Below are 286838 nucleotides of genomic sequence, written 5' to 3' on the forward strand. Positions count from 1 at the left end.
TGTGAGGTGGGAGAGCCCTGTTCAAATCCTTCCTCCCCCTGTGGCAGAGCGGGGAACGGGCCCTGGGTCTTCCACATCCCAAGTGTGTGTTCAAACCGCTGGGCAGTGGCACCAGCACCGCTTTCTCCTTCTCTGGCCAGATTGCAAATGGGACCTGATCTGGTGAATGGCCTCTAAGTGCACCTACCACATCGGACCCCGCCCACGTCTTAGGGGGCCGAATGCCTCTTTCCCTGGTCCCTGAATCGCTCTGGGGTAAGTCAGGAGAGAGGTCTGGAATGAGGCAGAAACACAGAGGCTGAGGGACTTTTACTCTGGAAAACGTAGCCAGGGAGTTTAGCTGCCTGCAGGGGCCAGGGGAGTTTTGCAGCTTGCAGTGGAGCCAAAACTGGGCCTCAGGAGGTTATGGATCTTTGTGGATCTGGCCAAGGAGCTGTCTGTTCAGCTTAGCCAAGAGAAGCTTGAGGGGTGACTTGATCACTGAGAGCCTACACGGGGAACGAATACTGAACAGGCTCTTCAGCCTAGCACGGAAAGATCTGCCATGGTGCAATGGCTGGAAGCTGAAGCTAGACCAGGTCATACTGGAAACACAGCATCTGCTTTTACTAATGAGAGCAATTAACCAATTTACTGAGGGTCGTAGAGGATTCTCCATCGCTGACGATTTAAAAATCAAGATGGGATTTTTTTTTTAGCAAAGATCTGCTCTCATTCACACAGGAATGAATCCAGGCAGGTCCTGTGGCCGGTGCTGTGCAGGAGGTCAGACTAGATGATCACAATGGTCCTTTCTGGACCTGGAGTCTCTGGCGAGAGCTGAGCTGTGTTCCTGTTTTACAATGAGAATGAACAAAGTGGCAGAGGGAACGAAGCTGTGAGCTAAAAGCCAAGCCAATGGGGCAGGTGTCCTAATTGCTAGTCACACAATAACACCGGAATTCATTGAGTGGATGCAGAGGATTCACCTCTAACTGGCCTAGGTGATTGAGAACCCGACATGGAGCCTTGCACATCCACGTGACCAGCTGCTCTCTGGGCCAGGCTGGCAGACACTAATCCTCATTAGAACCTGGCACCTCTTAGGTGGCTCATGTGCAACGCGCCTGGAGGGGCACGGTCCCTCTCCCAGTGCCCTTTGTTACTCAGCAATGTCAGGTTGGCAGCCAGCAGAGAAGCCAGTTAAAGGGAGTGAGTGAGGGTGGTTGGTGCCTGTGAGGTTGTGTGAGTATAGGGTGAGGTAGGGACAGAGACCTGAACAAGGGACCAGCCCTAGACTAGGAGAACTCTAGGAGGCTGAGAACACGGGAGTTTCTGAGATAGGGCAAATGTGGAGACCATGTGGGTCTGAAGGCTGAGAGGAGACCATGTGGGTCCTGTATACCAGCGTCCTCCCTGCTTTAACCCCACTGATGCAGTTATTGGTCCTTGTCACACTGGGGTCTGAGCGCTCCACAAGCATTAAGTCACTTAGCCTTGCACCCGGCCCCCAGGAGGGAGGTCGGTGTCATGATTTCCCCTTCGCACAGGAGGAACCAAGGCACAGAGAAGGGAACTGACGTTCCCACGGTCACACAGTGAACCCATGACAGAACTAGGAAGAGAACCCAGGAGTCCTGATGCCCAGAACCTGAATGCAAGGCCGGCCCTTCCTCCCAGTGAGCTGACAGGACACATATGCTGCTTCTGCAATGCAGATGTTGTAGAAAAGAAAGCGAGACGATGGAATCTTCATCTGTTCAGTCGACTCCCCAGGGCAGGGCACTGGAGAATAAACGGCTTGGCTAGAGAGATGGGGGGAGAGGGGGAGGGTAGGGGAGGGGGCAGAAATGGATGAGTTTATTTCCAAAGGTTATTTTCTCAAAGCATTTTTCTGCCTAAGCAGAAGGAAGCTCAAAGAGCTAGTTGGGGGGTGGGGGCAGGAGGCGGGCGGGGGGGGGGGGGAGGGGGCCTGGGGGTTACCTAGCTTTGTCCTAGATTTTGTTTTCTGGCTACTGTACCTTTACATTTCCACTGTCTGCAGATGGCTGATTTCTGGTGGGTTCAGATTGCTGCGTAGTGGGGTGTTGTACTCACTCTCATGGGGATCTTACTCCTGTTCCTTCCTGCTTTGTTCTTTTCCCATAAGTTAAAGTCAAGAGTCACTTGGCCTCACAGTACCTGGCTGATGTCGCTGCATGTGAAACAGCATCTGCTTGTTCAGGGCTCAGGATCCCCACCCCCACAATGGCTGATTGCAAGTTCAAAGAACAAGGCTTTTTGTTTAACTAAGGGGCGATATGATAGAGGGTTATAAAATTATGACTGGTGTGGAGAAAGTAAATAAGGAAGTATTATTTACCCCTTCGCATAACACAAGAACCAGGGGTCACCAAATGACATTAATAGGCAGCAGGTTTAAAACAAACAAAAGGAAGTATTTCTTCACACAATGCGTAGTCAATCTGTGGAACTCCTTGCCAGAGGATGTTGTGAAGGCCAAGACTATAACAGGGTTCAAATAAGAACGAGATAAATTCATGAGGGTAGGTCCATGAATAACTATTAGCTAGGATGGGCAGGGATGGTGTCTGTAGCCGCTGTTTGCCAGAAGCTGGGAATGGGTGACCGGGGCTGGATCACTTGATAATTACCTGTTCTGTTCATTCCCCGCGGAGCACCTAGCACTGGCCACTGTCAGAAGACAGGATACTGGGCTAGATGGACCTTTGGTCTGACCCAGTATGGCCGTTCTCATGTTCTCACCACATTCTCCAGCCCACGGCAGCTTGACCAGCAGCAAATTGGCTCTTTCTAGTGGAGCAGCTGGCTAAGCAGGCAGGAACGCTACAGCAGCAGGGACCAAACCTGGCCCCTCTGGATCCAACAGCACAAGTCTCTATCCCTTGAGCTTATTGACCCAGCTCTGTGAGCCAAGGCTGGGGTGGCTCATGAGCCGACTAGAGGGGGTGGGTTACATTGGGAGTCCTGAAGCAGCTACACTGCAGTGTGCGCTCTCAAAGAATCAGAAGGGAAACAGGAATAACTCATCCCCTAGACAGGATGCTCCCTGCAGCAGGCAAAGGTGCTGAGCACTTGCTGGCACCCAAAGGTGCCCAATACGCAGAACTGAGCAAGACCTGGGAGCTGCTGTTTTGCACAATGGGGGCGGAGGGATGGGCAGTAACTCAGTGGCCGGAAAAGAGCCATTCGGGAGCAGCCTCATGGTGAATGATGATGACAGACTGAGCATCATTCTGCCGACGTCTCTCTAGTGAGGTCGCACCTGGCTAGTGGATATGCACAGGGCAATCCCTGCCCACAATCGGGCTAAGCACAGGGCAAGGAGTCAGGACTAGGGTGACCAGGTGTCCTGATAGTCAGGGCTTTTTCTTATATAGGCGCCTATTACCCCCCCTCCACACACACACACACACAACCCATCCCAATTTTCACACTTGCTGTCTGGTAACGCTAGTGGGACTCCTGGAGTCTGTGCCCTGCCCTTACTGACTCCTTGCATGACTTTCGGTAAATTAGTGTCCCTGTGTGCCTCAGTTTCCCCATTTGTAAAATTAGGCTAATCCCCTTTCTGCCAGGGCTGCTATGTTTGTAAAGTGCATGGGATGGCCAGACAGCAGGTATGACAGCAGGACCCAATGGGTATTATTGGTTATTATTATTCTAGACTCTGTTGTTCTGCTTTCATTCAAGTTGGAACAATGGATTTCCCAGCCACCACAGCCGTTGTCTTCCTTGCCTCCAACAGCACCCTGAACGACACCACCACACACAGCACAGAACACAGCTTCCTTGGCTTGACCGTGAGGCAGCTCAGATACGTCTTTGCTGCTTTCTGCAGCCTGATCTTGTTAGTTGGTCTTGTAGGAAACCTGTTGATGCTGCTGGTCCTGATCGAGGGTCTCCAGAGCAGCAGCAGCAGCAGCCACATCTCCACCTTGACCAGCACCCTCATGATCAACATCACCATCTCTGACCTGCTCTTCCTCCTCTACAATGTCACGGTGTTGCTGCTGACTTTTCTCCAGGAGGACTGGCAGATGGGGGTGGCCGTCTGTGTCAGCAGCCAGAGTCTCTCCATGTGGACTATGTTCTGCAGCTTTTACAGCATGGTGGCCACATCCATCCTGCGCTACGTGGCCGTGGTCCATCCCACCTGCTCCTTCTCCACCAGTAAGGTCCAGAGGCTCCTGCTGTGTATGAGCATGTGGCTTTTGGGCTTCTTCATCTCCATCCCCAATTGGCTGCACCAAAGGGTCATGGTGGTTGGAGACACCCATTACTGCGTGCTCCTCCTGACCCCAGAGCAAACCTTCCTGTACTTCCTCCTCTTCGGGGGCATTGCCTTTCTCCCCTTTGTGCTGCTGATGCTCCTGTGCTACTCCAGGATTGTCCAGTCCCTCTGGTGCCGGAGCACCCACGTGGTCCATTCGTCAGGGAGCACCCAACTCAACCAGAAGGCCACTGTCATGATACTGACCATGGTGATGGTCTTTGTGCTGATGTGGATACCTTGTTCTGTGGTGATCTACCTCTCTGCCACTCACCGCCTCTCTCAGACGCCTGCGGCTTTCGTAGCCTCCAGCTTGGCCATGGTGCTAGCCTACTCCAACTGCTCCGTGAGCCCCCTCATCTGCTTCTCCCTTTCGGACCAGTTTCGGAGCAGCCTGAAAAAGCTGCTCTTTCGGAGAGGCGCCAGGTGAGCCGGAACACGGAGCAGACGGTTCATCTGGGGAGGAGTGGTATGTAGTTAAGAGAGGAGGCGGGTAAGAGGGGACGTGGTAGAAAGATACAAAGTAATGAAGAGGAGGAAGAAGATAGACTGGGTGCTCCTCTCTACTCTTTCTGGTAAAACAGGAACTAGGGGGCAGCCAATGGAACTGAAAGGCAGCAAATCTAAAACTGATGAAAAGGAAATTCTTTCTTTCTTTTCGTTTCTTTTCTTTTCGTTTCTCCACAAACCACAATTAATCTGTGGAACTCATTGCTACAAGATATGACTGAGGGCAAAAGCTTAGCAGGATTGAAAAAGGATTGGACAGGTCTATGGATAATAAGAATCACTGTTGTGTTAGGGAAAAATAGAAGGGATTAAACGTTCAGGGCACGATTCAACATCTTAACTGACATTGACTCCCTGGAGTCAGGGAGAAACTTCCTCCATGGACAGGTTATTCCGGAATTGCCCACCAGGAGGTTTCCTCTGAAGCAGCTGGGGCAGGGCACTCTCCCAGTGATGATTCTGGACTGGATAATCCAGTTTGGCTGTTCCTAGTGCTGCAGGCCTGTCTAAACAGCAGCGAGCGCTCGCTCGGGGCTTTGTGCTTTTTGGGGCCCCTGCACAGACTTGGTAAGTCCCTGTTATTGCTCTGACACGTGCTCGAGCGTATTTACTAGACACCAAGGCTGTCACTGATACCACGTGATCCTCAGCGCCTCCATCTAGCATGACAGAACTCCGGGAGACGCTATAGAAAAGAAAAGCAGTTTTGTACTGAATGCTTGTCTCGCCACGTCAGCACCGGACAATTCACAGGTCAGGGATGACCCAGACCCTCCGATTTACTATAGAGTCCACTCAGTGTACAAGAAATGTTACACCTCTATGCAAGCCAGAGCTCAGGCCTGCACCCCTTGTTCCCCAGCCCTTTGGAAGCCAATAACTGGGAGGATTGGGCCCAGGTTCCTTCTTTTGCTATCACAGGGTTGTTGCTAGAACCACCTGGGCGGTTGCCATGCAGTAGCAAATATGGTGCCCAGCAGTAAGTGTTTGAGAGGCTGGTCTCTCAAATTGTCCATTAGCAGTAATCAGGTGTAACCCTTCTGCCCCTCTGAGTTGGCAGCAACAAGGGCCGGGTTCAGTATCCAGTGTCAATAACACAATGCAAAACCGGCTCAAGCCCCCACCCAGTGACCTGGGACAATTACCTACCACCCCCCCGGGCGCCTCTAGGAGGCAATACTTCCCCACTCGCAAGCACAGAGTCCGAGTGTAGCAAAATCCTTTTAATAAAGGAGGGAAACAATGCGGCATCACACTGGAGAGACACCACAAACAGGACTATACACAAACCATAAGCAAAAAACCCACCTCCAAGTACATTTGGCACTGTCCTTTCCCCCTTAGGGTCTTAAGTCCAATCACCCCAAAGTCCAACAACCCAAAAGTCTCTGTCTCTGGTCAGTGCCACCCCAGAGTTCAAAAGTTTATCTGCAGAGTTTTACACACACACCCCAACCTGGGTGGAAATGCGGGGGGGGGGCACACACAGGGTGTTAAGGGGCACCTTACGTGGGCCAGAGCCGACTGCTCTGCCTCTTCGTGGAGTTCTGCTGCAGCCTTCACCACGACTGGCTCCACTCCACCAGCTGTGCCGCTCCTCCAGCCATCCTCACAAACTGCTCCGCTCTGCTCGCTCCGAGGGCTGCTCCACCCATCCCACAGCTGCTCCGCTCTGCCAGCTGCTCTGGTCCACCAGCCATCCCCGCAAACTGCTCGGCTCCGCTCACTCCGTGGCTCCACAAACTGCTCCACTCCGCTCTTCAGTATAGCTTCAGGCTCCCCCACTAGTTAGCACAGTACTCAGTGCTCTCAGCTCAGCAAGTCCAGCTCTTTAGTGATTTCAGCTCACAGTAGGGGAGCCCCAGTGCTAGTGCACCATTTAGCCCAAAGTGAGTTCAGCTCAGTAACCTGTACCTAGATTCTTTAAGGGAATCAAAAATCAACTCTGGAGAGAGACATGGTGGGGCTGGTGCTTCCAGCTCACACAAGGCCCCTGCGCCACCAAGTACAAATACCTGTCCCCAGCCTCTCTCAATTCACTGGGTTTTGGAACCCATGTCCCTTGTCTAGCAAGTACTATTTAGTTGATAATGAAACCCTTTATCATAAGACAGTTTTGTAGTTCCTCATTTACTTAATCAGGGTGACAACATTTTATTCCTCCTGCCCCAATAACAAAGAAATTGGGGATCCCACAGCTGTGAAAATTACCATCCCAGGCTGCTGTGCGCTATTCTAATCGGAGTGGGTTTGCCAATGCAAATGCACATTCCTGAAATTCCTTTCCCCATTCCAATGCACATTCTTGAAATTCCTTTGCCCACTCCTCATAATTTACCCTGATGTCAGGGTAGAGCTCATCCTGACTCTGCTTACACAGGCACTAAAGGGCTCTGTTGCCCCTGACAAAACCCCTCTCCCAGCCCCCGACAGAAGAGCATCAGAAGGGCCTTCCTGCTTATCTGAGTTTCAGTTCTTTGGGTTTGCTCTTGCTGCACTGAAATTAATACAGCCTGTTGCCACAGGCAGGAAGATCGACATGTGCCTTGTGCTTCCAAGTGCCACACTTCACTTCTGCTCTGGATATGATCAAATCCTGGATGGGGGGGAGAGAATTACTGTAGATATGAGCCCCCCCAATCCCAGGTCCAGGGTCTGCAAGTGGTTCCTATTTTTTTCAGTGCCCCCAGAAATTAAAAAAAGCTAAACCCTGAGCCAAGAATTTAGGTGGGAGGGGGATTTTAGATCTGGAGTTACGGTTCAGTCCATCATGAAAATAGGAGCCACTATCAAAATCTGGACCTGGGATAGTGGGTTGGGCTTGTCCTAGTGGTAACTCTGACCCATGGAGGATGTGATCACACCCATGCAACATTTTCTAGTGTAGACAAGGCCTAAGTCTGGCCTGTGTCTAGAGGCTGGGGGATGGGGTGGGGGTGTCCCCGTGGAGGAGAAATTTCAGCAAAGAGCGGCTACTGCTGGAAGTTGGTTTGAGCAACAGAACCAAGATCTTCCACCGTCTCAGCCTTGGCCTGATTCTGCTGTCGACATTGATGGGAGCAGAGGTAGGACAGCGCTGAGTGCTACTGAAATTCCCACTCGAGAGCTGGTAGAGTTTTGTGCTTTATTGATTAAAAGTTAGTCACATATATTAGGGCTGGGCTGTGATTTTCAACACACATGCACACACGCACAAACACATGCACACGCAGCCTTCACACACACACCCCTGAAGCCTCATCCCCCATTTTCTTTTTTCTCTGTGTGGGTTATTACAGCATCACTGCACCTGCCTCACTGTTCCTCAGGGTCTGGCAAATCTCATGAAATGCAAACCAATTTCTGCAGCAAGACAAATGATCCCCAGTGTTCAGCATCAATCATAAATATGAATGCCACTGAGTGTATGCAAGCCCCTAACACGTCCATTTTTAAAAATTCAGACACTGGCTTGACATAATGGCATGGCAGCATGAGTGATTGGCCCTCTGTCTCTCTCGCTCTCGCTCAGTTCAGGAGACAGCCAGAGAGAGACGGGAGCAAAAGGCTTTTATAACAGACAGATTATTTTTGCTGACAGACTCTAAAAGAGAGACTGGCCACAGACCCTGGATTTCTGCATTCAGATGCGAGACGTGACAATCAAGACAACTCCCACATGTCCAGGCTCCCACTATCTCGGCTCTTCCCAGCTCCTGGCACAGACACAGGCTGGCTTGCACACGTCGCCTACAATCCACCCACTAGCACTCTAGAGCCAGGACTTGTGCCACCCCAACTAACAAGGATTCGCTCTTGGGTTCCTAATAATAAAATAACAGTACTTGGTACCTTCCGTCCGTGGGCTCTCAAAGTGCTCTGCAGAGAAGCCTCACAACCTGGTTTTTCTCCTTTGCAGATGGGGAACATGAGGTAAAGCGAATTGCTCAAGGTCACAGTGGAAGGCCCTAAGCAGAACCCAAGAGGCCTGTCTGCTGAGCACTGGAGCACATGCTTAAGCCACTAACAATCTCCCAGTGAAGTTAATAAGCCAGGGGGTGGCCAAACTTACTGACCCTCTGAGCCACATATGACAATCTTCAGAAGTTTGAGAGCTGGGGCGTGCCTGCCGGGCTTCAGCCCCACTCCCGCTGAAGCCCTGAACCCCAACAATCCCCCCCTGCTGGGCAGAAAAACCAGAGGTGACCCCCCCACACCCCGATTTTTGCCAGGGTTTGCTGGCCCCACTCTGTCACCTGGTGCTGCTGGGCCTAGGGTGACCAGCCAGCAAGTGTGAAAAATCGGGACAGGAGGTGGTGGGTAATAGGAGCCTATATAAAAAAAAAGACCCAAATAAAATTGGGACATCTGGTCACCCTAGCTGGGCCCCTCCCTGCAAGGCAGCTGCTGGAGCCAGCAAGCTGGGCGCTGCGGCCATGGGGAGAGGCAGCTGCAAACAGCTGGGAGCTGCTGCTTTTGCTGCTGCTGCCTGTCCTTGCAGAGCTAAAGCAGAGGCCCCTCCCTGCAGCTCCCCTGCCTCTCCATGTGCAGCTGACACCTGGGAGCTTCAGGGAGGGGCACTGAGGGCGGGGGGGAATGCCTGGGGGTGTGACTCAAGCGGTTGAGGGGAGCGAACTTTTTGTGTCCCCCCAACTCTCAGCAGGCACCAATCGTCTCTGGTAGAAGCCGCTCGCCCCACCCCTGCACTCCGAGCTCTCCACAACCCTAGTCTGGTAGGTGGAGAATGGGGGACAGGGGCTGCATGCGACTCGCAGGCCACAGTTTGGCCACCCTGTAATAAGCTGTAAAGTGCTTTTGTTTCTTTAAAGGAGGAAACAAATGTTCATCCCTCCCTCAGCGAACCAGGAGAGGGGCTGGCCATTGCAAAGCACAGGGCGGGGGGGGGGGGGGAGCACTAGAGTCCCTTTGCCAGGTGTAACACCAGAGTGGGGCTGCGGTGTTGTCGGCAGGCTGCGGGGTCGGGGCGCCGAAGCAGGGCTTAATGTACAGACTCTCAGTGCATGTTTATGTGATGGCTGGATGCATCCAGACAGGAGACGCGCAGCAGCAGAGCCTTTTGAGGCACTCGGGGTCACAGGGCGGGTGTGACAGAGCCCCTCACTGGGCTGGATTACACCCCAGGATGTGACACCTTGGCTCGCTGGTTTTTAAAGACACACTAATACTTATTCCTGCTCCTGGGGCCTGACACTTTGCCCCTGGTGTCTAATTTTGTTCTTTTTCCTGCCCTTCCCTAGTGACCCCCCCCCTCCAAAACCCAACAACCCAGAAACCCCCTGCAGCAGAATTCACGCCCACATTGAGTTCCCGAGCAGGTAGGGCCCAGCGCACTGCTGAAATGCTACACAAGGCTTTAACAGCCATCATGCCCCGATTGTCAGCGTGTCAGTGTGTGTCACTCTCGGCCAGTGGGGCCCTGATCCTTGCTAGGAACCCTTGGGTGCCATTGCAGTGCACGTAAATAACCATCATCGGCCAGCCTCCTAACCCAGCTTCTTCACACCCAGCGTAACTGACTGAAAGCGTCTTCTCTGCCAAGCCGGCTAATCCTAAGCTACTGCCAGGCTTTGAGTCTCCTTTCTGGACTTGCTGCCCGGCTCCCTGCTGCCCAGGTCTGCTCCACGCTGAATCCCCTGGCCAGACCCCACACCTGGGGAGCAGGCCTGGGAAGGTGAGTCTGACACATACATCTGCCTTCCCATCCTGCACTGCTGCCCCACAGCTGGTCAGCTTGGCAGGCGGCCTGGAGTTCTTAGCCAACAAGTCAGCCCAATCCTCCCACGTCCAACCTTCCCTTAGGCCTATCAGCCCCAAGCACAGCCCCCCCTCACAATGGGTCTGAGCTGGTTGTCTGGCAGCTGTCCCCTCCCAAGAACACCCCAAAGGGGCGTCCTGCTGTAGAGGGGTGCTGGGTTTGGGGGAATGTGGAACCGGGCAGCCACGTCTGTCAGGTGGGAGAGGGTCTGGGGACATCACGGTGGATGCAGGGTGAGTGGGAGAGCAGCGATGGGCGGCTGTACTCACGCTCCCCAGGATGCTTTGGGGAGGTTGTGGGAGGCGGCTGGCCCCACCTGAGCAGGGCCTGGGGCTGAGGAAGCAGTGCTGGGCGCGGGGGGGGGGAGGGGCAGGGGGCACCACGGGACAATTTGCAGGACTGAGGGCTCAGGCTACTCTGGCAGCCTGGCCAGGAGAAATCCTGGGTCCTTGTTGAGAGGCACTTGCCATGGAGCATGTGGGGCCATCTAAGAGCAGACGCTGTGAGCCGATGGGGGGAGGACTGGGCCTGTTAAGGCAGAGGAGCTCTGGGACATGTGCTCCCTGACGGGAGGTGGGGCTCCAAATGGAAGTCATGACTGTGCTGCGACCCTGGCTACGTGGGCTAGCTGGAGGCTTGGTCCAGGAGAAGCTGGGTGGAGGCCTGGCCTGGGCAGGGCGGGGAGGGGCAGATGTAGAACTGGACTGGAGTAGCTAGTGTGGAATAAGTACCAGCTAAGCACGAGCACTAGCTATTCCGGAGTAGCTCATGTGGCCCGATTCTGGAATAAAAGTCACTCCATTTGGGAAGAATTGCTCCCTTTGGAAGCACACTAATTATTCTGGAATTAAGTGACTTTAATGACAGAGGAGAGTGTCCACATGAGCCACTCCAGAATAGCGAGTGCTCTCATTTAGCTGGTACTTATTCCACACCAGCTACTCCAGTCCATTTCCCCATGTAGACGAGCCCTAGAGTTGGCTTTTCCCTCCAGCATCAACTATCCCTCTAGCTATTCCAGACTAGTTTGCTCTGCAATCACGATTCTGGTCAAGTTCCCCATGTTGACGGCCCTTACAGCTGCCCCATTTTCCTTCGGAATAGCTGAGGAAGCTTAACATGGCATCTCCTTGTTGTAAAGCAGTGGGTGTGTCAGTCAGCAGCAATCTTGCCTAGACCTCTACATAGCGGTTTGTAACGGTACTAGAGGTGTCGAGGGATGTCTGGAAGTAGTTGGGGTTTGCTCAGAGACAAGGTGAAAGTAAAGTACCCGTGAGTGTGTGTGTATAGGACACTCCAGCTGGGTGCCCTGGAAGGCCAGGCTGCAGTACTGCCAACCCCAAGCAGTCTAAACTCATGTCAGGTCTAAAAAAAAATGTTTGGTCTAAAATCATGCACTTTTGATACAATGATGAATTTTGGGTTCCTTTTTCTTTGTCTTCTCCTTTGTGAGCCTTCAGGAGCTGCTCAGGACAGAGTTTCTCCACAAGCGTGAGCGTTATAAAGTTACTCAGACTTGTCTTTCAATGAAAGCTGAGATGCTCTCGTGATCACCTGACTCCAGGAGGGGCTGGGGCTTTAAGAAAAACACCAAAATATCACGAGACTTGTGACAAAATCACCAGCATTGGAAACACTGAGTTTGGCCCTATATACTTTATGGCTCTGTGAGTTCCCCATCCTTTGTTGCTTTCGTACCACTCACTATTCCTCTTAGCTGGCCACCAACAATTATGCTCCCCTGTGCAGGCAATGGGCAGCAAGTCCCTTAGCCACAGTCGGGCAATGGGCCTTTTAGGGGGCCTGATGATTTTAGGCAAGGGAAATGCAGTAGATCTAATGCACTTCAGAGCAGCATTTGCTGTGATACCACATGGGAAATTATTAGTTGAATTAGAGAAGGTGGGTATCAGGACAAGCAGTGGAAGATGGGTAAGGAACTGGCTAAAGTGGAGAAAGCAACAGGTTGTGCTGATGGGTGAAGTGGAGGGAGGTTAGTAGCGGATTTCCTCAGGCTCAGTCTTGGGACCAGTCTTATTCAGTGGCTTTATTAATGGCCCTGGCACAAGAAGTAGGAGTGTGCTACTGAAATCGGAGATGATACAAAGCCGGGAGGCATCAGCAATACAGAGAAGGATCAGACGCTCTACAGCAGGGGTCCCCAACCCCCGGTCCGCGGCCTCTTAGGAACCGGGCCGCGAACTGACCCCTAGGCGGCTCCAGTGGAGCTTCCGCAGGCGTGCCTGCGGGAGGTCCAGCCGAGCCGCGCGACCAGCGAACCGTCCGCAGTCATGCCTGCGGGAGGTCTACCCGAGCCGTGGGACGAGCGCCCCCTCCGCAGTCGTGCCTGCGGGAGGTCCGCTGCTCCCGGGGCTCCGGTGGACCTCCCGCAGGCATGACTGCGGAAGCTCCACTGGAGCCGGTGGACCTCCCGCAGGCATGACTGCGGAGGGTCCGGCAAATGCCGCCCTGGGGGGCAGGACGAAACCGGTCCCTGGTGCGAAAAAGGTTGGGGACCGCTGCTCTACAGGAAACTCTGGATGACCTTGAAGACTGGCCTAATAGAAATGGGATGAAAGTCAATAGAACAAAGAGCAAGGTCATGCACCTAGAGCCTGATAATAATCGTGTCTGCTGTAAACAGGGGTCTCATCAGCTGGAAGCGACAGTTACTGGGGCGTGTGCCGATCTGTGAGCCAACAACATGAAGCACCTGCAAAAAAAAAGCCAATGTGATTCTAGGCTGTATCAGACGAAGCCTTTCCAGTAGAGAGAGAGAGAGAGAGCGAGAGAGAGCCGTGTTAACACAATAGCCCAAGGCACTGGTGAGACCTCATCTGGAATACTGGGTACAGCTCTGATAATCCATGTTCAAGCAAGATGAATCAGACAGGAACAGGTACAGAGAAGAGCTACTGGGATTATCAGGGGAATGGAGGGCCAGTCTTGTGAGTGGAGACTAAAAAGGTTTGGCTTGTTTGGTCCAGCAAACAGAAGGCTGTGTGGGGATCTGACTGCGCTCTACATAGACATCAGGGTTAAACCGCAGGGAGGGAGAAGCTCAAGGACAAAGTTGGCACAAGAACAAATGGGGATGAACTCGCCATGAACAAATTCAATCTGGAGATGAGAAGAAAGGGTCTAACCATCAGAGGGGGAGGCTCTGGTGCAGCCTCCCCAGAGGCATTGTGGGGCAAACAACTTAATTCATTTTAAGTGAGAGCTGAACAAATTCGGATTGTGGGGTTGCTTGTGTTGGTGGTGGCCAATGTTCAGCAGCCCTAAGGTCCTTTCTAGTTATTGTCTTATATTCCTAAAATCTCATGCTTCAGGGCTTCAGCCTACAGGGGTCAGGAGGGATATGTTTAACTTCCTGATGTATTGGTAATTGTTTGCTGGATTTTTTTGTTTTGTTTCTTTTTAGTCTCTCTGAAGCATCAGAGATGCCGATGGCTAGAGATGGGACATTGGATGGGGTGGGATGGTGCTCTCAGGTGGTAAAAAGAATCCATTGTTTTACATGCTTGGCTGGTGTGGCCTGTTCTGATGGCCAGATCTGGGATTGGAAATGAAATTTCCCCATGTCAGATTAGCAGGGACCTTGGGACCATTCCCTGCAGCATGGAGTGTGGATCGCCTGCTGGATCGTCTGGGTCTATCTCACTCAATCAGTTCCCTGCCATCACAGGGGCCTCTGGCACCGGGTGCACCTCAGTCCCTCCTGTTCTCTGCCTGTGGCACATGATCGTCTAGTCTCCTGTGGGCTGTAAGACTTTGATCTCATTTCAGTTGTTTGGTTTAGGGTGTGGGTGCTGGGTGGGTTGGTGGCCTGTGATCTAAGGGAGGTTCTGTCTGGATGATCTGGTCCCTTCTGGCCCTAAACTCCATGATGTGTGAGTCATTGCTGAGCTTTGAGCAGCATCTCTCTGGTGTGGCGCTCATGGGTTGGAACTCGCCATCGCAGGATAGAGCCGGTTTAGAGGGTATCAGGCTAAGGAAAGGGCTGGAGAGTTACATGGCTAATCAGAATATCTAGAATGATAATGGTAAAACCTAGAAACTGAACAGGAGTTTGGGATGGGAGATAACCCCTGCCCTTTCTAACTAATGGAGCTGAGGAATCTGTGTTCCTTGGGGCAGTTACCTACTGCAGAGTTTCTTGTACCTTCCCGGTTCAGTGGGAGGCAGGATGCTGCTGGACACTGTGGGCTGTGTGGGGTGATCCAGCTGCTGTTTCTCTAGTTCAGGATGGCTCCACATTCTGCTAGCTACAGCCAGGGGTCCTGACCGAGAGCTCAGCACCGTGATGTCACATCAGTGCCTCACAGCACAATAATGGGGCTGATGTAGGACAGCGTGAGCCAGCTCCTCCCCAGGCAGGATTGGCTCATAAAAGCCACAAAGGTGGGTGTGGAAGAGCTCCGTTGTGGGGATGGGGGGGCAGTGGTGAGCTGGAGCAGGTTCCCACAGGTTCTCAAGAACCGGTTGCTAAAACTATACCTCCGTGGAGAACTGGTTGTTAAAGGGCCAGAGGGTGGGCAAAGAACTCTGGTCTGTGGGCCGGACCATCCTGTTGCTCCCAGGATTCCCAGCTGGGGAGGCTGAGGCTCCCCCGGCCCTTCCCCTGCTTCCCCCCAGCTGCAGTGTGGCCAGCCGCCAGCATCAGCTGGGCAGCTCAGCTGAGCTCTGGAGTCGTCCTGCTGCCACTTTTTGAATGGCCCAGCAAGGTGGGGGGTGGGGGCTGCTGCAAGCTCCAGGGCTGGCCAGAGGAGAGGGGAAGGGGCAAGTGGGGCAATTGGCCCAGGCCCTGCAGGGGCCTCCGGCCCCACGATGCTCTCTCTCCCTGGCCCCTCCCCCGCTCCCCCCCCCTTAAATCAGAACTTTTTATAGGGAACCGGTTGTTAAGATTTTGGCAGCTCATCACTGTGGGGGGGACTGTTTTCAGTGAGTGCATGGGGCACAGGCACACCAGACGCAGAATACACACCTGCCACACATCGCGACGAACGCCCGGTATGTACTGGTATGAACCTCCCCTTTCCCATGTGCAGGCCCCCCACCCACCACCTAAGCACTAATCCAGACAGGCATCTTCTAGGGGAGCAGTAGAGGACAGAGGGTATGGACAGAGAGAGGCACATGGGACAAGGTGTAGAGTGTCCCAACAAAGAGCTGTGAGGGAGAAGACCAGACCAAGGTGGTTACAGAGCCTGGGCCGGGACGATGTCTCTGCTGAACCTGTTACAGGCAGACAGCGCTGGGCATGGAGCCGTTAGCTGCCATGGTTTCTGAGTGTTCGCCATAGGGTGTGCAGATAGAAACTGTGCTTAGAGTCCGCTTGGCTGTGAACTGGTTATTGATCCTTGCTGAGCAGCCCCAGCTCTCCCTTCAATAGGTCCAGAGCTCTGGAACACTTACCGTGATTCTGTCCACATCCTGCTGGGGTCTTGGGACCCCAGTGAGAACACGGTAGCTCTCTGCCGGGGTTAGGCCTTTTCTGTGTAGATGGGACGGAGCCATAACTGTGCTCCGGAACTAGAGAGAGACGGGGGGGGGGAGGGAGGGGATATCGTTTATTGGACCAACTTCTGGCGGTGAGAGAGACAAGCATCCGAGCCACACACGGAAAGGTCCTCCGAGCATGACAGCTAAATGCAGGGTGGAACAGATTGGATAGCATAAGGAGTTAACACATATTGTAAGGCAGTGACTCTCCACCACTCCAGACTGTCCCCCTTCGAGGAGTCTGATCTGTCTCGTGTACCCACACGTTACACCTCACTTCAGAACAACTTGCTAAAAAATGAGATGTAAAAATATATGTAACCCTTCTGCCGGGCCAAGACAATAGCAGCAAGGGCCGGGTTCAATACATAGGGGTCCCTTCCCCACAACATAATGCAAAACCAGCTCGAGCCCCCACCCAGTGACCTGGGAAAATCTTACACACACCCCTGGGCGCCTCGAAGAGGCAATACTTCCCCTCTCGCAAGCACAGAGTCTTGGTGTAGCAGAAAAGGTTTAATACATGACAAACAACAAGCATTAAATTGGGAAAATACCTCAGCTAGAGTTCATAGGTCATGAGCAAAGACCCACTCCAGCAAATTGGGCCATGTCCTTCTCTCGGGGCCCTTGAATCCAGCAACCCCCAAATCATGCACAGTCCCAAAAGTCCCACAATCCCAAGGTCTCAGTCCCGGGTCAGTGCAGCCCCAGAGCTCAAGAGTCTCTCTGCAAAGGTCCCCCTCCCCAGCCTGGGTAGAAAGGGGCACCTTACGTGGTTTCGGGGCCAACTGCCCTGCCTCTTCGTGAGGTTCTGCTTCCACTAGCCATCCCCCGCAAACGCTCAGCTCCGTTGGCTCTGTGGGCTGCTCTGGTCCACCAGCTGTCCTGTGATCTGCTCCGGCCATCCTCGCGAGCTGCTTGGCTCCACTCACCCAGGGCTACACAAACTGCTCCACTCCGCTCTGCCAGCTGCTCTGCTCCACGGTATTGCTTCAGGCTCCCCCACTCATAAGCCCAGTACTCAGTGCTCTCAGCTCAGCAAGTCCAGCTCTTCAGTGATTCCAGCTCATAGTAGGGGAGCCCCAGTGCCAGTGAGTTCAGCTCAGTAACCTGCATTTAGATTCTTAAGGGAATCAAAATTAACTCTGACATTCCACAGTGGAGAGAGGCACAGGTGGAACTGGTGCTTCTGGCTCACACAATAAGCCTGCACCACCCAGTACAGAAATCTGTCCCCAGCCTCCGCCTCCGCCCGCCTCTCTCTCTCTCTCTCTCTCTCTCTCTCCTTCAATGGGTTTTGGAACCCATGTGCCCCATCTAGCAAGCGCTATCCAGCTGACAATGAAACCCCCCATCACAAGACAATTTTGTAGTTCCCCATTTACCCAGTCAGGGTGACAACATTTCATTCCTCCTGCCCCAATAACAATGAAATTGGGGCTCCCACAGCTGTGAAAATAACCATCCCATGCTGCTTTGCGGTATGCTAAGTGGGATGGGAGCGCTGATGCAAATAACTGAAATGCTAATGCGAATACTTGAAAACTTCCACTCTGCACTCCCCATAATCTACCACCAGATGTCAGGGTAGAGCTCATCCTGACTCTGCTTACATCTAAAAGGGTCACAGCCACTAGTACTGAAAAACGGACTTGCTCATTTTTACCATATAATTATCAAATAAACAACTGGAATATAAACCTTGTCATTACTCATCAGTGTGTAGTTTATCGAGCAGTACAAACAAGTCATTGTCTATGAATTTTTAGTCTGTACTGACTTCGCTAGTGCTTTTTGTTGCCTGTTGTAAAACGAGGTAAATATCTAGATGAGCTGCTGTACCCCGGAAGACCCTGTGTACCCCTGGGGTACATGTACCTCTGGTTGAGAACCAATGTTGTAAGGGGCCAGTCAAGGCAGAGTGGCCTATTAACACCTCTGCAGTCATAGGTTAGTGAGGGGGCTAGTGGGTTACAGACAGGGGTGAAAGTAGAAATAGGGACTTAGGTACGCAGCTGTGTTGGGGCCGGCTTTGGCCCCCGGAAGGGTGGGGCCTCAGGCAGAAGAGGCAGGGATGGGGGGGATCAGAGCCAGCCCCGGCCCGCCCTGTAAGTGCCCTCGTCCTCCCCCGCCAGGGTAGCAGCAGCAGCCAGGGGCTCCAGCAGCAGTTTAAAGGGCCCAGGGCTCGGCCGCTGCTATTGCCCCTTTAAACTGCTGCCGGAGCCCCCAGCTGCTGCTGCTACCCCAGGGCTCTGGCAGCAGAGCTCCAGTGGCTGTTTAAAGGGCCGGGGCTGGAGAGGCAGCGGCAGCCCCAGGCCCTTTAAATAGCCCCTGGAGCCCCGCCACTACCCCAGGGCTCTGGGGGCTATTTAAATGGCCCAGGACTCCCCTGCTTCTACCACCTCAGCCCTTTAAATAGCCCCCGGAGCCCTGGGGTAGTGGCGGCCTGGGGTACCGGCAATTTAAAGGGACGTACCTGCTTACTTTCACGTCTGGTTACAGATTGTTGTAACAAGCCCTACATCCAGTGACGGTGCTGTGCTGATTTCCGAGAGGTCAGATACAGAGTGATCGCTTTGTGAAAAGTGTTTGCCCCCAGGTGATTGAGTGTTTTTGTCTTTTATCATTTTCCTGTGCGAGTTCATTCGAGAGCGGAGTGATTGTCTGGTTTCACCCACACAGTTGTTGTTGAGGCATTTAGTGCACTGGATCATGTATACCACATAGAATCATAGGGCTGGAAGGGACCTCGTGAATTTATCTCGTCCAGTCCCCTGCACTCATGGCAGGACTGGACTCATGTTGTGATAGACGCGTGTAGGACCCATGGAGCTTGCAAGGTGTATTGTGGGGGGCTGGAGCAGGTTTGCAGGTTTTGTAGCTGCTGTTCTGGAAGGATCTGGGGCTGCTTTGAGTTGGTGGGTGCTTGTCTGTGGGGAGCCTGCTTCTGGTGAAGAGTTTGGAGAGGTTGAGGGGTGTTTGAAGGCCAGAAGTGGGGGTTCAGGAAAGATTTCTTTCCGGATGGGGTCCCCATCGAGTATGGATTGTAACTGTTTGATGGTACTCTGTGTGGGGTACAGTCTAATGCTGCAAGAAGGGCACTCCGCTGTAATCACTCCCAGGCTGACTGAATCCAGCCCAATCAGCAAGAGAAGGCTGCCACCCTGAGCCTGCCAGTCCCACCCCAGCAGGAGACACAGAATGGTGGGGGTTAGCAGCAGATTTGTTCAGGGACGGCTGCTGAAGCCAAAGGGCTCCTGCCTCAAGCCAGTTTCCCATCTGGTGCTGGGGTTTCCAGCTGGGTGCAAACAGCAGCACCAAGGGAGAGTCCAGGGGTTCTAGACTTTCGGCCCAAAGGGCAGGAGCAGGTGGGAGAGGAAAGGACCCCGGGGATCATCATGTTGTCATGGTCCTGGCACCTTGGAGACAATGCGGCTCTAGCCAAAGGGGCAAAGGGGAACCTGAGAGAGTTGCCAAACTGGAGCTGGGGAGGTGATGCCTCCCATCTCTTCACAGTGCTGAAATGATACCAGAATGGGAACAAGGGAGTCAGCCTAAAAGAGTGAGCGAGCAGGAGCCAGAGCAAAAGCAAATGGTCCTTCAAACCCAGCCCTGCAGGTAACTCCCCAAGCGAATCATTTTCTGTAAGGCCCAGCTCTGTACCACCAGCGTGCAGAGGTGACCTGACGAGCAGAAAGACAGAACTCAGATCTCCTGTGATGGAGACACCATTTTTTGGTGCTGTGACCTTTCTGGGGCCCTTGGAGGGCAGGAAATCAGAGCGCGCTCATTGCTGTAGTAAAAAGCATAGTTTATTTTAGTTTAAGGCAATCCAATACAAATCAGCTCACGTCAGACATTCGACACAAAATACAATAGTGTAAAGTCTAGAAAGGTCATCACCCATGCAAATAAAAAATCAAGTGAGTGGGAGGGAGGAGAAAGGGAAAGGAGCCAAACTTCTCCAGTAACATGCTGGGCAGTTGCGAATTCTCAGTTCTTGGAGACACCTCCTGTAGCTTGTAAAGAAAAGTTGGATTGGAGGATAGACTGTACAGTGGCCCTCTTCCTGTGGAAACGTACACACCCCGGCTTGGAAGACTCATGTTCCTTCAGCTGCACTGGCTTGCCGCCCTCATGGGCATAGGGCTTGTGCCTGATCTGACAGCTGTGATTTCAAAGCCCCATGTCCACGCCTCCTGTGCACCATCTGCTATCCACACCGACACAGAGCAGGGTGGGAGGACAGCTCGGCCATTCAGCATGTTACAGAACTGGGCACAGGACTGCACTGGCATGCATCACCCAACAGCTACACTTGTACAGAACGGGGCATGGCACTGCAGGGTCTATGGCACCCGCTAGCAACACGTGGACAGAAACGAGTACAGAGCCGCCGGCCAAGCACTGCCTGCTCTCCCCACTCATGCAGTGCTGGGCAGCAGTGGCACACTCGCCCCCTCTGACTGCTCTTTGGGGCTTCTTCATCTGAGTGGCACTTGGAGCGTTGCATGCTGCCGATGCAAAGGAGGTTGTGAGTAGGTGACATGGTCATGCCCCCCCCGGCCCCCGGTTTGGGACAACAGAGCTCAGTAAGTTCATGGTCAAAGATCCCTGCCATCAGGCGAGCAACTCCGAGGAGGCCTGGCACTCCCAAAGCAACAGAGCCACTCGCTGGCCTCAGCCTTTTCCCATTCACCCCAAAACCTCACGCTGAATTCTGAAGGTGACTGAGCAGTGCCAGGGCATCACCCTTCTCCTCATCAGGCCTCGGGGGGGGGGGGGGGACATGAACGGGGGGCTCTCCCATCCTGGGTCAGAACCCCACCCAATAGGCTAAAGGTTCCGAGAGTCCCCCCTTCCTCCCCCTCCCAGGTCTTGTGTGCAGTTAGGCAGCTGCTGAGCTCCCCTAGCAGATCAGCCCCACGCGTGACTTGGGCAGCTGAACACCTGCCTTGCCCTGGTTGGTGACTCACAAGCAGAGACAGGCGGCTCCCTGCAGCCTGGACTTACATGCCAAACTCCAGGGGCTTAGCACACACCCCTCTCCTCAGCTTCTCCCCTGGCTAGCTCAGGTGGCTCCCTCTCCATAGTGCTGGCTTTGTGGGTCCCAGTCTAAGGCCCAGATCTCTCCCCATTCATGGTATAGGAGCCAGGGCACCTGAGCCAGGCATTGCGGATGGCAGGGGTGTTCCTGTGACTGTCTGGGGGCTGTGACACTCGGCTCCCTTTTGGAGAGCTGGGCCTAACTGCTCCTGGTGACATGCGCCCACTGGGATAGGTGACTGGCTCTTTATGTCTCCTCCCACTTCAGTGCTATGCAGCTATAAGCCTGGATTGGATCCTGTCCTTATTCTACCTCTCACGCAGAGGAGAGTAGTGTGATGGGGCTGCTGGACCCTGAGCGCTAACACTGAGTTGCTGGGTTGCATCTACCTTTAATTAGGGCTCCATTTCCCCCCTAGTCCTCTTGGGAGTTTGTATTGTGGAATCTGTGTCTCACGGCAGGAATCTCCTAAAATACACAAAGCACTTAGGGCTCCATTCTGTTATTCATCCACTAGGCCATTGCTAACATGGGCGGGAGGTGAATCCACAGGTCAGTCACACATGGTAATTACCTAGCCAGTTACCCAGCTACTGTTACACAAGGAATGGCGACGGAGAATGAGGAGATCCTTGGAGTTTGATTATATAGAGGTCTCCTAGCCACCCCATTTCTATTAGACACGGGGTGTGTGTGTCAGCCCTGGTCTCACCAGGAGCCAGAAACATGGAACCAAACTTGTTTTTTAAAAAGGCAGCCCCACTGAGGGACACCAAGGGCAGCAGAATGGCTAGGGACCGGCTGAGATGAGCGCCCTGATGTTTTAGGGCTACATTCACCTACTTTGCTCCCTCGCCTTGTTAGAGCTTTTCGTAGCGGCCAGCAGTCCTGCAGCCCTCATTATAAAAAGTAGCAAAAGAAGGAGGGATGTTCAAACCCTACCAAAGTGTCACCCTGGGAGTTACAGCAAAGGAACACGCTTTCACTTAGCCCCAGGAGCAGAATTCTCCAGGTGTTAATGCACGTATAGCTTGTGAGTCGACCATGGGTGATGAGGTTCAGCTTTAATTTTGGCACCAGGAGCAGCCACAAAATGCATATGTACTAAAGGTCAAACTAATGCTTCCTCCCCTTGTAGTCAGAGCAGCTCCATGACACACGACAATGTGCCTTCAATGTTAAAAGGTCCAGAATGGTACAGGAAGGGCTCTGCACAGATCAAACACAGGGCTTAAAAAGCATGATGCGGTTATAGGCAAAAGCCCCAACAAAGCCCTGTGTGGATCTTTGCCAAGTCGGATTGATAGGAGATGGAGCATTAGTAACTCTGAACAACGGTGCAGCCAGAACAACAGCAGAGAAAACAATGCAGATACCTGATGTCTGAAGCCAACCGAAAGTCTGCCAAGCTGATATATAAGCCAAGCCAGCAAACAGCAAGGAGATGAGAAATTTCAGCAGACTGGAGACAGCAGGTGGACTGTACATGGGCTATAAAATACTCAGACTCGTTTGGAAAGGGGAAGAGTAGAAAGAGGCTGGGGGACTTGGCGGAACAGCTGATCTGCCGAGAACCCAAAGAAAAACAGGTGACGTGGGACTCCACTCCACTGTCTGGTGGGGGTGACAGCTCACATCCCCCTCTTTTCCCTTCTATCCCCCTCCCAGAGAAGAAGCTTGTCAGTTGCTGGGCTTGTCTTTTTAAAAACTCCCCCCACCCCACCCCGCACGTCCTTTATGTCTGAGTCCCACAAATCCTTCCACTGACACATGAGGACGAGCAGTGTCGGAACTCAACAGCTTCACCGTCCATCTGCCTACAGCCAAGTGTGGAGAAACAGTCCATGGAGGAATCTCACTGGAAGCTCTGACTGTCTTGGTATCCAGCTAGAGGGAGAGTAAACAGTGGACACAAGAGGCCTTGGGCTTTTCCCTCGCTCCTCTTCCCTCCTGCTCGTCAGATCTGCGTCTGAAGGGTGGGGCCGGTCGGGGTGTACGCAGGGGGCGCTGGGTTTGGCTTGATGCCACGTCCCTTCATGTAGGAAATGAACTGGTCCGGGATCTCGGCCAGGACATCTTTGGCCAAGCGGGCCATGCTCAGGACGTGGTTCCCTGTGCGGTCGATGTAATCCCGGAATGGAACAAACTGGGAGAGAAGGAAAGCATGTCAGACATACGAAGAGCGGAGAGATTTTCAAATGGAGATGGGAGACACTGCTCCTATGCAGACCGTCAGCAACACATCCGATGTTGGGGGCCAGATGTCCTACCTGGCCTTCTTAGGCTGACCTATGTTTCCACCAGCCAGCCTGCTTTGCACCTGTCCTATGGAACTGTAGCGGGTTGATGGCTACAGTGTGGTTTGAAGTTAGAGCCACACTGGATGAGTGGATTTGATGGTTTTGGAAAGGAAAGATTATGAGAAGGGGGAGCCAGGAAGCATTAGTTCTAGCATGTACAGATTAGAGAAGCACAGAGACACAGAGGCCTGGTATGGAAATGAGGGTCTAAGAGTTTTTCCCTATCCAAGCCAATAGGTAGCTGAAACATGGGACTTTTTTTGGTGCTTGATAATTGCTCTACCCTTCTCCAGAGTCTTCCCCGTTCATCTCATATTATCGAAGGCCAAGGCAGGCTGTGTTAATGTGCCAGATCCTCAGATGTGCTGCAGCCACTGGTCTGATCTCAAACACTTGTGGTTCAGCAAACTCCCGCTGCCCTAGGACAGGCCTGCTCCTGGAGTGAAAAACCTGAGCCTGCCTGAACCCTGGGCATGCTGGGGAGGCATGGAAGGCTCCAGGATGGTTTCTGACATGAACTAAATGAAATGAAGGGGAAGGAAAATGCTGCGCTAGGAACGTGTTGTTTTTACCTGGACAATGTCTCGCTCAGCGATCTTCCCTCGGGACGAGATTCTGATGTCGTCGCCATCCAGCTCCACCATGGCTGCGATGGGGGAGGGGAGAGCACAGAGGGTTATTTGTTCAGCCAGTGACACGCTAGGAAGGGACCCCAGGATATTTCAGTACAGAAGAGGCCTAGACTGGGGCTATGATGAACAGTGCTGACTGCACGAGGGGAACGGGCAGCACAGTGGCAGAGGAAATTTTTAAAAAAGTTAGGATGTTTAACGAATGAGAGAAAATAATATTATAATGCCCTTAAACAAACCAATGGGACACACGCACCGGGAATATTATATTCAGTTCTGGTCACCCCATCTCAAACAATGATCCTACAGAAATAGAAGGGGTTCTGAAATGGATGGTGAAACTGGTTAGGGCCTGGGAAAGGCTATTGTATGAGGAGAGTCTGAAAAGATGTGGACTGTGTCCTTTAAAGAGGAGATGTATAAAAAGGACATGATTAGAAAAGAACTAATAAATAATAATGATACCAAATAATAAATCATACAAAGAAGGTAAATCAGGAGCTCCTGTTTACCCTATCTCAAAATACAGAGCAAGGAGATATTCAAATAACTGGACAGGCAGCATATTTAAAACTGATAAACAGAAATGCTTTTCCAACACAACATTCAATCAACCTATGGAACTCACTGCCACAAGATATCTTTGTGGCCATGAGTTTAGAACACTTCAAAAAAGGATCATTGTTTCTGGGAATAATTAGGACATCAACAGTTACATTAAACTCTGTGGCAAGCCCCCTGGATTCTAGCGTAGAAATTCTATATATTCTGCAGCAGCTTCAGCTACATTTTTAAGAAGTTATTTAATAAAAGTTTTTATTAAATGAAATATTATAATGAACAATGCAACCAGCATAGCAGCCTCTGTGTTATTTATTGTGGGGTTGTGGGATAAGGAAATTAGGTGTATGTTTCTGCTAAAATGGTCAACAAAGAAACAGATAATGATGACACTGTCATTGTCATCTTTAAGTTTCAGAGTTAACATGTAACTGAGCTGAAAAGTGGGCAGTTCACACCTCTCAGAGCTATTTTTTCAAAAGTGAAAGAGGAGCGAAGCTACTACATTTCTGCTTAACCAACAACCTGCTATAACGAACATGCCATTTAAAAAACAAAAGCCTTCAAGGAATTGGACATAGATATCAGCTGATGGGCAAACGGAGAACATGACAGACTTTGTATTTGGGAGTCGCAGACAGAAATCAAGTGTGTTGCCGTGCAGGTTGTTTGCAGCTGATATCAGATCAGATCAGAAGTTAGTGCCGGCATCAGTGATATTGAGGCTGAAAGCAAAAGTGCCAAGAGCTGAACTCTATGACATGGACAAATTGAAAGAATGAGATATCAGGAAAGAATACAACAAAGCTTGGCAGAAAAGTACCACATCTCTGGGGAAAGAAGAAATGGACATGGAAGAGACGTGGAACAGTGGGAAAAATGGGGTTACGAGGACGGCTGAACAAGTGTTGGGTACAAGGCCAAACCAGAGCAAGCGAGGTGGATAACAGATGAAGTGTTGCAGCTGCGTGACAAGCACAGGAAACTGAAATAAAAAGGGGGACAAAAGTCTAAGAGCCGAGTGCAATAAAGTGGCAGAGAGTGACCACAAAAAGCAAAGAGAGACAGGAATGACCAGATAAGCACACACTGTAAAGGTGTAGAAGAATATATCAAAAGAAATGTGACATGGGTTGTAGCATAAGATAAAAGAACTGAGTGGGACCTAGGAGTTGAAGATGTCAGCGGTGAAAGACAAAACAAACAAATAACTGAGGATGAACAAGCAATGAATGAGTGAGGGACAGAATATTTTGCAGCGTTCGACAATGCAATGCTGGAGAAGCTTCCCAGCATGAATGAGGGAGAGCAGATGCCGGAATTCTTAGAAGAAGTAGTAAAGATCTCAGGAAAAAGTTTGAATAAGAAAAAGGCACTGGGAAGTGACAGTGTAACCCCAGAGCTGCTGCAAGCAGGAATACAAGGTCAAGGCAATGCACTAGCTGTTCAACGGGATTTACAGAGAAGAGCAAGTGCCGTGTGACTGGGGAAAAGTAATAATAGTACCAACCTATAAACAAAGATACATGAGTAAGTGCAAGAACTACCGAGGAATCGGCTTATTGAGTGTGTCAGAAAAGCATTCACCAAGCTGTTGTAGAGGAGAAGGAAAAGGTACGTGGAAGCAGCAGTGGCAGAGGTATTAGACTAGAAGGAAGTACCATAGATCAGCTATTTGTGATATGACAGATCCTGGAGAAGTCCATAGAACACAATTGCACCTGTTACTTTATAGACTTCAAACAGGCTTTTGACAGCATTTGGCAGAAAGGTTTCTGGCAAGTTACGAGAATGTATGGCATCTCCGAAAAACTGATCAAGCTGATAGAAAACATCTACCGCAAGTCGATGCGTGCAGTGAAAGTAGACAAGAAGTTGATGGAATAGTTCAGGATGACCATCGGAGTGAGACAAGGATGCGCGCTGTCATCCGATTTGTTCAACTTGGCACTGGAAGCAGTAATGATGTAGCACAAAGAGATGAAACGGGAGCAGTCATATTATGTGGTAGGACAGTGCGTAGCCTTAGATTCACAGATAATATTGACCTCACAGCATTGACCAAGGCAGATTTACAGAGAATAACTCACCAGGTAGCCTGGGAAAGCATTCGGGTTGAATACTAGCATGGGAAGACAAAAATGGCAGCAATTGGGAGACAAGAGGAAAAGGTAAAGATCAAACTTGGAAACAAAGAACTAGAATAGGTGGGAAAATGAGCATACCTTGGAGGACTAGTATTGTGAAGAGGACATCAAAAGAAGAATGGGACTAGCCACTACTGTCTTCAGAAACCTCTGCCAGATCTGGAGGGCTAAAGCCATTTAGATAGAACTGAAAATTAGCCTATATGATACAGCTGTCATGCCAACACGGCTGCACAAGTCGCAATGTTGGAGTATGAGGAAAGCTGATGAACGAAAGACTTTGACTGCAGAGATGAAGTGGCTCTGGGGAATTCTGTGAATTCAGAAAATAAAAAATGAAGAGGTAAGAAAAGGGCGAGGGCAAGAAATACCGCTGTTTCCAAAGCTCCAAGAAAGACGACTGTGATGGTTTGGACACATGTCAAGAATGGACCTGGAAGGATACCATACATGGAGATCATATCAGAGTGCAAGGAACTAGAAATAGAGAAAAGCCAAGAATGCATAGGATAGACATGGTGAAGACTGACATAGAGCGAAAAGGTTTAATGAAGAATGAAGCCAGTACAAGTCAGAAAGTGGAGGACTCTTTGTTCAGCCAGACCCATCATCACTGTTGAGCTAACAGCTGGGAATCAAACCAGAAGAGCTATTGTTTCAGGCTGCAGACTCAGAAGCACAGCACTGCACTGGTTTGTACTCATGGTTTTGCTTTTGTTAAAAAATTCCTTATTAATTTTTCAAAATAACGGAGCAACAAATAAAAATACCAGGAACACAACTCTTAAATGAATGCAGATATGGATCGTACTGTCAATAGAAGAGAGGAATGCAAACATACTAGCGTACTGCTGTATGCATTTAGCTACCGCCTTCTTTTCAAATTTCAACACAGGGAAGGGTCAGTGCATGATCACGAGATCAGTGCATGGTAGTTACAAATGTGACTGCAAACATAATGACAGCATGTATGAGACATGCTATAGCACAGCTGCATTATTGCCACTATGTGACACCAAATCTGGGCACATTTGTCTTCGTTTTGTTGCTGATGTAAAGATGTTTGTTCCTCATGGCTGTACTTTCAACCTTTGGGAGTAAACTGGAGGTTGGTGGAATTCTTTTTCTGAGTATGTTTCACTGCTAATTAGACACATCCGTACTTTGTTGTTCACTGAATGACTGAGTTCATCTGTTAATTTCAGTGTATGAACTTTTGGAGAGGGGAAGATTTCTGTATTTAAAGACCTCAGCATATATTACTCCTGCATTTCTGTGATTTGGGGTTGTTTAGCTGATGGCTGGTAGCATTTCCAGTGTTATGGCTAGCTCAGCCAGCTGAATATAAAGGCTGTGCTTTCCAGGCAAATCCGTTTAACAGATTGTTCGGGAACAATCATAGAGATAATTATCTGAATATCAGTTTGATGTTCTGCCATATTTCCTACCAACCCCTTTAGCTACCTACCTAGCTCTGTCCTCTCCTATGAGTCAGCATGGCATACAGTGAAGCCACTGGTATATATTGTTCGCAAGGCATTCTTTATTACTGACCTTCTTAACAAAATCTTCTAATGGCAACATGAGCTTATTAGTTGATTATTTCTAATGGCCACATTAGTTTAGTTTTCCATGTATTGCCTAATTATTGTATAACTGATGGCAGGAATCTATAGAAAGTGGCATGTGATATATTTTGCATAAGAAATTGAAGGAATCCAATTTGTTAGTTGAAATTAAATCTCAAACTTGATTTGGTTTTCTAGACACACATTTTTACTGTGACATTAAACTTCGAACCCACATAGGGTTTAACATTGAATATAACTCTGAATTGATGAGCATCTTAATTTGTTGTTATATATCCCAGGCTGTAAACACATCACTCCAAGACTGAAATGATATCTTTCTGTGAATTAAAATAAAAGTACCCCAGCGTTTGGAGCTCAGTCAGCCTTGCTGGGTTTACACGGTAGTTATACAAAGTATATATTGGAAATGTTCTTTATATTGACCCATTAAATACTAGATTTATGAAAGTTCTGTGTAGCTGGGAAACCATTCTAACCGTGATTCCGGGATAGCTCTCTGAGACCACTGAATCTAGATGGTCCTTATATAAATCCTCATGAGTCACAGCATAAGTCAACCTTGAACCGAGAAGGGCTTGGAAGTAACCTCCCCTAAGAACAGGTTATTCCATTTCTCTGATGCAGTTGGTGCTGGCCACTGTCAGAGACAGGACCCTGGACTAGACAGACTCTATTCTGATCCATTATGGAAGTGCTTCAGTCCTACGTTGGGTGATGCACCCTGACATGAGACTACTCAACATTTTGGGGTATCCTCACTAACGGGAGCAGCTGCTGGCTCCTGGCACTGCCTGTGAGACCTGTTCCTGTGCAGAGCCCGACAGCTGGGAGGGAAGGGGAGCAACAGACCAGTTGCAGCCTGACCCCAGATGGGGACCATGCACACTAACAGGCAAGCTGGGTGGAGATGTCCCCCCTCCGATACCCGCTGCCATCTGCTGAGCATGCAGTCGCCAGGCCCAGTACAACTTCACAGTTGCTTCCACTGTCCTTTTTGCCTCTCCCCGGGCAACTGCAATGATCAGTGCAGACAGCACCGCCCCTGGTACCGGTGCTGTAGCTTTATCTTAGTGTTAAGCTGTTGTCTAGTCCGTCATGATGTTGTTGATCTGAGCTGGGGTGGGGGAGCGTTAGCAGGAAGTTCAGCCCTGCCTGTGTGTGCTGGAGTTGGTACTTGCAGTGACCCAATAAATCACTGTGATTCAACAAGCAAGTGCTACAATAGGTGGCAGGGGCAGCAAGATAGCAAGAGCACTTTTGCCCGAGAAGAAATTTCCTGGTTGTGCGGATGAGGCCGGGATCTGCGAGCATGTGACAGACTGAGCGGCTGCTCTCTGTGACTGAGTGGGCTGGTGAGAAAGCAGCACAATGCCTAGCAGTGTTCGTGGATGGGAATGGCAAAGCACTTTACCAGCTGCTTCCCTGTGCTGAGCGTGGTTCTTATACCCAGTTACACAAGCAGTTATACAGCCGCCATAAGCGGGGCTGGCCCTTCTGAAATACCAAAAGGGATGGCAAGCCGGGAGGTGGCCAGGAAGGGAACCCTGGCATAGACTTTCAATGGGGCCTTCCCTGGCCAGAAGACAGCTCGAGGGAATCAGAACCGGCTGCGCTGAACCGGAACGGACACTGCAGAGAGGGGCCTGTGGCAAGCAATGAGAGAACCCTGCCTGAAAAGTCCATTTAGAAATGGTTTAACGGGGGAACTTCCAAACCTGCTGGTACCAGACCAGATACCAGACTGGATTGTGGACCAGATTACACCCAGAGCTACAAATTTAGAAGCAGATATTGGGGTTTTCTTGAAGGTAGCAGCTGTTAATTCCCACCCTGAAGGTGACTCCTTTGCTGCTCTTCAAGGACAGGTTGCTAGGGAAGTGGCAAAAAAATCGGAGGAAACCCAGGTGCAAGCTATTCGCAGGTGTCCCATGGGTGCGATGAGAGAGAGTTTCCTGAGTGGGTCCCTGGCCAGATGACATTTGCAGGTGATGTGGCGGCAAAGGCCATTGGAATTGCACAAGCCACAGCCAGGGAAACTAGTAGCTGGTGTAAAGAGTCACCTGTTACTAAGTGTCTGGGGGCATTAATGGCTGGAAAATCACAATGCTGCTGGACCCAGGATCTGAAATAAGTCTGATCCATAGGGGGGAGGGATAGCTCAGTGGTTTGAGCATTGGCCTGCTAAACCCAGGGTTGTGAGTTCAATCCTTGAGGGGGCCATTTGGGGATCTGGGGCAAAAATCTGACAGGGGGATGTACTAGATGACCTCCTGAGGTCCCTTCCAATCCTGATATTCTATGAACCCCCAGTGCTAAAGGGGAAGAAGATTTGTACTGTGGGAGTTAAACTGGGAACTATTACTCATTAGCCACTGCAGACAACAAGAGAAATCCAACACCCTCTGAACCAGGGGTCTCTACATACAACATGGGCTTTTCTTGTGGTGACCAGTATTTCTAGTGCTGTGGGGTTGGGAGTGGATTCTTTCAAGGGCAGTACAAAAACTCTTGGCATGTTAATGGCGCACACTTGGCCCTGGACATTATTCAGATCAACCTCCTGAATGTGGGCAGGAGGAAGTGTGGATGCTGGACAGGGCCGGTGCTACCATTAAGGCGAACTAGGCAGTTGCCTAGGGCGCTAAGATTTGGGAGCGCCAAAAAGTGGTACCCCCAATTTTTTTTTATAGTGGTTCCTCCCCGAGCGCGGTCGCTGCTCCACTTCTCCCGCCTCCCAGGCTTGCAGCACCAATCAGCTGTTTGGCACCGCAAGTCTGGGAGGGGAGGAGAATTAGAGCGGGGGCGGCGTGCTCGGGGAGGACGCGGAGCAGAGGTGAGCTGGGGTGGGGAGGTGCTGCACGGCTATTGGGGGGAGCTGTCGCGGGAGAGGGCACCTCAGGGCCGGGGGGGGCAGGGAGCTGCGGGCTAGTGGGGGGGGCACAAGGTGGAAGTTTTGCCTAGGGCACAAAACTTCCTTGCACCGGCCCTGATGCTGAAGAGCAACTCCTGATGCCTTTGAGGTTCCTCGACCACGGCTACAGGGGGAGGGAGAGGAACTGCTCCTGGGTGGCTCAGAATAAAGTGGTGGTGAAGCCAGGTCATCCTGCAGGAAGACCCCTAAGGATAAAGGACAGTTGCAGTGACCCTGTGGGAGTGTTTGAAGCTACTGGGATGCAATCAGGATGGCGGTGCAGCAGAACTCTGGTGTGAACTGGACCGAAGGGGACTTTGGGTAAGAGCAATTCATGTGACTGACCTGGAAATGCAGCTGTGAATAATCAGTCGCTGGGGTCAGTGTCCAGTGTAGCTGATGTCTCAAAGCCTCTCACGGGGGCAGAGTTCAAGAGCTGGGAAGCAGCCTGGTTAGTAAAAGAGCTCGGGGTTGACGTGACAGACAGCCGTAGAAGGTGATGGACAGAAGTGCTAGTGTGTTCTCCAGGAATAAAGGAGTGCTTGGGAGATATGATGAGGTACAATAGCCAATTGTGCATAAGCCAGGGAGCATTCCCACGGGCCAGCCCCCACCTTGGATTCCCTGGAGTGTCAGGTTGCAGTGAAAGAGAAGCGAAACCACATGCTGGAGGATGGCCTGGCAGCAATCTTCACCATCTGGGCAGCCCCAGTTGTCACTGTGATATAGCCCAATGGAAACTTGAGGCTCTGCATTCACACCAAGGAGACTTAATTCACAGACAGTGCAAGACAGCGACCCCTTCCCGCACAGCAGACACACTGGACAACGTGCCAGGAACAAAATATGTTAGTTGTCTGGACTTGGTATCTGGATGCCATTGGATGAAAGGGGCACCTAAGAATCAAGAAAAAGCTGCCTGGTGACACCCTATGGACTGGCTCTGTTCTGCAGACAGCCTTTCGGACTCACACATGCCCCAGGGACATTGCAGGGGTAGTCAGGGATCTGAAAACATCCTCATGTACTTAGATGATTTCACTTGCTCTCACACGACATGGGAGGAACACCTGGTAGGACTCTAGAGCTTGTTATGGAGTCAGGGTGTAAACGTGCAGGAAATGAGGGTCAGTTCTGAGGGGCAGCATCACCTTGCTAGGACGTTTAGTCAGTGAGGCCGGGCTGGGGCCCCACCCCCAGAAACGAAACGTGATAAAGGTCTAGAAGGTTCCCAGGGACTGGAGGAGGCCCAGGGGTGCGTAGGCCTCTGTGGTTCTAAAGGAGCTGTGTAAGGAATGTAGCAGAGCACGCAGCGCCCCGCTGCCAGGTAACCAAGAGTGACTTTGTCCGGACAGAGCGACACCCAAAAGTGCTTGAGTCTCCGAGGGAAGGACTCCGAACTCTGCTGGGCTTTAATTCCTGGGTCCATCCCATCCGGTCACGATACCCCGAGATACCTCAAAGGCTGCTGCTGGGTTTGCACTTGAACAAATTGATGAGCTTGGTAGGCACAGCCTCAGTGGCTTTTTGAGGTCGTAAGTTAAATGAGAGAGAAACCAAGTGTTTGGCTGCCCAACAGGAGCGTCTGGCTATTGTGGCGGCCCCCAAGGCCCATTGTCCCTGTCTGCTAGGTCCAGGATTCACAGTGCACACATACCCTGGTGCCCTGCAGTGGCTCCTTACGAAGCCCTGCCCAGGGGGACACCCGTGGAGGTGGATTTACAAACTGTCCAGAGATATGTTCACCATGAACCTGGAAAGCAAAATGTGGCTGCAGATACCTCTGGCCAGGCGAGGGCAGTGAGAACAGGCTCAGCCTGGCCTTGCGAGGACATCTGGCAAGAGCAGCCTAAAGACCCTTAGGTACATTTGCTGCACCAACAGATCCACCGCAGGAGACCCAGACTGAGAAGAGTCAATGCAGCTCAGGAGTGACTGGCTGGCAAATGAAGGCAACAGGACCATCTTGCCAGCAAGCTGACAGAGAACATTACTGGAGTGTCTTCATGCTAAGGAAGCAGCAGGCCACAGGGATCCGAAAGATTTCGTTGACTGAGTCTGGCTGCCAATGTTAAGGACCAGATACTTTCCTGTCTTACCTGTCAAACAAGAAGAGGCAGAACTCCCTTACGGGAAATGTTCCAAGCTAGTACGCCCTTGGGAGCACAGACGAATTGACTTGAAAGGCCCTCTGCAAGAAACCCCAGCTGGAAATCCGGATTTGCTGGCAGCGTACAACACTTTTCACAGTATGGGGTGGCACAATCAGTGGAGGATGAAAGGACTCTGAGAGTTATGGCTGCACTGATAACACACCTAATGTTGCATTTCAGCCCACCAAGCTGCGTCTGCAGTAAGCAAGGGAAGGAGGGGAAGGACTCTGAATCACAGGGTTTGCTGACAACTCCAGTTAACCAAGGTGAGGCCCAGTGCCACGCACCCAGCGAGTAATGGGGGAGTGGAGAAAGTGAACTGCACCATTGGCTGTATGCTTAGAGTCTTACCCAGTGGAGACCAGTGAGAATAAGATACAAAGTCAACGTTTGTCATCTTTGCATAGAACAGCAGCCAGCACTCAACTACCCATGGCTGTCCTTATGAGATTATTGCTGGACTCCTCAAAACCCAGGCTTCCCTGTGATGTGATGTTCAGGCAGCAAGAACCAGCAAGACCCCACCTGCACAGGTGGGAGACAAGGCAGGTTCTTATCTCAGTGGCCTGAGGACAGCAACCCAAAAGGTGGAGGAACAGATGAGCCAGAAGGGAGCCTGCCAGGCAGAAGATGCCAGGGAAAAGGAGCATTATGAGTCATCCAGGCAGGAGAGAAAGTGTGACTGCGCATCTGGAAAAAATCCAAAACTTACTTCTTTTTGGAGGGGACCTTTCATGATAGGTAAAAACGGAACAGTTTATCCTTGCTGATACGAAAAGCAAGAACTCACCCCTTTTAGTGCATGGAGAATTGGTGCACGGATTCACTGAAAGACAGGGGAAAGCAAACACTGAGGATGTTCCACCATCATCTCAGATTTGGAGGTACCCCAGCAGGTACCTGTGGCTCGTAATGGGAGATCGGTTGTGGAGGAGGAACTGACAAGTACCCTTGGGACCTAACACACCACAGTCTCCAAGAGACAATCTGTTCACAATGGATAGGCCTGACCTAGAGGATGTGAACCCTGCACCTGCTGATATTCTAGATCCAGCTGTGGGTAATGTCTCCATGACTGAGTATAGGACTGGAGCAGGCAGACCAATGCAGAAACCTGTGTGGACAGCAGACTACCTGAATTCCTAGGAGATACCGTTTTAAGTTCTTTAACTAGAGGGAAACGTTGGAATGATCACTGCAGACAGCACCTCCATCAAGAGATGGTGCTGTATCTTTATCTTTGTGTTAAGTTGTTGTTATGTGTATTATTGTTTTGATCTGACCTGGGGGGTTAGCAGGAAGTTAAGACCTGCCTGCATGTGCTGGAGTTGATACTTGCAGTGTCCCAATAAATCCCCATCATTCTAGAAGCGAGTGTTATATAATCCTGCTAGCGGCCGGTGACCCAGCAGAGGAGGAAAAGTAACTGCTGCCACCATCCCCAACCGCTTCTGACCTGGAAGAGGATCAGTTGGGATACTCCATCCTGCCCACCCCTTTCAGCTACTTAAGGTGAGCAAACCCCCGCATGCTACCAGCTGTGTAAGCACACATGTGAGCAATTGGGAATGTGTGTGTGTAGGGGACAAACTGGCAGGCTATTTGGTTTCTTGGGTAGGCAAAGGGCGGGGGGAGGACTGAAGGGGAATAATTTAACATTTTAAAACGAACAAATGCTGAATTCTAACTGCCTATGTGAATTGTTCCCTGACCACACGCTGGGCTTTCAGCTCCTGTGGGGAAACATTCCAGCTAACATGTTTTGGGGAAAACAATGTCACTGCACGGTAAGGTGACCAGATATTCCGATTTTATAGGGACAGTCCCGATTTTTGAGTCTTTTTCTTCTATAGGCTCCTATTACCCCCCACCCACTGTCCCGATTTTTCACATTTGATGACTGGTCACCCTACTGCCCGGTGTGATCGCTACCCCCTGGTTGGGTCCCTGCTGTGCACTGGGGTTAGTCTTGGTCTTAAAACTCTCCCTGGTAGCACGCCAGGGGCACCACAGTGCAAACCAGTGCTATAGGCACTAAGATTCTATGGGCCCTAGCCAGTGATGAGCTGCCAAAATCTTAGGAACCTGTTCCCTACTGGGTCTTCGGCGGCACGGCTCTGGCAGCTGAAGGACCCACCACCGAAGACCCGGTAGGGAACCGCCCAGTGAGTACACTCCCTACCCACGTCCTGCCCCCCCTCAGAAACCACAACCCATAACCCCCCCTGCCCTGCTCCTTGTCCCCTGACCACTCCTTCCCAAGACCCCCAACCCTAACTCCCCCCCAGGACCCCACCCCCTGCCAAACTTGCCCCGCTCCCTGTCCCCTGACTGCCCCGACTCCATCCACCACCATCCCAACAGACCCCAGGAACTCCCACGCGGCGCCTACCCAACCCCCCCTTCCCCATCCCCTGTCTGCCCCCCCAGAACCTCTGCCCGATCCAACCCCTCCTCCCCCGCCCCAGTCCCGGCCCTGGCCCTGGCCTCTTACCCCTGCCGGGGTCGGGACCGGCGCCGGAGCCGCAGCCGCGGGGCCCGACTCCCCGGGCCTGGCCGACACTGGGACCAGCGCCGGAGCCGCGGGGCCCAACTCCCCGGCCCGGCCAACACCGGGACCGGCGCCGGAGCCGTGGGGCCCGACTCCCCGGGTCCTGCCGGCACCGGGATCGGAGCCGCAGCCGCAGCCGCAGGGCCCGACTCCCCCAGCCGGGCTGGTACCGGGACCGGAGCCGCAGCCACGGTGCCCGAGCTGGGCCAGGTCCGAGCCGCGCAGGCGGGACCAGCCCGAGCCGGGGGTGCTTGGCTGGGACCGGGCTGGGGCGCTCGGCCAGGGCCAGGAGGAGCTGTCCCGCCCCCTCCCCCACACGCCGGCTTACCTGCCTGCTCCTTTTTTCAGGCTTCCCATGAACATTTGATTCGCGGGAAGCAGGGGAAGGGGAGGAGAAGGAGGGCGGAGCATTCAGGGGAGAGGGGGAGGTGAGCTGGGGCCGGGGCCGGGCAGACAGCTGCCCGAGCCTTTGTTAAATTTAAAAGCTTTTTAGAATCGGTTGTCCTGGAACAACCGGTTCTAAAAAGGCTTCTAAATTTAACAACCAGTTTGCGCGAACCGCTGCGAACCGGCTGGAGCTCACCACTGGCCCTAGCACAGGGTGGGTCCAGTGTGCTCCCTGCCATCTGCCTTCAATGCTGAACTCCTCCCAGAGCCCCAGACACCCTGCCCTTGCCCCCCAGCCCTTCCCAGCTGCCCCCCACCACTCCTAGTCTGGGAAACAGACCAGCCCCAGCATCACCACACTGCCCCCTGCTGGCCTATCCCTCCTCAGCTGATCCCTCACAATTGCCCCTGTATTAAAATGCAGAGAGGAGAGGGCCAATGGCTGCAAGGCCTCCTCGTTCCCTCTCTCTCCTCACCATAAACATGCCTGAGCCTCCCAGATCTCCTCCAGCACAACCAGGGCCAACAAGAATTATTATAACCCCACCTAGGAATCCTGGTGTTTGAACGGTAAAGAAACAATCAGTAACAAAACGCACAACTTGGTTATTCAGCCTAAAGGAGCAAAGGGAGGCGCAATGTCAATAACCCCCCTCTGCAGGTCGCTTGTCAGTGTGCTGAGCAAGGGGCAGATTGCTCCCCAGCCAGCTGGCTCGCACTGCGGGGAGCTTTTCCTGACATCTCGCCTTAGCAGACCTTTGCTCAGTCCTTTCACACCCCCTGCACATGCAGCACCAATGGCGCCAGGACCAGGGAGGCAGGAGTCATGGCCCCCCACCTTTCTAACTTGGGCCCAGTTTGGGGAGGGCAGGGGGCAGCATTGGCAGGCAGGGGCGGCGCTTCGCAGCAAGGAAGCTGATCGTTAGCACGTCTACCCTTGTGCAGCCCCACAGGCCAGCCTGGCATGGCCTAGCACTGGGGGACCCCACGCTCAGCTCCTGGGGTGGCATCCTGGCCGAAGCAGGGGGATTCCCTGAGGGCAGGCGAGGGAACATTGTCAAGTGCAGAATTTGTCCAGCCAGGGCTGCCCATGCCCTGCAGCATGGACCCGGTGATGCAGCTGAGCCTAGGCAGTCGGTTTGGGTCACCCAATTCCTGGGCTAGGCCAGGCTTGGCTTTACTTTGCTTTTCACCCTCCTCCTGCTCTACTCCCCTGGGCAGCCAGTGCACACACACAGATGCTGCTCTCTAGACCTAGCGACTCCCTCTACTGAGACTCATTTAGCTCTTATCTAATTGTTGCAAGGGGTTGCTGTGTCAACACAGAGCGCCTGAGCTCCAGCTGCAGCCTGGTGGGGGACTCCCTGCAGGGTTAGCCTCTGGCCAGCTGTTCCCTTCTCCAGTTCATTGCTAGCCCCTTTGCAAGGCCCTGGTGCATCTGCTCCAAAATAGGGAATTCTTCCTTCACCCCAGGAGGGGCGGGGAGCCTGCAGGCCGTGCACACAGGGCGGAGGGAGAGATCGCTAAAAGAGGATTTTGAATCAAGAAAAAGAGAGAGAGGGAGGAGGCTCCTGGCCTGACAAACTCTCAGATATTTTATACTGGGAATCTTGAAGCTACAAGCCAATGGGTTTGAAAGAAAACGCCTCTGACAAATGGGGGCAGGGCACCTGGAGTCAGCCCAGCGACCCTGCAATCGACAAGCTGCACGAAACCACACCAGCGGAGGCTCTGGCCTAGATCTGCTTGCATGCCCAGCATTGCCATGGCATCACAGTCAGCCACTAATGAGTTCAGCATCCCCACACCTTTGTGAGGTAGGAAAGCTCTGTCCTGGGGGACCGAGGCACCAGCAGAGGAGGGGCTAGGCCTGCAAAGGGACTTTGGTGCCTAACTGCCCCTTCAGGTACTTTCCAACACGTAGATGTCAAGGCCCCGCCCCTGCTCCACCTCTTTCCCTCTAGGCCCCCTCGCTCCCCCCCTGCTCCCCCTGATAAAAAAAAACAATGGATGTCCAGGCTTGTCAAATGGCACCCGGACACACAAGCTGAAACCCGTCCTGTCTGGGTGAACACCGGCTGGGTGGCAACCCTAGACGTCACTGAGCACCTCAAACCCCACACCATTTTTGCCAGTACATCCCGTAGGTGCCTTTGTTCCAGCCAGGCAGCAGGCACAAAGTCCTGACCCCACTGAGCTGCTCGGCGCCCTCGCTCACACCGAAGCCCCACAGGATTCTCAAACTAAGCGTCATCCCGCCCATCTTGCCCGCGGGCCTGGTCCAACAGGTGCGCTCAGAGAACGCCTACTAGATCAATTCCCCTCCCGCAGAAGACAACGGGGAGCAGGCAGGTTTGGAAGAGAGAAAGAGTGTGTATGGCCCATGGTTAGAGCGCTGCCCTGGAGCATGGGAGACCTGCTTTCACACCTCCTGCCTGATTTGGAACAGGGCCTTGAGCCCAGGTCTGCCAGGGGAGTGCCCTACCCACTGGGCTATACAGTCCGTCTCTTGCTCCATGAATACTGCATTACTGACCCAGTAGAACGGCTCCACAGGAGAGACAGAGCGAGACCTACCCAGAATACCCCCTAATTGGGTGTCAGGGGTCTCCCCTGGGAGGGGGAGATCTGAGATCAAGGCAGTGCTGCACAGCAGGGCTTTGAAGGCAGGTCTCCCATGTGCCAGGTGAGCGCCCCGGGCCTTTGTCAGGAGAAGGAGCTGACCTGGCCTCTAACTCCAGGAGTGGATTCCAGGCTGGGAATCCTGAGCAGAGAGGCCCTCACTACCTCAGGGAGGCAGGACTCAGGCTGCACCTCTTTCCTGAGCATTTCCTACTGGCTGGCGTCAGGGCCACCCAGAGGATTCAGGGGGCCTGGGGTCTTCGGCGGTGGGGGGCTCCTGCCGCCGAATTGCTGCTGAAGACCCGGCACTTCGGCAGCGGGTCCCGGGGCGGAAGGTCCCCCCGCCACTGAATTGCCACTGAAGACCCAGAGCGGAAGAAGCTGTGGGGGGCTGGGCCCCGTGATAGTTTTCCGGGGCCCCTGGAGCGAGTGAAGGACCCCGCTCCAGGGGCCTCGAAAAACTCTCGTGGGGGCCCCTGTGGGGTCTGGGGCAAATTGACCCACTTGCCCCCCTGGGCGGCCCTGGCTGGCGTAGGTGGCTCCTTGCTCAGCGTCTGTCCTCTGTGAATGCCCTTCTGAGCTGCTGAATTCCCCGTACAATGCACGGGGAGCCTGGGTGCCTGGCTCGGGGCTGGGGGTGCTGCAGGGTAGCTGGGTGCCTAGGAGCTAGGGTGACCAGAGAGCAAATATGAAAAATCAGGACAGAGGCTACGTCTACACTACCCGCCGTATCGGCGGGTAGCGATCGATTTTTCAGGGATCGATATATCGCGTCTCATCTAGACGCGATATATCGATCCCCGAACACGCTTATATCGATTCCGGAACTCCACCGCCGCGAACGGCGGTGGCGGCGTCGATATGGAGAGCCCCGGAGATCGATCCCGCGCCGTGAGGACGGGTAAGTTATCGATATAAGATACTTCGACTTCAGCTACGTTATTCACGTAGCTGAAGTTGCGTATCTTATATCGATTTTTCCCCTTAGTGTAGACCAGCCCAGAGTGTGGGGGGTAATAGGTGCCCATATAAGAAAAAGCCCCAAATATCAGGACTGTCCCTATAAAATTGGGCCATCTGGTCATCCTACTAGGAGCTAGGCTCTCCTTTGTGGATCTGGCCGGAAGTGACTTGCCCCTGGGTGTCTGTGGCCAGGCTGAGACCTGATGCACACAGCCATCTTGCCACACCTAGATGAGCACTTGCTGGTTTAAACAAAGGCAGAGAGAGGAGGGTGGAGGCCTTACCGTCAAATTCGGCCTGCCCAACTCCCACGATGATGATGGACATTGGCAGCTTGGCGGCCTGTGGCAGAGGAACAAAAGCAGGGGAGGGGGAGAGGGAAGTTGCGGGACAAGGGAATCGGAGGAGGGGGAGAAGGAAAGAAAGAACAAGAGTTTATGGCACAAAGCGAAAACACCTGTCACCCCCAATGGCCTGGGCGACTCTGAGCTCAGAGCCCTTCTGGAGCTGTGCTCCCTCACAGCCCAAGCGGCTCTCCACCCCGCCCCCACAGAGGCCTGGGGATACCCCAATCCATGTTCCTTTCCATGCATAAATGAGCTTCCTCGGGGTCTGTCCACGTCTCCACACGCGCAGCTCCAGTGTGTTATGGAGGCCTCTGGACATCACAGCCATAGCAAGAGCCAGCAGTGCTAATGCTATTGTTTCAGTCAGGGGAAGCCAGGCTGCCGGGGCGCTGGCATGCTGCACACATCACTGGATAGCGCAGGGCCTTGAAGGGGCTTTTCAGATTAAAAAGTAACCACCCCCCAGCTGTCACGGTCCCATGTCCGTGTGTTTGCCGTAGGAAATGAATAGCCATGAACCGCTGGCTGCAGTGTCACACATCTGCCCCAACGAAGGCTGGAGGCAGGGTGACTAATTCCAGACAGTTTTATGGCTAGAGGCCGGATGCTGATCTGTGAAGAGGCAAAACTCCACTGGAGTTAACAGTGATGCTGATTTACCCCAGCGTGAATGAGAGGGGAATTGGGAATCAGTGGGGTTACTCCTGATTTACACCTGCATGAATGAGGGGAAATCATGATCAGTGGGGTTACTCCTGATTTACGCTGGCGGGCCTGATTTATACCTGTGTGAATGAGAGGGGAGTCGGGATCAATGGGGTAACTCCTGATTTGCAATGATGTGACTGAGAAGCCTCAGAGCCAGTGGAGTTGCTGCTTCTGATTTACACTGGTTTGAAGGAAAGCAGACCAGACGCGCTTTCCCTCTCCTTTTCATCCTCACTCAACAGTCTCACTAGGTGTCACTGTGGCTCCATTAGCTCCACTCCTTGCTTCTGGGCCAGGAATGCACCGATTCCATTCGCACATCAGGACTGGATGCTGAGTCCTGGTCTACACAACAGAGCTCACATTGACCTAACCCTGTCAGCATCTACACTAAAGTGTCGCTTGCCTGCTATGCCGACTGACCAACTCCAGCTCCGTGAGAGCGCGTGGGACGATGCAGTCAGTGTAGACGCTGCATTGCTCACATTGCCCACCACGGCTGGCTGACAGGTCAATCGGTGCGAGCTCTCCTGGTGAGGACATGCACCGCCAACACAAGGAGCATAGGGCAGACATGCAAAAGTGATTTAATGACTTGCAGTGCTGTACCTCAACGTAACTTAGGGTGACTCTGTAGTGCAGACTTGCCCTGAGGTGCTCATGAGCTGGGACTGGGCTCAAGTGGTGCTGTGCTGATACATTGCTCTAATATGGCTTGCCCATGGTTGAGATTTGCACTGTCCTGACCATTATCTTTTTTAACTCAAGGCCAGTTGCCATGAAAAGCAATTTCCTAACACTTCTATCTTGCAGGGCAGTTAAAGAGCCTTGAATTTATTTCAGGCAACCTCAATGCAGCATCGTAACAAAACTGTCTCATCCCACCAGGTCCTGTCCTGGCTGCATGACACAGTCCTTGGCCAAACTTTTGCTTCCTCCCTACTGTGGTGCAGCGTGTCAGTTGGTGCTCATCCTCCACCCCAGAGAAAGCTGCATTTCAGGGGTGCTGCATGTATATAGCTTGTTAGGTGCTCTGATATCATATTGGATGAAAGATGTTACATGCATGTAACAGTCAAGGCTAAATCCACATGCATTTACCAAGACTGGAATTGAATTTGGTCACATTATTGTTATACAGGCAGGGCCAGCTCCAGACCCCAGTGCGCCAAGCGCGCGCTTGGGGCGGCGTCCCGCGGGAGGGCGGCAGGCGGCTCTGGTGGACCTCCCGCAGGCATGCCTGCGGAGGGTCCGCTGGTCCCGCGGCTCCGCTGGACCTCCCGCAGACGTGCCTGCGGAGGGTCCGCTGGTCCCGCAGCTCCGCTGGACCTCCCGCAGACATGCCTGCGGAGGGTCCGCTGGTCCCGCGGCTCTGGTGGAGCATCCGCAGGCATGCCTGCGGGAGGTCCACTGGAGCCACGGGACCAGCGGACCCTCCGCAGGCACATCTGTGGGAGGTCCACGGGAGCCGCGGGACCGGCGACCGCCAGAGCGCCCCCCGCGGCGTGCCACCCTGCTTGGGGCGGCGCAAATCCTAGAGCTGCCCCTGTATACAGGGCTTCTAAGTTCAGAACTGGGAAATCCAGGCCCAGATTCTGAGCTCCAGTGGAGCTATGCTGATTTACACCCACTGAGGAACTAGTCCTCCCCCTCTCTCCATGCTGGGGTTAACTCGTTTCCTTCCACAATAATGAGCAAGTTTAGTAACGGGCAATTCATGTTACTTACAAGAATTTGCCCATCACGATTAGCTCCCAAAGTGACTGCAGCTACCACAGGGCAGGGCAACACAGATAGCTTCTCCTCTTCTGTTTTCCCTTTATTAGGTCAAGCGCCTCTCATTTGCATATTAACAAGCTTTCTCCTGCTCACTCCCTGAATCCAGGAGAGCTGCGCTGTCTCCTTGCTAATGAGTTGGTATCATGTAATTGGTTATGACAGCAGAAAATCGTATTGACACCGTGTGATTTCTATGCTGTCTCTCCAATTCCTTCAGGACCCCCATTTTTTACCTACCTCACTCGCTGCTTTATCATACAATTATCCTCTCCTTTTTCTTCCCTTCCAGCAGTCACGGATTGTGTTTGCTATTAAACACAGGAGCTTTAATAATCAGAGCTCTTTGTCTGAGCTGATTTCTGGTCACACATCAGGATGTGAGATTTTATAAGAGCTAACAGCAATTCGTAACATTAAGCACCTCCGAGGATCTCAAAGTGCATTACAAAGCTGGGTCAACGAGATCGTGGGTAAAGGAGAACTGGTTGACACAACTTATTCAGACTTTCTAAAAACCTTTGACAGGGCATCGAGAGGCTGGTCAGGAAGTGAAGCTGGCATGGGATGAGAGGCAAAGTACTGTCACAGATCAGATTCTGGCTAAGAGATAGAAAACTGATCTTCTTCCCAGGACTAAGAACGGAACCCAGGAGTCCTAGCGCCCCAGCTTCTGGTCTAAACATTGGTCCATACTCCCCTCTGAATCAGGGAACAGACATGAATAGCCCCGACCCTCATTCCCTGTGATCTAGCCATTAGCACGCAGGCCCAGAGACCCCTTGATTTCAGTGGGAATTAGGAACCTAAATTCCTTTGAGGAGCTGGGCCTCCATCCCTTCCAGAGCTGGGACTAGACCCCAGGAACCCCGATCTGAGCTCTAAATACAAGCCACACAGGCTGACTACAGCAGCTTCACAAATCTGGTAACTTCCCCACTAGCCACTCAGCATGGCAGATTGCCTTGCATTCTGCTAGCTCACGCTGCCATTCCAAGCATGTGTAAGAATGCTGGAGAGGGAGATGTGGGAGGTCAAATGCTACCCCTCATTTGCACACAGCACGTATCACCAGGCAGCGAGGCATTTAACCTGAGTGACAGGCTCTCCCCAGTAACGGGCCTAGTGCTGGGAGAGGGGCGTTAATATCGGCAGAGCGGGGTGGGGCTCAGGGCTGGAATAGCAGAGGGGGCTGCATGGCAGGATTGAGGTCCACTGGCAGCGCTGCAGACCGGGAGCCCAGGATATGATAGCAAGGGTGGGGGCTGTGCATGGGCAGAACTCATTGTGGCAGCATCTGCCTGCAATACCCATGTCTCTGGGACTCTCCGGTTCTCCTTTTCACAAGCACTCAAATGCAAATCAACAGCAGACAGAAATGAAGCTCAGCTGCCTGGCTTCTAGTGAATCTAATAACGGAGTGCGGCCGGCCTGACATTGTCTCTGACTCTGACAGCTCAACTAGAGGTTCAAAGAGGCATTCTGACATGATCCATTAGCCAGCGGTGAGGTGGGATCGCATTAGTGGGTATGGGAGATCCACTGACTGCTAACCCAGAGTTAATCAAATGATCATTACATATTGCAGTGATCTATGCGTGGGCAAAAGCCTCCCAGATTGAATTATTTTAGGGAAAGGTATTGTGAGGCCAGATCTTATCTTCTTCCTATGATCTGGCTCCAATAATTCCGATGAATTCTAGACATGAAAAAACATTTGTTCAATGTCATCATCAAACTCCACCCTCCTAATCAGAAAAGTCTGGCTCAGAACAGCTACTTTACTTCGTGGTCAACTAATCCTGAACTGTATGGGAGTTTTGAATCTACTGCTACTAATCCCTAGCACTTTTTATCAGTGGATCTCAAAGCGTTTGACACAGGCGAGCAATATCATTATCCCCATTTTACAGCTGGGGCAACTGAGACCCAGGGTGCCAATGTGATTTACCAGCAAGCCAGAGGGAGAGCTGAGAATGGAACCAGGTCGCCTGAGTCCCAGTCCAGCCACTCAACACTGTCTCCCTTTCCTGAGAGTGGGGCCCTTCCCAAAACTCTGGTGCGCTGCTTTAAGCTGCTTGTCCGAAACGCAGTCAGGCCAGGAGATGATAAGACTTTGCAAACAGGAACACCTCTGAATCGTAATACGAATAGGAGCCTGACACTCGGCTCACTTACCCCAGTTTCATGCCACTGTTACTCCATCAGAGCCACTCCAGATTTACCCGTATGTGAGGTTGAACATTGGATCTGCGATAGCATATCAGCCCACTGGCCCAAGCAGACCAGCACTGTCCTGTCTTTGACAGGGCCAGCACAAGCTGCTTCAGAGAAAGGTGCAAGGAACCCCTAGTGGACACCTGTGGAATAACCTTCCCATGGGGGAAATTACAGCCTCACCCCAGGAGATAATGCCTAGAAGCACAAGCGTTTATATCCCTTAATTTTGTGCCCCGGGTACTGTGACAGTTCCCATCCTCCACGTAAATGTCCAACCACTTGCTGAATCCTGCTAAGCTCACATCCAGCAAGGCCAGGCCCCAGGATCTGAAACGTGCAGTAATAATTGTGAATTCACGTCAGTCCCGCCACGCAGCCAAGGCCTCTCAGCTTTGTGTCTCTGTGTCACCTGCTCTCGGGCTGTCAGCTGGGACAGGCCAAAGACAGTGGGAGAGCCTTGGAGATGGTGTGTACCTGAAGGTGGTGGGGTGTTGTACATGGGAATGAGCCAAAGGGGTTCACTGCCCAGTGGGAGTTGATCATATTTCTCATGCCAGCCTCTCAAAGACCTGTCCCCATTACTGGTAGTGAGGCACCAGGCCAGCAAATGTGAGCTGAAAGTTTGCTGGAGCTGGGAGGAGTGGGGGAGGTAGAGAGAGAACCCAAACTGGTGTCAAACTTCAAGAGCCAGGGACTCTGCTAGCAAACAAAGCCCCGAGGCTCCGTTTTCTCCTTCCCATCGTAGGAATAACCCGAGCCCTGGGGTGAGCTGACCCTCACTAACCCCAGGATCAGAAGGCACTAAGGTGGCATACAGCCCTTCCACTGAGCGTTCTGTGCAGCCTGCAGCTCCGTCAGACCCAAGGCCTGGGCCCAGCATCTGCAGGTAGCGCAGGACCGGCTCACCCTCTGCTCAGTGGAGTGTGCCGAGGTGAACATGCAATCCTGGGGGCCCCTACTCTGCACCGCCTCCAAATCCATGTGCCCATGTAACTCCAGCTGCTAGCCATTGGCACCTCCCTGGCCCCAAGGGACTGGGCTGTGGCTGTCTTCACAGCTGCCCCCTCACTTTGCTGGGGCAGTTCTGTTCTGCTGAGAAGCTCTGGGGCTGGATTCCGGGCCAAGACATTGGCACAATGGGGCCCATCGGTTCTGGAATTCATTGCCTGGCATGGCCTGCCAGGGCCCGAGACTGGCAATTACTAAAACGCAGACCAAGCTGCATTGTTCACTCCGACTCCTTCTGAAATAGGGATTGGAGCCTGCAGCAGGGAGACCAACTTAGTTTTGTCAATGAGAAAGGGGGTGGAAGAAGGAGTGGGCTTGATTCATGCCAGTTGTTGGCAGCGATTGGCTTAAAAGTTATTGGAGACAATCTCAGTAGCCCCGTGGCTGCATCGGAGCAGGGTTCATTAATGGCTGAGCCTGCTAAGACATTAGCAGAGCGTTTCTGTAATAAGAGAGCTGGGATGGGAGCCGTAGCTCATTGTCAGAGCTGCGAGCTAGGTTACGGCTGTGCGGCAGCTTGTTTCATGTTTGATTATTCGCCTTGCCAGCTTGCCTGGTGCAGTAACATCCCTGCTGGAGTGAGTGCACGGGCTACTGTAACGGCATCAAGGCATGAGGGATCGCTTCCCACCGGCTCCAACTCTGCTGCTAGCTTGATATATACCAGACCAAACTCAGTAACGGGGGCATCCATCTACACCCGCTGCTCCCTGCCTGTACATTGCCCTGCCTTTTATTATTAGTCTTGTAGAAGTTGTTTTGTTGGCCAAAAGGCCGCATTTGAATTTCGACTGCCCGTGTCATTCCTCTTGGTCTCACGGGAACTCATGAGAACACATCTCCACTGGACCCAGCCCATGGACCTGACCTTTTGGCCACATGGAATGAGTCCGGAGTTCCCCCTAATTTGATGCTGTGTAAGTCCCCAGTTTTGCACCATCAAAGTCAACAGGAGCTTTGCCAATGACCTCAGTGACCATAGGATCAGGTCCTAAAGATCTTAGCCTCTTCCCTGGCATTAAAGGACCTTCGGCGGCACCTCACTCATCTCTTGATCTGGCCTTTGGGCTGACAGATTTCAAATAGAGAAACACCCAATGGCCAGATCCTGGAAATACTCCCCTGGCAATGAATGTGCAGGGCAAGCTGAAATGGAAAAGCTACAAGAATGGATAAGCACAGATTTAGCTGCAGCTAGCACTTTTTAAATGTGTTTTTTTTATAATAGCCTTCTTCCTCACCCCTCTCTCCCCATCTCTCTTCCCTCTCCACCCTTCCATCTTACCTCTAGCGCCTCCTCTCCTGTCCCAGCCATTGCCCTCATCCAGGGAGTGTATGTCAGCTGGGGTCAGGTGTACAATGGTAACCCCACCAGTAGTTCCCTTGTGCAGAGATTCAGAATCTCCAGGCTGGTACAAGTATGGACAACAGCTCTGCTCACCTCCAGCCATTGGTCAGGTCAAGTTTTGTGTTTCTGTCCCTCTGTAGCAGGGTAAACCCTGCTCCTGCTGTGAGGGGTTTAAAAGTGGCCTGGCAGGGCTCCAGAGCGGTGGCTCTCAAGGCTGGGCTGATGGAGGAAGTAGCCGCAGCTGGGCCACACCCCGATCAGGCCCAGCTGGCCCCTATAAGAGGCAGAAAAGGCCAGAAGCCCAGACAGTCTCTCTCTGCCTTCAGAGAGAGAAGGGCCTGGCTGTAGGGAGCTAGAGACTGGATACCTGAGTGAAGCAGGGCTGGGGAAAGGCTGAGGAGCTGGGGAAGCTCCAGCCTAGAAAACCCCAGGCTGCGGCCTAGCATAGGGCAACAGGTACTGGGGGTTGCAGAGGGCAGCCCAGGGGTAGGCCAAAGCAGCAGGTCCAAACCCCTTTGCCTGTGATGAGTAGGCTGATACTGCAGTCTGCCCCAGAGTGTGGGGCTAGACAATGACTGGCAGTAGCCAATACTGAGGCAAGGTGGGGATAGAGGGTGGGGTTTCCCCAAGGAGGGGAGACCCAGAGAGAAAGGGGTTACTGCCAGGGGCAGCACCCCCATGTAAGAGGGCACCGGGTCCAGGGAGGGACATGGGGGCCTGAGGACAGGAGGATCACCAGCCTGTAGAGGGCGCTCCAGCGCTGGAACAGAGCTAATTCCCGGAGTCACCAGCAGGAGGCGCCGCAGGGGTGAGTCCTGACCGGTCTACACCCTCCCTTTCACTCTCTAAGCTGTACGTACTAGACTGGCTTACTCTGTCCATCCATATCTGTCCATCTTTGCAGTTGTATGTCTAGTGAAGCATAGCCCAGATCCTGGAGTGTTTTAGATCCGCCCCTGGGCTGGGGAAGGTGCCTTCAGGTCTCTGCAAACTTGGGGCAGGGTAGGGACCAGGCCAATTCCCAGTATGAATTAAATCAGCTTCAGAGCTGCTCTAATCCACCTCAGCTGCTAATGCCCCCATGGAGGCTGTTCAGCCAGCTGGGCATCTCTGAGTATGGGAATCCTTTTCCCTAGCTGCGCTGCCCATGGCAGAGCTGGGAAAGGGTGGCAGAGCAGCCAGGAGGGTGGTTTTGTGTCAGTTAAAGACTCCCCACGGACATGCTCAGGGGGCAGGAGCTGGCGGTGTGAACATAAGAAATATAAGAACGGCCACACTGGGTCAGACCAAAGGTCCATCTAGCCCAGTATCCTGTCTTCTGACAGTGGCCACTGCCAGGTGCCCCAGAGGGAACGAACAGAACAGGTAAATCATCAAATGATCCATCCTCTGTCGCCCATTCCCAGCTTCTGGCAAACAGAGGCTAGGGACACCATCCCTGCCCATCCTGGCTAATAGCCATTGATGGACCTACCCTCCATGAACTTATCTAGCTCTTTTTTTAACCCTGTTATAGTCTTGGCCTTCACAACATCCATCAAAGAGTTTCTTTGAGGCCTGGCAGCCCCCCTGCAACAAAGCTAAAAAAGTCATGTCACCAACACCTGCCCGAAAGCGAAGGGAAGTGGGGCAGCGACTCCAAGCCATCCTCTCCCGTTACTGAGCTCCCAGCCAGTGCTTTATTCAGCTGTCCTCAATCCCCCTCCCAGCCCATGTCCAGAGCAACCATGCCCTGTTTTCATTTTCCTTTCAGGCAGGCTTTCATCACAAGCGGATGTCTGGACATACCCAGTATGTGAAGGGTGCAGTGGAGGGACAGGGGTTAGTGAGTTCCATACAAGATGCCTATGAAGGATGTCAGCTGGAGAAGGCTGCCACGAAATGAGCCATGAGGCTCTCTCCCCATCTGCTAACAAAATGCATTGGCTCAATCTAGTACAGGCTGATGGGATTCTGTGCTGAGCATTGGATGAGGTGCTGCCATCAACTATACCACGTAATCAATGGCTCATAATAGCAGAGGAGTAGTTCATGCAACAGCAGCCACTCTGGTATTCATGCAGGAAACAGTGTAATTGGGAGCAGGAATTAGACTGATGACGGTTGAGCTCCACTGTGTGGAGTTCATAGCTATAGCAGAGAGCGGAGTCAAAGCAGGGCTGGATTTTAAAAAGCAGTGAAATAATTTTGACCATTAATCATAAGAATGGGGTAATTGAGTTTCATACTTCAGGGCTCACCTGAAGTTCTGTAGGGGTCTGGAAGGAACTCCACCCCTATGTGTACAAGCATTGGCAGGTGACTAACATCAGGAGAGTTTGCCTTTCTCAGTACTGGAAGCAGGATACCAGGCTTAAGGGTTCAGTGGTCTGGTCTGATCTGATCTGGCAAGTTCTATGGTCCCTGATGGAGGCAAACATCCCTGAGCCAGTCCTGTCTGGCAAGTCCTTGCTGGCCTGCTGAAGTGCAAAATGACTAGTTGCAGGCTTGCTAAGAGGCTGCCCTCAAGGTTCCCGAGGGCCCACAGGGCTCAGCAGAGCAAATCACTCGCTGCTCTGTGTGCTCACTTTGGCTTCTTCCTCCCTTGGAATTCTCACCACCGTTAGCTCTCCTCTGGTTCCCAGCCAGGGCCAGCCCCAGAGCTTGGCCACCAGGTGGGCAGAAGGCCCCTAGTTCTTGCTCCCCTCCCAGGTCACTACCCAGACCTACGCCACACCAAAGTGAGGGGTCAGAGAAAAGAAAGGGTGTCTGCCCAGCCCTGAGCCTGCTGGGCAGCTGGCACTTACCAACAAGAAAGCAAAGTAGGGCAGCATAGGGTAAGTGAATTTCCTGCTGGGGATGGTGCTGGACTGACAACAGCTCGCGGCACAGATGCTAGCTACAGGATGAAGGATGCTCATGGGGTTAAGACCCAGTGAGTCAGGAGATCTGGGGCTCTATTCCTGACACTCTGTGAGATTTTGGGTGAGCCACTTCCTCTATGCCTCAGTTTCCCCAGCTGCATAATGGGGGCTGGTAATAATGACCTCCCACAGGGGAGCAGCAACAGGAGTAAGGCCCTGATCCTCATTGACACTAAGCCCCGGGAAGCGGGGTCCTTTAAAAAATGTTTTGGATGGAGGGCACACGGGAAGGGCAAACGATTATTATACAAATAACCCTTGAATCTCTTCATTCTCTTCTCACCACCAAGGGATGCTTAGCCATCCTACACACATTTCCCCCCAGTCTCTAGTGAGCTGGGAAGAGAGGGAAACTAAAGCAAACAAACACCACAAACTACTAGCTGTTTTCAGATCCCTAATTCTAGATTGTGGCAGCACTTGCCCCCATCATCCATGGGGGCAGGAGAGACCCGCTCTGGCCAGAGGCTGTGTGAACAGGACAGGGACAAGCATTTTGGAAAAGGTCTTTGGGTGGAATAAGCTCGCCTGTCTTCCTGGGCGGAGGCCACCTGTAAGTGAAATGAACGCCTTTAATCAGGAATTGCTGATTCCCCTCTTGCTCACACTGGTGTAAACCAGGCGTAACTGCCCTGGGCCTGATTCTCTCCTCACTCACCTGTTCCAGAGGAGTCAGTGAGCTCAGACGCTGATTTCAGTGACAGAGCTCGGTGCTGGGCCAGCCTCTCTTCTGAGCATCAGCTGGTGAGATGGGCACAGGAGCTGGTGTCTGCCTGAGTGCTGCTCAGCTCGGTCTTGGGCTCATTTTCATTTCTGAATTCCTGCTCCTTCACTTTCCGTCCCTGGAGTAACTGCACTTCTTGGTGCCTCTCACCCTCCCCTGCCTTGCAGCACTAGCTTCATTATTCTGCAGGTCTCTTGTCTCGTGTTAGTGGCCTTGGGTGCCTCTGGCTCTCTCTGCACCCTGCTTGTCATTTGTTTTTCAATTTTGTCTTTCCCTCTCTTTGTCCTGTTGCCTTACCGTCCCACTACAATGGGCCGAAACCTACCCCTGCACCAAGCCCAAGTGGAATTGGAAAAGGTTCAGGAAAGGACAACAAAAATGATTAGGGGCATGGAACACCTTCCATATGAGGAGAGACTAAGAAGACTGGGACTTTTCATCTTGGGAAAGAGACGACTAAGGGGGGATATGATTGAGGTCTATAAAATCATGACTGGTGTGTAGAAAGTAAGTAAGGAAGTGTTATTTACTCCTTCTCATAACACAAGAGCTGGGGGTCAACAAATGAAATTAATAGGCAGCAGGTTTAAAACAAACAAAAGGAAGTATTTCTTCACCCAATGCACAGTCAACCTGTAGAACTCCTCGCCAGAGGGTGTTATGAAGGTCAAGACTATAACAGGGTTAAAAAAAGAACTAGATAAATTCATGGAGGATAGGTCCATCAATGGCTATTAGCCAGGATGGGCAGGAATGGTGTCCCTAGCCTCTGTTTGCCAGAAGCTGGGAATGGGTGACAGGGGATGGATCACTTGATGATTACCTGTTCTGGTCATTCTCTCTGGGGCACCTGGCAGTGGCCACTATCAGAAGACAGGATAATGGGCTAGATTGACCCTTGGTTAGATCCAATATGGCCGTTCTTACGTTCTTAAGTGGGGGGCCATGTAGACTAAAAGGAGGTTCCATGGGGGTTGAGGAAGGAAGCTGAGGATCTGGCCCATAATTGCTTTGTTAAACACAAGAGGCCCCATTCCCCATATGACTCACCCCAGCGTAAATCAAGAGTCACTCCACCAGTCCTGATTCCCCTCTCTTTCACCCCGGTGCAAATCAGGAGTACCTGTATTGGGCCTGGAGTACTTGTGGCACCTTAGAAACTAACAAATTTATTTCAGCATAAGCTTTCGTGGGCTACAGCTCACTTCTTCGGATGCATAGAATGGAACACACAGACAGAAGATATTTATACATACAAAGAACATTAAAAGGTGGAAGTACGCATACCAACTGGAAGAGGCCAATCAATTGAGATGAGCTATTATCAACAAGAGAAAAAAAAAACTTTGGGTCATCTCAATTATCACTTCAAAAGTTTTTTTTCTCCTGCTGATGATAGCTCATCTCAATTGATTGGATTCTTCCAGTTGGTATGCGTACTTCCACCTTTTCATGTTCTCTGTATGTATAAATATCTTCTGTCTGTGTGTTCCATTCTATGCATCTGAAGAAGTGAGCTGTAGCCCATAAAAGCTTATGCTGAAATAAATTTGTTAGTCTCTAAGGTGCCACAAGTACTCCTGTTCTTTTTGCGGATGCAGACTAACACGGCTGCTACTCTGAAACCTGTATTGGGCCTGATTCCCCTCTCATTGACCTGGGTGTAAATCAGGAGTCACTCCAGTGGCCCTGATTCCTCTTTCATTCAACTGTGTGTAAATCAGAAATAGTCCATTGGGCCTGATTCCCCTCTCACTCACCCCAGTGGAGTTAATCCCAATTTACACTGGGCCTGATTCTCTTCTCATTCACACTGGTGTAAATGAGGGGAAGCTCCACTGGGCCCAATTCCCCTCTCACTCACCTTGGTGTAATCAAGGAGTAACTCCACAAGGCCTGATTCCCCTCTCTCTCACGCTAGGGTAAATCAGGAGTCACTCAATTGGGCCTGATTCTCCTCACTCCAGTGTCAATCCAGGGTAACTCCACTGCACTCCACTGTGGAGATACAGTGGTGACACCGGTGTACATGAGAGGGGAACCGGGTAGCCGGGCAGCAAGTGGATTCTAAGCAGTTACTGCTGGATCAGAGCATGCTCAGTCTCACTGAGCCAGAGATCAATGGATGCCCAGGACTTGGTGGGATGAACTTATCACCTGGTGGGATAGCGAAGAGGAAAAGGAAACTAATCAAACAAAAAGGTTCTGCACATTGAAACCTGCACTCTGCAAATCTTGCAGCCAGTGAAATAATCTCTCAATAGTGAAGACACTTGCAGGGCTGAGCGAATGTTGGAAGACAGAAAAGCCGCCCACGCAGAGGGAGAGGGAGGTTTTTATTTTCCCTTTGCAATTCAAATAGTGAAATGAGCAACGTAATCAAGATGAACTATCTCCTGGCTGGATTGAGTTCTCTGCGCCTCAGCCGCATCCCCAGGGACTTTAACAGATAGATTAAAAAATGAGCAAACAAATTGAAAGTCCTATTGTTCCAGACAGAAGCCGAATTACTTGAGCAAGTACCTGAAAAACGTGTCCATCCGCCTACCATCCTAGCTACCTATCTGTCCATCTATACCTAGCAATCATCCTATCATTTTATCTTTCCATCCTAGCTACCTTTCTATCTATTGATCAGCCTACTGATCTAGCTAGCAATTTGCCAAGGCATTTGTACCACACTTGTTACCACAGTAACTGCAAAACAAACTCAGGGTCCCTAGTTATTAGAAGCAATAAGACAATTCGTTATGTTTCCACATAAACAGAGTTTACTGTCAGCACTGGGCGTAACTTCTGAGTAAACAGGAAACTGTCACGTTCCCACTTGTTAGTTGCTCCTGAAAGGGCCATGAGATCATACGTCACCGTGAAGGGTCCATACCCTTGCACAGCGCGCACACACTGTGGGTTAATGCCTAATCACACCCCTCTTCCTGACATGCTGCTTTTATTGGCAGCTAAAATAACACCACTACCACATAACTCACAAACTCAGAGCCTTTAAGGTCAGAAGGAACCATTGTGATCATCTAATCTGACCTCCTGCACGTCACAGGCCACAGAACCTCACCCAGCCACTCCTGTAATAGACCCAAAACCTCTGGCTGAGTTACTGATGTCCTCAAATCAGGGTTTAAAGACTTCAAGTTACAGAGAATCCACCATTGACACTAGTTTAAACCTGCAAGTGACCTGTGCTCCATGCCACACAGGAAGGCGAAAAACCCCCAGTGTCTCTGCCAATCTGAGCTGGGGGGAAATTCCTTTCAGACCCCAAATATGGCGACAAGTTAAACCCTGAACATGTGGACAAGAGCCACCAGCCATACACCTGGGAAAGAATTCTCTGTAGTAATCTCAGAGCCCTCCCCATCGAGTGTCCCATCACTGGCCATTGGAGATATTTGCTGCTAGTAGTCACAGATCGGCTCCATGCCACTTTAGGCAGTCTCATCACACCATCCCATTCAACCTAGGTTTCCTCCTCCAAGCTGACCTATTTGTAGGGTTTCCCCTAAGGACCTTTGTCCCAAGTTCCCTCTTTCAGAGTGCCAGTCCTGCCTCCCTTATGCCCAAGGTGGGGGAGCACCCCATACCTGCCATAATGAATCCACAGGACTCAGCTGTCATTGCTGTTATATCCTTGGGGCAGCCGGTGTAGGAAGCAATCACTTGAGGCCAGAGAGCAGACAGCTAACCAAAACCTCCATTTTATTTACGGAAACAGAGAGCTCACTCAGCCGGTTGAAACCGGCTGAGCTATCCCTTAATAGTCTAACTCAGTTGCCATAGTAACAAAACCCATGACAACCAAATACACAACATATTCCTCCCCCCCTAATAAGAACATCCCCTAAATAAAACACACACTAAACTAGAGAAGGAGGGTAGACTGCCTCCATTCCCGGCTAAACCTTGGGGATTATTTTGCCCCATAACCGTGGGTTCGCCCTAACTAAAGATCCAGCCGATGAGGAGGCCTTCTGTCTCTAGGTGGATTACGGCGAACTTCTGGTGTTGTTGCACCCGAAAGTACTAGGGGCTCAGGGTCCGCAGCACGAATAGGTGAGGAGGTAGTATCAGCTCGTGTTGGGCAAAGGGGTATCTCAGCTGCCGGCAGTAATGGAGGAGAACAGTCAGGAACAGGTGACTCATGATTCGGTGTCTCACCAGGAGGGGTGAAGTCAGACCCCTCAACTGCAGATGGGTCCTGAAGACTGGCATGACCTGGCAACAGCTGATCTACATGTCGCCGCCAGGTAAGATTCTCTGCAGTCCGGACTGTATAGGAAACAGGTCCTGTTTGAGTGATGACTGTGGCCGGGACCCATTTAGCTCTGGAAGTATAATTCCGAGCCAAAACTGGCTGCCCTGGGCTAAAGGTTCGGTCTTTTGCTCTGGGTGCCCGTCTGATTACTTGATATTGCTGCTGATGTTGCACAGTTTGTCTGGGTTCAGAAGGTTTCAGCAGATCAAAGCAAGTGCGCAGCTGTCATCCCATCATTAGAAAGGCTGGGGAAGCCTGGGTCGTAGCATGAGGTGTGTTTCTATAGGAAAGTAAGAAGGTATCCAGACGCTTTTGAATGGAGTGTTGTCCCTTTGCTGATTTCAAAGCGTTTTTCATTGTCTGCACAAATCTTTCAGCTAATCCGTTGGTGGACGGATGATATGGTGCTGACGTGATGTGGTGTATCCCATTTGCCTTCATAAAATTTTGAAACTCCTGAGAGACGAACTGCGGTCCGTTGTCGCTCACAAGTTGTTCTGGCAGACCAAAACGACTAAAGAGTCCTCGTAGTTTTTGGATGGTACTCTCTGCAGTAGTGGACTGCATTATAGAGACTTCTGGCCATTTAGAATGGGCATCTACTGCCACCAAGAACATGCTTCCTTCAAGGGGGCCAGCAAAGTCAACGTGAATACGTTGCCACGGGTTTTCAGGCCAGTCCCATGGGTGTAGGGGTGCCCACTGGGGTGCATTTCTTACACTCTGACATGACATACAAGCTTTTGCCTTCTCTTCAATAGCACTGTCCAATCTAGGCCACCAAAAATAGCTTCATGCAATTTCCTTCATGCGCACTATTCCACAGTGACCGGAATGTAGCTGTTCTAACATCTGTGATCTCAGGGGTGGTGGAATAATGACACGCCTCCCCCACAACAAACAACCAGATTGGACCGATAACTCCGTCCGCCTGGACATGTAGGGAACAAGGTCGGGTGAGACCGGAGAGGTTTGTCGAGATTTTCCATGCATCACCAGGTCCATAACTTGGGATAATACTGGGTCAACGCGGGTTGCCTTCTTTATCTGAGTAGCAGTGATGGGTGTATTCTCTACCTGTTCAAAGTAGAAGATTTCCTTTTGGGCACTATCTTGATGTTTGACCGGTAAAGGCAACCTTGAGAGGCCATCTGCATTGCCGTGCAGAGTGGATTTCCGATATTTGATTTCATATGTGTGTGCAGAAAGTATCAATGCCCAACGTTGCATACGACTAGCAGCTAATGGGGGAATGCCTGTGTAGGGTCCAAAAATTGATGTCAGAGGTCGATGGTCTGTAAGAAGAGTAAACTTTCGCCCAAACAGGTACTGATGAAACTTCCTAATTCCAAAAACAATTCCTAATGCCTCACGTTCGATTTGGGCGTAGTTAGTTTCTGCTTTGCTTAGAGTGCGTGAAGCAAAAGCAATAGGTCTTTCTTCTCCCAAAGGCATAATGTGTGACACGACCGCTCCCACTCCATAAGGGGAAGCATCGCAGGCCAATTGCAGGGGTAAGGATGGATCAAAGTGCGTTAGAACTTCAGAATTTAACAATGCATCCTTAGCTTTGTTAAATGCAACATCACAGGCTTCAGTCCACTTCCAGGCCTTGTTCTGCCCAAGGAGCTCATGAAGTGGTTTTAGCAGTGTGGCTAACTGTGAGATGAACTTTCCATAATAGTTCAGTAGTCCTAGAAATGAGCGCAGCTGGCTTACATTTCGAGGTGGGGGAGCCTCCACAATAGCTTTAACTTTTGCAGGGGCCTTATGAAGACCTACAGAATCGATGATGTGTCCCAAATATTCAACAGAGGGCTTGAAGAATTCACACTTGTCTTTGCGAACTCGTAGGCCATACTCTTCCAGTCTTTGTAGGGTAGCCTCTAAATTCTTTAAGTGATCCTCTTCATTTCTTCCAGTGACCAGGATATCATCCAGATAGCACTGAACTCCTGACAAGCCACACAAGATCTGGTCCATAGCCCTCTGGAACAGGGCGGGAGCCGATGTGATTCCGAAGGGTAGGCGACAGTATCGATAAAGCCCCTTATGAGTCACAATAGTCAACAGCTCTTGGGACTTTTCATCGACGTGCATCTGTAAATATGCTTGACTCAGATCAATCTTACTGAACTTTTGTCCCCCAGCCAGGCCTGCGAAGAGGTCATCGATGCGGGGAAGCGGGTATTGCTCTGCACACAACACTGGGTTGACAGTGACTTTAAAATCACCGCAAATCCGGAGAGAGCCATCTTTCTTCACTATTGGAACAATAGGAGTGGCCCATGAGCTATGGGTAACTGGTATTAGGACTCCATTGGTGACCAGGCGCTCCAGGTCTGCTTCAACTTTTGGCCTGATGGCATATGGCACAGTTCGGGCTTTCAGATATTTTGGTGGACTGCCAGGTTTAATGTTCAATGTCACAGTGATTCCCTTCATACTTCCCAAATCATCTCCAAAAACAGCAGCATGTTTCCTTAGTATAGGGGTTAGACTGGTTTCTTCTTTAGTCATCCGGTGCACTTCTGCCCAGTTCAGCTGAATCTTCCCAAGCCAAGACCTACCCATTAAGGCTGGGTAGTCACCTCTCACCACAAACAGTGGCAATTTAGCCGCCTGTCCATTGAGCTCCACCTTAACATCAATAGTGCCCAACATGGGCACAGCTTCACCTGTATACGTCTTCAGAACAGTTTTTGTTGCCTTAAGCGGAAGATGCTGTAGCTTTTCCTTATACACAGTCTCAGGAACCAGCGAGACAGCTGCACCGGTGTCTAGTTCCATGCGTATAGGTTTGCCCTCCAATAAGGGAGTTACCCAGTATTCATGTGAGCCCGCTGCCAAAGACAAAACATGCAGTGGCACTTTCTCTTGTGAGGAGGTGTCACCTTGATCATCCTGGGTCTGCTCTAGGGTATGCAAGGTTCCTCTTTTTGTCGGCCAGACCACAGGTCTCTTTTTCTTTTGTTTACAGGCATACTCAATGTGTCCCTTTTTGCCACAGTGTCGACACATCAGGTCCTTACACCAGCATTCTGATGCCTGGTGACCCAGCTTACCACAGCGGTAACATTCTTGACTCTGCACCGTTTTGTGGGTCAGTTCTTGTGACACTTTTTGCACCCTAGGAGATGCACCGATGTATTGTGCCTCCCTTGTAGCCAGTTCCATGGAGACAGCAATATCAACAGCCTTCTGTAATGTAAGCTGAGCCTCTGTCAGTAGGCGCTTCCGTATAGCTTCACTGCAGAGGCCACACACTAACCTGTCACGCAGGGCATCATTTAACATCTCTTTAAATTCACAGTGTTCTGCTAGCTTTTTTAAAATGGCTACAAATTGTACAACTGTTTCATCTTCCTTTTGGTCTCTTTTGTGGAACCTATATCTTTCAACAATTACCAGTGGTTTTGGGGAGAAATGAGACCCCAGGATTTCCACAATGTCACTGTAAGATTTAGTCTCAGGCTTAACAGGGTGTAGTAAGCTGCGTAGCAGGGAGTAGGTATTAGCCCCTACAACAGTTAAGAATATTGGCACCTTCTTCGCTTCTGTAATGTCATTTGCAATACCAAAAAGCTCAAAATGCTCAGTATACACATGCCACTGCTCTGTATTCTCATCAAAAGGCTCCAGGGGCCTGGTCAGAGTAGCCATGATTTTTAGTTTCACTTTCACAGTCAGTGCAAACAAGCAGCTTTTTTTCTTTGTTTGGTCTTTACCTTGACTTCTATTTCCTTCTGTTACTGGAGCAGCAGCAGGATCCCACCCTCGTCGCCAGTGTTATATCCTTGGGGCAGCCGGTGTAGGAAGCAATCACTTGAGGCCAGAGAGCAGACAGCTAACCAAAACCTCCATTTTATTTACAGAAACAGAGAGCTCACTCAGCTGGTTGAAACCGGCTGAGCTATCCCTTAATAGTCTAACTCAGTTGCCATAGTAACAAAACCCATGACAACCAAATACACAACAATTGCCAAACCAGGTTCCAACGTCTGCTGAAAGGATGGACCTTTCAGCTGAGCCCTGACAACCTGCCCCCAGCACATGGGATTGCACTCCATCAGGTCCCTTCTGTTTATTGCCACAGCACATCTGAGCCAAACCGTGCAGTCCTTAATCACCCCTTACTCCGAGTAATGTTCTTAGAAGACAGAGTAAAAATGGAGTGAAGACTTCATCACAGGGCCAAAACAACAAGCGGTGTCTGATGACAGCTCACCAGGAGACACAAACAGAACATATGCTCCGTGTCAAGAAGAATTCACAGCATGCTTTGCACCAAAATGTATCAGTCTCATCAACGCAGCCCAGGAGTGCCAGTTCCCATCACAGTCACAAAGGGAGGGGTGTCTTTGGATCTGCAAAGCCTCGCAGTGGGCTTGATCAGCAGACAAACGACTCAGCTGCCTGGGATCCAAGCAGTGCACAGTTCTGTGATCTAGCTGGCGAGCTGAGGTGCGAAATAACAGTCTTCTGCCATGTTCACCAAATTACCAAAGACAAACTTAAGGGACCCCAGGGAACACTTGCAACATGACAGAGGACACATGACCAAGAAAGAGACAATGGCCATCCAAGCTGGTCATGTGACACATGTCAAAGTCATTCACAATGGAACAAATGGCTGTGCTTCACTGCCGGAGGTGACCTAAGAATAAATGAATATGTGCACATGCACACACAGGTATGCACGTGTGCCTGCACAAACACACACACACACAGCCTATCACATGCGCTCTTTTATGTAAAGTGAGTCAGTTACATTTCAGGTGCGCTACAAAAAAGCATCTTGCTTTCCAACCCCCTGAGGCCAGCCCTGCGTGTAGTGATGTGATCACAGCGCACCGCAGTCAGCTACACATCTGCAGGGAGTAGGCGGGAAAACTGTTTGACAAAGATTTGTGAAAAGGTCACTTTGCATCTCAGCGTTGAAGCAAGAAGCCAAGTGATGCCTGGTGCAATAACAGAGAGTTGCAAATGTGTCGAACTTAAACATTCCAAACCTAGTAAGAAGGGACATCACAGGAAGTAGGTGAAAATGTTTACAGCTCCACACAACAGCCAACCCCTGAGGAGATCTGCTTTTGACATCCCTGGGCTTCAGCTTCCAACATCTCCAGCACACTGACATCATCAATGTCATTCTGTCTGAGCCATGGAGGTCTGTTGCTCATCAAGACTGGAGATGATGGATTCAAATTTTTCAAAATGTGCTTCTATCCACCTTGCCTGCTCAGATCTCTAAGTGCCGTCAGTAGTGCAGAAAAGCACAGGTGGGAGTGAGAGCAGTAACTAGCCACAGCTATAAAAAGAGGTCATAATTGCAGAATCCTGGAGCTAAGCTGTCTTGCTGATTGCTTTGCCCTCTGAGGGATCAAGCTGAGCTCTTTGACTGAACGGGTATCTAGCTGAAGAACTGCCCTTTGCTATCGAAAAGCCAGCCTATTTTCAACATCATTCAATTCTGCTTCTTACACCACCCCATCGGCATACAGGGCCAGAACCTCAGATGGTGTACATAAGCATAGCTTCATTGAAATCAGTGGAGATATGCTGATTTACACCAGCTGAGGATGCATCTCATCTTTTGGATACGGTATACAAAGCTGGAAAGATCATCCTCGCTGATCTGCATGATTTCCACCCATCCCATAATAAACACTAAAATAACAACTCGCTGCTGAGTACGTACATCAATCATACATCATCAGTGCAATCCTGCGATCCATGCCTGTACAGCACATTGTAGGCATGTTATTAACAGCTGATTGCAGTGAGACAATACCTGACAGAAAGCCAATAGTGACCTGTAGAATATCCTGAGATACCTCTTCAGAGAAGAGATCTGATTCCTACAAATCAGCCAATCCATGAACAATCTCATCAAAACAGGCAGAGCAGGCAGACCTGTAATACAAGCAAACAAACCTGAATCAGCTATAGGTGGCCAAACTACCTAGGAGCTCCGTGAAAACTTTGCTGTAGATTTTTATATGGCATTGTCCAATGGCCAATACGCCACTAGTCATTACTGACGAACAATCAACCCTCTATTGGTAAATGTAACAACAGCCAACGTTGCACTGCCTGGACTAAACAAAATATCAGTGGATATTGGTGTTCCCAACAAAGTCAAATACACAGCTGTGTCACCCCAACACAGGCCAGGACTGGAAAGCTGTGGTGTTTAATGCCAACACATATCTCCATTGTGGTCTGTGGTTGACGTTGTGAGGGACCAGAGCTTGGGCAGTCATGTCCAGTGGTTAGAGTCATAGACGATCAGACTGGAGGTGCTTGAGCCAGAGTTGATAGCTGGGGTCCAGAGCTGGGGGTCAAGCCAGAGTCAATAGCCAGGAACTGGGGGCAGGTCAAGGAAGCAGGAACCAGGAGTGAAGCAGGGTCTGTCTTTGCAGCAGGTCACAGATGATGCTTCCTGCTTCTCCCTGCAGGCTTACATAGTGGGTTTGGGCCAATCAGAAGTCATGGGAGGAGCTGCCAGTCACTTCTACCATGGGTGCCACTTTCTGCAGTGACTGGCCTCCCAGGATGTCTGGTGTGTTGACTGTCACTCTGCCAAGGCTGCCTGGAGGTGGGGGTGTGGAAGTGCCACCTATTCACAGACCTGGGTTCAAGACTTATGAATCCTCACATCACCCCTGGGGCACATAGGACCAGGCTTGTTTGGGTGGCATTTGTGAATGTCTTTTACTATTTCAGGGGTGTGAACGTTACTGGTAGGCTCCCAGACTGTTCTTGGGGGCCACAGCGTTCCCAGCGTATGAGCTACCACAACTGACCCCACTTTAATCTGGAGTCCAGCATGGCACAGACGTCATACTCCATATGGCCCTGACCTGGAACCAGGGGGCAGTGGCTGTGTGGTATGCTGAGGAAGCACAGGAGTGGATGTTTAGTAGCTGGAGGGTTTTGGGCCAGACATGCCAGATGAACTGGGTCTCTTGATTGAGGCGATGAGGTGGATCAGCCCATGGAGGTGGACTACTGTGTTACTAGGAGCTAAACCATCACCTCAGTTGACAGTACGTGGGCATAGAGGATGAAGTGTGCCATCTTGGTCAGTTGATCTATGACACTAGATGGGGAGGGCTCTGAGTTACTACAGAGAACTGCTTCTCAGGTGTTTGGCTGCTGGGTCTTGTCCACATGATCAGGGTCTAACTAATCGCCATATTTGGGGTCAGGAAGGAATTTCCCCCCAGGTCAGATTGGCAGAGATAATGGGGGGTTTTCACCTTCTTCTGCAGCATGGGGTCACTTGCAGGTTTAAACTAGTGTCAGTGGTGGATTCTCTGTAGCCTGACATCTTTAAACCATGATTTGAGGACTTCAATAACTCAGCCAGAGCTAGGGTGTTTATTACTGGAGTGAGGTTCTGTGGCCTGTGATGTGCAGATGGTCAGACTAGATGTTCATGATGGTCCCCTCTGACCTTAAAGTCTCAGAGTCTATGAGACAGTACTAGCGTGTGGCTATTTGATTTGGTGAGTTCTACAATGACATCCATGGCAATGGCTGTCCATGGCTGGGGCAGGTTCTCCATACTCATCAGGGTACCGAAAGGTTTGGTGCGCAGCACCTTGGTGCAAGCGCATAAATCACATGAATCAACATAAGCCTGAATTTCAGCATGCATGCAGGGTATCCAGAAGAAGCAGGAGGCTGGGATAGGCCTTGAGGTCACTGTAGTGCCCCGCTAGGGGATTAAAATGGCTCATATGTAGTACCTCCAATCAGGGTGTCCTGGTGGAACATATACATGACCATTAATATATGTTATTCCACCCTGCATGGAATGTTATTTCTCATTCTGAGCTCTCGATTGCTCTGGGAGTTCACCACCCTCTGGGCCAGCAGGTTCTCCTGAGAGGCTGATCGGAGCAGTGTGATTAGATCTTGGGATAGGGTGCCATTAAGGAAGTTGTGGGTCTTGAGGAAGTAGGGTTGTTCCTGGCTAGCTTTCTCTCCTTCCTCCTTCACAGACCAGGGCATTGGCCTTGCCATGCTTGCTCCCTGGTGGGTAAGTAATCTTGAAGTTAAAGCAAGAGAAGAATAAGACCCCCCTCAGTTGTCTCTGGTTCAGTGCATTGGATCTACACAGACACTCAAGATTTCTGTGATCAGTAACACTTGTCCAGGGCATCGAGCCCCTCCAGTAGTGAGGCCACTCTGCAAATGCAGATTTAATCTCAAGGAATTCTTTATCAAGGAGCTTGTAGTTTCGTTCTGTTGGAGTGAGCTTCTGTGAGTGGTGTTCACAGGGTGCAGCAGGTGCCGGGGTCTGTGCCTCAGGGACAGCATGGCCACAATGGCCACATTTGATGCATTCGTGTCCATGACAAATGCTTGTTTTGGATTGAGGTGTGCCAGAGTAAGAGTGGTAGTGAAGGCAACTTGAGCTGTTCTAAGGCTTGCTGATCCTTGGGCAATTTAACAGATTTAGAGGCGTCCAGAGGACTATTCACTCCAAAAAACCCAGGATGAAGCAGCGATCGAAATTGGCAAAGCCTAGGAGGTGCTGCACTTCCCAAGTACTCCAAGGTGCCTCCCAGCTGTGAATGGCTTCCACCTTCTATGGGTCCCTCCCCGTCTTTGGGGGGAGGGATAGCTCAGTGGTTTGCACATTGGCCTGCTAAACCCAGAGTTGTGAGTTCAATCCTTGAGGGGGCCATTTAGGGATCTGGGACAAAAATCTGTCTGGGAATTAGTCCTGCTTTGAGCAGGGGGTTGGACTAGATGACCTCCTGAGGTCCCTTCCAACCCTGATATTCTATGATTTTAATGCCCTCTGGGGAGAGGGTATTCCCCAAGAACTCCATGGAGGGTTGGTCAAAGCTTTGTGTATAGACCATGCTGCTGTAACCTCTCCAGGATGGTCCTGATGTGGAGTTGGTGCTGCTCCGGGTTCTTCAAAAAGACAAGTATGTCATCTAAACAGACAACAATATATTGATCCAGAATGTCCCTAAATACATCGGTGAACAAGTGCCAGGTTGCAGAGGCATTAGTCAGTCCAAATGGCATTACCAGATATTCAGTGTCTTTAATGAGTTTAGAAAGTGGTTTTCTATTCATCCCCTACCCAGATGGGCATGAAATTATTAGCTCCTAGGAGGTCTGGGTCACTGAATACCCATATGGATCTCATGCAATCCAACAATGCTGGGATTAAGAGCCGGGGGGATGCCCGTTCTGAATTGTCACTTGGTTCAGTGCCCAGTAGTCTACAAAGAGGTGCAAAGTCCTGTATTTCTTCTTTACGAAGAGGAATGTAGCCCCTGTGGGAGACGCTTAGCAGTGAATAAAGCCTTTGGCCAGGTTTTCTTGAGTACACACATGGAGAACCACCAGTTCTGGTTCGGGCATCGCGTAATTATGGCCACAGAGAACTTTCACCCTGACTGTAGGTAAATAGTGACATCACAGCGGTAGTGTGGAGGCAATGTGTCCACATTTTTTTTTTCGAAGACGTCCGCATAATCCTGGTATTTATCAGGAATGTGGGAGCAGGAAGGGGGTGTCAGATCCAGGAGTGTCTCACTCCAGCCAGTCGCTGTGAGCCCCTGGCACACGTGGGGGTAGACTCACTGCTGCCTGGGATGGGGCCCCTGGGTCCAGGGTCTTGCTGCTGTTGCTACAGAGGCAGGCCTGCTGACAGGGCTCAGACGGGAAGCTGATCCTCTATGCTCGCCAGAGAATATGGAGGTCACACCGTACCAACTACATGACGCTGAGCATCAGGGGAAATGTAGAGAACAGACCACCCTGAACTGCAGCGATTCTCTGTGCTCCTGAATTTCTGCTTCCAGGGGCACTGTCTCCTGGGTTACCAGTCCGAGGACAGGAGGGTCCCATCTACAGTTTCCACAACATCCAGTGTGGACTTCTGCCAGATGGGGATTTGCAGAGCTTGGGCAGTCTATGAATTTATGAAATTGTCAACGGCTCTGGAGCCAATGAGTGCCCACTGCAGGGGCAGTCGTTGAGTTTCACCATGGAGGCACAGCTGAATTAGAACCCAGTGGACCCTGACGGGTCCCCATCAAAACTTGGGGGGTCAACCCTGGGTGTAGTGTGTGGTTGTGCCTGACCAGGTCCTCCTACAAGGCCTGAGCATGATTGTTTCCTGATCCCTTCCTGGCCAGGATCCATGATGGGCATGAAGCAAACATGTCCTGGCTCAGTGCAGCAGAAGTGCAGGCTATTGCACCAATGTCACTCCTTCTCCTTAGTGGACATCTGTCAGTGGGCCGAGTCACCTGCATGGGTTTGTGGGTCGAGCTCAAGGGGGCTAGCACAGCGTGTGGGGGCAGTGTTAAACCCCTCTTTTCCTCCCTCAGCTCATGTATCTGGCTGTCAATGCGGATGGCCAGATTGATGGAGGTGTCCAGGTCTGCAGGAGCTTCTGCCCATGCTAACTCACTCTAAGCTTAATCCCCACTGGAACTGGTACAGAATACTTTGTGCCACTTGCTGTTGGCCACAAGCCACCAGAAGTGCGCCATGGATGAGGCAGCTGGCCCATCGTTCCCACAGCTTCCTTGGGGGCTTTGGCCGATCACATGCCGTGAGGGTCATCAACAATCATGGAAAAGGCTCAGAGGAGGGTGCTCCAGTCCATCAGTGCCCAACTAGTCTGCTTGAGCAGGGGAGAGGCCCAATCCAGTGCCTCACCAGTCAGTAAACTAGTTACCAGGCCCATCTTGGCCTGCTCGGTGGAGTCAGTCCGGGGGCAGAGCAGAAACAACAGACAGCACTGGTTAAGCACCCCCCTGAATTTTTGGCAGTCTCCATTGATCGCTGTAGTAGAGGCACTACAGGGCCTGGCTCAAGTGGTGGGTCCATCGCCTGTGCCTGGTGTGATGCGTCTCCACTTGCCTGTGAAGGGCCTGCTTTTCTCCACAACATTGTGCTGTCTGGGGCCATGGAGCTGAAACCTCAGCTTATATGTGGACTGTCCGCTCCCTCCATGTCCCCACCGGGGCACAGGTTGTGCAGGGTCAGAGTCATCTGTGCAAACTGCCAGGGGTCAGATCCAGAGGTTAGAGTTGGCGGAGGTTGAGGTTGAGTCGATATCTCGGGTCCAGAGCCAGGAACTGGAGGCAGGGTGAGGAAGTAGGAATGAGGCAAGCAGACAGGAACCCAGAGTGAGGCAGGATCTATCTCAGCAGCAGGTCAGGATCTGCCTTGATGCACAGTCACTTCCTGGTACTTACTCCAGGCATACCTGGTGGGTCTGGGCAAATCAGCAGTCATGGGAGGAGCTGACAGTCATTTACCATGGGCGGCACTTCACATAGTGACTGATGTCTGGTGCATTGTTGGTGGCTATGCCAAGGCTGCTCGGTGGTGGGGTAGAGTCCCTGCCCACCTGAAGTACTGCAGACGTGTGTTCAAATCCTGTGAAACCTCACAGGTGCACAAATTATCAAGTTATTCAAAATTCCCATCAGTAATAGTGTTCTCCTGTTGTCCTATCATTAGCAGATCTTGGAAATTAATATCTGATGATTCACTGGGGCTGGAATGGCTCCACCCAGGATATAAGAGAGATGGGAACAGCACTCTGGCATTGGGAGCTCAGGTCTGGGGCAAACAGCCATTGAAAGAAGTGGGACAGAATGTCCTCCTGTGTTCACACACTACTATAATAATCTTTGTACAAAGTATGCCTTGAAAACTTCTAATTTGCAGATCAGTATCGTCCTGATAAAATATGTGTGGCAACACTGTATGGGAAGTTATAAGATTCCCCTGTATGGTGTTATTTACACATGTTTCAAACTGAGGTTGGCAAACAGGTCTGTCCTAAACAAAGGAATATTTGCTCTGCTTCAGTTGCACGTAAGCAGTACACAGAGCTGTCAAGCAGGAATGGAAACAAAGAAAGCTCAAACAGGTGAGAAAAAAGCAGCAGGGAACATCCTTCCACACAGACTTTGTCTCCTAGTTCCCAGCTGGAAATGTTTTTCAAGAGAGAGAGACTGAAACTATAAAATGGAGGGACAAACACCCCAAGGCACCCCTCTCTCTCCCCCAGCCTATCACATTCACTGCACCCGAAGTGACAAAGGAAGCAGTCAGTGGACTCTGGGGGTGGGATCCTGACTTAAGAAGTTTGGCCAGTCAGACAGCTGAAACATGGGGTGAGAAAACTTCGCTTTTGAATTGTAGTTTGTTAAGTTAGGCACCAGTAGCTTTTATCTTTATTTTTCTTGTAACCATTTCTGACTTTTATGCCTCATTACCTGTACTCACTTAGAATCACTCTCTTTGTGGTTAATAAACTTGTTTTATTGTTTTATCTAATCCAGTGTATTTAAATTGGAGTATCTGGGAAACTCCATCTGGGGTGGCAAGTTGTGTGCATATTATTCCTTTAGGAGAAATGACAGCCCTAATATAACTTGTACTGTCCAGGAGACAGCTGGGCAGGACAGGACATACCTTTCTGGGGAGAAATTTAAGATTGGCCATGTGTTGGGGTCACCCTGCAGTGTAACCAAGGCTGGTGAGGGCCAGAGTGTAACCCAAGTGTGGCTGACAGGCTGCAGTTACACACAGATACTCAGGGTGTGGCTTTCATGCTGGCAGGCTGTTTGTGAGCGAGGGGAGCCACTTCAGCAAAGCATTGTAAGGTGCTGCAGGGCAGGGGTGACACAGCTCCTCACAGATCTGGATTGTGCCCTGGTATGTCACAGGAAGGGACAATAGGATTTACAAGCCTGGGGAGGAGTTAGTGTGACCCTGGAGGGGTGACTTTCTGATTGCACTGAGTGTGTAGCATTTGTTCCAAAGGTGTGGGCTTGGCTGGCTTATCTCATGGAGCTAGCACTAATCACTTCCTATGACAATGACAAATATCACAGCCGGGTCACTGCATTCGCAGAGGGTTGTTGTGCAGTCACTGCTGCCCTAAGTCTATGCTAGCGCAGGACAAAGACATGCAGACGTGAGACAAACAGAAGGAAGATCCAGGCAAAAATCCAGACAGCGCTCATGAAGCAGCCAGGGGCCTATCCATGATCTGCCGAGGTTGTTCCAAGAACATTTATCATCTTCCAGAAGAAGAAAGGAGGCCTTCTCGCTGCTGGAGATGACGACTACACAGTCCCCAGAAAGGTATCGTTCTTCAAAAAACCAAGCCACTCAGTCCCAAGGTGATCGTGCTTGTACTTGCAAGTGAAATGACACCTGATTCACCCACGGCCACAGACACTGTGTATCTGCCGATACTGTTTGGAGAAATGCCAGACTCACCAGCGACAACATGAATAGGCCCAAGGGGACTGAATAATGACTCCTGACTGTTGTAACAGAGAATAAAGGTGTTTTCCACACTCCCCAATATTTTCTTTGTAATGTATCTTTGGGCACTGGTAGATCAACCCATTCTTGACTAGCTGATAATGCAGCATAACCTGTTCAGTAGGCACTTTCTTAATGTACTAAAAAGGATTACAAGTTCATTGTTTTAAAGGAGTTATGAAAAGGCTAACAGTTCCCTTTGGGCCTGATTCAGATCACCCACACAATGGTTTAAATCCATTGCCTTCAATGAGTGAGGGGAATTATGTCCAGTGGAGTCACTCCCGATTTACACTAGTGTAGATGAAAAAAGACTATAGTCCAGTTCTCTCCAAGGACTGTCCATTTTAGGATTCATGGTTCATCGCAAGACACCAAACTGACAAGATGTGACTGAACCTCTGGCAACCATAGAACCTGCAAGTGTATCTAGTGACAGACCCTAATGATAAACAGAGATGTATCAATGCGTGCCTGCTGCACCAGAGCTCAATGTCTGCACAGCCTTTGGTGCCTTCAACACCCAGAAACGGGCCACATCTCCAAATAGTGTAAATCAGCAGAGCACTAACAGAGCTGAGGCTCTGGGTCTGTCTCTCAAAGAGAGAAGGAAGGAGCAGAAAAGGTCAGATAGGTGTCGGCACCGTTCCCCGGTGAGCTGAGTTCCCGTCACCTACATGCCTTAAGACAATGATGAAAACATCGTGGGCAGCCCCATGCCTGGCCCACTGACTTCAGTGGGGTCACAGCACAGGTGGGTTTGGTCCCAAGTCTTCTGAAATAACCCCCAATTAGCTAATTATTTCCTGCCCTTATAATCTGCTGCTGATCTGTGTTTGTGGGTAGGAAACTGAATGAGCAGGAATCTGCTCAGGTATCTGCACAGGGAACACGGCTTCACAGTGCAATGCTCAGAGCCTGGGCAGGAGTCCTGGAAAACAGAGGCTCCACCTGAACTCCTCCTCCAAGACACCGTGTTCCAGTTGGTGACCACTGGATTCTGCTTCTCTGGCTGCCTCCTTACCTAACCAAGCATGAAGGAGACAGAGGGGCAGCCAGATCCATCCACTGGAGGACCAGGGCATAGGATGGTGAGCCAGAATGCTTGCCAGGGGACCAGGAGAATGGAAGTGGCATCAGATGACCCCTGCCAGAGGGTGAGGGCACAGGCACCCACTTTCTTTTTTCTGGGTGGGTACTCCACCGCCACTCCACCCACACTCTGCCCCTTCCCCCAAGACTCTGCCCCTGCTCTGCCTCTCCCCGCCCTTAACCCAAGCGTGCCCCGCCCCGCTCTGCCTCTCCTCATCCCTAACCCAAGCATGCCCCACCCCCGCTCCGCCTCTGCCTGCCCCTAACCCAAGCGTGCCCTGCCCCCACTCTGCCTCTCCCTGCCCCTGCTCTGCTCCAAACCCAAGCATGCCCCGCCCCTGCTGCATCTCTCCCCGCCCCTAACCCAAGCATGCCCCCCCTTTGCTCCGCCTCTCTCTGCCCTTGCTCTGCCCCAACCCATGCATGCCCCACCCTCACTCTGCCTCTTCTCAGCCCGGCTCCGCCCCTCCTCCCCAGCGCCTCTCACCCGATCAGTTGTTTGGCAGGTGGCTGGTGGGTGTTGAGCACCCACTATTTTTTTGCTGTGGGTGCCCTGGGGTGGAAGCACCCATGAAGTCGGCACCTATGGCTAAGGAAAAAGGCCAGAGCTTCCAACTGTGCTCATCAGTGGGCACAGAGGGAGGCTGGGTCATCCAAGTGATGAGGACACAGATAGAGGTCCCAGGTTGTTATAGCCACCCATCTGTTGACAGCCACGGCACTCTGAGCTCTCTGATATCTGAGACACTGGGCTGACAGAACTTAGGGAACCTCTGGAGTCAGGGGCTAATCTTGAACTCCATTCCCTCCACCTGAGGCTAGACAGAGCGTGACAAATCTCACTGGGATTCTTCAAAAGCCATTAGTCTTAGCAGGTCTAGTAACATCTGGCTGCTTGATGCTCGCTACTTTCTGTCTGTCCCAGTGAGTGGCACTCAGGCAGACATTGGCTTGGTGTGGGATACGGGTGGCACAGCAGGTGAGCAGAACCCCTGTTACTCACATTGACGATGGCTTCCTTCGTCTGGGCCATGTCCGATATCACCCCATCTGTGATGATCAGGAGTACGAAATACTGGGAGCCGTCCTGTTCAGTGGTGGCGTATCTGGACGGGGAGATGTTCATGTGAGTGTAGGCTTCTGGGGGGTGGGTTTTGGGGACTGGGGACTCTGAACTGGTGGCTAACCTTGCTGCACTGGGCCATGTTCACCCCTGGGGTAACTGCAGTAACCCCATGGGGAATTTGTCCCCGGGTCTGCAGTTCAGAGCAGCGTCTCCAATTTCCCAGTTTGGGAAATTTCTGTGGCGAGATTAGAGCTGCCCAAGGGGAGTCCCCCTCCTTCTCTCCCTGCCCCTAAACGTAATCTCTGTTCCTGCTGTCGCCCAGGGGCCATGTGAGCTCCCAAGAGAGCTGGGCTGTGACACTCCTTACCCAAACCAGGATCCTCCTGGGAGTAAAGGAGAGGCCTGTGCCACATCCCTGCTAGTCCAGCTACAGGGTGTTAGACATGGGCCTTGACCCAGGCCAGGGAGTGACATAAATACACACCGTGCTCCCGGAACCCATGGCTTGAAACATCACCTGGATTGGACACAGCCCTAGAGGATCCACTGCCCTGGCTAGCTCGTTCCTGCCTTTGGCTGCTATCAAACAGCTCTCGACTCTTTTGCTGCTCCCAGTTGGCCATTCTATGTAGACACTGCCATAGTTCTCTGGTGGGTACCACCAGCCCATTGCCAGCCCAGGGAGGGGTGACAGAGCAAGCAGGGCTGGGGGATGCTGCCACTAGTCAATGCACCAGCTGGATGTACCTAGCCACGTGGTTGACCACTGGGGCGAAGTTAGTTGGGCCGTACAGCTGGACAGTCTTGAGGCTCTTGTGATAGGCTTCTAGGATACCCTCGATCCCGCTGCAGTAGGGGTTGTCAGCGTTGCCGTTCTGAGAGAGAGGGAGGAAGGGCAGTGAGGGGAGGTTCCCCAAAAGGGGAGTCATTCCCCATCCCCCACTTTTATTTCCCAGATCCCTACTTGGAGCGCTGGCCAGAGGGATCTGAGGAGTTCCCCGCAGCACTGGGAGGAATCACCCAAAGGTAACAGAGGCCACACCCCTGGGGCCTCAGAGGAACAGTGATGATAACACTTAGCACTTGTGCAGTGGTTCCATCCTAGGATCTCAAATTGCTTCAAAAGCACCATCATCCCCATGTTCCTGGTGGGAAAAGTGAGGCAGGGAGGGGACATGGCTTAACCAAGGACACACAGAGTATGCCCATGAGGTGGGACTAGAACCCAGGAGTCCCAGCTCTGACACTGAAATGGCTTCCATTGCTGAGCCTCAGTCCCTAGCCGGCATCTCCAGAAAATGGGGCTCAGGGAGACACCGGAGTTAGCTCCCCCGTACTGTAAGGAGGGGAGCTCTCTCCTGGAGGTGGGGGTGGGGAGACAGCAGCTATTTCCCTCCTCCACCAGGGACTGGGAAGAGGCTCACTAAGAAAAACCAGATTTCCTGGCTCAGATTTTTATGCCCTCCCCATGGGAAATCCATTTTCCTGTCCTCAGAGCAGCCACACTGCTACCCTTGGTGCTCATGGCTGTTTGGCCGGCTAAGGCCAAGCCACAGAGGCCTCATGGCAGCCCGGAGCAGCACGTCTCAGAGCCCTGGGTCGACACTCGGCTTGTGTGATGGCACTGAAAGCAGCTGTGCAGACGATCCGACTGGGGCTGGCGCTTGGGTTCTGAAGCTGAAGGAGGGGGGTGGACATCAGAGCCCCACTATCTACATAGATGTTTTGAGAGCCGCAGCACAAGCCTAAGTCTGGCTCTGGAACCTTGCTGCCGCGGCTGTGCAGATGGATCCACTGAGGCTCCACTAGGGCTGACCAAGCACTCGGAGACCCATCAGGCTTTGCCACAGCCATGGGCCCTGATCAGCATTGGCTGCTCTGTGGAGGCACCTCGGGCAAGTCTGGTCAGGATCACAGGGACTGGCTGGTCTAACCAGGGCATCAGATTAGAGGGGAGGTGGTGCCATACACACCCTAACCCCCACTAAGGGCCTGATCCTGTCAGGCTCTGAGCACCATCCACGCCCACCAAAGCCGACAGGAGCTGAGGGTGCTCAGTACCTCACAGGGGCTGCTCTTTCAGCATCAGGGCCTAGCCCAGGACTTCACCACAGCCAGACAGCCTGATGGACAGGAGCGAGGCCCTTCACTTCCAAGTGGGCACAAAATGGTTGCGGACGCTGGAAAAGGGGCTGTCTATGCACTGGTCTACACTACAGAATTACTTCAGCATAACTATGTTGCTCAGGCGTGTAAATAATCCACATCCACTGAGCGACGTAGTTATACGAACCTACACACTGGTGCAGGCAACTTCTCCCACCAGCATAGCTGTAGCAGGGTGGGGCACTCACTGTCACAGTGCCTCCTGCTGGTCAGTCTGGGAATTAGCTCATCCAGCTCAGGAGCACCCTCCTCTGGGAGGTTTCTTGCCCTCGGTGACCTGCCCTGTTGTCTCCACCAACTCTGGCTCCGTGTCCCTCCCAGTCCCCAGTGCCCATTACTTTGGGGTGCTGCCCCACAGCAGTGCCCCCCCACTCTGGATCTACCCTCCTAGTGGAACCCCAGCCCCCTATACCCACCTTGCCTCAGTGGCTATTGCCAGTTGTCATCTAGCCCCTTCTCTCAGGGGAAAACTGCAGTCTGAAATGGCCACTCATCCCTGGCAAGGGGCTTTGACCTACTGCCTTTTCTTGGCCTGGCTGCCTCCCTGCAGCCCTAGTACCTCCTCAGGCCTTTGCTGCAAGGCCTTAGCCTGGGAGGTTGCCAGGTCAGAGCTCCCCAGCTCAGCCTGCCCTTTCCCAGTACTGCTCTGTCCAAGGTATCTACCAGGCAGCTAGGTCCTTCTTGCTCCACCACTAGAGCAAGACTAACTCCCTTCTCCCCAGGAGCCTTTCTTATACTGGCCTAGCCGGGCCCTGATTGGCTGCCTCAAGCCCACTTGTGATTGGCTCCACAGAGCAGCCCTCTCCCAGGGTTGTTTTTAACCCCTTCCAAACTGGAGTGGGGTGACCACCTCACTACAATAGCCACTGCCTCTCGCAGAGGTGGAGTTATTAACCCAATAGGAGAGATCTCTCCCGTCGGCTTAGAGTGCCTTCACCAGAAGCAAGACAGCGACTCAGCTGCCGATGCCAGTTGTTAGTGTAGACCTGCCCTAAGTGGTGGAATGATTCAAAGGGGATGGCAGTACCAGGGGGAACTCGTGGGACACGTGCCCATCAGGAGGGATTTTGGCACCGAATCCGAGTGCGGGGAACATCTTGTCGCTGTCATAGTCCTGGATGATCTCGCCCACCGCCTTCAGCGCCATGGCGTAGGCGTTCAGCTGGTACGGGTTCATGTAGTGCAGGGAGGTGGATTGTGAGGGGTTGCCTGATGGAGAGAGAGAAGGGTCACACAGACCAGCAGGCAGCAGCGAGTGGGCAAAGCAGTGGAGGGGCATGTGTATTTGTCAGGTCAGCTGAGGGTCAAACACTGAGGTCTTTACTCAGGGCCTGATTCTCACACACACACCACGGGAAGTCAAGAGTAACTCCTCTGTCACTGATTGGGGGAAACTCACATAAGAGAGCGATTGTCAGCTGTGTGGGGCAGGGACTGTGCTTTTGTTCTGTTTGAACAGAACCCTTGCACCATGGGTCCTGGGCCAAGATCGCGGCTCCTAGTCACTACAGCAATATAAATAATCAATAATATCAGTGAGGTGAGTCCACCCCTCACTAACGTCCATGGGCGTTTGCCTGGGTGGCCTGAGAAAATACTGTGACCCAAGGGCCAGGATCCAGCTCTTACGTCCACTAAATCAGATCAGAACCAGGCCCCAGGTGTTTGGGCAAGACACTTGCTCATTAAAACCCCATCCCTGTAAGGATACCTAATACCTATCGACAGATTTAACAAGCGTTCAGCGGTCATAAAATAACTATTGATTTCACAGGCCTTTATGGGGAATGAATGACTGTGCAATAAATACATAATATGTCAGAGGGGTAGTGTAATGTATTGTCTGATCAGCCACCAGATGTCTGAACAGAGACTGACCGTGGTTCAGGGAACATTAGTACGATTAATCTGGTAGGAGAACTCACCATTGGAAGCTGTGAAGTCAATGGCCACTGTGAAATTGATCTGCGTCCTGAAAAGAGGACAATGACACCATTAGTCAGAAGCTCTGGCAGGCTGGTGCAGACTCTACAGGCATTCTGCTCAGACTCCACCCTCGATGGGCTTAATGTTCCCAAACCAGTAACCAGGCCCCAACACCCTGGCTTGTTTGGACGATCCCAGATGGAGAGTCAAACCGTGCTGTTCTCGCCTGCAGTCTCTTGATGCACAGATGTCACGGGTGGCAATGCCCAGCTGAGCAAATCCATGGGAAACTGGCAGCTGAACCAGCTCCCAATGGCCTTTGTTAACATCTCCCCAGTGCAGCAGGTGGGTAGAGCTTGGAGGGGATCTAAGCAGGAAAAGTCGAGTCATAGAGCCAGCGACCAGGCTCTCTCACCTGGGCACATGCACCCGCACGTCGCATTTCACCCCAGCCGAGCCTCAAAGCGACTGGAGACAGCAGCTTCGCTCAGGAAGATAAAGGGGGGGCCTGAGTCAATAAGAGAAATTAATGGCCAGGACGGCTCAGCACCCATGGCTGGGGCTGGGTTGAGAACAACGGAAGCTGAGCTGAACTCTTCTGCCTCTCTGACCAGGAGTGCGGAGCTCCCTCTCGGATTGTTTGACAGCCCTGCCCTTGACTCTCAAGCTGTGTCCATTTCCTGGTGCCCACGTGTGCTCCCATCCCCAGGCTTGATCCAGAGAGGTGCTGAGCACCCACAACCCCTGGTATTTCCTAGCATTTTGCAGGATCAGGCCCTGTAGAGAGGAGACTGGGAGAGGAGCCTGACAGTGTCTTGGTTGGGAGACACACTCGCTCTGTAAGATCAGCGAGCTGCTCCCACGCACCCAGAAATCTTTCCATGACCACAGCAGCAGCCAGGTGAGAACCCAGCTCTGGGTCTCTGAATCCCCCATTGCCCTGCTGTAGATTGAGTACATAGGATTGTCTGCAGTGACTGGCACACCAGCCACGTCCCCATGGGTGGGGGGTGAAACTTCCCCTGGGGGAGGCGAGCTCCTTGTCCTGCCTCTTCTGACCACAGCCCTGCTCACACTCCACCCCTGCTCTGCACCAGGCCCCACCCCCACCTACTGCTGATTCGCCACTTGCCTCTTCACCACCACCCCAAGATCTCCCCTCCGCTCACCTCCTCTCCCGCCTGCCTGCTGCTCGCCTCTCACCCCGTCCCCCGTCAGACCCTTCCCCCGCCCCCCATGGGACCCCCACCCCCACCTGCTGCTGCATGCCTCCCCCCCCGGCCCCCGTGACACTCTTTCCCCTTTTCACCTTAAAGCACTAATAACATTCTCCAAGGCAACAGGTGTGGCCAGATAGATTCTCCTCTGTGTGGCCGGGTGTTCGGTGGAAAGCCGAGCTACCTGCGCCAACCTGAAGCCTAATCTCTCCTTTTGAAAAAGTGCTGGTCAGTGATAGCCTGCATTAGGGCAGTAGTTTAATCACCTTCCTTCCACTGAATTCCCCGCCAGGCTTGTTTCCTTAGATCACGAAATAAACTCCCTGGCTATGTCAGCTCCTCCCTGAGCCAGACACTAACTGATGGGTCATCATTTGGAAACTGTTTTTAACCCCAATAACACATTTTCCTACAATAGAAAAACCAGCTGGATGTGGCCAAAGGCTCCCTGGGTGAATGCCCATCAGATGGGTTCATTACCACTATAATGACTCTTTTACAGTGTCAGTGATCTGCTACTCGTCTCTGGAAGGCTTTTTCACTGTGTAAAGTTACTCCGGGATCCCCTCCACTCTCCTCCTCATCCCCCCGTCTGCCACTGACTCCCCGCTCACATTCTCACACACACACCTCCTGCACCCCGCTGGGAGGGGGGTGAGGAGAGACACAGCCTGCAGCTGCGGGGACCTCTGAGGGGGAAGGGGCTGGGGTGGAGGAGAGGAGAGACGGAAGATTCACCCCAGGCAGCAGCAGCAAGCCATGGGAGCCTCGGGGAAGGGTCAGAGCAGGGAGAGGAAGAAGGAGATTTGGGGGACAGCCTGATAGTGGTGAGAAAATCTTCAGGTAAACTGATGGCTGCACTGACCAGAGCATTGAAAAGAAGTCCCTGCCCATTACCAGCAACTGAGGACACACAGCCTGACCTATGCAGGGCAAAAAGGTCTCCCCTTGCCTATTTACCCACTGCCTGTCCCCTTCTGCCTCACCCTGTACTCATCAGCAATGCTGACTCTGCTGCTGCAGGACCAGGCACATTAGCCATGGCAAGGTTTTAATTAGCTACATTAATTAGGCAACTGAGGAGACTGTACCCCATGAGTCATCAGCAGTGTTTATGAACACAGGTGCCTTCCTCTCACCCCAGCCGTGCTCCTGAGAAGTGCTTTGGTTGAATGGATGACATGAGAATGAAAGCGATGGGTTTGATTCTCCTCCCTGAGTGTAAATCAGGAGTAAGCCCAGTGGGCTCGATTCCTCTCTCACTCACACACAGAACAAATGTATCCCTTGTCACCTCTGGACTGTCATCCTGAGATGAGAGTAAATGGCTTGACTTCCCTGTGCCCCGTGGGCTGGGGGCTAGAAAGCATTGGCGCTGAGTAGGAGTGATGGCTGAAAGAGCAGCCTGTGGGCACCCTTCCGCCAGGAGCTCTGGCTTCTCCAATCATCTCAGCTGCGCCGTGCTGGCTGTCAGCCCCTGCCGCAAACCAGCATCAGCTGCTTTGTGACAAGCCGTGCCCTCAGCTGCCCGGGGAGACTCCTAACAAGGGGCCAATGCTGTCAACAGGCATTAACACCTCACCCGCCAGACGGGAAGAGACAAGGCCACGGCTCTTGTGACAGCAGCCCTTCAAAACGCCAAGGGGCAAAAACTAGCAGTGTGCAGACAAGCACCAACAGGGCTGGGTGCTGATCCAAGGCCCATTTTTAAAAAGGAAGAAGAAGAATCCGGGGAACTACAGACCGGTCAGCCTCATCTCAGTCCCTGGAAAAATCATGGAGCAGGTGCTCAAGGAATCCATTTTGAAGAACTTGGAGGAGAGGAAGGTGATCAGGAACAGTCAAAATGGATTCACCAAGGTCAAGTCATGCCAAACCAACCTGATTGCCTTCTATGATGAGATGACTGGCTCTATGGATATGGGGAAAGCAGTGGACGTGATATATCTTGACTTTAGCAAAGCTTTTGATACCGTCTCCCACAGTACTCTTGCCAGCAAGTTAAAGAAGTATGGATTGGATCAATGGACTATAAGGTGGATAGAAAACTGGCTAGATTGTCGGGTTCAACAGGTAGTGATCAACGACTCAATGTCTAGTTGGCAGCTGGTATCAAACGGAGTGCCCCAGGGGTTGGTCCTGGGGCTGGTTTTGTACAACATCTTTATTATGATCTGTATGATGGGATGGATTACACCCACAGCAAGTTCTCAGATGACACTAAGCTGGGGGGAGAGGTAGATACGCTGGAGGGTAGGGATAGGGTCCAGAGTGACCTAGACAAATTGGAGGATTGGGCCAAAAGAAATCTGATGAAGTTCAACAAGGACAAGTACAGAGTCCTGCACTTAGGACTGAAGAATCTCATGCACCGCTACAGGCTGGGGACCAACTGGCTAAGCAGCAGTTGTACAGAAAAGGACCTGAGGATTACAGTGGACGAGAAGCTGGATACGAGTCAGCAGTGTGCCCTTGTTGCCAAGAAGGCTAATGGCATATTGGGCTGCATTAGTAGGAGCGTTGCCAGCAGATTGAGGGAAGTGATTATTCCCCTCTATTTGGCACTGGTGAGGCCACACCTGGAGTACTGCATCCAGTTTTGGGCCCCCAACTACAGAAAGGTTGTGGACAAATTGGAGAGAGTCCAGCGGAGGGCAATGAAAATGATCAGGGGGCTGGGGCACATGATTTATGAGGAGAGGCTGAGGGAACTGGGCTTGTTTAGCCTGCAGAAGAGAAGAGTGGGGGGGGGGATTTCAAAGCAGCCTTCAACTACCTGAAGGGGATGGAGCTCGGTTGTTCTCAGTGGTGGCAGATGACAGAACAAGGAGCAATGGTCTCAAGTTGCAGCATGCTCCGGTCCTTAGCAGGAGGGGGGCGGTGTCTAGATTTCACTATTTCACTAGGAGGGTGGTGAAGCACTGGAATGGGTTACCTAGGGAGGTGGTGGAATTTCTGTCCTTAGAGGTTTTTAAGGCCTGGCTTGACAAAGCCCTGGCTGGGATGATTTAGTTGGGGTTGGTCCTGCTTTGAGCAGGGGATTGGACTAGATGACATCCCGAGGTCTCTTCCAACTCTAATCCTCTGATTCTATGATCCGTGTGTTTCATGGCTCTGTAAAACAGGACCAGGAGAGGTGTCCATGTGCCACTGCCAGGTGGCTTTTGTGTGTCACTAATTGATGGGTCCATTTTGCAGAGGAGGGAATAAAGGTGCAGATGGGTTCATGCCAGTTCATGCAGTGGGGAGAAGGTAGGGAAAACCCACTGCCCCATCTGGAATCTACAGGCCAGTTCCGCAGCTGCTGTAAATTGGCGCAGCATAGTCTAAATCAGCGGAACTGCACCACTTGACACCAGCTGAAGATCTCGTTCCCTGTGTAAGTTACTCCTGATTTACACCAGAGTGAGCAAGAGGGAAATAGAAGAATAGGGAATGGATGGTACAGCAGGCCAGTGATTGACAGGGGAAGCTAGCACATGGCTTGTGAACCCCGTGATTGCGGCAATGGAGGAGGGGTGTTAAATATAATGGTCTATTTTGTTCATAGTCCTTTGAGGGGAGGGCCAGGTGTTACGGGATTTTGGGGAGAGGCTTGAGCAGAACAGGTGGGGTCCCACAGGTGGTGCCATGGAGGGGTCTGCCGCCATAGGCGAACGTGGCCGAAGGCAGGACGAGGGATGTGGGATATGAATCGGAACGGGAGAGTAAGTCATGCTTGAATGTGATAAATGGGGAAGCTGCACTATCTACTCCAAGGAGGACTTTGTATCCGACACAAGGCCCAGATAAGGAGACACTTTCAACAGAGGGCCAGACCCTCAACTAGTGTAAGCCAGCAATGCTCCCTGGAAGTTAAGGGACCTATGGCAAATTGCACCTGTTTCCTGTGTTGTGTTGGGTAATGAAAGGACTCAATGCTTGTAACTAAACTGGCTCTTTATTACGAGAACTATTTACCGAGATGCTACAGCTGCAGCTGGCATTCTAGCCACGTGCACACGGGCCGCCTTCTTGGTAGCTCCACCAAACTCCTCCCTCCTGCAAGTTCCATGCAGGTTGTCACATCTTTCCTTTAACCACTGTTGTTTTGTCTTTAGTGCAAGCGCTTGCTGATTTGCTGGGCTCAGAAGTGACTAGTACATAGCTCGCCCTAGGGATGTGGCCTTTACTGCCTGCCCATTCCAGCCTGTTAGACCTCAGAGTCCTTCAAGCATGCTGGTCTTTGAACCAGGCTCTCCCTTCTTGTTTGTGTTATCGCTGTTGGTGGGGCACTTGCTACTTGCTACCCTGTTCATAGAATCATAGAATCTCAGGGTTGGAAGGGACCTCAGGAGGTCATCTAGTCCAACCCCCTGCTCAAAGCAGGACCAAACCCAACTAAATCATCCCAGCCAGGGCTTTGTCAAGCCTGACCGTAAAAACCTCTAAGGAAGGAGATTCCACCACCTTCCCTAGGTAACCCATTCCAGTTCTTCACCACCCTACTAGTGAAAAAGTTTTTCCTAATGTCCAACCTAAACCTCCCCCTCTGCAACTTGAGACCATTACTCCTTGTTCTGTCATCTTCTACCACTGAGAACAGTCTAGATCCATCCTCTTTGGAACCCCCTTTCAGGTAGTTGAAAGCAGCTATCAAATCCCCCCTCATTCTTCTCTTCTGCAGGCTAAACAATCTCAGTTCCCTCAGCCTCTCCTCATAAGTCATGTGCTCCAGCCCCCTAATCATTTTTGTTACCCTCCGCTGGACTCTCTCCAATTTATCCACATCCTTCTTGTAGTGTGGGGCCCAAAACTGGACACAGTACTCCAAATGAGGCCTCATCAGTGCTGAATAGAGGGGAATGATCACATCCCTCGGTCTGCTGGAAATGCCCCTACTTATACAACCCAAAATGCCATTAGCCTTCTTGGCAACAAGGGCACACTGTTGACTCATATTCAGCTTTTCGTCCACCGTAACCCCTAGGTCCTTTTCTGCAGAACTGCTGCCCAGCCACTCGGTCCCTAGTCTGTAGCAGTGCATGAGATTCTTCCGTCCTAAGTGCAGGACTCTGCACTTGTCCTTGTTGAACCTCATCATATTTCTTTTGGCCCAATCCTCTAATTTGTCTAGGTCCCTCTGTATCCTATCCCTACCCTCCAGCATATCAACCACTCCTCCCAGTTTAGTGTCATCTGCAAACTTGCTAAGGGTGCAGTCCACACCATCCTCCAGCTGCCTTTCGGTGGCTGGCACCGATTAGTCCTCTGTGTTGCTCTCAGACCTTCCTTCTTCTGACTCTCCTATGTCAGGCCAGCTCATGGCTGAGGCTCATTCTAAGTCCTCCTGGTCCCTGCCGATCTGTCTGGCTGTGCTGGATGTCTGCCACTGCTACTCAGTTGTATTTGGTTTCATTTCCACCACTATCCTGAGTCTTTAACTGCCTCACATGATCCGAGTTCCAGGGCAGCTTGGACCGTTGCCTTCTCATTTTTGTGTGTAGTTATCTGATGGCTGGACCTAGACCTGCTCACGTGTGTGTAGTGGCCTCAGGGCCTTGGCTCCTTTGTTGTAGCAGCTGCCTGCACTTGGCGTTCTCTTAATTGCTTCTCTATATTGTCCCTCATTCCTCCTCTGGGCTGCAGCAGATTACCCCTGACAGAAAGCGGAGTCCTGGTTGCCCAGCCATCCATTCCTATGCTGGGCTTCTATCCAGTCTCTGGGAGGACGTATTATACAATCCAACGTTGCCAGGTAGAAATCCCTTCCATCTGTTTTGCTTTTGCCATCTGTCTCTTGGCTCTCCTTGCTGCTGACTCTGCCTGCCTGTTGCTTTGTGGCTACCCAGGGGAAGACGTCTTGTGCTTAGCTTTGTCACTGAATTGTTTGAATTCTGCTGCAGTGAGTGGTGGCCCTTTGTCTGGGCAGAGCACCTCAGGAATGCTAGACCCTGCGAAATGCACCTTCAGTTTCCTGATCTCAGTTCTTACCGGAGTGTCCTCCAGACAGCCCCCCACCCCCAAATGAAGTCGTGACCTGCTATGACCACACAGATCCGGTCCTTAGCAGGGTGGGTTGTGATTTCATGAGTCTCTTTCTCTTGTTGATCACTATACTCTGCATCTTTTCTTAACCTTTGAATGGTCAGCGTGATCCAAAGCCAATGTACTGGGGTCACACTACAGCGGACACTCACATATAAATACCATCTCACTCACATAGCTCAAAAGATCAAGAGGGAAACTGTCTCCTGAACAAACTGGTAGGAGGCCAGCCAAAGTGCAAACACTGTGTTGTTCGGGGCTTGCTCTCCGTTACTCAGCTGGAGAACATTATGCCCCAGTTTGGTTCAGCTCTGCCCACACTAGACTAGTAGACACACAACGCAATCATTCCACGAGTCACAGGCTCACTGAAGCCAACAAAACTTCTGTGGTCACCAGTCCTAGCCAATATTCCCTCACCTAACATCCCACATCACAATGCAGCCAACAAACTGATCACCAAAGTACAGCAAACGCCACATGTGCCACTGTTCAGGGCTACATGGGACGTTCCCCCCCATCAACTGTGTAGGCAAATCCTGTCTGGACTGTGCAGTGCATTCTCCATCCAGCTGCTAACATTATCAACTCGCTGGGGTGGACAGAATGGGAGAGAGCCCCTCTGGAACATTATCACAAATGGCTCCTTGGCTTTGGAGCCAGCTTCACAGGTTCCGGAGTGGTGTGGTTCACTGTGCTGAGACTGACCATGCCTGGAGCACCCAGGGTAGCCCACTGTGTGTCTGTGACACTGTGCAGGATGCTGCGCACATGCCGGATGGATGCTGTTTTCATGTTGATACATATATATATATATATACACACACATACACTGCACAGTTCACTCTGTTCCATGTATGCGCTCAGCTGGGCACTCATGCCTGGCCACTAGATACACCCCCTGGCTTGTGTCAAGCAGGCCTCTATCCCCAGGGGGTAAGTGTGTATCCATCTCATGATGTCAGCTCTTAAATCTGCTGGGGTTACTGCTCAGTTCCCTTTAAGCCAAATCCCGTCTTGCACACGCAGCTCATCCCTGACATGTTTGGAGGGAGTGACCTCCTGCAGCACTTGCCCCTTGTGATGTGGCCAGCCCTCTTTTCCTGCCTGCGGCACCCCTCCTGTTTGGTGCTTTGCTGGATTGCCCGGAGCAGGGCTGCCCAGAGGATTCAGCGGGCCTGGGGTCTTTCCGCTGCCGAATTGCCACCAAAGACCCAGCACTTCGGCGGTGGGTCCTGGGGCGGAAGGACCCTCCCCCCACCATGGGGTCTTCGGGGCACTTCAGCAGCGGGTCCCAGAGTGGAAGGACCCCCCCGCTGCCAAATTGCTGCTGAAGATCTGGAGTGGAGGAAGCTCCAGGGGCCCCGTGAGTTTTCCGGGGCCCCCAGAGAGAGTGAAGGACCCCACTCCAGGGGCCCCGAAAAACTTTTGTGGGGGGCCCCTGTGGGGCCCGGGGCAAATTGCCACACTTGTCCCCCCTCGGGCGGCCCTGGCCTGGAGCCTCCCTTCAGAGATGGGGAGGTACTGCAGCATGCTGCTCAACTCTCTGCTGTCACAGACCCCTCTGTGGCGTCTGTGGGAGGTCTGCCCTGCTCAACCTATCTGCCACCAGTAGTGACCTTCCTATGCAGTGTCAGTCACATGCATGGTAGTCACGTGGGTGCACTCAGCAATGGCTTCTTCGTGATGGCTTGTGCTCAGACTGCACATCCACCTGGTGTGCAGAGGAGAATGGATGGGATCGGTCCATCCACAGAGCCTAGCCAGGAGTGTCTCTTCCGTCTAAGCACATCCCCTTCCTGCGTCTGTCAGGGCTTTGTCAGTCAGTGCTGTGGACTGCTGACTTTGTATCAATGCTGCTCCTAGGCCTCCCCTGTGGCTCTAGCTCAGGGGCGGGCAAACTGTTTGGCCTGAGGGCCACGTTGGGTTTCGTAAATTGTATGGAGGGCTGGTTAGGAGAGGGGGTCATGGCCCGGCCCCCACCTCCTATCTGCCCCCCCTGGGACTCCTGCCGCATCCAACCCCCCCTGTTCCCTGATGGCCCCTCTGGGACCCCTGCCCTATTCACACCCCCGCTCCCTGTCCCCTGACTGCCCCCAGGCCCCTGCCACCCCATCCAACCCCTCCTCTTATTCCCAACGGCCCCCCCGGGACCCCTGCCCCATCCAACCACACCTTCTCCCTGTCCCCTGACTGCCCCCGGGCCCCCGCCACCCCATCCAACCCCTCCTCTTATTCCCAACGGCCCCCCTGGGACCCCTGCCCCATCCAACCACACCTTCTCCCTGTCCCCTGACTGCCCCCGGGCCCCCGCCACCCCATCCAACCCCTCCTCTTATTCCCAACGGCTCCCCCAGGACCCCTGCCTCATCCAACCACACCTTCTCCCTGTCACCTGACTGCGCCCCCCGGGATCCCTGCCCCTGACTGCCCCCTGCCACCCCATCCAACCCCCCTCCTTCCTAACTGCCCCCCTGGGATCCCTGCCCCATCCAACCACACCTTCTCCCTGTCCCCTGACTGCCCCCCCGATCCCTGCCCCCATTCAACCCCGTTTCCCCCCCCCCGACCACCATCCACACCCCCGCCCCCTGACCACCACCCCGAACTTCCCTGCCCTCTATCCAACGCCCCTGCTCCCTTACCACACTGCCTGGAGAACCGGTGGCTGGCAGCGCTACAGCTGTGCCACCAGGCTGGAGCTGGGCCATGCCACCACCGCCACCGCCGCCACCACCACGCAGCACAGAGCACCAGGTCAGGCTGGGCTCTGCAGCTGTGCTGCCCCAGGAGCTCACAGGCCCACCGCCTAGACGGCAGAGCAAGCGAATTGAGGCTGTGGGCGAGGGGGAACAGCAGGGGAGGGGCCGGGGGCTAGCCTCCCAGGCCAGGAGCTCAGGGGCTGGTCAGGATGGTCCCACAGGCCAGATGTGGCCCGCGGGCCATAGTTTGCCCACTCCTGCTCTAGCTGCACTGCAAGGCTGCAGCATGTTAGGACTGGCGCCTAGCTTACCATTTTCTTTCCTCGTTCATATGCCTGTCTGTGGGTCTCTGACCGCTCTGGTGCTTTGTTAGCTGCCTTCCAGGCTCACGGGTTTCTGACTGATGTGTGCAGAGTCTGGAAAGATAGTTGGCCATCCCTGTAAATCGCTGCACTCCCCTTATATCCTTTGGTCCAGGCATTTCCTTAGTTTGTCAAGGTCCATCTGGAATCCCTCAGAATCTGACAGATGTCTGATGCAGGGGGCTTCAGCTCTCCCCTTCAGCTTGTCTACACTCGGCCTGACATTCCTCTCCCGACACCTGGTTAGGGGTTGTCATAGCTTGGTACCATAGTCCTTGACATCTCCTCCTACAATAAGAATGTGACTCCTGGGAATCCCTCTGGTGACTAGTTCAGTTGACACTGGAACATGTCCGGGGCCGGGCTGATGCCCACAGGCATTGGTACCCACTGGTACCTGCCAGAAGGTGCAGCCAAGGCAGTCAGGTGGCTGCATGGCTCATCCCATTCAATATGCCACAACCCATTCTTGACATCACAGACCAGGGACCTTTTTGCCCTGCATAGATCAGGCTGTGTGCCCTCAGTTGCTGGTAATGGGCAGGGACTTCTTTTCAATGCTCTGGTCAATGCAGCCATCAGTTTACCTGAAGATTTTCTCACCACTATCAGGCTGATGATCCACTCTGCTGGTTTTAATGGGTGTAATCATGCTGCTTCTTTTCAGGTTTGTTCGTTCCTTCTTCACTGGCCCCCCAGAGCTAATGGAACTCAGCATTTCAATAGTCTCATGGGTTGCACATGGGGAATCTACTTCTAACTTCAGCTTGCCCTCTAGGTGTCCATCTCCTTGACAGACGGGCTTACAGTCTGTTGGAATGCTGGACGAGACCCCCAGTGCCTGGTCTCTCCTTTTCCACGGGTGGATATTCTGATGCTGTACTACGATCAAATCCATGACTTGCATGGCTTGCTGTCTAGAGGCAGGTGGACCTTCTGTGTGCCAATTACTATGAATTCCAAGTGATAACATCTCTTGTTTTGTGGGTTTCTTCTCGACAGCCTGCATTTGCCCACTGGCCTCTGAATGGTTTCACTGTACATCACCAGCACTTGGTTCCATTCTCCCAGGCTAACATTGCTGCTTACCAGTGTTGTTGGGATTATATGACAGCTGGCAACACAATCCAGCTGGAATCGAACTGGTTGTTGATCTAGTAGCACAGTTGCAGATATGGCAGTTGAATGGTTGTCAGCCTCCTTCTGCAGCATGTGTAACAGGGTATGTCTACACTACCCGCCGCATTGGCGGGTAGTGATCAATCTATCGGGGATCGATGTATTGCGTCTCATCTAGACATGATACATCGATCCCCGAACGTGCTCCCCGTCAACTCTGGAACTCCACCAGGGCAAGAGGCGGAAGTGGAGTCGACAGGGGAGTGGCGGCTGTCGATCGCGCGCCGCGAGGACGCGAAATAAGTCAATCTAAGTTGATCTAAGATATGTCAACTTCAGCTATGCTATTCATAGAATCATAGAATCTCAGGGTTGGAAGGGACCTCAGGAGGTCATCTAGTCCAACCCCCTGCTCAAAGCAGGACCAAACCCAACTAAATCATCCCAGCCAGGGCTTTGTCAAGCCTGACCTTAAAAACCTCTAAGGAAGGAGATTCCACTACCTCCCTAGGTAACCCATTCCAGTTCTTCACCACCCTACTAGTGAAAAAGTTTTTCCTAATGTCCAACCTAAACCTCCCCCTCTGCAACTTGAGACCATTACTCCTTGTTCTGTCATCTTCTACCACTGAGAACAGTCTAGATTCATCCTCTTTGGAACCCCCTTTCAGGTAGTTGAAAGCAGCTATCAAATCCCCTCTCATTCTTCTCTTCTGCAGGCTAAACAATCTCAGTTCCCTCAGCCTCTCCTCATAAGTCATGTGCTCCAGGCCCCTAATCATTTTTGTTGCCCTCCGCTGGACTCTCTCCAATTTATCCACATCCTTCTTGTAGTGTGGGGCCCAAAACTGGACACAGTACTCCAAATGAGGCCTCACCAGTGCTGAATAGAGGGGAATGATCACATCCCTCAATCTGCTGGAAATGCCCCTACTTATACAACCCAAAATGCCATTAGCCTTCTTGGCAACAAGGGCACACTGTTGACTCATATTCAGCTTTTCGTCCACCGTAACCCCTAGGTCCTTTTCTGCAGAACTGCTGCCCAGCCATTCGGTCCCTAGTCTGTAGCAGTGCATGGGATTCTTCCGTCCTAAGTGAAAAACTCTGCACTGCTCCTTGTTGAACCTCATCCGATTTCTTTTGGCCCAATCCTCTAATTTGTCTAGGTCCCTCTGTATCCTATCCCTACCCTCCAGCGTATCAACCACTCCTCCCAGTTTAGTGTCATCTGCAAACTTGCTAAGGGTGCAGTTCACACCATCCTCCAGATCGTTAATGAAGATATTGAACAAAACCGGCCCCAGCACCGACCCTTGGGGCACTCCACTTGATACCGGCTGCCAACTAGACATGGAACCATTGATCACTACCCGTTGAGCCCGACCATGTAGCCAGTTTTCTATCCACCTTACCGTCCATTCATCCAGCCCATACTTCTTTAACTTGCTGGCAAGAATACTGTGAATACTATTCTCGTAGCTGAAGTTGCGTATCTTAGATCGATTCCCACCCCCACCCCCAGTGTAGACCAGGCCTGAAAGTCCGGATCTGCTAGAGTCGCACTGCAGACATCCTCCTCACTGGAGCTCCCTGTATCCTCAATCGCTGCCTGCAATCCTGCATTTTTCTTCTGGTGGTAGCTGCAGAAAGTGGACGTAAAGGTTTTGTTTCCCACACCCCTTGCACCATTGTCCATAGGCTGGGTGTCTTTCTTTCTGCCCTTTGTACTGCTTTCCACAGCTAGTCGGTCTGTCTCTGTCCAGCATCCTGGGTTCCTTTAGCTTGCGGCTGCGCACTGGTTCTGCATTAGTGGCTGCCACTGTTTGATCCTTTTTCTTCACCATCCAGCTGCCCTGGCTATTTGGAGGCGTTTCTCTAGGGTTAGCTCTATTTCTCTCAACAGTCTTTCCTGTAAGCTGGAGTTATGTGTTCCACAAATGATCCTGCCTCTGATTAGGGGATCTTTAATGTCTCCAAAGTCACACGTGGGCACCAGAATTCTCAGCTCTCAGATGCACGTATCCATTCCCTTTTCTGCTTTTTGGTTTCAGGCATGCAAACGGTTTCTCTCTGCAGTCTCATTCTGTCACGGGTCACAATACTCATCAAACTCCTTTATCAGCAGTTCCAGTGTTTGGGGCATTATTTCTGGCAACAGTGTCTCACTCCTCATCCTTTTCCCCCAGTGAAATAGTAAAAAAGCTTTACCTTAATTTCTTCATCTTTATCCCCCAGGATCAGTTTTTGCTTCCACTGCTTCCATGCTTGGGCATGGTTTTGGTCTGGAAATCCAGCATTCCTGCTGCTCTAAATCGCTCTGTGCTGCCTGTTTGCTCTGTTTCTAGGTGCTGCTTTGTTTGCCTGTTAACCACACTCTCTTCCTAGCTACAGGTCTCACTAGACCAGGGGTAGGCAACCTATGGCACGTGTGCCGAAGGCAGCACACGAGCTGATTTTCAGTGGCACTCACACTGCCTGGGTTCTGGCCACCGGTCCGGGGGGCTCTGCATTTTAATTTATTTTTAAATGAAGCTTTTTAAACATTTAAAAAACCTTATTTACTTTACATACAACAATAGTTTAGTTATATATTATAGACTTATAGAAAGAGACCTTCTAAAAACGTTAAAATATATTACTGGCACGTGAAACCTTAAATTAGAGTGAATAAATGAAGACTCGGCACACCACTTCTGAAAGGTTGCCGACCCCTGCACTAGACTGATGCTGTCACCATATTTCATGTACCACATGCTGCGTAATAACATGAGAGGACACCAGGCTTATAAAACTAAACTGGTTCTTTATTAAGAGAACTATTTACAGAGGTGCTGCAACTGCAGCTAGCATTCCAGCCATAGGCACACAGACTGTCTTCCTGGTGCCTCATCCAAACTCTTACCTCCTGAAGCCTGTGCTCCTCCCTCCAAGTTCTGTACAGATTCCTACAACACCAGCTGAAGAAGTAGCCCATAAATCCAAGGTACCCTTGCACCATGGAGATCTAAGGTGGAACGGGGGAGTGAGTAGGCAAATTTAGCACTATGTTTTATGTGCTCCGACACAACCTCTGTTCCTATGTTTCGCTGAAGCTATTCTGATGCTTAGGGTAGTGCAAGGGTGGGTTGTAACTGGCAGTAAGGGGACGAGTACATTTCTTAATGATATCTTGCTACAGGATTACCTCCCGAGGAAGAATCTCCATTGCTTCGGATGTTTCAAACTAGGATCATTTTATGTCTCTGCAATATTTTTGACAGGTGACAGGCTAGATGAATACTAATGACCAAATTCTGGGCCAGATCCTCAGCTGGTCTAAATCCATGCAGTGAGGTCAGTGGAGCTATGCTGATCTACACCAGCTGAGAATCCAGCCCTCTGGTCTTAGATACACTGAAGGGAATCCGGAGTAGCTCCAAGGGAGTTACTCCAGATTTACACCAGTGTAACAGAGCAGAATCTGTTCCTAGGTATTATTACACTGAGGGAAGGAGCACCCCACGCTGAATGCATGGAAATGGAGGAGATATTCTGTGTGATTAAAGCAGGAGATGGGTCCATGCTGGTGCACCTGGCATCTCTTTGGAGTGGATTAGGGGGAGGGCAGTGAAGAGAAGTCTGGCAAAGCAGGGAAGAGGCAGTATGGTGTGGTCACAGATTTCCACAGTTCAAGGACAGAAAATGTTGGTTCCTTCATGGGAGCTGCCTCTGCGAGTGCTAACACACCAGGCTGTCCTGGAGCCCCAGGAATTCTGGCTCTCCATTCTTTATAGTCCATCTTGATGGAAACTCGGAGCCACGGGAGCACACCTGGCTCTGGAGAGTAGCGTGGGGATTTAGCATTGTGTTGGCTTGGGGAGGGGGTCGTTCGCTCTTCACTGTGCCTTGCTAGCTTCATCTGCTTGGGGTCTACAGCGCTGCCTGAGGAGGAGCTGGGACCCCCAGTGCTGGCCTAGGCTGTGCCCTTGGAAACATCTTGCCAGTCCCTGGAGAGCATGGTCATTCCTGAGAGCCCTCCTGCACATCCCTCCCCGAAGAGCTTCTCAGGTGAGACTGGTGGGAATGATGCAAAAGGGAACTCTTCTGTACAGACCTGGATTTCATTTACTGCTTAGACTTCCCCACAGTGCCACAACCCACCCCCAACCCGCACCTCCCAGTATACACACGTGAATTCCTCATTCTCTCCCTAGCCTGTTCCACACCTCCATTCCCTCCCACAGCCCAGCCTATACCCCTCCCTACAGCCTCATTCCCTCACACAGCCCAGCCTACACCCCCATTCCCTCACATAGACCAGCTTACATGCCTCCCTACAGCCCCATTCCCTCTCAAAGCCCAGCCTACATCCCCATTCCCTCACACAGCCCAGCCTACACCCCCATTCCCTCACATAGCCCAGCCTACACCCCTCCCTACAGCCTCATTAACATAAGAACATAAGAATGGCCCTGTTGGGTCAGACCAAAGTATCCTGTCCAGAATCCTGTCTTCTGACAGTGGCCAGTGCCAGGTGCCCCAGAGGGAATGACCAGAACAGGTAATTATCAGGTGATCCATCCCCAGTCACTCATTCCCAGCTTCTGGAAAACAGAGGCTATGGACACCATTCCTGCCCATCCTGGCTAATAGCCATTGATGGACCTACCCTCCACGGATTTATTCCCTCCCACAGCCCAGTCTACACCCATATTCCCTCACACAGCCTGGCCTATATCCCACCCTACACTCTATTCCTTTGCACAGCTTGTCCTACACCCCCTCACTACACCCACCACTTCTTCTCTCCCTCCCCAAATCTATTCCAGGGAAATGCTTTCCCCTCAATGAAGTGCAGCAGATTGCGCAGGGGAGCCCCGCCCCGCCAGTCCTGGACAGCAGCCCCAGCAGCCCCTCTCTTGGGGATCCCTGTGAGTGTAATGCTATCAGCCATCGCATCTGAACCATTCTGAGCACCTCTAGTTAGAGCAGAGCCCAGACAGCCAGCTGTCAAGAACGGGAAACCAATCTGGTGAGCTCCTCAGTTGCCACAAGGTAAAAAAGATCATGGTTAATGTAACAAAACAGCCCCGTTGTTGGGGGCAGAAGGGAGATGCTCATGGCTGTGACAGATGTCACCGATGTCTGTACAAATGTAAACGCTGCCTGTTTCCGATATCACACTAGTGGAGCCGCGCGAGGGGATCTTTGTTCTGCCCTGAGAATCACAGGGAGGGGGGAAGGGGGCAGAGGAGAAAGGAAACCCACTTCATAACAAGATCCTTTTCAGCACAGGAGGGTCAGTATCATAATCCTCATCTGTAAAATGGAGAAGCTGAGGAACAGAAGGGGCATGGCTTGCCCAAACTCATACAGACCTGAAGAAGAGCTCTGTGTAAGCTCCAAAGCTGGGCTCTCTCACCAACAGACATCGGGCCAATAACAGATATTACCTCACCCACCTTGTCTCTCTAATACCGAGGCAGCTACACTGCATACAAGGTCACAGAGTGAGTCAGCAGCAGAGCAGTCCTACCTCCCACTCCTCTACCCACTAGATGTCCCACCCTCCCACAGCGAGGGCTAGAACCCAGGAGTCCTGGCTCCCACACAGCATTCTCCATTAGCCACACGGCTGTACAGGACCAACCTTGACGCGTACAGGGAGCTGCTGTTTATGGGCTAGTGGTGAGTGGGGTGTATGAAGTCATTTTTCCAGGTTCTGGGCCAAGGTAGTCACACCCTATGATGACAGTTCCTGGCTCTCCCCAGGCTGACTGTGGTCTGGAGCCAGAGGTGAAAGCAGCAGAAGCTCAGGTATAAAGAACACAGCCAAAGCTTCCCATGAAGGGGATGCGCAGGTGGTGCTGCTGCTGACACCTGAAAGGTAGGCCTCTGACTCGCTCATCTGCATCCTGAGGCACGTGCCCTCCGGATCCACAGGTACAGGGTGCTGCAGGCCTGGACTGAGGTGCCCCAAATATGAACGCACACTTCCTAGCCTGCAGACACTAGTTCTGCCAGTCCTCTCTACACAACACCCACCCAAGAGGCCTTCCAGGTTTGCAGGAATCTGCTGCCTTGCCGCAGAGTCTGTCTCACTGGTGGCCAGGAGCCTCTGCAAACTCTGGGCCCCTTTCTCTCCATCTGTCCGGGTATCCCTTCTGGGTACCTACGTGTGAACAGGTCTGCCCAAGTGCAAGGAGCCATATGGTGCCATTGCAGCACAAGTGAGTCTGGCCAGGAGGGGCCCACACTACGGATGGCACTGGCAGCATCGCCTGATTCAACCCATTGCCGTCTGGCTTCTGCATCTTTGGCCAGCAGTCCAACCAATTTGTAAGGAGGCACCAGGCCATCCCAACAGGCAGGCCAGAGTACAGAAGGCGAAGAAATTAGGTGCCCAGGGCATTTGCACAGAGCAGCATTCTCAGCCCATGGAACTGCTGTTGGGCTCTCAGATGCCCTAGCCAAGCCAACCTCTGTTGCAAGGCCAGCACTAGTCATAGAAAGTAGGGATGGAAAAGTCCTATTAGCCACCCAGCCCATCTCCTGGGGCCAGTGCAGGGCTGTATCCTTCCCTGCAGGGCGTTCTCCAGTGAGAGAGTCACCCATGTGAGACAGTGCCAGGTCACCCGCTATATTTGGGTTCCATATATGAGTAGTTTATAAAAGGTTATTAAATGATTCATAGATATTTTAATAAACAGTTAACAAATCGTTATAAAGTTCAACCGAGCTACAGGTCGTTTATACCCATCATTGTCCTGATGTGCTGCTACCCATCAACTAGAACACATTCTCCTCCTCTCTGCAACATGCTGCTGATATCTAGTAACCCACTGATACACAGACGCTTAGTAGAAAGTGACCCTGTTACTTTACAGGCTCATAAAGGGGCAGATCCCCAGCTGGTGTTAAAGGGTTTGATGAGGCTATGCTGAGTTACACCACGGGGGGATCAGCCCAAAGATCTCACTGTTAATTAGCTGTCCTGATATTTAGCCTAAACATTCCCTCTTGTAATTTCATCCCATTGCTCCTAGCCACAGCTCTGTGCATCCCTTTCTTCCTCCTGGGGGCCTGATTCTCTCTTATTGTGCTGGTCTCAGAGGAGTAACACGACCCCCCCGACACCAAGTTGCTGGTGTGAGATGAGAACCGGGCAGTTGGTGTTTTACATCCATCCAATCTGTGAAGCCTGCGCTATTCCCCCATTTTCTGGTGGAAGTCGGCTCTTTTAATCTTCCCACAGCAATTAATCCTTCCTGCTCCCTGACCAAACACCCCCAACATATCAACATGTTTCTATTCATGTGGTGACAGTGCGTGTCCAGGTGGGGCTGCACTACCACTGTAGGGAAGGACCGACACCTTTGGGTGGCTAATCTGAGGGCTTTCAACAGAGCCTAGCCCTCCTGCTGGCTCTCTGCAGGGGGGTGAATTTCACCCTTAATGAGATGGACCCAAATCAATACCCTTATCTGAACTTGGGGCATTTGCAATCTAGAGCTGAATCCTGAGGCCAGAATCCCCTCCCAGAATTCTCTAGGCCATTGTGTGGCAATCCCACTGGGCTGATGGCACTGCAACCTCCATCGCCTCCCTGATTGTTAAGGACAGTAGCAAAGACGTCACTGGAGCCCAGTTGATAAGGAAAACAATCTGTTGCTGACAATGGTTATTATCAGCAATTGGCCCCTCCAACAGCTGGTCTGCTAGTGTAGATGGGATCAGACTAGTTTCAGCACTGTTAGAGGAAGCTTGATTGAGACTTTAATAGCACATCAGACAGATCCCTTGATAAACAGTGTGTAACGCTGGTAGGCCAGATGCCAGCGCTTGCCTAGGCTGCAGGCATTAGCTTAGAACTGGCAAACTAATCACCTGTATGTTAGTTTTGCTCAAAATAGGTATTAGTCTTCTATGAATGCAGTTAGTGTTTAGATGAATGCAGTTAGTGTTTAGACTGTGAAATGCTTGTAAGTGGCTACATGCATTAATCTCACAAGCACTGTCTGTAGTCCACATGATAAGGAAATATGTAAGTTTTGCTTCATAACTTTGAAAATGTTTGCTCTGAACTTGTGAACCCAGGTTACAATTAGATGGACTCTTAAGGAACTCTTAAGGAATTAAAAAGATTGGTTAACGGCCCTCTTGCACTTTGGAAATACTACCAAGGAAGTTCATTCTGTGGACTTGGAAGCTGAATTAAGGAAATAAAACAAAGCCACAGGAAAATTTTCCATCTCTCTCTTCACTGTTTGAACTCTGACAGGGCCAGAGACTCTAAACTGAGACAGAGATCCCCACGGGTTACCTCTGGGTCTGCCCTGAAAGACACTTTGAACTGACAGATCACTACAACTTTATCACCTTTTACGATTTAGATGTGAACTCATTTGCTTGCTTTAACTTGCAAATAACTCTCTTATTTCTTTTTCCTAGTTAATAAACCTTTAGATAGTTCAGTACAGGATTGGTTACAGGCATTGTCTTTGGTGTACGATCTAGGGTACCAATTGATCTGGGGTTAGTGACTGGTCTCTTGGGACTGGAAGCAACTTGAACATTGTGTGATTTTTCTGGTAAGTTTATCGCTAAGTCCAGTTTGTCTGGGTGGCAAGACGACTGTGACTCCATGGTAAGACTCCAGGAGTATACGTATGTTATTGGCTTGGTGAAATCTAATTATAGAACATACCAAAAGTTTGGGGTGCCTGCCCTGTTTTCTGACAGTGCCCTGAGGTAGGCACTCATGGTCGTGAGCTACTCCCGACAGCATGACAGTGGCTCAGTTTTCTAGTGTAGCTGGGGCCTAAGAGGATCAGAAGGCAGCAGAGGCTGGATCTGTTTTTTGCCAGGCACCGTACTGCCCACTCAGGACTTGCCACCCCTCTGCAGAGTCCTTGTTAGCTGGAAGGGGCCTGAATTTACACTGGACATTGCAATGGGATTTCTTGGTAGCTACACCATTATCATCACAAGCCAACACCACATTACTGGGCAATTCACTTGTCCTGAAACAGACAGTGGTCCTATCCTCATCTGGAGCCAGGCTGGTCAGCGCCAGGATCCCGTTTGTTTAGGAAAGGAAACCATAACCCACTTACCCTCCTTTGATGTAATCCAGGAAGGTGTACTCCGACTCCACAGTGAATGAGAGCAGCGTCACCTCAGAACCAAGAGACAGGGTGGCACGTTACACAGAGCCCGAGACAGCAGGGATCACTGGTGCAGTGCTGAGTGCCGAGGAAAGGTGCCAGTGTGATGCCCCTGGAGACTATCGATTGCCCATCAGCCCAAGGAAGGAGCTAACTTCCCCACTCTGCTCTCTGGCAATGTGGGTCATATTGGGCTGGTCAGACATTTTCTGTCAAAACTATTTTTCAGTGGGAAAATTGGGCTTTCACCTACAGTTTCTTCGGGTGAAAATATCTGAATTCCATGGAAAATTTCTGCATTCCTTGGAAAATCCCCCTAGGAACTAAAATACACTGATTTTGAAATGATACTGTAGTACAGGGGTAGGCAACCTATGGCACGCGTGCCAAAGGCGGCACGCAAGCTGATTTTCAGTGGCACTCACACTGCCCGGGTCCTGGCCACCGGTCTGGGGGGCTCTGCATTTTAATTTAATTTTAAATGAAGCTTCTTAAACATTTTAAAAACCTTATTTACTTTACATACAACAATAGTTTAGTTATATATTATAGACTTATAGAAAGACAGCTTCTAAAAATGTTAAAATGTATTACTGGCACGTGAAACCTTAAACCATAGTGAATAAATGAAGACTCTGCACACCACTTCTGAAAGGTTGCCAACCCCTGCTGTAGCACTTCATGGGAGTTGTAGTTCAGTCACTTCATGCTCCATTCTTCTCTATGCACTGGACTTTCCAGCAGGACTACATCTCTCATGATGCCCCAGGGCCAGGGACACCCAAGTAACACTTCCCTTCTCCAAGAGGGGAGACCGTGGTGCATCATGGGAGATGTATACCAACCAAGAAGCCTGGCCCATAGAAGAGGATGGAGGTATGAGGTGCCCAAACTCCAGCTCCAACAAGGCACTGTGGCAGCATTTCCAAATTTAAATGTTTTGGTTTTCAGCTGAAATCTTTTGAAATTTGAATTTCTGGTTGTCAGCATGGATCCTCCCCGCCACCTCATTTTGAACCAGCTCTTGTTTCATGTTTGCCTGGAGGGCCCATTAGTTTCAGTGGGTTGGTGATTCAACAGAAGTCACAAGTTTCACTCTTTGAAAATCCCAGTACCTGGGCTTTCCTAGGATGTCTCTCATCCAAGATCTCACAGCAATCAGGCCTCCTTAGCTTATAAGATCAGAAGAGAAATCTGTCCACAAGAAGCTGATTGGTGACTGAGTGGTTCCACATTTCTAGTGATGTGGCAGAAAATTCTGACCCTTCATATCAAAGCATAACATGGGGAGCGGGGGGAATACTGTTGAGGAAAGAATTCTTCTGTTTTGTTGGTTCTGCGTGGCAGCTTGCCATTGGGCAACTCGCCATCCGGGGATAATCATATCCTGCCTTCCTGTACAGTTTAAATCACAAAGAAAAATAACATCACTTACTGTTCCCGAGTTAATGTATTTCTTTTTCTTCATTTTCTTTTTGGGATTCACCACCTGAAAGATGTAGGAAATGGAAGAGACTGAATATCCTGGGACACAAAGTGAAGCCTGTTTATGCTAGCACAAATGACACCATTGGCATAGGTCCCTCAGCAATAGTGATGGTGGAGGTTGTCCATTTTTATCAGTGTGTCTTCTTCCTGCTCTATCTTACTGGAGAGTGAATAACCACAACTGAATACAGTGCTCCAAGTGAGGGACATATGATTGATTGATAACATGTTCTCAGTGTTTTCTATCTGTCTTTATCCACTGCGTCAGATATTCAGACATCAGAACAAGTATCCAAATTATCTGGATTCTCATCTTTATTTTTAGTCTGAGATATTCCCCCCCTCCCCTCCTAAAAAACTTATCAGCAAAGTAAAAACAACCCATCTTGCTTCTGATCTTTATATAGCCATCCCTCAGCAGGGATAAGGATGGAGGCAGAAAAGCCTAAAGCAACAAATTCAGCTCTCAGCAAAGGCAATTCTTTACGTCTAGCTTGAGCAGCCCTCGGGATGCCAGAGAACATAACAATGTTTCTATTACTAAAGGGAATATTTCCCTTCTGTATCCCAAAGCATGGTCCTAATGCTAGGAAAAGATTTATCAAGAGATTTCAGCACTGACAGTCCAGTTGCAATGTGGCGTGAATTGGGGTAGCCCCCGCTGAACTCAGCTGAGCTTTGCTGATCTACAGCAGCTGAGAGTCAAGCCCCATGGGAGCAGTCACACTGCGCCGAGGTTCAGCTGGAGGCATAGGCACCACTTACCGTCCTCCCAGCAGGGCTTATGGAGGATGGAAATGGTGCACGGGCCCCATGCTGGCTCTCTGCAGAGGGGGATTTCACTCTCGAAGTGCATGCATGGCCCCATTATCACAGAATCTGAGCACCTCACAATCTTTATGATATTTACCCTTCCAACGCCCCATGAGGCAGGGCAGGGCTATCAAACCCATTTTACAGATGCGGAACTAAGACCCAGAGAGAAGTGACTTGCCCAGCATCCTACACGGATTCCATAGAGGAGGAAGGGACTTGAACCCTGTCTCCAGCTAGCATCTTGACCACTGGGCCAGCCTTCTTCAGGGCTAGACTAGCACTATCCGCATTGTTAGACCTGGAGGCCAAGTGACTAGTGCTTTGGGGTACCTCCATTTTTGAGCACCCAACTTGGAGACACCTTGAAGGGGCCTGACTTTCAGATGACTGGTCTTGGGCCCTTTCTGACATCAGGTCCCTTTAAGACATCTCAAGCTGGGTGCCCAAAATCACTGACCGCTTTGAGAAAGCTTGGCCAGAAAGTCCACTCTTCAACTGTCCAAATTCTGCAGGACAAAACTGCCCATGCTACTTTCCACAGCCCAGCTGCTCCATATGGGCCCAGGTCCTTCCAACATCTGGGATGGGGAATGCACCCAGATCTCCTGACCCTACTGCTCATCTGGCCCCCTCCAGCAAGTCCTGATCTTCTCCCAGCCCAGCAGCTCTGCTGGCTTCCCCGAGGCTCTCAATGATAACCAGGAACATGGCCTTTCCAGCCAGCAAATTTACATTTTTGCTCTGTCTCCAAAAAGAGCTAATCTGAAATCACTTTTCCCCCTGCCCTTCATGATGATCCGTTTTGATAAGGTCTTGGGAATTCATCTGGAACAAAAGGCATTAATGATTTGAACAAATTATACGCCAGTCTCCCCACTTCTCCCCTTCACTCCCTTCCCTCCTCCCACTGGAGGGAGCTGTGAAAGCCTGTGAAGGGACATGCTGGGACACTAATAATGTGTCAGAGCCCAGGCAGCCATTCTGAAAGCTGGCCTAGAAACATCACATCAGATGATATTAAAAGGGAGCTGCCACAGTTAAGGCATGGGGAGTGCACAAAGCACTTTGTGAGAGGGAAGGAAACCCAGCTCAAGAACGCAGGGGATTCAAAGCCATGGGGTCGTTGCTCAGATTTGCTTATCACTGACACACTGGCCCTGCCATCTGCACAGGGAGTTTTAAGAACAGAGGCCCTCAGTCAATGGAGCGATGCTGAGTCACAGCAACCAAAGAGTTCGCCTGGAGACTGCACACTGTTACTCTCTGTTACTCTCTGTCTCCACTTACACCTGTGCACAGCATTGCCCTGGCTCAGCTGACGTGAAATACGCCTCAGGTTTTATTTGCTGTGGCGTGCCAGCAAACAGCCAGACCCAGCCTCACCTCCCAGCGCGGCTCAGTGAGCCATGTGGAGAAACACCGGCCAGGCCCCACCAGGCAGAATGCATCAGTACTAACCCCAATGAGTTCACTGGTGAGGCAGCTACATGCACTCTGTTCTGGCCAGATGACATCGCTTGGGTAAACTGTGGCCAAGGTGCTGACATACCGGGATTGTCCAGACTTCAGTTAGCGCGAGGTCGAATTTCTGGGCTAGAGTCTCTGGAGGGTGTAAATCAGCATAGCTCCATTGACTCACTTTATGCCAACTGAGCATCTGGCCCACAAGGTCACCCTCACCAAGATGTCTAGTCTCCTTTCCCATTGCTAGTTCATTGCACTCCTGGATCCTGAGACTGCCCCAGCCTCCTGGAAGGAATAATTAGGCGTCGCAGCCAAGGAGATATGACAAGCAGAGCCCAGTAGCAAACAGAAACATGGGCGTATCCCGGAGTAACTCACAGATGGGTTTGTATCCATGGTAAAATCCCTTTATGGTTGTACAGTAGCAATTTGTTTGTATTATTTATTACAGTCAGGAAATGTCTAATAATTGGCTTTTTAAAAGTTATTTTTCCATGCTCAGGGAGGCTTGAATCATCTTGATTTCTGAGCAATTTCCTGCCAGTGCCCTGAGTCCTAAGCAGCTGCCCTCCCTCTGTTCCAGCCCTGAGCCCCCCACCCCCTGCTCTGCCAATGCCCTTCCACCCTCACCTCTGCTGTTTCAAACTTGGGCTCCCCACACACCCAGTTCTGCCGATGCACCTTGATCCACCACTGTTCCAGTCTCGAGTTCCCCACACAGCTTTCTGATGCCCGTCACTGCTCACCGGCAGTCCTGGCTATCCCCTGAGCAGGGACTCAGCCGTGTGCTGATTTTGTTATTGCAATTATTGTTATTTGTTATTACCGGAGTGCCAAGACGCCCTAGTCACGGACCAGGACCCCACTGCGCTAGGTGCTGTACAAACACAGAGCACTAAGACGGTCCTTGCCCTGTAGTCAGATGCTCTCCAAGCTAGGAAAGACCATCAGACTCATCTCCCGTGTGATGTCAGCATGCAGTGAATCCAGGTCGTCCGAGGCGGGCAGCCAGTGTGTGACAGCAAACCGATTGGGTGGCATTTGACACCATCGTCACTCCCTTTCCACAGGTGCAAATAGGGTGACCAGACAGCAAGTGTGAAAAATCGGGACAGGGGGTGGGGGGTAATAGGAGCCTATAAAAGAAAAAGACCCAAAAATCGGGACTGTCCCTATAAAATCGGGACATCTGGTCACCCTAGGTGCAAACAACTGCACAAGGGACTAGGCAATCATCAGCCCTGATCTCACAATGGTGTCATACTGGTGGTGACCACTGGCCAGACCCTCAGCTGGTGTAAATCAGCATAGCTCCAGGTTATGCCAGCTGAGGATCTAGCCCAGGAATCACTCCTGATTTACACTGCCTCTCAACACTGGAGCGTGCAAGGCTGGTGGAAGGGATGTGGCCCAGAACAGTGGTGACCTGGCTGCCCAGAGCTTGGCTAGCCCTCTCAATGGGTTCTGAGGGTGCCCCATCTGTACTCACCTCGTAGACATTGAACTGGCTTTGCCCACGGGCCAGCTCCCGGTAGCTGGTTGTGAACTCCCCAATGAAGTCGTGGCTGCGCATGGAAAGAGAAGCTCTGTGAGAAATGCTCTAGTGATGGATTGTCAGCCTGGGGGTCATGCCCAGGTGTCAAGGGGCCATGACCACCTCGACCTTCCCATACTGCTAAGTGGGGGTAGGGTCCTGGGGGGAACCACCACTGTAGAGTTCACTCAAGCTCCTTCTTCCCTCCTTGCTGTCTCTTTCTCAGTCCCCTCTCTTTTCCTGTTGTCTTTCCCTCTCTGCTGCACAGGGATCACTGACAAAGCATCTCTCAGCAAAGAGAATGAGTAATGGCTGCAGCACAATGGCCCTGATTCTGCCCTGGATAGAGTCACTGCAAAGCCCTCACTGGCTTCAGTGCCTAGTCTGCTCTGGCAGATTTGAGGTTTGTATTGGAGGCTGCATAGATCTACCGAGTCCCTCTTACCTGCCGTCCCGGTCCCAGTCGTACACCTCCACCTTGATGGTCCTGCAAGACACAGTGCCATAGTTATTGCCAGAGTCAGGGTGGGACAATTTCACTAAAGGATAGATCAAATCATCCCTCTGCCTCCACATGCACTGCCTAGACTAGCATCAGCATCTTCTCTGGCTCTTCACTCAATGCTGCTGCAAGAGTCTTTTTCTGTGCAGCCCGGAACAGCTTTGTCCATTCTCCATCGCCTCCCAGGTCTCACCTAAACACATTCCTACTTTCCTGGTCTATGGCCTGTAAGTTCATCCCTCTGCTGGTCTGTGCTATGTATTGCTCCCCATCTGCTTTCTCTGTACACCTTTATCCTGCCCTCTGTTCATTGCCTCCTCACTAAGGCAACCAGGCCTTTCTTTTCAAGCCCTCTGTATAATTGTGCCTCACCAGGGGGCTAGACTAGCTGGTCTCTTGAGGTCCTGTCTGCCCTACGTTTCTGTGGCTCTGTAGGTCTCTAACCATTCCCATCACCTGTCTCTGGACCAAGTCTAATTCTGCAGCACCTTCTGGAGAGCGGCATTAGAATAGCTCAGCACAGAGCTTCCAGTGGCGTTCGGTACAAGTGTGATCATCATGGATTGAACCAGGGCCCCCCAGACCTAAAGGCAGGAGATGCGACAGCTGGAGCCGACCTGCCCGGGGATGGGGAAAGGCCGTACCAGACTCCCACTCCTATGGATCAGCACAGGTCTAACACACCCTCGCTCACGATGGGTACGCAAAGGCGCAGAGATTTCTGCACGAACCCTCCAGCCGACGTGGACGGACATTGGTCAGAAGCCAGTGGCTGCACCTAGTGGGCAGGGAAGGAGTTAATACTCAAAGTGCTGTCTCAATCAGGGAAACAAAGTGAGGGGGTGGATTGCGTGTGTTGTCTCCATCTGTGACTGGCTTGGCCCTGGTGTCTACGTTTCCGTGGCAACAGAGACTAAAAATACACTTCCAAAAAAATGGTGGTGGTGGCGGGGGGGAAAGACCCACGCAACAGTCAAAACAAACTAATTAAATCTCCAGCGCAGGAGTCGGGAGGATAATTAAAAATCATTTTAATAATTTGTTTGGACTTGCTTGGAAGCAGGTGAATGAGTTAAGTGTGTGGGGTGAACCCACCATGCTGCAGAGACCAGCAGGGCTGCAGAGGAGGGGGCTAGGATCATTCCAGGAGTTATGGGTCACCAGGTGCAGAGTGCTGGCTGGTGACTGCTACCCTGAGATCTCCACAGAGCTGCCCTGGACCAGGAGTCGCCAGAGCAGATCAGAGAGTGAGGGACATCTAGCCTCAGTTTCCCGCAGTGCCCAGTACCAGCTACTTCGGAGGAGGGGGCAGAACCCCAGTGGATAATTATGGAATAACCTGCCCATGCAGGAAGCTTCTTCTTGACCTGTGTGGCTAGTAATTGCTTTATGCCCTGAAGCAGGTGGGTTTATAGAATCATAGAACTGGAAGGGACCTTGAGATGTCATCTAGTCCAGTCCCCTACACTCATGGCAGGACTAAGTATTATCTAGACCATCCCTGACAGGTGTTTGTCCAACCTGCTCTTAAAAATCCCCAATAATGGAGATTCCCAATGTCCCTAGGCAATTTATTCCAGTGCTTAACCACCCTGACAGTTAGGAAGTTTTTCCTAATGTCCAACCTAAACTGCCCTTGCTTAAGCCCATTGCTTCTTGTCCTATCCTCAGAGGTTAAGAAGAACATTTTTTCTCCCTCCTCTTTGTAACAACCTTTTATGTACCGTACTTGAAATCTGTATCATGTCCCCTCTCAGTCTTCTCTTCTCCAGACTAAACAAACACAATTTTTTCAATCTTCCCTCATAGGTCATGTTTTCTAGACCTTTAATCATTTTTGTTGCTCTTCTCTGGACTTTCTCCAATTTGTCTACATCTTTCCTGAAATGTGGCACCCAGAACTTGACACAATACTCGAGTTAAGGCCTAATCAGTGCAGAGTAGAGCAGAAGAATTACTTCTTGTGTCTTGCTTACAATATTCCTGCTAATACATCCCAGAATGATGTTTGCTTTTTTGCAACAGCATTATATTGTTGGCTCATATTTAGCTTGCGATCCACTATGACCCCCAGCTCCCTTTCCGCAGTACTCCTTCCTAGGCAGTCATTGCCCATTTTGTATGCGTGCAATTGATTGTTCCTTCCTAAGTGGAGTGCTTTGCATTTGTCCTTATTGAATTTCATCCTATTTCCCTTAAGGAAAAACCTGCCTCATCTAATGTAACAATTTCTTGCTTAGTGGGAATCGGGTCCAGCCGGTGCTGACTATAGACACAGAACACAGACAGAGTGGTGAGAACAGGGATACCCGGTCTGGAGGGAGGGGGGAGTGAGCTTAGCAAGCATTCAGCCTCAGCTAGGTAAATATTAGCACCCTCTCTTTACAGGGGAAACTGAGGCACAGAGTGGCAATGTGATTTGCTGAAAGCCACCCAGCAAATCAGTGACAGAGCCCAGAATGGAAGCAGGGTCCCTGATTTCCCATCCTTCCTGCTCTGCCCATTAAATCACAGCAGAAGTTGATTAATGAGTCATCATTTCCATTAAAGATGGGCCGAGTGTCAAATGCCCCATGAGCTGGGTGTCCCGCCATTAATTATCATACCCTTACCAGCAAAGGATTGTAAAGCATTGATCTAAGGTCCTTATCTGGCCCCGCCACCTCGTAATTGTTACTGTATTTACCCTCACTGCCACGGGAGGTAGGGCACAGCTGTTGTCCCATTGTACAGATGGGGAACTGAGGCCCAGACAGGCCATGGGCTAGATTCACAGAGGGATTTAAGCACCTAACTGCCATCTTAGGCCCCTAAGTTGAACATTTACGTGCCAGTGGCTTTAACAACCCCCTTCTCAGCTGCTGCCTGGCCCCGGAGGTGCCTAAAGTTCCAAGGCGACTATGTTCCCACAGTTAAAAGTTAAAATTCGGGTGCCTGAATTTCAGCAGCTGAGCACACGAGTGGCTGTCTAAGTCTGGACGCCAGCCAGCACCCACCCCAGCAGAATCCCCTGCCTGTTTTGCCTTTAGGTGCATCTTATGCTGCATTTTCAAACCCTTGGCAGCGAGGCTCAGAGCCTGGTCGACAGGGTGGGTAGCAGAGCCCGAGTCATGATGCCAGTGCGGCCGTTCCTAGCACCCTAGCATGAGCCCACATCTTAGAGCCGGGCTCTGAGACTTGCTGCTGCGGGTTTGATGGTGTGTGTAGCGCAGATGTACCCTTCGGGGCCTGAGCCTGTAGTGGTGCTCGGAGCAGGGGATTTAACTGGGATCTTCCAGGTAAGTGCCTAAAGCCCTGGGCTCTAGAGTCATTCTCATGCTGTGTGGCCCAATGTAGAGTTAATTAGTTATACCCAGTGGAACACTTTACTGGGGAGACTGAGAAAGGCCCACTTCAGGATACCCCAGACCTGGTGATTAGGGACTCTCTGGAGCGGTGGGAGACCCAATTTTGACTCCCCTGGGTTGATCCCAATGCATTTGCACACTCCCAGAGACACAGAAAGTCAGACACAGATCCCACTGCCCTTCCACTCTGCTAAACTCCCCAGCTGGCCTCCCCTCTGCACTGAAGTGATGGGCATGAAGCCACCTGTGAGACTAGTGATGCCAAAGTGTCCCTGACATTACATTTAAAGTCACATGCAGACAGTCAGCCCCAAACATCCAGCCCTAACAGCGATACCATGCCCCAAGCAGCTGTCAGCACCGAGCATCCGTTAGGGGCCTCTCACCTCTGCAGTCGCACTCAGGGCTGGACCCTGTACGGGTCAGTCTGTCAACCTTTGTGAAAACCTCTTGCCAGGCTGGCTGGAAGATGAAGATGGGAGAGGATGATGGATAAGGAGGCTTCTGAGGGTGGAGCTGGATCAGAGTTTGGCTGGGACGGGGTAAGGGCCAGATTTACAAAGGATGCAGGTGTACACCTAGTGGTGTTTACAAAACTGCCCAAGCAGCTCAGGGGTCTCTCTGCATTGTTAGGTGTCTAAACACCTTTGTAAATCTGTCCCTAAGTGGGTTCTTTGAACTCTCTGAGGCGACTGGCTCTTTACCCAGGCAGCTATAAGGGAGACGGGCATGTCTAACTAGAGAGGGAGGTCCTAGTGTGTGGGCTGAGCAGTCCTGAGGAGGAGCAGCTAAGCTAGGGGACAAGGCTTGGACTGAGCTTTGCATTGTCTCCTTTTGAGTTCCCTTTGTGAATAAAAACCAAAGCCCAAGAAAGGGGTAGTACTGATCCAGAGGGATGTGCCCCTGGGAGACCTCCAGAGAAAAACACCCAAGATTGCAAAGTAATTGAAATGAAAGCTCCTCCACCCACCTCAGCAAGTGAGCAGGATGGCTAACAATCTAGGAAGAGACAGATGGAAGACTGTACTGGGTCCAAAACAAGGAGACACATATCCTGGCTATGTTAACACTCAAATTCACACCCCCACACACACACTCATCATGGTATTATTTGTTTATGTATTTATTATGCATTAATTATAGAGCTTTGAATTGTGTGGAGGAAATATGCAAAAAATCCTCCTCCACAATGCACTATGCCTCCCTAAATAATCTCCAGCATCATTCTGGAGTATCTATATGTTGCATTTATCATTCTGGAAATGTATACAGCACATCTTTCAGGCATATGTCATATCTATCATTCTGGAATACATATGTGTCACACTCAGCATGTATATATCATCAGCATATGACACACCATATCGTGTGTATGTCACAACTGTCATGTATATGACATGTCATATCATGCATATGTCACACTTATCATGTATGTCACACCGATCATGTATACGTTGCGTCTTTCATTTCAGAGTATCATATGACACATTATGCCATATATATGTTGTATCTATCATATCACCATAGAATGTGACAAATCATATTATATAATATCATGTATATGACACATTTATCATGTATATGTTGCATTGATCATATCACCATATCGTATGACACATCGAATCGGATATATGTTGCATCTAGAGTGGCATGTATACCTACAGCATCTACCTACAGCACCATATCTATCTGCAGTACCTTCCTTGCTCTATAACAGCATTGGATTTGTTCTCTTGCTGCATATCCATAACACCTGTTTAACTAGACAGCTTCCTAGCTAGCTACAGTGCTGTGGGCTATAACTGGCTAGAGGCTTCAAGAGGCTCTTAAACCAGCTGAAGCCCATTCCAAAGGCTAATCCCCAGAGGCTGTCGAGAATGAGACCTGGCCCCAGAGCATTAGCTCCAGGGAGCTGGGGGCTCCCTGTGTCTTCGCTTTCCCCAGTGCAATTAGGCTCCCAAAGCCATCAACCCCCAGACACACAATCGTAAGCAAATTAATCAGCCTCGCCCCCTAACTGGAACTCTGGCAGAGCGTGTGACAGGCGTTTCCGGCTGGTGACTGAGAGCCGGGGATCTGTGACTGTTTCAGGAGACTGTTACGAGGGGGTTGGGAGGAGGACACGACAGCCAGCGGCTCCTTAGCGACCAGCATGGAGGTGGGTGTCTCTTGTCCAGCAGGCTCTCTGGGAGCAATACGTATGTCCCAGTATCGGTATGCTGGCTGTGTCCATGTGTGCATCTGTCTGGAATGACAGATCCAGACACATCAGAACCATGATATTGATTCACTGGAATACAGCAGCTTCTTTCATACAGACAGCGTCTGAAAATATTTTTCGCATGAGGGGACAGATTCCAAGGAGATGTAGACAGAACAGCACGAAGAAGAAGAATAGAAAGAGCTTCCACTGTAATGAAACTGCAAGGTGCCAAACTGAAAATTGATGCAATATTTTCCACACAATTAGCCTGGCGGGATGCACTGGCACAAGAGATCACGGGGTCGAGAACGGAGCAGGATTTGAAGAAGGGGACTGGACAGTCACCTGGCTCTTGAGGCAAAGAGGAACAGCCAAACAAGCGTTCAGAAAGGGATACACGCTCTCCTCTAACTCACCCTCTAACTCAGTGGTTCTCAACCAGGGGTCCAGGGCAGGTTTCAGGGGGTCCACCAAGCAGGGCCAGCATTAGACTCACTGGAGCCCAGGACAGAAAGCCGAAGCCCCGCTGCATAGGGCTGAAGCCCGGGGCCCTCAGCCTCACCAACTGGGGCTGAAGCCGAAGCCTGAGCAATGTAGTTTTGCAGGGGCCTCTGTGGTATGGGGCCCCAGGCAATTGCCCTGCTTGCTACCCCCTGACGTTGGCCCTGGCTTTTATATGCAGAAAATCAGTTATTGTGGCACAGGTGGGCGGTGGAGTTTTTATAGCATGTTGGGTGGGCCTCAGACAGTAAAAGGTTGAGAACCCCTGCTCTAAGCAACAGGTGAGCGTGAGACTGCCCCATGAGCACATGGCTCCATAATTGTCTGTAAGGGGGATCCTTGCACCTTCTTCTGAGCAGAGAGGGGTACTGGACTTGGTGATCCATGGGTCTCATCCATCATGGCAAACCACAGAATAGAATCATAGAATATCTGGGTTGGAAGGGACCTCAGGAGGTCATCTAGTCCCATCCCCTGCTCAAAGCGTTCCTCAAACCCTGCGTTCCTATGCGATGAACAGGATTCACACTCACAGGGCTGAATGGTCTAGCCCAGGGGTCAACAACCTTTCAGAAGTGCTGTGCCGAGTCTTCATTTATTCACTCTAATTTAAGGTTTCGTGTGCCAGTAATACATTTAAACATTTTTAGAAGGTCTCTTTTTAAGTCTATAATATATAACTAAACTATTGTTGTATGTAAAGTATATAAGGTTTTTTAAATGTTTAAGAAGCTTCATTTAAAATTAAATTAAAATGCTGAGCCCCCCAGACTGGTGGCCAGGACCCGGGCAGTGTGAGTGCCACTGAAAATCAGCTCGTGTGCCGCCTTCGGCACGTGTGCCATAGCTTGTCTACCCCTGGTCTAGCCCCTAAACACAGGCTGGGCTCACACTGGGAAACTTTTGCTCAGCACAGATCTGCTCAACACAGTGATTAAAATAGTGATGGAGCCCTAGAGATTGGTCTGCCCCAGAGCTCCCACCACTGCTAGCACTGAAATACTGAGAGCAACACTGGGGCACTGCAGCAGAAATGGCTTGAGCACAGATCCCCAGCTGGTGTAAATCGGCATCGCTCCACTGGAGTCAATGGGCCAGATCCTCACTTTTAGCAGAGAGGATCTTTTTTTCAGAGACCTGTATTGTAATCAGGCCTGCAAGGCTGCCATAGGGGAGAAGTACAATACACAGTATGGCTGGCATCGTCTCTGGCTGCACCAATAAGGGACAATGCACTGATAACAATATCTCGTTCTCTGACCGTGACTGTCAGCAATGATCTCGAAGCACTTTACATAGGAGATCAGAATCATCATCCCCACGAAGTGACTTGTCCAAGACCACTTGGCCGGCCAACGGCAGGGCCAGGAATAGACCCCAGCTCTCCTGAGCTCTAGTCCAGGGTGTTATCCACTAGACCACACTGCCTCCCAACCATGCCTATATTGGAGAGGGCTCAGAAGTTCTGCTCGCCCTTACATTGGGGTAAAGCCATGGTGACTCCAGTGACTTTGCTGAGTTACTCCAGATTTACACCACTGTAAAGAGGTGCAGAACTTGGACCGCAAAGACGTGTCCCAAGAGGTGCGGGGTCTTGTATGAAACCTGGCATGGATTGGCCCTGTTAAGGGCAGTGAAGTGAGATCTTCGCCAGCAGTGATGCTATATGTTATGGGTAGATGGTGCAGTGTGTCATTGAGTGGTTGGCTGTGGAGAGCCAGGACTCCTGGGTTCTAGTCTCAGCTCTGTGACTGCTGTGTTGTTTGCCCTTTACACAACATCATAATATGAGAGAACCACATGGCGAAGTGAGGTACAAATAACTGCATTTACTAACTATAGGCAACACGCTTAACTCCATATACACACCGCTGCTCCAGCAGGGCTCTGGGGGCTTCTGAAACACAGGCAGTGAGCACCATGAGAGGGCTCACAAACTACTGAAAGGGATTCTACCCAATCCTTATACACTACACAACTTTAGGCAAGTCATCGTGCTGCCCCGTGCCTCAGTTTCCCCACCTTGTAGCCAGTGGTACCCACAGCTGTACACGTTACACACAGTATGTACCATTGGCAGAAGAGGAGGCTGCTCCACTGCATACTCAAGTTTGGCCCCGTGGCCCCCTCCATCATGACAGAGAGCTGTGGGGCAGCCAGCACCACACTTCCTTGCCATTGCCTTGGGGCTGGCTCCTGCACCAGAGCTCACCCTGGGGCCCTCCCTGACCCTGCTCCACTTCCAGCAGCCCATGTCCCGGCTGCTCTGCCCGGAGGACTTGCTCAGCGATAGCCACATGACTTGCTACTAGGGGAGAGCAATTCTGGGCCCCAGGGCAGAACAGTCAATGGGCCCGCTGTCCGCCTGGCATTTTGGTGGTGCTGTTCCTTCCGGCGAGCTGCTGCTGGCTGCGCTGCTGGGCACGCTCTTCTGGAACAGCCAGGGTTTACACATGCCCACCTGGCTGCCTTCGCCGCCCACGGTACCACCCCGCGCTCCTAGGAGCCTGGCCCGCCCGGGCAAGCTAAAAGGGCTCGCAGCTCTCGGGTGACACTACAGCAGCAGCAGCCAGGAGCCCCTGGACCCTTTCACATTGTCCAGGCCCCTGGGCAATTGCCCCCTTTGCCCCAGCCTGTCGGCAGGCCTGCTACTAGACCTGGGAGAGGAGCTGCGGTGTGCACCTGCCTGGAGAAGCTGGCAGAAGAGGGGCAGTAAGCACAAGGGTGTGTGTGTGTAGCAGGTGGAAAAATTCTGGGGGTGCCCCCGTGTGTAGCATAGGGATAATAATACTGACTCACCTCACAGGGGGTGGTACACAAGGCAAGTCAGAAAATGGAGAAAGGGGTTTCCACTGAAAATCTAAAGTTTTTGATGAATAATCAAAACCCAAAATATTTTAATTGTGAAATGGTGCTGCAGTGCCTCATGGGAGTTCTAGTTTGGGTGCCTCATGCTCCCATTCACCTCTACATTCATGCTCCTAGTCACCAGTTTCCTGGTTGGACTACATCTCCCATGATGCATCATGGTCTCCCTTCTTGGTGAGAGAAGGCAGCTCATGAAGGCAGTTCATGGGAGATGAAATTCAGTAAAAGCCTGTACCACAGAAGAGAATGGGGATACAATGCACCCACACTACAACTCCCATGAGGCACTGTGATGGTGTGGAGAAGTAGGGCATTATCTGTACTATATTTTATTTATATTACATGCACCTCAGTTTGCCTGTTTGATATTATCCTGCCTGACTGCATGTAATTAAATCTCAGGAGGCTGTCAGGGGGCAAACAAACAGGAAACTAAAGGATGGCAAAGATAAAGTACCGCCAGAGGGCATACTAAGAGTCCTTAAGGGAACAATGGGGAAGCTGTTAACTGAGAAATGCCCACTTGTCAGGCTTCAACGCAGGTCTGATCCTAGGATGAAAGGGGCACTAAATCATTAAAGACCCCAGCCTAGATAGGAACAGGGGCGGCCAGGCACCAGCGCACCAAGCACGTGCCTGGGGCGGCAAGCTGCGGGGGGCGGCCTTCCAGTCGCAGTCAGGCTGCCTTTGGTGGCATTTCTGTAGGAGGTCTGCCGCGGCTTCGGGGCAATTCGGTGGCAGGTACGCCGAAGGCGCGGGACCGGCGGACCTCCCACATGCATGCCGCCGAATCCACATTACCAGCGGACCTCCCGCAGGTGCGCCACCAAAAGCCGCCTGACTGCCGGGCTTGGGGCGGCAAAATACATAGAGCCGCCCCTGGAGAGGAAGGGGGGGTGAGTGGGCAGCAGTGGCTGGAGATGAATCGCTGACAGAGACATGCTGGGAGAACACTCCAGGGACCATCTGTCTCTCCCAGCCCAGGGCTGAGCAGACTTACCCAGACCCTGCAAGTGAAGAAGATAGTTTGGGTAAGTCCCAGGCGGATAGATGTGTTGTTGTTTTATCCCATTGTCCTGCTGGCTATCGACCTTTGGGTGAATAAATAATTCTTTGTTTTGAAGAAGCTGTATTTGAGTCACTTTAACTAGCTGCTGGACACAGGTTTTCAGAGGAGTTGCGCCTCCGTGTTATCACGGTTGGTGACCAGAGAGGCTGCAGCCCAGAGAGGCAGTCTAGGAGTGGTTGGACTGTGTGGTTCCACTCAGAAAGGAGTGAAGGTAGAGAAACATGTCAGAGAAACCAGAGGGATGCACTCGAAAGGGACTGAAAAGAGATCTAAACGCAGCTCACCATGACAGCTGGCATTTCACAACTGAAGTCTTTTGGTTTTCAGGCATTCCCTTTCTCAATGCAAAATTCAATGTTTCTCTGGAAAGCAGGCAATTTTGGTGAAAATTTTCATTTTCTCTTGAAACATAGTTTTGATGGAAAATTTTCAACTGGCTCTAGTTGTGAGGCTGAAATCATTAATGTTTGTACAGAGCTTGGAGATCCGTGGAGGTTTTCCAAACCTTTTCATCCCTTGGGATGTTGCTACCATGTCAGTTTCACATATTCCATTTTCCTGTCTTCTCTTTTCACCAACAAAAATCAACAAAAGATCCAACACTGTAGCCAGCAGCACCTCGAGTTTAGCTCTGCCCTGCCCAGGAGGTAACAGGGGGGATGATTGCACGTGGCGATCAGAGGAAGAAAGGCACGTCCTAAAAAAATAGCACCTTCCTAATCTCTGGGAGAGCAGTTCTGCTCCAGACAATGGGCTATTCTTAGAACAAGGGTTCGTGTCTCTGCCAGCCTGGCTTCCCCTTGTGGGGGTTGCCATGTGCCATGGGGAGGGCTGGATATTTGGCAGAGCAACTGGTTGTAATATCACACTGATATCGAGGAACAGGCAGTCTATGGGCCTGATGTGCACTTGGTGTGACTTCTTGGAGACACACAAGTGTACATGAGCACAGAATCAGGTTGCCTAATGTGGCCACCAACAAGCAGCCCTCATTCCTTGGCTCCGGGCCTCCAGAGTTTCTGCCTCCAACTTCATTATTGGCTCTGCCTCCCCACGTCTGGGTTCTGCTCTGTTTGTGCCCTTGAACGGCTGTGCACATGGAGGAGTCAGTTGTCACTCCAGAGCAGTATGTGAGCCAATGGCAGGGTGCAGCTTACCAGGACTGCATGCACCACACCAGGACTTAGGGTGACCCTGAGAGCGGGGGGGACACGACTGGCTGGGTTAGTCAGTCTGGGAGTTCAGCAGCCAGTGAGAACTACGGGGTCTGTTTGTGTCCGGCGGCCTGAGAAGCGAATCCCTTTCCCCTGTAGCGTGTCTTGCAGCAGAGGAGCTGGCAATGCTGCTTTGGGGGCTGAAAGCAGGCAGTGAAGCTGGGCAGATTCTCAGTAACAAAGGCCTATAATGCTAAATACCTAGTAATCTGGCATGGCTCGGCCGTTGGGAGACCATCTTGGGACACACAAGCCCAAGGTGCTGAGTTAGGGTTGTCACCTTTTTAATGGCTGGTAAATGGACACCAAAGGTCCCGCCCCCTGCCCCACCTCTTCCCTCGAGGCCCCGTCCCTGCTCTGCCTCTTCCCCCCTAGACTAAAAAAACAGACCTCAGGGCTTGCCAAATGACACCCAGACACACAAGCCAAAACCTGGCCTGTCTGGGTGAACACCGTCCAGGTGGCAACCCTATGCTGAGTGTAGGTGTGGCCCACGGGAGTGTCACTAAAAGACTGATCTTTAGTTCCTGGTCCCAGTCATGTGACATTGGTCAGGCTTACAAAAGTCACATGACTCCAGGGGCTACTCTCTTCTACATCTTCTCTTCTTTTTCCCCTTGAAAATCCAATATCCAGTAACATGCAATGTCAGCCTGACACGACAACCATGAACTAGCAGAGCCAGGTAGTAACAAACCAATAGAGATCTGTGGGGCAGAGGCCAGAGGACAGCCTGACCCCTCTGAGAGGCGAGATGGTTATTCTCCCTCCTAGTGGAGATCAGTCAATAACCACTGTCCGGGACCCTCCACACCTTTCTGATCACACAGCCACTCCTGTTGGCAGTTCAGCTACCAACCCGTATCCACCCCCCGCAGCTTGTTTGCTGCTCCTGGCGTGTTTCCTTGTCAGTGACCGGACAGGCTTATGGTAACTCTGTCAGCAGCATGCCCAGTGTCCTGCAGGCAAACAGCCAGGGGTCTCCTTGCTTTAGTCAGGTTCCTCTGTCCTGCTGCAGGACTGGCCCTTGTGGGCGGCTCAGACCTACGGCCTCGGCGAGGACAGGACCTCAGCCGCCTGCCAGCTGGCTTCTGTTTGGCACTTGCCATGGGGGGGGGTCTGTGTGGCACACCTGCCACCTCTGTTCTAGTTCCCTGGTGCAGGGTTCCCCTGTAACTGCTTCCAGGTTAATCATCTTTAGCTTGACAAGTTAGCCGGCAAGTTAAAGAAGTATGGGCTGGATGAATGGCCTGTAAGGTGGATAGAAAGCTGGCTAGATCGTCGGGCTCAACAGGTAGTGATCAATGGCTTCATGTCTAGTTGGCAGCCGGTATCAAGTGGAGTGCCCCAGGGGTCGGTCCTGGGGCTGGTTTTGTTCAATATCTTCATTAAGGATTTGGAGGACGGCGTGGACTGCACCCTCAGCAAGTTTGCAGATGACACTAAACTGGGAGGAGTGGTAGATATGCTGGAGGGTAGGGATAGGATACAGAGGGACCTAGACATATTAGAGGATTGGGCCTAAAGAAACCTGATGAGGTTCAACAAGGACAAGTGCAGAGACCTGCACTTAGGATGGAAGAATCCCATGTATCGCTACAGACTAGGGACTGAATGGCTAGGCAGCAGTTCTGCAGAAAAGGACCTAGGGGTTACAGTGGATGAGAAGCTGGATATGAGTCATAGAATATCAGGGTTGGAGGGGACCTCAGGAGGTCAACCTGCTGCTCAAAGCAGGACCAATCCCCAGACAGATTTTTACCTCAGTTCCCTAAATGGCCCCCTCAAGGATTGAACGCACAATCCCTAGGTTTAGCAGGCCAATGCTCAAACCAATGAGCTATCCCTCACCCATTATTGCCAAGAAGGCTAACAGCATTTTGGGCTGTATAAGTAGGGGCATTGCCAGCAGATCAAGGGACATGATCATTCCCCTCTATTCAACATTGGTGAGGCCTCATCTGGAGTACTGTGTCCAGTTTTGGGCCCCACACTACACACACTACAAGAAGGATGTGGAAAAATTGGAAAGAGTCCAGCGGAGGACAACAAAAATGATTAGGGGGCTGGAGCACATGACTTATGAGGAGAGGCTGAGGGAACTGGGATTGTTTAGTCTGCAGCAGAGAAGGATGAACTCCGCCGTTGCTTGGTCCCAAGCCCAAGATGCGAAAGGAGGAGGGTTGTGCGTTGGGCTGGCAACCCACCACGTAAAAAACAAGCGCTACAGAAACGTCAACCAAATCTTCAGAAATTCATAAAATTGTGGGTAGCCAGCTGGAGATTCAGGCAGTAATGCCAAATATGACAAACGGGGATCAAAGCCGAAAGGAAGTCCCTGTTTCGATGGAGTCTCTGGTCAAACCCAAAAAACAAATAAAGATAGCGGTATGGAATGTTCGAACAATGTATGAAACAGGGAGAACAGCATCAGTAACAAAGGAAATGAGAAAATATGGCATTAACATTCTTGGGATTAGTGAGATGAGGTGGACGGACACTGGTATGTTAATACTGGACTCTGGTGAGACAATTTTTTATTCAGGACGCATAGATGGACATCACCATGAAGTGGTGGGCATCATTGTCGACAAAGAGACGAGAAAGAGTTTGTTAGGATGGAGTCCTGTTACCTCCAGAATAATAAGAGCGAGATTCTTCTCCAGATATGCGAAGACTACCATCATCCAATGTTATGCACCTACTGAACAAGCTGAGGAGGAGGAAAAAGACTTGTTCTATACCAGACTCCAGGAAGAGATACTTAAGAGATGCCACAACATCCTGATTTTGATGGGCGACTTCAATGCTAAAGTCGGTTCCAGCAATGCCGGGTATGAAGCATGCATGGGGCGGGAAGGAGTTGGAGAGAGAAATGACAACGGTCAACGATTTGTAGACTTATGTCTTGAGAATGGACTGGTGATAGGTGGAACAATCTTCCAACATAAGACAATACACAAGCTGACGTGGATATCACCGGATGGGAAAACCAGGAACCAAATTGATCACATTGCAATCAATCGGAAGTGGAGAGGGTCACTGCTGGATACTAGAGTATTAAGAAGTGCAGATGTAGGTGGTGACCATCATCTTGTATTGAGCAAGCTTCAGATAAAATTGAGAAAGACGAAGAAAGTTTATGGGCAACAAATTTTCGACTCAAGGAAGTTGGAAGAACCGCCGGTAAAGGCACAGTTCATATTGGAGCTCTCAAAAAAGTTTCAACTTCTAAATGACTTGCGAACTGGTAATATAAACACTTTTTGTGACAACGTCGAGAAGGTATATGTAGAGACCAGCAAGACAGTGCTTGGCTACAAGAGAAGAGAGCGGAAAGTATGGATTTCAGATCACACATGGAAACTCATTGAGGAGAGGAAGACAGCAAAACTACGCATGCTAACTGGAAGGGTTGAACAACAGAAAGCTGCGAACAAAGAATGTAGGGAGAAAAACAAGGCTGTGAAGAGAAGTGCCCAAAAAGACAAAAGGGATTATATTACCAGTCTGTCAAGAGAGGCACAGTCAGCAGCCGTGCGGGGCGACACAAGAACTGTGTATAGAATCACGAGGACTTTGACAGGAGGGTTCAGCAATAGGTCAACAGCGGTTAGAGGAAAGAATGGGAGAATATTGATAGAAGAGAAAGAACAAATCAATCGATGGGCAGAGCATTTTAGAGAGACTTTAAATAGATCAAATCCTGAAGAGGTAGTTGAAATAGAGGAAACGAGTTTTCAGATGGAGGTAGAATGTGGGCCTATCATAGAGCGAGAGATAGAAGAGGCTATTAGACAGACAAAAGCAAACAGGGCACCAGGTGAAGATAGAATAACCACAGAAATGCTAAAAGCCGACCTGAATATGAGTGCCGGGATTCTAAAGGAGCTATTCAACAAGGTGTGGGAAGAAGAGAAGGTACCTGAAGCATGGAAGAAAGGTATCATCGTGAAATTACCAAAGAAGGGTGATTTGTCTTTGTGTGGTAATTGGAGAGGTATAAACTTGTTATCAGTGCTCAGGAAGGTTTTCTGCAGAGTTCTGTTACAGAGAATAAGACAAGCAGTAGAAGAGATCCTGAGGGAAGAACAAACAGGATTTAGGAGTGGGAGAGGATGTGTTGATCAGATATTTGTACTACGTACGATAATGGAACAATCTCTTGAATGGAACTCACCACTGTTCATTAATTATCTCGATTTCGAGAAGGCATTTGATAGTGTCCACCATCCATCTCTCTGGAATATCTTAAAAATATATGGATTCCCTTCGAAAGTGATTAACATCTTCAAAGATATGTATGCCGGCAATAAGTGTTGTGTTCGCCATGAAGGACAGCAGAGCGAGAACGGGAGTTAGACAAGGGTGTGTTATTTCGCCCATTCTATTTCTTGTGGTCACAGATTGGGTGATGCGGAAAGCCACTGAAGATAGGCCAAGAGGGATCGCATGGGGACCCTCTGGTCATATTGAAGACTGTGACTTTGCGGATGACATCGCCCTGATTTCAAGCTCTCAGACGGACCTCCAAGAGAAGACTGATAGAGTAGGTAGAGTAGCAAGGTGCGTAGGACTTAATATCCATGCCGGTAAGAGCAAAATAATGAAAGTAAAAACAGCCAGCTCGACGAAGACAGTGTTATGTGACGTAGAATTGGAGGAGGTGAACGACTTCAAATATCTTGGTAGTTACATATCGGCTGATGGCAATATTCAGAAGGAGATATCTACCAGAATTGGTCTTGCAGCAAATGCATTCTATAGACTTCAGAATATTTGGAGGTCAACCATCTTTCAAATGAAAACCAAGGTAGAGATCTACAGGTCGAACGTCCGCTCTGTGTTGCTCTATGCGGCGGAAACATGGAGGACCAACAAGAAGATAGAAAGTCGGCTTCGGGGCTTTGAAGGAAGGTGTCTTAGGCGAATTCTTAACATACATTGGCCGCAGCGTATCACCAATGTTGAAGTGAGCCGATTAACGGGCATCAACAATATAGTGGATGAAGCCAAACAATGAAGATGGAGGTGGCTGGGGCATGTGTTGAGAATGGATGCTGACAGACACCCTCGTATTGCCCTACGATGGACACCACAAGGAAGAAGGAGGAGAGGTAGACCATTGGGGACGTGGCGAAGGACCATTGAAGAGGAAATGAAAGGTATGGGAATGAAGTGGGATGAAATCTGCTGTCTCGCTCAAGAACAAAATGAATGGAGGAGAGTGGTTGGCGCCTTATGCTCCACAGGGAGTGAATAAGAAGAAGAAGAAGAAGAAGAAGAAGAAGAAGAGAAGGATGAGGGGGGATTTGATAGCTGCTTTCAACTACCTGAAAGGGGGTTCCAAAGAGGATGGATCTAGACTGTTCTCAGTGGTACCAGATGACAGAACAAGGAGTAATGGTCTCAAGTTGCTGTGGGGGAGGTCTAGGTTGGATATTAGGAAAAACTTTTTCACTAGGAGGGTGGTGAAGCAATGGAATGGGTTACCTAGGGAGGTGGTGGAATCTCCTTCCTTAGAGGTATTTAAGGTCAGGCTTGACAAAGCCCTGGCTGGGATGATTTAGTTGGGAATTGGTCCTGCTTTGAGCAGGGGGTTGGACTAGACCTCCTGAGGTCCCTTCCAACCTTGATATTCTATGATTCCAAGCTTGCTAGGTGATGGCACTGTGAGCAGGGCTGGATTACCCAATAGGCAGACTAAGCATGTGCTCAGGGCATCAGCAAAGCAGGGGGCACCAAAAAAAAGAGTTGTTTTTTTTTAAATTTGATATTTCAAAAAAAGCTTCAAAGTAGTCAATATGGGAAAAATCAGAACTTTGTTAGACTTCCTTACACTCCACTACACACTCTTCCCCCATTTTTTGATTTTCTTTTTATTACTTATCCCCACCTAAACCAGGGGGGCGTCCTACTAATGTAGAGCGAAATAATGTGAGGAAATCAGAGACTGTAACTGATCATCCTACTCCTGGTGGTAAAACAGACATTGTTCTAGAAGGTGTGAGAGACTGAACCTGCTCATGCTGTAAATAATAGGAGAAAAGATCCTGGTATGTGGGTTGATTTCAGTACCGATGATGTAGTTGCTGGATAGGTCGTGGACCAAATGACTGTCAACACCACACTGGGCCATTTGAGAAATCACGTCGGACTTCTACCAATGGCAAACAAACAAGATATTGGCCACAAAAATAATTTTCTGCATGAAAGCGAATGGTGAGAAATACACTCAAGGATGGCTACTGTATTCACCATCAACAGGGTCTGTGTACTGCTTTGTTTGCAAACTTTTTGCATATAAACCTTCAACATCCTGGTTTGCTGCAGATGGATTTAGTGACTGGCGGAATACTGTTTTAATTGAACAACATGAAAATAGCACTACTCACAGAGATTCAATGTTGACATATTTAAATCGAAGACAGGGCTTTGGATTGACACAAAAATTGGAACAACAAATTAAAGGGGAGCGTGAATACTGGCAACATGTCTTGCAGCGTGTTATAGCTTTATTCAAACATTAGCTGAACGTGGTCTGCCTTTCCAGGGATCAAATGACACATTTAGATCATTGCAGAATGGAAATTTCTTGGGATTGTATACGAACGTGCAGGCAGGAAACCTAGGCAAGTGCGAGCCAAAGTTGTCGGAAAAGTCCGTAGACCTTGTATAATTGTTACCATTGCGTGAAACCGAGGCTGAGGTAAGCAGGCTCTGGCGAGACTGGAGTCCAGGATGGCCCCAATGAATTCTATTCCCTGTGTGGGAATCAGAGTGGATTTCTGTATATGGATCATCAGGCCTAGACGCAGGAATAGGTCCTTGTCAACGCCCATATGACTGGTAACTTGTGCCCCGGTGGTCCCTCGAATGAGCCAATCGTCTAGATATGGAGAACGTGTATCCGACGGTGGCGGAGAGAGGCGGCGACTACAGCCATGCACTTTGAATACACTTGGGGCTGTATAGAGGCCAACCAGGAGGACCGTAAACTGGAAATATGACGGTTGGCCACGAACCGGAGGTACCGTCTGTGTGGAGGATAAATGGAGACGTGAAAATACGCGTCCTTCATATCGAGGGCGGCATACCAGTCTCCGGGATCCAAGGATGAGATGACGGTCCCCATGGATACCATGCGGAACTTCAGGTGTATCATGAATTTGTTGAGTTCCCGCAGGTCTAGGATAGGTCTGAGACCTCCCTTAGCCTTGGGGATTAGGAATTAGTGGGAGTAGAACCCTTTGTCCCTTTCGTCCTTTGGTACCTCCTCTTTAGCTCCGATGGTGAAGAGCGTCCGCCCCTCTTGCAAGAGGAATTGCTCGTGAGAGGGGTCCCTAAGAGGGACGAGGATGGATAGGCTTTTGCCCCATTGGTGGTTAAAAGGACCCTGATTTTGGCCCCTTTGGGGTCCTGACTGACACCTACGACTGCCTCAGCAACGCCTGCTGGCAAAGTCCTGTCTTTGTCTAGGCGCAGGGTAAGGGCGGTGAGGCTGGGGGCGGAAAGGTCGGCGCTGAGTCACCGGCGTGTGCATGCCGAGAGGGAGCGCATAGTGACCTTGCTGTCCTTTAGGCTTTGCAGGTTTTTTTTGTTTTTTTTTGGAGAACAGGCCTTTGCCATTGAAGGGCAAGTCCTGTATAGTGTGCAGCAGCTGCGAGGGAAGGCTCGATAACTGGAGCCATGAAATGCGCCTCGTGGCAACACCCGAGGCCAGAGTCGTGGCTGCGGAGTCAGCTACATCCAACGAGGCCTGGAGGGAAGCTCTCGCCACCTTCTTCCCTTTTTCCAGGAGGGCAGCAAACTCTTGACGGGAGTTCTGAGGAACCGACTCCGTAAATTTGCCCACCGTTGCCCATAGTAGCGGCTAAGCAGGGCTTGCTGGTTTGCTACGCGAAGTTGCAGGGCCCCTGCCGAGTACATCTTACGGCCCAGTAAGTCCATTCGCCTAGCCTCCTTGGATTTAGGGGCTGGTGCCAGCTGGCCATGGCGTTCCGTCTCATTGACGGACGGGATGACAAGGGAGCAGGGGGGAAGATGTACATATAGGTACCTGTAGCCCCTGGAGGATACCATGTACATGCGTTCGACTCCCGTGCCCGCGGGCGGGATAGTAGCTTGAGACTGTCAGAGGGTATCCGCATTGGCCTTGATCGTCGGAATGAACGGTAGGGCCACTCTAGTGGGGGCGTCAGCAGACAGAATGTCTATGACCGGATCCCGTGTCTCTGAGACTTCCTCCACTTGGAGATTCATATTGAGTGCCACTTGTCTCAGGAGGTCCTGATGGGCCCCCAAGTCGATTAGAGGAGGCCCGAAGAGTACGCTCCTGCCCGCGCCTCATCTGGGGAGGAGGAAGAAGAAAGGCCGGGGACAAGCGGGTCCTGTGTGGGCTCGCGCTCCTGGACGACCTCCTGATCCGGTGGGATGTGGGAGTCCGGTGGCTTCCTCCGTACCGATCGGAGGGGGGCGGCTAACTGTTGCCTCTGGCACCTAGTGCTCTGACGGAACAGAGCGAGATGGGATCACAGGTAGGCCTTTGGCCTGATGGCACGCCCAAGATGTACAGGGTGACCACTGATGGGGTCAGGGTCCTGGGCCTGGGTCACCTGGAAGACTCTGGTGTGCACATCCGAATCACAGTCCTGCGCATATAAACTGCTTGCGCAGGACGACACTAATGCATGTCTGGATGGCCATGGAGGAGCTAAAAAGCCCTGGGCAGAGTCTCCCTCTCTAGCTGACGTCGCTCAACGCGGCACCGGGGATCGGTACCAGGAGGCATACCGGTACCGGGAGCGAGAACGGGACCTGCGACCGGAGCGGTGCCGGGAGGTCGACCGAGATCTCGAGGCTCGACATCGGGAGTGGCAACGGGAGTCCAGTGCCTGGAGCGGTGCCGGGAGCTGGATTGGCGCCGAATGTACCGGGCCGGCGAACGGGACGCTGATTGGTGCCGAGAGTACGACCGGTACCGAAATGGAGAACGGTGCCGGGACTGCGAGCGGCGTCGGCACCTGGATTGGCGACGGGACCGAGAACATCTGCGGGACTGCGATTGTGAACGGTGCCACTCTGCGGTGCCGACGCAGGGTGGTCTGATCAAGGCAGGCTTGCCGATCGACTATATAACCCGCACCGGCGGTGCCGGGGGTTGAGGCAGTGCAGGCGCTGTCATTGCAATCAACTCCCTCGACGTGGAAATGTCTCCGGCGTGGAGGGAATAGTGAGCTCAACCATGGCTCGCACCGGGGAGCGTTCAGGTACCGGACTCGACGGCTCTTGCGTGGCCAGAGTCAACGGTGCCGATATTGTCGGTGCCATGGCAGGTATCGGAGCCGGGCGGTCCGACTTAGTATAGCGCTCGGGCTGCGGAGCAGGCGGCTCTGACGCAGCTTAATGGTGAGCTCAACCACGGCTCGTACCGGGGAGCTTTCCGGCACCGGACTCGACGGCTCTTGCGTGGCCGGAGTCGACGGTGCCGATATTGTCAGTGCCACGGCAGGTATCGGTGCCGGGCGGTCCAACTTAGTATAGCGCTCGGGCTGCGGAGCAGGTGGCTCGGACGCAGCAGGAGTCTTGTGCCTCTTCATCCTCCAGGAGAGGGATCCGTGCCGAGCGGACGGCGGTGCCGGCAACGGCCGGTGCCAAGAGGCCTTGGCGGTACTGGCGATCCAGTGCCGAGGGAGCGCTTCTTGAAGACTGACCAGTGCTCGGTGCTGAGAGCGGAGGAGTAAGAGCTGCCTCCCTCAGGAGCTGCTTGAGACGAAAGTCTCGCTCCCCTATTGTTCTCGGCTTAAAGGCCTTACAAATGCGGCACTTATCTGTTAGGTGAGATTCCTCGAGGCACTTAGGAGAGGATCTCTTGTTGGCATCGGCTTGTGGCTGGCCGAGCACGGTTTGAAACCCTGTGAACCGGGCATAGTACCCAGCACCGGGTGCGGGGAAGGGGATAATCCCCGAACTCCTGTGAACTATATACACTAACTATACTACAAACGAATAAAGTTAACTACAACTATATAAATCTGAACTATATATACAAGAATTAACAAGAGAAACTACGAGTAGCTAGGGAAGTGGAGGTCAGCTAAGCCGCGCTCCACTGTTCCAACGACCGACACGGGCGGTAAGAAGGAACTGAGGAGCGGATGGGTCAGCAGGGGTATATATTCGGCGCTATAGCGGCGCCACTCCAAGGGGCGCCCAGCCGACCCACCGAGTGTTGCTAGGGTAAAAATCTTCCGACGAACGTGCACGCGGCGTGCACACACCTAACTGGAATGCATATGAGCAATCACTCGAAGAAGAACTGCCCAAAGGAGCCGCTCCCCAAGGGGCAAAGAGTTCTGTGGCACCTTATAGACTAACAAACGTATTGGAGCATGAGCTTTCATGGGTGCATGACAGTCAGATGCATGTAGTGGAAATTTCCAGAGGAAGGTATAAATATGCAAGCAAGAATCAAGCTAAGATCAAGGGTGATCTATTTGTGGTTACTAGCTCGCCTGGAATCCCACTGGTGAGAAAAGTGAGATTTTAAATGTATTTATTGCTATTTGCTGTGTCCTCCAACAGCCGAGTGAAAAACGTGAAGGAGCCCACCTATAAGAGGTGCTCTTTCCTGTTTGATTCATAAACACCTGTGCCAAACTGGGAACATGGGTCAGTTGAAACTCTTGTGATTTCAGTGGCTCTTCTGCATTCTGCTTCAGATTTTGCTCTTGGAGAATGTATCCACTGTGCTCAGCAAAGTCAAGTCCGCCCCTCACAATGACCGTGCTTGAGCCTGTCTGTCCATCAGACCCCCAGAATTTGGTCTCTAATTGGTATATCTGGTACCCATTCATTCTGATAATGCAGCTTAGAATCATAGAATCTCAGGGTTGGAAGGGACCTCAGGAGGTCATCTAGTCCAACCCCCTGCTCAAAGCAGGACCAAACCCAACTAAATCATCCCAGCCAGGGCTTTGTCAAGCCTGACCTTAAAAACCTCTAAGGAAGGAGATTCCACTACCTCCCTAGGTAACCCATTCCAGTTCTTCACCACCCTACTAGTGAAAAAGTTTTTCCTAATATCCAGCCTAAACCTCCCCCTCTGCAACTTGAGACCATTACTCCTTGTTCTGTCATCTTCTACCACTGAGAACAGTCTAGATCCATCCTCTTTGGAACCCCCTTTCAGGTAGTTGAAAGCAGCTACCAAATCCCCCCTCATTCTTCTCTTCTGCAGACTAAACAATCCCAGTTCCCTCAGCCTCTCCTCATAAGTCATGTGCTCCAGCCCCCTAATCATTTTTGTTGCCCTCCGCTGGACTCTCTCCAATTTATCCACATCCTTCTTGTAGTGTGGGGCCCAAAACTGGACACAGTACTCCAAATGAGGCCTCACCAGTGCTGAGTAGAGAGGAATGATCACATCCCTTGATCTGCTGGAAATGCCCCTACTTATACAACCCAAAATGCCATTAGCCTTCTTGGCAACAAGGGCACACTGTTGACTCATATTCAGCTTTTCGTCCACCGTAACCCCTAGGTCCTTTTCTGCAGAACTGCTGCCTAGCCATTCGGTCCCTAGTCTGTAGCAGTGCATGGGATTCTTCCGTCCTAAGTGCAGGACTCTGCACTTGTCCTTGTTGAACCTCATCATATTTCTTTTGGCCCAATCCTCTAATTTGTCTAATTTGCCCTTCATGCAGGGCTGTGACTTACTGGCCAAGGGCTCGTCTGGCAGTTGGTTGGCACCAGAAAATGTGCCTTTCCCAAGTGACATTCTTCCCTGGATCACAGTGACTTTTCTGAAGGACTTTGTCTCATAGTGTGCAGCCCGTTGTGGCTCTCTGGGCTCTGCTGAGTGGAGCAGCAGCAGGATTTCAACAGCTCTGACTTCTCGGCAATACCTCTCCACGCCGCAGCCACCTCCTCTGTCCTCCACCAGCCTCCCATCCAGACTGAGGGATTCGGGCGGCATCGTTTGGTCCCATCTGCCAGAGGCTTACCCCCCTCTGACACCATGTCAGGATGGTGTGTGTAACCGTGCAGGACTCTCACGGCAGCACCTCCTGCTGGTCATCTCAGGGAATTAGCTTCCAGCCTCCAGAGCGCCCTCTGTTGGCCGGTGTCCCGCTGCTGCTTGGCCCCCATGTCCCTCCCTGCACTCCGGTGCCCCGTTATCTGGGGTGCTGCCCCCTGGCAGTACACCGCTCAGTCTCAGGGTCTCTCCTCTCCTCGGGGAACCCCCACCCACTATCCCCACCTCACCTCAGTCGTAGGCTACTGCCAGTCACACACTAGCCCCCGTGCCCTGGGGCAGACTGCAGTGTGAGCCACTCATCATAGGCAAGGTTGGGTCTGGACCTGCTGCCTCTCTCTGCAACCCAGTGCCTCTATGGGGCCTTGGACAAGGCCCTGCAGCCCGGGGAGTTGCCAGCCTGGAGCTCCCCAGCCCCTCTGGTCTTCCTCCAGCCCTGCCTCACTCTAGGCACCCTGAGCTTCCCAGCAGCCAGGCCCCTCTCTCTCTGAAGGCAGAGAGAGACTATGTGGGCTTCTGGCTCGCAGCCTCTTATAGGGGCCAGCTGGGTCTGACTGAGGCGTGGCCCAAGCTGTTACTGCCTTCCCCAGTCAGCCCAGGCTTTCCTTCCCAGCCTCAGCCCTCTCCCAGGGCTGGCTTTAGCCCTTCCAGGGCTGGAGCGGGCCATCACCCCGCTACAGTGTGACCCATGGGAGAGCTGGTACTGATTTCCTAGCCCCGGTTGCCTGGCCTGGGTCAGGGTTATTAAAGAACCCACACAGCAGAGGTGCAGCTCCATTGACTCCCATGGCTGCTGTTCCAGTGAGTAGCTCCAGCTCCCACTGAAGATAGTTTCAGGCCTCTGAAAATCAGGTTCTAGTTGTCTCACCCAGACACCCCAGAGTAATGGATGCTTTCTCCCTGTCAGTACCCGGCCCAAGCCGGGGGAGCTAACAATCCAACCAGCAGACCAAATTCGGTGATGAATCCTGGTCCCGTGCCACTTGAGGCACGTTACGCATATGCTAAGAAGTGGATGCTTTTGAAAAAATAGATCTGAAGCTCACTGTGCCTCAGTTTATCTATCTTTTAAAATGAGCATAACAAAATGTGCCGTGGAGGGGTGGCATCAGACTGCTCAGAAAATGCTTTGAGCTGCGCAAATAAACAGAAACACAGAGCAACGTTGTGCCACAGAAGAACATGTCCCAGGGACTGAGTGTTTCCTGCTGCTCTTGCTAACATTTTGTTATTAAACATGGTCCTGCAGTAAAGCCTCCGAAATCCCACAGAGAGAAATACTCAGGGGCCATCAGCTCAGTCCAGGGAAGCAGTGCAAGGTGCCGTCAGATGCTGCTGCTGGAGAATGACATGGGAGAGGGAGGAGAGCCACAGACAGAGAAGATTCTTCCCCAAAGGTTAGCTAATCCTCCAGTGAATTACACTGCGGCTGGGGCTGATTAAGAAGGATTCCGATTCCACTAGATCAGTGAATAAAACCAGCCCTGTTCATACTCAGGAGCAGGGGAATTTTTGTCATTTGCTATCTGCTCGATTTATTATATTTGTATTTATTGAGGGCAGGGCCCCATTGTGCTAGGTGCTGCGCACACAGATGGCGAGGGACAGACCATGCCCTGTGGTGTTTACAATCTACTTAGACCAGTGCTTCTCAAAGCCGGTCCACCACTTGTTCAGGGAAAGCCCCTGGCGGGCCGGGCTGGTTTGTTTACCTGCTGCGTCCACAGGTTCGGCCAATTGCAGCTCCCACTGGCCGCAGTTCGCTGCTCCAGGCCAATGGGGGCTGCGGGAAGGAGCTGCGATCAGCCGAACCTGCGGACACGGCAGGTAAACAAACCGGCCCGGACCTCCAGGGGCTTTCCCTGAACAAGCAGCAGACCGGCTTTGAGAAGCACTGACCTAGACAAAGCAAACAATATTACGCACAACCAGGGAACTAAGGTGCAAAGAGAATTGGCCAACGTTGCACAGTGAGCCAGTGGCAGAGAAAACAATTGAACCCCCCCCCCCCCCACTGCACCCTCAGGATGAGAGACCGGCTTCCCATTGCACAGCTAGAGATGAGGCAGCACACTCTTCGCAGAAATGGCTGCTCTTAGGCTAACCCTGGAAATGTACAGGGGTGGAGGGGCAGAGCTTATAAGCAGAGGTAACTATTAGTGTGTTTGCACTGGAGAAGGCTGTAATTAACACTGGCTTTATCCCCCACACATAGAGAGCCGTGCAGTGCATGCGGCATTATGTTTTATGAATACCCCAGGCTGAGTGCAGAGTATGTCGCGTTGATTAATGGTACCTATTAGACTTCATTCTCTCCCTAATTGGCATTTTTGTGTACAGTGTGTCAGCGTGAAGGTGCCCTCATTAGCCTGATTAGCACTCTTGTCAGTCACCTGTCACCCAGCCAGGCTTTCCTGCTCCCTGGAATGGCGACTGACTTTTCCCCGGGGTTTAAATATAGAGGCGCTACCGGCTTTTCTGAATAAAGCAAAGAAGCCACCTCCAGGGCCTGTCCATTTGTGTCCCTGCCGCCCACTGCCTCATCAATCACTCTCTGAGCACAGTGCCTCTGCAGGGAGGCAGCTGTCTCCGGGGATGGCGGCCCCATCCCTCACTTCGCTACCACTGAGATCAGCCAGGGGCTGTCCAATCTAGAGCTGAGCTGAACCTGCAGAGCTGGAGGATTTCAAACAGGGAGAGCCCCTTTGAAGTGCCTTGCTATGGTGACACGGTGAAGTGTCCCTTTAGATCTCAGAAGTCTTTTGTACTGGAGTTGGTGTGGGTAGGAAAGTCTTCCCTTCCCATAGTGTAGCACTCCGCTCTGATAGAGTATGGAAGCGAGGAGAGATTAAAAAGACTGGGACTGTTCAGCTTGGAAAAGAGATGACGAAGGGGGGATATGATAGAGGTCTATAAAATCATGACTGGTATGGAGAAAGTAAATGAGGAAGTGTTATTTACTCCTTCTCATAACACAAGAACCAGGTGTCACCAAATGAAATTAATAGGCAGCAGATTTAAAGCAAACAAAAGTATTTCTTCACACAATGCACAGTCAACCTGTGGAACTCCTTGCCAGAGGATGATGTGAAGGCCAAGACTATAACTAGGTTAAAAAAGAACTAGATAAATTCATGGAGGATAGGTCCATCAATGGCTATTAGCCAGGATGGGCAGGAATGGTGTCCATAGCCTCTGTTTGCCTAAAGCTGGGAATGAGTGACAGGGGATGGATCACCTGATGACCTGTTCTGTTCGTTCCTTCTGGGGCACCTGGCATTGGCCACTGTCGGCAGACAGGATACTGGGCTAGATGGACCCTTGGTCTGACCCAGTGTGGCCGTTCTTATGTTCTTATGGATCAGAGCCCCAGCACTGGAGTGACTTCAGACAAGACTGGACTGGACAGTACACCTCATCGGAACAATCCTGCACTGGCTGGATGGGGGCCTGTAGATGGACTCGAAGCCCCCTGTGCTTTTTTTTCATTTCTAACAGCTATGATTCCTGGCAGCCTCTAGGCCAGGGAGATCGTGGCACCTGGCAGCAAACAGCCTGCTTGTCTGTGAACACCCTTAAGGGGATCTGGGCTTGTTTGAAGCCGTGGAGCTACTGCAGCTGCCAACAAGACTAAAGGAAGAGTATACAGAGCCGCCACTGACGTACAGCCAAAGGCAGGGAGGACCTCTGACCTGGCAGTCTCTGCGTGTTTGTGTTACCTTACATCAAAGGCCGACCCATAGCAGGGACCCCACATGGCACCTCCAGGGGGAGCAGCAGCTGTGGAGGGGGTTAGCTGCAGAATCACCTTGGGGCGAGACACTGTCCGGAGGCCCCTTTGGAACGATGTTTGGGAGGATCCAGGACATGCAGTCTTACTCCATCCCAACCCCATCGCCCCCCAGCCCAAAGCCAGCAGGGTGGGGGCAGGGGGGACAAGAGGCCCCTACCTGTCGTAGTCTCCATTGCAGAGGGCTCGCACAGGGATGGAGAACGCCTGCCACACAGGGTTGAGCGTGTTCTTAACCACTTCCGTTTTGTGGCAGATGGTGAAGCTGCAGGACAGGGAGGGGCATGTGGTTATCCAACCAAGCCATGGGCTAACCCTGAGAGCCCTGACGCCTTCCTGGGGACTGTGTTAGGGGCGTCTCTGGCTGTGTGGGGCCTTCAAACCAAGCCCCTTAGCCTTCATGCTGCCGCGGACACTCGCCCGGCCTTGTGAACGCTGCCACCGAAGCTTTAGCAGCTGGAAAATCCTCTCAGAGCCTGTGGCCTTGTCTGGGGCCTGACCCAAAGACCGGGAGCCTTCCCATCACTCTAGCGGGCTTTGGAGCAAGTTCCCAGCCCTGCAGATGGACGTCCCAACATCCTCTCTGTACAGGCAGCGGCAGGGTGAAACTCAATTCGCTCCTGCATCCATGGGCCTCAGCCCAGATACACAGAGAGGGTCTAGGGCTGAAAGGGGAGACCAGCCTGCAGGGGCCGGTCAGCCTTTGGCCTCTCAGGGCCTGATCCTGAGAGGAGCTGAGTGCTCATGATTCCCATGGAAGTCAGTGGGAGCTGAGGGTGCTGGGTGCCCCTCGCTGTCACATCTAGGCACTGCTCAGACTCCGTAACCTCTCACGCTCAGGCCCTGCCCCTCTGGGGAGCACTCAGGGAGCACAGGGTCTCACCGTGCTATGGACCAGGCCAGCTTACAGCACCCACCCTGGGTATGAGCCTCCCAGATGTCTGCGTCCAGCAGGCCCAGGGTAAATGGGACGTGTCTCCAAGGCCCCGTGCAATATGCCGAACAGCACAGTGAAGGGAGGCAGTTTTGGGGGGGGGGAGACGGGGGGCTGCCTTTGATGCAAGCCTGCGGCATGTGCTCTGAATGGGAGCGCCAGCTCACCCCTGCCCTGTTTGTCTTTGATTTAGAGAGATCAATGGGATGAATGTCTCCGTTCTGCTTGGCACATGGCTCATTAAGCTTCTCATCCCCTGGAGGAATTACAGCCTCGTTTCTTCTCTCATCTGCCGGATTCGGGAGAACTCAGGAGGAATTTCATACAGCACCTTGTAATGTGCTGCGAGGGGAGGTTGGCTCCCCCCGCCCTGCTGCCTAGGGATGTACCAGCCCCCATGCCCAGCAGATCAGAGCTGTCACATGCACTTTGCATGGGTGTGAATGGTGGCGGGGGTGTGTAAGGGGGTTAATGCATGTTGCATCCCACAGGTTTGTCTGGGCTAGGAACCAAGTGGTGTTTTACATGGCAGGCACTCCCACCGCTGAGCACCCTGGAGCCAGCCATGGTAGCAGGTTGTGGCTGACCCCAAGGGTCCCTTCCCAGGTGACTTGAGGTGCAGCAAGAATTCTGCCATTAACCCTTGGAACGCCGGCCTTTGCCAGACTGCCAGCCAAATCAAGGCTGTCTGAGGGTGCTGTCTGTCCCTAACGCCTCACAGCTTTAGGGTGTCACACACATCACTGGGTGACAGCTCCTGGGTGCTGGCTCAGGCCTGAATTAAGCACCCATTCCTTCACACTGATCAGTGCACCAGGGGCCAGCCATAGCAGCAAACCCTTCCCCAGCCCTGTTTCCACCTGGGCTGCCCCTCAGGAGTGTGGAGGCCCAGCTAGCCAGCGAGGGCCTCTCCCACTCCCAGGCACCCACCCCCAGCTGAAGGATGCTGCTGTCTCTGCTCTTTGCCTGAACCAGGCAGAAGGCTGGAAGCAAGATGGAGGAACTTTGAGGGGGCCAGCATGGCGCCATGGCAGGTAGGTATGGGACCCCCACCAGGCCTGCTAGCCTGGGGAGGCGAGCGCTGGGCTGGCACTTACGTTCCATCCTCGTTGCTTCGGTAGAACACCATGAAGGGGTCGGACTTCCCGAAGAAATCCTTCTTGTCCAGCTTGTTGGCACAGAACTGCATTGTGGCCACGTCCTGGAGGGAGAAGCACACGTGCTGTGAGTGGCACTGGGGTCGGGGGTCACCACCAACCCAGCGGGCTCCGAAACAGCCCTGCACTCAGGGGGGTGGTCGAGGAGAGAGCTACAGCCCAATGGGTATGCTCTGCCCTGGGGCAGCCAGAGTGGCAAAGTGCAGGGGGGGTCAGGTCAGAACTGGGATGCACTGGAGGAATTGGGAGAGGACTTAGGACTGGGCTAATGGGGGCTGCAGGTTGGGACTGAGGGACAGCGGCAGAGCTGGGGGGGAGCCCAGGGCTGGGCTAGCAGGGACTGGAGGTTGGGAGTGAGGGGCACTGGCAGAGCTGGGGGCTGGGCTAGCAGGGGCTGGGGGTTGGGACTGAGAGAAAGTGGCAGAACTGGGGGCCTGCAGGGCTAGAATAGTGGGGGCAGGGCGGCTCAGGCCTGAGGGGCAGCGGCAGAGTTGAGGGGGAGCCCAGGGCTGGGCTAGCAGGGGCTGGGGGTTGGGACTGAGGGGCACCGGCAGAGCTGGGGGGCTGCAGAGGACTGGCATGGTGGGGCAGAGGTTGCGTGTTGATAAAGCAGCAGGACCGTGCAAGAGGAAGCCTCACAGCATTTAAGACCAGAAGGGTCCTAGACCATCTCCTGGCCGCCTGTGTAGCACAGGCCCTGAATGGCACCCAGCCCCCCTGCACTGAGCCCAAAGCCTGTCGTTAGGTCAAAGCATTGCTGTCCTCAGGAATTGAGGGGCCCTACGCCCCGTCAGTGGCAGCGAATTGATTTGCTGGGACATGCCCAGAGGGTCCCCGTGCTGCAGAGGAAGGCAAACTTCCCGAGGTCCCTGCCCATCTGAGCTGGGGGAAAGTTCCGTGCCGAGCCCACCCTCGCCTGCAGCCAGCAAGCTGGGGCTCCCCACAGCTCCACTAGGAGCAACAGAAAGGGGCTGCCGGGCAGGGGCGAGGCTGGTGACTTACATCCCAGTGCAGGAAGCCCAGGAACTGCCATGTAAAGCGCCACAGCTGGGCCCTGCGGGAGGCCTGGCCTGAGCACGCGCTATGTGTTCGTGAGGAGACACCAGCGCAGACGTCAGCCTTGGGGGAGGCCCCCTTTCTGGTGGCTGGGGCAGCTCTCGTTAATACAAGGTCAGCTCCCTCTGTGCATCCCACCCTGCTTGGGACACACCATGCCGCATGGCAGCCCACAAGGACCAAGCCCCATGCAGCCAGAACGCCCTGAGGCAGCAGCCTAAGCAGCGCCAGCGAGCCGGCAGCCTGGGCTGCAAGGGAGATGGAGCCCAGAATCGAGCAGCATCTCTAGGCCTCGGTTGGTGGCAGTCTGGGAAGTTCCTGAGGGCAGCAGAGATGAAGGGGCAGAGGGGCTGGGCTCATACACCTGCTCCCTATCAGGAAGTGGGGGCAGGAGAAACCCTTAACTGTACATTTCCTGATTCTCCCATGGCTGAGCTTTGCTCAACTCCATGTTCTGCGGGGGGATGACGTACCACTGAGCTGCCGGCGGGTTTTGCCACTGACTATGAGATGGGGGGTTCGGTGCTGTTGCTGGCTGTAGCGAGGTTAAACGGTCCCTGGAACTGCCACTAGCAGCCTCTGGTTTCCACCAGCTTAGATTGGCCCACGTGGGTCTTTTATTAATGAGCCAATGGCCTGTGATCACATGACACAGCCCCTAGCTGAGAGGTCTCCAAGTAGCACCCAGGAACTGCAGGAAGTGGTATTAGCCAGTCAGTAGGGGGCGCTCTCCCCTGGCAGTTGGTGCTGATGCCAATGCCCCAGCGTGGCACTAGGGGGCGCTGTGCTGCTGGAGGGGCTGCCGTTTAGACAAGCAGTAAAACTGGTCCTTTGGGGATTTTAAAGATCCCCTGGTCATTTCCCCAAGGTTGGGGCAGAGAACCCCAGTGTCCTGGCCAAATTCCAGCCTGGGTCCTACTGTGCCGCACCAAATTCCCCCTGCAGCTTCAGCTAGCTCCAGGATCCTTTTCTTCTCTTCCCCTAAGTGTTGCACAGCATGGTCATGTGCGGGTGAGCAGCTGCCGTGCTCTGCCCCAGATGGTTGCATTTCTGCAGTGAGTGAGTGATCCAGCCACTCCATCCCTTATAGAATACATTTGTGACTGAGCCCGGAGGAGCCCTGTCTAGTGGTTAGAGCAGGGGACTGGGGAGGCTCCTGGGTTTCATCGCTAGCTCTGGTAAGGAGTGTTGTCTGTGCTTAGAGGAGGGGCTTAGCAGTCCGGAATCCTGGATCCCTGGCTCTGCCCTTACTGGTGGGGAGACCTTGGGCTAGTCACTTCCCTTGTGTGCTTGTCTCCCGCTCTGTGTGATGGAGATTATAATGCTTATCCAAAGCCCTTTGAGCCCCCCACAGGAAAGGTGCCATAGACCTGCAACATGTTATTACAATAATCCTGGGGAATCGGCCCCGGGGCTGCTGAACCAAGGGTCGAGGCAGCGGAAACTGACCGCGGGGAGAGACTGCAAATGCAGGGCTGGCTGGCTGCTCCCTGAGCACTGCTTCCCCGTTACAGATGCCTTGAAGCCAGAGTAGGTAAACTACAGCCCAGGGGCTGCATCCGGCCCTTCAGACGTTTTAATCCAGCCTCGAGTTCCCACGGGGAGCGAGGTCCGGGGCTTGTCCAGCTCCAGCTGGGGAACGGGATTAGGGGCTTGCCCCACTCTGCGCATGCCATGGATCTGTGCGGCTCCCGGAAGCAGCAGCATATCCCCTCTCTGGCTCCTACGTGTAGAGGCATCCATGGGGCTTCGCACACTGCTCCCACCCCAAGCACCATGCCCGCAGCTCCCATTGGTCAGGAATCACAGCCAATGGGAGGTGCAGGGGTGGCACCTGCAGACAGGGCCCCACGCTGAGCCACCTGACCGTGCCTCCACCTAGGAGCTGGAGGAGGGGACATGTTGCTGTTTCTGGGAGCTGCTTGAGGTAAGCACCTCCCGGAGCCTGCACCCCTGGCCCCCTCCAGCACCCAAACCCCCCCCCATCCCTCATCCCCCTCCTGCCCTCCGAACCCCTCAGTCCCAGCCCGAAGCACCCTCCTGCACCCCCAACCCCTCATCCCCAGCCCCATCCCAGAACCCTCACCCCCCCACACACACACCCCAACCCCCTGCCCCAGCCTGGAACCCCCTTCCCACATCCTGAATTCCTCATTTCTGGCCCAGGAGCCCGCTCCCCCAGCCAGAGCCCTCACCCCCTCCCACATTCCAACCCCCAATTTTGTGAGCATTCATGGCCCACCATACAATTTTCATACCCAGATATGGCCTTTGGACCAAAAAGTTTGTCCACCCCTGCCCTGGAGCCTGGCTGAGACCCCTGGACAGTGGAAGGCAAAGCCTTGAAAAAGGAGCTGTGTGGAGCATCTGTTACCCCCATGGTGCCAGTCTCCCTAGTGACTGCAGTGAAAGTTGCCATGGGGGGTGCAGTCTGGTCCAGTGTTGGGCAGGAAGCAGCGCTGCCCTCTGCCCCTCATCTGAACACCTGCTCAGTGCAGAGGCCAATGGGAGCTGCAAGCCCCCAGCTCCCATCGGGATAGGACAGATCCTTTAAAGGCCCCTAGAGCGACCCCACTGTCCCAGCTGCTGGGCCAGCTGCCACAGACTGTGTGGGCTCTGGCACCAGCCCTGACGTGATGGGGAAAGGAACAGAGGTAGCACTTTCCATGCCCCCATGCTGGCTGGACACCCTGTCCAATGCCCCCAAGGCACCAGCACCTTTGGCTGCCTGTGAAAGCTGCCCGCCAGTCTCAACCCTGCTCCTCTGCTGGACTCTGTGTGGGATAGAGAAGGTGCCTCTCCCCAAGGGATCCAAACCCCAAGGGGGTGTCGCTGTCAGGGCTGACTCCAGGCACTAGCCCAGCAAGCAGGTGCTTGGAGCGGCCATGGGGAGGGGGTGGCACATCTCCCACTTGGAGAGAAGGACCTGCCGCCGAATTGCCGCTTAAGACTGAAGCGGCGGCCGTAGAGCTCCCGCAGATCGTGATCTCGGCTTTTTTTTTTTTTTTTTTTGCTGCTTGGGGCGGCAAAAACCCTGGAGCGGCCAAGGTCAGGGCTGGGTGGGGTGCAGCCCTGATGGGAGTTGCTTCACTCTCTGCCAGTATTTGTGATCTTCACACCAGCTGGCAGGCTGGCCTCAGCCACCGGGTCCGATTCCCTCCTCATCACCCCAGTTTAAATCAGGAGTGACTCCACCAGGCCCGATTCCCACCTCATCACCTCGGTATAAATCAGGAGTGAGTCCACCGGGCCCAATTCCCCTCTCATCACCCGGTTTACGTTAGGAGTGACTCCACGAGGCCCGATTCCCTTCTCATTGCCCTGGTGTAAATCAGGAGTGACATTACTGAAGTCAGTGATGCCACAGAGGCGTCAGACATGCAGGAGTGAGAGGAGAATCTGGCCCCAGTCGACTGGCTCTGCCTGCAGTGTCGGCCCCATCTGCGCACAGGGGAGTGAATTCCTCTGTGCAGCAGAACAGCTGGCAGGGCTGCTTTGTATTCGCTCCAGCAGGTTCCTGTAAGGGAGGGGATGCAGGTGTCTGGGCTAGTACGTGGTGTGGCAAATTGCCGGTACTGTTATGCGGGTCTCGCGCTTTCTCTTCTTTGGGGAAGGTTCAGGGCGCCATTGCTTGCCTCTGAACCGGTATTTTTAATTACCCCACTAGTGCCCTTGAGGAGTGGAGTGGAGAGGGAGGGACCTGGGCCCGCCCTCTTCTCCAGGTCCCAATCCAGGGGCCCTGAGGTTAGTGGTGAACCACTTGAACTGGTGGTTCCTTCCCCTGGGCTACTTCCCTCTCCTGCCCTTCAGCTTGTGGAGGGGCTTCTTGCCTTCCTTCTACACAAGCCAGGTGCCCCTTACCTAGGGTTTTTTTGGACTTCTCAGCCCACCGCAGCACTCTTCCAAACTTTCCTTTTGTCTCTCTTCAAAACTGTTCTCTGCTTCAACTCCTTCAAACCACTCTCTGCTCCAACCAAACCTTCCTGCTCCAACCCCCACACTGTCTGACTGAAGCAGGGGTTTAGATCATGTGACTGACTGCTGGTGCTCTAATTGGCTTCAGGTGCTCTAGTTCAGGGGTCCCCAACCCCCGCTCCGCGGCCCGGTACCGGTCCGCGGCCTCTTAGAAACCAGGCCGCGAACCGACCCAGTGGAGCTTCCGCAGGCATGCCTGCGGGAGGTCCAGCTGAGCCGCGGGACGAGCGCTCCCTCCGCAGTCGTGCCTGCGGGAGGTCCGCTGCTCCCGGGGCTCAGCTGGAGCTTCCGCAGGCACGCCTGCGGAAGCTCCACTGGAGCCGGTGGACCTCCCACAGGCGTGCCTGTGGAAGCTCCAGCTGAGCCCCGGGAGCAGCGGACCTCCCGCAGGCACGACTGCGGAGGGAGCGCTCGTCCCGCGGCTCAGCTGGACCTCCCGCAGGCACGCCTGCGGAGGGTCCGGCAAACGAAACCGGTCCCTGGACCTAAAAAGGTTGGGGACCCCTGCTCTAGTTAATCTATAGCAAACCTTCCTCCCCTTGCAGGGAATAAGGCTCCCTGCTAACACTCTCCTGCTGCCCTCTGGCCATGCTGTATCACATAGGGAGGGGGCACTGGTATGTGGGCGTGGAGGATGTGTCCAGCGTGGTGGGGGAGGCATGTGAGCATATGTTCTACACGTGTGTTTGTATGTGTACACAGGAGAGCATGCCAGTGTAGATCCTTTGTGGGCGTGTTCGTGAGCGTGTGTGACTGTGAAATGGGTGTGGGTGTGTGCCTCTGTGTAGGTGGTGTTTAGAGTGGGTGTGTCTGTGAGGCCAGCAATTAGCTGTTTGGGGGCCATGTGCCCATGAGGGAGTTGCCCTGGGCTGAGTTCGAAGCTGTCCGGGTTTCCCTGCGGAGCAGAGGGTGCACATGGCCCGGCTGCGGCCCCCACCGCGCAGCAATGTAGCAATTGGTGATGACAGATGGGCTGGCTCCCAAGGAGCGGTCACCAAGGGTCACACTCTGCCAGCTTGTGCCAGCTGCCTCCTGCTGCATTCATAGGTAGCCCTGTCTGTGTCTGCTGGGCTCAGGCATGAGCGGCTGGGAGCAGTCTGCTCCTGGAGATGCAGGGTCTGCCTGAGCAGGAGAGCCCTTGGGGGCGCTCCTCCATGGCCTGAGCAGCCAGGCAGGGCTCTGAGCTGGGGACAGGCCCCTGAACAAAAGAACCGCCAGCTCCCCACCGAAGACAGGGGTGCACTTGATGGCACAGAAAAGCCCTGGGAGCCTGCCTGAGCCAGGCTAGACACCAAATGGGCACCTAATGCACTGTCTGCACACTCATACCTGCAGATCGCCACACACACACAAACGTACCCACACACCGCTACACATACGCACACCACTACACACACACACACACACAATCATACCAGAGTAAACTGGCCTGGCTCCGCTGGTGTTACCCCTGCTGCCCGTTAGCTGAGGATCCAGCCCAACAATGAGCCTGATCTAGCACGTCCCCTCTCCAAGTGCACAGGGCAGACCACCCAGGATGCTCAGCGCAGGACACTGCGCTTGCTGCTGGGGATGATGGCCAAGGAAGGAGGTGACATCCAGGCCCCAGGCTGGGCCGGCAGGGCGGGACCATCGATCCACTTGCCCGGCACTGCTGTGATCCGGCGTCGCCCGGTTACAGGGATTGGCTCAGCACTTAGACCCTTCCTGTGGAGCAAGGCCTGGGGGAGTCCGACAGTGGTTCTGTTAACGCCCTGCTCACATCGCTGGGGACAGTCATCCTGCATCACTTTGTCCCCACTGCAGAAGGGTGGATGCGCCGCTGGCGAGGCCCTTCGGCCAAGTCTCTCCCAGTCCCCCCCTACCAGGGTAACAGTCTAACAAATAATTCCAAGCCCTTGTGTGCGCTCTCAGCCTCAACACTGGGCCCAGAGGTCCTTCCACCCCTTGTCTCAGGGCTTCACAGGCTTCCATCTGCCAAGCTCCACAGTTCTCAAGGTTCACCCTCCTTTCAGGGCAGGGGATCGCAGGGTCCCCCTGGAGTCCACCAGCAAGTCCCCCCAACACAAACTAAAACCACTTCTGCCTCTCCAGGCAGAAACGCCTGTTCCTCTTGAGTTTCCTCTGCTGCGCCCCTCAGCTGAATGTCTCCCCGGGCCAGAGCCAGCACCACCGCAGCTTGCTCCACCCTGGTGGCTTCTCCAACTTGCCTGGCCTCTCGCCAGGTTCTTCACTTGGGAGACAATCCCAGGGCCAGCCAGGCTTCCTCTCCAACTCTGCCAGCCTCTCCCCTGCCAAGGGAGGGAGAGCAGCAGCCCTGCCCATCCCCTGCAGCCCGCTTCTGCTCTGGGTAACCACCCAGCTCCTCCCCCAGCAGGGCTCATCTGGAACTGGGCGTGGCTCATGCTCCAATTAACTCTTTCAGAGCCACCCCGCACACCCAGACTGTGACTTGCTGAATTCAATGGGCCGGGGCCCCTTGTCTGGTGCCCATGGGACTCATGCTATCAACTGTGACACAGCTGTGCCAATCACGCCAGCTGAGGATCCTGCCCCGGAACCACACCTGATGCTGTTGGCCACTTGGTTCTGGTGCAGACTAACCAGCGTGCTGCAGAAAAGCTGTATCCCAACACATCGGGGATTTGATTTGGAGAGGCTGCTTGTGTGGATGACGATGCACCACCAGGAAAGCTGGAGGTTGCATTCGATTTAGGGCTTGGCTAGATGAACAGTTACTGTGTGCCAAGCTGGGGTGTCAATCCACAGTGCACCAGCCCACCACGCACACACCTGATCCCCTCCTGTTTCAAAGTGGGTGGATCAAAGCTCACTAGGGAACTGTGACATTGCACTCCATATGTTTTATGGAAATATGCTAATGAGTGTGAATATAATGTAACTGGAATATGCTTCATGCAAAAGGTCTCTTGTAAGGTATCATTACAAAGGTTATAATCTACCAAGTGTGTTCATCCTATTTGTATGCATGTATCATTCTTGTATCTGAAGCTAGAAATATAAAGTATAACTCTGAGGTACTATTGTAACTATGCAAAGTGTGGGCCATTGATGATGGTTTAGAATCTTGATGGCTCCCATTGACTAGGACAATTGGTTGTAAATGGCTGTGTTTACTTGCAAGCCTTCCTGTGTTCAGTGAGCCAGCCCAGGAAGAATGGTGGAATCCATCTTAAACCTGGGGCTTTTCCATGTAGAAGGAAGGGTGGGGATCCAGAGAGACAAAAGATTCCTGCCTTGTGCCAAAGCTATAAAAGGGGGTGGAAGAGAACACAGGATGGTCCAAGTCATGAGAACACCCCTGCTTTTCACCTAAGATGCCTGCTGGAACTAACCAGGACTGCACCAGGGGAAAGGATTGGGCCCAGACTAGGAAGGAGTCTAGTCTGTGAAAGAAGTTTATTGGAACATCTCTGAGGGTGAGATTTACCTGTAAATAGTTTCTTAATGTAGTAAGCTTAGACTTGGGCATTTTGTTTTATTGTACTTGGTAACTTATGTGGTAAACCCAGGACAAACAACTATGGGTGGGGGGTAGTAATTAGTCCCAGGGGGTTAAAAGGCCTCTCCCTAGCCACTGAGGAGAGATAACCATGGGGAAATAAGGTTCAGCTGGAAAAGGGGTTACTAGGGAACTAATTAAGTTCAGCTGGCTCCAACTGCTTGAGACCTTTTTAACACCCCCCCCCCCACACACACACGGAAGGACTGGGGTGAGAGAAGCAGGGAAGCTGCCAGTACGCTCGGTGCAGCAAGACACCGAACCCTTCCAGGAAGGAAGGCTGCACTCCCTCCCCAGAAGGGAAGGAAAACAAGCACAAGGGACTGACTGAGGAAAGGGATAGCCGGACCCTGTGCTACCTAAAAGGATTTGCCTTGCCCAAGCCTGTGTCCCCAAGGCTAAAAAGGACTGAACCTGCTGAGGAGAAGAAGGTACTTTGCCACACTTACTTTGTTCTGTCTGTTATTACTTGAAACCACTTAAATCCTACTTTTTGTATTTAATAAAATCACTTTTGTTTATTAGTAAACCCAGAGTAAGTGATTAATACCTGGGGGAGCAAACAACTGTGCATATCTCTATCAGTGTTATAGAGGACTATAAGTTTACTCTATATAAGCTTCATACAGAGTAAAATGGACTTATTTGGGGTTTAGATATCATTGGGAACTGGGTGTCTGGAAGCTGGAGATAGGTGATCTGCTAAGCTGTTTTTGGTTAAAGTCTGCAGCTTTGGGGGCATGGACCAGACCTGGGTCTGTGTTGCAGCAGGCTAGCATGTCTGGCTCAACAAGGCAGGGTTCTGGAGTCCCTCCATCCATTCCTCCCCATACACTCCATCCATTTATCTCCAGATACCACATCTATCTATCCCCATACACCCCTCTCATCCATCCATTGCCATCCACCCCATCCATCCATCTATCTATCTCCATACACCCATCAATCTAATCTATCAATAGATGTGGTGTATGGGGATAGATCTATCTGTCCCCATACACCGCCTCTATCTATCATCTACCTACCTACCTACATGCACCGCCGTGCATGGAAAGCTGCAGTGAGTCATGGGGCAGTGGCTGTTCTGCACAGAATAGTGGACAGTCCAGCCTGGGAAGAAGAACCAAGGAAGAGACAGCGTTGCATGGAGAGAAGAGGCCATGCATGCCCCAGTGGTGGGGGAAACAGCAAGCCAGAGGGCAGGACCCTGGTGCACAGGGCCACTAGCAAGCCCTGCTGGAGAAGCATGGATGTGAGCTGACCATGCTTTGGAGCCTGGGTGGGACCTGGGTATGCTCCATGTCCTGCCATGGGCAGCCCTGAGCTGTGCAGTAGGGGGATATAAATCAGTGTTACTCAACGGACTGCAGCAGCGTGAGGCAGATTTACACCAGCTGAGGATCTGATCCCAGTTTTGAGCCCTAACTCAAGCCATGAGTGTTGATGAGTCTCGTAGTCTCATCCTAGCCAACATTTCTGTGCACCACAAACCCATCCTCCAGGACTGCCAGCATCTCTGCAAGGGAGAGAGGGGCACTGGCAGACCTGGGTGTGGGGAGTCCAGGGTTGGGCTAGCAGGGGGCTGTGGGTTGGGATTGAGGGGCACAGGCAGAGCTGGGTGTATGGGGAGCCCAGGGATGAGACAGACGACAGAGGGCTGTGGGTCAGGACTGAGGGACACCAGCAGGTCTGTGCAGGGGGAAGCTTGCCTGGCCCTTGCTTGCGTTCTGCCCACCTCTCAGAGCATTATGTTCAGCCACAAACGTTTAATAACAAAGCAAAACGAGTAAAAGCCTTGGCTGCGCAATATTCCTCAGGCTGTCCCCTCCCCCTCCCGGGCCTTTCTGCTTGGCGAGATTAAGTCATCAAATATTAATCAGGAGTAATTATCCCTCCTCAGGCACCGCTCTCCTCCCGCAATGTGTGTTCCCAGCCCGGCTCTGCTCCCTGCAGCCCCTGCCCCTCAGCTTCCCAGCCAGCGCAGAGCCCCACCATGGGTCACCGGCAGTGGTCAGGCTGGAGCGCGGAGCTGGCGATTGTCTGTGTGTGTGGAAAGCAGCTGCTGAGGATTGAGGAGACGGGAGCAGGTGATGGACCAGGGCCTCAATCCATGCAGGGGGAGAGAGGGGATCAGGGTCGTACCAGGAGGGCTGCGCAGCACAGGGGGAAGATACCATGAGGGAGTTTCCCTACCACCTAGCACCATGTGGTAGCACTGGGTTCAGCCCATGGGGTGGGTAAACCAACCTCAGCTGAATGCCACATTCCTCAAACGAGACATGGGTAAACTCGGTTCCCCCTCGACAACACTACTGGGGTCAGCACTGACTGAGGGGATGGATGGAGGGACTCCAGAACCCTGGCCCCCACTCCGTATAGCACAGCCCTGAGGTCAGCACTGCCTGTGAAGTGAGAGCGCCCCCTGCGCCCTATAGCACAGCGCCCCAAGCACTGTCCTAGGGCCAGCATGGACTGCAAGGGGAGAGCACCCCCTATTGAACCACCCACCTCACTCCCTGCAGACACTGGGTTTCCTTGGGAAAGGTTTCCCATCCCAGCAGTGACCCGACCAGACCCCCTGCCAGCACGTGGGATCCGCTGTGCTCCTGGGGGTGGGGGATGTGTGATGTGCATGTGCCCATGAGTGGGAACTCAGCACAGGTCCTTCTCCCCCTCCAGGACCCAGCCTGTTCCGAGGACAGACTCCTCCATCTGCCTCCCCACCCCCCTTGGGACCCTGCCCAGCAGAATCCCACCCCAGGCGGGTTCTGAGAGTCTCCCACAGCTGCCAGGTGCCCTCCTGCCAGTGCCAATCTCAGACCCACTAGGCGGCACAGCAGCCATGACTCACCCGGCAGTTGCCCAGCTCCTCGGCCGACAGTATGATGGTGCCACACTTTTTCCCTGGAATCCCACTGCAGAAGAAGAGAGAAAGGGTCTGAGCCACTGAGCTGGCCCTGCCCAGAGAGCACCCCCCAACCCTGGGCTGGCCCTGCCCCAAGATCGCCCCCTGGCCCATATGTATGGGAACTAGGGGTGCAGGGGGTGCTGCAGCACCCCCAGATTTTATGCAGGGTTCTGGCCACCAGCCCCACATACTGCTCCCCGGCTGCTGGCCCTGTGCCTGGGGCCCTGCGCTCAGGACTCCGCTCCCCGGCCCTGCACCCAAGGCTCTGCTCCCTGGCCCCATGCCCACCCCCACCTGTGGCCCCACTCTCGGCCCCCCTTACCCCTGTCCGGGTCCCCCCCTCCCAGAGACATGGCCCTGCTCCCAACCCCAGCTGTGGGGGCTGGGTGGGTGTGGGCAGGGTATGGGGGGGCATGAGGTAAAAAGTAAAAACTGCTTTCAGCACCCCCACTATTAAGTGTTCCAGCAAAACTGCCCAGCCCTGGGCTGCCCTGGCCTGACAGACCCCCACTTCCATGCACCCATCCTACCACACCTTTGCTCTATTACCCCAGCCACACGCCTCCTGTCTCCATCACCTCCATGTGGCACCCGCTCCCCTCAGTTATCCCCTCTGCTGCCCTCTCCCCACCCTGCCTCCCCTCCCCTGAGGCATCCTCCCCCCACTTCTGCCCCTCTTCCAGTGGCTGCTGGCAGATTGCTGGCTGCGCGCAGGGCTTCACCACAGGAGCACTGCCTGGCCTGAGATGGGCGCTGCCATCAGGAGGTGGGGAGGGGGATTCACAGATGCATTTGGGGGGCTGTAATCCAGTGCACTGTGTCTGCGCCACACCTGCCTGCCCAGTTACCAGGGAGCACACTGGGCCCAGCAGGGTCCCTGGGGAAGAGACCCCCTTCCCCACCCCACCTGGCCTTGTCTGCACCAGGACGCCCCCAAAGTGTTGCTCCCTGGGACGCAGCCCTGGCACAGGCAGGGATCTCGCGCCGCGGCAGCGGTAAAGGCAAAACATAAGAGTTATTCACACCCGGTCCGCGGGCAGTAGTGAGTCACGGGCTCAGGTCCTCGGCCAGGAGCTGAGCAACTGTTATATAATGAGCAGGCCCCAGCCCTGAGGCAGGGCAGCAAAGAGTCAGTGGTTCAGGCCCTCAGGCAGGGGCTGAGCAAACAGATAAACAGCAGGCCCAGGCTCCTGGCTCCAGAGGGCCTGCGAGAGGGGGAGACTGACACCCACAAGTTGGGTGGCATGGGGGACGCAGGCCCACCCACTCCACTGCGTCCCAGCCCGGGGCCCTAGCAGCGGCAGAAGACCCGCTGCAGTGTCAGTGGGGATCCTGGCCGCAACACACTGACATCGGCTCTGGGTGTGACGCAGCCAGACTTCGGTCGGCTGCCCCCGGGCTACTTCCTACCTCCCCCTCTAGAGGTACCTGGGTCTGGACGGCTTCCTCCAAGGGGTCAAGCACCCGGGCTCCTCAGGGTAACTGGCAAGGGGAAGGCTTGGCAGCTCCTCTGGGTAACTTGTGAGGGGAAGGCTTGGCAGCTCCTCCGGGCTCTGGTCGGCATCAGGTATCAGCTGGTCCAGCCAGTCCTCGGGTTGGCCACCGATTGCCGGGGTCTCCCAACCGGGAGCTAGGCCACAAGTATCTGGCCTCTCTGGCAGCTGTTTTTCTAGTGAGTTCTGGGGTTGGGCTTTTATACTTCCTGTCCCATGCCTTGACCTCTGGGGGGCGGGCACAGGATTCACTGGCTCCGCCCACTTTGGTGTCTGGAGAGGCTCGCCCCTCTCCAGGGCGGCGGGGAACCAGACTGCCTCACTACACGCCCACTGGGACAAAGGCCCATCTCACTGCAGGGCCCTACCTCCCCTGCAAGTGCCCAGACAGCTCCCTGGGCTCCAGTCTCTGATCCGGCTCCCCAGCTTGCCCAGGGCCCCCCGAGCAGCCAGCCCAGTGGCAGCGACCTCCACACCAGGCTGCCAGGCTCCTGGGGCACCTGATTTTTAAGCTCAGTGAAGTCTGTTTCCATCCCCATCGGGCTCATTGATTGAAAAGTCAGAAGGAAATTGCTCAGAGGCCTGGGTTCTAGGCCCAGTTCTGTCACTGGCCTCCTGGCTGACCTTGGGTAAGTCACTTCACCGCTTGCTGCCTCGGTTTCCCCACCTCTCAGATGAGGCTGATTGGCCTGCCCTCCTGGGGTTAATTAGGTAAGGGCTGCCCAGTGCTTAGAGAGCTAGCAAAACACCAAGCACTGGGCAGTGCACTGGGTGGAAAGCTGGCTGCCCCATCCCACTGGCACTGGATTTGACTGTCCTGCTGGAGGGGCTGGAGTCAAGCAGGCTGTTGATGCAATGAACATGGCTCTCAATGGACCTTGCTGGCAGCCAGAGGAAGCCCGGACCCCAAAACCAATGGACGAGGGGGAGCCAGTGTCAGACACAGGAGATGGTTCTCAGGTAGACACCAGGCCACACCAGCCAGGAGTGCTTTGCAGAACTGGCATTAGAAGGGGCCAGGTGAATGGTTTAAATGCAGGGGCTGGCAGTAGGGGCTTGGAGGGAATTTCTGAGAGGTTCTAACGAGCATCCTAATGGGGGGCTGATCATCCACACCCAGCTCCCCTGTCAACTGACCAAAATCAGTCCTGCTCCGTTGGCTCCAGCAGAGCTAGGACACTTGACACCAGTGAGGACCTGATGCCAATGGAGCTACGGCGGATTGACATCAGCTGGGATCTCGCCTGTTGGCTCCAATGGAGCTATGGATGATTTACACCAGCTGGGATCTGGCCCATTGGCTCCTGTGATAGGTATTGCAATCCCAGCCAGTATTTGGGGGACCCCGTTGTGTTAAGTTTCTGTCACTGTGGGCCAGGCACTGTATGCAATTCCAGGGGGAAGGGCCACCCCAGTTCCTCCCGGACCCAAAGCTAGTGGGAGGCAATTAGGTAACTCACTCAGGCTGTAAAGGACCCAAAGGACATGAAAAGAGGAACTTCTTGACTTGCTGGCACACCAGCTGGGAGCCTGCGTAACAAAACAGAGCAATTGGCATTGCTCATTTGTGATCATAAATTTGGTCTAGTTGGTGTTACCGAAACCCGAAGGGACGATTCCCATGATTGGGATGTTAAAGTCAAGGGTTATAACCTAGTCAGGAAGGATCGAGTGGGCAAAAGGGGTGTGGGGAGAAAAGTGGCACTGATAACTTGGAAGAACATGATCTTGAATACTAATGGTCAATGTCCTAACAGATAAAGCACAAGGTGGGGAATTAGTTGGGCTCTGCTACAGAGCCCCAAATCACACTCGGGAATGGGATGGGCGGCTCCTTATGTACCGATCTATCATGTGTAGGGAAATGTGTGATCATGGGAGACTTCAATCTGAGTGACATGTGGGAGGTCTCCTGCAGCCAGCGCTAAAACATTCTTGGAATTTCTAAATATTCTAGATGACAGTTTCCTAACTTGAAAAGTGTTGCAGCCAACATAGGGGATTCTGTATTAGACCTTGTCCTAACAAATACAGAGGAACTGCTCACAGAACTAAAACTCAACGCTAGCTTAGGTACAAGTGATCATTTATAATGTGCCCACAGAACAGGGACCAGACCAGTAATAGATACACTTGGTGTTCTGCTAATGGGGCCAATTTCACAAAGCTAAAACAATTATGAGCGAAACCACCTGGGAAGAAGAATTCAATCAGAAAAATGTGAATGCTAATTGGGAATCATTTGAGCACATCTTCCTGGATGCCCCAAAAGTCATAAGCGAGGAAGAAGGCTGCACTTCATTAAACACCAGCCTGGTTTGGAGGGGAAGTAAAGGCAGCTAAAGCAAAATACGTATATGGAACACATAGGAGAAAGGGGAAACTGATAGGAACGAGCAGAAGTCAGAAGCTAGGAGCTGAAAATAATTGATAAGGGAAGCACTGGCAGGGTTAACCAGGGCCTCACCTGACAGCAGGAGGGCTAGGGTTAACTGAGAGAGAAGCCCAGCTCAGGAAGGGCTGTTTAATGACCAGGACATGAGCAGTCAGGCCTAATGGTTAGAAGCCAGTGCCAAACCCAAGCTCAGAGTCAGAGACAGCATCGGGGGTCAGGTGTAGGAGCAAGGCCGCCCGGGGGGGGCAAGTGGGGCAATTTGCCCCAGGCCCCACAGGGGCCCCCACGAGAGTTTTTTGAGGCCCCTGGAGCAGGGTCCTTCACTCACTCTGGGGGCCCCAGAAAACTCTCGCGGGGCCCGGGCCCCCGGAGCTTCTTCCGCTCCGAGTCTTCGGCGGCAATTTGGTGGCAGGGGGTCCTTCCGCTCCGGGACCTGCCACCGAAATGCCAGGTCTTCGGCGGCAATTCGGTGGCAGGGGCCCCCCACCGCCGAAGGCCCGAGGCCCCCTGAATCCTCTGAGCGGCCCTGCATAGGAGCAGGGCCCTAGAGTGTGGCAGGAGTTGGGAGCAGGCAGGGGACTGGGATATGGAGGCCAGGAGGAGGCAGGTGAGCAGGAGGGGTCTTTAGTAGCAGCCAACCAGGATTTCTCCAGTAGCCCAAACAACTTCATGCACCTCTTCCTGGTTTAAATAAAGCTCCTCAGCCAATAGAAGATGCTGGATTTTCCCCCAATCAGAAGCTTTGGGGGCAGGGCCCTTTGCAATTTAGCACTTCACTGGTTCCCTTTGCAGTGGGTCAGGTGAGCTGCTGGGTGGCAGTTGTGGCCTGATCACAACCTAGTGCCCCAAGAGCTGGGGTTTGAGGCCTGTAATCTGTCACCTCTCCTCGAGGGAGCCTGCTGGCTGGCCGTGGGCTGGGGTTTTGGGGAAGGTGTTTACCAAGTCAGGAGGGCGGATGTGCTGCCAGCTCCCAAGAGCGCTCTTCAGGACTGTAGCTTTCCCAATCCCCAAAATACCAGAGTTTAGCCAAGTGCACTTTTAGGTCATCTTGGGTTTGGGGTAACTTTTGTCTCCAGTCCAGGGCTGCTGGGTTGTGGGAAGCTGCGGGTATCTTTGGGCAGAACTAGGGATGGAATCCTGTAACGGCGTGTGCACCCTCCTCTCATGAGTGCCCCGTTTGTGGTCAGCTGGTTCTTCCAGCCCTCTGGCCGAGTCACACACACTGTCCCCCCATCCAGGGTATACAGTCTCTAGCTCTCGCTCACAGCCCTGGTATTGGGCTGTAGCACCAAGGCTTCCGCCCCAAGGCCCTGTCTTCTTTAACAGCCCAACCGGGGCCCATCTCTGTACCCTCGGATGGTGTCCTTTTGGCAGCGCTCCCAGAGCTCAGTCTTCAACCAGACCAGCAGGGCCCATCACGGTACCCACGCCCAGCCTGGCTAGGTTATGGTCAGTCCCCTGGGTACAGCCTGTCCGCACTGACCTGTCCATGGTCCTTCTGTTCTTCCTGACAGCCAGCAGGCACCCAGTCTTTGGCAGCCTTCCCTGGGCTCAGTCCCACCTGCAGTGTGCTGTCTGTGATGCTGCTGCTCTTCCAGCCAGTCAGGCACCCAGTACTCCCTCTCCGAGCACCAGGCGGCAACTGACTGCTCTGCCTCTTCTGCTTCCTTTTACAGGGCCCTTCTGGCCTCTGACTGGCCGCCCCAGCAGCCCCTCTGATTGGTTGTTTCTCTGCAGCCACTCTAGGCTGGACTGGAGGACTTCTCCTATGGAGAACATCTGGAGGACTTCTCCTCTGCTCTTTTCTGGGGTGGGATGAGACAGGGCCATGAGGCCTCCTGGATGGGGGGGAGTGTCCAGACCTAGTCCACTCTGTGACAAATCCATAACTTGAAACAAAGGGGCTTTGCCCCACGGTCACATGTTCTGCATTATTGTACATAAACTCTGCTGGTGGCAGCAGCAAGGCCCAGTTGTTCTGGTGGAAGTTGATGTAACATCAAAGATACTGCTCCAGGATCTGGTTGGCTCTCTCCACTTGATCATTAGTCTGAGGGTGATAGGCGCAGGAGAGGCGGGAGCGTATGCCCAAAATCCAGACAGCTTCTCACCAAAAGTGGGAGATAAATTGTGCACTGCAGTCAGAGATGTAGTGCTCTGGGAGGTCATGGACGCAGATGACTTGGTCCATCCAGAGCCAGGAGGAGGAGGGTAGGCCAGTCCAGGGGATGAAGTGTGCTGTCTTCATGAGGTGGTCCACAACAGTCAGGATGGTCATGAACCCATTGGACGTATGTAGTTCTACTACAAAGTCTAAGATGGTGACTGTCTAGGGGACAAGTAGAATCTCAAGAGCTTGCAGGAGTCCCAGGGGGTTATTGTGCAGCGCCTTTGGAATGGGTGCATACATTGTAAGAGGCCACATAGGCCTGGGGATGTGGCTCATATGCAAGGCCACCAGAAGACATGAGAGATGAGCTGCTGAGTGTTGAAGTGACCAAAATGTCCTGCCAGGGGACGTCATGGCATACCTGTAGTGCTGCAGTCCTTGGAGGCCTGGGAGGAACATATATACGCCTCTTTACGTAGGTTACCCTGTCTCAGACATCTTGGGGTTCCCAACTTATGGCTTCCTGCTCGACTGGTGGGATCCAATAGATCAAGGCTGATCTTTTGATGGGGAGCAGATCTTGGCAGGGAGCTGCACCCAGAAAGTTATGAGGTGTGAGGATGTACGAGGTTTCCAGTTCAAGTCATTTTGGCGAGTGTAATATTTGCCCTTCCAGGACAAAGCTATGGTTGGTTCCTGGGTGATAGGAGATTATGAAATTAAAGTGTCTAAACAATAAGGTCCACTGAAGTCAACGTTGGTTGACAGCCATGGCCCTACGCCGACATTCAAAGATCTTATGGTCAGTGTACAGCTGGAGGGGATACCAGGAACTTTCTAGATAGTGGCACCACTCTTCAAAAAGTGTTCTTAATTGCCAGGAGTTCTCTGTCCAAAATCCCATCATTTTGCTCTGCAGGTGTGAGTTCCCTGGAGAAGGTGCTCAGAGGTAGTAGCTGTTGAGCACCTCTCCAATTGCCATGTTGGAAGCATCTGCCTTGAGGATGAAGGCTGGCATGACCTCAGGGTGGGCCAATATGGGAGCAGTGGTAAATGTGAGTTTTAATCGTTCAAAGGCCTGCCAGGCCTCAGGAGACCAGAGGAACCTGATGTTTTTGCAGAGCAGGGCAGTGAGAGGGATGATCTGCTCTGAGAACCTCAGGATGAACCACTGGTAGAAATTCACAAACCCCAAGAAGCATTGTCTTTCATAAATATTCTGTGGTGCCTCCATTCTGGACTGCCTTTACTTTGCACAGGTCCATTTTGATTCTGGCAGGAGATAGGATGAACCCTAGAAATTCTACAGAGGCTCTAGTTAGTTAAGTCTCGTTGTGTGCCTTGGCTTCTCTACATACTTGTGTTATTTGTTTATATTCATCCTTCATCATTTGACCTAGTTTCCACTAAATGTAGGATTCTTTTTATGAGTTTCAGATCATTGAAGATCTCCTGGTTAAGCCAGGGTGGTCTCTGGCCATACTTCCTATTTTCCGACACAGTGGGATCGTTTGCTTTTGTGCCCTTAATAATGTCTCCTTGAAAAACCTCCAACTATCTTGAACTGTTTTTCCCCTTAGACTTGCTTCCCATGGGGTCTTACCTATCAACTCCCGCTGAGTTTACTAAAGTCTGCCTTCTTGAAATCCATTGCCTTTATTGTGCTGTTTTCCCTCCTATCATTCCTTAGAATCACAAACTCTACCATTTCATGATCACTTTCACCCACGCTGCCTTTCACTTTCAAATTCTCAACCAGTTCCTCCCTATTTGTTTCTCCACCTTCTGAAATAAAAAATGTCTCCATTGCATTCCAAGAACTTGCTGGATAATCTGTGTCCTGCTGTGTTATTTTCTGGGTTGTTGAAGTCCCCCCATCACCACCACATCTTGTACTTTGGATCACAGGCGCCGACGCCATGGGTGCTCCAGGGCTCAGCATCCACCAGCCACAGGAGGTGCTTGGGGGAGAGTGGAGAGCAGCGAGCGATGGGTGGGTGTAGGTTCCGGGGAGGGGGCAGAGTGGTGGGGAAGAAGTGGAGTGAGGGCGGGGCCTCAGAGGAAGGGGGGGAGTAGGGGCGAGAACAGGTGGAGTGAAGGCGGGGCCTCAGGGGAAGGGGCGAAGTGGGGATGGAGCACCCACAGGGAAAAATAAAAGTGAGCACCTCTGCTTTTGATGATTTTGTTAGTTGTTTATAAAAAGCCTCATCCACCTCTTCTTCCTGGTTAGGTGTCTACCATGGCATCATCCTTTTATCCTTACCCAGATAAACGACTGGAGGTACGGCCTGTTTTAAAGACTTGGGCTATTTGGCTGGGTTTATCCAACCCCTTCAGCGCTGGCCTAGCTCTGCTCCCACTGAATGCAATGGGCGTTCTGAGCATTGACTCCAGTGTTGTTATGTCATGGACCAGGCCATGACTGTGCTCGGTGCTGTACAGACAGAACACAACGAGGGTCCCTGCCCCAAAGAGCCGACAATCTAATGGGAGCAGAGTTAGGCCAGTGCTGAGTGCTTCTGAAACCCCCACTCTCCAGGCATGTCTACACTAGAAACCTAAATCCACCTATATTAGGTCAACTTACAGCTACCCCAGTAAATACTACAGTGGTGCATGTTCACACTACCCTCCCTGTGGCAGGGAAGTGCTTCCACCTACTGAAGAGGGGCAGTGTGGGGGGCTGAGAGCCCAGCTGCCCCTGGGATCCCAGCTGTGAGCTCTGTGCTCGGAGTCCAGGCAAGCCTCTGGGAAGACGCTGGGCTCCTGGTGGGAAGTGGTGGGGGAGCCTCCAGGCAGCAGCTGGACTGGGAGCTGGGAGCCCCACACCTGCCCCGGTGACAGCCTGGCTTTCTTGTCAATTTCACGGCTCCAGCATGGAGACATGAAATCAACAAGAATGACAGCCAACATGGACACTGCGTCGCCCTAACTACACTGACATAAGCTCTATGCCTCTCGCAGAGGTGGTGCCATTATGTCAGTGTAGCGTGGCACTTACATGGATGGGCACAAGGCTGTAGTGTGCACACTGCCATAATTAGGTTGACGTAAGTTGCCTGATGTCAACCTAACTCCGCAGTGTAGACCAAGCCTCAGAGTTTGCTGGACAATACGCTGAAAACCTTCCCCCTCCCATCATGCAGAGCGGCTCCACTCTCAGCTGCTGAGTCTCACGCACTCGGCCCTTGAACTGCCCCACCCACCCAAGGATCTCACAGCACCGTACAAGCCTCCTCAGTCCAGCCGCAGAGCTCCTCTGGGAGTAAGTCGCAGGCGGAGAAACAGAGGCAGTGAGGTGACTTGCCCAAGGTCACCATACACAGGGCTGGGAACAAAACCCAGGTGTCCTGACTCTCCCTCTCAGCCCAGCATCACAGTGCAGGTTCAAATAGACAGAGGGACTCATCTGTAACCTCCGAGTGTCCTGGGAATTTGGGATTTGCTGGCCCTGTAACCACCAGCAGACCCACCTCAGTAGGGTTCAAGCCAAAGGGCCAGGCAGACCCTTGCCACCAGTAAGGTGTGGTCAGGACTAGTGAGCATAGCTCACATCTCTGGGTCAGGCTGCCCCCAGGTGTGGAATCAAGGACATTCCTCCAGGCCCCCTGTGGGGAGGCTGTCCCTGGAGCATGGAGTGGGGCAGCCACTGCGGGGAGGGTAAGGGGGACACACGGCACAGACCTATCCTGTCTTCCTGTGGCAGCTTTCGGGGAGTAAAGGCGCTGGGGTGTCAGGGTGATGAGGCTATCCAAATATTAGGGGACATGGCCAGAAACTCTGAAGGGCTTTAGGAGCACAAGTCCCATAGACTTTCACATCCCTTCTGAAAATGACCCTGTGACAGTTAGGCTGTCAGAGGGCGTTGGCAGGACTAGCCCCGTCGGGAAGAGAGCAGAACTCAGGGCCAGGCGTTGCAGGGCTCAGCCCCCACAGTGGCCATAACGTCAGGCCTCGCGTGACGCCATGATGGTGCTGTTAATAACAGGCCCTGCTGGGAGGTTTGAACTCGGGGCTGTCAGCGGGGCTGATGGTGTAGGAGGGGGGCCTGCTTCAGTGAAATGACCAGGCCTGGCACCTAGGAGCAGCAATGGACCTATAAATCTCTTCTGTGCCCAGCCACTGGGGGAAACGGGGGACGGGACAGTCTCATGCTGTCCTAGTGCTGGTGTTGAATGTGTGGTGTCTCTAGCCATGGGACCGGGGCATTGTCAGGGCAAAGCCCCCCCTACACACTGCCTCCCTAAGGGAGTTGGGCACTCTACTTCTATTGAATCTCAACATCATGCAGGCACCTAAATCCTTTAGGCACCTTTGAAAACCCCTGGGCAGGAGGAGATGCTGGTGAAGCTGTGTGACTCACCCGTTGGAGACGGACGGTGTGGGCTTCCCTGTTCTGGAATGTAACGTGAATGCTCCCATCCTGCCAGGAAACAGAGAGAGGGAGAGTTAGCTTGGACCTTTCCCTGAGCTCCCTGAGAACATATGCTGCCTGGGGCTCATAACCACCAGGGAGAGCCTGGAGAGCCAGGCCAACGCTCTTGAACCAATCCCCGGGGGTCTCCCCAAACTGTCTCCTGGGGACAAGGAAGGGAGGGCCCAGAATGACACAGACACACCCAGGCACGTGTCTGACCATCCCCCAATATTTCACCAAAGGGCGGGGGGAGTGTCTCTGCTGAAAGCTAAGCACCGGTTGATTGCTGGTCTGTGCCCGGATGTTCGGACTATGTCACATGGAGGATCCTGGGTTCCAAACCCGCAGAAGTGAACCGGGTCACTTACAGCAGAGGGTCTCAGAGCTGGCTCAATGCTAAGAACTGCGGGCATGCGGGGAGCCGGCTCAGCCCTATGCCTAGTCTAGAGACTGTGCAGGGCAAAGCATCCCCCCCAGAAATGCTGAATAGGGGCCCATCAAGACTGAGCTGCAGCTAATGAAACACCCTGATTATGAACAGAGACGAGCCTTGGGCTATACGAGGAGGGAAAATGGCCCCAAACGTTGTTCATCACAGAGGAGAGACTCTGCCAGCGGAAGCGTCTCATGAGGGGAGGATCCCAGCTCCCGCCACTGAATCAGCGCCGTGCGGAAGGATCCTGTCAATACGTGCGGGCTCTGAACTGTACATCACATTTTCCTTGTACCTGGAACCTCGTGTGTCCAAACCCTTTGATGTGCTTTTATGGACAGTGGCTGGTTTCAATAGCCAGGGTCGTGGCGCTGGCCAGGCGCCAGCAAGGGGAGCATAGGCAGCTGCAGTGGAATGATAACTCCATGGCAGGCAGCTCGGCAGTGCAGGCCACAGCCTGACTGACAGTAGGAGAGGGCCCAGTAGCTGCTCCCCCAAAGGGATCCATGGCCACATGCCCGTACCTTCAGTCGTTTATCTGGGTAAGGATAAAAGGATGATGCCATGGTAGACACCTAACCAGGAAGAAGAGGTGGATGAGGCTTTTTATAAACAACTAACAAAATCATCCAAAGCAGAGGTGCTCACTTTTATTTTTCCCTGTGGGTGCTGGGATCCATGGCCACATGCCCAACCGTGCCACAGCAGGGACCTGGAAGGCTCAGCCAGCCCCCTAGCATAGAATGGGAACCCCAGACAGGTGCATAGACAGGCTGCCAGATGATCCCAGGGACACACTACCCTGCTGGCAGACCACTGGCACTGGGTCTCTCCTTAGGCTAGCATGGGAATCTCCCTCGGGCTGGCATGAAGAGCCCTGAGGCCTGGCATTGGGGCTGCCTTAGGCCTGCGCTGTGGGGGCAGCCCCCTACTGTAGAGCTTCACTCCTAAGGCGGCATCTCCAGTGAGCCAGTCCCAAGCCCGGCACCCTCCTTCAGCTGCCCTGTGTGACGCAGTAGGGAGTGGAGCAGATTAACCTGGGAATGTAGTCTAGTTTTACTGGGACTGTCTGCATTGGGGATGGGATAGCAGGGGATGATTTTACTTGACAGTTACCTGAGCTTGTAACCTGAGCCAGGACGGGGGTGGTGCCAGGTGACACCTTTGCCCCAGAAACTGGACAAAGGGAGGGGAGGAGCTGGGGGAAGGGGGAGAGAGACGGCTAGAGGAGGTTTTGCTTTCAGTTTTGGGCTGGGTGGTGAAACGCAGGGATCCCCAAAGCTGGGGGCTAAGCTCCCTAACCCCCCGCAGAAGGACTTGACTGAGGGGTCCTGGTTGTACCTACAAGCTCTGCTTGGGACTGTGTTCCTGTCGTCTAATAAATCTTCTGTTTTACTGGCTGGCTGAGAGTCACAGTGAATCGCAGGAAGAGGGGTGCAGGGCCCTGACTTCCCCCACTCCGTGACACCCTGTCTGCCCATCTCGCTCCCACCCCCGAAAGGGACCCCCACCCCAGTTCAGTTCCACCAGCTGCAGAGGCCACCAAGGAGTCTCCGAAAGTGGCAGATTCCAGAGCCCTGCCTGCTGCTGGCTGACCCAGCACCCCCTCAGAGATGCTGCTGCAAAGGATTCTGGGGCCCATGTGGGGAACTAAAGGCCCCCATGTGGGGACGACTACAGGGTGGGATCCAAAGGGGGGTGGGAAGTGCACTGCAGAGCCAGGGCAGAGCTGCCGAGAAGCCTGGCACTGAGCTGCGCCCCCAACTCAGCCAGGCAGCAAGGATGGAGAATGGTGCATTGCAGACCTGCCCCCCCACCCGCCGTCCCTCTGTCTCTGTGGAGCTCTGCTCTCTATCCATGGACACTCGCTGACCGAGCCCAACGGGAATGCTTCAGATGTGGGAGATAATATCACAAAAGGAGGTGGCAGAACCTGTGCGTTTGCCAGGGGTTAAACTCCTGGGACCTTGGCAAGCTCACCAGCCTGTCTCCAGCAGCCATCCAAATGCTTTGGCAGGCGCCAGGGTTCCTACACTGGGCAGGAAGCACGGGGCTGGAGGCATGGCTGGGGGGCTAATATGAGGGGGAAAGGAGTCCAGGAGAGCTGGCTGTATTTTAAAGAAGCCTTATTGAGGGAGCATGAACAAACCATCCCAATGTGCAGAAAGAATAGCAAATATGGCAGGCGACCAGATTGGCTTAACAGTGAAATCTTCGGTGAGCTTAAACTCAAAAAGGAAGCTTACAAGAAGTGGAAATTTGGTCAGATGACTAGGGGGGAGTATAAAAATATTGCTAGAGCATACAGGGGTGTAATCAGGAAGGCCAAGGCACAATTGGAGTTGCAACTAGCAAGGGATGTAAAAGGTAACAAGAAGGTATGCTAGCAACAAGGTGGTCAGGGAAAGTGTGGGACCCTTACTGAATGGGGGAGGCAACCTAGTGACAGATGATGTGGAAAAAGCTAAAGTACTCAATGCTTTTTTTGCCTCGGTCTTCACAGCTAAGGTCAGCTCCCACACTGCTGCACTGGTCATCACAATTACGGTGGACGAAAAGCTGAATATGAGTCAACAGTGTGCCCTTGTTGCCAAGAAGGCTAATGGCATTTTGGGTTGTATAAGTAGGGGCATTTCCAGCAGATCGAGGGATCATAGAATCATAGAATCATAGAATCTCAGGGTTGGAAGGGACCTCAGGAGGTCATCTAGTCCAACCCCCTGCTCAAAGCAGGACCAAACCCAACTAAATCATCCCAGCCAGGGCTTTATCAAGCCTGACCTTAAAAACCTCTAAGGAAGGAGATTCCACTACCTCCCTAGGTAACCCATTCCAGTGCTTCACCACCCTACTAGTGAAAAAGTTTTTCCTAATATCCAGCCTAAACCTCCCCCTCTGCAACTTGAGACCATTACTCCTTGTTCTATCATCTTCTACCACTGAGAACAGTCTAGATCCATCCTCTTTGGAACCCCCTTTCAGATAGTTGAAAGCAGCTATCAAATCCCCCCTCATTCTTCTCTTCTGCAGGCTAAACAATCCCAGTTCCCTCAGCCTCTCCTCATGTGGGATGTGATCATTCCCCTCTACTCAGCACTGGTGAGGCCTCATCTGGAGTACTGTGTCCAGTTTTGGGCCCCACACTACAAGAAGGATGTGGATAAATTGGAGAGAGTCCAGCGGAGGGCAACAAAAATGATTAGGGGCCTGGAACACATGACTTATGAGGAGAGGCTGAGGGAACTGGGATTGTTTAGCCTGCAGAAGAGAAGAATGAGGGGGGATTTGATAGCTGCTTTCAACTACCTGAAAGGGGGTTCCAAAGAGGATGGATCTAGACTGTTCTCAGTGGTAGAAGATGACAGAACAAGGAGTAATGGTCTCAAGTTGCAGAGCGGGAGGTTTAGGTTGGATATTAGGAAAAACTTTTTCACTAGTAGGGTGGTGAAGAACTGGAATGGGTTACCTAGGGAGGTGGTGGAATCTCCTTCCTTAGAGGTTTTTAAGGTCAGGCTTGACAAAGCCCTGGCTGGGATGATTTAGTTGGGTTTGGTCCTGCTTTGAGCAGGGGGTTGGACTAGATGACCTCCTGAGGTCCCTTCCAACCCTGAGATTCTATGATTCTATGATTCTATGATATGGGGAGGAGGTGAGCAGCCTTCAGTGGTGAAAGAACAGGTTAAGGACTATTGAGAAAAGCTGGACATGCACAAGTCCATGGTTCCAGATCCAATGCATCCAAGGGTTCTGAGGGAGTTGGCTGATGTGATTGCAGAGCCATTGGCTGTTATTTCTGAAAACTCATGGTGATCAGGGGAGATCCCGGATGATTGGAAAAAGGCAAATATAGTGCCCATCTTTAAAAAAGGCAAGAAGGAGAACCCGGGGAACTACAGACTCCCTGCCTGACCAACCTGATTGCCTTCTATGATGAGATAACTGGCTCTGTGGATGAGGGGAAAGCAGTGGACGTGTTATTCCTTGACTTTAGCAAAGCTTTTGATACGGTCTCCCACAATATTCTTGTCAGCAAGTTCAAGAAGCATGGATTGGATGAATGGACTATAAGGTGGATAGAAAGCCGGCTAGACCGTTGGGCTCAATGGGTAGTGATCAACGGCTCGATATCTAGTTGGCAGCCGGTTTCAAGTGGAGTGCCCCAGGGGACTGTCTTGGGTCAGTTTTGTTCAACATCTTCATTAATGATCTGGATAATGGGATGGATTGCACCCTCAGCAAGTTCGTGGATGACACTAAGCTGGGGGGAGAGTTAGATAAGCTGGAGGGTAGGGATAGGATACAGAGTGACCTAGACAAATTGGAGGATTGGGCCAAAAGAAATCTGATGAAGTTCAACAAGGACAAATGCAGAGTCCTGCACTTAGGACGGAAGAATCCTATGCACCGCTACAGGCTGGAGACCGACTGGCTAAGCAGCAGTTGTACAGAAAAGGACCTGGGGATTACAGTGGATGAGAAGCTGGATATGAGTCAGCAGTGTGCCCTTGTTGCCAAGAAGGCTAACGGCATATTGGGCTGTATTCGTAGGAGCACTGCCAGCAGATCAAAGGAAGTGATTATTCCCCTCTATTCGGCACTGGTGAGGCTACATCTGGAGTACTGCATCCAGTTTTGGGCCCCCCACTACAGAAAGGATGTGGACAAATTGGAGAGAGTCCAGTGGAGGGCAACAAAAATGATTAGGGGGCTGGGGCACATAACTTATGAGGAGAGGCTGAGGGAACTGGGGTTATTTAGTCTGCAGAAGAGAAGAGTGAGGGGGGATTTGACAGCAGCCTTCAACTACCTGAAGGGGGGTTCCAAAGAGGATGGAGCTCGGCTGTTCTCAGTGGTGGCAGATGACAGAACAAGGAGTAATGGTCTCAAGTTGCAGTGGGGGAGGTCTAGGTTGGATATTAGGAAACACTATTTCACTAGGAGGGTGGTGAAGCACTGGAATCGGTTACTTAGGGAGGTGGTGGAATCTCCATCATTAGAGGTTTTTAAGGCCTGGCTTGACAAAGCCCTGGCTGGTATGATTTAGTTGGGGTTGGTCCTGCTTTGAGCAGGGGGTTGGACTAGATGACGTCCTGAGGTCTCTTCCAACCCTAATCTTCTATGATTCTATGATTCTGAAGTGCAAGGCAGAGCCCTCACTTGCTCCTCCTTCAGAAAATCACAGGGCCAGATCTGCACCTGGCGTAGTCTACAGAAGTCAATGGAGCTTTGCTGATTTACACCAAGAGGTTAAAGCCCTTTACAAACATTAATGAATGAATCCCATGGGAACCAGGCCAGCAGCAGCATCCCCATTTCACAGACTGTAGAAACTGAGGCACGGAACAGGGCAGTGACTTGCCCACAGTCACACGGGGAGTCAGTTGCAGAACACAGACTTGAGCCCAGATGCCCTCGGCATTAGCCATGAGGTGAGACTCTGCCTTCCCCCACCCCCTTGGATCACCCAGGCTGAACCAGCTCCACCCTGTCGGTACCGCCCTTCGCAGCTCTCCCCACCCCAACCAACAAATAAAACCACACCCCAACCAACAAAGTTTTACCAACGAAAAGCGCCGGTGTGGAGACGTTCTCCCGCCGACAAAGCCGCCACCCCTTGTTGGGGGTGGTTGTATCTGGTTGGCAGGAGAGCTCGCTCCTGCCGACAAAGAGCGGCTACCCTGTGTGCCTTACAGCGGCAAGACTTCAGAGGCACAGCTGTGCCGCTGTAAGGTGCACAGTGCAGACACAGCCTTTGCTGTCAGGCAAGGGGGGTTCCAGCTGACGGGGGAGGGCATGGCAGAGGGTGTTCCAAGGCAGGGCTGATTTTCCATTGCAAAGGCTTTCCCTGCTTTCCCTTCTGTTCTGTCTCTTCACTAAAGGGCTGGAGGGGTTTTGAGGGGCGTCTTTGCCATGGACTGAGCTGGTGAGTCGCGTGTGCACCACTCTGACCCTCGTGTAACACGATTGGACACTGACAGGGTCACAGTAACACCTTTGATTCTTCAGGCCCATTTATACCATCCCTGCCCCCAGCCTCTCCTCGCTCCTCTTGTCCTTGGCAGCAGGCCATTGCTCCAGAGACAGTGAGTAATTCCCTTCCCACGCTCACATTGTTACCTGGCAGGTATTTTGAGCTACTGCTCAGACCTCTTCCTCCCTCCTCCTTTTTCTGGACTGTACAAATTTAGCTCCCAGAGCCCCCACTATACATGGCTCACCTGCAGCTCAGGGCAGGGACAGGAACATCCAGCGTCTTATTCTCAAGCCTGACTGACTTCCCCTCGCCCTCCCGGGGCCCCGGACGCATGTGAAATGAGTGAACCCCCTAGCCCTGCCCTCCCACCACATACAAACACCTTTGTGCCCCACGGCCTGGACGCCCCGAGTTATTGGTTAACATTGAGCCCTGGCAATGGACTTGTAAGGGGCACGGCCAGGAGCTCTGCAGCCAGCATGCCGCATCACAAGGCAGCACATGGCACATGCCCGCCAGCAGCACTGGGCATTCGTGGTCCTCTCACAGCTCTCAGACGCGTGCCCCTTTTATTGGAACGGGACTTACACAGGCAGCGCCAGCAAGTGGTCAGAGCAGGGGGGCCGTGAGCTAAGGGGCAGGGGAGCCAGTTCCAGGTCAGAGCGGGGAGTGTGCTCAGCTGGAGGAGAGCAGAAGCAGCTGTTGATATAATGAGCTGTCAGCTTTCCTGCATGTGCCCCTCTGCTCTGACATCGAATCCTCTGCCCTGGGCAGCCTGGGCCCTGCTGGAGGCTTTGGCAGGTTCAAGGTCCTGCCAGGATCGTCCCAGCTCCCGACACCCTCGTTCAATGTGTCACCTCTAGGCTGCTCGAGACACTCTCAACCTCCCCTGCTTACGAGAAGCCGAGCTCATTAAGGAGCCCAATGTACCCGCACCCCATACAACCCTGCTGCCTCAGGGGCCCGATCCTGCCTCCAGGAGCTCAGCTCCCCTGCAAGTTGGGCTGTTGGTGTTGTTGGCTGCTGACGCCTGAAATGCAGAGTTAGGCTCCAGGGGCGCGGGAGAGTTTTATTTCTGTCGGCGAAATGAATCCCCCAAAGAGACTCTGGTGACAAATGGCTGCCGAGCGAGGGAATCCGACCAATCCAAGGAGGCGTGTGGGACATTTACTGTGGAGTTAGATGGGGAGGGGCGTTAAGTAGAGGAGCCTGAAAGACAAATAAATCCAAGGAGCTGGGAAAGCCTCTGGAATCAGCCGGGCTGGGGCTGGGGCTGGGGCTGGGGCTGGGGCTGGGGCCAGGCCGGTCCAGGCTGGGGCTAGGGCCGGGGCCGGGGCTGGGGCCAGGCCGGTCCAGGCTGGGGCTAGGGCCGGGGCCGGGGCTGGGACTGAGGCTGGGGCTGGGGACGGGACGGGCCAAGCTGGGGCTGGGGCTGGGGCTAGGCTGGGGCTGGGGATCGGGCTGGGCTGGGGCGGGTATTAACAAGCCATCTGCTGCTCTTGTAGGGACCAGAAATTAACAGAAGGAGAATCCCAGAAACCAGTTGGGTTTGTGACATGGGTGAATTTAGTGCTGGTGCTGGGTTCCAGACTGACAGCCCTGGCATGGGCACAGGTTGGCACAGCTTCCTCCAGCCCTGCCCCTGCCTGCTGCCTGTATGTCCCCCCCCCACCCCTCCCCCCGCCCGGCCATGGAAGGGACAAGCGGGGAGACGGTCTCCCAGCTTAGCCGGGAAGAAGGCTAATTAGTGTCTGGTCATTTTTCTGCTGGGGACACCTGCCATGAGTCAATGGTCTGAGACCCAGCACATTCATTAAGTGCAGGGGCCACCAAACAGGCACGGGATGGCAACAACTTGCAGTCACTCCTGATCTGAGCTGGGTGTAAGTAAGAACCTGCCAATCGGCTGAGCTGGCCATTCCCGCCCTAGGCCTTTGGCCCCATGAGCTGCCATGTGGTGCCATCCTGCACTGGGTGTCCTGCAGGCGCCCCCGCCTGCAGCAGCCACACTGGGGGCTCCGCATCCAAGTGCTGTGAGCCAGAGGCAGGGACTCTTCCATGCAGAGGTGGGGGGTGTCAGAGGCATCAGCCTGCCTGGCTCCTAGGGGAGGACACAGGTTAAGTGCTGAGGTGCTAGGCTCCTGATAGGTAGGTCAGAGTGAGGGAGTGAAGCCAGGTGGTGCAGAGAGGCAGTTCCAGACAGCAGCGGATGCAGAGGAGACGGCTCGCACAGTGAGGACACTGTCCTGAGGGATGCAGAGGAAGCTATGCCAGGCAAAGGGAGCAGCAGCCTGCTCCCCGGAGAGTCCTCCCCAGGCTTGACACCGTGCTTGGGACTTTGGCCGGGTGGATGGCCACGCGGCGTGGAACAGATTCATAACAAGTTCTCGGTCTGAGTCTCAGAGCTTTGCTGTGCGGCGCTATAACAGCGCTCGTGGACAGAACCGATGCTCAAAACAAGGAGGCCAGTTATGTTCTGCAGCCTCTCAGGAGCCTGCTGTCCCCAGGCAGCCGCCTCCTGAAACTGTCAGTACAAAATCACAACCTAGGAGACAAAGAGAAAGCAATCTCTGCTGAGCTGCTGGGCCAGCTGCTTTGCAGCCAGAGCCTCTGAACTCTCCCAGCACCTGCAGCACGTTCCCCATGTGAGCGGGTCATCAAAGACCTGCCGACACCTCCTGGAGATGCAGGCAGAGCTCGTGATCCAGCTTGTACAGGGCAAATCCACGGTCTTGTCTGCTCCCTTTGATTAGCCAAGTCTGGATGGAAAGAGGCTCTGCATGTTCTAGCAGCTCATCAGAAGAGCAGCGCCATTCACTGGGGGGCTGGCTCTGGGAGTGCTGGCCCCCCACACAGTGAAGGGCAGGAGTGCGGAGAGATTCCAGCCTTCTGGGATGTCAGACCTAGCCTGGGAAATATGAGTGTTTCTGCAGCTACCATGGGACTGCTCAGGCTACTGCAGTGCATCAGGGTGTGTCCCCATGTCCCAGGTGAAACGTGGCAGGCAGGGCAAGGCTGGCCATGTGGGGAGGTGGCCCTATCACATAGATAGATAGATAATGACCATAACTGGCCTTAGAGCTAGTGTCCCAGCAAGTGACTGGGGAAGGTTCCCCTTCCCTCAAGCTGGCTGTCTCCAGCCCCAACCAGGCCCCAGGGAACTGGTCATTTTACCAAGACTCTTCCCAGCCTGCAGAGCCAGGAAGCTAGTTTAATGTGAGTTCATGTCGCCCACCTTTCTGAATACACTCCCAGCTGCAGGGCAGGCAGGTGGCTCACAGTGATGCTCCCATCTCTGTGCCCTGCAGGATCCCATCCCTTGGCTTCCTGTCGAAACAGTTTTGGTCGCTTCGTAAAACGTCTTTTGGGGAGCGAGCACTGGGCGAGTGTTACTGAAAAACCCAACTGCGGCCAGAGTCCACAAACCCTCCACACACCATGGCTGGGCTGGCTCCCTGCCCACCTCCCTGCACGCTCACCACCCCAGGCCAGGCTATGTGCTCTGCAGGACCCTGCCCATCGGGATGTCCTGGCTGTGCACCATCCAGTGGATGGGGTCAGGAGAAGCAGGGGCTGGCGTGGAGGTCAGGTGTGAGAGGCAGTGCTGGCAGGCAGGGGAGGGGGATGCTGGGCTGAGGAAGGCTGCCCTGCTGTGATGGCCTGGCAGGTCTGGAAGCCAGCCAGGAGACCCAAGGCAGGTAGGTCTCTTACTCCAGTGAATGGTTACAGCCCTGCCCAGCACTTGCAGCTCAGTCCCACACGCTCCCCCAGACAGGCTTGTGTGTGCTCTCACTGGGGCAAGCATGCCAGGGCAGGGCTGATGGTGGAGCAGGCCCCAGCCTCAGAGATCTGTTGGGGGACAGGGGTGGGAAAAGGAGGAAGGATGGTTCAGTCATTAAGGCACTGTGCTGGGACTTGGGGCATCAGGCTTCCTGTGTGACCCCGACCACGTCTCTGAGCCTCAGTTTCCCCATCTGTACCACTGGCATTGACGATTATTTCACCAGTGTTTGTGAGCTGCTGGGGAGCCCAGCAATAGATTGACAGGAACCTGCCCCTCTCCAAAAGAACTGCAAGCCCCAGCTCTTTTGGCCTTGCCAGTGGATTAATCCCTGCTGGCTGGGAACACTGCACCCAGCAGGGGGTTTGCTCTGGCTCAGCAACATCTTAGCCGGCTCAAATTAAGCTTTGGGAGGTGTCCAAATGGGCTCCAAATAAATATGTATAATAATAACAGCCACTAATGGTATGTTGTGTGTCACACACCCATGCCCGCACACACCCATGCACATGAACACATATGCACACACATGCACACACACGCACATGCACACACATAGACACACGCATGCACACACACATGCACACACACAGGTGCTCTCTTGCTCGCTCTCACACACATGCAATAAACAGAATTTTGCGTCCAGTCCATCAGTGAGGGCAGCAAAGCCCCCGCCTGCCACAGGGAATTCTCAGCTAATCTAATGCAAGCTCCTGCTAGCTGGAGTGAAAAGAAACCAACAGGAGCAATTCTGAAGGATTGCAGGTAGCCTTAAAAGAGATAAATTCCTTCCCCTCCCCCGTAACTCCAGGCCGGCACCAGCTGCGGGTGCTAAATGAGGTTACCTGCCATGCAGCCCCCTCTCTGCCTCACCCCGCTCCCCAGAACTGTTCTTATTAAGCACCGTGACAATCCTCTGGGTCTGATCTGCAGGTCCCTTGGGGGGTGCCGGGAGCAGCAGGGACGCTGAGCCATCCAGGGCATTTCAAATAGAAAACACTCCTCTCCAGGGAAACAGATCCCCCTTCCCTGAATGGCAGCAGCACTTGGGGGGGGCAGCTGTAAATGAGGGCAGGTCCATTGCAATCAGTGACCGATCCTGAGGGGTCAGATGGATTTAGTCCATCTCAGGACCTGGCCACCAGCTGGTGGTGTTTCCACTGTCCCAGTCACTGCAGTATCTGAGCAGGTCACAATCTTTCCCCTCCTCCAGCCTGTGCCCCAGGACAGAGCTGTTACCCCAGTGGAGACGTGGGGGTCTAGCACAGACAGACTAAGGGGGAGGTGGGATTCTCAGCTGGCCTAGACAGACCCACACCAGCTCTGCTTGAGCTGCAATCCCAGCTGAGCCAGTACGTGGGCAGCTGGCCCGAGCCACCCTGCTATTTTCAGGGGGTGGTGTGAGCAGGTCAGACGGAGACGAACCCTGCGTGACTTGCCTAGGTCACACACGAGTCTAGGGCTGAGCAGGGAATTGGAGCCAGGTCCTGACCATTGGCCCCTCTTTCCCTGCACATCTAGAGCCAGGAGACTGCTTCATGGTGCGACACAGCGCTATGCTTGGTCGATCAGGCCTGGGGAGGTGCAGGGAAACCTGGAGGGACATCCTGCAGCAGAGTGACAGCCAGTGCCAGACACACCCACCCTGCACAGGGAGCAGCGGATGGCAGGCTTCTCAGGCCTCATGTGGGTGGCTGACATCCAGGACTCTCCCTCCTCTGCTGTGATGGACAGGCGGGCACAGCTGGGGAGACCAGTCCCACCTCCCATTTCAAAGCAAGCCACACGCGCTTCCTGCCTCCGACACAGGTCAGCAAGGCTCCACCCCAGCACTGTCAGCTCCACATGCCGGCCTGGCACCAGGCATTTGCCGGCTCCACTGATGCTGTGCAGGGGCGGGAAAGGCCCCAGGAAGAATGACTCTGCTGCCTGACTTGGTTAATTAGCCCTGGGGTGGTCCGCAGCAGGGGAGTTGGGCATTTCCTATCAGACAAAGAAGGTCTGAAAAGTGTTTTCTAAAAGATTTGCCTGCTTGTTTGTTACATTAGAAATTCAGGTCTCAGCCACCCTACCCAGCTTTGCCTAGTGGTCTCTCGGGATGGCTGGAAAGCTAGCAGGATTATAACTTTGCAGGTACCAAGGAAATGAAACTTCGGCCACTGAGGGGACAGTTGGTCAGGCTGGTCGAAGCGCTTTTTGGGGGGTTAATGAGTATTTAACTCAAATGCCTGATAAACATTTGGAAAAAAGTGATCTTTGTTAATGTCTTGGCACCACCGCTCTGTCAGTTTCAGGTACCCAATCCACAGCTCTGGGTCCCCTGAGGAGATATCCCACAAAAGCTGGGAAAGCCAGGCTTGACATTGCCAAGATTTCAAAGGGAAAAAACCAAACACCTCATATCACCCCCCTCAAGGTCTCCTTTGTCCATCGGCAAGGAGCAGTGAACAGCATACGTCAGATCAGCTTTCAATACCAGAGTCCTTTTCAGTGGCTGAAGATGCCCAGAAATCCAGCAGAGGTTGCCATGGTGACCCTTGGGGAATTGCATTATCCCCACATAGATGCCTAGCGACTGATCGCTGGCCCCTAGCGCCATGGTGCCTCCCAACCCCTATTCTCTAGTGTAAGAATTCACACACCCCTCGTGCAGGGCACTGTCCCCCATGCACAGCTGGGAGCACAGCGCAGCCAGGCTAGTGACTTACCCAGGGAGTTTGGGGAGGAGCCGGCACTAGGACTCAGGGCTCGTGAACCCCTGGCCCATCCTTTCCCCCTCCCACCCGGAGCACCTGATACTGACTCATTCCCAAGGTACCTTGCTGGCCCTGGCAGTGCTGGGCCAAGGCGGCTGGTCTGGTTCTGGCCACTGGGCGTATGAGGCAAAGGCAGGTGGAGGCCAGCAGTCGGGGAGAGAAGGGGCAGGTGGACGAGCGCAGTAGAGCCCGAGTTGCTCTGGATTTACAGCAGGGGACACAGGCCAGCCCTCAGTCTCTCAGTCCTATTTACACCCTCAGCCTCGCGCTGCCCAAGCTAGCAAAGCCTCACCTGTTCGCCAGAGGCCAGGCACAGGAGGAAAACACCTGCTGGCTCTGGACTGATCATATCAGGACCTCAGGGAATGAGAAGCAAGGGGGGAACCAGGGGAGAGTCACCAGGACGATGTTGTACGATCCCGTCTCCAGCAGTCCACAGTGGCTGTGAATCTTGTTCCTGACTGTACACAAAGCACCTGGTCCCCCCCTCAGCCACCGGGTGTAACCCCTGAGTAACCCATAGGCCCGATTCCCCTCACACTCACCCCAGTGTAAACCAGGAGTAGCCCACTGGCCTGATTCCCCTTGCGCTCACCCCAGTGTAAACCAGGAGTAAGCCCACTGGCCTGATTCCCCTCGCACTCACCCCCCTGTAAACAGGAATAACTCCACTTGGCTGATTCCCCTCACACTCACCCCTTATAAACCAAGAGTAACCCCACTGGCCCGATTCCCCTCACACTCACCCCCGTGTAAACCTGAAGTAACCCATTGTCCCGATGTCCCTTGCACTCACCCCCATGTAACCCAGAAGTAACCCACTGGCCCAATTCCCCTCGCACTCACCCGTGTAAACCAGGAATAACCCACTGGGCCTGGTTCCCACATTGCTCTCCCCCATGTAAATCAGAAGTGACTCCACTGAGCCGCCTTCCTTGTTAACCCCTGGAGCTCAAACCCCTCACTGAGCAGCACAGGGCACCGTGAAGGTCCAAGCCGCCTGCCCCTGCCCTGCTGGCCCCACACGCACGCACCCTTTGCCCTGTGCGCTCCCAGCACTCACGTCAGCGGCTTCTCCAGGCGGCTTCCTGCCGAGCCGACGATCTCCCCCAGTGTGCAGAACGCCTGGCCCAGGAAATCCTGGCAGGGCAAAGGACCATGATGAGCATCAAGAATCCGGATTCTCCGCCCAGACCCCTCAACACATCAGCCCTGCTGGAGCAGGAGCAAACCATTCGGTTTTTGTGAGAATGGGTCCTCACAGGGCAAAGGCACCTTTGCACCAAAGGGAGGTGTTCTGGGGAGAATTCCAGCCTGGGATAGATGGGAAAATGTTTGTGCATTTGGTGCCTGGGAAACTGGTTCTTTGTATGGCGAAATTTTGCAATGCAAATAGTGATTTATCTGAAGCAGGAGGGGGAATCATCTTAGGTTTCCATGGAGACAGCAGGAAGTGCGAGGAGGGAACACAGGAAGTCCCACCCCCCAGGATGGTCATAGCACCTCCTGCCCCACTACTAGGGAGCCTGTGTCACAAAGCTCTGCGACTGGGATTTCCCATTAATGCTACTAGTAATGGGCCTTTTGAATCTGGCAGCCTGGGGTCTCAGTGTAAACGTACAGATGAGATAGGCCCAAATGTAGATCCACAGACTCCCGGCTCCCCTGCTGGCCCCTGCTAGCATGACAGGCTGCAGCCACACCGTGGGCACATCTGAGGGCCCTATGCCCGGGCAAATGACACGGGCACACAGGACAATCCTTGCTGTAGGTGGGAAGTGTCCTGGGAAGCTGGCGATGCAGCCTGGCATGGCCTGGCTATTTACACAGGACAGCTCATCTGCCCCCCACGGAGAGCCATCTCTACCCTCAGGCTCTAGGCACCTGCTCAGCCAAATCCTGGTGCCCATGCCCCAGGGATCATGGGCTGGGGAGCCATAGGGTGCGTCCCTCTGGACCCAGCTTCACACCCTCGGCAGCCCGGGTCCCCGGTGGGGCACTAGGCTGGACAGGGGCAGGCAGGAGGGATGAGAGCAGCGGGGGGCAGGAAACATGCTCTTACTCACATGCTTCGAGAGGTCGGGGCTTTTGGAATCCACATCGTACCTGCGGCGGGGAGGAAAAACCACATGACGCATGGCCATAGCCCTCGCTCCGGTAGGGCCTGGCACTCCCCATCACCACCAGGCAGCTCCTGGGGCAGCGCACAGCCTCCTGCTTGGGGGCAGGGCTTTGAACAGGGGGCTCCCACATTCCACAGGAGCACCCAGGCTGTGTGCTAGGCTGGGGAGTCGCTTTCCAGAATCCGGGGCTGGGAGATCTGACCGTGATACGCACGGGGATGTTCCCCACCATGCACCAGGCCAGTGCACCACTGAGCTGTCACACAGGCCGTCAGGACAGGCTCTCACTGACTGTGAATGGGATTTGAGCACCTGAGGAAAGCCCCAGCCAGAGTCTCTCGCTGTGCCCATGTGGGGTTGTTATTGTAGGGTCTTCCCTGAGATGCAGCATTTGCCATTTTCCCCTCAGAGCCTCCCATCCCCCCCCCCGCCCCCCGGCTCTGCAGGGCCAGCCCCGGCACTCACAGGTCGAAGCGCAGGCTCTGTTTCTCTTCGAAGAAGTAGTCGAGGATGAACTTGCGCACGAAGTCGGGGTTCAGGGTGTTGTCGATGACCTCGGTCCTGCCAAACTGCAGGGCAAGAGAGACGCTAATTAGCTGGGGTGGCGTCCTCGGGGCCCAGGAGCACCCGGGGAGCAGAGTCAGGGACCCCAGTTCTGGGCTTCAATGGGCACAGTTAGACTAAGCCTAAGATTGAGAGCTGGCAGCTGCCCACCCCTCTGACCTTTCCCAGCCAGGAGCGGGGAGAACCCAGCGCGCCAGGAGACAAGGAGGGAGGAACAGAGACTGGGGGAAGAGAGACTCATTGAGGGGGCAAGCACCTCTTGGTGTCTCCAGCTGCTAATTTCTGGCTCAAGCCACAATGGTGCTGGCGCAGGCAGCTGCCCTGGCACAGAGCCCACGTGGGGAGAGTTCAGGAGCCTCTGTGATTAAGCCCCAAGGCACATCAATTAAGCAGCTGTTAATTATACGTCATGTGTCCCCCTGAGCACAGAATAGCTGGGTGGACTCGCACACCTCTCCCACCAGCTGCAAATACATGGCTTCTCAGGGCGAGACAAAGCCCAGAATAGGCATGGGGGCCATAAGTGCATGCAGCTAGTACTAAAGGCTGCGGGATTGGGGTGTGCACCAAGAGCCACTCCAGAGAGAATCCAGAGCCAGAGCCAGCAGCAGCGTCAATGAAAGGGAAAAAGACACCAGGAGCATGATCCTGGAACTGGCGAGAGATGCTGATGCCCCTCACTCCCGACCCGCAGCCCCCTGCTATACCTGCCCTAGGCTCCCCACACACACAGCTCTGCTGGTGCCCCTCACTCCCGACCTGCAGCCCCTGCCATCCCAGCCCTGGGCTCCCCCACCCCCAGCTCCACTGGTGCCCCTCAGTGGGGGTAAGAATTCAAGAGCTTCACATTCATGCCACGTGTGATCTAAACTGGAGTTCAGCTCCGCTCTCCAGTGGGGAGATGCCAGCAGCACATTGGCCCTACTCAGAAAAGAGGGGGAGGAACTCGGGGTTTTCTCAGGCACCTTGGGCATCAGGGCACACCTGTGCATGTAGCAGCGTCCCAAGGGCATGCTGGGGACACAGTGCTTGAGTGTTCGGAGGGGCACACACAGACGTCAGGGATGCAGACTCACTGCCCTTAGCAGCAGCAGCAGCATTACACTTGCACCTAGTGGCTGCGACTGGGACCAGGGTCCCATTGTGCTCGGGGCTGTACATTCGCACACCAGAGAGTGTCCCCGCCCTGCAGAGCTGGCAACACAAACAGACAAGACTGCAGGAGGGTGGGAATGGAAGCAGAGACCCAGAGAGGGGAAATGACTTGACCAAGGTATGATGTTATTGATATAATCTAGGACCATATAGAACATGGTTGCAACTAAGGTCCTGTAGTGGCACCAAAACTTATGTAAAGGGGGTCATATAAGGTGTCTAAGACCACGTTATGGGTTGCTGGTTATGATTATGCTATCTGTGTGCATGTGTCATTTTTAGTTGAAGTTATGAATATTGGCTCTATACTGTCTGTACTTCAAACTTATGCTGTGCTTCTGGGAGACATCCCAGACAAGTTGTTAGCTCTGCCTAACCGGCTTGATGGCCCATTAAGGACCATTGACCCACTGAGAGAAGGCAGATACGCCTTGTAACTCAGCAAAGTATGCAGGGACTTGCCCGTTTGACTCCAGACTCCATTTTGCTGTAATTTTCCACAGTAAGGACTGTGATACAGCATGGCCAGAGGGCAGCAGGAGAGGGTTAGAAGGGAGCCTTATTCCCTCTAAGGGGAAGAAAGTTTGCTATAGATTAACTAGAGCACCTGATGCCAATTAGAGCACCTGCAGTCAGTCACATGATAAAAACCCCCTGCTTCAATCAGACAGTGTGGGAGTAGGAGTAGGAAGGATTGGTGTTGGAGCAGAGGACAGTTTGGAGAAGTGCTGTGGTGGGCTAAGAGGTCCTAAACCCTAGGTAAGGTGCACCTGGCTTGTGCAGAGGGAGGGCAGGAAGCCCCCACAAGCTGAAGGGCATGAGAGGGAAGTAGCCCAGGGGAAGGAACTGTCAGTTCAAGTGGTTCACTGCTATCCTCAGGGCCCCTGGGCTGGGACCTGGAGTAGAGGGTGGGCCCAGGTCCCTCCCTCTCCACTCCCCTCCTCTAGGACACTAGTGGGGCAATTAATATTCCAATTTAGGGGCAAGAAATGGTGCCCTGACCCTCCCACAAAGAAGAGAAAGTGTGAGACCCATCATAATAGTGCTGGCAATTTGCCACAGGACAAAGAGGTTCTTACACCTGGAAAAGCCAATAAAAGGCTGATGGCACTGGTGGTGATACTGGGAAACTGGAGTGTCTATGGAAATTGCTTGTGTGACTTGTGGTTAGCCAGTGGGGTGAGACCGAAGTCCTCTGTCTGGTGGGTTTGGTTTGCCTTAGAGGTGGAAAAACCCCAGCCTTGGGCTGTGACTGCCCTGTTTGAGCAATTGGTCCTGAATTGGCATTCTCAGTTGGGTCCCGCCAGAACCGCATCGTCACACAAGGTCCCGCAGCAGGTCATTAGCAGAGCCAGGAATGGATCCCAGAGTGAATTCCTGGCCCTGATGAAGTCAATGGCAAACTTCTCCTTGAGCCAACAATCACCCCAAGGCTGGGGGCACCAAACTCGGCACTCTCTCACCCAGACCCTGCTATCTCCTGTTGGGGCAGTGGGGCTTCCCCCCTGGCCCAGCAGCCACATGAGTTGAGTGGCCAGAGCTGGCCCCTGGGCTTCCTGTTTGATGCTGCCTCTGGCAGGGACATCCAAGCCTGCTCGAGTGTTTCCTGGCACCCTTGGGGCTGCGGCAGGCGCTAGCAAAGGTTAATGGGATTTCCACCCCACCTAGTGCTCACACACAGGCTGTTTGCGGAGCCCACTCTTTAATATCCTGAAATCTCTTGGCTAACAATGCAGTAACGTGCCCTGCTCCGCTCCCAGCCGGCACATCGGTCCCCAGCCTCTGGCAGAGGCACTGAGACCTTTGAGGCATTTGAACATGCTCCAGCGAATCCCTGATGTGCAAACAAGGTGATTCCATCCGCAAATCCTTGGGCAGAGGGGTGTCAAGATGACAATGTGAATACCCCAATTCCTGAGCAAAATACACATGCTGGGCTAGATCCTGAGCTGGTGTAAACTGGCAAAGCTCCATCACCTTCCATAGCGCTGTGTCCATTTACACCCACCGGGGGCCTGGGCTACACATCAGAACCCTCACAGCCCCCTCCCCTGGGGCACAGGCAGGTGCAGTATCACTAACCCAGCCCTACTGATGGAGAAACTGAGGCACAGAAAGGGAAAGTGATTTGTCCAGGGTCACCCAGTGAGTTGGGGCAGAGTGGGGAAAGGACTTAGGGTGCTGAGATCTGGCAGTGATGGGCTGAATAGAAATACGATGGATGGATGTATATTAAAAACACCTGTGAGTATGTAAATAAATTGTGTAAATCTAGCTTCCCCTGTTTTCAAGGTTTCCCTGCTTTCTCCCCAGGGGACTGATCAGTTTCATGTTTTTTCTTTAGTCAGTTTCACTTCTGGGTTCTCCTCCCCTGGTGCAGGAACACTGGGCCAGACCCACCCCGAGTGTAAATACCCCTGTTCCAGAAAATGCAGCAATGTCGATTTTACCCTGCTGAGAATCGGGTCAGCCTCACTGGCAGGGGTGAGCGGGGGTCAGTCCCTGCATTGACCAAGAACCACCACGGCTCCATGGCAGCTGCCTGGGGATGGGTGAGGCCGGAGGATAGGAAATAACTGGTACCACTGGGGATAACTGATAGTTGTTTGATGGTGACCCCTGACAATTACGCTCCCAGTGGGCCAGTGATGCTGGTAGCCTCTGATGCAGAAAAATGAGTGACCCACTCAAGAGTCATGTCTGCTCAGGCAACAAGGGGTCATTCTGCCCACTTCGTCTGACCGCATCCAGGGATTCCTGCAGCCAGCCCATAGCTGGCAGTTGAGCTAGAGCGTATCCAGTCAGAGCTGGGGCCATGGTTAGCACTCAGCTCAGACCCATGGCCTTTGCCTGTGCACCTGCCGCTGCTCTCACTGGCTGGCCAGGGGCCTGAGCCAAACCCCAGGGAAGTCAGTGGAAAGTCTCCCCAGCCCAGATCCTCAAAGGCTCCTACATTCCACTGAAGTCAATGGGAATTAGGGGCCCAAGTGCCTTTGAGGAGCCAAGGATTGTTCCAAGGAGAGGGACCAGCGGACTCGCTGTTAAATGAAGAACAGTTTCAACTCCCCATTGACTGTCCCAGCACCTCCTCCGCTCGGCTTGCACAATCTGCTGCTGATGGGGCCTTAACGAGCCAGCCAATTGTCTCGGACAAGGCTCTGAAATTACCTTTCCTCCCACCGAAGTGTGTCACCTGCACGCAGCCGTCACTTGGCTCAGCTATTGAGGCCAGGTCTGCAGGGTTTGCGCTAACTGGGTCTTCGAGCCGCCTGGGACTGCTGGAGCCGAATCCGGGCTCCGGGCGTGCAGTGGGGACGGAGAGGCGGATGCCGGGTGCTGTGCCTGGGGGAGGGGGTCGGCATTTGTTTTTCTAAGCTAAGGAGGGTTGGACCTGGCTGGAATGCGGATGGGAGACTTCCCAGGAAGACACAGGGCTTAGCTACAGGTGAGGGGCTCCAGAGAGAGCAGCTTGGGCGATAGAAGAATTCTTACACACCCCTGAGCAATGCAGCCAAGCCGACCGAATACTCTAGCCTAGAGCAGGCCTCAGGGGCTGAGTCTGTGCTGGCCTTTCCCACGTTGCGGCTGAGGGGCTGGTGCCCAGCATGTCCTGATCGAACCTCCAACGGCCCCAGAATCCCCACAGCTGTGAGCGCGAGGCAGGGCCACCTTGGCTTGGTAAAGGGAAGCACAAGCCTGAATCTAGGGCAGGATGAGATTTAGCCTCTGCCAAGGAGCCCCTGGGGGTGGCACTACACAGGGGTGGGGGCACCAGCTGGCCAGCGTCTGATTTTCAGAGGTGCGAGAACCTGCAACTTCCAGTGGAATCTGGGGGGGCTCAACACAGGAGGAATTCTGGCCTCAAGGTGGCGCTGGGTGCCTTGGGAGTCAGTCGGTGGGCTCTTCCGCCCATGCCCATGGCCTCAGCATGGCAGGGCCCAGTCCAGGGACCGCTCTGTCTCTGCTGTGAGCACTGCCTAGGCGAACCACTTGGGAGCCCTGGGAGGGGCTGTTTAGGCGTACAGAGGCTTGGGGAGTGGGCAGTGTCATGGGCAGAGGAGAGGCTTGGCTCTGGGCCAGCTCCACCCATCTGACTCCTAATGCCCCGGCTGGAAAATGGGGGGTATTTTCTGTGAAAAATTCTTGAAAGAAATCAGGACATTTTCATTAAAAGCCACGTTCTGTCTGGCCCACCTGCGAGGCCACTTGCACACGCAAGCACTGCTCAGGCACGCGTGTGGCAAACCTCTCACAGGAAAACCAAGTGTTCCAATCTTAAAAGCCCAGTCTCCAGTCAGCCCATCTTCCCAGCCTCCCCTGGCTGGGAGCCACACGGCTACTGCCCTCTCGCCCTGCCCGCGCCTCGCTAATGCGCTCGCCCCAGGCCCAGCTGAAGTGCTTTTAAGGTTCTGGCGCTGATGCGGTGCGGCTTTGCCAGGCATCCCTCCGGTTGCTGCTGACCCTTGGGACCCTGCCAGACCCACCCTGGCGAGCCGAGGGGGAGTGGGACCGAATGAGCAGACTCCTTCCAGCCCAAGCAGAAGGACTGTGGCACAAAGGGCCCGAGCCTGCCCCAGCCATACAGCTGCAGCTCCCATTGGCTTCCTCGGAGCTGTACGCACGTCTCTGAGCACTGCACTGCACTGTGCCCACCCAGTCCAGTCACCCCCTGGAGGCGGCGTTGTCCAGTGGTTATAGCACAGGGCTGCAGGTCAAGAGACTTGGCTCCATTCCCAGCTTCCTCACTGACTGGCTGTGTGGCCTTGAGTGAACCCCAGACCTGCTCGGTGCCTCAGTTTCCCCATCTGTACTAGCCCATCCATGAGTTCAGCCCCCCACTCCTCCAGGAGAAACTGCTCTGAACAGACAAAGCCCTGTGTAACTGCAATAGAAATATTAATGGCTCTTGCTCCAGAAGCAGAGATCCAGGGCATGGGGAGGAGGGGTGTGTGAGGAAAATACCTTGGTGTCATTGCAAGGGGCACAAGTAGCCAGGCCAGCACTGCCCAAGGCAGATGGCGCCCACCCCAATGCTGGGCTGCCAGGGATTGAGCCTGGAGCCATGTGAGGTGCAGAACCCCCCACCCCCCGTGAGCTCAGCAGCGTTATCTCTGGAGCATGGCTGCCAGCACTGGCATGGCCTGTTTCTAATCACAGCAGCAGCATTTCCATCACCGTCCGCACCTGGGGCCACAGCTTCCTTCCCAGGCAAAGGGGGCATCTCTGGTTCAGGCTGAAGGGGGCGGGAGCGGGCTGTTCCCACTGCTCCGAGCACGTGTAGCAGACACCCGGCTGCGAGTCCCACTGACGTTGTGCTGGGGGCAGAGACAAGCCCAGGAAAGCAAAGCCCCGAGACAGTCCTAGATCCCAAGGCCAGAAGGCACCACTATGATCGTCCAGTCTGAACTCCTGCTCAGCACAGGCCAGAGCCCCGCCACCAGGAACTCCTGCATTGAGCCCAGAACTTCTGCTTAAACCAGGGCAAATCCATTAGAAAGAGCCTATGGGAACTATTCCGGAACACGTTACTCCACACTAGCCATGCTGGGCGATTTCCCCATGTCGACATGGCCTCGGGAATCTTCTTCCCATGTAGGTGCTCAGAGGCCATGATCCAGTCTCTGCTCACACCGACCGCCTGGCCAAGCAGGGGAGGGGGAATCCCTTTAAAGGCATGTCCTATAGAAATGAACAAGAAGTGAAACCCTTTCTCCAGGGTTTATAGATATGAGTAGCCAATTCCATCCCTGATGCTGAACTTTATAGGGTCTTTCCAAAACCCAAGAGCCAGATCACTTCTCTATAGGCCTATAAAATGACCTAGAGAACCCAACCGCCATAGGATTTTCCCCTAAGGACGATGGGCTATTTTAATGCGCTACTAGTGCTTCTAGTCTGTACTGAATGTTATTTGCTCTCTCGAGTGTAACTTACAACAGAGGCAAAAGCGGGAGGGTTTGATCACAGCTGAATTCCAGCAAGGCCCGATTCTGTGAGGTGCTGAGCTCAGGGAATGCTCAGCCCCTCAAGGGTCAGTAGCAGCTGTAATACCTATTTACTATTTGATGCCTCTTTTTCCCTGAGGGCCACAGGGTGGGCTCCCTGGGTAGCGTTGCCTGGGCCTGATCCAAGTCCCACTGGAGCAACGGGGGGATGTTTGGGGGAGGAGCCTGAACCCGCTGCAGAGAGAGCATCCAGCTGCTGTGATGAATTATTCCGCACCCTTGTACAATTGTAACGCAAGGGCTAGCTCCCCTGCTGGTGCTGCTCCCCCCCCTATTTGCATAAGTAATTGCTAGCCTGTTAATGACTCATTGGGGATGCTGCCCACCATACAGCAGCACCAAGGAGCTGGATTGCACGGGAAACCTCAGCACGATCGCTTCAATACAGACCGATACAAACGGGCTGTATCTGATACTGCAGGGGGCTGAGCCTTCTCTGCATTCACTGAGAGCCCTCAGCACCTGGCTATTCCTCTCGTGCCAACGTAACTGGTATCAAGAGCCCAGGTCCTCAAAGGATCCCATTGGAAGTTAGGTGCCTCGAAGGATCTGGGCTGAGGTATCGCTTATTTCCTTTCCTGTGTAGGAAGAGCTGAACCATTTATACCGGTCTACCTGCATCCACACTAGGGGGCGCTGTGTTGCTGTGACTCTGGAAGTTCAGCTGACATGGTCCCCATTTGGGATGGAGGTCTGCACCCAGTCTGCGGGGTGAGACCCTGTCTGACATCCCGCCCTTTGCATCGGTTAGTGGACCACTTCGCAGCAGGTACCACGCAGGAATGGGTTACACCTCATCATTCCCCTAGGACATGGGGGATTCACAGATCGTGTGACCGGCCCCTCTGACCTCCTGCATCACACCGGGGATTCCTGCATCCAGCTCAGAGCCTGCAGCTGAGCCAGAGCAGAGCTTTGAGAAAGACACACCTGACTTCAGTTTAAAAATCTCACATGGTGACTCCACCCCCGCCCCCCATTGATAAGTTGATCCAACCATTAATCACCCTCACCGTCAAAAATGTGCTCCTTATTTCTAGTCAAATGTGTCTAGCTTCTGCTTCCAGCCGTCGGATCTCATTACTCCTTGGCGGGCGAGCTGGTAATGTAATAATGCCAGCGCAGTGCTGGTAGGCTCGTCCTTCACAGGGGTAAACTGTGGCAAAGGGCCTTGACTCCCTGATCACTACTCTCCACGCCTGGCGGCGCAGAGCGCAGCGAGAGCCGATGGACGGGGAGAGGCGCCCCACAGTCATGGCTGGTTTGGAAGAACATTAACAGCAGTGTTCTCAAACCAGCCTGAATGACACTGGAAAGAAAAATTAGATCTTTTCCCCCTAGAAAAACAGCCTTTCTCCCAGACAGCTTCATTAACCCTTCCTAGGCGCTTTGTTTAGTATTTCTCGCTCCTTCTACACAACCCCCCAGCCCTGGGCTCAAGGGGCAGGTTTGAAAAGGTATTTAGGTGCCTAACGAAGAGATAGGTGCGCAGTGGGATTGTCATAATGCCAGGTCACCAACGGAGCATCTGAGCCCATCTGCTGGCACCTTGCTGAGGAGACCCAGGCAAAAGCAAGGAGCTGTTTGCTCGAGGTTTCTGCTCCCATCTCACGCAGGCAGTGGGCTGGTCACGGCACGTACAGACCCAGGCCAAAGAGAGAACTGGTGACCACCCAGTGGCCTTGGAGGACAAGAAGACAGGCTGGAAATCCAGAGGGGAACGGCCACCTCTGAACAGTGGGGCTGCACAGGGCAGAAACTGGAAAATGAAGTGTTTACTCCCCTGTTCAGTGAGAGGAAAATGCAGACAAGGGGCTTCCTTCCTTGGCCATCGACAGCCAGGTGGGACAATAGAAGTCGCAGCACGGTTCTCCCAATGATCAATGGCAACTTGCCACCCAAAGAGAGAGCACCAGGGATTTCCTGTCAGGAACCCACGGCCACCTAGCACTGCCACAGCACCCAGATTCCCCCTCCCCAAAGAGCACAGGCCCCTCCTACTTAGGCTAAAGGAGAATCTCCATTCATTTTTTGCAGTGTAGGGCTTATGACACCCAACCGAGAAGAGCTGATTCCACCCCTAGAGGGAAGTGGGTTATACATACTCTCCAGTTCTTTACACTATTTAAGCTTTGCCAACACTTGTGTCCCTTTTCCCACTAATAACGTACATTGAATTGCATCAGAGAAATAAATATCCATGTTGCTTGTACACGGTATCTTCTTCTAGAACTCAGTACAGCCAGGTAATGACTAATTTCATGATAGCGGCTTTTCTTCTTTCACTGCGTTCTCATTGCTATCAGCCAAGGAGCCTCGGTATTTATCAGAAATATTTATACTCTCTTGATTGAAGACGCCAAACACAATATCCAATTAAGGCTCATTTTTGGGGAATTGGAAGCGCTTGCCAGCCAATTTGAACTTTATCAGCTGATTCATTCTCCAGAGCCGTCTGTTCCGCTTTTGGAATGACGCAGAGCGCCCTCCAGTGGTTACCACTGACGTGAGCCAGCAGCTCACCTGAAACCAGGGGGTGGTGTTGACCAAGTGCCTGCTTTGCACAGCCAAGGTCATGAGTTCGAGCCCTGGTAAAGGGAGGCAGTGAGGTGTAGTGGTTAGGGCACAGCCCAAGCAGACAGGAAATGCTGGGCATGTCCCTGACCTGCTGTGTAACCTGGGCACTGCTCCTCGCTATGCTTCAGGGGGATAACGCCATTACCCACCAGCATGGGGATGTATAAGGGGGATAACGCCATTACCCACGAGCATGGGGATGTACAAGGGGGATAACGCCATTACCCACCAGCATGGGGTGCTCTAGGCCTGACTGACCACAGCGAGCACCACTGAAAACGTTACAAGTGTCGCAACTCGAGCCACCAGTGCTGAGAAGCGCAGTGGGCAGGGCCCGGTCTAGTGACCCAGGAGCCCTGGAGTCTATTCCTGGCGCTCCCTGATCTGCTGCAGGACCTTAAGCAAGATGAAGAGGACGCGTCACTGATAGAGAGCGAGCTGGATTGCTTGGTAAGCTGGATGCAAGCAAACCGTATGCACTTTACTATGGCCAAATGTAAATGCATCCATCTAGAAACAAAGAATGTTGGCCATAATTACAGGATGGGGGACTCTGTCCTGGGAAGCAGAGACTCTGAAACAGATTTGGGGGTGGGTGGGGATGGACAATCAGCTGAACAGGAGCCCCCAGTGTGACCCTGTAGCCAAAAAGGCTAATGCAACCCCGGGATGCATAAACAGGGGAATCTCAAGTAGGAGCAGAGAGGTGATTCTCCCTCTGTATTTGGCACTGGTGCGACTGCTGCTGAGATCCTGTGTTCAGGTCCGGTGCCCACAATTCCAGAAGGATGTTGATAAATTGGGGAGGGGTCAGAGAAGAGTCACGAGAATGATTAAACGATTAGAAAACCTGCCTTAGAGTGATCGATTCAAGCAGCTCAATCTATTTAGCTTGACAAGGAGAAGCTTATGGGGTGACTTGATCACAGCCTGTAAGAAACTACAAGGGAAACAAATATTTGGTAGTGGGCTCTTCAGTCTAGCAGGGAAAGGTCTAACACGCGCCAATGGCTGGACGTTGAAGCTAGACAATTCAGACAGGAAATAAGGGGTGATTTTTTAACAGGGAGGGTAATTAACCCCTGGAACGCTCTCCCAAGGGCCATGGTGGAGTCTCTGTCATGGACAATTTGTAAATCCAGCCGAGCTGTATTTCTAAACACTGCTCTAGGGATTGTTTAGGGGCAGGTCTCTGGCCTGCGCTTTACAGGAGGTCCGACTGGATAATCACCATGGTCCCACCTGGCCTTGGCATCTATGAAAGTCACTTTCTCTCTCCTCCCGGCCTTTGTCTGCCTTAGCTAGGCAGGCTGTCCGCTCCTTGGGGACGGGCCTCCCACTGGAAGGCTATAGCGCAATGGGGCCTGACGGTGCTACTGGAATCCAAGTAGTCAGCACGTTGGGCTTTGCAATGACGCTCGACAGCCACAGATCAGGGCTGGTCTCAGTGAGGACATTTACCGACATGGCTATAATTACACAGCTAGGTCTCTCCCCCGGACACTCCTCTTCCAGAATAAGCATGTCTACATGGAGTGTTACCCTGGCAAAGCTGTGTCGGTAAATTTCCCCATGTAGACGACCCCTAAGGCACAATGACCTGGAGACAGGCCAGGGAGGCTCCCAGCTACACCAACCAGCGAAATGCAAGACCCACCCCTTTGCTCCAGAATTCACTTGGTTCCAGTTAATTGCTGCGGGAGGTCCGATGGGGTGGGGCGGGGGTGGGGAGCGCTTCCCTCTATTGTGAGTGAAGCAGGAGGAAATTTTTTGCCTGAAACTTTTTCACCACAAGCAGGGTGACTAAAACAGCTTGCAAATTTGTGTTGATTTCACCAAATTGTTTCACTTGAAAAAAAAAATCAAAAGAGCCAAAACGGTTACACTTTGTGATTCAAAACAATTTTCATTTCAAAATTTTCTACCATTTTCCTTTAAAAATAATCTCAAAACACAATATTTTGTTCAACCCCAAATAATTCTTTTTCTGACTTTCTGGCTCACTGAAAATTTTCACCAATTTCATTTTATCTCGACCCCCAGCAGTTGTTTTTATACTTTTCAGACCTGCCAGCGAACCAAAAAATCCCTTTTTCACCCAGCTCTAATTGTGATGAGTTTAATGTGACGTGGGGCTCTCGTTTGCATTAGCCTGGCACTCAGTGCACACAAAATGAACTCAACAAGAGTCCACTCTCATTTTTTATAAACCACAAAGATTATTTTTGTTCACTCATCAAAGCGCCGCTTCTTACGCACTATATTGCAGGGCAGAAATTAACCAGAAGGATCATTGCAGCAGTGATGGGAAGCCTGTGAAATCACAAACCAAACTGAGTGTGGCTGTATTTACTTTCTGAGTTACAATTCCTAAGGCCAGATTCTCAGCTGCTGTAAATCCATGTAGCTCCGCTGGAGTCAATGAACCTAGGCCAGTTCATCCCAGCTAGGGTGACCAGATGTCCCAATTTTATAGGGACAGCCCCGATTTTTGGATCTTTTTCTTATATAGGTTCCTATTATCCCCCACCCCATCCCAGTTTTTCACATTTGCTGTCTGGTCACCCTAATCCCAGCTGAGGATCTGGACCAGTGTGCAAATCTGGGCTGATATCACTTTGTAAAGACACCAAACACCACTGTGAGGAGCATGGCATATAAATGAATAGATAGATGGATAGAAGGGTAGGGATGGATAGAGAGAGATGACAGGGTATGTACAGAGATGGATGCATGGGGAGATGGCTGGCTGATGAAGAGATGGATGGATGGGAGAGTGTGCAAGGGGATGGATGGGTGGTGAAGAGAGGGACAGGTGGGAGGGGGGTACAGGAAGGGATAGATGGGCGGGAGGATGGATGGTGAAGAGATGGATGGATTGAAGGGTGTGTACAGGAAGTGATGGATGGGTGGGAGGATCGATGGATGGATGGATGGATAGGTGGGAGGGTGCATACAGGAAGGGATGGATAGGAGGGATGGAGGGAGGGATGGTGAAGGGATGGACAGGTGGGAGGGTGCATACAGGAAGAGATGGATGGATGGATGGATGGATGGATGGTGAAGGGATGGACAAGTGGGAGGGTGCATACAGGAAGCGATGGATGGATGGATGGTGAAGAGATGGACAGATGGGAGGGTGTGTACAAGAAGAGATGGATTGATGCATGGGAAGATGGATGGATGGACAGGTGGGAGGGTGCATACAGGAAGTGATGGATGGATGGATGGATGGATGGACGGACGGACGGACAGTTGGAATAGTGCATACAGGAAGTGATGGATGCATGGATGGGAGGATGGATGGATGGTGAAGGGATGGACAGGTGGGAGGGTGTGTACAGGAAGGGATGGATGGATGGACGGACAGGTGGAATAGTACATACAGGAAGTGATGGATGGATGGATGGATGGATGGACAGGTGGGAGGGTGTGCACAGGAAGGGATTGATGGAGAAATGGATGGTTGGATGGGAGGATGGATGGAAGGTGAAGGGATGGACAGGTGGGAGGGTGTGCACAGGAAGGCTGGGGCAGGGTCCATCCGCTCTAGTCAGGAGGGGTTCTGCCGAGGAGGGCTGTATAACACAAGCAGGAGACAGGCAGTGCAGAAGGGATGCTGGATCTCAGCTCATCCCCACGCTGAACCAGGCAGCAGGAAATAACAATGAAAACAAGCCACAGGGTTGAGCCAGAGAAGCAAAGCCCCTGAATGCGCCTGGCAGACCTCCCCTCCCCCCTCCAGTGCTCCCCACGCCTGGCTGCCCCTTCCACGCAGCCCAGCCAGCGCTCGCCCCTGCCCTGCTTTTCTCTCTGGTTTGTGGGAAGCTCAGATTTCCCCAAGGCTCTGGAGAGCTGGGTGCACTGCTAATGTCATCCCACCCAGAGTGTGTCCAGTCCTCCCCTGCCGCAGGGCCACAGCTCTGATGGGGTGGAGTCCATGCTGGCAAGGGATGGGGGGAGAAGCTACTGTCAGCTGAGGGTGGGGGTGGGATGTGATTCTCCTGCTCATGAAAATGAAGGAGAAAAGGTGCTAGAGACAGGTGTGATGTGCACAGCTGCTCCGCCAGTGCCCCTCAGTCCCGACCCGCAGCCCCTGCTAGCTCAGCCCTGGGCTCCCCCCCAAACTCTGCTGGTGCCCCTCACTCCCGAGGCACCTGCCCAGAAGTGAGTCTGGCCCAGTGTGGGCTGGCAAACATCTGAGAAGGGAGTTGGAGCGGGGAGAAGAGGGAGAACTCATCACTTCTAACTGACTTCCCAGCTAACGAAGCAATCAAGAATGGGCTGAGCCAGCTTGTGGATGGGGCTGTGTGCTAGTGTAAATCACACCGCTCCCAGATTCCACCTCCGCCAAGTCAATTCCCCGGCTGTCCAGGAGGCCCTGCAATGCCCAGTCTGGATCCCTCGAGCTGGGCTTCTGCTTCACTGGAGCAGACGAGAACAAAGTCTTCCCCAGCGTGCCTCGGCTGGCGTCACAGCAGTGAGGGGTCTAGCCGAAGGCAAGGAGCATTGGTGTGCTGGGTTTGCACTGGTGGCCCGCCCAGGGCCATGCCATGCTCTGCACTGTGAGCCTCCCGCAGACTGAGTTGCCATAGTCCACCCTCGGGAGATGAGAGTCTCTTGGCAGGAGGCATTTCCTGCCCTGGGGCTCCAGGGTAGCAAGAGTCTCATCTGAGTTGGCTGAGACCTTCAAACTCATCCCACTTGTGCAGCAAACAGAGCTGAACCCAACTCTTCCCCACGGACCAAGCCGCACACATCGCTGGCTCTGCACAGATGGGAAGCCAGCCAGAGGCCTGCTGGCCTCCAAACAGCCGTGCACTGAGGCAGGTGAGCTAATCACCGGGAAAAGCGGCTCCCAGGTTCATCTGCCAGCAAAGCCTGGACAGACAACGACCACTGGTGGCTGGAGGGTCTGTCAGCGGCAGCACTCTGATCCCCGGTTCAGCCCGGCAGAGATATCCTTGTGACCAGGGCAGAGGCATGCAACAAGCCAGCAGAGTAGATCAGGGCTGGCTGATGCTCTGCTGTTACTAACTAGGTGGCAGGAACGCAGTGATCTAACCCTCTGTCCCTTCTGGTTTGTCTCACTGTCTAGCAGTGTCCTGGTCTCTTTCTCATGCACACATATATCACCCTGAAGACCGACCTTGAAGCATATGAAAGTGTGAGGGAGCCAGGAGGCTGCTAGCGTCTTGGCAAGGAGAGTTCAGCTCATTGTGTGGGGCTTGCGCCCCCTGAAACCTGCTGAGCAAGAGCTCCCGGCGCGGTGCCGAGGCCAAAGGGCTAACACCAGCCTGCGATGCGGCACCAAGCTGGAGCCGGAGCAGGGAGACATTATGGCATCTGTGCTTGGCACTGCTGCGACCGCTGCTGGACTCTGTGTCCAGTCCTGAGGCCCCCAGCTCAAGGAGGAAGCTGGTCAATTGGGGAGGGTTTGGAGGGGTGGAACCATGAGCACGAGTGGTTGGAGAACATCCCTTATAGGGAGAGACTCCAGGACCTCAATCTGCTTGGCTACAAGGAGGCCCAGGGGCGGCTTGATCACAGTCTGGTACCTTCGTGGGGAACAGCAATGGGATAATAGACGCTCTAACAGCCGGACGTCTAACAAGAGCCAGTGGCTGACGCTGAAGCGAGATAACTGCAGACTGGAAGGAAGGTGCAGAGTCTATGGGGGGCGGGGGAATTAGCCAGTGGAACAACTGACTAAAGGGCACGTGCGGTGCGTTATGCATCACTGCAGTTTGTAACTCGGGGGGAAGGGGAGGGTTCACTGCTCTAGGGACTCTTCTAGGGCCTGTGCTAGCCAGCGGGTTGGACTAGATGATCACAGTCGTCCCTCCTGGCTTTATAAGTGATAAAACTCCTGATACATGAACCGCACACACACGTGCACGCACACATGTGCACACACTCACACAGGGACACACATGCACGCACACACACATGCACATGGACATGAACACATGTGCACACACTTACACAGGGACACGGACATGCGCGCACACACACACACACACATGCGCACACTCATGCATTCAGCTCCTATGTCACAAGGGCCCTTCCTACTCTTTTCAATGCTGACAGCTCCCCACTTCCTCCCACAGGCACTTCCTTTGTCACAAACTGCGTGGCCTGTCCGGCTGGCAGGCATCGGTGAAACAGCCCCTCCCGCAGAGAGCCCCAGAGTGGGGCCCAGCTGTTCGCACAAGCTCTTTGTGCACCCGAGTGGAGAGCCCAGAGTTGTCAGGCCGGAGCCAGGGACATGGGAGCCCAGCCCAGAGGGGTCTCTTCAACGCCAGGGGAGCATATTGTGGGAACAGGGGTCTTGGGGGGCTCTGGAGGAGAAGGGTTCAGGTGCGACGGTTCTACTGTGTGTGTGTACAAGTGTATTTGTGTGTACGTGTGTACATGTGTAAAAGTGTGTGTATGTGTGTTTGTGTGTCTGCTGATGGGTATGGGCTTGTGTCCGAGTGCTCACATGTATCTATGCGTTCATGTATGTTCGTGTCTAGTCACACACATGTGCCCATGTATCTGCCGACCTGTCCTCCACTAATCACTGGAGCTCTCCGTTATTAACCACTCATGTTCAAATACCCCCGACTCCGGGGCTGCTGCCCCCAGCACTCTGCCCCCCAACCCACCCCCAAGCCTGGGTGGCTGCAAGGCAGAGCTGCTCTGATCACCGCACCATTCACAATTGATGAGTGTAGGCCCGAGGAGCAGAGCACGTTGCTGTGCATGGCACTGGGCAGGTCAGCCTCGCATTCGTACTCTGGGTGGCTGGTTCCGTCAGTCTGCAGGGCCTCTCCGCCCAGGGAGAGCAGGAGCCTGCCTGGGTCCTGGGTGGCACGCACAGCTCCTCCCCACACACAGACAGGCAGGCCAGCCCCAGACAGCCCGCCGGGACACCAGACTTACAGCGCGCGCACACACACACACACACACAGCTCCATGCTGCAGGATGTTTTCACCCTAGACACATGCACACGACACTGCCAAGGTTGGGAGCAAAAGAGGCTGGCTGAGAAGTGGGTCTGATTTTCTGAGCTCAGCCAAGCTTGGGGCAGGATGTGGGGTGAATCCTGCCGCTTCCCCACACCCCACCGGGCTGTTCCTCCAGACTTTCCTTACTCATTTTGCTGGATATTTTGCCCGTTTCTGGGGACCGTTCAATGAGGCTCTCAACGCGCTTTGCAGACAATCCCGGATTCCCTCCCACAGTTCCCAAGCCAGCAGCATTAGCCTCCTTTTGCAGATGGGAAACTGAGGCACATCACAGTGAAGAGTCTCACCCGAGGTTACAGAGCAAATCAATGGCAGAGCTGGGAATGGAGCCCTGGGGGCCGCAAGCTCTCACCACTGATCCCAACTGCCTCTCTCACCTCTGTGCCCCACCCAGGTCCCAGCTTCTCCCACAGAAATAGGAAAAAATGGCACAGTTCTTACCTCTCTCCACTGCTTGGTCTCTATCCCCTGGGTATACAGCACACACACTGTGGGGAAAGAGACCAGGATGCAGGTTAATGTGGGCAGTTGGACTGGCACGCACCTCTCCTTTGGGGCATCTGGTCCAGCAGGCTGGAGCCTTCCTCCCACTCCAAGGAAGAAGAGAGTGGGGCTCTAGTGTCGCCTTTTTGATTTGGAAGTCAAAGATTTTGGTCCCTCAAGGGGATCTCTCTGGCTCCCCTCCCCTCCCCACCCCCCCCCCACCACTGTTCAGCATTAGCTGCATCACAACTAGCACCCAGCGGCTCCCACTGCTCTACAGGCTCTACTAAGAGAGATTCCCCACCCCAAATGGACCAGACAGACAGAGGGTGGGAGGGGAAATTGAGGGACAGAGAAAGGAAGTGACTTGACCAAGGTCATCCAGCCGCTAGTGGCAGAGGCAGGAATAGAAGCCTGAGTCCCAGCCAAATGCCCTGCCCATGGGGCCACACTGGTTCTCCATCAGTGCATGCATAATTGCAGACATCGTTCCTACCATGCCCTGCTCTGAGCGCAGTTACATCCCTCAGACACCTGCTGCCCCCCTGCCCCACGGATCAGCACCAAGGAGGCTGAGCCTAGGCCAAGCTGCGTAACCCAGATTCTTCTGAAATGGTTTCAGCACAGGCCAGGCCTTCCTCAGCACTTACAGGGCATTGCTCAGAGGCCTGAGCAGAGTCCCCATGCCAGCCTGACATGTGCCCAGAGCAGGGACTGCTAGTGCTACCCGACTGCCTTTAAAGAAGCCTAGAATCACTGATCAGACCCAACACACATGGGACCAGAAACTGGGGACCTCTGTTCTGGGTCGGGGAAGAACAGGGGCCTCCCCCAGCAGGGCTGACAGGAGCCATGCTGAGCTTGCTAGCTGGCAGCGTCTCCACCTCAGGGGGTGTGGAACAAATTGCCCCAGGCGATCTGACAGGTGGCTTTGTGCCCAAACTCCCTCCCAGAGCCTGTGCCCCGCACCCCCTCCTGCACTCCAAACCCCTCATGGCCAGTCCTCTGCCTAGAAGCAGCAGGAACATGTCGCTGCTTCTGGGGAGCCACACAGAGCCAGGTAGGGAACCTGCCAGCCTCGCACCAACCAGACTATAAACTGGACTTTCTATGAAGATTAGAAATGCCGGTTTATAGGGCGTTCCGGTTGGTACAGGGCCAGATAGCACCGCTTTTCCTGTATTCGAACTGTAGGGATGTGTTCAGACTTTACTGAGTGTTTGCCGGGAGAGAGACGTTAGCTAGTGTGAAGGGCTGGACTCCAACCGAAGGTGTGATGCTCGGCCCCACAGGAGAGGTCCATTGACACCAGGTGGACTATTGTGAGACATTGAAGAGGATGAAAGATGTTGGCTGTTCTGCCCTTGCATAATAATGGAGATATCCTATCTCCTAGAACTGGAAGGGACCTTGAAAGGTCATTGAGTCCAGCCCCCTGCCTTCACTAGCAGGACCAAGCACTGATTTTGCCCCAGATCCCTAAGTGGCCCCCTCAAGGATTGAACTCACAACCCTGGGTTTAGTAGGCCAATGCTCAAACCACTGAGCTATCCCTCCCCCTCCCTCATGCATGGGTCATGAGAGTGGATTCCTCCCACTGGCTGAGTTTACAGCTCAGAGCACACAGCAAGAGGGGGATAAAAACTCCTAACAAGGAGGAACCGGATCTCTGTGCTGCTTGGACTTGGGGGAAGGGGGGAGGGACAGTGAGGTTTACTAGACATAAGTAAGAGATCCCCAGGAGCCTTAAAGGACGTCTACAGCTTGTTTATTATAGAAGCTTCTACAGTAGAACCTCAGAAATGCGGGAATGGAGGTTGTTCGTAACTCTGAACAAGACATTATGGATATCAGCCACGGGAGCAGGGTTGGGGCTGTAGACACGGGGGGCGGGGTCAGGGCTCCAGGCGGGTGGGAGGGTCGAGGTTTCTGACCCTCGGGGCACCAGGGCTCCCGGCAGGGGGCTCAGGGCTTCTGTCCCACACCAGGGCTTTAGACCTGGGGGAGTGCCTGGGCTCAGGGCTTCGGCACCGCAGTTCCATTCCCAGCTTCATCCTCGCGGGGGACACGGGGGCTCAGGGCTCCACACAGCTCTGCTCCCGGTTTCAGCCAGGGTGGGCACTAGGGTTCAGGGCTTTAGCTACGTGGGGAGGGGATGCTGGGGCTGAAACCAGCGCTCCCCTCATAGGTAAAGCCCCAAGACCCGGAGCCCCCCTCAGGCCTGAAGCCGGGAATGGAGCCGCGGGGCTGAAGCACTGAACCCCGGAGCTCCCCCCTGAGTCTAAAGCCCTGGGCCCCAGTGTTCCCGAGGGTCAGGACCCCACTCCCCCGAAACCCTGACTCCCCTGTCAATAATTCTCGTTTCCTTTCCCTACTTAATACATCTGTAGATAGTTTGTTAGGGGATAGGCTGCAAGCCTTGTCCTTGGGGTGAGATCTAAGGTGCAGCTGAGCTGGGGGAAGTGACTGGTCCTTTGGGACTGGGAGTGACCTGAACCTTGCTGTGATCTGTGGTGAGGGACCAGCTACCACAAAGGTGGATGGGCGGCGAGACAAATCGACATGCCCAAGGGGACTGTCTGCGACTCCATGTTCAGGCTGTTGCAGTGCCAGATACGTTCACACTTGATACTTGGCTGTTGAAATCTAAGCTCAGAGCTCAGCCAATGTGGGGTGTAGGCCCTGCTCCCACCAGTCTGCCCTGAGGTTGGGATGCAGGCTCTCGCCTCACTGCAGGCAGCCGTACTGGTGGTTTCAGTCGGTAGGAACCAGCCTGAGACCCAGCAAACTCATCTCACACAGGGGCACTAAACAGTCACTTCTGGCCTGGACGAGACTTGAATCAGTGACAGAGGCTCTGCGGCCCCAACCCTCATCCCTAGAGATATCCAATGTCCCCTCCCCCCCCCATAACTGCTCCAGTGCAGTCTCATGTGCACTCCCATGTGCTTAACGTGACTGTCCATGCAGTGCCATGTGCTGGATGACATGCTGCCCCACAGCACCCTTCCCCAACATCTCTGCTCCCTGGAGGCCGGGTCAGGCTCATGCTGCACCAACGAGTTAAAAGCTAACCCAAGGGGATTTCTGGCTCATTTCACACCCAGAAACGGGCTGGGAACTTCGCAGAGGAAACCAAGAGCTGAGAGGCACTCTCAGCAAATTGTCATCTGGAGACAAGTCAAGGAGCTGTGGGCTCGATTCTAACGCTGTTTACTGAATGGAGCAGCTGCTTACGAGGCCAGGGCATTTGGCTGGGCTTGGCGCAGTTCATCCCAGGAAGGTGAATTTCCTAGCGGCGTGTCGCACTCTGCACTCAGTACTAGCCTGCTGGACCCTGCTCCAGACCAGGAGTGCCCCAATCCCCAGCGCTGAGCACCGCTGCCCCCGAAGTCCTGTGTTCAGTGTCCCCTGTGAGGGGTTCTCTGGGGCTGGGCTGGAGAGGATGTTCCCAGGGCGCTGCACCTCCCTTTCCTGGAGGGTTTCCTCCCAGCCCCGGGCTGACTGATCCCAGCTTGTCCATCGCTTGCCCTGCCCTCGCTGCTGTGCATGGGGCTCACAGACCGATGTGCGCAGGCCTCTGGCCACAGGGCCCCGGCTGCTCCAGTGCTGACTTACCCCACCCCAGCTCTCTCTGGGACCCCTGAGCAACAGGGAGCAGGAGGCCCTGAGACCCTTCCCTGAGAGCCCACCCCCTAAGTCTGCAGCCCCCGGAGGCGGAGGGGGTTTGGAGAAGGCCCCCACCTTTGGGACCCCTAGCTCCAACCCCTCAGAGTCCCCCCACCCAGGGTTAGCAGCAGTTGTACAGGAGACCCCCAGCCGCCCTGGTCTCCCTTAGCACGTCACCACCGGGATGTGGGCAGTCAGACCTAGTGGTCAGAGCAGGAGCCGGGGCAGAGTCCCAGACAGGCCAGAGGGCAAAACCGAGAGTCGAGTGAGCTCAGACATGGGAGACAAACTTAGAGCAGAACCGCGGATCGATAACCAGCGTTGGGCCAGGGCAGCAGGAAGCTCTCTGACCACAGCCAGGTGGGTCTGTCCAATGGACGACTTGCTGTGCCCTGTGCCCCGGGCCCCAGCGTTCTGCCAATCAGCTCCCAGGACTGGGGCCTCTGGCTGAGGCCAGCTCCTCGTCTGACCCCAAGTGGCAGATTGGATCTTACAAGTGCTAAAGCAGCCCCGGCCAGCACAACCCCCCTCGGTACTTACTTGGGTCAGACTTGGAGAAGGTGTCCTTGTCCAAGAGGTGCCTGGAAGGAAGCAGAAGAGAACAGGTTATGGTGAGACTCCGGCTGCTCCCCAGCAAAAGGGGTCCCCATAGACTGTCTCTGAGCAGAGGCACTTCACAGCCCTGCCAAGCTCCAGCCTGAAGTGGGCATGACCCACATCTGGGTCGTAGCTCCCTCCCACTGCCAGCCGCCTCTAAGCTCCGGGCCCTTCAACCCCTGCCTCCTGTTCAAACTGCTCCTCTTCCTCGGCTGCCAACGCAGCTCAGTTCTGGTGTGCAGCACTCCCTGGCCTGAGCCCCTCAATCCCAGCCCTGGGCTCCCACCCCACACACTGCTCAGCTGATGTATTTCACTCCTCACCCACTGCCCCTCTGCTATTCCAGTCCTGGGGGCTCTCACACCCAGCTCTGCCAGTGACCCTCAGTACTGACCTCCAGATCTGGGCTCCCCACTATGGCTGTGCTAATGCACCACAGCCCTTGACTAAGACAGGGCTTCTCCGTACTTCCACAAATGCCAAGAGAGTCCAGGAAAAGCTGCTGCTACCACAAATATGCCAAACCCAACATTTGTGGCCCCATCTCTCCCCCAGCGAACTGCAGGGCTCAGCCAGACCAAACACATCACAGCAGGACCTACGGTAACGGCAGCATAGCCACCGATTCGATGGCCCCAGGCATCCCTGCTCAGCAACCGCTGTCATCCCCAAGCCCTGGCCTGTGTGCAATGAATTCAGCGGATCTCAGCCTCCTTTCAAACACACAAGCTTTCACAGAAAACCAACATGACAACTGACTTCCTCGTTTGCAGCCTCAGCAGAGAGCCCAAGGGTGAGTGGGCTGTGGAGACTGGAGGACAGACCTGACAGGGCAGGGCTGAGATGCCCTGGCAGGGGTCAGTGGTAGGAAGCCTGGCTCTCCTGGGCTGTGATGGGCAGTGTGATTACTGATGCTGTGGTGGAGCCTAGGTGTGCCAGCGAGGGTCAGAGCCCGTCACACTGGTGCCACACACATGTAATGAGAAGCCAGGCCCTGCCGTGGTGAGCGTACAATCTACATAGCTGCCTGTTCGCTGGAGACAACTGGCACCATCGGCCAGCATGCCCCAGACCTCAAAGGAAATAAACCAGCACTCAGGAGCTGTGCTTGCCAGCACAGGTGTGCCAGACCCCAGCTGGTATAAACCAGCACAGATCAGAGCAGCTGATTTGCACCATCTGTGCATCGGCCCATGGTTTTCAGCAGTTGCTGGTTCTAGAAATGAGAGAAGGCAACCCCACCCTAAGTCAGTATTTTCTCTCTGTCCCCTCTCCCGCTCCCTAGCCCCAGTGCAGGCAAGTTATCAGAATATCACATGTGCTTCTCATTACTGTCTCCTGATACTTGGGATTTACCAGCCCTCCCGCTCTGGAGAAGGGCTTCCCCTGCTCGCCAGGCATCTGCAGTGGGCTCAGACACCGGGGAGGGGGATCCAGCCACCGGCGTAGCAGAGAGAGGACGATGCGCTTTGCATGGCAGCCCCTCAGGCAGGAGCACATAGAGCTGGCAAAGCTGCGTCCAGCCCCTTTCTCCACACAGCGGGGGGAGCTGAGCTCCGCCGAGTGCTGCGCGTGGTACAAGGAGCAGGATTGGCTGGGCCGTGGCTAGGATACAAGATTGAATTGTTGCCAGCGAGCTGAGGGAATATCCCAAGTGGGCTTTGCTAATGCACAAAAAGCAAAGTAGCCCAAGGCCTTCCCGGAGCCTCACCCCCTGGGATCTGCCAGGGCATTCAGAGACAACAGGGCTCTGCCAAAGGGGGCATGTGGTGCTGCAGGGAAGGCAGAGGGCAGGAGTCCTTGATTCTAGTCCCTGCTCTGGTGCTACCTCAGTGTCTGGTCTGAGGCTGCTGTTTAGTGCTTTGAGATCCCCTGTGACGATCGCCATTACAGCCTACAGATTATTGATTCCTCCATTGATAACATGTGCATTTCCCTTCGACTGCAGGAAGACTGTCAATCAGAACAATGGTCCAGACCCTCCATGGGTGTCTGCAGATGTAGCTCTCTGGTTCAGATGTTGCACTCAGTTACACCAGTATAAATCAGGAGTGAACCCAGTGGAGAGATTTCAATGGACTTACTCTGGATTCACACCACTTTGACAGTTTTATTGTCTCACCAGTGTAAATCAGGAGTGACTCCACTGGGCCCCGTTCTCCTCTCATTCCCCTGGTGTAAATCAGGAGTGACTCCAGTGAAGTCAATGAAGGGACACTGGGGTAAGGGAGAGAACCCAGGTCCTGCTCTCAGCCAGGGCTCATACTCCCTCCCAGAGGATGCAGCCCCCTCTCAGCACCGTGCACCCTGCAGCACCCTACACGGCCTGATGGGCAATACCAGGCCTCAGACACTTGGCACAGGGGGCACTCAGCCTCTGTCCCCATTGCCCGGCTGCCCAGCGCTCCCAGGGGCTGACGGAAACCGACCCAAGAACAAGCGCCAGCACAGGAACAGCCAGGATGGGGAGGCAATGGCAAGGGATGTGCCACACGCCATGGAGAAGGCTCAGCAGGGCAGCTCTAGCAAAACTCCCTGGCATGGCAGGGGTTAAAGGGGTGCACCCCTCCCCTTCCAGTAGCTGAGCGTTTCCGCTTCTCACAGCGCAATGCACCAGACCCTGCCCCCCCCCGACTGATGGGAGAGTCCCTGGCACCAGGCTGGTGGATCAGCTCTGCCATTGCCCAGCTGGGAGATCTGCCCGCGAGCTGCACTGCCCCTTCAGCATGGTGATCAGGAGTGGAGCACTCACTCGGGGCATCCCCATGCCTGCAGGGCAGTGAGGAGATCACCCATGGCTTCCCCACACAGAGAAAGAGCAGGCAAATTGGTTGAAACAACAGTAAAAAACAGAATCATCAGACATATGGACGAATACAATTTGTTGGGGAAGAGTCAACAACACCGCTTTTGTAAAGGGAAATCATGCCTCACCAATCTACTAGAATTCTGTGAGAGGGTCAATGCATGTGTGGACAATGATGATCCAGTGGATATAGTGTACCTGGACTTTCAGAAAGCCTTTGACAGGGTCCCTCACCAAAGGCTCTTAAGCACACTAAATAGTCATGGGATAAGAGGGAAGATCCTCTCCTGGACCAGTAACTGGTTAAAAGACAGGAAACAACAGTTGGAATAAGTGGTCAGTTTTCAGAATGCAGAGAGGTAAATAGGGGGGTCCCCCAAGGATCTGTAGTGGGACCAGTGCTGTGCAACATATTCATAAATGATCTAGAAAAGAGGGTGAACATGAGGTAGCAAAATTTGCAGTTGATACAAAATTATTCAAGCTAGTTAAGTTCCAAGTTGAATGTGAAGAAATTGCAAAGGGATCTCACAAAACTGGGCAACAAAATGGCAAATGAAATTCAACACTGATAAGCATAAAGTAAAACACATTGGAAAAAATAATCCCAACTATACATATAAAATGATGGGGTCTAAATGAGCTGTTACCACTCAAGAAAGAGATCTTGGCGTCATTGTGGATAGTTCTCTGAAAACATCCACTCACTGTGCAGCAGCAGTCAAAAAAGCAAATAGAAGCGTTAGGAACCATTAGGAGAGGAAAAGATAATAAAACAGTAAATACAATGCCACGATATAAATCCATGGTACGCCCACACCTTGAACAGTGCGTGCAGATCTGGTTGCTCCATCTCAGAAAAGATATATTAGAATTGGAAAAGGTAGAGAGCGGAGCCATAAAAATGATTAGGGGTATGGAACAGTTTCTATATGAGGAGAGATTAAACACACTGGGACTATTCTGCTTAACACAGAGATGACTAAGGGGGGGATGTGATAGAGGTCTATAAATCATGATTGGTGTGGAGAAAGTGAATAGGGAAGTGTTATTTACCCCTGCACATAACACGAGAACTAAGGGTCACCTGATGATATTAATAGGCAGCAGGTTTAAAACAAACAAAAGGAAGTATTTCTTCCCACAATGCACAGTCAACCTGTGGAACTCCTTGCCAGGGGATGTTGTGAGGGACAAAACTCTAACAGGGTTCAAAAAAAGAACTAGAGAAGTTCCTGATGGATAGCAGACAGGAGTGGCTAACGGGAATTTTATGGCAGAGTTTAGAAGGGGAGTGTGGGGGTGGGGGCTAGATACATTTAACATTCTTTAAACTTAAAGCCAAAAACACCCCCTGATAAAAACAAAACATCAACAAAGGACCCAGCTGCAGGAGCAAAAAGACAATGCAGGCAAAAGTCCAGCAACAGAGTGGGGGCTACCCAGTTTATTGCACCCAATGCAGCATGTATGATTACTTGTCCTATGGGCAGGTGGCGTATGTGTGCATTCGGTGCAAGGAGCTCCTGGCCCTCAGAGACCGAGTACAGGCTTTGGAGACCAGAGTGGCTGAACTGGAGGAGCTGAGGGAGACAGAGGGGTACATAGTTTCTTGACACCTTAAATGACTGCTTCTTGGAGCAGCTGGTCCTGGAACCCACCAGAGGAGAGACAATTCTTGATTTAGTCCTAAGTGGAGCACAGGATGTGGTCCAAGAGGTGAATATAGCTGGACCATTTGGTAATAGTGGCCATAATATAATTAAATTTAACATCCCACAGCAGCCCAACACTGTAGCATTTAATTTTAAAAAGGAGGACTACACAAAAATGAGGAAGTTAGTTAAACAGAAATTAAAAGGTACAGCACCAAAAGTGAAATCCCTGCAAGCTGCTTGGAAACTTTTTAAAGACACCATAATAGAGGCTCAACTTAAATGTATACCCCAAATTTAAAAACATAGTAAGAGAACCAAAAAAATGCTACCGTGGCTAAACAACAAAGTAAAAGAAGCAGTGAGAGGCAAAAAGGCATCCTTTAAAAAGTGGAAGATAAATCCAAGTGAGGAAAATAGAAAGGAGCATAAACACGGGCAAATGAAGTGTAAAAATACAATTAGGAAGGCCAAAAAAGAATTTGAAGAACAGCCAGCCAAAGACTCAAAAAGTAATAGCAAAAAAAAAAAATGTTAAGTACATCAGAAGCAGGGAGCCTGCTAAACAACCAGTGGGCCACTTGATGGTCGAGGTGCTAAAGGAGCACTCAAAGACAATAAGGCCATTGCAGAGAACCTAAATGAATTCTTTGTATGGATCTTCTTAGCTGAGGATGTGAGGGAGATTTCCAAACCTTGGTGAAAAATCTGTCCCAAATTGAGGTGTCTATAGAGGAGGTTTTGGACAAACTGATAAACTAAACAGTAATAAGTCACCAGGATCAGCTGGTATTCACCCAGGAGCTCCGAAGGAACTCAAATGTGAAATTGCAGAACTACTAACTGTGGTTTGTAACCTATCATTTAAATCAGCTCCTGCATGGGGCAGGGGTCGCTTGCTAATGGAGTGGGGAGATCGGCTAATGTGGCCTGCATCTTGCAGGAGGTCAGACTAGATGATCATATTGGTCCCTTCTGATCTATGATTCTATGATTCTATGATTCTATGATCAGATGACTGGAGGATAGCTAATGTGACACCAATTTTTTAAAAGGGCTCTAGAGATGACCCTGGCAATTACAGGTCGGTAAGCCTGACATCAGACTGTTTGAAACTATAGTACAGAACAAAATTGTTAGACACATAGATGAACATGATTTGTTGGGGAAGAGTCAACATATTTTTTATAATGGGAAATCATGCCTCACCAATCTATTAGAATTCTTTGAGGGGGTCAACAAGCATGTGGACAAGAGGGATCCAGTGGATATAGGGTATTTAGATTTTCAGAAAGCCTTTGACAAGGTCCCTCAACAAAGGCTCTTAAGCAAAGTAAGCTGTCATGGAATAATAGGGAAGGTTCTCTCATGGATGGGTAGCTAGTTAAAAGATAGGAAACAAAGAGTAGGAATAAATGGTCAGTTCTCAGAACGGAGAGGGGTAAATAGTGGTGTCCCCCAGGGGTCTGTAGTGGGATCAGTCCTATTCAACATATTCATAAATGATCTGGAAAAAGGGCTGAACAGTGAGGTAACAAAATTTGCAGATGATACAAAACTACTTAAGATAGTTAAGTCCCAGGCAGACTGCAAATAGCTACAAAAGGATCGCTCAAAACTGGGTGACTGGGCAAATAAATTGCAAATGAAATTCAATATTAATAAATGTAAAGTAATGCACATTGGAAACCATAATCCCAACTATACGTATAAAATGATGGGGTCTAAATTAGCTGTTACCACTCAAGAGAGAGATCTTGGAGTTATTGTGGATAGTTCTCTGAAAAGATCCACTAAATGTGCAGTGGCAGTCAAAAAAGCAAACAGAATTTTGGGAATCATTAGGAAAGGGAAAGATAATAAGACAGAAAATATCATATTGTCTCTATATAAATCCATGATACGTCCACATCTTGAATACTGTGGGCCGATCTGGTCACCTCATCTCAAAAGAGATATATTGGAATTGGAAAAAGTTCAGAAAAGGGCAACAAAATGATTAGGGGTATGGAACAGCTTCCGTATGAGGACAGATTAACAAGACTAGGACTTTTCACCTTGGAAAAGAGATGACTAAAGGGGGATATGATAGATGTCTATAAAATCATGACTGGTGTGGAGAAAGTAAATAAGGAAGCATTTAAAACAAACAAAAGGAAGTATTTTTTTCACACAATGCACAGTCAATCTGTGGAACTCCTTGCCAGAGGAAGTTGTGAAGACCAATGCTATAATGGGGTTCAGAAAAGAACTAGATAAATTCATGGAGGATAGGTCCATCAATTGCTATTATCCAGGATGGGCAGGGATGGTGTCACTAGTCTCTGTTTGCTAGAGGCTGGGAATGGATCACTTGATGATTCCCTGTTCTGTTCATTCCCTCTGGGGCACTTGGCACAAAACAGGATACTGGGCTAGATGGACCTTTGATCTGACCCAGTGTGACTGTTTTTATCATAGACTATCAAGGTTGGAAGAGACCTCAGGAAATCATCTAGTCCAACCCCCTGCTCAAGGCAGGACCAATCCCCAGACAGATTTTTACCCCCATTCCCTAAGTGGCCCCCTCAAGGATTGAACTCACAATGCTGGGCTTAGCAAGCCAATGCTCAAACCACTGAGCTATCCCTCTCCCCGTTATACCATAGATATATTCATTTGCAGATTATTTATTATCAGGGAAGAGCCTGAATCCATAAAGGTGGGAAGGGGCTGGGAGTCAGGACTCTTGGGTTCTATTTTTAGCTCTGGTAGGCGAGTGGGGTCTAGTGGATTAGAGCAGAAGGGGCTGGGAGTCAGGATTCCTGGGATCTCTTCCTGGCTCTGGGAGGGGAGTGGGGTCTAGTGGATTAGAGCAGAGGGGAAGAGAGCCAGGATTCCTGGGTTCTGTTCCTATCTCTGCTCTGCCACTGACTTGTTCTATGTTCTTGGGCAACTCACTTCACTTCTCTGTGCCTTAGTTTCTCCACCTATAAAAGGGGGACAGCATGGCCCTGCCTCCCAGACATTTGTAAAGCACACGGGGATGCTGTAATATTAGTCAGATCCAAGGCCAGCAGGGACTATTGTGATAATCTAGTCTGGCCTTTGGCCCAGCCAGGCGTGAGCCCAGGATGTGGAGTTTCCCCAAGAGTTGTTGGCTGCCCAAGCACCTAATGCAGTGAAAGGGAAATGATCTCAGGGCTGGCTGGCTTTGGCTGGGAAGATTCAGGATGCTGGGCCCGGGCCAGGCAGGCAGTAGTGCTGGACTCACATAGCACCTTTCTGCCAGGGATTGCTGGGCACTGCCCATGGGCAGGCAGGTATCAATCATCTGCTTTTACAGACAGTGAAACTGACTTACAGGGGACAAGTCCAGGGTCACAAAATGAGTTGGTGGCAGAACTAACAAGAGACGCCAGGAGTCACAATCCCCCCGCCCTGCCCTAACCCCCAGGCCACACTCCGCCTCAGAGCCAGGACTGGGACCCAGGAGTCCTGGCTGCTAGGCCCTGCTCCCAGGTGACGCCTTCAGTTTTTGGTTTCTGGCTATTTTTAAGCCACTCTGCAGGTTGTCCCAGGAAAGGAGATTTCCCTCTTCCTGGAGCCATCTCTCTCCGGACCCGGTGCTGAAGGGAGATGGTGCCTGCACAGCGACTGCTCAGCACTGTCAGGCCCTGAGGCCTAGTTAAAGAGATGCTGAGAGGTTCTTTGGTCTGGCTTCCCTGGGCTGGAGTTTCCCACCATGTCTCTTAATTAGCCCGGACAGGTTTCAGGAGGTTTTCTCATTAGAGCGAGAGCTCATTCTGTCAGCATCTGATACTCCCATCGACCAGGGCTGGGACCCATTCCAGCTAAGCACATCGATTCACAGCTAGCTGCACTCCTGTAGCCCTAGGAGTTTTCTTTCTGCCCCAGGAGAACTGCAAAGGCCTCCAGCTACGATCAGCTGAGCCGGAAGGACTGCGGCGGGGGGATTTTGATGTATGTTTTGTGGCTTTTGCCCTGATCCACACACCTGGAAACGCTGACTAGCAGGGCAGTAGGCACCAGGGCTCCTAGTTCTATTCCCTGAGAAGGGATGTTAACCACAGAACCCTGGCCAGTCTGCTACTCAGCGAATTGCTCTCCTCCCCTGTGATTGCTTGGACTGTTGTTACTGTCAGCTGTCCAACAACTGCTGGGCTCCGCCCTAGAGGTGGCTGCATTTCATGAGAGCCCGGTGGAAACTGCAATCATTCACAAGGAGAAAGAAGAGACGAGTAGGCTTCCAGCAAGTGGTCCATGAGTCTACTAGTGCCTTCCAGATCTTTAGTTCCAGCAGTAGCATTCGATACTCTTAGATCCACAGGTCCCAGGTGCAATCCCTGCAGATGGCCCATCCAGGAGCACTGTTACCTATAGCTCTTGCAATGCAGATCAGAACTAGCTTTTCGGCCCAGCATGCGCTGAGTGGGGACGCCCCGGACACTGTGTAAGGAAGGGAGTGCTACTCCAAGGGGCTGCAATGTAGCTAAACCCCTGACTGAGAGGGGTGCTCAGAGCAGCAATGACAATGGGGGTCTAAACCCGAACAATGTGATGTGACCCTGTAACATGGAGCCATGCAGCTGCCTCCCAGCCCATGGCAGCAAGAGGAGGTGGGGAGGGGCGCAGGAAGACGGAGCGTGGACGCTGGGCTAAGGGAGGCTAGAAGGCTGCTCGTAGGCAGTGTGGATGGGGTGGGTTTGGTACTGTTTGGGGGAAATGCGGGGGGTGGGCAGGGAAACCTTTCCAGAGACCGGGGTCAGCAGCAATAGTGCAGACCTTGAGAGAGGCTGGGGAGCAGGCAGCTGAGAGGCAGCAGTGGGCGGAGGTTAGAGATCTTGGATGTAGATGGGGACTGGGGTCATGAAGGCCCTGGGAGACCAGGGCAGTGATTTGGGTGGACAGGCCAGAAGGCAGCTGTGCCCACGTCAGAGAGCCTGGAGGGGGCTCAGGGAGACTTGGGGGCCCCTGTGAGCACACAGGTGATTCCGCCCAGGGCAAATGGAGAGAGCAGGAGACACAGGGCTGCATCAGGGGCAAAGCACCACGAGGGCTCAGGTCCCAGGGGAAGCTCATCCAGGGATCCCCAGCTGGGGGGGAGCTGTTTGCTGATGGCTCAGTCCTGCCCCTCCTCCCCCACTCCCTGTGGTGCATTAGATCAGCCCATCGGAGCACGTCCCAGGACTTGGCAAGCAGCCCCAGATCTCTAATGGGCATCAGCTGATTTGTTAGCCGAGACAGATTGGCCCATTAATCACATGTGGGCAGGCCAAGGAACCAGGGCCTGGAGCTCGGCTGGCGATGCCAGGAGAGGAGGGTTGGCTGCATCTCCCCTGCTTCCCCTTGGGAGGCCTGATCTGACGAGAGTGCCCACCTCAGCACAGGTCACCAGGCCGATCAGACGCCACAGCCCCCTGCGCTGGAGAGGTGCCCTCGGACGAGCGCCAGGCTCTTTGTACCGAGGACAGCTCAGTTGTGGGTGGAGCGCTCCCATGACTTTCGCCTTCCTTAGCTGCTCCTAAGCTCACCAATGGGGGCAGCTGAAGGACCCTCAAATCCCATGCCACAGCTGCCTGCTGAGCTCCAGAGCAGGTGTTGCAGAGATCCCCTAACTGGGCTGTGCACGAACTGTGCCGCAGTCCCAGAACTGCTTCTTCCCCGGAGCCCTCCCCAGGACACAGCTGGGAAAGGCCCAGGGAGCTGGGGGAGCTTTGTCTCTATTTGCACCATTACAGCCATGGCGTTTGGTGCTGCACATCCCGGCGTAGGGAAGAGCCCCTGTCTCAGGGAGCTTACAGTGGAAATAGACAAGCTCAGCACAAGGGAGCTGGGAGCCGGAGGCAGCGCAAGCAAGCCCCCGAGGTCAGCCAGCGACTCCTGGGCGGAGTCAGGAGTTGAGCCCCCAATGCCCGAGGCCCCGTGCTCTGCCTCAGCCGCAAGCCCAGCGCTCCACTCAACCAGGCTGGAAGTGCCGGGTCAGTTTGCTGCCCTCATACTGCTGAGCACAACAGAGCACCAAGCACCTGCCATGCACATCTATAGAACGACCGTTGTGTCAACTGAGCGTGCCCGCACCTCCCTCGTCCCGCCTTGTGGCCGAGCAGGGGACTCCAGTCTCCAGGAGTTTCCAGGCACCCAGCTCACCCCTCGAGCTACTGAGCCAATATCCTGTGGCCAAATGGGGAAGAACCTTTGGAAGCTGGGCGCCGTGGTCTCCTTAACCAACTGGCTGATCAGCCCTGGGCCAAGAGAGGATGACGAGATTCCTCAGCACGGCCTCCTTTATCTCTGGGGATCTCCAAAAATACTTCTAGCACCCAGATGCCTACCAAGTGCAAAGTGGCAGCCAGAGATGCTGTGCCCAGCTCCAGTCAGTCTGCAAATACAGCCGAGCAAAGATAAGTCCCCGCTCCCATGTCCCTCTTAGCACCTGCTGTATGTCAATAGCCTCACTGGCCTCTTCCTCAGGCGCTTCTTAGGGACCCAATCCAGAGATGTGCTGAGCACATCCAAAGGGGTGCTCAGCTCCCTGCAGGACCATGTCCTTAATGCATGTAGGAATTTATCCTTTAGGAACCATGTGCTACTGGCCAGCTCGGCTGGCTGCTCACAGCTGATGGCATTCCAGCCACCTAGAGGGCAATCGGAGTAAAGAAACACGGGGACGCTGTGTATGTACCTCAGCATGCTCGGGGATGGGCTCCGCAGGGCCCCGGGTAGGAATGCTGAGCTGCTCCAGGAGCAGGCCTGTCAGCCAGAAGGATGAAGAGAAGAACACAGCAGCAGAGACCACGGGGAGGCTCTGGCCCAGCCCAGCACCAGCTGGCAGTGGCAGGAGGCAATGAAGGGGCTAGCACAGGAGTGTTAGCTCTGGAAGAGCTCTCTGCCCGCTTGCATTGCCCTGGAGAGTGGTGAGAGAGCTTCGTTCTGGGGGGCTCTCAATACTCCCATCCCAGCCTCGCTGCAGGGAAAGGGGAACGAGCTCTGGCTGGGAAGAAACCCCTGCTCGGAAGATCCACCCACCCCAGGACCAACTTGAGCCAAAAGGAGTTGCTACAGAACACAGCGGCTATGGGAGCACAGGATCTGTGGGAGACAGCCCAACCAGAGTGTAGAACTAGACCCGATGAGCCACCAGGGAGATGGTCCACATGGGACCTAATCCTGGTAGGTCTTTTCTGTCTCTATATTATGATTCTAGGAGTCAGGCCATGGAGAGCTCTTAGCAGTGACCTTCAGTCCCAAAATCCACCAGCAGGGGGTGCTGCGGAGCACAATCCGGGGACACTGGCTGTAAGGGACTCCCAGGGACTCAAATACCAACCTCTGCCAGGAGGGGGCGCAAGAAGGGACTGGTGCAGGAGCGCTGGCTGTACGGGAAGTTCCCAGCTACTCCAGTGCCGGCCTCTGCCAGCAGGGGGTGCTCTGTTATTGAATCCCATGTGGAAGGGTCCGGACAAAGTGGAATTTTAAGGAAACAAATTCCACCTATGATTTGGGGCTAGGGGAATGATTTTTTGTTTTTCTCCTAAGAGTCAGGCTGTTATGGGGTAGTGCAAACAGCTGAGGAGGGGAACACAAAGGAAAGGGGGGTGGGGAATCCATCAGCCCAGGTCCTTAACAGAAAAAAATCAAATCTCAAATAAACAGGAAAAAAACCACTTGACATCACAGTTTCTTGGCTCCCCCACAAGTTTTTCTTTTTGAAAACCAAGGTCAAGTTGTACAGCTCCAGACAAAGCCCCTTCATTTTCTGATCCAGCGATTTCCATAGGAGAGGGATTCAGAATTAATTCCTTCGCTGGTTACAGTGGCAAATCAGACATCAATCACCATGCGAGGAACTCGGACACACACAAGAGACAGGAGGAAAAATTATCGGTCAGATCCTCAGCTGGTGTAAATCAGTGTAGCCACCTGTCACGAATTTACACAGACTGCCAGATCCTGCTCTCACGCCATTTACACCAATAACTACTCCAAAGATTTCTACAGAGTCACTCTTGATTTACACCAGAATCACTGAGATCAGACTCTGATCTCATGGAGCAGGTTTAACACCAGAGTAATTCCATAGCTATAGGTAGTGACGCGTGCCGGGGGGTGGGGGGGGGGGGTTCAGGTCATGAATGTGTTTGGAATCTGAAATTCTGCTCAAGTTCTCCCTCCTTCCCCCCCCCCGCAAGTGAAATGGAATCACTTATCCCAAACACTTCTTAAGAAGCAGGCTCTAGGTGAATTACAGCAGTGCGATATAATCACAGTGAATACAGGCAGAGTTAGAAAAACAGTCCAACTTCTGCGGAGCGGAAAGAATTTATTTTAATTTGATTTTTGTATCTTTTCTCCTTCCTGGGGCAAAACACCCCCAAACAAAAACAGCTTCCTGCCCAGCCACTGTTACAAGAGGAACGCACCCCATGGATTATATATAAGGAGCTAATTATCTGACTTGCTACACAATGAATGGTTGGGTGAGTTCTGCGGCCGGAGGCACTGCTAAAAGCAGGTGTGTGCTGAGTGCATGGCTGCCCTGGCGAGAGGATGTGGGCCTGTTTGGTGGGCGCTGAGGCGAGCCAGTGGAGAAATGCTCTAATCCTGCCTAGAGGCCCCATGGGGAGCTGCTCAGCTCTGGGGCCCTGCCAGCTCCAGGGTTAGGCAGTGCCCCTGTAGTTTTTCCTTACAGTAGAACAGAATCAATGGGCATCCTGTGTCTGATTTACAGCCTCCATAGACAGCGTTGCTACTCCCAGCCTTCGCGTGTCCCTTAGCTGCCTTAGACCTCACCCTCCTCCCCTGCAGCTCTCCCCATGCCAAGGACCCCTGAGCCCAGAACAGCGTCCCTGGAGAAATACCCCAACCACAGCTCCATTTGCTCCAAGTCGATATTACGGCTGAGGGATTGAAATCTGAGCTGGAGGCCGTGCGTGAGGCCAGCCCAGGCTGCTGAGAGATTGCAGAAACAGGACTAGGACCGACTGACACCCCGACTGTTTTCACGGCTGTTCTCAGACTAGCCTGAAATTCTCACACACACGTGTTCTAGAGCTGTGGCAGGGCCAAACACCTGATCCCGACCCTCCAGAACTTTGGGACGGTTCCAGGCCAGATCCCAGCTCTGCCGGTCTCCACACTGCACCGTTCTGCTCTTCGGTGGAGATGGCTCTCTGAGAGCAGGGGAGAGCCAAGGAGCATGGGGTTAGGAGGAATTTCATAGTTCTGCTGGGGATGGACCTTCCCTCAGTACTCAGGCTGGACCCGACATGGGTAGGAGATCCCAAAAAGCTCAGCTAGGGCCCACTGTCATTCCTCCCAGACCTCAGCACCTCTTGGGCCTCGGCTGCACTTATCAGCAGAAGCCCACTGAGTCCCAGCCCAGGCTGCAGCCTCCTGTCAGAGTGATAAGGCTCAGGCATGTGTTCAGTCTTGTAGGGGCTTCCCCAACACTCCAGGCGTTGGACCAGACGCTCAGCTGGTGTAAATCAGCGTAGTGATATTGATGTCAATGGAGCCGCAGTGCTTTACACCAGCTTTGTGGGTCTGGTCCATTGTGAAGCTCGCTCTTCGCTGGATTCGAGCAGCCTGATTCCTCTCTCACTGACACTGGTCCTACATGCGTGCGATTCCATTGACTGCACTGGAGCTACCAATGTAAGTTAGAGGAGAATCAGGCCCATAGATGTTGTCACCCTGTCTGCTCCCCTCGGCAGGGCTGCTACCTGTTTGTCCACACCCCCTGTTATCTCACCATCGCCGGCCCTCACCAGGCTACACCTGGAAAGGGAGGCTACAGCCCCCTTTCTCTGCTGCTTTTAACCAGGCTGTCATGGCAGGTTCTGTTTGGCAGCCCTGGGGACTGACGCCCTCTCTGTTTACAGCACGGGTGCAGCACCAGCAGGGCTAGCTACCCTGCCCTGTGCTTAGCCCTCTCCTGTGGTGCCCCTGTCTCAATGTGAGAGCGGGTCCAGACTCCATGGCCATTCTGCTGGGACTCCCGCCCGGGGACAATTAGCACCAGCAGTGCTGGTGGCTGTGGTGACGTGGACGCGTGTCCATTAGCGACTGGACTGAGATCTGCCAACCAGGTGCCAGATGGCATCAGCTTCCATCCACATCAGCGTGCACTGGATTGGAGCCTGTAACCAGGGGGCAGATCTCATTTCCAGTCCCCACAAGCCATCCAAACCCACAGAAAACATCGGGCTAGATCCTCAGTTGGAGTAAATCCCTGGAGTGACACCAAATCATGCTGCCCAAGGCTTTGCCCCAGTTAAATGACTCAGCCTGTCATAATCCTCTCTCTGGGCAAGGTGCTGGCTCCCCTTTGCCCAGGAGCTAGGTGGCCCCCAGAACAGCCAGCTTGCTTTCTATTGCTCCTCAGCTGTGATTTGTTATTAAAATCTATTAGCTTGGGGCATCATATATTATGGATTGGAATTTATATTCACCACAAGACTCTGGCAGCCCGCTTTTTCATTGCATCAGTGAAATAGCCTTTCCCTTCTCCCTGCAAGCAGGATCTCTCAGAGGCTCCTGGCAACATAGGAGCACAAGTTCTAGCGACTGTCAGCGGGTCTCGTGCTCCTAAGTCAAGGCATTTGGGAAACAAAACCCACTTCTGCAGCTCGGAGCAGCAATGACAAACAGCCCCAGCTGCTCTCACCTGCCCCAATGTTCCCCAGACAGCCCCTTCCCCTCCTCTCCACAGCTCCTGCTGCATTCCTGGCCTCAGGCTGCTTTGCCCACCAAAGTCACTGCCACTGCCTGCCTCCCTGACCCCTTCCACTTTCCCTGCTGTGACACACCCGGCCCATCCCTTGGGAATGCACCTGGGCGGGGTCCCTACTGCCTGAGAGATGGGGCTATTTAGGAAAGCTGGACGAGCGCAAGTCCATGGGGCCGGATGCGCTGCATCCGAGGGTGCTAAAGGAGTTGGCCGATGAGATTGCAGAGCCATTGGCCATTATCTTTGAAAAATCATGGCGATCGGGGGAGGTCCCGGATGACTGGAAAAAAGCTAATGTAGTGCCCATCTTTAAAAAAGGGAAGAAGGAAGATCCAGGGAACTACAGGCCAGTCAGTCTCACCTCAGTCCCTGGAAAAATCATGGAACAGGTCCTCAAGGAATCAATCCTGAACCACTTAAAGGAGGGGAAAGTGATCAGGAACAGTCAGCATGGATTCACCAAGGGCAAGTCATGCCTGACTAACCTAATTGCCTTCTATGACGAGATAACCGGCTCTGTGGATGAGGGGAAAGCAGTGGATGTACTATTTCTGGATTTTAGCAAAGCTTTTGATACAGTCTCCCACAGTATTCTTGCCAGCAAGTTAAAGAAGTCTGGGCTGGATGAATGGACGGTAAGGTGGATAGAAAACTGGCTAGATGGTCGGGCTCAACGGGTAGTGATCAATGGTTCCATGTCTAGATGGCAGCCGGTATCAAGTGGAGTGCCCCAAGGGTCGGTGCTGGGGCCGGTTTTGTTCAATATCTTCATTAACGATCTGGAGGATGGTGTGGACTGCACCCTTAGCAAGTTTGCAGATGACACTAAACTGGGAGGAGTTGTTGATACGCTGGTGGGTAGGGATAGGATACAGAGGGACCTAGACAAATTAGAGGATTGGGCCAAAAGAAATATGATGAGGTTCAACAAGGACAAGTGCAGAGTCCTGCACTTAGGACGGAAGAATCCCATGCACTGCTACAGACTAGGGACCGAATGGCTGGGTAGCAGTTCTGCAGAAAAGGACCTAGGGGTTACGGTGGACGAAAAGCTGAATATGAGTCAACAGTGTGCCCTTGTTGCCAAGAAGGCTAATGGCATTTTGGGTTGTATAAGTAGGGGCATTTCCAGCAGATCGAGGGATGTGATCATCCCCCTCTACTCAGCACTGATGAGGCCTCATTTGGAGTACTGTGTCCAGTTTTGGGCCCCACACTACAAAAAGGATGTGGATAAATTGGAGAGAGTCCAGCGGAGGGCAACAAAAATGATTAGGGGGCTGGAGCACATGACTTATGAGGAGAGGCTGAGGGAACTGGGATTGTTTAGTCTGCAGAAGAGAAGAATGAGGGGGGATTTGATAGCTGCTTTCAACTACCTGAAAGGGGGTTCCAAAGAGGATGGATCTAGACTGTTCTCAGTGGTAGAAGATGATAGAACAAGGAGTAATGGTCTCAAGTTGCAGAGGGGGAGGTTTAGGTTGGATATTAGGAAAAACTTTTTCACTAGTAGGGTGGTGAAGAACTGGAATGGGTTACCTAGGGAGGTAGTGGAATCTCCTTCCTTAGAGGTTTTTAAGGTCAGGCTTGACAAAGCCCTGGCTGGGATGATTTAGTTGGGTTTGGTCCTGCTTTGAGCAGGGGGTTGGACTAGATGACCTCCTGAGGTCCCTTCCAACCCTGAGATTCTATGATTCTATGATTCTATGACCAGCCCCGTGAGCGCAGGGGCAGCAACGCTCTCACAAACTGTTCCACATGTTCCAGCCACCAGCAGGAGACAAAGCCACACTTGGCTACATGGGCCGGCTCAGAACTGATGGGCTCCTGCCTCCTGCCAAAGGCTTTCAGGTCATTGCTCTGTCTAGTTCCCAGCCCTGCACCAGACCATGTGATCTGACAGCCCGCCTCCTACAGGAGAGCAGGAGCCCTACATGCCATGTGCTCCCTTGTCCAACCTCCCAATGAGGCCATCCTGCTAAAGGATCAGTGCTCAGAGGAGGGCAAACAGACACCGCTCACCCAAAACACAGCTGTCCTGTGCAACGGTAGAGTGACAGATGAGGAAACTCCTTCCTGGCCCCTGTCAGGCCCCCGTCCTTGGAATCTTGGCCATAGTCTGTTCTATTTAGATGCCAAAGCTGGAAGGGTGTGTGCCAAGGCAGCCATTGGTAACCTAGCGCACTAATGAAATGCCTCTCCTAATTCAGGGCACAATGGGAGAAGCCCTGCAGGCACAGATGGTACCTGCACGTCACTAGGTGTTGTGCAGTAGTGGTATTGAGTGGTTAGCGCAAGGGACTAGCATTCAGACCTGGACTTTCTGCCACTGAAAGGACCAGACCAAGGGTTGGCAACCTTTCAGCAGTGGTGTGCCGAGTCTTCATTTATACACTCTAATTTAAGGCTTCGCGTGCCGGTAATACATTTTAATGTTTTTTAGAAGGTCTCTCTATAAGTCTATAATATATAACCAAACTACTGTTATATGTAAAGTAAACAAGGTTTTCAAAATGTTTCAGAAGCTTTATTTAAAATTAAATTAAAATGCAGATCTTATCAGTTTAGTGTGATCCTTGCCCTTGCTTTTCCTTGCTGAGTTTTCCAATGTCTGGCACGTATTTGGATACTTTAAGCTGCACACAGGCTTCTGAGTGATCACTTGTTAACTGGCTCTGAGAGGGACAGAGGACAGATTTTGTGTGTGAAAATACCTGTTCACACAGGTATGTGGATCCAAATGCTGAAAGCATTGCAAACGCAAGTTTCTTCAAACAGTTAAATTTCACTGGCAGGGACATCCAGCAGGTCAAAACAGAGGCCCCATGATCTCTCTCGGTAGCTTCAAGTGCGCTCTGCAGATCCACAAACTTTGATGTCCACAATTCTGAGCTTTTTAACTGAATGAGTTGCATTTTGAAATCTTCAACACTCATCCACTGAAATACAGACAAATCCAAGTCACTTTCATTGAACTTTTAAGGTTTAATTAGAAAAGAAAGCATTGGGCCAAATCGCTGGAAATCTTGAAATCTGTCAGAAAATTCTGATTCCATGTACTTTCCAATGTCATCGACATTGACAGTGCAACGTGTCGATAGCTCTTTTATGAGTTGGAAGTAGCGGAAAGTAGAAGTTTGAATATCCCTGGAAAAAACTGCTAGTTTCACAACAAATGCTTTCCAGGCTTCGTAAAGATCCAGAACTGTTTGCCCTGCACCCTGGAGACAGAGGTTGAGTTCGTTTAGGTGAGCGGTGAGATCAGTTAGAAACATGAGCTTACACAGCCATTTGTCATCATCCAGTTCAGGGTAGTTTTGTTCTTTTTCTGACAAAAAGGCCTTGATTGCATCAAAACAGTTTACAAAGTGCACCAAAACCTTGCCACGACTTAGCCACCGAATGTTGCTGTGAAGTGGGATGTCGTTATAAGCACTGTCCATCTCTTCTAGCAGTGCTTGAAATTGTCTGAGTCAAAGCAGATCGAGCAACAAGGAAATTCACAATTTGCACCACTGTATTCATCACATTATTAAGCTCTGAATTAGAAATTTTAGCACACAGGTTTTCTTGATGGATGATACAGTGAAATTTGACTGTTGGATGGCCAATTTGATCTTCAAGTAACTTTACAAATCCCTTCTGTTTTCTGACCATGGCAGGAGCACCATCTGTTGTCACACACAATATTACTCTGATGTCAACTCCTCATTCTTCAAAATGGTTTACAAAAATTTCCAGTATATCTTCCCCGTTTGTTGTGCCATGCAGGGGTTTTAAGCAACAAAATTCCTCTTGGATTTCATCGGAAGCACAATATCTTGCAACAACTGCCAAACGTGGAACATCGTTTATATCCACACTCCCATCAACTGCAACACTAAACACTGCTATGTCTTTCAATGCAGTCGTCTGCTTTTCCTTAATGTTTTCTGCCATTTCACTTATGCGTCTCTCAACTGTTCTGGCAGAGATGGGCAGTTCTTTCATTCTAGATATGATTGTATCTTTATTTGGCAAATCATTGAACAAAATCTCCGAACTGCTGAGAAAAACTTTGTATATATTCCCCATCTGTAAACGGCTTTCCGTTTTTTGCAATGCACTGTGCAATCTTGTAACTTCCTTCTGTAGCTTGATTTTTACTTACACTTAAGCTTTTAAAAACACTACTTTGCTTCTCATAGGCTGCTACTGCCTTTTTGATCGATTCAGTCTTGTCTGCTTCGTCAAGAAAGGTTTTCTTATGCTTCGTTTCAAAATGTCGTCGAACACTTGACGTGTGACAAACAACACTTTCATAACAGAAAGCAGAAATAGCACAGTCCTTCTTTACAATAAATCCAAATGCATCTGTCCAAGCAGGCTGAAATGATCAGACATCTAGCTTCACTTTCTTAGGAGCTGCCATTTTGTCAAATGTTCCCTTCAACTCTCAGTGGGGAAAAAATGGTGATAGAAGGCAGGCACAAGGTCAAACGCAGCATAGTCTGACATAAGCAATTTTAAGATGGGGGTGCTGAGCTGCACCCAGGGCCGGCTCTAGGCACCAGCGTTCCAAGCATGTGCCTGGGGCGGCACTTTTCAAGGGGCGGAGCTCTGGCTTTTTGTTTGTTTGCTTGCTTTGGCAGCGGCACTCCGGCCCTCCTTTCTTAATTTATTTTATTTTTTATTTTATTTTATTTTTTTGCTTGGGGCGGCAAAAAACCTGGAGCCAGCCCTGGCTGCACCCCCTCTTGCCTTGTGTGCAACCCTCACTGTCCCAGGCTGGGGACAGTGAGCCACAGCGGGGAGGCTGCAGAGCAGTGATCCAAGGCCAGAAGCAGAGCCCAGGGTGGCCTGCAGGGACTCCAACCCGGAAAGAAGCTGAGCAAGGCTGGAGATCCAAACCCCGGCTGGCAGGAGGTCAGTGGCTGGAACCCCAGATCAGCAGCTGAGGTGGAGCTGGCGGCTGGTAGGGCTGAGCAGGGCCCGAGGCCTGGACCCTGTCTGGCAGGGGGCCTGCGCAAGGTGAGTGGGGCTGCGGCAGCGGGGGACCCCTGCTGGCAAGGGGCCAGCAGTGGGAACCCCCAGAGCAGCAATTGAGCGGCTCAGCCCGCCGCCGCTCTGGGGTTCCGGCCGCCGGTTCCTGCCAGCCGGGGTCTCAGCCCACTGCCAGCCTGGGGTTCCTTCACCCAGGCCAGCAGCGGGTGCTGAGTGGGACCGGCGGTGGGATCCTGGCTGGCAAGGGGCCAGCGGTGGAAACCTCAGAACAACTGCTCAGCCTGCCGCCACTCTGGGGTTTCCACCGCCGGCTCCTGCCAGTTGAGGTCTCAGCCCACTGCCAGCCTGGGGTTCCTTCACCCAGGCCAGCAGCGGGTGCTGAGTGGGACCGGCGGTGGGATCCTGGCTGGCAAGGGGCCAGCGGTGGAAACCCCAGAACAGCTGCTCAGCCCACCGCCACTCTGGGGTTTCCACCGCCGGCTCCTGCCAGTTGGGGTCTCAGCCCGCTGCCAGCCTGGGGTTCCTTCACCCAGGCCAGCAGCGGGTGCTGAGTGGGACCGGCGGTGGGACCCTGGCTGGCAGGAGCCAGCGGCAGAAACCCCAAAGCGGCGGCAGGCTGAGCGGTTCAGCCCGCGCCGCGTGCCATCAAAAATCAGCTTGCGTGCCACCTTTGGCACATATGCCGTAGGTTGCCGACCCCTGGACCAGACCCTCAATTGCTGTCAGTTGAAGTCAGTGGTTTTACACCATTTACACCAGTGAAGATCTGGCCCTCACTATGTGACCTCAGACGAGTCATTTCCCCGCTCTGTGCCTCAGTTTCCCCATTTGTCACTAGGGGTAGGAATCCCAGCCTGCGATCACAGCACTGGGAGAAGCAACACCAGTAAAGGTGAACAGGGAAGGCTGTTACATCCCAGGGTGTTATGTAAGCAAAAGCGACAGCTGAGCAGAATTCAGCAATCCGAGTTGGAAGACAGCACATCCTCAGTTAGGAGCCAGTATTTCCCATGGAGACACACTAGGCTTTAAAAGGGAAACACGCTTCCAACACAATGTGCTTTAAAAGAAAAACTAGTTATGTGTGTGAGCTGCTCTCTGATTGGGCAAGGCAGACAACACGTCCGTTCCTTACACCGCTCCGATTGCTGCATGGTAGTTCCAGCAGCCCAGGAACAGCTAATCCATCATGTGTGACCGAGAGTGGGGCAAGAAAGAGTCCCTCTGAATGTATTCAGGCCCCCAGTTAATCCCTCTTTAAAGCCATTTGACTCTGGCACAGAATGTCTATTGTTGATTGTTGCTAAGAAATGGGAAGGTCAGCAGCAAATGAGCCACTGTCATAGACAAACTGCAAAGCAATACTGAAAAGTGAGGGACAACTGACATGCTGGGGGCAGGAGGGATTGATGGCTGCACCTTCCTTGGCTTCTTGAGGACAGATAAAGGAAGCCTGAAAGGTCTGTATCTTTCTGTCTCTGTGTGTGTCAAGATGTGGGTGTCTGTCTAGCTGTGTGTTCTTTTTTTAAAAAAATTATCTTTCCCCTGCTTGTTTTTTTATTTGAAATTCAAGTCTTGTCTACCCTGGTTTTCCTGGATGTCTCTATGGACAACCAGAGAACTGGAAGGATTAAGTCATCACAGGTACCACTGAGCACTGAGAGGGGGAAGAGAATTTAACTCAGGCTACTCCAGACTCTTTGGGTGTTTTTTGTTCATACCTTGTTAACTCAAAAGCCTAGCACACAGTTGGGAGGAAAGCTCTCTATGTTAAAGAGCCAAACAACTCCGCCCTTTCCATTAAAGAGAAAGGTCACACTCTGGTCCTCCAGAGAAGACCTCCAGCAAAAAACATGAAAAACTTGATAGTAAAAACAAGTAGGGGAAAAAAGCTTTTAAAAAGTTCAGTCATTCTTTACAGATCATAAAGGTGCACAAACTATTCCTCCCCACAGAAGATCAGCACAGAATCCTGCTCCAACCAGCCCCACTAATCAGACTCGAGGATGGACTCAGTACAAAAATGCACTGAAATAATCTTTGAAAAAGTCTGCCTCCCCTCCTTCAATCATGGGAAGCCATCAACCTCAGCGGGACCTGGATTGGACCCCACATCGCTTCCTGGTCCACTGACTCCTTGACACTGTCAGCCATGTGCCTGGGATGTCACAGAGTGGTGCATTCGGCAATGCCCTGGTATGAACATGGCCCTCACACGGTCTAGTGAAGGTTCCTGTTACAGCTGGGCTCTAAAGGGTGACTCACGGAGAGAGGCTTGAAGGGACGGCGAGGAGCAGGCTGCTGCTGAACTGCGCGGAACTGGCTCCTGCTTCCTTGGAGCTCATCACAGTGAGAAGCTGATCACTAGAGCCATGGCGCTGGCAGAGCCTGCGCCAGCTAATCCACACCCTTCTGCCAACGCTCCTCAACCCCCATGACAACAGTGACTGCCAAGCCTGGGTCCCTTCACAGCTCTGCCAGTGCCCCTCCATCCCAACCGGCAGCCCCTGCTGCCCCAGCCCTGAGCTCCCCGGCCCAGCTCTGCCGGTGCCCCTCCACCCCCAGCCGGCAGCCTCCTGCTGCCCCAGCCCTGAGCTCCCCCGCCCAGCTCTGCCGGTGCCCCTCCACCCCCAACCGGCAGCCCCTGCTGCCCCAGCCCTGAGCTCCCCCGCCCAGCTCTGCCGGTGCCCCTCCACCCCCAGCCGGCAGCCCCTGCTGCCCCAGCCCTGAGCTCCCACGCCCAGCTCTGCCAGTGCCCCTCCACCCCCAACCGGCAGCCTCCTGCTGCCCCAGCCCTGAGCTCCCCCGCCCAGCTCTGCCGGTGCCCCTCCACCCCCAACCAGCAGCCCCTGCTGCCCCAGCCCTGAGCTCCCCCGCCCAGCTCTGCCAGTGCCCCTCCACCCCCAACCGGCAGCCTCCTGCTACCCCAGCCCTGAGCTCCCCCGCCAAGCTCTACCAGTGCCCCTCCACCCCCAACCGGCAGCCTCCTGCTGCCCCAGCCCTGAGCTCCCCCGCCCAGCTCTGCCGGTGCCCCTCCACCCCCAACCGGCAGCCTCCTGCTACCCCAGCCCTGAGCTCCCCCGCCAAGCTCTGCCAGTGCCCCTCCACCCCCAACCGGCAGCCTCCTGCTGCCCCAGCCCTGAGCTCCCCCGCCCAGCTCTGCCGGTGCCCCTCCACCCGCAACCGGCAGCCTCCTGCTGCCCCAGCCCTGAGCTCCCCGGCCCAGCTCTGCCAGTGCCCCTCCATCCTGACCAACACCCAACCAGGAGCACCTCTTGCTTTTCCAGTCCTCTGTCTCCGTACCAATAGCTCTGTCAGTGTCCTTCCTCTCGACTCACAGTCCCTGCGGTACCAGTCCTGGACCCCCCCGCGCACTCCGAGCACTCAGTGCTGACTCCGACTCCCCCTGCTTTTCCAGCCCTGGGCCTCAGCGTACCTGTGCGGATATTTCCCCTGCAGGCTCATGTCCACACTCAGCTTGTATCTAACCTGGGTTCCAGAGGCCAAGCTAATGGGGTGGGGAGTGACTGCCCCTCCCCAACACTTGGGGCTGAAGAGCCTCATAACAGGGAGTGGCCAGGCCAACCCTGAATGGCACGGTGACCCTGTGCAACAGACCGCAACACCCAGCATGGGGGGCTGGGCCCAGCCCCATGGGACAGGAACAAGTGCAGCCCGGTGAGTGCAGACCTCACTCGCTCTCCAGCCCCCCACCAATGACCCTTCGCCCCCCTAGCTGCAAAACCCGGCTCCTCCACCGTGGGGTTCAATCACCTCAGCAGTGAGAAGCAGCAAAACCTCCAGTTACAACATCCCAGCGCCTTGACACACTTAACACATGGGAGACAGCATTATCTAGTGGCTAGAACACTGGGCTGAGACTCAGGAAACCTGGTTCTCGTCACAGCTGGGAGACTTTGGGCAAGTCACTTAATCTCCCTGTGCCTCGGTTTCCCCATCTGTAAAATGGGGAAGATAAAACTGACATCCTCTGTAGACTGCTTGGAGATCTCAGGATGGAATGTGCTAGGAAGAGCTAAGGACTATTATCACTGAGCCTTGCTTGTGTAGATGGGACCATGACATGTTCCAGCCACCTTTCTCAACTGAGTCTGGGAACAGAGTCATTTTGCTAGTGCAGACAGGACCCAAGGTAGCAGTTTGATCCAGGCATCACCTGGAGGGCAGATTGCATGAATGGTGGACACCAGGGCCAGTGAACACCACTGGTGCAAGAGGGGCAGACAGTGGGAAAGCTGGTCAGGAAAAGGTTTCTTTTGCCCGTGAACAGTTTTGATGAAAAGGTTTTTTTTCATTTTTACCAAATTTCTTCTTTGAACATTTGTGGGGGATTTTGTCAAAAAATTGAAAACTGATTTTTCTGTACTTGGCAACTGAAAATTTAAACTTCCTTTGCCCAACCCCTCCCCCTCCCAACAATTTTGGGGTTTTGCTGAAAACCCCCAAAATTTAAACAAACCCAGACTCTCTTTGCAGAAATGTCCCTTTCCTTGTAACAGACACATTCCACCAAAAAATAATTTTGATAGAACATTTCTGACTAGCTCTGGACAGTATAAAACAGGAACCTGAGTCTCATATCCCTTCCGTAGCTCTCTCAATTGCTAGGCCACGTAAACTGAGCTCCCAGCAAGTCCCCGCTGCAGCACAGAGCAAAACCTCAGTGCTGGGATGCAAAGAATGAGCATAATCCTTAGCATCTCCACAGGGCTTTTCATCTTCAAAACACTTTATGGACATTGACTAATTAATCCTCGCAGCACCCATGCAAGGCAGGAACTCAGACGTACCAACCCCCAGGCATGGTGGGGAAACTGAGGCACAGAGAAGGTCTGGGACTTGTCCAAGGCCACACAAGAAATCAGTGTCAGAGCTGATAACAGAATCCAGGAGTTCTGAGATGATGATAGATAGATAGATAGATACATTAGATAGATAGATCACAAGAGCATCCTTCTACCTATACTGTGTCCTTCCAGATACATGTCTCCTAAGCCTCGCTCCACGCTCCATCTTCCAGGAATTTGATACATCCTGATGCTGCTCGGAAGGGCTGGCTCAGGGCAGGTGCTGGCAGTAAAGCCAACCCCGCTAGGTTAGTGGGTGCCCCTCTCACTGCAGTCTGGCTTATCTCCGCCTGGCAATGCCTGATACAAACACACGCCCAGGCAATCTCCAGCTGTAAGTGCAGGGAGAAAAACAACCAGGGGGAAGCACCTGCTGGGGCTTCTTGCAATGAAATATCAGAACCCCAGCCGCATGAGGAAAAGAACTTCCTGTGCCACTGTGGAATGAGGCGAGCTGGGTGTGGCTGGCCCAGGTTCCGGGCCTGATCCTTGGCTGGGGTAAGCCATAGCGGCTCCATCAAAGCCAATGGAGCTGCTCCTGTTTACACCAGCAGAGGATCTGGCTCACTCTCTCTCTTCTACACACATTTTTCCTTCTTTAATCCAAACCAGCGAAGGAAGAAAAGGCCTGTCTCTTTTTTAAGTAGCATTAGGAATAACGCTGCTTATTGAGCGTGGCACCTATATAACAAGGCTCAGAACAGAGCACAGCAGTTTAAGGTTCCCCATTTACTCCCTGCATGTTAAGTCTGAGGATAAACGCACTGGGGACAGACTGCTCTCCGGGAGTTATTGGTGTAAATCTGGAATGACTGGGCCCAATTCTCTCGTTTGCCCCAATGTCAATCAGGAGTTACAATGGAGTTACTCCAGATTTACACTGGGATAACTGAGATCATGGTTGGGATACACTGGCATAAATCTGAAGTAACTCCATTGCTCTGGATTTACACTGGCGTGTGACAGATTGGAATCCAGCCTGTACATCAGCTGATTGCTGAGCCTGTCAGCCAAACCCAGCACCTCACAGGGACACAGCTCCTGCTGGTGCCTGGCACACTTTGCCCGAATAGTCATTTGGTGCCCCCCCCACTCGCTCGCCCCTGGGGGAGGGGTCTGGGATGGAAATCTCCAGGAGGGTTCCCTTGTGATGTCCCCTTCGGGCTGAATGAGCCGGGGGCTGGCAGTCCCACACCCACATGATCCTCAGGAGGACTCCCAGGCTGCGCTGTCTTTGCTGGGAGATCTCCACAGAGTCAGTGGGGAGAGACCTTGGGCCAGATGGGAGCCCCTGGGTCTCTGGTGCCCAAATCCCCTTAAAAACCTGTCCCATGTGCCTCTCTCCTCCCCTGCCCTCCTCTGCAGGCTCCCAACCCCTCCTTTGGGGGGCTGCGCCCGTCCCCATGTGCAGGGTCCTCTGCACAGAGAGCTCGGGGACACATAGGGAGGAATCAGTTCGACCGAGTAAGTACTGCAGGATGGAGCCTGCACTAAAACTCCCACCCTCACCGGATCCAGGCCAGGGATCCAGGCTGCAATCCAGGTGACTGCTCCTGCCTCAAAGAAACTTCCTCTCCGATCCCATGCCATGGAGGGTGTGAATCAGAACACCCTGGGTGCCTGGCCCCGCTGCAGCCAGCCTGCTGGGTTTGCTTGCCAAGGCTGGGGGGGGAGAAGTAAACACTGCGGGGGAGCACGGTGCACAGCCTGGGGGGGGGAGCAGCTGTGCTAAAGCAACGGGGGCTGCTGCTGATTTCAACTCTGAGAACCACCATGTCCCCCCAGCCATGGCATCTCGGGGGAACCAACCCAGGACTGCCTGTGTCCTGGAGACAGCCCAGAGCTCCGTACTGCTAAGGAATAACACACACTGAGATGCACACCTAGTGAGTCATACTCACACACCCCACTACACACACATCCAGAGACACACAAACAGCGCTACACACACACCCAGAGACACACTAACAGCACTACACACACCCCACTACACACACACACATACACCCAGAGACACACGAACATGCTACACGCTCACACACCTCACTACACACACACCCAGAGAAACACGAACATGCTACACGCTCACACACCCCAAGACACACTCACAGCGCTACAGACACACCCAGGGACACACTCACACACAGAGCCAGCAGGGAGCAGTTTTGCCTCCGGAGCAGCTCCCTGCGTGGGGCATGGCCCTGGGAGCCCCCCGGCTGGCCCTGCCACCAGCCAGTTCCGCACCTGCCAGGACCCCCCGCCCAGGGGGCTGGACCAGTGTGTATAGCGGGGCGCTGAGAGCCATTGACCCAAACTGCAAAGCGTGGCAGGGATGGAAACCACTTCCCGACCGGGGTGCCGCACCCCTAGTGCCAGCGCCTATGGGGATGGCTCATTGCCCCACCCCCGCTCACCCCCAGCCCAGCGCCCCCCCTCGGCGAGCTCCCCCCCCCCTCGGCTCCCTGCACAGGCACAAACTTTCCGCCCCGGGCCCGCGGCAGCGCCCATCCCCGTGGCGGCGGGGCTGCCCGTACCTGCAGGAGACGGTGAGCTCCACCTTGGTGGCCGGGATGCTGCCCGCGATGGGGTCGAAGTCGCTCACCGAGGCCATGTCGCCCCCCTTGTCCATCACCTTCTCCATGGGCGTCCAGCCGCGCCCCCGGGGCCTCCCGCTCACAGCCCGGGCGCTGCGGGGGGCTCAGAGCCGGGCACCGAGCGGGGCATGGCCAGCGCCGGGCGCGCAGCCGGCTCCTGGCTCCGCCTGTACCACTGGCGGGCCGGCTCCGGAGCGCTCCCTGGCGGCCTGCCAGGCTCCGCCCCTCAGCCCCCGCCCCGAGGCGCTGCCCCCCGGCCGGGCCGGGAGCCCGGAGCCCTGGGCAGGGGCGGGGAGGAGCCTTTCCGGGGGGTGCCTGGGGTGGGGGTGTTGTGTGAGTCCCTGGGAGTGGTGCGCATGTGTGAGTGTCCTTGGGGGTCTGCCTTTGCTGGGGGGTTCCCTGCGCCCCTGGTTTGGCGTTGTGCTGGGTGCGTGCCTGGTGCGGGTTGCTGCCTGGTGGCCCAGTGTCCCTGTGCCTAAAGGTGGGAGCCTTCTGGCAGTGGGGGGTTGCTGTGTGCGTCGGCCTGTATGTTTGGGTGTTTTGAACCGGTGGTGTGCTGTGTGTGGCTAGTGTATGTGGGGGGGGGGGGGGGGGCATGTCAGTTTGGGGGGTGTATTTGGCATGTCACAGGGGTGCGTTTGGTGGGGGGGGTGCGTTGTGTGTTTGTGAGGGTGTGTTATGTATGTGGGGAGGGTGGCTGTCCCTGTGTGTGTGCATTGTGTGTGTGTCTTTGCAAGAGGAATGTTATATATGAGGGAGGCGTTGGTTGTGTATATTTTCACATCTGTTGTGTGTGTGTCTGTGTGTGTGTTGCTACTGAGAGACAGGAAGCGAGGTGCATTAAACCAGCCCATCAGAGAACAGGCCCTGCCTTCCATTCCCCCGACCCCAGCACCAAACACACTCAGAGCACAGGGCACACGCATGTCCTGCAAACTGCGTCCAGCCTTGGTACTGGGCCTTTGGCTCAGGGGCTCCTGGACTGTCTCCCACTGAACTCTTGCTCCCCAGATCTTCACTCTGGTGGACAACTAATCCCACGGACTGCTAGGAAGAGCAAAAGGAGACTAGCAAATCTCCCCACTGACTCAAAGCCCAGCACGTGAATTACTGGATGTGGGGGTTGGTCCCCAATCACCTGCTTTCTTTCTGTTGCCCACTCTGCTGCGAGTAGGGCCAGAGCAGCAAGAAGCCGCCCAGGCTGAAATCCCGGTAACTCTAACCGAGTAAGGAGTGCAGGGCAAGAGGGAACGTGGCAGCGTAGGCAGGCCCAGACTCTCAGCTGGTGTAAGTGGAGCGACACTGACTTGCACCAGCTGAGGATCTGGTCCACTGACTTTCATGGGACCACTCCAATGTATGCCAGCTGTGGGGCTGGCACCTACTTTCTCAGAGGCTTCCCCACCCTGGGGTGTCTGGGCCAAACCCGGGAAGCACTCGCTCCTCCGAGGAGCTGCCAGAGTCAATGGAGCTGCTCACATAAGGGAGGAATGTGCAGGTGTGTTGTCTAAAAGTGCTGACGTTTTGTGGGCCCAATCCTGCATAGCCTTATGCCAGTAGTCCCATTGGGCCCGATTCTCCTCTCACTTACCCTGGCATAACCCCATTGATTTCAGTGCTGTTACTCCTGATTTACACTGGGGGTGAGAGCATTGGGCCCACTGGGACTATTCACAGGAGCAAGGCTCTCCAGGATCCGGTTCCATGGGGGCTGATGGATGTGAACCTCTCGGGCATGTTTTATTCCTTTTGCCTGGGAAGAAGCATTGCTGAGATCAGAGGTAGCAGCCCTGGGCTCTGGATCTCACACCTATCCCAGCAGCTCCCAGTTCAGGATAAAGGCCTTTACGCCAGTGCTTAGCCCTTGCTATCATTTCACCTGCATTTGCTCTTGGCAAGGATGGGAACCCCCACCCCTCCGGGTAGCATCCAGGAACAGATTCTGGGCACTGGTTTCAGTTCGCAGAGCTCAGTTCCACTTTTTGCCACCAGGTGTCACTGCAACCAACCCATCGTGGGGAGCCAGGTTAGCTGAGCAGGCTGTGGGAGTGGGGAAAATTGTAAATAGTCTCTTTAAAGGTTGCTGAGTCCAGAGCGCTCCCCTTCACAGCTGAACACAACACTCCGCCAGGCAGACACGGGTGCATCTGTAAGTAGATGGGCTAAATCCCCTGCTGGAGTGAACACAATGACGTGAGAGTTTCCCCTGTTTACACTAACAGAAAATCTAGCCTCAAACCTGCTGGTTTCTAAACTCCACTCCGGGGTCAGTCAGTGGGAGTCTCCGTGGGTGCAGGCACAGGCCTCTGACTGGAGTGTTGTTGTTTACACATAGACATGGAGGTTGAGGAAATTACAGACCAAGGTTCCAGACACTGAAAGGTAGAAGATGGAAAGGTTGGAGCTCAGACGAGGCAAACTGCAGAAAGTCCAATTAATAACTGTACTAATAACCATCTTCTGCCTGAAAAGTGCCTGGAGGGGATGGTGTGATGAGACTGCCTACAATGGCATGTAACCAATTTGTGGCTACTAGCAGCAGATGTCTCCAGTGGCCGGACACGGGACACTAGATGGGGAGGGCTCTGAGTTACTACAGAGGATTCTTTCCCAGGTGTCTGGCTGGTGGCTCTTGCCCATATGCTCAAGGTCTAGCTAATCACTATATTTAGGGTCAGGAAGGAATTTTCCCTCAGGTCAGAGTGGCGGAGACCCTGGGCAGTTTCGCATTCCTCTGCAGCATGGGGCACAGGTCACTTGTAGGTTTAAACTAGTGTCAATGGTAGATTCTCTGTAACTTAAAGTCTTTAAATCATGATTTGAGGAGTTCAGTAACTCAGCCAGAGGTTAAGGGTCTATGACAGGAGTGGGTAGGTGAGGTGGGCAGGAGGGACAGAGTTAAGGTTGTTTTAACATTTTCTGAATGGGAATGTTGAAAGGACCAGGATTTTCCAAAGGGAGCAGTGAGTTTGGGTGCCTCAGCTTGGGATGTCCATCTTGAGAAATGTCTTAAGGTGGGGTCTTAATGAAAGTGTTCACCTGGCCTCTGAGGGTCTGACCCCTCTGAAGTTGGGCAACCCAAAATTCTAGTCACTTCTGAAAATCATGGGGGCAGATCCTCAGCTGGCATAAACTGGAGCCATGACAATTTCCACCAATTAATGCTCTGCCTCGTGACAATACTTCTGAGTTTCAAATTATATTTTACTCTTGAACAAATTGCCTCACCTTCCTCTGGTTTTCCTTCCATAACCACCTGGCTCTAATAACATTGTTGGAAGGTAGCAAACGGCTATTTACCCATGGTTCTGTCTGGGAACTTCCTAAAACTAAAACTCCTCAAATGTTATTTCAGTTTCTTCCTGATGCAGCTTCCAAAGTACATTTCAGGCGAGAGCATCCCAGACTCTCTTCTCCAAAACCAGCTTTATTCCACCGGAGTCAGACTCTGTCTGATCAGAGAAGGAGCAATTGGGAGCCTGCAGAACGTATCAACTCCAAGGCAGGACACATGCAGCTCCTACTGTCTCTGCCAGAGAAGGGTCGGGTGCTTTCAGTACTCTCCTGTGGGGTTTATAATCTCCACAGCTTTCTAGCACTGTAGCCCCCTTAGTGGAAGAGGAGAAACAGGGCTCATTTGCCATGACTAGCAAGGGGGTTTATTAGGGAGGCTACTGGACACAGGCTCTGTGGTTCTCTCTGCTTACTAGCTCCCAGACTGAGCTGGCAAGGGTCACCGCTAGGGGTCTCTTAAGTCCTGGCTTGGACTATCCTGTCCTGGAAGGGGGGGCTGGCTACTCTGTCTCTGAGATGGGGGACGTGACCCTGTGCTGGACGATGGAGCGAGCTGCTGACTCCTGTGCTTCCAAACAGTGTTGGGACAAAATACGCCATGTGAGAGCACAGCCCCCTCCTGCCAGTACGCGCCACAGGAGAGAGGCTCCCTCTGGCACAGTCCAGCAGCTGCGTGGGCAGCAATCGGCCTGCTACCATGTGACTGAGGCCACGTGCCGCTATTCCCTCATGTTAACGCCTCTCTTGTGCTAAGGCCCCTGTAGGCTGCCCCAGTGACATCTGGGGGCTTTAAGGAGGCACAAATCTCAGCACAGCCCCTGTGTAAGAGCCCCCTACCCACCCACCCCAATTAGAGTTATGGAGACAGCTCTACATCTGTCCTGCTCCACGCTCTGAATGCAGGGCGTGTTCAGGGCAGGAAGTAGATGCCATGAGGCAGGCTGGGCTGGATTGCACTGTACGCTGGCTAGTCCCTGCTTGCCAGGGCCCACCAGTAACTGTGGGAAGTCAGCTCTGACTCCCATCGGGGCTGGGCTGGGCAGACCCCGCTCCACCAGGATATGGGAAGCAGAAATCTGGCTTTGGGTCCCTTGGCGCCTGCCCCCCCATCCATTCCGGCATTCAGCACAGGGACAGAATAACTGAGACCCCGGGCCAGCATGCTCCAGGGGCAGAGCATGAGGCGTGGGAGCCTGATTAGGAGCCAAATACCTTTGAGGCTCAGGGCTTTAGTTCCCCACCAAGGGCCTGATTCTGAGCGCACTGAAGTCCCTGGGAATCTTTTGGTTGACTCCAGTGAGATCAATGGAAGCTCTTGGACCTACTTCTCCCCTGGCTGGATTAGGCCCTCTGTGTCTGCATCATCTTCCCTTGTGTGCATCCCTTGCCAGCAGCCCTGTGCCCATGCACCCCAGCACAGCACACTGCTAACCGAGGCCAGACTCTGACCAGGACTGGAGACTACACCTGTGAACTAGACAGGAAACTCCTTTGTCTCTGCTGTGTCTCACTCATGCAGCAGGGTTCAGAGTTTGGATCAATTTTTAGGCAGCTTTAAAATACCCCTTTCTCCTGAGAAAGGATTTGCAACATTTTTCAATGAGATGTTTAAAATCACACTCATCAATTTAAAAAAAAAATCTAAATCTCACTCATTCAGACTGTCAGCTTGACAGCCCCAAATGCTATATTTAAACTCGCTCCCTTTACCCGTGTGGCTGACGATAACTCTGGGGCTGATTGAGACTGAAATCAGCTTAAAAAACCCCATTTACTTGTCATCTGTTTTTTCTGTTTCACATTTCACTCCTCTTAGACTGGGAGCAGTGAGAGCAAGTTTGCATCTGCTCAGTTTCCGTTCAGTGACGCTCCCGGTGGCCACTGCAGCAGGGGATTGTTGGGGGCAGTCAGCTCCCAACTCTGCAGATGTAGGTACATCTGTCGACCTCTAATACTTCTGCGGGGCCATTAGTATCTGAGCATCTTATATTCTATACCGTATTTCTCCGCACAACACTCCTGTGAGGTGGTCAGTTGTTTATCCCTATTTTACAGAGGGGGAAACTGAGGCACTAAGAAGCTAAGTGACTTGCCCGTGGTCACACAGCAGGGAATTGAACTCAGGTCTCCAGTACCCTAACCACTGGGCCATCCGTCCTTTCTGTATCGTCATTATTTACGAACATCAGACCAGGGTCTGTCTAGCCCAGTCCCCTGTCTCCAAGCTGCTTCAGAGGAAGATGCAAGGACTCCCCTAATGGACAATTATTGAATAGCCTGGCCATGGGTTGGACAGAGAAGTTGGATGGCAAAAAAACACCATAGGGTCAATTTCTTCCTGCTCCCCCTCAACTAGTGGCTGCTTTGTGCAGTAAGGCAGGAAGGTTTAAACCCCCTTTCAATTTCTAAAGACCTATTCATCTTAGCCTTACAAACATGCCCACCTCGGTAAGCAATGGGACTACTCACCTGTGTAAAGTTCTGCATGTCCATAAGTGCTCGGACTGGGCATAAAGACACAATTCTTTTAAAATCCTGATCAGTTCTTGGGGCCAGATCCTCAGCTGGTGCAAACTAGCATTGAAGTCAACAGAGCTGTAGTGACTTTCACCAGTCAAGGAACTGACTGACACTTGATCTCAACAATACCTTGTGGCAATGAGTTCCACCAGCTAACTGTGTCAGACAGGGTTTTGTTTGATTGCTTTTATATTTTATTGCCTTTCAGTTTCACAGAATGTCAAAATACAGTTCTACTGGAGGGTGTTCCTGTCTGCCATAAAGCGGTTCTTTGATCTACAGACAGTCACAAACTTGGCTAACACTGATGGGTGTGCTAACCATACTTCTATCAGGATAAATGAAATGAGCAATTAAGCCCCTTTATGGAGTGAAATAGCTGGAGACAATAGACGTCTCAATTACAGCACTTGGTGGAGAGGAAGGTGATCGGGAACAGTCAACATGGATTCACCAAGGGCAAGTCATGCCTGACCAACCTGATTGCCTTCTATGATGAGATAACTGGTTCTGTGGATATGGGGAAAGCAGTGGACATGATATACCTTGACTTTAGCAAAGTTTTTGATATGGTCTCACTGTGATGGGTTCGGTCACAGAGACCCCCTAGGGGCTGTCACCTGATGTGCTGAAACTACCTCTGAGCCCATTTTCCCTGCCAGCTTGGGACTCCAGAACCGTGTCTTGTTGAGCCAGACACGCTAGCCTGCTGCAACACAGACCCAGGATCTGAACCACATCCCCCAAAGCTTCAGACTTTAACCAAAACTGCTCAGCAGGTTTCCTATCTCCAGCACCCAGACACCCAGTTCCCAATGGGATCCAAACCCCAAATAAATCCATTTAACTCTGTATAAAGCTTATACAGGGTAAACTCATAAATTGTCCACCCTCTATAACACTGATAGAGAGATGCACAGCTGTTTGCTCCCCCAGGTATTATTCACTTACTCTGGGTTAATTAATAAACAAAAGTGATTTTATTAAGTATAAAAAGTAGGATTTAAGTGGTTTCAGGTAATAACAGACAGGACAAAGTACTAAGCAAAATAAAACAAAACACACAAGTCTAAGCCTAATACAGCTTTGCGACCAGAGGCCGCTAACAGGGAGTTTTGAGGGAGTTTGGAAGAGGAGTGGGAAGGCGGCGAGGTACACTTGCCATTCTTTAAAACCTTTAAACTAAACTATGATCAAAACTTCTTGATTTAAACAAAAACCCTACCATTAACCTAGGTAGCTGTAGGAGAGAATGCAGGCAGAAGCCCAGCAGCAGAGTGAGGGCTATCCTGTTTATTGCGCTCAGTGTAGCATGTATGATTACCTGCCCTGTGGGCAGGTAGCGTATGTGTGCAGTTGGTGCAAGGAGCTCCTAGCCCTCAGAGACTGTGTACGAGCTTTGGAGGCCAGGGTGGCAGAACTGGAGGAGCTAAGGGAGGCAGAGAGGAATGTTGATGAGGCTTTCTGGGACACTCTAGATTTGTCCCACCTTGGGTCAGACAGCCTCTGCGCTGTTAAGGAGGATGAAAGACCCAGGGAAGCAGAGCAGTCAACGGGAGCAGAGGGAAACCTTCCCATAGTTGGGACCCTCCTTCCAGATGATGCTGGGGTATCCTCTCACACTGAGGTTACCTCTCGGGGGATGGAACTCCAGTCATTAGGAAAAGGCAGGTGTTAGTAATGGGCGAGTCGATCATTAGAAACATAGATAGCTGGGTTTGTGATGACCGGGAGAACCGTATGGTGACTTGCCTGCCTGGTGTGAAGGTTGCAGATCTCTCGAGGCATCGAGATAGACTTATGTGCTGGGGTGGAGCCGGTGGTCGTGGTACATGTAGGTACCATTGACATAGGAAAGGGTAAGAGAGAGGTCCTGGAGGCCAAATTTAGGCTGCTAGGAAAGAGACTGAAATCCAGGACCTCTATGGTGGCATTTGCAGAAATGCTTCCAGTTCTATGCGCAGGGCCAGGTAGGCAGGCAGAGCTTCAGAGTCTCAATGCATGGATGAGATGATGGTGTGTGGGGGGGGGCTTAGATTTATTAGGAACTGGGGAAACTTTTGGGATAGGGGGAGCTCCGGGAAGGATGGGCTTCACCTAAACTAAAGTGGATCCAGACTGCTGGCACTTAACATTAAAAAGGTTGCAGAGCAGTTTTTAAACTAAGAGATGGGGGAAAGCCGACTGCTGCAGAGAAGCACGTGGATTGGACAGAGACTTATCTTAGAGGAGATTCTCTAGGTTTTAGTCAGGAGGAGAGGATGGAAGAGGATAAAGTGTGGGCCAGATCAGATGAGAAACATTCACATAAAAAGAATCTGACACATCAGAAAAGGGCAGACAAATAAACAGTGACAATTTTTTAAAGTGCTTGTACACAAATGCTAGAAGTCTAAATAATAAGAACTAGAGTGCCTCGTGTTACAGGAGGATATTGATATAATAGGCATCACAGAAACCTGGTGGAGTGAGGAAAATCAATGGGACACAATCATTCCGGGGTACAAAAGGTGGAGTGAGGAAAATCAATGGGACACAATCATTCCGGGGTACAAAATATATCGGAAGGACGGAACAGGTTGTGCGGGGGGGGGGGAGGAGTGGCACTGTATGTGAAAGAAAATGTAGAATCAAATGAAGTAAAAATCTTAAATGAATCCACATGTTCCATAGAATCTCTATGGATAGTAATTCCATGCTCTAATAAGAATTTAACATTAAGGATCTATTATTGACCACCTGACCAGGACAGTGATGGTGACAATGAAATGCTAAGGGAGATTAGAGAGGCTATCAAAATAAATAACTTAATAATAGTCAGGGATTTCAATTATCCCCATATTGACTGGGTACCTGTCACCTCAGGACGAAATGCAGAGACAGAATTTCTCAATACTTTAATTGACTGCTTCTTGGAGTAGCTGGTACAGGAACCCACAAGGAGAGAGGCAAGTCTCAATTTAGTCCTGAGTGGAGCATAGGATCTGGTCTAAGAGGTAACTATAACAGGACCACTTGGAAGTAGTGACCATAATATAACAACATTTAACATTCCTGTGGTGGGAAGAACACCTCAGCAGCCCAACACTGTGGCATTTAATTTCAGAAACAGGAACTATGCAAAAATGAGGAGGTTAATTAAACAGAAATTAAAAGGTACAGTGGCTAGAGTGAAATCCCTGCAAGCTGCATGCATATTTTTCAAAGACACCATAATAGCGGCCCAACTTAAATGTATACCCCAAATTAAAAAACACAATAAAAGAACTAAAAAAGAGCCACCGTGGCTTAACAACCATGTAAAAGAAGCAGTGAGAGATAAAAAGGCATCTTTTAAAAAGTGGAAGTCAAATCCTAGTGAGATAAATAGAAAGGAGCATAAACACTCTCAAATTAAGTGTAAAATTATAATAAGAAAAGCCAAAAAGGAGTTTGAAGAACAGCTAGCCAAAAACTCCAAAGGTAGTAACAAAATGTTTTTTTAAGTACATCAGAAGCAGGAAGCCTGCTAAACAGCCAGTGGGGCCCCTGGACGATGGAGATACAAAAGGAGCGCTTAAAGACGATAGAGTCATTGCGGAGAAACTAAATGAATTCTTTGCTTCAGTCTTCACGGCTGAGGATGTTAGGGAGATTCCCAAACCTAAGCCGTCCTTTGTAGCAGACAAATCTGGAATGGCACAGATTGAAGTGTCATTAGAGGAGGTTTTGGAATTAATTGATAAACTCAACAGTAACAAGTCACCGGGACCAGATGGCATTCACCCAAGAGTTCTGAAAGAACTCAAATGTGAAATTGCAGAATTATTAACTATGGTTTGTAACCTATCCTTTAAATCAGCTTCTGTACCCAATGACTGGAAGTTAGCTAATGTAACACCAATATTTTAAAAGGGCTCTAGAGGTGATCCTGGCAATTACAGACCGGTTGAAACAATGGTAAAGAATAAAATTGTCAGACACATAGAAGAACATAAATTGTTGGGCAAAAGTCAATGTGGTTTCTGTAAAGGGAAATCATGTCTTACTAATCTATTAGAGTTCTTTGAAGGGGTCAACAAACCTGTGGACAAGGGGATCCAGTGGACATAGTGTACTTAGATTTCCAGAAAGCCTTTGACAAAGTCCCTCACCAAAGGCTTTTACGTAAATTAAGTTGTCATGGGATAAGAGGGAAGATCCTTTCATGGATTGAGAACTGGTTAAAAGAAACAGAACAAAGGGTAGGAATAAATGGTAAATTTTCAGAATGGAGAAGGGTAACTAGTGGTGTTCCCCAAGGGTCAGTCCTAGGACCAATCCTAATCAACTTATTCATAAATGATCTGGAGAAAGGGGTAAACAGTGAGGTGGCAAAGTTTGCAGATGATACTAAACTTCTCAAGATAGTTAAGACCAAAGCAGACTGTGAAGAACTTCAAAAAGATCTCACAAAACTAAGTGACTGGGCAACAAAATGGCAAATGAAATTTAATGTGGATAAGTGTAAAATAATGCACATTGGAAAAAATAACCCCAACTATACATACAATATGATGGGGGCTAATTTAGCTACAACCAATCAGGAAAGAGATCTTGGAGTCATTGTGGATAGTTCTCTGAAGACATCCACGCAGTGTGCAGCGGCAGTCAAAAATACAAACAGGAAGTTAGGAATCATTAAAAAAGGGATAGAGAATAAGATGGAGAATATCTATTGCCCTTATATAAATCCATGGTACAGCCGCATCTTGAATACTGCGTACAGATGTGGTTTCCTCATCTCAAAAAAGATATACTGGCACTAGAAAAGGTTCAGAGAATGGCAACTAAAATGAATAGGGGTTTGGAACGGGGTCCCATATGAGGAGAGATTAAAGAGGCTAGGACTTTTCAGCTTGGAAAAGAGGAGACTAAGGGGGGATATGATAGAGGTATATAAAATCATGAGTGGTGTGGAGAAAGTGAATAAGGAAAAGTTATTTACTTGTTCCCATAATACAAGAACTAGGAGCCACCAAATGAAATTAATGGGCAGCAGGTTTAAAACAAACAAAAGGAAGCTCTTCACACAATGCACAGTCAACATGTGGAACTCCTTGCCTGAGGATGTTGTGAAGGCCAGGACTATAACAGGGTTTAAAAGAGAACTGGATAAATTCATGGAGGATAAGTCCATTAATGGCTATTAGCCAGGATGGGTAAGGAATGGTGTCCCTAGCCTCTGTTTGTCAGAGAGTGGAGATAGATGGCAGGATTACCTGTTAGGTTCACTCCCTCTGGGGCACCTGGCATTGGTCACTGTTGGTAGACAGGATACTGGGCTGGATGGACCTTTGGTCTGACCCAGTATGGCCGTTTTTATGTTCTTAAGAAACTGAATACAGGTAAATCTCACCCTCAGAGATGTTCCAATAAGCTTTTTTCACAGACTAGACTCCTTCTTAGTCTGGGCCCAATCCTTTCCCCTGGTACAGTCCTAGTTAGTTCCAGCTCAGGTGGTAACTAGGGGTTTTCTCATGACTGGTAGCCCCCTTTGTTCTGTTCCACCCCCTTTTATGGCTTTGGCACAAGGTGGGAATCTTTTGTCTCTCTGGGTCCCCACCCCTCCTTCTAAGTGGAAAAGCACCAGGTTTTAGATGGATTCCAATACCAGGTCACATGGTCACATGTCCTGTGAAACCCCAGCCTCCATTCTTCCAGGGCTGGCCCACACTGTACCCAGGAAGGTTTGTGAGTAAACAGACCATTTACAACAAATTGTCCTAGTCAATGGAAGCCATCAAGATTCTAAGCCACCATTAATGGCCCACACTTTGCATAATTACAATAGGACCTCAGAGTTATACTTCATATTCCTAGTTTCAGATACAAGAATGATACATTCATACAAATAGGATGAACACACTCAGTAAATTATAAGCTTTGTAATGATACCTTACAAGAGACCTTTTTCATAAAGCATTCCTCAGGGAGAAAGTAAAACCCACATGATACCCTGGTGCTGTGTGCCCTTCCCAGCGGTTAATTGACTGGACCAGTCCCTCTGAATCCTCCTGAGTGAGCTGCTCCGGCACCCTGGGGTCTGGGCCATACACGTTCCAGCCTTGCATGGGGGGTACTTCCTGTTGCCCTTGCTAATGAGCTCATGAAACATTAACGCCGGCAACAGGGGCCCAACTAAAAGGGTGCCCTAGATCTGCCACTGCTGGGTGTTCATCCCAGGGGCTTCTTAGAACTGAATGGCCAAGGAGTGCCAGGGTCTTGGACTCTCTCCACATGCTACCCTCAGGGCAGTGAACTCCTCCCCTCTCAGCCCTCCCCTCACTGTGCCCCGCCGTAGGGGAAACCCAAGCTGTCAGGCCAGATGAAGGCTGTGTCAGCTGAGTGCCTGGGACCCACACTGGACATCTCCACCAAAAACATCACCAAGTCCTTGGTGTCCCTCATGGAGATCAAAGAAGACGGGATCGGCTTTTCCATCCGGGATTCCTACTTTCCGGCCTGACTCACAGGAACACAGGAAGGCTTACAAGTAAACAGAGCTATTTACAACCAAATGTCCTGGTTAATGGGAGCCATCGAGATTCTAAACCACCATTAATGGCCCACATTTTGCATAGATACAAGAACAATACATACATACAAATAGGATGAACACACTCAGTAGATTATAAGCTTTGTAATTATACCTTAAAAGAGGTACGCATAAAGCATATTCCAGTTTCATCATATTCACATTCCAAGCATATTTTCATAAATCATATGGAATGCAATGTCACACTCCCACAGTATTCTTGCCAACAAGTTAAAGAAATATGGGCTGGATGAATGGACTATAAGGTGGATAGAAAGCTGGCTAGATCGTTGGGCTCAATGGGTAGTGATCAATGGCTCGATGTCTAGTTGGCAGCTGGTATCAAGCGGAGTGCCCCCAGGGTCGATCCTGGGGCCGCTTTTGTTCAACATCTTCATTAAGCAAGTTTGCAGATGACACTAAGCTGGGGGGAGAGGTAGATATGCTGGAGGGTAAGGATAGGGTCCAGAGTGACCTAGACAAATTGGAGGATTGGGCCAAAAAGAAATCTGATGAGGTTCAACAAGGACAAATGCAGAGTCCTGCACTTAGGACGGAAGAATCCCATGCACTGCTACAGACTGGGGACCGACTGGCTAAGTGGCAGTTCTGCAGAAATGGACCTGGGGATTACAGTGGATGAGAAGCTGGATATGAGTCAACAGTGTGTCCTTGTTGCCAAGAAGGCTAATGTCTTACTGGGCTACATTAGTAGGAGCATTGCCAGCAGATCGAGGGAAGTGATTATTCCCCTTTATTCGGCACTGGTGAGGCCACATCTGGAGTATTGTGTCCAGTTTTGGTCCCCCCACTACAGAAAGGATGTGGACAAATTGGAGAGAGTCCAGTGGAGGGCAACAAAAATGATTAGGGGGCTGGGGCACATGACTTATGAGGAGAGACTGAGGGAACTGGGATTGTTTAGTCTGCAGAAGAGAAGAGTGAGGGGGGATTTGATAGCTGCTTTCAACTACCTGAAGGGGGGTTCCAAAGAGGATGGGGCTCGGCTGTTCTCAGTGGTGGCAGATGACAGAACAAGGAACAATGGTCTCAAGTTGCAGCGAGGGAGGTCTAGGTTGGATATTAGGAAAAACTGTTTCACTAGGAGGGTGGTGAAGCACTGGAATGGGTTACCTAGGGAGGTAGTGGAATCTCCTTCCTTAGAGATTTTTACGGTCAGGCTTGACAAAGCCCTGGCTGGGATGATTTAGTTGGTGTTGGTCCTGCTTTGAGCAGGGGATTGGACTAGATGACCTCCTGAGGTCTCTCCCAACCCTGATAGTCTATGATTTTTCTATGATAAGTCATCACCCAAGGCACTGAGCCACATGATAAGACCCAATCAGAAGCCAAGCTGTGTGGGCAGAGGGATTCCCTGATTGCAAATGCAGGGGCTAGAGGATGGTTTGGCAAGTGGGTGTGCATGTGTGTTAGAAGGAAAAAGCCAGCACCCAGGGAGAGAAAAACTGGTGAGCATGTTTCTGAGCAGAAGCAAAGACAGGGCTCCTGGGAGCACAGGACTGACTGGAGATGCAGACTTGGAAATTATGAGCAGGGAAATTGCCTGCTGTTGGTTGCTCCAGCTGTGTTCAGGAAAAGAGGATTTTGTGGGCCTCATTGTAAATACATGGATTGCATCGATACATACCTGGCTCCATTATGAATTTCTCCTCCTAATGGAACCAGTCTTCAAGGCCCCCAGTATTGGCTAAACTGCTCGGGCTCCAGGAGGGTAGTAATCATAGAAGTGTAGGACTGGAAGGGACCTGGAGAGGTCTCTAGTCCAGTCCCCAGCACTCCTGGCAGGACTAAGTATTATCTAGACCATCCTTGACAGGTGTTTGTCTAACCTGCTCTTAATGTTATTATTCAGTTATAAAAAGTATTATTTGTTATTGTTATTAAATGAAGTTTTCTATCCACATTAGGTGTTTGCAAAGCCTTTGAAAAATGTAACAGAGACTTAACTCTGGGGGCTAAAGGAAGATGATAATATTGCTTTAATCTCATGTGCTAAAAATAAACTACAGATGAACTTACTATTTTTTTGCCATCCGACTTCCCCAGTTCATATGCGGAACCGCACAGCTAATAACATCTGAAGCCCTGGCATAATTTGCATGAAAAAGCACAGTTAGAAGCTATTAATACCTAATGAGGGTAGGAACGCACTGATACCAAACCCCCTCCGCCCCCAGAAACGCTGAGTTCAATGAGATTTAACTCTGAAAATGTCTATGAAAATAGCAGTTCGTGTCTAAGGTGCTGAACCTGTTTGCCTCCAAGTTCTTTTCTCTACTTCCCAACTGGTGCCTAATGTCTAGTTCCTTTGAATTTCTCCCTGGCAAATGCTGGAGCTGTTAAACAGAAAAGCCATGTGTGGTTTAATTAGCATGGGGGGGAGGTTAAAATAAAACAGAAGGTTTATTAAAAAAATCTGTTAAAGATGAGAGCAATTATCTCCTACCATCCATGGAGTTTAAAAGGAAATGCAAATCCTTGCTGAGACGCAGTGTCCTACATCAGCTTGACCAGCTCGAAGACTGGGTTGGTTGGTTTATATTCGATTTATTTCTCATAATGGAATGTTTTCGGCTGATTGCCCTACAATATATTGGGCTGAATACTATTCTACTATTGGATGTATCCGGCACCCGTTACCATCGCATCTGAGTGCCTCACAATCATCACCACATTTACCCCCCAGCCCACGGAGGCAGGGCAGTGCTAGCCCCCAGCACACAGATGGGAAGCAAAGGCCCAGAGGGATTAAGGCCTGTCCACACTACAAAGTTAGGTCGACCTGCGGCAGCCTGTTTCAGCCTCACTGTGCACTGTCTACAGCGGAATTTGTCTCCGACCACTGTGAACGCCCATTACAGTGACACAATAACACACCTGCCCAACTGCCACAGGACCCCAGCGTAGGAAGATAGGCCCACGTTAGACCTGCCTGAACAGAGGGTTTAAATTGAGTCTGGATATTCGCGTAAGTGATGGGTCCAAGGCATCCGGTCAGAAAGAATGAACTCATGAGACTGGTGGACCACTAGCACCATCATACGTAAGTCTTGGCTTGAGTTAATAGACAGACAACGTGGTTAACTGGGCAACGGGTGCAGCAGAGAATTGTCTTGTTCCGTTTATTATACAGAAATGGGAGCAATGGGAGATAGAACGGACACCTTGAAAAGGAAGGGGCCCTGCCTTTTGTCTTAACTGGGCCAGGGGCGGGGTTCAGCCCCAAACCTCCCTCATCTGGTGCTAGTTAGGGTCCAATAACCAGCCATGACATCGCTTGTTTCGGTCAATAAAAAGCAAGGTTTTCTAGGAGCTCTTTGGGCTTTCCTGTACTTTGCTGGAGCTGCACCATGGCAGGCAGGCATCTCCCAGCCCAGATCCCATTCTGAGTATTTTGGCCAATACTTATAATTGTGTTGCCAGGGTGTGGGGTATCAGTGTGTATGTGCTAGATCAGGGGTCAGCAACCTCTGGCACACGGCTCGCCAGGGTAAGCCCCCTGGCGGGCCAGGCCGCTTTGTTTACCTGCCGCATCGACAGGTTCGGCCAATCGCGGCTCCCACTGGCCGCAGTTCACCGTTCCAGGCCAATGGGGGCTGCGGGAAGCGGCTCAAGCCGAGGGATGTCCTGGCCATGGCTTCCCGCCTCCCTCATTGGCCTGGAGCGGCGAACCGCAGCCAATGGGAGCCACAATCAGCCGAACTTGCCCATGCGGCAGGTAAACAAACTGGCCTGGCCCACCAGGGTACTTACTCTGGCGAGCCATGTGCCAGAGGTTGCCGACCCCTGTGCTAGATGTTTGGATGTAACCCACACCAAGCTGTCTTTGGACTAATGAAGGAAACTCAGTGTGGGAAACTGAGTCGTGGCAACCCAACGCACGGTCGACCTACTTCCATTGATGCAGGGTGAGTATAGACCCGGCATTACCTGTGTCAACCCTAACAGTCCTTCCCCAGCTGCCCCATGATGCCCCCATCACCACAACAGCAGCCATTCCACAGTTGGAACCCCACTGCCTAGGTGTCCCAGCCCGCCCCACCTCTAAAATCCCCTGTGTGTTTTTGAAATGCCTTTTCCTGATTGTCCACCTTGGAGAACAGCCTAGCAGCTCCCCATTGCGAGCAGCTGCCCATGCTGGCTCCACGCACGCAGAGCCACTAGACATGCTCCTGCCTGGAGCAAGGAGTCCTGGATCTCCTCAGCCCATGGGGAAAGGAGGCTGTGCAAGCCCAGCTAAGGAAGAGCCGAGGAAATACAGACATCCGTGTGCAGGGGATGCCGAAACTGGGACACACCAGGGGTGAGCAGCCGCGCTGTGTGAAAGTGAAGGAATTTTGCCCAGGAAGGTGAGGCAGGGCAGCAGCAAACTGGGTGCCACCCTGAAGACTCACCACTTCTCCAATGAGCTGCATGCCTCACTTGGCAGGGGCTCCCCACACCCACAGGTGACCGGCGACATGTTGGGGGAGCCCCCTGCATTGCACCGGAGGAGGAGAAGAGGGTAACTGGAGGGATCAGATGCGGGCCGGCTGAAGGCGAGGGGGGAGCAGGTGGAGTCAGCACTGGTGGGGGGAGCCCAGGGCTGGGGCTGCAGGGGGTGCGGGTGGGAGGGAGAGCCCAGCACTGGGGCGGCAGGGGGTGTGGGGGAAGAGAGAGCCCAGGGCTGGGGTGGCAGGGGGTGTGGATGGGGGAGGTCACTGGTGGGGTGGGGTGAGAGCCCTGGGGTCGGGGGCAGCCACAAATTTTTTTGCTTGGGGCAGCAAAAAACCTAGAGCCGGCCCTGCATGGGGGTGCTTGGGGTGACCTAAGGCTGTTATGAACTTGTGACCACAGAAACCCTCTGGCTGGGGTTGGAAGGACTGGCCCCTGCCAGAGGCTCAGTGGAAGTGGGCTGATCGCTGGTAGGTGTAGTAGCATATGTGCAGCTTTGTGTGTTTGCACCTTCAGAATAAATGTGCTTCCTTAGAAAGAGCTAGGGGTAACTTACAGCTGTGGGCAATTTCGCTGTTCAGAGCCTCTGTGGAGAAAGCCAAGCAGGGCTGTCCTGCGGGGGAATTCCCAGTGTAGGAGAGACTTGTGTCTGTCTAAGGGTATGTCTACACTACAAGACTATTTTGAATCAACTTAATTCGAATTTGTGGAATCGACCTTATGAAGTCGAAGTTGTGTATCCACACTAAATACACTAGTTCGACTGTGTGAGTCCACAGTAACGGGGCCAGCGTCGACTTTGGAAGCGGTGCACTGTGGGAAGCTTTCCCACAGTTCCCGCACTCCCCGCTGACCATTGGAATTCTGGGATTTCCCCCCAATGCATGCTGGGGGGAAAAATGTGTCGAGGGTGGTTTTGGGTAACTGTCATCATTGAACCGTCAATCACGCCCTCCCTCCCTCCCTCCCTCCCTGAAAGCGCCTGCGGGCAATCTGTTCGTGCACTTTTCTGCTCAGTGACAGCGCGGGCGCCACAGCACTTTGAGCACGGATCCCGCTGCAGTTATGGCCGTTGTCAACTCCTCGCACCTTATCGTCCACCTCTTCCACAGTCAGCTGCTGAGAAATCGGGCTACTTTTCAATGGTGCTGCGAGCACTGGTGGACCATGGGGGACGTTTTACCAACATCAACGTCGGGTGGCCCGGCAAAGTTCATGACGTGCGTGTTTTCAGGAACTGTGGTCTGTTTAGACGCCTGCAGGAAGGTAGTTTCTTCCCGGACCACAAAATAAGTCTTGGGGATGTGCAGATGCCTATAGTGATCGTCGGGGACCCAGCCTACCCGCTAATGCCCTGGCTCGTGAAGCTCTGTGCAGGCGCCTTGCACAGCGACAAGGAACTCTTCAAGTACCAGCGAGCAGTGAGCAGCGTGACCTGTGACTGTTCAGTTTCTTTACAGAGAAGCTGAACCTGCCCCTGTTTCTTTACCAAGTTACTGTTGACTAGCATCTGCAGTTACATACCCCGCCCACCCCGCTTCCCCAACTTCCAACACACGTTTAAAAATAAAATACATGTTCCACTGTAACTTTACAAAGGTTTCTTTATTGATGACTTTGCGTTTCAGGGTTGAAACCGGGACACGGACTGTGCTGGGTAGGGTGTGCCGTGATGTAAAGACCGCCTGTAAACTCGAGGAATGACAGGCTCCTGCTCCCAGAGCGGTCTGCAGTGCCGGACTGGATGTTTCAACGGAGCCTGCCATCCCTCCTTTTTGGGACTCTGTGTGCGGGGGCTATGTGGCCTTTTGGCGGGGGAGGACGGATACAGATTCCTCTGCTGCGTGGCTCTGTGGTCCAGGACAGGGACCGTTGCATGAGATCTGTAACCCCCCTCCCCCGCTACAAAGTCACGTACCCCCCCACCCACACAGAACCTGCAAACCACCTCCCATACCGACCAGGGTGCGTACTGACAGCAGTGTGTGTGTGACCTGCTGCTGATCCTGCCCCCATGTCTGTACCCTGGTAACGGTGATTGTCCTGTCAAATTACCAACCCCCTTCCCCCACTTCAAACACAGTCTCCTCTAAAACAACATGACGGAAACAGTAATTAACAGAAAAGTATTTTTTATTATCAACTAGACAGTTAGGGGATGAAACTGGGACGGGGGCTTGGGTGAGGCGGGAAGGAAAGGACTTCTCAGAATTTAGGGTATGAGAGCTTTTGGGTACTTGAGCACTCTGCTGGGGTGCAGTGACAGTTTACACGGCCTCTGGCGCCCCTCCTTCTGGTTATTTTGGGTGAGGGGGGTATGGGACTTTGTGGCGGGGGAGGGCGGTTACAGATACACTGCAGGGGGGCTCTGTCCTCCTGCCTGAGGTCCTGCATAACATGCACAAGGCGCAGGAGCATGTCCGTTTGCTCCCTCATTAGTCCAAGCAGCGTTTGAGTCGCCTGCTTGTCTTCCTCAAGCCACCTCTCCTCCCGTTCGCTGTGTGAGTGCTGGTACAGAGAGAGGGTCTCCCTCCACTGGCTCTGCTGGTCCGCCTCGTCTCGGGAGCACCTCATAAGTTCAGCGAACATCTCGTCCCCTGTCTTTTTCTTTCGCCGCCTAATCTTTGCCAGCCTCTGTGAGGGGGATGCTGTGGCAGGTCTGGAGACAGTCGAAGCTGTGTGATGGGAAAAAGGGAGTGAATTCCTTGCAAAGATACATTTTTGAGAACAATGAACACAGTCTAGTCTGTCTCTGTGAATTCTGGGTTGAGATCCCAGTGCCTGATGGGGCAAAAACCATTTTCGCGGGTGGTTCTGGGTAAATGTCGTCAGTCATCCCTTCCTCCGGGAAAGCTACAGCAGACAATCATTTCAAGCCCGTTTTCCCTGGATTGCCCTGGCAGACGCCACAGCGTGGAAACCATGGAGCCTGTTTTGCCTTTTGTGCCTGTCACCGTATGTGTACTAGATGCCACTGACAGAGGCGGTCCAGCAGCGCTACACAGCAGCATGCTTTTGCTTTTGCATGACAGCAGAGATGGTTACCATCCATACTGTACCATCTACCATACCATAAATTGGTAATAAGATGGGCGTGGTTACCAGTCCTTTTGCACTGCAACATTTGCTGCTGTCATAAGTGCTCCTGGCTGCTCTTAGCCAGGGGCGCAAAAGCCAAAATTGGGAATGACTCCCTGAGTCAATCCCTCCTTTTTGGTATCTAAAAATAGAATCAGTCCTGCCTAGAATATGGGCAAGTGTACTAGAGAACCACTGTATCAGAGAACCAGAGAGCACAGCTGCTCTGTGTCAGATCCTGCATAGATTATGAGCTGTATGCTATTCACAGGGGGTGCTCCTGCAACAACCCCACCTGTTCATTCCATTCTTCCCCAGCCTTCCTGGGCTACCATAGCATTGTCCCCCCACTTGTGTGATGAAGTAATAAAGAATGCAGGAATAAGACAGTGACTTGTTAGTGAGAAATGAGTGGAAGGCAGCCTCCAGTTGCTATGATAGTCCAGATAGGACATTAAGGAGTGTGGAGGAGAGGAGCCCAGCATCCTGCTGCTAGCCCAGGGGCAATTGAATCTTTTCTTTACACATGAAGGGTGGGGGCTGATGAAGCTCAGCCCCCTGTTGCTATGATGACGATGGTTATCAGCCATACTGTACCATCTACCAGGAAAAATTAGGGCCAGGTGCCCTTGATCGACCTAACGGATGGTAGTCTGCATGGTTACCAGTCCTTTTGCACTGCCCCATGTGCCAATAGGCTGATGATGACGATGGATATCAGTCTTATTGTACCATCAGCCATCCATAGCATAGGGGGAGCAAGGATGTTGGTGTTGAGTGCTGCACCATCGCGTCTATCTGCAGCATTCATTAAAGATAGGGTGACATGTAAAAGAGTCAAGAGAGGATTGTTTTCCCTTTCACTTCTGGGGGTGGGTGGGGGGCTGCGTAAATTGCCGAGCTATGCCCTGACCCACGGCGGACACTGTTTTTGACCCTAGAAGCATTTGGAGCTCAGCCAAGAATGCAAATCCTTTTCGGAGACAGCAGGAACTGTGGGATACCTTGCGTCCTCAGTCCCCCCTCCCTCCATGAGCGTCCATTTGATTCTTTGGGTTTCCGTTACGCTCGTCACGCAGCAGCGTGCTGAGTCTCTGCTATGCCGTCTGTCCGGAGATTTTTTAAAAATACTTTGGACCAGGCATAACATTACAGTAATTCCCCTAATTAGATGCAGGAGTCTCCGAGCGAGATCACCCTGAGGACGGTCACTGAAGGAGATAGAGAGCGCATGCTGCGTGAAAGCCAGCACAAACCAGGGCCCTATGCAGCCGTGCTCGGGGAGGCAATGCTCCCTGAGTACCTCATGAAAGCCTCGCACGGAAAAGTGTGCTACCACGGAGCACCCAATAAGGCAGCTCTCCCCAGGAACCTCCTGCGGAGGCTTTTCGATTACCTCCAGGAGAGCTTCGTGGAGATCTCCCAGGAGGATTTCTGTTCTATCCCCATATATAGAGAGACCTCCTTTTCACATACTTCAGATTCCTGTTATATTAAGAATAAAAGTTTACATGGTTAAAGCACTTACCGACTGCTCCTTCCCCTGATTCAGGATCCGGGTTGATGGCCGGGGACGGTTGGTAGGGGATCTCCGTGACGGTGATGAAGAGATCCTGGCTGTCGGGGAAAGCAGCGTTGTAAGCGCTGTCGCCTGCCTCGTCCTCCACAAACCCTTCCTCATCTTCCCCGTCCGCGAACATCGCCGAGGAACTGGCCGTCGACACTGTCCCATCGTCAGAGTCCATGGTCACTGGTGGGGCAGTGGTGGCAGGCTCTGTAGCGTCCGTTTGCCGCTTTGATTTTTTGGTAGCCTTGTCTGGGGTCCTTGATTTTCACGTGGCGCTGCGTTGCATCCCGGCTGTATCCTCTGTCTCTCATGGCTTTGGAGACCTTCTCGTAGGTCTTTGCATTCCGTTTTTTGGAGCGCAGCTCCGAAAGCACAGACTCCTCGCCCCACACACCAATCAGATCCAAGAGTTCCCGGTCAGTCCATGCTGGGTCCCTCTTTCTATTCAGAGATTACATGAACTCCTCTGCTGGAGAGCTCTGCATCGCTGCCGGTGCTGCTGAGCTCGCCCCGATGTCCAACCACGAAATGAGATTCTAACTGTCCAGACAGGAAAAGGAATTCAAATATTCCCGGGACTTTTCCTGTGTGGCTGGTCAGAGCATCCAAGCTCGGACTGCTGTCCAGAGCGTCAACAGAGTGGTGCAGTGTGGGATAGCTCCCAGAGCTAGTAAGTTCGATTTGCATCCACACCTAGCCTAATTCGACATAGCCAGGTCGAATTTAGCGCTATTCCCCTCGTCGGGGTGGAGTACCGAATTTGAACTAAAGAGCCCTCTAGGTCGAATTAAATGGCTTCCTGGTGTGGACGGGTGTGCGGTTAATTCGAATTAACGCTGCTAAATTCGAATTAAAGTCCTAGTGTGGACCAGGCCTAAGAGAGGATTAGCCACAATTTACGCCGCATTTCTTCTGTGACCGAACTGTTACAGGATGTTTGTAGTGCACAGCCCGTAAATGTGTTTTATTTACTGAGGATTTTACTTGGCTCTTTAAAGCATTGGTCATCCTTTTACAGTTCTGCTGTAATGTTTTTACCATGTGTAGCTGCGCTTTGACCTTGTTTCCTGTTTCTTTGCACACAGTAAAGTTCTAGTTTTGGAAACTCAGGATATTTATTAGTTTGCATTAGTATTATACGCATAATAGCTGCCTTGCAAAATTCTTAATGGGCGTCGATAACCCACCCATCTCTAAGCCCTCCCCCACACACATAGACACAGACACAAAGGTGCACTGGTTCGTGAAAACATCACACAACACAACAGTGATTGGAAGGCATGAGATGCACCTTCCTAGGGATGGGGGTTCCACGACCACCACTCCCAAGAGGAGGAGGAGGGTGGTGGTGGTCGGGGACTCTCTCCTCAGGGGGACTGAGTCATCTATCTGCCGCCCTGACCGGGAGAACCGAGAGGTATGCTGCTTGCCAGGGGCTAGGATTCACGATGTGACGGAGAGACTGCCGAGACTCATCCAGCCCTCGGATCGCTACCCCTTCCTGCTTCTCCACGTGGGCACAAATGATACTGCCAAGAATGACCTTGAGCGTATCACTGCAGACTACGTGGCTCTGGGAAGAAGGATAAAGGAGTTTGAGGCGCAAGTGGTGTTCTCATCTATCCTCCCTGTGGCAGGAAAAGGCCAGGGTAGAGACCGTCGAATCGTGGAAATCAACGAATGGCTACGCAGACGGTGTCGGAGAGAAGGGTTTGGATTCTTTGACAATGGGATGGTCTTCCAAGAAGAAGGATTGCTAGGCAGAGACGGGCTCCACCTCACGAAGAGAGGGAAGAGCATCTTTGCAAGCAGGCTGGCTAACCTAGTGAGGAGGGCTTTAAACTAGGTTCACCGGGGGAAGGAGACCAAAGCCCCGAGGTAAGTGGGGATGTGGGATACCGGGAGGAAGCACAAGCAGGAGATTACAAGAGGGGAGGACTCCTGTCTCAGACCAAGAAAGCGGGACAATCAGCGGGTTATCTTAAATGCCTATACACTAATGCAAGAAGCCTGGGGAACAAGCAGGGAGAACTAGAAGTCCTGGCACAGTCAGGGAATTATGATGTAATTGGAATAACAGAGACTTGGTGGGATAACTCACATGATTGGAGTACTGTCATGGATGGATATAAACTGTTCAGGAAGGATAGGCAGGGCAGAAAAGGTGGGGGAGTTGCATTGTATGTAAGAGAGCAGTATGACTGCTCAGAGCTCCAGTATGAAACTGCAGAAAAACCTGAGTGTCTCTGGATTAAATTTAGAAGTATGAACAACAAGGGTAATGTCGTGGTGGGAGTCTGCTACAGACCACCGGACCAGGGGGATGAGGTGGACGAGGCTTTCTTCCAGCAACTAACAGAAGTTGCTAGATCACAGGCCCTGGTTCTCATGGGTGACTTTAATCACCCCGATATCTGCTGGGAGAGCAATACAGCGGTGCACAGACAATCTAGGAAGTTTCTGGAAAGTGTAGGGGACAATTTCCTGGTGCAAGTGCTGGAGGAACCAACTAGGGGAAAAGCTCTTCTTGACCTGCTGCTCACAAACAGGGAAGAAATAGTAGAGGAAGCAATAGTGGATGGGAACCTGGGGTGCAGTGACCATGAGATGGTCGAGTTCAGGATCCTGACACAAGGAAAAAGGGAAAACAGTAGAACAGAGACCCTGGACTTCAGAAAAGCAGACTTCGACTCCCTCAGGGAACTGATGGGCAAGGTCCCTTGGGAGAATAACATGACGGGGAAAGGAGTCGAGGGAAGCTGGCTGTATTTCAAAGAAACCTTATTGAGGTTGCAGGAACAAACCATCCCGATGTGTAGGAAGAGAAGTAAATATGGCAGGCGACCAGCTTGGCTTAACAGTGAAATCCTTGCTCGTCTTAAACACAAAAGAACAGCTTACAAGAAGTGGAAGATTGGACAAATAACCAGGGAGGAGTATAAAAGTATTGTTCAGGCATGCAGGTGTGAAATCAGGAAGGCCAAATCACACTTGGAGTTGCAGCTAGCCGGAGATGTTAGGAGTAACAAGAAGGGTTTCTTTAGGTATGTTAGCAACAGGAAGAAAGTCAAGGAAAGTGTGGGCCCCTTGCTGAATGAGGGAGGGAACCTAGTGACAGAGGATGTGGAGAAAGCTAGTGTACTCAATGCTTTTTTTGCCTCTGTCTTCCCAGACAAGGTCAGCTCCCAGACAGCTGCACTCTGCAGCACGGTATGGGGAGGAGGTGACCAGCTCTCTGTGGAGAAAGTAGTAGTTCGGGGCTATTTAGGAAAGCTAGACGAGCACAAGTCCATGGGGCCGGATGCGCTGCATCCGAGGGTGCTAAAGGAGTTGGCCGATGAGATTGCAGAGCCATTGGCCATTATCTTTGAAAAATCATGGCGATCGGGGGAGGTCCCGGATGACTGGAAAAAAGCTAATGTAGTGCCCATCTTTAAAAAAGGGAAGAAGGAAGATCCAGGGAACTACAGGCCAGTCAGTCTCACCTCAGTCCCTGGAAAAATCATGGAACAGGTCCTCAAGGAATCAATCCTGAACCACTTAAAGGAGGGGAAAGTGATCAGGAACAGTCAGCATGGATTCACCAAGGGCAAGTCATGCCTGACTAACCTAATTGCCTTCTATGACGAGATAACCGGCTCTGTGGATGAGGGGAAAGCAGTGGATGTACTATTTCTGGATTTTAGCAAAGCTTTTGATACAGTCTCCCACAGTATTCTTGCCAGCAAGTTAAAGAAGTCTGGGCTGGATGAATGGACGGTAAGGTGGATAGAAAACTGGCTAGATGGTCGGGCTCAACGGGTAGTGATCAATGGTTCCATGTCTAGATGGCAGCCGGTATCAAGTGGAGTGCCCCAAGGGTCGGTGCTGGGGCCGGTTTTGTTCAATATCTTCATTAACGATCTGGAGGATGGTGTGGACTGCACCCTTAGCAAGTTTGCAGATGACACTTAACTGGGAGGAGTGGTTGATATGCTGGAGGGTAGGGATAGGATACAGAGGGACCTAGACAAATTAGAGGATTGGGCCAAAAGAAATATGATGAGGTTCAACAAGGACAAGTGCAGAGTCCTGCACTTAGGACGGAAGAATCCCATGCACTGCTACAGACTAGGGACCGAATGGCTGGGTAGCAGTTCTGCAGAAAAGGACCTAGGGGTTACGGTGGACGAAAAGCTGAATATGAGTCAACAGTGTGCCCTTGTTGCCAAGAAGGCTAATGGCATTTTGGGTTGTATAAGTAGGGGCATTTCCAGCAGATCAAGGGATGTGATCATCCCCCTCTACTCAGCACTGATGAGGCCTCATTTGGAGTACTGTGTCCAGTTTTGGGCCCCACACTACAAGAAGGATGTGGATAAATTGGAGAGAGTCCAGCGGAGGGCAACAAAAATGATTAGGGGGCTGGAGCACATGACTTATGAGGAGAGGCTGAGGGAACTGGGATTGTTTAGTCTGCAGAAGAGAAGAATGAGGGGGGATTTGATAGCTGCTTTCAACTACCTGAAAGGAGGTTCCAAAGAGGATGGATCTAGACTGTTCTCAGTGGTAGAAGATGACAGAACAAGGAGTAATGGTCTCAAGTTGCAGAGGGGGAGGTTTAGGTTGGATATTAGGAAAAACTTTTTCACTAGTAGGGTGGTGAAGAACTGGAATGGGTTACCTAGGGAGGTAGTGGAATCTCCTTCCTTAGAGGTTTTTAAGGTCAGGCTTGACAAAGCCCTGGCTGGGATGATTTAGTTGGGTTTGGTCCTGCTTTGAGCAGGGGGTTGGACTAGATGACCTCCTGAGGTCCCTTCCAACCCTGAGATTCTATGATTCTATGATTCTATGATTGTTAAAATGCTCTTTTAGGGTCTCCCTCACCCGCATAGCTCCACAGGTGGCTCTTCTAATAGGCTGTTCAGATTCACAGCTAGCCAGTCCACTTCACCCCTCCCCCTTGCTGGCAGCCTTTCCACCTTCACCTCACAGATACACGCCGTGCAGCTGTAATGATGGGGATGTTTGCCTCACTGAGCTCCAAGCTAGTTAGCAAGGAACACCAGCGACCCATTAATCTACCAAAAGCACATTCAACATCCCCTGGAACCGGGTAAGCTGGTAATGGAATCTTTCCTGGGCACTGCTGTGGTGACCAGTATAGGGCTGCAAGAACCAGTAGGCTGGACCCCCGGCATCTCTACTGGCATTTCAACATTACCAGGGGAGTGTGCCAGCTGGGGCAGAATGTCCCTGTTGCACGTTTTGGAAAAGTCCGGTGTTGTTAAAGGTGCCATGCACCTTCCCGGGTCAGCCCAGGCCACGGAGCAGCTCCAGTTTTCAAAGGTTCTGAGATTCCAGGCCAGAAGGACCCACTGTGATCATGTAGCTTGACCCCTGTATGGCACAGGCCAGGGAACTTGCACTAGTGCAGGCCATGGAAACGTATCCCCTTCGGTTCATGTACGTAGCTGTGGAATCGCCACCACAGGAGGTGTTTAAGAATGGATTAGACCTCGGGGGGAACCTATGGCCCGCAGGCCAGATCCGGCCCCTTCTTAATTTCATCTGGCCCGTGGTACCTCCCCTCCCCAAAGGGCTGGAGCTGTGAGTGCCGGCTTGCCCTGCCATGGGGGGGGGGCAGGGGAGGGTTCCAAGCCTCCACATAGAGGCACAGAAACTAGGGGTGGGGGGGTGCTTCAGCACCCCCAAGTTTTGTGCGGGGTCCCAGCTGCTGGCCCCATGCCCAGGGTCCCGGCACAGCCATACTCCCGACCTGCACATGGGGTCCCGGCTGCTGGCCCTGCACCCGGGGCTCTGCTCCTGTCCCCAGCTGTGGACCCAGACTCAGCCCCCTTACCCCTGCCTGCTGTCAGCAGTTCCAGCCTTACACACTAGGATGACAACAGCTCCCACTGTGGTTTGCCAGCTCCAAACGGATTGTCCACTGACCCATAGCAATCCGGCATTGCAAGCTGCCAGAGCGCGATCACCACTTGCTTCTCCACTGTCAGAGCAGCTCTCAGGATGTTGTGGTGTCCAGGCGCTGGGGAGCATGGCACACAGATCCAGGAGTGTGGCCTGTCGCATCCAAAAGTTCCTCAGCCACTGCTCCGCATCCCAAACCTACACTGTGATGTGATCCCACTAGTCAGTGCTTGTTTCTTGGGTCTCAAACCATGAGCCTCTGCGTGGAGCTGCTCTGTGAATGCCACAGCAACCTGGCATTTTTATTCACTCTGTCCATCTGCATCATCCAGTGATCCCTGCTGACAGGGGCGGCTCTAGGAATTGCGCCGCCCCAAGCAGGGCAGCACGCCACAGGGAGCGCTCTGGCAGTCGCCGGTCCCGCAGATCCGGTGGACCTTCTGCAGACGTGCCTGCGGAGGGTCCGCTGGTCCCGCGGCTCCGGTGGACCTCCCGCAGATGTGCCTGCGGATGCTCCACCGAAGCTGCGGGATCAGCGGACCCTCCGCAGGTATGCATGCGGGAGGTCCACCGGAGCCGCCTGCCACCCTCCCGCAGCATGCTGCCCCAAGCGCGCGCTTGGCGCGCTGGGATCTGGAGCCGGCTCTGCCTGCTGAACATCTCCCCTTCTCCTCATACACCCACTACCGTCGCACTCACTGAAGTGCTACAAATACTGGAGACTCCTGTGCCTGTCTGCGCCATGGTCACTAGAATTGCGCTCGGCCGGGCACCGTCCATGCTTCCGCCAGAGACCTAAAAGCGTCATGGGGCACTTGGGAGTTTAAAAGATGGCCCGTAAAATGATGGCCTGGAATAAGCATTCTGAGATGGAGAAACCAGCATTGCAGGAATTTGACCCTTTGTTCCCAGAAACCCCTGGGTGATATGGTGGCCTCCCACAAAGCACTGCGAAAATGGCAGTAAACACTGCACGTGGCACACTGGGAGACCTCCCCATGGTGCACCACATTTTCCATCCACACGCCCGCTCGCGGTGAGGACACGGCCCTGACGCAAGCAGCACACCCAGCCAGAATGTGAAGTCAGCAGCAGTACGCTGACCAAACAGGGCCTGCCTAGACATGGCCTACGAGCCATTCCCAGGGGCACACCGGGCATCTGTGGCAGAGCCTCAGGCAGGATCCTAACCCCTGGGCCGGCCAATGGGCTCCTCTTCAACTCCAAGCCAGGCGCCTTCCAATGGAGCTGCTTTTGTGTGTGAAAAGCAGTATCCACCAGGCGCCGGAGGGCTCCCAGCACGTGGAGCGTTAGCAGGGCCAGGGTTAGCAGCCAGCCAAAGTGTCACTCTGGGCAGGACCAGGCCTGTGAGCGATTGCTGTCCCAATAGGTTGGTGGCTCCAGGTGCCTTTTCATGCTCATGGAAATGAAAATCGGTTTCTCTGGGTTTAATTTTTACACCAAGGCCCTAGGCACAAAATGTGGCTTCACGCCCCAGGATGCTCGGGAGAAAGGCGAGCCAATTAAAACAACTGTGCTAGCTCCCTTTAAGTGGAGAGAGCTCTGCCCAGGAGCCTGGGCTTCCTAACACACAGGGTCTGCTCATATCCAAGTGAGCACGACACATTGAAGCTGTTCTTCTGGAAACTTCCTGCCCTTCACCAGCCATCCCTGTAGTGTTTTCTGCTCGGTTACTGCAGGACCTATAGCAGTGTGCCAGCTGCTGTACGTGTGTTTAGTCAGAGGCTGCCCCTGCCTGAAGAGCTAGCAAACCAGAGAGACAAAGTATTTCTATCCCCTTTTACAGGGGGGTGTCACGGAGTGTGGGGGAGTCCGGCCCTGCACCCCTCTTCCTGGGACTCACAGTGACTCTCAGCCAGCCAGTAAAACAGAAGGTTTATTGGACAACAGGAACACAGGCTACAGCAGAGCTTGTAGGCACAGCCAGGACCCCTCAATCAAGTCCTTCTGGGGTTCAGGAAGCTTAGTCCCCAGCTTGGGATTCCCTGAATTCCAACCACCCAGCCCAAAATCGAAACTGAACTAAGTCCCTCCAGCCGGCCCCTTCCTTTGTCCGGGTTCCTGGGCAAAGGTGCTGACACACCTCCCCCCTCCCTGGCTCAGGTTACAGGCTTAGGTCCTGTCCCTCACCTAAAGTCATCCCCGGCTCTCCCATCCCCCACACAGACAGTCCTTACTCCATCACAGGGGGGAAACTGAGGCAAGGAGAGATCAAGTGACTTGCCCAAGATTCCACAGGGAACCTGGGTTTGAACCTAGGTCTGCCCAAATCCAGAGCCTTATCCACAAGACTACCTGTTGTGTCTGCAAGAGAGAGGCTATGAAACAAATTCTCTCTTTTCCTGGGAGCCCTGCACTCACACACAGGCACACGCACCTGCACACACATGTGTGCACACACGCACACGCCCAGCCCTAGGAAATATATAGAAACCCAACCAGTTCCCATGCTGCCCCAGCTGTGTCTGACTCTGCTGACCCGGCAACTTGGGCCTGACTCCTCGCTCACACATCCCGGAGTAACTCGATTGATTCCAGTGAATTTATTCCTGATTTACACCATTGTCATTTAGACCAGAATCTGTCCCCCAAACTTTCACCCTGGCATGCACCAATCTCAACCACACCCCAGCACCTGAACGATGGTGTGGTTCCGAGTCAGCTCTACATCCCCCTCCCCACACCCGTATTGTGGGCTGACCCAAAACCCCAGAGCTAAACAGCGCCCCGGGGTGGGGCTGTCCGGAGCTTTGCAGCTGAGAGACACCTGTGCTCTGGTTACACTGCACGGGCCCGAGTGCCCGCTGCCAGTCTCCTCAGCCTCCACTCCATGCTGCCTCCTGCAGGTGCCGCGGGTCGAGACACTGAGGCTGTTTGTGCGGGGAAGTGGCTCTCGCAGGGCTCAGCACCCCCACATAGGATCACATTCTCCAGGCAGCTCCGCTCCCATTTATGCAGCATACTAAGGGCCAAATTTCCGACGTGCACCCAATGTGCTGCTGGCCCTTGTGGGACCTAAATGGGAACTGAGCCCTCTGGGTCTTGATGCATGGGACTCTGCTGCCTGAACTAACCCTCCAGCTCTGCTTGCCAAGCACATACCAGGCTCCTCCACCTTGCAATGTGGCCCAGACACCACTAGAGGGGGACAGACCACCACACTGATGGGCACAGGTTACCCAGTCCTGGTGGATATAGAGGGGGCCAGGCTGTCCCCCAGAGGCCACCATCCCCACCGAACACTGAGTGGATAGCGCAAAACACATAGGAAAATAGGAATTGCCATCTGGATGAGCCCAGGGGCCATACAGCCCAGCCTGCTGTCTCTCTCATGGCCAGCACCAGCTGCTTCAGAAGCAGTGCCAGGAATCCCCCCCCTTCCCCCCAACACACACACACACACACACACACACGCACGCGCCCCTTCTCATGGACAATCATGGAACAACCTGCCCGGAATTTACTACCTGACTATCAGCAGTTAGACAATGGCTTAAGACCTGAAGCATGAGAATTTATATCCCTTCCCAAACATTTGTTATTATTTTTTAGTATTTTCTATTCTGATTCAGGATATTCTTGCTATCCAGGAAAATGCCTGACACACACGGAATCAGGACTGCACTGGTTTCCCATGAATTTGCTGGATTGCAAGTTTACTTAGCTAAAGCCCAGGCTCCCGAGTTCCTATAAAGGTAGCTATTTATTCATAAGCAATAGACTGGAAAGATAAGTAAGAAACTACAGACAGCCAAAAGAGAGGAAGGAATTTAACATCGGTTGTTAAACCTTATTGAGAAGTAACGAATCACATCAGAAGAAATTATGGTTTTATCACAAAATAGCAAATTTATGCTGTGACATTCTGTACCCTGGAGGAGCGCCCTGTAACCCCCATACTCCTCATTTACATATAATTGTGATATCGCATAAAAAGCAGGCCATGTGAGGTATCATGGGAAAGGTTATGATCTGCTGAAAGCAATTGTTCCATCTAAATATGTGTATCATCAATGCATATAAAATTATAAGAATTGTGTTGTATGGTTTTCACTAAAATATACTGTGGGTTTTGGAAGCACCCAGATACTAAACGACAAGGGGGTAACCAATGCCTGGGTGGGTGCTAAACAGACATCACCAGCCATTGTCCAGCACAGGAGTTACAATTCAATGACTCACTCACAGGAGACACACCAGGGTATTGCTTCACCCTGGGACTCGGCAATGCCCACCAGACATGGTGCTTGGAGAATTTGTATTCTCCAAGCACATGGGACTAAGGGTATAAAACAACACTGTGTCCCCATGCTTGGCCTTTCTCTTTCCCCCACTGATGCTGCAAGAAACAAGGACACTGAGAAGACTTAAGACTCCAACTGAGGGGACTGGCCCAGATTTCAAGGGTGAAATCTGTGTACTATGAACTGCAATATCCAGTGGGGTGTTGCCCAGTCTAATAGGGTTGAGAGGTTAGACTGAGTGCTTATATTTTCTTTTCTTTTGGTAACTAACTGATTTTTTGCCTATCACTTAATATCACTTAAATTCTATCTTTTGTAGTCAATAAACATGTTTTACTGTTTACCTTTACCAGTGAGTTTGCCTGAAGTGTTTGGTAAATCTGCTCAGGTTTGCAAAGGCTGGTGTATATCCACTTTCCATTGTTGAAGTGGTGAAGCTTACTTCACTTACACTGCTCATCTTGAGCAGGGCAAGATGGTATATTCCTCAGGTACAGTGCTGGGAACTGGGGGGATTTGGATGGTGCTTTCTCTGTGTGATTCGTGAGTGGCTCTGGGAGCATTCATGCAATCTAGCTGGGTGTGGGGCTCCACATGCGGTTGTGCTGAGTGATAACAGCGCCTGGAGGGGTTTGCTGCTTGTCACTAGCAAAGCAATGTGAGAGACAGCCCAGGCTGGAGAGAGTTAAGGGAGTACAGCAGTCCCACAGTCCCAGGCTGTACCCCAGGGATCCCATCACATATTCTAATTCTCTGCTGTTCTTGAGGAGATAATTTTGGGAGCAATGTGCAACTAGTGATCCGTAGTACACATGCTAATCAATCTGCTGATCTCACATTATACCAGTCAGAAATGATGGGTCTGTCAGTGACTGTTCAACCAAATGTAATTCTAAAATTAGACATTTAGAAACGTAATTAGTTAATTAGCAAAATGTCAATTCAATTGCAAGTTGCCTTTCCAGATAATGATCATTCATATTAAGACTTTCCCACACATACACAAATAACCCCAGATATGCAGGAGCTAATAATTCAAAGCTGCTTCCCAGTTCTCTTGAAATTCACCAATGTCTAAGCCCAAATCTTAGTTTACTATAAGATCTTAAATTACTCTAACCAGCTACAGCAAACTCTTTAGCTTATAACTCATAACTCAGTGGGTCAGGGTTCTGTGTCCTGTGTGATTTCACAAATCATAAAGTATCTGAAAAATCTCTTAGCTCCAGCACGCGTGCTCTCTTAGCTCTCTTCAGCCTGTGTAAGCAGTTTCCTGTTAGAGGCAGCGCTGTGCTGGATTAGCATAATGATCATTCCAGCCTCTGCCCTCCTCACCGCTCACCGGCTCACAATTATTGGAGGCATTAGGGGTTAAACTTGTGGGCCCTCAGTGGATGTAAATCAATGTAACTCCATTGATCTTGTTAGAGCGGTGCCAATGTACGCCCACTCAGGGTCTGGCCTGACATTTTAAATCGTTTACAACTTGGAAACATACTCTCTGAACTGTATTTAACCTAGATCCCCCGAGCTGTCGCTTGGGTAAAGGGAAGCATGTGGCTACAAGGGCTTCTGTTACTGAGCAAGTGGAATTGGTGTGGAGAACAAATCTGAGGCTCAGTTTACGGCTGGTCTCCTGAGAGAAGCAGAAACCTCTGTTCAGCTCATGCTGTCGTATTGTTGTTATCATTCATATTCCAGTAGCAGCTAGAGGCTCCTGCAGAGCTCGAGGGCCTGTTATGCGGGTGCTGCACAGACACGGAGTAAGTGACAGTCTCTGGCCAGAGGAGTTTACAATCAGAACAGACAATGGTTAGGCAGCTGATGTGCTGAGGCCCCTGTCAGTCATGCTGAGCAATATGGTCTCATTGTTCCCTTCTGCTCCCCTCCCCCAGCCATCTGTCTGTGCCCAGCGGTTGTCTCTTGTCATAGAGGGTAAGGGCCTTGTGTTCTGTGTTTGTACACCTCCCCACACAGTGCAATGTGGCCCTGGGCCAGGACTGGGCTCCTGCCTGGACATGACAAATCACAAGGGAAATATGATTGCCCATCCCCCTCTTGCAGGTGGGGAATGGGAGAGAGCCAGTGAGCCGCCCAAGGTCAGACAGCAGGTCAAAGGCAGGACCAGACTCAGATCTTCCAAGTCCACATCGATTGCTTTGACCACCAGGCCACACTCCCTCCTAGGAGCAGTTCAGGGACTGGGGAGAGTGTCAGTAAGTGCTTCTCTGTGACCGTTCTCAGCTGTTGCCAGCAGGAGGGGCTCTCAGCAACCATCCCCGTCCCGCTCCCGGTCTCTCATCTGGGGGCGGAGGGGGGAGTTGCTCTGTAGGAGGCAGAATGCAGGAGACGCGACTTTTGGCCAACCCATGGAGGAAACACCCTCTGGGAGCCACTCTAGACTCAAGCTGCATCCTCAGACACTGGACATCCCTGGCCTTTTGCACTCTCAACACCTCTCCGTGGCGTTCGCACACCCAGCGGCTGACGCTGTGATAAAGGAGAGGGGGGATAGCTCCCTTTTGTGGACACCCAGCCAGCCAGTTGGCTGTGGAATCCCTCTCAGTGGTTGGTCTCTACTTGCTTTACCTGTAAAGCGTTAACACTCCCTCAGGTAAAAGGAAGGGAGTGGGCACCTGACCAAAAGAGCCAATGGGAGGGCTAGAACTTTTTAAAATTGGGAAAAAACTTCCCTTTGTGTGTTGTGGTTCTCTGGGAAAGAAGGGAACAGGGAGCAGTTATGCTGTGAGAAGCTTTAAGCCAGGTATGAAAAACCATCAGCTCATACCTAGAGATTGCTTATCTGAAACCCCAGAAATGTAAGTAAATGAGGGAATGTCTAGGAAGACACGATTAGGGTTATTTCTTTTATTTTTTATTGGCTTGTGGACTCCTCTGTGCTAACCCCAGATGCTTTTGTTTTGCTCGTAACTTTTAAACTGAACCTCAAGAGAGCTATCTTGATGCTTAATTTTTGTAATTATTTCTTTTAAGATCTAGCAAAAAGCCTAAGTTCCAAATGTATTTCCTTTCTTTTTGGGTTTAATAAAATTTACCTTTTTTAAGAACAAGGATTGGATTTTAGTGCCCCTAAGAGGTTTGTGCACATGTTGTTTAATTAGCTGGTAGCAACAGCTGATTTCCTTTGGGTTTTTTTCTCAGCTCTTCTTGGGGGTGGGGAGGTTTGAAAGGGCTTGAGGTTACCCCACAGGAAGGAATTCCCAAGTGCTCCTTCCTGGGTTCTCAAGAAGGGGTTTTTTGCACTTGGGTGGTGGCAGCATCTAGCCATCCAAGGTCAGAGAGAAGCTGTAACCTTGGGAGTATAATACAAGCCTGAAATGGCCAGTATTAATTTTTAGAATCCTTGTGGGCCCCCACCTTCTGCACTCGAAGTGCCAGAGTGGGGAATCAGCCTTGACATGGTAACAGAGAAGTGGGATCATTTTGAACCAGAAGCACAGACCTCGGGGTTTTAAAAGGCCACATTTTTCCTTTTGGCCGCCTGCAAGCCAGGGAGGGCTGTGATTTTTCTTTTCTTTTCTTTTCTTTTCTTTTCTTTTCTTTGCTGCCTGAGGGGGAACAGGCACACAAAGGGTTGAGCCTGACAAGCCAGGGAGTCCAACAAGCAGGGTTTTTTGTTTGTTTGTTTTTTCTTTTTTTCTCTAGCTTCATAGCCTAACTATTTCGTTGCCAAGACAAGGGCAGCCTGTGCATGAGGTTGAGGTCAGGCACTGAAACCTTAGAAAAACCAGTCTTCCCAAAGTGGCACGCCACGGAGAAGACAGACCCAGAGCAAGCCCAGACATCCAGCTCCATGACGGAAATGAAGGGAGGGGGTGGAGGAACAGGGGCTTCCTAGGAGGGAAAGGTCAGCCCTCCCCAACCCAAGATCCCAGTGTCAGGATGGAGGGATGCCTTTAACTCAGGCCAAGTTCTAATTGAGGCAGAAAGGTTTCAGTGGTAGCCTTGTTAGTCTGTATCAGCAAAAAAAATGAGGAGTCCTTGTGGCACCTTAGAGACTATGCCCAAATAAATGTGTTAGTCTCTAAGGTACCACAAGGACTCCTCATTTTTTTTGCTGAGGCAGAAAGGAATTTCATCCTAGAGATGAAGCTCTTGGAAACGGAGGCAAAGCATTGGGAGGCGGAAGCGGAAAGAGGCGAAGCACTTAGAAGCGGAGACAGAGCTGAAGTGCTTAGAGCTGGAAAGGGCTAAGCTGGATCAATCAGGTAGCCCTAACAGTCCTTCTCCAGGTACCACTCCCCAGTCCAAGAAATTCCGCACATACAAGGTAGGCGATGATACAGAGGCCTTCTTAGAAAATTTTGAAAGGGCTTGGCTTGGGTACAACATCCCTACAGATCAGTATATGGGGGAGCTGAGGCCACAACTCAGTGGACCCTTAGCAGAGGTGGCAGCTGAAATGACTAAAGAACACATGGACGATTATGAACTTTTTAAACAAAAGGCCAGAATTAGAATGGGGCTAACACCCGAGCATGCCTGTCGGCGATTCAGAACCCTATAGTGGAAACCAGACATGGCATTTTCCCGACACACCTACCACATTGTAAAAAATTGGGATGCCTGGATATCAGGAGTAAATGTTAAGTTTCTGGAAGATCTGTCTCTCCTAATACAAACGGAGCAGTTTATAGAGAGTGTTCCTGAGGAAATAGAAAGGTACATCCTAGATGGGAAGCCCAAAACTGTAATTGAGGTGGGGGAGATTGGAGCCAAATGTGTGGACATGGCAGAGAAGAAGAAATCTGGTAGCAGTTGGTGCAGATACCAGAAGGGACAACCCGAGACAACACCCCACCATCAGAGTCAGCCCAAGGCCCTACCTCACAAGGAGGAGCCCTCCGCACAGCCAGGGAGACCCCAGATGCCCTCTCATCCCACCTCGCCCCAGCCCACAGTCAGCTGGGCGATGCTTCAAATGTAATGAGCTGGGGCATGTGAAGGCCAACTGCCCCAAGAGCACCAGCTGACTGCAACTCATCACCCTCGGGTCCCACGAGAGCCTTCAGGCCCAGATGCCTCACAAATACCACCAGAGTGAAGGGAAACTGAGTGTGGGCGGGAAGAAGATTACTGCGTGGAGAGAGACAGAAGCACAGGTGTCAGCTATCCACCAATCCCTGGTGGACCCCAAATTCATCGACCCAGAGGCCCAAGTGATGGTGCAACCCTTTAAGGCCAACTCTTTTAACTCGCCTACAGCCAAGTTGCCTGTCCTCTACAAGGGCTGGTCAGGAATATGAACTTTTGCAGTCTATGATGATTATCCCATTGCCATGCTGCTGGGAGAAGACTTAGCCAACCATGTGAGGCTACAAAAAGGGTCGGGATGGTCACCCGCAGCCAGGCTAAATGGGCCTCCACACCTAACTCCATTCCTGAGCCTCCTACAGGGACCCAGCCAGAGGTGGTGGAACCAGACCCCAGACCAGACTCTATGGCAGCAGTGGTAGATCCAGTTCCTGGGCCCCAGCCAGAACCAGCCCAAGGATCAGAACTGGCAGATCAGTCAGCACCAGAGCCTGTGAGTGCAACCCCACCAGCGTCAGGGAAGCCAGCACCAAAGGGCACCACAGAGACTACACCTGCAGCAGCAGCTAAACTGGTGCAAGAAACTCAACCGGAGCCTGAAATACAACCCAGTGCACCAGTGGAGAGCGGTTCACAGTCAATGGAGACACCCCCATCACCTGCATTGCTTCCAGTGGGACCGAGCCCAAGTCCATCACCCAGCAAGGAACTAATGTCTCCAGCATCCAAGGAGCAGTTCCAGGCAGAGCAGGAAGTGGATGAGAGACTCAGGGGAGTTTGGATGGTGGGACAGAGTGACCCACCGCCTCTCAGCTCTTCCAATAGGTCCAGGTTTGTTGTAGAAGGAGGACTCTTGTACAAGGAAATCCTTTCTGGTGGGCACAAGGAGGACTGGCATCCTCAGAGACTGTTGGTAGTTCCAACTAAGTATAGAGAAAAGCTCTTGAGCTTAGCCCACAATTACCCTAGTGGCCATGCTGGGGTGAACAGGACCAAGGCTCCTTTGGGGAAGTCATTACACTGGGAGGGAATGGGCAAGGTTGTTTCTACCTATGTCCGGTCTTGTGAGGTGTGCCAGAGGGTGGGAAAGCCCCAAGACCAGGTCAAAGCCCCTCTCCAGGAACTCCCCATAATTGAGGTTCCATTTCAGCATGTTGCTGTGGATATTCTGGGTCCTATGCTGTACATACTGACTTTCATGGATTTTGCTACCCGATGGCCGGAAGCAGTAGCTCTAAGCAACACCAGGGCTAAAAGCGTGAGCCAGGCATTGGCAGACATTTTTGCAAGGGTAGGTTGGCCCACCGACATCCTTACAGATTTGGGAACTAACTTCCTGGCAGGGACCATGAAATGTCTTTGGGAAGCTCATGGGGTGAACCACTTGGTTGCCACCCCTTCACTCCATCAAACAAATGGCCTAGTGGAGAAGTTTAATGGAACTTTGGAATTTAATGTAAATTTGTGAATTAGGTCCCAATCACTGGAGTGCTTGTGTTGCAGCGATTGCTCTTTACCTACAGGGCTGTACCACATCCCAGTTTGGGGTTTTCACCCTTTAAACTCATTTATGGCCATGAAGTTAAGGGGCCATTACAGTTGGTGAAGCCGCAATGGGAGGGGGTTACATCTTCTCCAGGAACTAACATTTTGGACTTTGTAACCAACCTGCAAAACACCCTCAAGGACTCTCTATCCCTTGCTTGAGAAAACCTACAGGATGCTCAACAAGAGCAAAGGGCCTGGTATGATAAACATGCCAGAGAGCGTTCCTTCAAAGTAGGGGACCAAGTCATGGTCCTGAAAGCGCTCCAGGCCAATAAGATGGAAGCGTTGTGGGAGGGGCGCCTGGGAGCTGTTAATTATCTCATAGCATTCCCAGACCCCACCCTAAAACCTAAAGTATACCATCCTAATTCTCTAAAGCCCTTTTATTCCCGAGAAATCAAGGTTCTCCAGTTTACAGCCCAGGAGGGAGATGCTGAGTGGCCTGAAGGCATTTACTATGAAGGAAAAAGCAATGGTGGCGTAGAAGAGGCAAGCCTTTCCATCACCCTTGGCCGTAAGCAGCAACAGCAAATCCAGGAGCTGTGCACCAGCTTCACACCAATGTTTTTGGCCACCCCAGGACAGACAGAACCAGCATACCACTCCATTGACACAGATGATGTTTGCCCAATTAGAGCACAACCCTACCAGATGGCTCCACAAGCTGCAATAGAAAGGGAGATCAAAGATATGTTACAGATGGGTGTAATCCGCCCCTCTGAGAGTGCATGGGCCTCTCCAGTGGTTCTGGTCATAGGCACCGACTTCTAATGGCGCTAGTGGGTGCTCGACCCCTCTCTGCCCCCAGCCCCACACCGGCTCCAGCCCTGCCCTGCCCCCTCCTGCCCCCATTCCAACCCCTTCCCCAAAGTCCCCCCCAACTCTGCCCCCTCCCTGCCCCTATTTGACTCCTTCCTCAAATCCCCAGCCCCGCCTCTTCCCCACCTCCTCCCCTGAGCGCACCACATTCCCGCTCCTCCACCATCCCTCCTGGAGCTTATGCTGGGAGGGAGAGAGGAGCGGGGACGCAGTGCGCTCAGGGGAGCAGGCAGAGGCGAAGGTGAGGTGGGGTGGGGAGGGGAGCTTGGTTGCCAGTGGGTGCAGAGCACCCACTAATTTTTCCCCATGGCTGCTCCAGCCCCGGAGCACCCACGGAGTTGGCGCCTATGGTTCTGGTTCCCAAACCAGATGGGGAAATCCACTTTGCGTGGACTACCATAAGCTAAATGCTGTAACTCGCCCAGAGCACTATCCAATGCCACACACAGATGAGCTGTTGGAGAAACTGGGACGTGCCCAGTTCATCTCCACCTTAGACTTAACTAAGGGGTACTGGCAAGTGCTGCTAGATGAGCCAGCGAAGGAAAGGTCAGCCTTCATCACACATGAAAGGTGTATGAATTTAATGTGCTCCCTTTCGGACTGCGAAATGCACCCACCACCTTCCAGAGACTGGTAGATAACCTTCTGGCTGGATTGGGGGAATTTGCAGTCGCCTACCTCGACGATGTGGCCATATTCTCAGATTCATGGGCAGAACACCTGGAACACCTCCAAGCTGTCTTCCAGAGCATAAGGGAGGCAGGATTAACCGTTAAGGCCAAAAAATGTCAACTAGGCCTAAACAGGGTAATGTACCTTGGACACCAGGTAGGTCAAGGAACTATCAACCCCCTTCAGGCTAAAGTAAATGCTCTCCAAAATTGGCCTGTCCCTAAGTCAAAGAAACAGGTCCAATCCTTCTTGGGCTTGGCCAGGTATTACCGACTATTTGTACCACACTACAGCCAAATTGCCACCCCACTGACCGACCTAACCAGGAAAAAACAGCCAAATGCAATTCAGTGGGCTGAAGTGTCAAGAAGCCTTTAACCAGCTTATGGCGGCCCGTACGTCTGACCCTGTGCTAAGGGCCCTGGACTTCGACCAACTGTTCGTCGTAACCACAGATAGGAAGGACCAGATCAACAATTCCATCCTGTTGTGTTTCTCAGCAAAAAACTTTCTGAGAGGTAAAGCCACTGGTCAGTCTCAGAAAAAGAATGTTATGCCATTGTGTATGCTCTAGAGAAGCTACGCCCATACATTTGGGGACGGCGGTTCCACCTGCAGACTGACCATGCTGCACTGAAGTGGCTTCACATCGTCAAAGAGACTAACGAAAAACTTCAGTGGAGTTTAGCCCTTCAAGACTTTGATTTTGAGATACAACACATCTCAGGAGCCTCTAAACAAAGTGGCTGATGCACTCTCTCAGGAAGGTTTCCCAGAATCAGCCAGGTAAAAATGTCCCTGCATTCTAAGTCACTGTAGTCCTTGAAATGTCAAAAATACTGTTTAGTTCTTCATGTAATTATTAGTAAAATTAGAGGTGCCTGTATCTTATTAACTCTGTTTCCTAAGCCTCCAGGAAGAAATCCCAGCCGGTGTGGACCCCACCAGAACCAGTCTGGCCAACACCATCTGTGATTTGGGGGGCGTGTGATAATTGAAGTGGGGGTTGGGGGTGGGATAGCTCCCTTTTATGGACACCCAGCCAGCCAGTTAGCTATAAAATCCCTCTTGGTAGCTGTTCTCTACCTGCTTTACCTGTAAAGGGTTAAAAAGTCTCACTGCTATGCACAGGTAAAAGGAAGGGAGTGGGCACCTGGCCAAAAGAGCCAATGGGAAGGCTAGAACTTTTAAAAATTGAGAGAAGACTTCCCTGTTGTGTGTCTGTGGCTGTTCTCCTGGAGACTAGGGATAGGGCTGGACTATGCTGTAAGCTTGCGCCAGGTATGAAAAATCATTCAATCATACCTAAAACTTCTCATTTGAAACCCCAGACATGTAAGGAGATCAGGAAATGTCTAGGAAGACACGATTAGGTTTCTCTCTTTTATTTCTGTAAGGCTTGTGGACTTCTCTGTGCTAACCCCCAAATGCTTTTGTTTTGCTTGTAACCTTTACACTGGACCACAAGAGAGCTATCTTGGTGCTTAATTGGTGTGATGTTTTTTTTAATCTAGCAAAAAGCCTAATTACCAGATGTATTTTCTTCTTTTTTGTTTTTAATAAAAATTACCTTTTTTTTTTTTAAGCACAGGATTGGATTTTTTTGTCCTAAGAAGTTTGTGCAAGTTGTTTAATTAGCTGGTGGCAACCGCTGATTTCCTTTGTTTCTTTCTCAGCTCTTCCCCGGAGGGGGTGTGTGAAAGGGCTTGAGGGTACCCCACAGGGAGGAATTCCCAAGTGCGCCTTCGTGGGTTATGAGGGGTTGGGTTTTTTTATGCATTTGAGTAGGGGCAGCATCTACCAATACAAGGTCAGAGAGAAGCTGTAACCTTGGGAGTTTAATACAAGCCTGGAGTGGCCAGTATTAATTTTTAGAATCCTTGCAGGCCCCCAACTTCTGCACTTAAAGTGCCAGAGTGGGGAATCAGCCTTGACAACACATAAGGGTTAATAATGCCATGACAACCAGCTTCATGCTGGTGGGCGACTCCACAGCACGGCTCCTCTCTTCAGCTCCCATTCCGCTGTCCCACTGATCAAGCTCTCCTGATCTCCTGACTGCCCGGGAGTCCCCAGAGATTGATCTCGGCTGGCAGGAGAGGCCTGGCTGCAGGAGAACAATGGTGCTAAGGTAGGGCAGGAGGCAGTGTGGGTGAGAGATTGCGTGGGGAACTCTGAAATCACAGGCACTGGGCAGGCCTGTTTATAACCAATCTCCCTGCTCGAGGGGCTTCGACAGACCTTGATCCTTTCTTTTAGCCTGTGAATGGCACCAGATCCACAGCCCTGTAGACTCCAGGCCTCTCTGTATCAGGCTGTGGCTGGCTAAGGGTCCGTCTGCACGGCTGCCGGGCCGGGTTGGCCACTCGTGGATTCATGCCCACGCTAGCTGTCCTCTAGCTCGCTAACACTAGCGGGGAGGACGTCCCGGCACAGGCTTCAGCTGGCTGAACCCCGTACGTACTTGCCTGGGCGGGGTGCTGAAGCATGTGCTGCGGCATCGCCATTTCTAGTTTTGCAGTGCAGACATCCCTACCGGTGAGCAGCCCAGCACTCCTTGGACTCAGGGAGGCAGGGCCAAGACTGGGAGCTGTTTTCCTGGCTCTGAAATCCATGGACTTGAGCCCCCGGTAGAAGGCGAGGCAGGCCTGTGCCTCCTGCGCCGCGCCCATGGCTCATGGAGCGGCCCGGCCCGGGCAGGGAGGGTGGCCAGGAAGCGAGCCAGGCCGGGAAGCGGAGACGGGGCTTTTTTTTTTGCTCCGCCGACGGCTTTTTTTTTTTTCCGCCGTCGCCCCCCGCATGCCGATATTTCATCTTTGTCATCTGGTCGCCCTACTGCAGCAGTGACTCCCCTGGCCTGCCCCCGCACAGATGGGGTCCCTGGAAGATGAGGGGGTGTGGGCATCTTGCCCCCACTGCTCCTGACCAACGCTTTGTCCCCAGGGCCCTGCAGGCTGGAGGGCTCCAGGTGCAGCCCAGCGACTGGGTCTGGACTCTCTGTGGGTGCCCGGTGGTGGGAGGGTGTCACATCAGGCCATGTGAGACGCACCTCAGAATGCTGCTCAGACCCAGCCGCAGGGGTTTCATGCTGCAGCCAGGTAGAGAGGCCGGCGCCTCTGTCTCTTCATTCAGACTTTATAGCCTCCCAGGGTGGCCAGCACTGAGAGCGACCAGCACCCCTAGACTGAGCCCCTGTCTGGTGGCCGGCAGGCGTGCGTTGTGCTGCACAAAGGGAGCCCCTCCACGGAGTCATGCTGAGCCTGCTGCTCCTTCCCAGACTCTGGGGCCCTTTCTCCCACCCCGGCTCATCTGCCCCTGGCAGACAGCTGATGAATGGCCCTGGTGCTTTGAGACCCAGGCACATGCCCTGCACCCAGGTGCTGCTGAGAACCAGCTCCATTGGCTCAAGTACCCTCAGTGCCCTCAGCCAGGCTTGCCTCAGCTCCCTCCAGTAGCTTTACACAGGAGAATGAAACAAGGGGCCGTGGTCAGGTCCTGAGTGAGGGGTGCAGAGTTGGGACATGGGATTGGGGGCTGGGCTGGGCTCGCTTCCTTGCTGAGGTGAGCCCCAGGGAGCCCAGCCCTGCAGTGTGACGTTCTCTCTGACCTCAGGGCACATACAGACTGGAGAAGCTTCCCTCTGCCCAGTGGATCATAGGCCTGGCTGGGTGCTACTGCCAGCCCTTCACTGAGCGCTGGCACTGCCACGCCAGTCACCCCAGCACGCAGCTGCCACACAATGCCTGTGCAGTGCAGGGGCCAGATGTCACGTGATCCTGCCGAACCAGAGCCCAGCCACAAAAAAGCAGCTGTGGCTCATCCAACCACACCCCTGGTGGGAGGGGAAGCGGTGGCCTGTGTGCTCTCCTCTGGCAGACCTGGGGCAGTTTGCTGGGGTCCAGTGTCTGCTGCTGTAGGATGGTGGCGGGTTCAAAAGCAAAGAGCGGGTGATGTTACACTGCCTACTAGCCGGTTGCCAGGTGTCCCGTTTTCGGCTGGAACGCCCAGTCAAAAAGGGACCCTGGCGGCAACAGTCAGCACCACTGACTGGGCCATTAAAAGTCCAGTCAGAGGCCCTCCCCCATACCCAAACTCCCTCTCGAAGCCCACACCCCTCACCCCCTCCTGCACCCCAACCCCCTGCTCCAGCCCCCTCCAATACCCAAACTCCCTCCTGGAGCCCGCACCTGGCACGCCCTCCTGCACCCCAACTCCCTGCCCCAGCCTTGAGCCCCTTCCCATACCCAAACTCCCTCCCAGAGCCCACACCCCTCACCCCCCATGCATCCCAACCCCCTGCCCCAGCCCCCTCCAATACCCAAACTCCCTCCCGGAGCCCGCACGTGGCACGCCCTCCTGCACCCCAACCCCCTGCCCCAGCCTTGAGCCCCTTCCCATACCGAAACTCCCTCCCAGAGGCCTCACCCCTCACCCCCCATGCATCCCAACCCCCTGCCCCAGCCCCCTCCAATACCCAAACTCCCTCCCGGAGCCCGCACGTGGCACGCCCTCCTGCACCCCAACCCCCTGCCCCAGCCTGGTGAAAATGAGTGATGGTGGGGGAGAGCAAGCAACAGAGGGAGTGGGGATGGAATGAGCAGGGGACAGAGCCTCAGGGTATGTCTACACTACAAGAGTAGTTCGATTTAACTTAGGTCGAATTTGTGGATTCGACCTTATGAAGTCGAATTTGTGTATCCACACTAAGGACACTAATTCGACTTTGTGAGTCCACAAAGGCAAGCGTCGACATTGGAAGCGGAGCATTCTGGGCAGCTATCCCACAGTTCCCGCAGTCCCCGCTTCCCATTGGAATGCTGGGTAGAGCCCCCAATGCCTGCTGGGGGAAAAATGTGTCGAGGTTGGTTTTGGGTAACTGTCGTCACTCCCGCCCTCCCTCCCTGAAAGCGCCGGCGGGAAATCTGTTTGCGCACTTTTCTGGTCAGTGACAGCGCGGACGCCACAGCACTGCGAGCATGGAGCCCGCTGCGATCATCGCTGCACTTATGGCCGTTGTCAACTCCTCGCACCTTATCGTCCACTTCTTCCACAGTCAGCTGCTGAGAAATCGGGCGAGGAGGCTCCGGCAGCGCGGTGAGGACATGAAGTGTCAGAGTGGCACAGACCTCTCACAAAGCACGGGACCCCGCGCCGCGGACATCATGGTGGCAATGGGTCACGTTCATGCTATGGGACGGCGATTCTGGGCCTGGGAAACAAGCACGGACTGGTGGGACCGCATAGTGCTGCAGGTCTGGGATGAATCACAGTGGCTGCGAAACTTCAGGATGCGTAAGGGCACTTTCCTTGAACTGTGTGACTTGCTGTCCCCTGCCCTGAAGCGCCAGGACACCCGGATGCTAGCAGCCCTGAGTGTGCAGAAGCGAGTGGCCATAGCCCTCTGGAAACTTGCAACGCCAGACAGCTACCGGTCAGTAGCGAACCACTTTGGCGTGGGCAAATCTACCGTGGGGGTTGCTGTGATGCAAGTAGCCCACGCAATCGTTGACCTACTGCTCTCAAAGGTAGTGACCCTGGGAAACGTCCAGGTCGTCATAGATGGCTTCTCCGCGATGGGATTCCCAAACTGTGGTGGGGCTATAGATGGGACTCACATCCCTATCCTGGGACCGGCCCACCAGGCCAGCCAGTATATTAACCGAAAGGGCTACTTTTCAATGGTGCTGCAAGCACTGGTGGACCATAGGGGACGTTTTACCAACATCTACGTCGGGTGGCCGGGCAAGGTTCATGACGCGCGTGTTTTCAGGAACTCTTGTCTGTTTAGACGCCTGCAGGAAGGTAGTTTCTTCCCGGACCACAAAATAACTGTTGGGGATGTGGAGATGCCTACAGTGATCCTCGGGGACCCAGCCTACCTGCTAATGCCCTGGCTCATGAAGCCCTATACAGGCGCCCTGGACAGTGACAAGGAGCTCTTCAACTACCGGCTGAGCAAGTGCAGAATGGTGGTGGAGTGTGCTTTCGGACATCTCAAGGGGAGATGGAGGAGCTTACTGACTCGCTCGGATCTCAGCGAAACCAATATCCCCATTGTTATTGCAGCTTGCTGTGTGCTCCACAATCTCTGTGAGAGCAAGGAGGAGACCTTTATGGCGGGATGGGAGGTTGAGGCAAATCGCCTGGCTGCTGATTACGCTCAGCCAGACACCCGTGCGATTAGAAGAGCCCAGCGGGAAACGCTGTGCATCCGGGAGGCTTTGAAAGCTAGGTTCCTCAGAGAGCAGGGTAACCTATGACTGTCCAGTCTCTTTACAGAGAAGCTGAACCTGCCCCTGTTTCAGTTACTATTGACTTTTTTCAGTGGTTACATACCCCGTTCACCAGGTTTCCCCCCTTTCAACAGACGTTTAAAAATAAAGTTATTGGAACATTTTTAATTAACAAAGTTTTCTTTACTAACGAATTCGCGTTAAAGGGTTCAAACAGGGATGCAGACTGTGGTGGGTACGGTGTGCAGTGATGTACAGACCGCTTCTACACTCGAGGAATGACAGGCTCCTGCTCCTACAGCGGTCTCTGGGGGGAGGACGGTTACAGGAGGGTGTGCAGGAAGGGGTGGGTTTGCAGGAAGGGGTGAGGGGTGTGTGGGAAGGGTGAGTAGGTGTAGGGGGATGATGGCTCTGGCTGGGGCTCAGGGCATCGGAGAGGCTCATGGCTAGGGTGGAAGGGCATGGTAAGGGCAGCCTGCCTTGCCATTTGTGGATGCCAGGCGCTCGGACCCTGGGGCAGCATACACCTCCCAGACTGACCTGGGGCAGCAGACACCTCCCAGAGTGACCCGGGTGCCTAGTGACTGCACTCTGTGTGTGACCTGCTGTTGATCCTGCCCCCATGTCTGTACCCTGGTAATGGTGGCTGTCCTATGCAATTAACAAACCCCTATCTCCCCTTCACAAAAAATCTTCTGCAAAGAAACATGACGGAAACAGTAATGAACAGCAAACTATTTTTAATACTCAACTACACAGTTGGGGGCTGAAACTGGGATTTTGGATTGGGTGAGCCAGGAAGGGAAGCAATTCTCATACTTTAGGGAATGAGAGCTGTTTGTTACATGAGCGCTCTGCTGGGGTGGAGTGACAGTTTTCACGGCCCCTAGCGCCCCTCCTTCTTGTGATTTTGGGTGAGGGGGGGACAGGACTTTGTGGCGGGGGAGGGCGATTGCAGATACAGTTCAGGGGGGCTCTCTGCTCCTGCCTGCGGTCTTGCAGAACATCCACAAGGCGCCGGAGCGTGTCCGTTTGCTCCCTCATTAGTCCAAGCAGCGTTTGAGTCGCCTGCTGGTCTTCCTGCCACCACCTGTCCTCCCGTTCGCTGTGTGAGCACTGGTACAGAGAGAGGGTCTCCCTCCACTGGCTCTGCTGGGCCGCCTCGGCTCTGGAGCAGGCCATCAGTTCAGCGAACATCTCGTCCCGAGTCTTTTTCTTTCGCCGCCTAATCTGCGCCAGCCTCTGTGAGGGGGATGCCGGGGCAGTTCGGGAAACAGCCGCAGCTGTGTGATGGGAAAAAGGAAGTGATTTCCTTGCAAAGATACATGTTTGCGAACACTGAACACAGTCTAGTCTGTTTCTGTGAACAAGACCATACACGGCACCTATCTCATGCGCTCTCAGGACAAGTTCGAATTTTCGGCATTCGCTTTCATTGCCTGGGGTCTTGCACTGGAGATCAGACAAGCGGGGCAGGACAGCAGAATCTGTGTAGCAGCCAGGCCTGGTAAGCCGTAAACTTTAGGCTGCTTAACAGTTAATGGATAGCAGTGCCCTCCTGCTGAAGGCAATCTGGAAAGCATAAAGTCTGACCCTGTTCCAGCCCCTCGCGGCTGTCCCCGGGAAAGATCCCTGTATGCTTTCCTTCTGCAGCCTCCACCACGTGGCTGTTAAACGACAGTCATTGTTATGCAAAGGAAAAGTCAAGCATTCCCAATAGTAACATTACACTAATTCCCCTAATTAGATGCAGCAGTCGCCGAGCGAGATCACCCTGAGGCGGGTCACTAAGAGAGACAGAGAGCGCATGCTGCGTGAATCCCTGCACAGACCAGGGCCCTATGCTGCCATGCTCGTCGAGGCAATGCTCCCACTGTACCTGAGGATAGCCTGGCGCGGAAGAGTGTGCTTCCACGGAGCACCCAATAAGGCACCTCTCCCCAGGAACCTCCTGCGGAGGCTTTTCAAGTACCTCTACGAGAGCTTCGTGGAACTCTCCCAAGAGGATTTCTGTTCTATCCCTATATGTATTGACCTTCTTTTCATATAGTTTTTATTCCTGTTTTTTAAAAAATAAATGTTTACATGTTTATAGCACTTACCGACTGATCCTTCCCCTGATTCAGAGTCTGGGTTAACGGCCGGGGAGGGTTGGTAGGGGATCTCTGTGAGGCTGATGAAGAGATCCTGGCTGTCGGGGAAAGCAGTATTGTAAGCGCTGTTGCCTGCCTCGTCCTCCACAAACCCTTCCTCATCTTCCCCATCCGCGAACATCGCCGAGAAACTGCCCCTCGACACTATCCCATCCTCAGAGTCCACGGTCACTGGTGGGGCAGTGGTGGCAGACCCATCGAGAATGGCATGCAGTGCCTCGTAGAAGTGGCATGTCTGGGGCTGGGCTCCGGAGCGTCCGTTTGCTGCTTTGATTTTTTGGTAGCCTTGTCTCAGGTCCTTGATTTTCACGCGGCACTGCGTTGCATCCCGGCTGTATCCTCTGAGTGCCATGGCTTTGGAGACCTTCTCATAAGTCTTTGCATTCCGTTTTTTGGAGCGCAGCTCCGAAAGCACAGACTCATCGCCCCACACAGCGATCAGATCCAAGACTTCCCGGTCAGTCCATGCTGGGGCCCTCTTTCTACTCTGAGATTGCATGGACCCCTCTGCTGGAGAGCTCTGCGTCGTTGCCGGTGCTGCTGAGCTCGCCCCGATGTCCAACCAGGAATTGAGATTCAAAATGGCCAGACAGGAAAAGGAATTCAAATTTTCCCGGGGCTTTTCCTGTATGGCTGATCAGAACATCTGAGCTCGGACTGCTGTCCAGAGCGTCAACACAGTGGTGCACTGTGGGATAGCTCCCGGAGCTACTAAGGTCGATTTCCGTCCACACATAGGCTAACTCGACATAGCCATGTCGAATTTAGCACTACTCCCCTCGTCGGGGTGGAGTACCGAATTCGAACTAAAGAGCCCTCTAGGTCGAACTAATTAGCTTCCTGGTGTGGACGGTTGCACGGTTAAATCGAATTAACGCTGCTAAATTCGACATAAACTCCTAATGTAGACCAGGCCTCAGAGAAGGGGCGAGGCAGGGGCAGGCCTTGGGGAAGGGGCAGGGCGGGGCAGGGCAAGGGTGCAGGAGGGGGTGAGGGGTGTGGGCTCCGGGAGGGAGTTTGGGTATGGGGGAGGGGCCCCCCCAGGGAAGAGCTGAGAAAAAAAACCAAAGGAAATCAGCTGTGGCCACCAGCTAATTAAACAACATGTGCACAAACCTCTTAGGGACACAAAAGTCCAATTCTGTTCTTAAAAGGGGTAAATTTTATTAAAAACAAAAAGAAAGAAAATACATCTGGAACTTAGGCTTTTTGCTAGGTTTAAAAAAAAACAATTACAATGATTAAGCATCAAGATAACTTCTTGAGGCCCAGTTTAAAGGTTACAAGCAAAACAAAAGCACCTGGGGTTAGCACAGAGGAGTCCACAAGCCATAAAGAAATAAAAAGTGATAAACCTGATTGTGTCTTCCTAGACATTTCCTGATCTACTTACATATCTGGGGTTTCAAATGAGAAGTTCTAGGTATGATTGAATGATTTTTCATACCTGGTGCAAGCTCTTACAGCATAGCTCCAGCCCTGTCTCTGCTCTGTCACCTCTCTCTGGAGATCAACAGGCTGACAAAGGGAAAGGTTTTTTTCCAATTTTAAAAAGTTCTAGCCCTCTCATTGGCTCTTTTGGTCAGGTGCCCACTCCCTTTCTTTTACCTATGGACTTGGTTAACCCCTTACAGGTAAAGCAAGTAGAGAACAGCTACTAACAGAGATTTTATAGCTAACTGTCTGGCTGGGTGTACATAAAAGGGAGCTAGCGCCCCACCCCATATACAACAGTGCACAACTGGCCCAATGCACTGTGAGGCACTTTTTTTATTTTTTTTTATTTTGCCTTCCTCATACACACCAACTATCATCTACCGCCAGAGAGTGTCAGAGACCAGCCTAGGGGTTCCTTTTCAACAATACAACACAGAACCGGCTTCAGCCCCAACCCAGTGACCTGGGAAAATGACACAGAGGCAATACTTCCCCACTCGCAAGCACAGAGTCTGAGTGTAGAAAAGAAACTTGTAGTGAAAAGAGGAAAGTCACCCGATATTAATTAGGGAAAATACCACAAGCAGGATTCATAAACCATAAAACTGTGAGCAGGACACTGACCCCAGAGTGTGTGGGGCAGAGCTTCTGCCTCGTGTTCTTGAGTTTTACAACCAACAGTTCCTTTTCTGTGCCCCTCTAGGCTCCCACACCACACCCCCCTCACAGTGGCTGTCCTTGGTCAGTGATGACCCAGGGCTCAGAGGTGCAGCTGTGTGAGTTCACCTCCCTCCCAGGGAAGAAGGCACCTGGCTTCTCCACCATCTGAGCACTTGCTCTGGCTGGCCACCATGCCAGCTGCTGCTCCTCACCGCCTGGACACTCCACCAGCCATTATTCCTCACTGTCTCCCACCTGCTGACTGACTGCTCACCATTGTGACCTCTATAGGTCAGGCTCAGTGATTTTAGTTCTCAGGAGGCTGGGCAGAAACACTGCCTCCCTTCCCTCCCCCATGATTTCAGCACTTAAAATAACAAAAGGCTCCTAATGAAACCTATTTAGCTCTATCTTTGAACAGTGGTGAGGTGCCTTTAGGGCAAGTCCCCCCCCCCTCCCCAAGCTGGGATACCTGTCCCCACCCACTTATACTTTCACAGGGGTCTGGCATTCGAGCCCCTGGCTTAGCAAGGCCCTTTCAGCTGAGGGTGACCCCCACATTTGGGACAGGTTAAGCACAGTTCTGCTCCCCTTTATTCATACAATAAAGATAACAACATTGATAACAGCATTTCACTCCCCCTGCATTGAGTACTACAGTGATTTGTAACCCTGTCACGGAGTGTGGGGAAGTCAGGGCCCTGCACCCCTCTTCCTGAGATTTACCGTGACTCTCAGCCAGCCAGTAAAACAGAAGGTTTATTAGATGACAGGAACACAGTCCCAAGCAGAGCATGTAGGTACAACCATAACCCCTCAATCAAGTCCTTCTGGGGGGTTTAGGGAGCTTAGACCCCAGCTTGAGGTTCCCTGCGTTGCACCACCCAGCCCAAGACTGAAAACAAAACCTACTCCAGCAGTTCTCTTCCTCCTCCCCCCAGCTCCTCCTCTCATTTGTTCAGTCTCCCAGCCAGAAAGTGTCACTTCTCCCAACCCCCCTCCTGGCTCAGGTTACAGCTCAGGTAGCTTCCTTCAAGGGAAGTCTCCCATCCCCAATGTAACTCTCCTGCAACATTCCCAGGTCAAATCTGCTCTGCTTCCTGCTCCGTCACAAACCCAACACCAGCCTTTGAGGACTTCATCACTTTGAGCAATACCGCTCTATCTGCTGGATATCTAGGCAGAGTAGGTGTGTTTATGTAAATACAGTTTGCTCCTGAAGTCTCTCCCCCTCCCAGCTAGCCGTCAGGGGAGAGTTCTTTCAGACCCTGCTTACACAGGAATAACCTAATTAAAATCAGGCTACAATCCCCGAATGGGAAAACATGCATCTTTTTAATAACTAAACTGCTCACTCCCAGTTTAATACTTATTATGAAGATCACTCATTCCTAAGCACCTCTGCCAGCAGCATCCCACTCCCACAGGACAAGAGACCAAGAGTGGTCAACACACAAATCCGAAATAATGAAATCCATTTCCCATCGTTAGTTATTTCAGTGCCAGCCTATGTATGGACACGTCTATTGCAGATAAAGAGTATCCTGTTTCCACTGAACTTAAATCAGTAAAGAATCAAAGTCCAGCTCTTAGGCACTATGGTACAAACAATAAATAACAGTAATCAATGGAAACAGGATGCCCGTAAGCCCACACACAGACCTGCATTGAAATAATTATGGGTGGAAATTAAAACCAATGCAGCTATTCCCATTTCAATTTGTGTGTAAACTAGTCCCTAGCCCTAAGAGGCGAGTTTGTTCTGATCAGGGGAGGGCCATGCACTGAGGTACTGCAGTGCTTTCCAATCACATCGTTGGGCCAGGTTCAGTGACATGCCCCAGCTGCCGTGCACTGATCCAGCAGTGCAAGCAGCCTAAAGGCATTGGCCTGTGTTACTTGAATGACTACAAGTCCTTGCCATAAGCATGATGCTGGAGGACCCTGCAGGAGAATGGCAATTTGGCTGGGAAAACCCACTGGACTTTTTACAACAGCCCAGCCCTGTTTCCACTGGCCTTTGGTTTGGTAAAAGCTCCTTCCCTGGAGGCCGAAAGCTGAGCCTGTCTGCACTGATTCCTGTCAGGCATTGTCCCAATGCCACATGGAGCCAGCTGGAGCTGGGAGTCGTGGACCTGATTCCCCATTGCCCTACTGGAATAGCAGCACTTTGGCTGCACTAGGCTGCACTATGGAAATGAGGTCGTGACAGCTGTGACGTTGGCTAACTCCAGGGCCTGAGCCATGGATGTCTGGCATTCTGGAGCATGAGCTGCTACAGCCGAAGCTAAATATCCCACCTTTAGAACTGGATCAGATCCACGTGCCCTGTGGATCCGGCACAGAGGGGGACCTCTAACACACACTCACCAGTGGATGACAATTACTTAAGGCATCAGTGAGTCACTCCTTCGTCTCATCACTGACAACCTCTGCTGTAAGGGGCAGCCGTGCATTAGCAGAGCGTGATGGACAAGATGTTCCCATGTTGATGGCTCTGTGAACACAGGTTAGGGAGCGAGTGCTTGGGGAATAGGAATTTCTCCTTTTTCCATCATGGGACACAAATGGGAAATTCAAGCTGCACAAAGGTCCAATCAGCCGCCTGGAGATCTGCATTACATTCAGCTGAGCTTCTCCAGCGCATCCTGTGGGAACACCAGGCAGCAGCTACCGCAGGGTCACATGACACTGCTCAGCATTTTGCATACTGGGAATTTCTTAGCAGGAACAAGAGCCAGTGGGCCTGAGAAAACTGATTGGGATCAAATACAGGAGCCTGCCCCGGGGCAGATTCAAGGGTAGGAGCATGGTGAGCAAACATGCAGCATGAGGCCCAGTGGCCACGTCAAAAATCTAAAAACCCCACATAAACTAAAAATCACGGGTCTAAACAAAAGAGGGATTCTGGGTTGTGTATTTCCACTTATTGCAACCTCACACCATGGCAACACTTTCCCTTGGCAAATTGTTCTGTGATGCTGTCCAGCTCCAACCTGGCTGTCTCGTCTCTCTCAGCTGCAAGGCCAGCAGGGTCACTCAGCCGTGTCTGTAACAGTGTTGAACACCTGTAGTTTTTGACACGTCGTAATGTGCTCACCATGTGTCCAGCCACTCCAATTGGTATGGGGAGAGGGAGTCACCACAACCTTTCCATTTCTAGCAAAGCATCATCAAAAGAACTTGACATTATGACATTCAAGAGGCTCTGGACTCCAAGAGACAAATTGACCACCTCGGTGTCCTTTGGAAAATAATACATCTTGAAAGAGACAATCTTGTTAACCAAGGGTAAAGAAAAATATGAGCATTTTCCTGCGAGTTTAAGAATTTCTTCCTTTGACTCTTCTAAAGTTCTATTTTGAAATCACCTGGGATGGAGAAAACCAAATAGAGTAAAAACTTCAAATCCCTCACATCAAGATTTTAGTTCCCCGATCATATTGGCTAAGGCTTCAGAATATTTCCTTCTATGGTTATCCTTTGCTTCTTATACAGAATTGTGTGCAAATTCGCCATCCACGCTGTGTAGCTCTCTCCCTGTGGCTTGGAGAGTTAGTACAGTATTTTCAAAACCCATTGCTTCCCCCTCTCCCCCATTCTGAGAGTCTTTTACAAGTTCCTCATCCTTTTCTTCAGATCTGAGTTTGTTCAGCTCATTCACTGTGTCTCCAATATTTGGAGGACTTGGAACAGGTCAATTTTCTTTGACTGAAGGATTTCAGAGACTGCAACCATGATAACTAAGATCCTATGCCAGCATAACCAATTGAGGTAGAATATCCAATCCATCAAAGACAGGTTGCTTTTTGCTTGATGTATGTCCTCGCTTCTCCTGCATTCAGCGACAGATTCATATAGGCATTCAATATACTCTGAAAATGTACTATCATTGCCTCAGTGGCTTTCCTTCAAGCTGCCCATCTAGTCTTGTTGAGAGGCTTTAGATGTAAAGGTCTCCTTCGCTCTTTCATTTGTTGCATCAATCCTGTCAACTTCTACAGAGGCCTGAAGTGCATCATCAGGTTCCTCTTCTCCAGGGCCGGCTCCAGCATTTTTACCACCCTAAGTGGCCAAAAAAAAAAAAAGCGCTGCGATTGGTGGCACTTTGGCAGCAGCTCTACCACCGCCACTTCATTCTTCAGCGGCAGGTCCTTCCCTCCGAGAGGGACTGAGGGACCCGCCGCCAAATTGCCGGACGTGCCGCCCATTTCTGTTGGCTGCCCCAGGCACCTGCTTGCTGCGCTGGTGCCTGGAGGCGGCCCTGCTCTTCTCTTTGCAAAACTGCACTCTCTCGAGCAAGAGATTGAAGATAAAGATAATTTTTAGACTTCATCATTAGTTTTTCCCATTAAAGGTCTGTGAAATATTTATATATTTCCTGCAAAGTTGCAAAGAAAACCTTCAGCAGCATGCACCAAAACTAGGTGAATTGAATGTCCTGTGCTATGGATGTATGATGCGTACACTTTGTCTCCCATGCCTGAGAGATATTTGTGCTTGCAATCAGGGCCGGCTCTACAGTTTTTGCCGCCCCAAGCAGTGCGCTGAATTGCCGCCCTGGGGGGACAGTCCGTGTGCCCTTAGGGCGGCAGGCGCGTTTCCGCGGCGGCGGCAATTCGGCGGCAGCTTCTATGTTTAGCTGAAGCCGCCCCGGACAGCTAAACATAGAAGCTGCCGCCGAATTGCCGCCGCCGCGGAAATGTGCCTGCCGCCCTAAGGGCACACGGACTGCCCCCGCCCCCGCCCGCGGCAGCAATTCGGCGCGCTACTTGGGGGCAAAACAACAGGGACTGCCGCCCCTTGCAGAATGTCGCCCCAAGCACCAGCTTGGAATGCTGGTGCCTGGAGCCGGCCCTGCTTGCAATCCTTCATGAGCTCTGGCCATAACACAGCCCCATCAGATCCCTGTCCAGACATGCACTGGGGTGGGGGTCTAATCCATATTTTCAGAATGAAACATGAGTTAATTGGTCACAGCTGGACATCTGCCTCACCTAATGCCCCAAAGCATACACAATGCTCTTGTATATCTACTTTCCCATCAGTATGATCAGTTTTAACAAATCAAGCTGTGACGAAGTGGGACTGGTTTTAATGTTCCCTTTGAATACTGTGGGGAGGCCTCAGTTCCTGGCTGACCCTCTGTCTCCTAGCAACTAATGGCCAGGCCCTTCCCCCTGCAAGGGGATGCTAAAGGTGTTGGAGACAGAGAGATCAGGTGACCTCCTGGCCCGGGAAAGAGACAGAGCCCAGAGAGGAGGGGCTGGAGGGGGTTTGGTAGTTTTTTGGAAGCTGGCTGGGAAATGGAGGGGAACCCCGAGGAGGCTTGGGCCTCCCAGCGGGGCGGTGGCCTCCCTGGGGCCCCAGATGGACCTAACTAAGGGGAGTCCTGTTGTCCGTACTGGCAAGACCTGTTTTGGACCGTGTTCCTGTCATCTAAATAAACCTCTGTTTTACTGGCTGGCTGAGAGTCACGTCTGACTGCAAGGTGGGGGGTGCAGGATCCTCTGGCTTCCCCAGGACCCCGCCTGGGCGGACTCGCTGTGGGAAACACATGGAGGGGCTGGGGCACATGCTGAATGCTCCAAGGAGAGACCCAGGAGGTGAAGCCATGTGAGCTTCTTGCCCTGAAGACAGTCTGCTCCATGGGAGAGGAGGTTCCCCAAAGTCCTGACTGGCTTTGTGGGGAGCAGTTCCAGAGCATCGCCCGGGGACTTCATGACACAAGTAAAATGGCCATTTGAGCAGCATGGCTAATACCCGTGGTTGGGTCTGCAATGACAGTAAAGGCTTTGCAGCTATTAAGTATGCACCTCCTGGTGTCTGATGAAAAAAGACTTAAGTTTATCAGTAATTGTCTTACTCAAGTATTTAATTCTCTTGGCGTCTCTGATCTGTTGGGCAAAGGTTGTATCACATCTGGCAAGTAGCTTAATGATGCTCAAGGAAATACAGCTGGTGCCCTCCAACACTTCACAGTGGCCATGGAAGGGGAGGTCTAAATTAGTTACAGATTTGACTGTGTCGAGGAACATTTATAGGATTCTTGCCATGTCCTATTATTTTTAGATGCTTGTTTATTAAAACATTCATTGATACTCTGACCCTTTGCGACCTGTAGAGCTGTCACATGTGACTGCATTGTTGTATGTTCCTGTCACGAACAGACAGCAGCTTTAGCATATGCGTCCAGTCATTGGAACCTGGTACCCATATTAATTTTCGAGTTTCTGTATCCCCTAACAACTAACAAATGTGACAGTATGCCTAGTCTAAAGCTAGGAGTCTGCTAGCCACTTGACATGCAAATCTTCATGCAGAGCAGTTTTCATTCTGTAAAATGAAGATGAAAAGTGGCAGTATATAGGAAAAGAAGGAGACTGTCCTTTTGGCACATCTCTTTCCGTGGGCGGACAAGGACCAAGCTGTACAAGCATACGCAATTGCTGGAGTGATGAAACTGAATCTTGAAATCGACTTTGATGAGATGGGAACTTCAAACCTATTTCAGCAGGAAGATTGCTGTGACCTGCTTCATTGCTGACCTGCTCATCTACATGGTTTTTGGATTTGCTCCTTTCAAGGTCATCCACAGGGTCTTAAGATAACCTATGGGATCTTCAGCTTTCCTAGTCTGTGGATCATCTACAGCAGTTTTCAGTTGTGCTGGTTTCAAAGCACATTTGTTCTCCTTCAGCCCCAACACAGTGGCAGATTGGTGCTTGTTGAATGGAGATGCAGTATTTGACTTTCGACTTCACACTGCAGGGGCTGAAGGGAGTTTATAAAACAATAGTTGCTGCTGCTTAGGATCTGGGGAGACAGTTTGCAATGACCAATTTTCACTTTCTTTTCCTTTCCTAAAACCAGACTGGTCTTTGTATTTCTGGTTTTCGTTTTCCGGCATTGGACAGCATGAGAATAAAGAAGTCGGCAGGAGAGGCCTAAACAAAGTGTATTTGTGTAGTGCTTAGTTTACCCTTCACTTGTGGGGGGTAATCCTAAAAAAGAGTGGGGCTTTGGCGCAGAATCTAGCAGAGATGAGCAGAGCTAGAGAGGGGCTGTCTGCCTGTCTGGGAAGAGCACTGCAGGGCTGGGAGAGGCTGGGCCTGGCTGGGGAGATCCCCTACCTGCAGGATACCAGCCCAGCCCAGATATCCTCTGCCTCTCCCTGCCTCCTGCCATCCCAGCCCAGATATCCCCTCCCCCTCCCCACGTCCTTCTATCCCAGCCCAGATATCCTCTGTCCCTCCCTGCCTCCTGCCATCTCAACCCAGATATCCCCTCCCCCTCCCCACACCCTTCTATTCCAGCCCAGTTATCCCCATACCCAGAGAGGGGAAGGGGATATCTAGACTGGGATAGCAGGATGCAGGGAAGGACAGGGGATATCTGGGCTGGGATGGCAGGAGGCGGGGAGGGGAAGGGGATATCTGGGCTGAGGTGACAGGAGGTGGGGAGGGGAAGGGGGTATCTGGGATGGGATGTTAGGAGGCGGGGAGGGGCAGGGGATATCTGGCCTGGGAAGGCAGGAGGCAGGCAGGGGAAGAGGATATCTGGGCTGGGATGGCAGGACACGGGAAGGGGCAGGGGATATCTGGGCTGATGTGGCAGGAGGTGGGGAGAGGAAGGGGGTATCTGGGCTGGGATGGCAGGAGGCGGGGAGGGGAAGGGGATATCTGGGCTGGGATGGCAGAAGGCAGGGAGGGAAGGGAATAACTGGTCTGGGATGGCAGGAGGAGGGGAGGGGCAGGGGATATCTGGGCTGGGATGGCAGGATGCAGGGAGGGGCAGGGGATATCTGGGCTGATGTGGCAGGAGGCGGGGAGAGGAAGGGGGTATCTGCGCTGGGATGGCAGAAGGCGGGGAGGGGAAGGGGGTATCTGGGCTGAGGTGGCAGGAGGTGGGGAGAGGAAGGAGGTATCTGGGCTGAGATGGCAGGATGCGGGGAGGGGCAGGGGATATCTGGGCTGATGTGGCAGGAGGTGGGGAGAGGAAGGGGGTATCTGGGCTGGGATGGCAGGAGGCGGGGAGGGGAAGGGGGTATCTGGGCTGGGATGGCAGAAGGCGGGGAGGGGAAGAGGGTATCTGGGCTGAGGTGGCAGGAGGTGGGGAGAGGAAGGGGGTATCTGGGCTGGGATGGCAGGATGCAGGGAGGGGCAGGGGGTATCTGGTCTGGGATGGCAGGAGGAGGGGAGGGGCAGGGGGTATCTGGTCTGGGATGGCAGGAGGTGGGGAGAGGAAGGGGGTATCTGGGCTGGGATAGCAGGATGCAGGGTGGGGGAGGGGATATCTGGGCTGAGGTGGCAGGAGGCGGGGAGGGGGAGGGGATATCTGGGCTGGGATGGCAGGAGGAGGGGAGGGGCAGGGGATATCTGGGCTGGGATGACAGGAGATGGGGAGGGGAAGGGGATATCTGGGCTGAGGTGGCAGGAGGCGGGGAGGGGAAGGACTCTGTAGCCCAGTCATCTGGGTATCCCCTGGGTGGGAGGAGACCTATGTTCCAGTCCCTGTGTCACATCTGGGAGAGTGGGACCTGGAGTTCTTGCTTCACGTTGATGGCGAGGGCTCTGACTGGAGGTTTTCAGATGCAGGGGAGGCTGTCGCCATCCCCTTCGTTCTCTGTGTTGGTACATTGTGCAGCCATCTGCTTGATCACACTGGGTTTGCTACGAAATATCCACAAGAGACCAAGTCACCAGCATCAAGCAGTTATTGCTGGGAGTCAGTAACAGGATAGTACAGGGGAAAGGCAGCACGAGACCCATTTCTGCAGAGCCATCTCTCGCCGTGCACTTAATCCACCCACGCATTTGTGCCCGTTCCTTACCTAGCTGTTCTGTATCTTCCTTGACTTGGTTTGGGTACAGCACTCCAGCCCTGGTCTGGAAGGTCCCTTCCCAGCTGGTACTAAATATGAATGTATTTTGCCTTTGACACGTTTCTCATTTGCTAATGCCAAAGCTGACTTCAGCGTCTCAAGGTGTCATGGGATACTCAGCACTAGTGAATAGGACAATAGAAAGGCACTGGGCAGTTCAGGGCCTGTGACCAGGGCCAGCTTTAGGCCTATTCCACCAATTCCCCCGAATCGGGCCCCGTGCCCAGTGAGAATCCCTTCCCTGGCTAGAGGTGCCTTTTTAATTTTTACTCACCTGGCGGCGCTCTGGGTCTTCGGTGGCACTTCGGTGGCAGGTTCTTCACTCACTCTGGGTCTTCGGCGACACTTCGACAGTGGGTCCTTCGCTTGCTCTGGGTCTTCGGCGGCGGCAGGGATGGCTCCAGGCCCCAGCACGCCAAGCGCATGCTTGGGGCGGCAAGCCGCGGGGGGCACTCTGCCGGTACCGCGAGGGCGGCAGGCAGGCTGCCTGCCGTGCTTGGGGCGGCAAAATCCCTAGAGCCTCCCCTGGGCGGCGGGTCCTTCAGTGCCGCCGAGGACCTGGAGCGAGTGAAGGACCCGTCACCGAAGTGCCGCCGAAGACTCAGAGCACCACCCGGTGAGTACAAGCCCCATGTGTTTTTTTACATGGTTTTTTTTTTTTTTTAGTCATCCCTGCCGGGGCCCGTCGAAACTGTTCGAATTGGGCCCCACATTCCTAAAGCCGGCCCTGCCTGCAGGGAATACATCACATCACTCTATGTGAGACAGATGCATGTATATCTATAGAGATAGAAAGATAGTCATGTATCTTTATTTGCTATTTTTCTCACTGTCTCTGATACTATGGGATAGTATTAAAATGGAAAAAAGTCAATGATGGTTATGAAGGAGATTAGAGAGATACAATGTCATAGTAAACAGTCAGTATGAAAGTTTTAGAGTTCACTTAAATAGCTGAAAGCTAAGAAATAAAAATGATGACAGAAGATGACAAAGCGCCAGGTTTAATTTTTAAAGCAAATTTTACTTAACATTTTCTACTGATGCCCAGGCAAATTTTCGTCTATTCAGAGCCCTTCCCTTCTATGGTGACAATGAATACACCATGTCAAGTAACACATAGACTGAAACAATGTTAATGTCAGCTTTTGCCTTTTGGCCCGGCTCTCCCGGCCGGAGCCCAGCAACCCCACGGTCCCCTCCCCAGGCCGGAGCCCTGCAACCCCGCAGCCCCGCTTCCCCGGCCGGAGTCCCGCAACCCCCCGGTCCCACTCCCCCGGCCGAGCGCGGCAAGTCTCACGGCCCCGCTACCCCGGCCAGAGCCCCGCAACGCTGCAGTCCCGCTCTCCCGGCCGGAGCCCCGTGGCCCTGCTACCCCGGCCAGAGCCTCACAACCCCACAGCCCCGCTGTCCCACTCCCCCGGCCAGAGCCCCGCAACCCCGCGGTCCCGCTACCCCGGCTGGAGCCCCGCTCTCCCGGCCGGAGCCCCGCAACCCCGCGGCCCCGCTCTCCTGGCCGGAGCCCCACGGTCCCGCTCCCCCAGCCAGAGCCCCGCAACCCCGCAGCCCGGCTCTCCCAGCCGGAGCCTCGCAACCCCGCGGTCCCGCTACCCCGGCTGGAGCCCCGCTCTCCCGGCTGGAGCCCCGCAACCCCGCGGCCCCGCTCTCCCGGCCGGAGCCCCACGGTCCCGCTCCCCCAGCCAGAGCCCCGCAACCCCGCAGCCCGGCTCTCCCAGCCGGAGCCTCGCAACCCTGCGGTCCCGCTACCCCGGCTGGAGCCCCGCTCTCCCGGCCAAAGCCCCGCAACCCTGGAGCCCCGCTCTCCCAGCTGGAGCCCCGCAACCCCGGCCCGAGAGTGGCAAGTGTGGCTGCCCCGCTCTCGCGGCCGGAATCCCGCAACCCCGCGGCCCGGCCAGCTCCAGGCACAAGCTGGTGCTTGGGGCGGCATTCTGCAAGGGGCGGCAGTCCCTGTTGTTTTGCCCCCAAGCAGTGCACCGAATTGCCACCCCAGGCGGCGGAGGCAGTCCGTGCGCCGTTAGGGTGGCAGAAACCCCGAACTCAGGGCTGTGGACTCCACGAGGCAGGAGGCCATTTAACATTGGGATTGCAGCAATGAGGCTATCTCCCCTGTATGGACCAGCCCCTCATCGCTCTGTGCCTCGGATCCCCAGCTGGCAAGGGGCTGGATTTGGGGCCTTCCCTCTGATGGGAAATCTCCTGGGGTGTGTTCACTTCCTGGTGCCAGCCCTGGCTGCCCGCTGCCTCTGGGGCTCACCAAGGATACCGGTTCTCCCCTCCTCCCACTGTTTGCCTAATGAGCTCGTTCTCTCTCCAGAACAGCGGCTGTCTCTTGCTGCGTGAGTGTACAGCCCCTAGCACGATGGGGCCTCATCCCGGGCGTGCCTCTGGGTGCTGCTGTAATTAAAATACTGGTAATAAAAGCCGATGGAGATGATGGTTTTGCTGGAGATCTGCTGATCACACACCAGTCCTGTTGGGCTCCCCAAATTCTCTCCCACACTCAGCCCTCAGAGCACACCTGAACCTTTCATCCTGAAGGATCCTCTCGAGATTTGCAAATAATACACAGGGACCACTTCACCCCACAGCTACCTCTGGGGTGGAGCATGTTCAACTGCACAAACTAACACTAACATGTGGAGACAAGCCATGAGGAACACGCTTTGGATGTGTCCAGCTGCAACCTCAGAGGGAACTGAGAGAAGAGGAATATGACTGGATGCTCTGGACTGTGGCCAGGACACCAGCACTCCTCTACATGGGATCTGTTCTTACCCCACGTGGCCAGTGCCCCGGCTTTACATGGGTGCTTGCATGTGTGGATGGCACAGATGGAGCTTCCAGGCCTCACATGACAACTCCCCGAAAGCGGGACAGCCCCAGCAGGACAGCCCCTAACCACCCTGATAGCACTGAGCCAGAGGTGGAGAGTGCCAGCAATTGAATCACCAACCCTGCTTCCTGCGGGGCCTCGGTGCTACTTGAAAGTGTCCCATCCAAGCATTAGCCCAGCTCAACTCTGCAGAGCTTGCCAAGAGCTAATGTGATCCACGGATAAATTGCTTGGCTGCTGGAGAAAAATATCTGGCCCTGTGCAGAAGAATGATGCCGTGCTCGACATTTCTCCTTCACTGCCACCCAAAAGGTCAGGTCCCGGGCTCTGAAAGAAGAACAGTGGGGGCGGATCTATGTCCATTTCTTGACACCTTTCCCCTGACTCTGATCCTCTCTCCTGGAGCCCAGCGTCTGATGGGGGCGTCCGCCTGAACCTGCAAAGGGATAACCTGTCCCCTGCATCTTGTGTGCACAAGCCTGGAACTGAAGTGACCATGACAGAAGAATTAGATGCTGGGTGGAACATCCTGGCCTGATCCTGGGAGTGCCCATGTGCAGAATTCCCCTCAATGCAGCACTCTGTGCGCTTATCCTTCTGTCCCTTGCCAAAACTGGGAGTAGCCAGGGTCTCGTCTACACGAGACAGCTGCTTTGGCTAAGCCTGTGGTGTGAATTTGAGCCCACAGAATTTAAACTGCTGCAGCCTCCCTGCGAAGATGCTCTGTTCACCAGAGTGGCTTAGTCTGGTTTAGTTTAAGTAAATGGGGAACAGGGTTAAGCTGAGCTGACCTAAGCCCCTCTTGAACCGGAAGCAGTGGTTTGACTGCATCAGTTTTAAAACTGATTCACATGAAGCTGGTGTAGGATTCCCGTGTGCACAGGGCCTTTGCCGGAAGCTCTTGGCAGCAGAGACTTTCCTTGTATTGGATGCGTGCACAGCCCCTTGCACAACGGGGCCCGATCCTGAGTGGGCCCTCTGGATGTGCCCTAGGAATAACAATCCTAGGCCAGATGTGAAGGGGCCCATTGCTCAGTGCATGGCCAGCCCATGTCAGGTCAAATATCCAGGGAGGATTGATCCCTTTGGCTGTGCCTTGGGTGGGGTGACTCAGGCGCTGCCAGTATGTCTGTCCAGCCAGGAGCTGGGAAACAGCATTTATTTCCCTGGCAAGTTTTCATTGGACATATATTGATTTTTCTCTCTGTCTTGTGTTTCTGATGGGGCTTGACACAAACATGCTGCCTCTGTGTCTGCTGCCTTACTTATGCTTTGTCCCTGGCCAGGACACTAGGACAGCACAGGAAGTAAGTGGCACAGCAACCCTGGAGCATGGAGTGCTGGGGATGGCTGTGTAACTGTTACTGAGGTGAGCATTTCACATTTCTCAGTGAGGCGGGAGTGGGTTTAAAGCAGCGTGTCAGATACCCAAGGGTGCTCAGCCTGGAGGGCACTGGGACACTGTACCACAGCCCTGTCCAGCTGGGAATGTCACATTGTCACTGTGCGCTGTACAATGGCTCCCTGGAACTTCACAGCGTGAGCAAGGAGAGCTCACAGCTCCCCCTGCTCCACCTGGCCAGGCCCTGACCACCTGAGCTGCAGGATAAGTACCATTAACTGGACAGGGCCAATGACATACTGTGGAGTAATTCTGATTCCACCCAGTAGGGGACGGGGTGACAGAGACCAGCCAGTCCGTTTCCTCCCCCACAGGCTGTTGTGAGGTTCAGTTACCAAGTCCTGGTTATTCCTTTAAAGAGCAATGGAAATAGTGGGTCTCTGAGGGCTGGCAGGGCCCATCAAATGGGATTTGTAGCCCTGCTTGGCATCAAGGCCGGCTCCAGGCACCAGCACAGGAGGCAGGTGCTTGGGGCGGCCAATGGAAAGGCGGGGTCTTCGGCGGCAATTCGGCGGTGAGTCTCTCGGTTCCTCTCGGAGGGAAGCACCGGCTGCCGAAGAATGAAGCGGTGCGGTAGAGCTGCTGTCAAAGTGCCGCCTATCGCCGCTTTATCTTTCTTTTTTTCGCCGCTTGGGGCGGCAAAAAAGCTGGAGCCAGCCCTGCAAATCGCTTCCAGCAGCCCCTGAGTTCCACCACTGAGTGTGTCTCTCTTAGTTACCAGCTATTTTCGCTTTGCTTGGAGGCTGGCCCACAACCTCCTGCCGTCCCAGGTTCACCTCAACACCTTCCCTTCGCTGTCTCATGCTGTGAGCAGCCCCAGCATGGCCACTGCCTGGCGCTCGGAGGAGTAACGAACTAGGCTACATTTTCACTCTCCCAGCTGTCTCTCTTGCTCTCCAGCTGCCTATTGTGGTAGCGAGATGACATTGGCTGTGGTTACTTCAGCAGAACAGACTCCTGTGCAGCAATTTCCCATGGTGCTCGTTGCCTTTCATATCATTAGCTCTGCCCCGGTGATTACAAGTGCTTTTATTAACTCTGGGGTCGCTGGGTGCAGAGACAGCCTCATCTCAGCGTCAGCCACAACACACCCCATGGACCCGGGCCCAGCAAACACAGCCCTACTTAGGGAAAAATATTTATTCTTGGGATCGGTGCTAATTCCAGCTATGAGTTATTTCTAGCCGAGCCTCATGCTGGGTCAGAGGGACAGGATTTGAATTTTACAATCAGCAAACAACAAAACAAAAACACAACCAGTGTGAAACCCAGCTCTTGAGTGCAAGAAAACCTCCCTGAAAACCACAGTCCCAGCATCTTTATCTTCTCTGGGGACTTATTCATAAAGGAGTTTATTTGGCATAAAGTGAATTGGGAGAATGATCTTCCCCAGAACTATTGGTCCCCAGGCAGTATTGCCATACTGTGCTGCTGCTTAAAGCAACATTAAGTGGCACTTTCCTAGCACCTTCCACTGGGGATCTTTCAGGTCTTTGCTATTGCAGAAATGGAAAAGGTGCAGACTGGCAACAAAAATGATTAAGGGTCTGGAACGGCTTCCGTATGAGGAGAGATCAAACAGACTGGGGACTATTCTGCTTTAAAAAAAGACAGCTAAGGGGGATATGATTGTGGTCTATAAAATCATGACTGGTGTGGAGAACGTAAATAAGGAAGGGTTCTTTACCCCTTCACATAATACAAGAACCAGGGGTCCCCTGATGAAATTAATAGGCAGCAGGTTTAAAACAAACAAAAGGAAGTATTTATTTACACAACGCACAGTCAACCTGTGGAACTCCTTGCCAAAGGATGTTGTGAAGGCCAAGACTATAACAGGGTTCAAAAAAGAACTAATGAGGATAAATTCATGAGGATAGGCCCATAAATGGCTATTAGCCAGGATGGGCAGGGATGGTGTCCCTAGCCTCTGTTTGCCAGAAGCTGGGAATGGGCGACAAGGGATGGATCATTTGATGATTCCCTGTTCTGTTCGTTCCCTCTGGGGCACCTGGCATTGGCCACTGTCGGAAGACAGGATACCTGGCTAGATGAACCTTTGGTCTGACCCAGTATGGCTGCTCTTATGGTAAAGTCAATTTCTTATCCACCCCAGTGATATGGGTCAGCATCATTGGTGGGGAAACTGAGGCATAGAGAAGGGAAGTGACTTGCTCACGGTCACATAGGACATCAGTGGCAGAGTGCTGGGCCCACTGGGGTGAGTAACTCCCATATTCTAGGGGGAGAAGTGGGGCCTGGGAGTTCTGAATCCCCATCTTCTGCTCTGATACACAGCTGCTGCCCAAGATATCTGGGGCACAGATTCCCCAGCCCCCCTGAATCTGCTGGTGGCCAAAGATATTGTCAGTTCCAGGGCTGTTGTCCCTGCTGGCAATGGGTCCAAAATGATCCCAACTTGCTGGTAAGCCCAAGTAATTAACATGTTCTTGTGGGGGTGTTGGGTTTCTCTCTAAACCCCATTCATAGAATACCTGAGTTGGAAGGGACCTCAGAAGGTCATCTAGTCCCACCCCCCTGCTCAAACCAGGATCAATCCCCAGACAGATTTTTGACCCAGATCCCTAAATGGCCCCCTCAAGGATTGAATGCACAATGCTGGGTTTAGCAGGCCAATGCTCAAACCACTGAGCTATACCATTGTGGCCTCCTTGTAAACATCCTTACCTAGAAGCAGACGGACTTTGGCATGAGCAAGACGGGGCTGGCAGAGCAGATTTGAACCTAATGTGTCCGGAGGTTTTGACAATGGATGCATAATGAATGAGTGAACAACAACTGTCCTTCCTCCCACATGGCAACCAACAGGTAACCCTGGCGCTTCACCATCTTAGAGCCGGAGCCCTCAGCACAGCAGGCTCGGAAGATCCCGCAGCACTTTCTGGAAGGCCGTTAACCCCATTAGCGGCCTGGCCAAAAGCTGCAGATGCTCCACCTCCTGGAGACCCCAGAGTCCTGCTCCTCAAACTTTCCTGTGCAGCTGTCAATCACACCCCGGGGCCAGGGTCCAACTGGGGAGAGGGGTGGTTCCTTACACAAACCACGCCCACACCATGCCCTCTCTGGCCACGCCCACCTCCTCCATTCCTCCCCCAGGGCTTTGTTATAACACTCTACAGTCTACACCACATGTAATAACAAGGCGAAAGCCACTGAGGGTCCCACAAGCTCACCCTCCAGCCAGGCAGGGCTCTCAGCACAGCTTACACTGGCCCACTCTCCACCCCAGCCTCGCTGGTCCAGACACAGTGAACTCTGTGGCCTTTTTGCTTTGATCTCTCCACACAGGACCCCTCCTGCCCAGGGTCCCCCCATCCGTTTCTCCCTTCTCTATCCTCAGTCCTCCCCATATCATTGCACTTCTCCCTGGCACCCCAGCTCCATCCCTTAAAGGACCAGAACGCAGGGCCGGCGCTTCCACTAGGCGACCCTAGGCGGTCGCCTAGGGGGGCAGGATTTGGGGGGCGACATTTTGCCGTCCTCGGCGGAAATTCGGTGGCAGGGTGTCCTTCCGCTCCGTGTCTTCAGCGGCGGGTCCTTAACTTGCTCCGGGACCCGCCGCCGAAGTGCCCCGAAGACGCAGAGCGGAAGGACCCCTCCACCGAATGCTCAGAGGAGGAGCACTGCTGCCTAGGGAGGCAAAAACCATGACGCCGCTCCTGCCAGTACACCACTACACACTGGAAGGCTACTCACTCCTTCGTCTATCTCATCTTGTGCCCATTCCAGCAGCAACTGAAGTAAATGACAAACTCCAGAGGGGCTGGGGCCACTTCCAGCTTTTGAGGCCCCTAGCCATAATAACAATAACAAACGATGACACATGGTCTAATCTTGTGCCATCAGAACCATATATTTTTATTAATATTTATGAACATTTTAAACTCTTTAATATGACAAAGTCTATATCAGTTAACAAAACAATTATGTCTTTTACCAAATCACATCTCTTATTTGCTTAAATCTGTAGCTCTCAGCTGAGAGAGTGTGTCACATTTTGGTCCGATAGGGATGCACATAAAAACAAGTTGCGAAACTTATCAAATGCCAAAAAATTAACAAGTGTCTAAATTTGAGGCCCCCTTTGAGCCTGAGGCCCAGGCCAAATGGCCCTCCTGCCCCCCCTCTGATTGGCCCTGACTCCCATTGACACCGGAGAGCATAAGCCCAGCCCCCTGCAGGGCCGCCCAGACGGGGGGGCAAGAGGGGCAATTTGCCCCAGGCCCCGAGCCCCACGGGGGCCGCTACCAGAGTTTTTCGGGGCCCCTGGAGCGGGGTCCCTCACTCGCTCCGGGGTGCCCGGCAAACTCTTGCGGGACCGGGCGCAGGAGCTTCTGCCGCTCCCGGTCTTCGCCGGTGGGGGGGTCCTTCCTTGATTTGCAAATTGTCCATGATGGAGAACCCACCTTGATCCTTAGTAAATTGTTCCAATGGTTAATTACTCTCAATGTTAACAATTCACACCTTATTTCCAGGCCTGAGATCATGTTGTACCTCTCTCTGCTAGACAGAAGAGTCCATTGTTCCCCATGTAAACACTTATAGACAGTGATCAAATCACCACTTCACCTTCTCTTTGTTAAACTAAACAGACTCAAAGAGCTCACTCTCTCACTATAAGGCATGTTTTCTAATCCTTTAATCATTCAAATGGCTCTTCTCTGCCCCTCTGCAATTTATCAACATTCTTCTTGAATTGTTGACACCAGAACGGGACACGGGATCCCAGCAGATAGCACCAGTGCCAAATACAGAGGTGAAATAACCTCTCTGCTGCTACTTGAGATTCCCTTGTTTATACATCCCAGGATCATGTTAGCTCTTTTGGCCACAGTGTCGCATTGGGAGCTCATGTTCAGCTGATTATCTGTCAAAACCCCCAGAGTTTTTCAGAGTCATTGCTTCCCAGGACAGTCCCCCATCCTGTATGCACAGCCTACATTCTTTGTTCCCAGATGTATCCATTTACATTTAGACGTATTAAAAACACATTGTTTGTGACCAGCTTACCAAATGATCCAGATGGCTCAGTATCAGTGACTTGTCCTCTTCATTATTCAGCACTCCCCCAATTTTGTGTCATCTGCAAACTTTATCAGTGGTGGTTTTATGTTTTCTTCCAGGTCATTGATAAAAATGTTGAATAGTGAAGGGTCAAGAACCGATCCCTGCGGGACCTCACTGGAAACACATCCAGTTGGTGATGATTCCCAGTTTACAAATACATTCTGAGACCTATCAGTTAGCCAGTTTTTAATCCATTTAATGTGTGTCTTGTTAATTTTACATCATTCTTGTTTTGTAATCAAAATGTAAAGCAGCACCAAGTCAAACACCTTACAGAAATCTAAGTACATCACATCAACACTATTACCTTTATTAACCAAACTTGCAATCTCACCAGAAAAAGATATCAGGTTAGTTTGGCATGCTCTATTTTCCACAAACCTGTGCTGATTTGCATTAATTACATCACTCTCCTGTAATTCTGCATTAAGATTTAGGCACCTAAGTCTCAATTAAACTCAGTTAAGCCTAGGTCCCCGTTTTAGCTGCACTGCAATCCACAAAACTCCCTCTGAACCCTGCAGGCACCTGAGCTTACTTGGTGAGTAACTTTTCAGGATAGAAGTTCCCTAAGCACCTACATTTCTGCCTCTGGGCCTGCACACTGCTGCCTCCCTACGCGTCTGGATGCCTCATGGCTTAATTAAAACAGCTGCTAACGGGCTCTGCTTGGAACATGTATTACTTCTGATTTATGTTTCCAGCTTTGTTATTTGTTGACGAGAAAAGGTAAAGTAACAAGACATTCCAAGGCTTTGTATGATCACAGCTAATGGAGTATAAATCTGATGTCTGAAGGAATGCATGAATATTAAGACTGCGTCTTCACTTCTGAGCACATTAGTGCTGCCAAGTTAATTTCCTTTTGAAACCATTCTAGTGTGTGAGGCACTAGAGCACTTCTCCTAAGCAAACTAGGAAATGTGGGCGAGATGGAATTACTCTCAGGTGGGTGCACAAGTGGTTGAAAGACTGTACAGACACTAGTTATCAATGGTTCTCTGGGGGAAGCATATCTAGTGGGGTCTCACAGGAGTCAGTCCTGGGTCTGGTACTAGTCTAGATTTTCATTAATGATTTGCATAATAGAGTGGAGAGTATGCCTATCAAATGTGCGGATGACACCCAGCTGGAAGGGGCTAGGAGCACTTCCTAAGACAGGATTAGAATTCAAAACGACCTTGAAAAATTGGAGAATTGGTCTGAATTCATCAAGGTGAAATTAAATACTGACAAGTGAAAAGTACTACACTCAGGAAGGGGAAAAATCAAATGAACAATGGGGGATAACTGGCTAGGACTATGTCTACACTGGCAATTGAACGACAAAAGTTTTGGCAACAAGCAAACGCCACTCATTGGGGGTGGAAGTTTTTTGGCGGCAGGAGAGCTACGCTGCATGAATTTTAGCGGCACGGTTGTAGCTACACAGCTG

The 286838-nt window shown here is 52.4% G+C and overlaps 2 protein-coding genes across 7 annotated transcripts; one reads left to right on the forward strand and one right to left on the reverse strand.

Moving 5' to 3' along the window:
* The first annotated feature begins 3701 nt into the window (after positions 1–3701).
* Positions 3702–4703, forward strand: LOC123369051 (C-C chemokine receptor type 1-like). The gene has a single exon (XM_045014420.1). It carries the CDS (start codon positions 3702–3704, stop codon positions 4701–4703), a length of 1002 nt encoding a protein of 333 aa, XP_044870355.1.
* An 18083-nt stretch (positions 4704–22786) lies between these two features.
* Positions 22787–217022, reverse strand: LOC123370362 (copine-5-like). Of its 6 annotated transcripts, XM_045016877.1 has the most exons (21): positions 216891–217022; positions 189256–189296; positions 185005–185051; positions 167714–167817; positions 167192–167231; positions 166189–166265; positions 152128–152187; positions 141710–141773; positions 130245–130348; positions 128374–128478; positions 101128–101169; positions 100638–100713; positions 96816–96869; positions 95330–95391; positions 74804–74850; positions 73906–74087; positions 71460–71587; positions 70650–70752; positions 40197–40254; positions 23966–24039; positions 22787–23239 (listed from the first exon to the last, which is right to left on the reverse strand). In XM_045016877.1, the coding sequence occupies exons 1-21, from the start codon at positions 216995–216997 to the stop codon at positions 23051–23053; spliced, it is 1764 nt and encodes a 587-aa protein (XP_044872812.1). In that variant the 5' UTR covers positions 216998–217022; the 3' UTR covers positions 22787–23050. The 6 variants fall into 6 exon arrangements, with proteins under 6 accessions (XP_044872812.1, XP_044872813.1, XP_044872814.1 ...); XM_045016878.1 differs by lacking the exons at positions 141710–141773; positions 152128–152187; positions 166189–166265; ... (3 more) ...; positions 189256–189296; positions 216891–217022 and adding an exon at positions 131834–131912; XM_045016879.1 differs by lacking the exons at positions 100638–100713; positions 101128–101169; positions 128374–128478; ... (7 more) ...; positions 189256–189296; positions 216891–217022 and adding an exon at positions 99975–100134.
* Between the last annotated feature and the right edge of the window lie 69816 nt (positions 217023–286838).

This window comes from Mauremys mutica, chromosome 4 (genome assembly GCF_020497125.1).
Source record: "Mauremys mutica isolate MM-2020 ecotype Southern chromosome 4, ASM2049712v1, whole genome shotgun sequence".
In the NCBI taxonomy this organism is placed as follows: Eukaryota; Metazoa; Chordata; order Testudines; family Geoemydidae; genus Mauremys; species Mauremys mutica.

Excerpts from the sequence above, each read along its gene's own strand:
- LOC123370362 (XM_045016877.1), bottom strand. The coding sequence starts at position 216,997 with ATGGAGAAGGTGATGGACAAGGGGGGCGACATGGCCTCGGTGAGCGAC. Across the intron at positions 189,297-216,890 it reads GAGCTCACCGTCTCCTGCAG|GCACCTCTTGGACAAGGACA; the intron begins GTACGGGCAGCC and ends GCTTCCTTCCAG. Across the intron at positions 74,851-95,329 it reads CTGGATTACATCAAAGGAGG|GACGCAGATCAATTTCACAG; the intron begins GTAAGTGGGTTA and ends TCCTCTTTTCAG.
- LOC123369051 (XM_045014420.1), top strand. The coding sequence starts at position 3,702 with ATGGATTTCCCAGCCACCACAGCCGTTGTCTTCCTTGCCTCCAACAGC.